The sequence below is a fragment of the Carcharhinus amblyrhynchos genome, chromosome 33 (genome assembly GCF_965287045.1).
Source record: "Carcharhinus amblyrhynchos chromosome 33, sCarAmb.v2.hapA, whole genome shotgun sequence".
Taxonomy (NCBI): domain Eukaryota; kingdom Metazoa; phylum Chordata; class Chondrichthyes; order Carcharhiniformes; family Carcharhinidae; genus Carcharhinus; species Carcharhinus amblyrhynchos.
This window is the reverse complement of record NC_137356.1, coordinates 2,437,362-2,695,441: the sequence shown is the minus strand read 5'-3', so window position 1 is coordinate 2,695,441 and position 258,080 is coordinate 2,437,362. Positions and strand designations below refer to the sequence as shown.

Genomic DNA, 258,080 nt, shown 5'->3' with positions numbered 1-258,080 from the left:
CCGTATGGGACAATACTACAGAGGACAATACTGTACGGGATAATCCTGTACAGGAAAATACTATATGGGACGATACTGTACAACAGTACTGTACAGGACAATACTACAGGACAGTAATTATCGAATGATACTGATTGGGACAATACAGTAAAGACAATACAGGACAGTTTTGTAAGGCCCATGTAAACCAGGCACAGATAATTGAGGGCAGGGTAGTTGAGAAATATTGGAAGATGTTCAGGGAGATATTGAATACTTCTCAATTTAAGTATATTCCTGAGAGGAAGAAGATTTGTAAAAGGAGGTGAAACGTTCCATGGCGAGACAATGAAGTCAAAGAGAACATAAAGGCAAAAACTAGGGTGCACCAAACTGCAAAAGCTGGTGGCAAGCTGAGTTCAGCAAAAGGCTACGAGAAGTAAAATCAAAAGAGCTAAGATGAACTACGAAAAGAAATGAGCAGAAAACATAAACACAGCGACCAAAAGCTTCTACAAGTATATAAAGAGGCAGAGAATAGCTAAACTAAATGTTGGTCGTTTCGAGGATAATACTGGTGGGGTATTAATGGGGAACACAGAGATGGCAGAGGCATTAAACCAATATTTTCCCTTTGGCTTCATGGCAGGGAATAATGAAGATTTTCTAAAAACTGTGGATAATGCAGAGCAACTTGGTGCAATAACCATCATTAGAGAGAAGCTGTTGAATAAAGTGATGGCATTAAAGGCAGATAAATACCCGGGATCTGATGATCTGCACTCTAAGATGCGGCAGCGTTGATTGTGATGTTTCAAAATTCCTGGGATTCTGGAAACATGTTAATGTGATGCCTTTATTCAAAAAAGGGAGAGAGGCAAAATGTAGGAAATTATAGCTCGATCTCTGTGATGGGGAAGTTGCTGGAATCAATCATTAAGGAGGAGATGAATGAGCATTTGGAAAGACAAAGCTCCATCCACCATTGTCATGGCTTTATGAAGAGCAAGTCATGCTTGACAAACTCGCTTGAATTCTTTGAGGACATAACCAGCAAGGTGGATGGTGGGGAACCTGTGGACGTGGTGTATCTCGACTTCATTCGATAAGGTGCTGCTTAAAAGACTGATCCAGAAGGTGAGATCGCAGGGGACGGGGGGATATAGGAAAATAGGAACTAGGAGTGAGAGTGGGTAATTCAGCTCTTTGAGCCCGCTATTCTATATGATCATGGCTGAGTTCCATCACATCCTAACTCCATTGCTCTGCCTTTTCCCCTTGGCCTTCATTCCGCTTTTGATCAAATATTTATCTATGTATTTCTTGAATCCATTGATTGATTTTGCATCCACTGCACTCTATGGCAGTGAGTTCCATAGATTCCCAACCCTCTGTGAGAAATAGCTTCTCCTTGTCTTTCCCTTCTTACTCTTCAACTATGTCCTCTTGTCTGAGACTGTTTTAGAAGGGGAATATTTGGTTAACATTTACTTGAACAGGAGTTAGTGTCAGTGAGAAAGGGTGAATATTTTTCAATCCGTTGAGTATTTCTATACCTCAATCAAATCATTCAAAGCATTCCTTAATTCTTCTGTACTCCAGCGAATACAAGCACGAGCTACTCAATCACTCCTCGTACAACAGTCCCTTCAAACCTGGAATCAACCTAGTGAACCTTTTCTAAACCACCTCCAATGCCACCACATCCTTCCTGACCAAAACTGAACATAATACTCTTAAGTACGGTCTCCCCAATGCCTTATACAATTGTAACAACACTTTCGCTACTTTTACAGTCCAGACCCTTTACAATAAATGCTAAGATTCTAAAATATTCTGCAGCTGCATACCCGTTTTCTGAGACTCATTCATGAGGATGCCCAGATCCCTCTGCACAGATGCTTTTTGAATCTGTTTCCCATTTAAACAGTAATTTGCTCTTTTATTTTTCTACTCAAAATGGATAACCTCGATTTTATCCCCATTAAACTCCATCTGCCAGAATCTGGCCCGTTTCCCTAGCCTGTAATATCCATTTGTAAATGTTTTATCTTCTCATCACAACCTGCTTTCCCAGCTACTTTCATGTCATCAGCAAATTTTGTTATGTTGCACTCTGTCCCTGCTTGTAGATCATTGATATAGATTGGAAATAGCTGTGATCCGAGAACTGAACCCTGCGGGACTCCAGATCGCCAACTGGAGAAGGACCCATTCATCCCAACACTCTGCTTTCTATCAGTCAGTCAATCCTCAATCCAAACCACTCCTCTACCCCAAACCCCTTGGCATCTAACCTTCTGGATCAGTCTTTTGTGTGGTACCTTAGCAAATGCCTTCTGGAAGTCCAGATAGATCACATTCACAGGATCCCCGTTATCTACCCTGCTGGTTCCATCTTCAAAGCACTCTAGCAGGTTTGTCAAACAAGACTTGTCCTTCACAAAACCGTGTTGGCACTGGTGGATTGAGCTTTGCTTTTCCAGATGTTCAGTCACTTCCTGATTGATTGAGTCCAGCAACTTTCCACCACAGAGGACATATTCCAGTCCACAAGTGCCTTTTCAGAATGCAGAGAATTTCAGAATATCATAACAAATGCATCTACTATCTCTGCAGTGACCTCCTTTAACACCCCAGGGTGTAGGCCATCAGGTCCTGGGGACTTATCTACTTTAAAACCCTTCAGTTTGCTGAGTACTTTTGCCCTGGTTGTAGTAATTTCACCAAGTTCCACTGTATTAATTGCAGTTTTTGGGACAGAATTATTATCTCCTACTGTGAGGACAGAGACAGTATTGGTTTAGTGCCTCTGCCTTCTCCGAGTTTCCCATTATTACCCCACCATTTCCATTCTCTGAAGGGCCAATATCTACTTTCACTATTCTCTTCCTCTTTATTTACTTGTAGAATCTTTTGGTGTCGGCGTTTCTGTTTTCAGCTAGCTTCCTTTCATCGTCCATTTTAGCATTTTTGATATTGGATTTAATGATGTTTTGTCGATGTTTGAAGTCTCCCAATCCTCCACACTGCCACTAACTTTTGCAATATCATATGTCCTCGTTTTTGCCCTTATATTATCCTTGATTTCCTTATTAAGCCATGGGTGATTTTTCACCCTTTTTCAATTCCTCTTCCTCTAAAGAACGGACCTTAGTTGAGATGTCGAGAGTAAAATAAAAGTTTATTTATTAGTCACAAGTAAGGCTTACATTAACATTAAGTAGTAGATTAGATTGAGGATTGGCTGACTGACATGGGATAAATGGGTCCTTCTCTGGCTGGCGAAATATAACTGGTGGGGTACCGCAGGGGTCAGTCCTCGGACTTCAACTGTTTACAATCTATATAAGTGATTTGCAAACAGAGACAGAATGTAACATGGCAAAATTTATGGATGATACTAAAATAGGTGGGAAAGCTGGCAGTGAGGAGGATATAAACATCCTACAGACGGATATAGGCAGGCTAGGAGGACGGACCAAAATTTGGCAGATGGAGTTTTATGTGGAAAAATGTGAGGTTGTCCATTTTGGTAGAAGAAATAGAAAGGCAAATTATTACCTAAATGGAAAGCAGATTCAAAATACGTCTGGGCAGAGGGATCTGGCTGTCTATGTTCATGAATCGCAGGTATGCAGGTGCAGCATGGAATAAAAAAGGCAAATGGGATGGTGGCGTTAATTACAAAGGGATTGGAGTACGAAGTAGAGAAGTGTTGTTACAATTGTATAGGGTGTTGGTGAGACCACAGCTGGAGTATTGTGTCCAGTTTTGGTCTCCTTATTTGGGGAAGGATGTGGTGGCATTGGTGGCAGTTCAGAGGAGGCTCCCCAGATTGTTATTCCATGGATGAAGGGGTTGATGTACGAGGAGAGATTAAACAGTTTGGGGCTTGTACTCGCTGTAACTTAGAAAATGAGAGAGGACCTGATCGAAGGATATAAAATTTCAAAAGGAATTAATAAAGTAAATGTAGACCAAATATTTCCTCTTATGGAGCGACCTAGAACGAGAGGTCACAGGTATAGGTTGAGAGACGGTAGGTTTAAAGCTGAGATGAGGAGGAGCTACTTCTCACAGAGGGTGGTGAATTTGTGGAACTCGCTGTCCCGTTGCGCAGTGGAGTCTGAATCATTGAATGGGTTCAAGAGGGAGATCAAGATATTTTGAATTTAAAAAAGGGAAAGAGGGATATGGGGAACAGGTGGGGAGGTGGATTTGAGACCACGGAGAGATCAGCCATGATCTGCTTGAATGGCAGAGCAGGCTCAAAGGGCTGAATTTACCAAGTTCTGTTCCTAATTCCTATGACAAGACAATATTGTACAGGACAATATTGTAAATATGATATTCTAGGGGACAATACAATGTGGGCAAGAGTGTACAGCACAAAACTGTACAAGACAATGCTGTACAAGACAATATTAAAGTACAATACTATGAGGACAGTACTGTACTGGACGGTATTTTACAAGACTATACAGAGTTTCTATAAGGACAATACTGTTAGGAATGTTCAAACAAATGGAAGCCTTTCATGACCTAGAAATGTCTCAAAGTATCTTGCAGCCAGTGAAGTATATTTGGAATGTAGTCACTGTTGCAATGTAGGAAGCCTGACTATCAGTTTCCCAACAGGAAGCTCCCAGTGTGATAATCCTTGTGCTGTTGTTTGATGAATATTGACCAGCACGTAGGGATAATACCCCTGTTCTTCAAATTGCCTAATGGAAACTTTCATTTCACCTGCGAGAGCGGGTGGGACCTCAATTTGTGTTTTAACTGAAAGATGGCACCTCCAACACTGCGGCACTCCTTCAGTAAACAAGTCAGTCCAGATTACATCCTCTCATCCCTAGGCTGGGAGCTGAAGCCACAGCTTTCTGACTGTGAGGGCAAGTGCTCCCCATGGCTGAGCCCTGACCGACAGATTGTGAATTGTAGATGATGGTGTTCCCAAAACCTTACCCCTCTTGTCCTGGCCACCTCGAGGGGTAATGGACAAGCTGGAGTCTCTGAATCAATCTTCATAATCCAATAAAAGTCCAGCTGGAATTGGTCCATTATGGAGTCATAGCAACAATGTTTCTGGTCTAGTAATCCCGAGGCCCAGGAAGTTTAAAAAAGGAGGTGGACAAAAGGCAGATAACTGTAGGCCAATTAGCTTAACTTCTTTAGTGGGGAAAATGTTTGAATCTATCATCAAGGAAGAGATAGCTAGATAGCTGGATAGAAATTGTCCCATTGAGAAGACACAGTATGGGTTCATAAAAGACAGGTCATGTTTAATAATTTACTGGAATTCTCCGAGGACAATACAAGCATGGTGGACAACAGGGAACCTTCCAGAAGGCATTTGACAAGGTGCTGCACAAAAGGCTGCTGCATAAGATAAAGGTGTACAGTGTTATAGGTAATGTATTAGCATGGATGGAGGATTGGTTAACTATCAGAAAGCAAAGAGTGGGGATAAATGGGTGTTTTTCTGGTTGGCGATCAGAGACTATGGCTTGCCTCAAGGATCAGCTTTGGGACCGCAATTGTTTACGTTTTACATCGATGATTTGGAGTTGGGGACCGAGTATAGTGTGCCAAAATTCGCAGATGACAATAAGATGAGTAGTAGAGTGAAATGTGCAGAGGATGCTGAATGTCTGCAAAGAGATATGGATAGTCTAAGTGAGTGGGCAAGGGTCTGGCTGATGGAGTACAATGTTGGTAAATGTGAGGTCATCCATTTTGGTAGGAATAACAGCAAAATGGACTATTATTTAAATGGTAAAAAATTTGCAGCATGCTGCTGTGCAGAGGTACCTGGGTGTCCATGTTCAGGAATCACAAGGAGTTGGTTTGTAGGTGCAGCAGGTAATTAAGAAAGCAAATGGAATTTTGTCCTTCATCGCTAGAGGGATGGAATTTAAAAACAGTGAGGTTATATTGCAGCTGTATAAGGTGCTGGTGAGGCCAGACCTGGAGTACTGTGTACAGTTTTGGTCTCCTTACTTGAGAAAGGATATACTGGCACTGGAGGGGGTGCAGAGGAGATTCACTAGGTTGATTCCGAGTTGAGAGGGTTGGCTTATGAGGAGAGACTGAGTAAACTGGGGCTATACTCATTGGAATTCAGAAGAATGAGAGTAGATCTTATGGAAACCAATAAGATTATGAAGGGAATAGATAAGATAGAAGCAGGGAGGTTGTTTCCACTGGTGGGTGAAACTAGAACCAGGGGCATAACCTCAAAATAAGGGGAAGCAGATTTAGGACTGAATTGAGAAGGAACTTCTTTACAGAAAGGATTGTGAATCTATGGAATTCCCTGCCCAGTGAAGCAGTTGAGGCTATGTCATAGAGTCATAGAAGTTTAAAACATGGAAACAGGCCCTTCGGCCTAACGTGTCCATGCCACCCTTTTATTTTTAAAACTCCTAAACTAATCCCAATTGCATTTGGCCCATATCTTTCTATACTCATGGTACCCATGTAACCATGTAAATGCTTTTTAAAAGGTAAAATTCTACCCGCCTCTACTGCTACCTCTGGCAGCTCGTTCCAGACACTCACCACTCTCTGTGTGAAAAAATTGCCCCTCTGGACACTTTTGTATCTCTCCCCTCTCACCTTAAACCTATGCCCTCTAGTTTTAGACTCCCCTACCTTTGGGAAAAGATATTGACTATCTCGCTTGTCTATACCCCTCATTACTTTATAGATTTCTATAAGATCACCCCTCAGCCTCCTACGCTCCAGAGAAAAATGTCCCAGTCTATTCAGCCTCTCCTCATAACTCAATCCATCAAGTCCCGGTGGCATCCTAGTCAATCTTCTCTACACTCTTTCTAGTTTAATAATATCTTTCTATAATAGGGTGACCAGAATTGCACACAGTATTCCAAGTGTGGCCTTACCAATGTCTTGTACAACTTCAACAAGATGTCCCAACTCCTGTATTCATTGTTCTGACTGACGCCAAATGCCTTCTTCAGCACTCTGTCTACCTGTGACTCTACTTTCAATAAGCTATGAGCGTGTACCCCTAGATCTCTTTGTTCTGTAACTCCCTCCAACACCCTACCATTAACTGAGTAAGTCCTGCCCTGGTTCAGTCTACCAAAATGCATTACCTTGCATTTGTCTAAATTAAACTCCATCTGCCATTTATCAGCCCACTGGCCCAATTGATCAAGATCCCACTGCAATTGGAGATAACTTTCTTCACTGTCTACAATGCCACCAATTTTGGTGTCATCTGCAAACTTACTAACCATGTTCCCTATATTCTCATCCCAATCATTAACATAAATGAGAAATAACAGTGGGCCCAGCACTGATCCCTGAGGCACACCGCTGGTCACAGGCCTCCAGTTTGAAAAACAACTCTCTACAACCATCCTCTGGCTTCTGTCAAGAAGCCAATTTTGTATCCATTTAAATACCTCACCTTGGATCCTGTGAGATTTAACCTTATGCAACAACCTGCCATGTGGTGCCTTGTCAAAGGCCTTGCTAAAGTCCATGTAGACAACAATGATTGCACTGCCCTCATCTACCTTCTTGGGTACCCCTTCAAAAAAACTCAATTAAATTTGTGAGACATGATTTTCCACTCACAAAACCATGCTGACTGTCCCTAATCAGTTCTTGCATCTCTAAATGCCTGTAGATCCTGTCTCTCAAAATACCTTCCAACAATTTACCCACCACAGATGTGAGGCTCACTGGCCTGTAGTTCCCAGGCTTTTCCCTGCAGCCCTTTTTAAACAAAGGCACAACATTTACTACCCTCCAATCTTTAGGCATCTCACCCTTGACTATCGATGATTCAAATATCTCAGCTAGGGGACCCGCAATTTCCTCCCTAGCCTCCCACAACGTCCTGGGATATACCTCATCAGATCCGGCAGATTTATCTACCTTGATGCGCTTTAAGACTTCCAGCACCTCCTTCTCTGTAATATGTACACTCCTCAAGACATCAATATTTAATTCCCCAAGTTCCCTAACATCCATGCTTTTCTCAACAGTAAATACTGATGAGAAATATTCATTTAGGATTTCACCCATCTCTTGTGGATCCATACATAGATTATCTTGTTGATCCTTAAGAGGCGCTATTCTCTCCCTTGTTACTCTTTTGCTCTTTATGTATTTATAGAAGCTCTTTGGCTTCTCCTTTGCCTTATCTGCCAAAACAATCTTGTGTCCCCTTTTTGCCCACCTGATTTCTCTCTTAACGCTACTCCTACATCCTCTATACTCTTCAAGAGATTCACTTGATCCCAGCTGTCTATGTACGTCATGTGCCTCTTTCTTCTTCTTGACCAGGACTTCAATACCCCGAGTCATCCAGGGTTCCCGACTTCTGCCAGCCTTGCCCTTTACTCTGAGAGGAATGTGTTTACTCTGAACCCCGGTTAATCCACTTTTGAAAGCGTGTCACTTACCAGATGTGCCTTTTCCTTCCCACAGACTCCCCCAATTAACTTTTGGAAGTTCCTGCCTGATACCATCAAAATTAACCTTGCCCTAATTCAGAATATTAACTTTTGGGACAGACCTATCATTCTCCATCGCTATCTTAAAACTAATAGAATTATGGTCACTGGTCCCAAAGTGATCCCTTGTTGAATGTTTTTAAGGCAAAGATAGATAAATTTTTGAACAGTAAAGGAATTAAGGGTCATGGTGAGTGAGCGGGTAAGTGGAGATGAGCCCACGAAAAGATCAGCTCTGATCTTATTGAATGGCGGAGCAGGCTCGAGGGGCCAGATGGCCTACTCCTGCTCTTAGTTCTGAGGTTCTTATGTTAACGGTCTGGACACACGGGTTCAAATCCCACCACGGCAGGTGATGGAATTTAAATTCAGTTAATAAAATCTGGAATTGAAAATGATTGTCAGCAATGGTGACCAAAAAGCGGTCATCAATTGTTGTAAAACCCATCTGGTTCACTCACATCCTTTAGAGAAGGAAATGTGTCGTCCTTACCCAACTGCCTACAGAGACATTCCTGCTCAACTCCGTCCTAAATCTGGTTCGTCTTATTTTGAGGCCGTGCCCCCGAGTGTTCTGGTTTCACCCACCAGTGGAAACAACCTCCCTGCGTCGATCTTATTTGTTCCCTTCATAATTTTATGTTCCTATTAGAGCCCTTCATTCTTCTAAATCCAGAGCCACAGGATGGGATAGGCAGTACATGCCAGCCAGCCACGCCCACATCAGGGAAATGAATTTTTAAAATGTGGTTGACTCTTGACTGCTCTCCCAAATGGTCCTGCAGGCCACTCAGTGCAGCTGGGAATGGGAATCAATACTGGACATCTCAGCAACACATCCACATGAAATTAAAACAACCAAGGTGTGTCCACAATCAACACTCGAGTTGTGTGACCGTGTAACGCTGATACTGCTGGCAAAAGTCAACAAACTGCTGGCAAAAGTCAACACCAGAATGCTTTTCCACTGATTAAATTCATAGAAATAGTGTTCAGCAATTAAACAGCAGCTTTTTGCAGTCATTTAACTTCATGCAGCATTGAAATCAAACTGCACACGATAAATATCAATCAGTGTTTGGGTTTCTGCCCAGAAATTAAAACAAATATAATGTGACAGTTGAAAGTGAGAATAAAAAAATTAATTTCCTGATCGCTTTGGCACCGATTTGCTGCTCTGCCTCCTGACTGGGTGTTTCTCAGAATTGCCAGATGTAAAACTGAAAATCAACCTCCATGCTTTCCATGCCATTGGTGAAAGGAGGTGGAGTGGGCGGGTTGAGACAGCGAAGCTAATCCTGGCTGTGCAAAGCTGCTAAATCATTCTGCACAGATGAAGGTCTTTTTATTTTTCTCCCTGACATCTGTTAACCCTGGAGAGTTTCACTCAGCAGGTGTCTGTGAGACAAACCCAGTGGGGAATGAGGTGAAAATCCTGAGACAATCAGCAGCTAGCGCTCGGATCCAACCAGTCAAAGCCCCTTTGGGAAGATGCTGCACCATTTCCCCCCCTCATTAATGTTTCCAATGTGTTCTTTCTCCATTGCTGCATTGTCATAAGCAGTAAACAAGCTGGGTGCTCCCTTCCCCGCTCCACTGGCTGAGGGTCAAGTCAAACAGGAGATAAGCGGATCTCTGATACTCAGAAGCCATGGTCTAACATATAGAATCATCGAATCCCAATAGTACAGAAGAGGCCATTCAGCCCATCGAGCCTGCAATGACAACAATCCCACCCAGGTCCTATCCCTGTAATCCCACATACTTACCCTATTAATCTCCCTGACACCAAGGGGCAATTTAGCAGAGCCAGTCCCCCAAACCTGCACGCCTTTTGGACTGTGCGAGAAAACTGGAGCACCTGTAGGAAACCCACACAGATACGGGGAGAACGTGCAGACTCCACACAGACAGTCACCCAGGACCAGATTTGAACCCGGCTCCCTGACACTATGAGGCAGCAGTGCTAACCGCTGTGCCACCATGAAAGACTGAAGGGGCTGAATGGTCTCTTCCTGATCTTATTGAAACATTCATTAATTTCTGCCTCTGCTGCGGAAGGCGTTAGCTCCTATGAGGGCTGCAGCTGGACAGAGGAATGTACTGCCTGATTGATGAGTGATGGGAAGAGTGAAGGCAGCCTTGTCCTTCACTGGTCTCCCGCTGAATAAGCTGAAAACCTGTTCTGGCAACACGACACTGAGAAAAGAGAAACTGGCAACGAGCAACATCATGTCAGGAGGAAAGTGGAGTACAGAAGACAGAGGCTGAGGAGATTGTGTCACTCTCTCCATGTGTTACAGCCTGCCCTCCATTCTAATCTCTCTTTCCTCGGTCAATTAATTTACATATTTTGGCTCACGATCTGGTTTTATTTCAACATTCTTCACTAATACCTGACAGGTGAGCTGCATATCATGTTCAGACACACAGCTCTCCCTGAGTAACACACACACACACACATAGACACACACTGCACAGGAACACACACACACACAGCTCCCCCTGTGTAACACACTCACACATACAGCTCTCCCTGTGTAACATACTCACACATACAGCTCCCCCTGTGTAACACACTCACACATACAGCTCGCCCTGTGTAACACACTCACACATACAGCTCCCCCTGTGTAACACACTCACACACACAGCTCCCCCCTGTGTAACACACTCACACATACAGCTCACCCTGTGTAACACACTCACACATACAGCTCCCCCTGTGTAACACACTCACATATACAGCTCTCCCTGTGTAACATACTCACACACACAGCTCTCTGTGTAACACGCACACATACACACAGCTTTCCCTGTGTAATGCACACTCACGCATCTCTCCCTGTGTAACACACACACAGCTCTCCCTGTATAACACACACAGAAAACTCTCCCTGTGTAACACACGCACAGCTCACTGTGTAACACACTCACGCAGAGCTCTCCTCATGTAACACACTGTTCAATGCACACAGCTCCTTCTTGGGTATCTGATCTGTGTTAGATATTGTTCATCCAGCACTGATAATCTAGAACATGATAGTGGTAAAATTAAGTGTTACAAATTATTTAGGGATCCTGTCTTTTGAGAAGGGGATTTCAGGATGGTACCTCACTGGGACAGAGTGAGCACCAACTGTGTTCATGTCTCCCGCCCTTGTGTTTGTAATGATGAAGAATGTTCTTGCATTCAATGATCAGTGTCGCTGTGTTGCATCACATGGTGCTTGTCAGATAAAAGCAAAATGCTGCGGATGCTGGAATCTGAAACTAAAACAGAAAATGCTGGAAAATTTCAGCAGGTCTGGAGAGAGAACAAAGCTGACCATAAGATATAGGAGCAGAAATAGGCCATTCAGCCCATCGAGTCTGCTCTGCTATTCAATCATGACTGATAAGTTTCTTAAACCCATTCTCCTGCCTTTTTCCTGTCACCTTTGAACCCTTTACCAATTGAGAACCTATCAACCTCTGTCTTAAATACACTCAGTGACCTGGCCTCTTCCATGGCAATGGGTTCCACAGATTCACCACCCGCTGGCTGAAGAAATTCCTCCACATCTCGGTTCTAAAGGGCCGTTCCTTTGGCCTGAAGCTGTGCCTCGGATCTTCATCTCTCCGACTAATGGAAACATCTTCTCCACGTCCACTCGACCAAGGCCTTTCAGTGTTAACGTTTCGAGTCTGGATGACTCAATGGTCAGACCTGCTGAGATGTTCCAGCATTTTCTGTTGTGTTTTGTGTCAGTGTGTATAGGAGAGTCTGCTGATAATAATCACTGACAAAGCCCAACATTAACAGTGGCGAGTTTTACTCAGGACTTGCCCATTCACAGAGTTAGGGGCAATTGGGAAAGTGGGACTGACAAGAAAATTGAGGAGGAATCCAAATTGCTGTTGTTCTTTCTCCAACTCATTCAGACAACCTCCTCCTCCAGAACAGACAACCATCTATCTTTTCACCGGTCACTGCCTTCTCAGCTTTGTTTTAGTGATGTGGAAGTTTTTAATGTTTACTGAGTTACACAGCTCATGTGTGACATTGGAGATGGCGAACAAAATGACATGTTATCCAATCTCTATGCTGACTAAAGTTTACTTATTTGTCACAAGTAACCTTATATTAACACTGCAATGAAGTTACTGTGGAAATCCCCTAGTCTCCACACTCCAACACCTATTCGGGTACACTGAGGGAGAATTTAGCATGGCCAATGCACCTTAACCAGCGCATCTCTCAGACTGTGGGAGGAAACTGGACTACCTGTTTGAAATCCACGCAGACACAGGGAGAACATGCAAACTTCACACAGACAGTGACCCAAGCTGGGAATCAAACCTGGGTACCTGGCACTGTGAGGCAGCAGTACTTTCCACTGTGCCACCGTGTTGCCTCTCTGAATCAACAGCCGGTTGCTACTTTCACAGGGCTCTTTGTACAGGTGGCTCAGTCCAATCGACTGTTAATCAGCCCAAAATCGCTGGGTCAAATTCCATCACCTCAAGGACCTTGCCCGGTTATCCTCATTCAACTCATTGTCAAGGAATCTGTAAGAATTTACAAAGGGTTGTGAACAAAGCCCAGACCATCACACAAACCAGCCTCCCATCCATTGACTCTGTCTACACTTCTCGCTGCCTTGCAAAAGCAGCCAGCATAATCAAGGACCCCACACACCCCGGACATTCTCTCTTCCACCCTCGTCCGTCTGGAAAAAGATACGGAAGCGTGAGGTCACGTACCAACTGACTCAAGAACAGCTTCTTCCCTGCTGCTGTCAGACTTTTGAATGGAGCTACCTTGCATTAAGTTGAACTTTCTCTACACCCTAGCTATTCCTGCTCTTTCCCCATCGCTCTGTAAATGTTATCCCTTCAAGTAATTATCCAATTCCCTTTTGAGCGGAGATCATTAGTTATATAGTATCCATTGGGCGTTACTGAGACATACCAGCCCTTATGTCTTTCCTGTTGATTGAGAAGTAACTGTATATCCACCTGAAATGTGTTTGTGCTTTCTGCTGTTTTTGTTTCACAGTCAGCACTGGCCTTTGCCACTGACACAGCCCCTTCCATGATCTCTCTGTGGCTCCAACACAATGTCCCTTGGTGGACATTGTTTGACACGGATGTTATTATTTCATGTGATGAGTTTGTTTTGCTTTACATTTTGGTTTATTCTGAAGGAGATCATATTTATTGGTATTTGTTTGATGAACTTAGGGCAACCAAGTGCCTCTTTATTGCTCAACCTGCAAAGACATTGGCTCGAAGAGAATGATTCTGCGTCTTTATTAAGGCTTTGTTTGTATCAATGTACATGGGATGCAGAAAGTCTATTGGGTGTACAGTTTCCATTGGGCGTACAGTGTGCATTGGATGTACATATTCCATGGGGCGTACAATACATTGGGTGTACAGAGTCCATTGGGTGTACAGTGTACACTGAGTGTACAGAGTCCATGGGGTGTACAGAGTTCATGAGGTGTACTATGTCCATTGGGTGTACATAGTCCATAGGGTATACAATATATTGGGTGTACAGTATCCATTGGGTGTACTCTGGGATTCTCTCTGGGCGTAGTGTCCATTGGATGTACAGGGTCCATTAAGAAATCAAAAACACAAAGGGATGTGGGAGTCATTATTCAAGATTCTCTTAAGGTTAACGTGCAGGTTCAGTCGGCATTTAGGAAGGCAAATGCAATGTGAGCATTCATGTCAAGAGGGCTAGAATACAAGAGCAGGGATGTACTTCTGAGGCTGTATAATGCTCTGGTCAGGCCCAATTTCGAGTATTGTGAGCAGTTTTGGGTCCCATGTCTAAGGAAGGATGTGCTGGCCTTGGAAAGGGTCCAGAGGAGGTTTAGAAGAATGATCCCTGGAATGAAGAGCTTGTATGAGAAACACTTGAGAACTCTGGGTCTGTGCTTGTTAGAGTTTAGAAGGATGAGGGGGGATCTTATTGAAACTTACAGGATACTGCGAGGCCTGGATAGAGTGGATGTGGAGAGGAGTTTCCATGACTAGTAGGATAAACTAGAACCAGAGGGCACAACCTCAGGCTGAAGGAATGATCCTTTAAAAGAGGTGAGGAGGAATTTCTTCAGCCAGTGAGTGGTGAATCTGTGATAGTTAGATTCTTAATTAATCAGGGGTATGTGAAAAAGGCAGGAGAATGATGATGAGAAAGATATCAGCCATCATTGAATGGTGGAACAGACTCAGTGGGCCGAGTGGTCTAAGTCTGCTCCTGTATCTTATGGTCTTATGGGTGCAGTGTCCATTGGGTGTCATGTCCACTGGGTGTACAGGGCCCACTGGGTGTCCAGGCCCCACTGGGTGCTCCAGGCCCCACTGGGTGCTCAGGGTCCCACTGGGTGCTCAGGGTCCCACTGGGTGCTCAGGGTCCCACTGGGTGTCCAGGCCCCACTGGGTGCTCAGGGCCCACTGGGTGTCCAGGCCCCACTGGGTGCTCCAGGCCCCACTGGGTGCTCAGGGCCCACTGGGTGTCCAGGGCCCACTGGGTGTCCAGGCCCCACTGGGTGCTCAGGGTCCCACTGGGTGCTCCAGGCCCCACTGGGTGTCCAGGCCCCACTGGGTGTCCAGGGCCCACTGGGTGCTCAGGGTCCCACTGGGTGCTCAGGGCCCCACTGGGTGCTCAGGGCCCACTGGGTGCTCCAGGCCCCACTGGGTGCTCAGGGCCCACTGGGTGCTCAGGGCCCACTGGGTGCTGATACAGTTGGGTCTACTTTCTGAGGTTGTAAATTTTTGAACTTTGACTCAAACGATTCAGCGGTTTTATGGCGTCATTCGGGAATGGGAGGGATTTTCAGAAGCGGAAATGACGATACCGGAAGTGTGGGCGGGACGGGGTGACGCTGCCGGAAGTGGGGGTCAGGGAGAGTTCTGGAAGCTCGGGCCGGGAAGATGGTGGATTACAGCGTGTGGGACCACATCGAGGTGTCGGATGATGAGGACGACACTCATCCCAACATCGACACGGCCAGCCTGTTCCGCTGGAGGCACCAGGTAGCCGGGGAGGCGAACTGGGACAGCGAGAGAGGAATACAACCCTTCACCTCACCACCACCCCTCAACCCACTCTCCCCCCCCCAACCCACTCTCCCCCCCCTCAACCCACTCTCCCCCCCCCTCAACCCACTCTCCCCCCCCTCAACCCACTCTCCCCCCCCTCAACCCACTCTCCCCCCCCTCAACCCACTCTCCCCCCCCTCAACCCACTCTCCCCCCCCTCAACCCACTCTCCCCCCCCTCAACCCACTCTCCCCCCCCTCAACCCACTCTCCCCCCCCTCAACCCACTCTCCCCCCCCTCAACCCACTCTCCCCCCCCTCAACCCACTCTCCCCCCCCCTCAACCCACTCTCCCCCCCCTCAACCCACTCTCCCCCCCCCTCAGCCCACTCTTCCCCCCCCCTCAACCCACTCTCCCCCCCCCCTCAACCCACTCTCCCCCCCCTCAACCCACTCTCCCCCCCCCTCAACCCACTCTCCCCCCCCTCAACCCACTCTCCCCCCCCTCAACCCACTCTCCCCCCCCTCAACCCACTCTCCCCCCCCCCAACCCACTCTCCCCCCCTCAACCCACTCCCCCCCCCCCAACCCACTCTCCCCCCCCTCAACCCACTCTCCCCCCCTCAACCCACTCTCCCCCCCCTCAACCCACTCTCCCCCCCCTCAACCCACTCTCCCCCCCCCCAACCCACTCTCCCCCCCCCCAACCCGACCCACTCTCCCCCCCCCCAACCCGACCCACTCTCCCCCCCCCCAACCCGACCCACTCCCCCCCCCCCCCCCCCCAACCCAACCCAGTCACGCCATGGAGTTGCCCTGTGTGTTCTTTTTACTTGCACATCTGTCTCCTTGCCAGTCTGTCAGCGTGCTGTTGTCACCAGACTTGGGAGTGGTTACCTCTTTATTTTTTATCCCCCATTCCATTTCCCACTTTCTCATTACAATATTGAATGTAAACACGTCAGACTGTAGTTCCAGCCTCCCAGCCAGAGCAGCATGCTCTTACCTCAGTTAGCCATCTTCCTGCTCACTTGAATAGGATTCATTTCTTGTCTTCTACCCACTCCTCACGTTGCTATCAGCTTTCTGAAACTTTCTATAACCGAGAACATGAAAGGAGAACAGTATTGGGTTCAATGCAGAGTGAATAAAATCTACATTAGCTGATCCACAAACGTGCCCTTCAAATCCATTTCACCTCTGAACTGTGCATGGACTTGATATTGTATCCAGTGCAATGGCAGATTGACAAGTAAGTGTGTGTTTGCATCTGCCCCCTGTCCAACTCTTGAGATCAAATCATAATCTCTCTGTACTCTGTCACCTTGTGTGGAAATAACATCGTTCAAGTATTTATCCAATTCCCTTTCAAAGGCGACTAGTGAATCTTGGTCCACCATTCGATCAGGCAGAGTGTTATTAAACCTGACTGTTTGCTGCATAAGAGTCTCTCCTCATGTCACACCTGGTCTGTTATCCATCATTTTAAATCTGCCCTCTGGTTCTTGTTCCCTCAGTCATTGGAAATAGCTTTTCAATTATTATTTCACAAACCCCATCAAATCTATTCCACCTTCTTTGCTCTGAGGAGCTTTTCAAATATTGTCTACCTCTAATGAAGTGTTCAATTTCTGGCGCACACTTGAATGAGTGAAGCCTGAAGTATGTAGTTGGTATTGTTTGTAGCTCAGCATGGAAGTTTCCTTCTCTCTAATTTTTACATCCGTTAAGAAGCTTTATGGTCATTTTTCCATTTCCCACAATAATGTGATTTTCGCTTTGTAAGTGCAATATTGTAACTCGTGCACCGTGGTACTCAGTGCTCTTGGGTAGTGTTCTGTCTCATCTTTTCATTCTTGTCCTTTTCTCAGTTAAGTACTGATGTGCAGAAATCCCTCACTGTGTTTCAGAGTTTTAAGTTTATTTATTAGTAATAAGTGAGACTTTCATTAACACTGCAATGAAGTTACTATGAAATTCCCTTAGTCACCACACTCTGGCACCTGCTCGGGTACACTGAGGGAGAATTTAGCACAGCCAACGCACCTAACCTGCACATCTATGAGACAGAGAGAAAACCAGAGCACCCAGAGGAAACCCATGCAAACATGGGGAGAACGTGCAGGCTCTACATGGATAGTGACCCAAGCCAGGAATCAAACCCAGGTCCCTGGTGTTGTGAGGCAGCGGTGCCAACCACTGTGCCATCCCAAGTGTTTCCCAGAGTTTCCAAGTGAAGCCTTAGATAATTCCAGTTTATTTCTCTGATACTTGGTGTACATTCTCTCTTGTTGGGGATGATTGGTTTTAACTAAATTCAGTGAAAGCTAATGGAGTTAAATTTTTAAGCATGCTTTGAGGAGTTTAACCCATCAAAACCCTGCAGTTTCCCAGCCTGGAGGAACAGTGATCTTCCAGTTGTCTTCAACCTGAATAATAACTCTTGTTACCTGAACACCCTCCAAGTTTAATCAGATTAATAAAATTACAAGCCCCAGAGAAAAGCTAGGCCATCCTCATCTCACTAATGATTCATAATGTAATGCTATCATGAAATATCAGCAGTGTCCTGAATATGAAGTGGAGTTAGTTAGTTTACCAGAAATATTGAAGGCTCTAGTTCTGGTCTGAAAAGCGATACCTCAGGCAGTGTATCATTCTGTCAGTACTGCACTGTAGTGGGGTTGGGATATGGATTGAATCCATAAATAATTTGCTGGAGTTCTTCAAAGATGTAACAAGCAAGGTGGATAATGGATATCCTGTAAATGTAGTATATGTAGCCTTCCAGAAGGCATTTACCTGACACAAATCTCCAAGATTATGAAGGGCATGGACAGTGTGGATAGTCAGAAGCTTTTTCCCAGGGTGGAAGAGTCAATTATTAGGGGGCATAGGTTTAAGATGCGAGGGGCAAGGTTTAAAGGAGATGTATCGGGCAAGTTTTTTACAGAGTGATGGGTGCCTGGAATTTGCTGTCAGGGGAGGTAGTGGAAGCAGATATGGTAGTGACTTTTGAGGGGCACCTTGACAAATACATGAATAGGATGGGAATAGAGGGATATGGTCCCCAGGAAGGGTAGAGTTTTAGTTCAGTCAGGCAACATGGTCAGTGTAGGCTTGGTGGGTCAAAGGGCCTGTTCCTGTGCTGCAATTTTTTTCTTACTTGATAAGGTGCCACACAAAAGGTTAATAAACTAGGTTATTTTACATGGGATCTGGGGTAATTTCTTCATTTGGATGGAGGATTGGCTAACCAACAGAAAGCAGTGAATCAGGATAAGTGGTTATTTTCCTGTTTGGAAAGGTGTAACTCGTGGGGTGCCGCAGAGTTCGGCCTCCGGCTCCAACTACTTACAATCTACATTCCTAATTTGGATACAGCGATAGAAGGTACTCCAGCCAAATTTGCAGATGAAAATAAGTGGGATGGTAAATTGCAATGAGGGAATAAGAAATTTACAAATGGACCTGGATAGGTTCAGTGACTGGGCAACATTTGGCAGATGGAGTTTAATGTGGATCAGTGTGAGATTATCCATTTTGGTGGGCAAAATACAAAAGTAACTTATTATCTAAATGGGGAGAAACTTTGAAGTGCTTCATTGCACAGGGGGTTGGGTGTTCTAATGCATAAATTGTGGGAAACTAGTATGTAGGCACAGGAGGTAATAAGGAAGGCAAATGGAATTTTGACATTTATTGTGAAAGGACTATAAAAGCAGTGAAGTATTGCTGCAACTGTACTAAGCAGTCATGAAACCGCACTTCAAATATTGCGTACAGTTTTGGCCCTCTTCAGGAAAGATGTAATTGCATTGGCGATGGCTCAGAGGAGGTTCACTGGGTTGATTCCGGAATTGAAGGATTTTTCCCAAGAGGGATTGTGCAGTTGAGAAAAACGAGAGTGGATACAATTGAGGTGCACAAGATGATGATGGGGGATTGACAAATTCGAAAGTGAGACGATGTTTCCTGTTGTGGGGAAATCGAGAATAAGAGGTCATAGTTTTAGGATAAGGGGCAGCAGATTTAAAACAGAGGCGGGGAAACTGCTTCTCCTGAAGGGTGGTGAGTCTGTGGAATTCTCTTCCCAGAGTGCAGTGGATGCTGGGATATTGAGTAAATTGAAGGAAGAGGTGGACAGATTTTTAATTAGTAATGAAGGGTTATGGTGATTGGGCAGGAGAGTGGAATTGAGGCTGAGGTGGAATCAGCCATGATCGCATATTAAATGTTGGAGCAAACTCGAGGGACTGAATGGCCTCCTCTTGCCCCTAGTTCTTATTTTCTTCTGTTCGTTGCCTTCTGATTGAGGTGGAAGTATTGTATCTGCTGTATTATATCACTCCTGCTTACTCGGAAGCCAGCTATTTCTGCAACTTGAGAAACTGCTGAAGATTTGGACAGGGATTCTAAAAACAATCCACCTTTTAATTGACCCCAGAATGTGCCTAAATGCAATTAGCCTGCTGTTGAGGCCACATCAGTGTAACAGTCATTCCCGTGCTGCTATATCTTGAATACACTATGTGAATTGCAATGCTACTGTTATCCTCATAAAGCGCAACATCCTTGACACATGATGTATATTGTAACAAAACCACAGAATATCCCTGCAGATCAGATGGTGTTGGTTTGTAAAAGTTCCTCTTGCTGTCTGTTCCAGGCTCGCATTGAGCGGATGGAAGAAGCACAGAAAGAACGGGAAGAGTACGAGAAAGCGTGTGGGGATTGTAAGCGTAAACTCAGCGAGTGCCAAAGGAAGCTCAAGGATTTGATGTTGTTGGAAACAGACGATGCAAAGAAAGAGATTGAAAAGTTACAGTCAGAGCTGAAACAACTGAAAAAGGAAGAGAAAGAAATGGATAAGAAAGGAGCATCGCTGAGGAAGAAGGAAAAGGCAATGCCATGGAATGTCGATACACTGAGTAAGGAGGGATTCAGTAAGGTAAGGAATGTGTTAGCCATGTTAGTCAAGTTTATTGGAGTCATGAGTCGGCTTTACTCCACATTAACACCACAGTGTCGCCACACTTCGGCACCTGCCTGGGTACACTGAGGGAGAATTTAGCATCCTTCTACCCTCTCCCATTATCATTCTCGCTACCCTCTCCCATCATCACTCCCCCTACCCTCACCTGTCAAACTTCCTGTCTTTTGGACTGTAGGAGGAAACCGGAGCATCCGGAGGAAACCCATGCATACATGGGGAGAACGTGTAGGCTCCGCACAGACAGTGACCCAAACTGGGAATCGAACCTGAGTCCCTGGCGCAATGAGGTGGCTCTGTGCCACCAAGCTGCCCTGTTAGCTCATGAAGCAAGCACTGATTTGCCAGTATGTCAGTGCTGCTTCTGAATTGGTTACTGGGAAAAACAGACATTAACATTTATTTTTCTGTCTTGTCCTGTACAGCCACCACGCCTCTGCCCAGTATTGTCATTCAGTCCAGCAACTCTCCTCATCCTCTTTCAATCCTTCTCTGCTTTATTCATCCAGGATCACTATGTCAAAGCGTCCAAATCCATTCTGAGTTTTTAAAATTCTTTACAGCATATATTCTGGAGCCACGTACATTTTACAAGTTAATGAGTCAGATAACAAGCAATCAGATTGGGATGGTGAGACTAAATCATGATTCTTTATTGGGCTTTCTGTGTGTTTGTGGATGTTTAGGTTCAGACAGGGTCAGACTCGACAGTAATGCCTTTCACTGCCACCCTGAATCTGGCGTGTTCTCCAGCCCTGCTTCTCCTGTGTTCCTCACTCAGTCCTTCTTGAACATTCCCCTCTTTTTTCACCCAAGCATTGGCATTGAGTCTTCAGCCTCTGGGCCCCATGGTCTGGAGTTTCCTTCTCAGAACCGACTGATTTTACCACCATTCCTTCTTAAAATGTTCCTTCAAACCTACATCTTGGCCAAAACATTTAACCGCCTATCCTCATTTCGTCTAAGTATGGATTTGTCAGATCACACGTCTGAGCACCTTTTGCGGTTTCCTCTTCTAAAGGCACTATATAAATGTAAGTTGTGTATTTATAGAGCTGCTTGATGATTATCCATTCCATTTTCTGGTTTGTACACTGGTTACACGTTGTGACATTGAAGCCTGTCTGTTATAGCTCCTTATTTATTATCAAATTGAAATTCTCTGACTTAATCTCAACATGACTGGACTGTGGTGAGGTAAAACTCAACTGGATTTTAGACAAAGTTGGCATTTAGAGAAAAGATTGTAACGTTGAAAGGAAACTCTTCTGATGATTTACAAACAGATCCTCAGCCAAGGTGTTGTGACTGAACAAGTTATCCAGAGCCCAAGTGTGATGCTCTGGGGACCCGCGTTCAAATCCCACCACAACCAAGTATGAAATTTGAGTATTAGAAGAGCCAGGTTCGAATGATGAACATGAAAACGTTGCCAATTGTTGGAATGGGCAGCGTGGCGGCACAGTGGTTAGCACTGCCGTCTCACAGCGCCCAGGACTAAGGTTTGATTCCCGGCAGCACAATGGTTAGCACTGCTGCTTCACGGCGCCTGGGACCTGGATTCAGTTTCCGACTTGAGTCGCTGTCTGTGCCGAGTCTGTAAATTCTCCACGTGCCTGCGTACTCCGGTTTCCTCCTCCAGTTTGAAAGGCATGCTGATTAGGTGCATTGACCTGAACAGGCGCCGGACTGTGGTGACTCAAGAATTACGCAGTAACTGCGTTGCAGAGTTAATATATGCCTTACTTGTGACTAATAAAGAAACTTTAACTTTAAAAAGTCATCTAGTTCACTGATTTACGACACCTCAGATACTAAACAGTCCATGTTCAAATGCAGCAAGACCTGGACAGTATCCAGGCATAGGCTGGCAATTGGCAAATAACATTGTGGGGCAGCACAATGGTTATCACAGCTGCCTCACTGCTCTGGGGACCCAGGTTCAATTCCAGTCCTGGGTTTCTGTGTGGCGTTTACACGTTCTCCCTGTGTCTGCCTGGGTTTCCTCCAGGTGTTCCGGTTTCCTTCTACACTCCAAAGATGTTAGGTGGATTGGCCATGCTAAGATGTCCCTTAGTGTCCCATGATGTGTTGATTAGATTAGCAGGTAAGTATGGCGGGTTAGAGGGATAGGGCAGGGGGAGGGATCTGGGTAAGGTGCTCCTTCAGAGAGTCAATGCAGATCTGATGGGCTGAATGCTGCCTCCTGTGTTAGTGATTTTATTCACGCCACCCAAATGCCAGGCAATGACTGTCTCCAGCAACAGAGCATCTAACCATCACCCCTTGACATTCATGGCATCGTGGCAGTGGTTGGAACTGATGCCCCTCAGTGCCAGTGACCTGGGTTCAATTCCGACCTCAGCTGTGTGGAATCTGCAGATTCTCCCCATATCTGCGTGGGTTTCCTCCGGGTGCTCCGGTTTCCTCCCACAGCCCAGAGGTGTGCGGGTTAGGTAGATTGGCCGTGCTAAATTGCTCCCAGTGTCCATGGAGGCGGGGGTGCGGTGGGCAATAAATATGTGGGGTTACTGGAATAGGGCATGGATGGGGTTGTGGTCAGTGCAGACTCAATGAGCTGAATAGCCTTCCTCTGCACTGTCGTGATTCTCGATTTCCATCTCTGAATCCATCACTATCAACATCCTGGGAGTTACAATTGACCAGAAACTGAAATGAACGAGCCATAATATGTGCTGTGGCTACTGGAGCAGGTCACAGGCTGAGAATTCTGCGGCAAGTAACTCTTCTGATTCCTACAAGCCTGTCCACCATCTTCGAGGAACAAGTCAGGAGTGTAATGAAATACTCCCCACTTGCCGGGATGGGTGCAGCTCCAACAAAACTCAACACCATTCAGCCCACTTGAATGGCATCACGTCTACAGACATTCACTTGCTCCCTGATTGTGCACAGTAGCAGCCATGTGTGCTATCTATAAAATGGAACACCAAGTTCCATCAACTCACCAAGTTCCATCAACTTCACCTTCCAAACCCATGACCTCTACCATCCAGAAATACAAGGGCAGCCAACATGGGCACACCGTCACCTGTAAGTTCCCCTCCAAGCCGCCCACCATCCTGATTTGAAAGTCGATCAGCCATTCCTTCACCATCGTCGGGTCAAAATCCTGAAATTTCCCCTCTAACAGCACAGTGGGTGTACCTACACCCCATTGACTGCAGCGGGTTCAAGGCAGTGGCTCACCCACCACCACCTCAAGGGGCAATTAGTGATGGGCAATACACGCTAGTCTAGCCAGCAACCCCCACATTCCGTCAGTGAACTTCAGGCAATGATTGGATATTGCGTAAACACTTCTGTTCTTTTATTTTAGAGTGTCATTAATATAACTCCGGAATCAAGCAAGGTGGAAACGGAGGAAGACAAAGAAAAAAAACACAAGACCTTTGTGGAAAAATACGAGAAGCAGATCAAACACTTTGGTAAGCAGGATTTCTTTGTGAGCTGGGTTTTCTTACAGCCCGTTGGGGATCCAGTATGGGATCAGCTGCTGCTTGTACCAGGGCTAGAATTAAATTTGTACATCTGAGATTCCATGGAAGTCCATTCCAGCTTGGCTGATTGCTGTTCTCTCATGGGGTCTTGATTTGCAAGCGCACAGCGAACACAGATTTTAAATCTGGTTTGTTTGTGTATGAATGGTATTTCATTGTATTTGACCTGGGGCTTGGCATCAGTTACTGAATTCAGTACAGCCAGCTCAGACACCTATTAATGATCCATGTAAGTATCATTCTGTGTTATTCATGTTGTTTCCATTCTGAAACTCAGCTTGTGCCTTTCCCTCTGCCTTCTTTTCATTCCTGGTCATACTACCTTGCAGTCCAAATCCCTTTCTGTTCTTTGCTCATGTATATCAATGAGCCATTTCTGGAGGCAACCTCGGTGAGTGAGTGAGCCTCCTCATCTCAGTGGGCTGCGAGATTGAAACCAAGACCCCATCAATCAGATTCAGTCTGTTCAGTACAGGCCAAATATTTCATAAATGATAGAAAATGCTGAACCATTTATACGGTAATAGAATTGCTGTCAACTTCAGTAAAAATAAAAAAAAATTATGCATTGGGCACAGAGGGAGCGCACAGCTCTGTCAATGCTGTGAGCAATCAGCACACACCTTCACTAGCCCTTGCTTTACTATGAATCACTTCAGCTGTACAAGCAGGATAAAAGCTGTGTGGGCCAAAATCAGTGGAAAGTGGCAATCCTTAGATGGGCAACAGTTAACAAACCATCTTGTGGGCTGCCCTCAGCCCCCTGACGGGCTGCATGTGGCCCCGTGCAGCACCACTCTCTCTCAGCTGTGTGCTCTGTCAGGTAGCCAGCAAGAGCGTCATGTCCTGGTGCTCACACTGAATTCTGGTTCTGCATTGAGTCTCCTCTGCATGTTTGTGGATGTTGTAATGAAGACAGGACTAGGCGTGACAGCGATTCCTTTCACAGCCGCCTTGTGCACACGGCTCACTGCGCCCGCTTGTGTGAGTTGTGAAAGACTGGCTCGGGGGCTGTGTGGAACTGAGGATTGGCCAGGGTCAGGGGAATGTAAATGAACTTATTGCCTATCTGTTCACAGGCATGCTCCGTCGCTGGGATGACAGCCAGAAATACCTGTCCGATAATCCTCACCTTGTGTGTGAGGAGACGGCCAATTACCTGGTCATCTGGTGCATCGATTTAGAAGTTGAAGAGGTACACTGGTTGTTCTGACTTTATACATTTGTGAAATGATACACACTGAGAATGCAAGTCCCAATTGTCCACCTGGTGCAGTGGTTATGTCGCTGGACCAGGAGACCTATTAATGATTCAGAGACACAAGTTCAAATCCCACGATAGCGACTGGGAATTTAAATCCAGTTAATAAATGATCAATCAAGGAAATCCAGATTTCAGCTCACTAATCTCAGTGTAACTAACCCTCCTATTGCAATTGTAAATGTAGAAGCATAGAATGGTTCCAGTACAAAGCTCTGTGTGTGTGTGTATATTAGTCACACTCCTTTCCCCGATTGTTTTCTCTTAATCAGTTCCCTTTTGAAAGTTGTGTGAATATGGCTCTGCAACATGCTCAGACTGTGGATTCCAAATTCTCCAATAGAAAACAAATACTGCTATTTTGCGAAATCAGTATCCTCCGATTCTTGCTCCTTCCAGTAATGGCAGCAATTTCTCCCCATCTACTGCTGTCTGATTATAAAGAGCTCATCAAATATCTCCTCTCTCCTTCTGTAAGAGAACAGCTCCAGCTTTGTCTATCTATCTTCTTAGCTGAAATTTCCCTTCCCCAAAATCAGTGCTGTGAATCTTTCCTGCATCCTCTCTCTCTGCAATGCCATCATGTTTTTCTACAATGTTGTGTCCAGAATTGGGGACACTTGTTGAGTGTTTTACAGAGATTCAGCATAACCTTCTGGTTTTTAAACTTTCTAAAGCTAAAGGAGCCAGTAAAATCTTGCTTTTTTCACAACTTGCCCCGCCATCTTATTTAAAAATGTTTTTTATTCTTTCATGGGACATGGGTGTCACTGGCTCACCCAGATTTGTTGCCATCCCTAATTGCCTTTGACCTGAGTGGCTTGCTTGGCCATTTTAGAGGGCAGTTAAGAGTCAGTCACATTGTTATGGGTCTGGAGTCACGTGTAGGCCAGACCGGGTAAGGATGGCAGAATTCCTTCCCTAAAGGGATGTTAGTGAATCAGAGGTTTTTACAATTAATACTTTCTTGGTTGCCATTGCTGAGAGGGACCTTTAAATTCCAGATTTAATCACTGGATTCAAATTCCACCAGCTGTCACAATGGGATTTGAACCCAGGCCACTGGGTTACTGGTCCAATGAGATAGCCACTGTCTCCCTCCACCTAATAATGATTTACCTGCAGGGTCTGTTCCTGCATCCTCTCCAGAATTGGACCCTTTGTTTGATATCACCTCTCCTCATTCTTCCTCCCAAAATGTATCAATTCACACATCTCAGCATTAACTTTGATTAGTCACATGTTTGCTCATTCCATTAGCTTGTTTGTTATCCTGAAGTTCGTCACATCCTCCCAGTTCACAATGCTTACAATCTACTTATGCCTTTGTCATTAATACACCAAGAAAAGCATGTACCCTGAAGCTGACCCCAGGGATGTCCCATTTTAGACTACCTTCCAATCTCCTAAACAACTGATCTCCATTGCTATCTCGTTCCTGTCATTCTGCCAATACTGTATCAATGCTGCCACTGTCCCTTTCATGCCATGGTGTTTAGTTTTGCTGTCAAGTTTGTTGGGTGGCACACTCCACTTGCCTGGTTGAGTGCAGCTCCACCATCACCCAAGAAGCTTGACACCATCCAGGACAACGCCACCTCCTTGACTGACAACTCATTCAACATCCACTGCCTCCACCTCTGACGCACAGTGGCAGCACTGTCTACCAAATGCAAGATGCAGTGCAACAATTCATCCAGCCTTCTTCAGCTCTTTCCATGCCCCTGGCCTGTCCCACTGAGAACACTACCCTCCCTCAGTATCCTTGATGCATCCCATTAGGTCCTGGTGACTTAGCAATTTTAAATACAGACAGCCTTTCTGATGTCTCCTCCTCATCAATCTTTCATTCATCCAGTGTTTCCTCTGCTGTCTTTGTCAAGGTGCAGAGTGTGCATTTAGCCCCACGTGCGCACACACACACATTACATGCCCCCCCCCCCGCCATGTGGGGTGTGCAGGATGTATTCCCCGGAACGGTGCAGCAGATTCGTTACATTGCAGAAGTTAACAGATGTAATTTTATATTGTATTATAATCTGGTCAGATCCCATTTGGAGTATTGTGAGCAGTTTTGGGTCCTGCATTTAAGGAAAGATGTGCTGGCCTTGGAAAGGTCCAGAGGAGGTTCACAAGAATGATTCCTGTAATGAAGTGCTTGTTGTATGTGGAATGGTTGAGAACTCTGGGTCTGTACTCGGAGTTTAGAAGGATGAGGAGGATCTTATTGAAACTTACAGGATACTGCGAGGCCTGGATAGAGTGGATGTGGAGAGGATGTTTCCACTAGTAGGAAAAACTAGAAGCAGAGGGCACAATTTCAGGCTAAAGGGACGATCCTTTAAAATAGAGATGAGAAGGAATTTTTTCAGCCAGAGAGTGGTGAATCTGTGGAACTCTTTGCCACAAAAGGCTGTGGAGGCCGGGTCATTGAGTGTCTTTAAGACAGAGATAAATAGATTCTTGATTAATCAAGGGATCATGGGTTATGGGGAAAAGGCAGGAGAGTGGAGATGAGAAAAATATCAACCAAGATTGAATGGTGGAGCAGACTGGCCTAATTCTGCTCCTATGTGTTATGGTCTCCTTTGTTGTTAATGTGAGCTACAGGTGAATACTCAGTTTTGCTGGTGATCCCCTGATCCTCAGTTTGCAGTTGTATTGTTGTGAACCAGCCCCAGAGGGCAGGCTGTCGGCTGTATAAATCTGTGCAACGTGCCTTTTTTTGCCCAGTGTTTGTGAAGTTTGTTTATTTCAGCTTCTGGCAGTGTTGTTCCACGCTGCACATGGAGATACAATGGGAAGTCTGTAACCTTCCAAGTAATGCGTCACTGCAGGCAACTGCTGGAGCCTTTAAAAGGTTAGGGTGACACCCAAGGCATGGTTTCTCATTTAGACTGTGTGGAATGAAATGGGATTTCAACACAGCTAGAAAGACGTTTATGATGGGGAATTCCTGCATCACACCAATTCCATTCAGCAGGATAGATTCTGATTACCTTTGGCCTGCTTCATGTTAAACTTGTATTTATGGGTTCCATTTGCAGAAACATGCACTGATGGAGCAGGTCGCTCACCAGACGATCGTGATGCAGTTTATCCTGGAACTTGCCAAGAGCCTTAAGGTGGATCCCAGAGCTTGTTTCCGACAGTTCTTCACCAAAATCAAGGTCTGGAAATGATTAATAGTCTATCTCATTTCAAACAGTTGGCAGTTTGCTTCACCCTGTTTTATTTTAAGGTGGCCTGTCTGAAATATGGCTTCATATTTGACCTTGTGCTCTGGCTGCTATTAACTGTGGAGCGATGATTATCACTGGCGATAAATTTCCACACTCCAGCCTAACCCAGCACTTCATAAATGTCAACAGAGAGACAGGCGAAGAACTAACTTCGGGTTTTTTTCCTTTATTACTGATAACTGTATTTCTACTATGTTGGAAATCAGTTGAGCTCCTTGTGCTTTAATTTCCTCTTTATTTTTAGCACTTTTGTCTTTACATTTCTTGCTGTGTCGTTCTGACAAGTGTCAGGGATTTTCAGTGAAAGGATGGCCACTGGATCTGGGGTCTGTGGGGACGAGTGGAAGATTGGGAGTGACGTGGTTGCTCTACAAAGAGCTGGCATATGCTTGATGGGCCAAATGGCACTCTCCTGTTGCCATAATAACTGTTCGGAGTTCGCTAAAGGAATGGTCACTTGAAAAGTGACTGGAATAAATAGGTTTCTCGTGTGGAACTGGACTTGGAGAACAGGAAGAGTTCCCAAATCTGAATGATCTCAGTGAGTTTCACTGGGGGCAGCAATGGGGTACAACATTTGCTATCACTGAGGGGAAAGCTCTGGAATCATGTTCATTAGGATTGGGTCAGGAGGGAGCCATTCAGTCCCTCACCTTCCTGTTCTGCATTTTAAATCCAATCAGAATCACCACAGTGCCAAGAGGCTATTCAGCCCATTGAATCTGCACCGGCTCTGACAGATAATCTGAGCCAAACACTCTCCTCTGCCCTATCACTGTAACCCCACACATTTACCATGGCTAATCCTTTTAACCTACACATCTTGGGACATTGAGGCAATTTACCACGGCCATCCACCTAACCAGCACGCCTTTCAGACTGTGGGAGGAAACCAGAGCACCTGGGAGGACACTTATACAGACACGGGGAGCACATGCAGACTCCACACAGACAGTGACCCGAGGCTGGAATTGAACCCAGGTCTCTGACGCTGTGAGGCAACCGTGCCATCCCTGGCTGATCTGTGATATCTCTTTATAATCTTAGAGCTCCATTGGGTAAACTGATCCAATATCAACAACCTTCTTGTGAAAGAGCCTGATTTCAGGAATGTCACAGAGATTATCGTAGAATCCCTACAGTAGAGAAGGAGGCCATTTGCCCATAGAGTCTGTATCAACCACAGTCCCATCCAGGCCCTATTCCCGTAACCACACACATTTAACCTACAAATCCATTTGACGTGAGTGAGTAATTCTTGATTCACTGAATGGCCTACTTTGAATTTAATCTAAAGATTTACCCAATTATTCTTCATTCCCTTAACTGGGGAAATAGTTCGGCATCAACCTGACTGAATACTTTGGTTTTAAAAACATTGATGCATTTAGAGTGTTGAAGAGTGATTGCAACAACAGTTTTAGTAACTACCTTCCCCCCGCCCCCCCAGAGCCAGTGAATGAAACATGGTGCCCAGCGCCCATCACTGTTTGACCAAGGGATTTACCACTTACTGCTCATCATGCACTGGTCTCACTCAGCCACTTTCTTTCCTGCTTTGTGGGTGCATTGGCTTTGAGATTGGTATCAGTTGTGATGCCCAGATACAGAGTGAGGAATAGCTGCTTTGGTGAGAGCCTGTGACACCTGGTCCAGTGGGTGGGGGCCAGTGTGGGGAGAGCTGGGGTCGGGAACGCAGAGGCCAGTGTGGGCAGGGTGCGAGGGCAGTGGCCTGAGTATTAAAGTGGTGTATTGAATGATATTGGTGATGTTGATTTTGTTTTAAACTGCTCTCCTTTTCCCAGACGGCAGATAAACAATACATTGAAGCTTTTAATGATGAGCTCGGATCATTTAAGGAGAGGGTCAAAGGTCGTGCTCAAGCAAGGATAGAAAAGGCAATGAAGGAATATGAGGAGGAGGAGCGTCAGAAAAGGCTGGGACCTGGTGGGCTGGATCCGGTGGAGGTGTACGAGAGCCTGCCCACGGTGAGTTCATCGCTTTGTAATGCTGCTGTGATTCGCTGGAGTAACTGAGGAGTTATGTCAGCCACCCGTTAGGTATTTTGTTCCTGTGTTCCTGTTTCCTTCCTTCTCTTGCTCTGCAGAGAGGGTGCTGCACATTCTCTGTGTCCCTTGCTGTTGCCAGCCACCTGTCCACAGCCTGTGAATTCTACCTCTGGCCAACTCAATTCAAGCAGTTTCCTCACTCATCTTCTGTCACAACCCAATATTTGTTTGTTCAATAAACCCAGACACTGGTGTCAAAGCAATGCAGATTTATACCTTGCTCATCTTTCATGGCTTTAAGTTTTAAGTTTTTTTAAGTTTATTTTTTAGTGTCACAAGTAGGCTTACATGAACACTGCAATGAAGTTACTGTGAAAATGCCCGAGTTGCCACACTCCAGCGCCTGTTCGCGTACATTGAGAGAGAATTTAGCACGGCCTATGCATCCTGACCAGCATGTCTTTCAGACTGTGGGAGGAAACCCACATAGACACGGGGAGAACGTGCAAACTCCACACAGACAGTGATCCAAGCTGGGAATCAAGACCAGGTCCCTGGCGCTGTGAGGCAGCAGCGCTAACCACTGAGCCACCGTGCCACCCAGCCTTCCTCTGTGTGGGAGGATACACATTTTTCAGGAGGGGATCCTGATAACCGGGTGAGGTACAATGTGCGCAAAGCTCCTTCAGCATCGTGCTTCCAAATGACAGAAACTAGCGTTGTGTAATTTTATTTACTCCCAAAAATGTCCTGAGCAAGGCTGTGGATTGGGAAAATGGAGGGAATTCCAGAACTGAGTACACATCTTAGAGTGCATCTTGTTAAAGCAGCAACATGCTTGGAAATTGAAAATATAAAGAGAAAATGCTGGAAATATTCAACAGGCCTGGTGTGAAGAGAGGTGTGTCTCTCTCTGTCTCATTCATGACCTTTGACTGGGAGAGCTGATCTTTTCTCAGCAGATTTCCCTTCTTCCCAATTGGGATTTTTAAAATGGCACCTGTCTCTGTTACCCTCAATCATTGCAGATTGTGAACTTTGCAATTTGCAATGATTGATTTTTCTGAGTTCCTCCCAACCCCCTGTATAATTCAGTCAGTTTATAAGAGGGTTTCCCCTTTTGCTTTGCTGCTTCTAATTTGCTAATATTGTCTTTTCAGGAGATGAAGAATTGCTTTGATTCAAAAGATATTCAGATGTTGCAGGATGTCATCAGCAAATTGGACCCAACAGTGAGTATCTGCTTTGACACATCCAGAAGCTCTTGGGCTAACCTGGATTTGTTAGCTCCGTGCTTATTGGTTGTTGCTTCCTGTTTCCACACCACCTGATCTTGAATGTTAGAGACATGATATAATTTTGGTCCCACTTTTCATAGAATCCCTGCAGTGCAGAAGGAGGCCATTCGACTTATCAGGTCTGTACCGACTGCCCAAAAGAGTGATCCAATCCTCTAGTCAGCCTTTTAGGGCTGATATCCTATAGGGAAGGAAATCTGCCATCCTTACCCAGTCTGGCCTATATGTGACTCCAGAGCCACAGCAACGTGGTTGATTCTCAACTGCCCTCCAAGGGTAACCAGGGATGCATAATAAATGCTGGCCTACATGCTGCACTACATCTAGCGGTTCCCCTTTATCCACCCTGTTCGTTACATCCTTAACTATTGAGGAATCTGTCAAATGTGATTTTCTTTTCCGAAAACCATGTTGATTCTGCCTGATTGTAATGTGATTCTCGAAATGTCCGACTAATGCCTCATTAATAATGGATTTGAGTATTTTCCTAGTGACTAACCTTGTGTTAACTGGTCTCGTACTTTGTCTCCCTCCTTTCTTGAACTGCATTTGCGGTTTTCCAATCAGCTGAGATCCTTCCACACTCTCGGCAGCCACTCCTTTGCCTAGACCCGAGGATGCAGGCCGTCGTGTCCAGAGGTCTTGTCAACCTTTCATCCCATTAATTTTCCTCGTGATGATGGTTGTTCCTTCCTCTTGCTTGCCATTTTGTTGTTCTTCGGATTCCTTTATGTATTTCGTACTGAGTTCAAATCAAAATACAGTTTAATTTGAGTTGTTAGTGATCTGTGCCCCTGACCCTAGCTGTGGAAGCTGGGCTGGTCTGGATATTGGATCACAATCAAGACTTTTCTTTGGTGGCCTGGTGCCCCGTGATGCTCTGAGACTCACTTCCCAAAAAGGCTGTGGATGCTGGAATTGCAAACAAAGAAAATAAATGCTGGAAAGTCTCAGGAGGTTTGTCAGCATCTGTGAAGGAGGAATAGAACCAATGTTTCAAGTCCAGATGTCCCTTTGTTAGAGCTCTGACAGAAGGTCAGCCTGACTCGAAGTGTTGGCTCTATTCTCTTCCCACTGACCTGCTGAGATTTCCCAGCCTTTTCTATTTCTTTCCCAAAAAAAAAAGCCGGGGATATCTGAGGGCTTCCTGAACCTCTGCTGCTGCTTTTCATTGCCTCCTCTAAAGGAGCGAGTTTGTATTCTATTAACCCCGAATGCACTGTGCCATTCCCAGGAAGCCAAATACCACATGCAGCGCTGTATTGACTCTGGGCTCTGGATTCCGAATGCAAAGGCTGCAGAGGAGGAAGGGGAGAAGAGTACAGAGGATGAGGATCCTGTGTATGAAGAAGTTAAAAAGGAAGGTGGTGAAGAAAAATAAATTTTTTTTGTTTCTATATCTCCTAGTTTAAAATGCTGTGTTGAGTTACAAATTACACCCTGTTCACTGACTCATAGGGGTTCACGTAAGTTCAATATATCTATTGAATGGAAGGTTAAAGTCCTATACAAATAACTGCTTTTTGTATGAAAATACATGTTTTGAGAGCATGCAGGCTGCTTTTCTCGAATGCAGTAACTCTGGATCGGCTGGCATCTGTGCAGGTGAAAAGCTTCTCAGTTGTCAGAGCAAGTGATTGCTTTCCCCTTTGCTTCATTGGGTTGATGCACGCCACTCTGTGTGCAGAACCACAGAGCTGGCAAGGTGCCAGCTACCTTCAGCCCCTAGTATGTGCGGGGTTACCCCATTTGTGACTCTGCAGAGATACCCTCCTGAGTTGCCCCCCAGTACTCTCTGCTGAGGCCTATGCAGAGATGTGGGTTTCCTGGAGGAGGGACTCGAGAGAGATAGCGAGAGCGAGCGAGTATAAGCTACCATTGCCTGTGCAACCAGGCCCCACACCAGTCAGCATCTTTAGGAGAGGGAGAGAGATTCTCACAATGGATGGGTGGATTGTTGAAAATTCTTCAAGGAAGCAGGCTGGGGAGGGTGCCTGCACATCTCACTTTGTGAATTAAATTGGAACAGGAATATAACGGAGGTGGGGGGGGGGGGGCGGGCGGAGTTGTTTGTGTGGAGAATGAAGGTAGAATCCTTGACTGAAATTATTGCATAACACAAAACCTGACTGGCAATGGCTTCACATTTGAGTGTCCTTGCTGAGAGAGTCCACAGCCAAGTGTTTTGCTCCCTCAGCCTGAACACACTTCTCTGGGATGATGAGAAGGAAGCTGAATAATGGGTGAAATAGTTTCAGGATTTGCAGCAGTTGGTTTTCTGTTCAAGGTCATTATTTTGTCAACTTGACATAGGAATTTGGTTAAGGGATTTACAGCAGTTGCGATACGTGCTTTTATTTTCAGTTCTGAACTCTGATGCCACAATAGTATTCTCCATACTGGGTTTAACTGGTTATGTTCTGTTCACATTTTAATGAGTCTGGTGTGCCGCACAGAGAGTGGTTCAGATTGTTCTGCTGGGGCCAGTGTTGCTGATGCTGCCTGTAACTGTGACCTGTTTGATCTGGGATGGTTGCTGCTTTACGAGCGAGGTAGTGGTTGTAACCTTTGTTTCTTGTTATTGACTACCATGTATGCAAATAAAGATACGATGCAGTAACTCATTGTCTGGGTGTTGTGTGGGGGATTTTAGATAACTTTGTGCATATTAAGTTCTCTAAGATACTGGTTTCAGTCCTCGGTATCACCTTCCTGTTGCGTTAACGAGGCTGAAACGTCAAAACCCAGTCGGGATCAGGCATCTAATTTCCTGCTGGTAAGTGTTTGTGATTTGTCTGTCCAGACACAGTGTGTGTTATGTTCTGTGAACACATTGCCATGTTGCTTTACAGCTCCAACATTAATCTGTTCGTATTCGTGTATAAAAGTTTTGCAGTATGTGAGAAGGACCCTTGCGCACCTGAAATGACCCAGGTTCAGTTCTGGTTTTGAGCTACATTGCATGGATTTGGGCTGTGTACAGAACCTTCGGCTGGAGCAGTGGTGACCGTTTAAATCATTACACCTGTTTCAGATCCTGGTTAGACTGATACAAGCGTAGAGCTAAACAGCCCATCTCTCTCCCCATAATCCTGTGTCAATATCAAACTAATCCCACCTCAGCCATATTCTTTGCGCCATTTCTCCTCGCGCTGTTTTTCTTGGTGATCATTCACTTCCTCAAGGCACTTTGCGTCTACAAAGAATTCAGAAATGTCTTCAATTGTACGATCTTCAGTGCAACTGCCTCTACTCCTCCTCCCAAACCCTGGACCTCCTATTTCTCTCCTGCTACCCTGCACCTTACTGCCTTTCTTGTCTTTCATCCCCTCATAGCTCTAAACACAGCAATTCCACAAGAACGCTACTCACTCAGCATCCCCCTGTCATATATCCCTTCACTAGAAAGCTGCTATCAACCCTCAAGAAAAGGACCAGCTACAACAATAGGCCCATTTCTAATCTTTTTCTCCCAAGATCTTCAAATGTATCAACATCTATTGACTGCCCAGCATGGCAACAGATCATTCGGCCCACCTACTTAGCTCTAGCTTCAATGCTATAAACTGGCAGTGATGAGAAATGTAGCCCGACCCTAATCTTGAATTAAAAGAAACCTATTTTGGATCAGCTCAGATCTTGTCCCATGTTTAAATTCCCTCTCCCTCCACTTGTACACTGTGGATCCTTGGGCACCAGCCTTGCCTGGGTGGGAGCAAATTATGGATTCAAGTTGCACTCTACAACTTTAGTGCGTAATCCAGTCAGCATTGGCTCTCTCTCAAAAACTGCCTTTCGGAACCCACTCAGTTTGTGCCTGTCACCAAAAATGCCCGTTTCTAAAAATTCATTTTTAAAAACCCCTCAGTTGACCGAAATTTGGTACTTCTGAAAAAAAAGAGACAGCACACTGCTTTAAAATGTGAACTGAAGACGGAAGAAGGAAACAAGAATCCTTCGGAAAGGAAGTGTGAAGAGAAATCTCAAACCTACAAACCCCACCACTCTAACATAGGAGAAGAATAAAAATGCAAAGTTCCTAAATTTTAATCAACGGCTAACCAGCCAGATGCACCCAACCGAGATAAATCCCACCGTTGAGGATTGGATAGCCCCTTTTCTGTTAGTTTAAACTATCTTGAAATGTGTCAAAATTAAATAAGAGATGAAAATGTGATAATTTGTTTTGCAACAGTGATTGTAAAACATGTTCATAGAATTCCTTTTTCGGAATGTACGGACAGGAGTTTTTGAGAATTGGTTTTGCCAAGCCAGACACACAAGCCATCAAAGTCATTTGGGAAAAAAACTGCTGAAGAAAGCAGAGAGGATTCTCTGTGCGGAACAAAAAAAGTCTCTACAGTACAAAAATCCAAAGCAATAGATAATGATTATCCATCAGAAAAAAACCTCAGGAGAAACCCACTAATTTCTGGGAGACGGAATTAAAAGAAAGAGAATTGATTCCAGCAAAACGTTATGTGGATTACAATTCAACTCCAGGATTTTAAAGGTAACTTCAGACAGTCGCAACAATTCACACCCCCAAGTATAAGCAAAGGACTTAATTGTATATTCTTTTAACTTTAATTTGGACTCTAACTTTTCTACTGAGATGTGTGAAGGAGCAGCACTCTGAAAGCTTGTGATTCCAAATAAATGTGTTAGATTTTAACCTGGTGTTTTGAGACTTCTTTCTGTGGTCAACTGAGGAGGCTGACTGAACAGTTTGTTGTTCTTCACCTGCTTGTAACATCCCTTTGGCCTGAGTCAGAAATGACATCCTGGGTCTTTAAGCTTGCTCCCTATTCATCGTCAAGCACCCCCTTTGCAGCCTCTCCAATGCTTTTTGGAGCTTAACCTGGCATGATTCCACCCCTGCTGTTTGAGATTAAGGTACAGCAGGATATTAATCAGAGGGTAAGGTATTCCTGTGGATAATTACAAGGTGAAACTGGCAGGAAGCAGTCTTTCCCATTTGATTATATGGCAAACAGTAAAGATGTACCAGAATTCTAACTTGTTTACATTAAAGTTGCCATTTGTTGTTTGAACCACCAGATGGAGCAGTGTGACAGGCCGCAACCCACTCAGATCCCAATGTGTGGCTTGGTATGGTCAAATTAAAGATAAAAGTACATAAAACCATAAGACACGAGCAGAATTAGGCCACTCGGCCCATCAAATCTGCTCCACTATTCAATCATGGCTGATATCTTTCTCATTTCCATTCTCTTGCCTTTTCCCTGTAACCCCTGATCTCCTTATTAATCAAGAACCTATCTGTCTTAAAGACACTTGATGACCTGGCCTCCACAGCCTTCTGCAGCAAAAAGTTCCACAGATTCACTACACTTTGGCTGAAGAAGTTCCTCCTCATCTATATTTTAAAGGATCATCCCTTTAGCCTGAGGTTGTGCCTTCTGCTTCCAGTTTTCCCTATTAGTGGAAACATCCTCTCCACATCCACTCTATCCAGGCCTCGCAGTATCCTGTAAGTTTCAATAAGATCCTTCCTCATCCTTCTAAACTCCAATGAGTACAGACCCAGCAAGTACCTTTCTTGTGTATTCCTGACAATGGCTCTTTCTGGAGGAGAGCTCTTCCTGTCCTGTCCTGATCTGCCGCAGAATAATCTTGGCATGATTCGATGTAGTTTTCCAATTCGAATCCCAGAGAGTATGGAAGCAATCTTAAAACGACTGTCTTTAAGTCCTGATCGCATGGTTTATTCTTTGATACAATTTTACAACGAGCTGTAGATTCGGGGCAGATTGGATAACTTGGTAATCGAGTTTGTTCAAATATGCTTGTCCAGACATTAATTACGAAGCACTCCTGTTACTTGGTTTATATTCTGTCTTGTGCACAGTGCAGGGTCACACAGTGCACAGTGGTTAGCACTGCTGCCTCACAGTGCCAGGGTTTGATTCCTAGCTTGGGTCACTGTGTGGAGTCTGTACATTCTCCCCGTGTCTGTGTGGGTTTCCTCCGGGTAGTTTGGTTTCCTCCCACATTCTGAAAGACGTGCTGGTTAGGTGCATTGGCCGTGCTAAATTGCGCCTTAGTGTCAGGGGGACTAGCTAGGGTAACTGCACAGGGCTATGGGGAAAGGGCCTGGGTGGGATTGTGCAGACTCAATGGGCTGAATGGACTCCTGCACTGTGGCCAAGTGTGATTCTATGACTTTCAGAATCATAGTCTCTCATTGCAGAGATGGTTCCAATGTGTAAGCAAGATATTCCAGATCCTGCAAGGTGACGTGCTTCATTTTGTAGTCACAATGCTAATTTTAATGGTTCTGGTCATGAACCTGAATATCAAGTTCCAGTTTCCATTAATTGAAGCATTAAGTTGGGTGAGTCCATTTGAATGATATCTGACCCCTCTCCCTCTCGATGCATTACCTCCCCACACAATATAGTGTGGTCAGAAATCCCATCTCAAGGTCACTGCTGTTTGCTGTAACTTGCACTGACGGAGACTGGTCCCAGTGGAGCCTCACTGCAGCCGAACTTGGGTCATTTCTATTTCTGGGTCGATCTTTTCTTTCTATTGTCTAACCAATGCTTTCTCCAGCTAACAGCTCCAGTCCACTGTGCTGCAGCCCTTCACTTTGTTTTAAGTGTTGTAGGATCTGGAAGTGACGTGACAATAGCTGGAATGACAAGGGTTTCAGCCTGATGTTCTCCAGCAGTTGGGGATGTGATGGCCAAGTGGTATTATCGCGAGACTATTAATCCAGAAAGTCAACTCATGTTCTGGGGACTTGGGTTCAAATCCTGCCAAGGCAGATGGTGGAATTTGAACTCAGTAAAAAATATCTGGAATTAAGTATCTACTGATAACCATAAAACCAATTTTTTTCTCCCTGATTTTAGTTGAGGGACTGCCCACAGGGATCACTTATGGCGATGGAATTCACTGATATCAGCTGAGTGTTAGCCCCTTCCATTGGGACTATCACAACTAAAACCAGTTCTGACATCCCATATTGTTGTCTCAGCAAACACCATTGGATTTCCTCTTCAGAGGAAAGGTTATTCAGACTGGATTTGTTTCCACCGGAGCTTAGAAGAGTGAGTGTTGACTTTATTGTGTGTTTAGGATGCTGGAGTGGAAAGGATGTTTCTTCTTGTGGTGAGTCCAGAACTTGGGGGCACTGTTTTAAAATTAGGAGCGATTTGGAGAATTTTAGTTTCTTTGTGGATTGTGTGACTTTGGAACCCTCTGCCATACCTTTCTGACAAGCTCCAATTAATATTTTCCTTTATACTCCATCATAGAAAAGTTGCAGCACAGAAATAGACCATTCAGCCCATCTTGTCCATGTCAGCCCAAAGAAACCCAGGTGCCATTTCTAATCCCACCCTCCTGCACCTGGCCCGGAGCCCGGTAGCTTTCAACACTTAAGGTGCGAGTCCAGGTCCTTTTTAAAAGAGTTTCAGCTCTCTGCCCCCACCATCAACTTTGGCTACAAATTCCAGATACTCACCACCTTCTGTGGAGAAAAAGTTCTTCCTCGTGTCCCCTCTTCACCTTCCGCCACTTATCTTGAATCTATGTCACCTGGTTCTACAATTCTCCATCAAGGAATACAATTTTCTCCTGTCCACTCTATCCCTTCCCCTCATAATTTTGTACACCTCTATCAACCCACTCCTCAGCCACCTTTGTTTCACGGAAAATAACCCCAATCTATCCAATCTCACCTGGTAGCTACATTTTTCTAGCCTTGGCAACATTCTTGTAAACTCAACTATTTTGTTCCTGTTTTGGGGGCTGTACACAATGCCCACAATTGACTTCTTGCCTTTGCCATTTCCCATCTCGACCCAGATTTTTTTTACAGAATTTACTTCCTCCTTTATTGTGTTAGTACCAGTGTTATGTAACAGAGCCACATCATCTGTTTTCCTTGCTTGTGGACATGTTGTACTCAGATTTCAAGAAGGCATTTCATGAAGTACCATGTCCAATGGTGTAGGGGGTAACGTATTGACATTGACTCAGACTGACTTTACATTTCCAAATTTGTTAGTTGAATTTAAATTTCACCAGCTGCCGCAGCCAAAGCACGTTTCTCAGCCTAGCTCTTTTTTAATGTGGAGGTGCTGGCGTTGAACTGGGTTAAGCACAGTAAGAAGTCTCACAACACCAGGTTAAAGTCCAACAGGTTCATTTGGTAGCACAAGCTACAAGCTTTCCGGACGCTGCCCCTCCATCAGGTGAGTGGGAGTTCTGTTCACAAACACAGTATATAAAGACACAAACTCAATTTACAAAATAATGGTTGGAATGTGAGTCTTTACAGGTAATCAAGTTTTAAAAGGACAGACAGTGTGAGTGGAGAGAGAGGGTTAAGCACAGGTGATGTGTATTGTCTCCAGCCAGGACAGTTAGTCAGATTTTGCAAGCCCAGTGGGGATTACAGATAGTGTGACATGAACCCAAGATGGTGGTTGAGGCCCGTTGCTAGGGACTACGTAGCGAGGGATGACACCCGACATTAGGCATGGCTGACCAGGACATACTCCCATTTGCCATGGGAATATTGGAAGAATTTAAAGTTGACAATCAATAGTCTGGCTACAATATGAAAGTATGATGGTTATCAAATGCTGGAGGGGAACTTATACCCAGAGCTTCTGGTTTTGAGATGAAAACACAACCTGTAGATTTTTAATACAGTAGTAAGAAGTCCTCACCACCAGGTTAAAGTCCAACAGCTTTATTTGGATTCATGAGCTTTCGGAGCGCTGCCCCTTTATCAGGTGAGTCTGCCTCTGGGCTGCAGCGCTCCAAAAACTCGTGATTCCAAATCAACCTGTTCGACTTTAACGTGGTGTTGTGTGACTTCTTGCTGTGCCCACCCCAGTCCAACACTGGCATCTCCACCTCATAATACAACATCGCAAGAGATCAAATAGGAAATTCAGAAGTAATGAAGAGAATACGGAACTTGGTGGCCCAGGAGAGAGATGTATTTAAGGGGAAGCTTGTGAAACACGAGGAAGTGAATAGTTGGGAGATTTTGATGAGGAAGGCTGGTCTGCTTAAGGTGGAATGGGTTATTGTTTGGTTCCTCTGGCTTGTCCCAAACCCCCTCCCCCCAACGTGGCCGCTGAATATTATTTAGTTTTGCTCTCACTGAGCACTCAACTCTTTTAATAACACATTTGTAATCCTACCTTTGCCACTGTTGACAATTTTTCAGTCCCTAAGGCACCATGACCATGTCTCATGTCAATCTCTCCTTAGCTCCAACCTATCACTGACCTTACATTCTGCCCTGCTCCTCCCTTTCCACATATATAATTCATCACATTTCTATATCAAGGCAAATTACTGCGGATGCTGGAATTTGAAACAAAGAGAAAATGGTGGAAAATCTCAGCAAGTTTGGCAGTATCTGAAAGTCATGATGTGGATGTGCCGGTGTTGGACTGGGGTAAACACAGTAAAAAGCCTGACAACACCAGGTTTAAGTCCAACCGAACTTTAAGTCCAGTCGGTTGTTGTCAGACTTTTTACAGTATCTGAAAGGAGAGAAAAGAGCTGATGTTTTGAGTCCAGACAACCCTTTGTCAAAGCCCACAAATTGATTTGATGAAGGGTCATCTGGACCCGAAATGCCAGCTCTTTTCTCTCCGTACTGATGTCGTCAGACCTGCTGAGATTTTCCAGCATTTTCTCTTTTGGTTTCATCACATTACTATCTGTTTTCAGTTCTGCAGAAGAGTCATATGGACTCGAAACATTAACTGTTTCTCTCTCCACAGATGCTGCAAGACACTAAATTTATCTGGTATTTTCTGTTTTTATTTTAGAATTCCAGCAGGTGCAGTATTTTGCTTTTAATTGGGATGGGTTGACTGTCTTATTTATGCCTTGTGTATTGTACGTAAAGGCTGAGGAGATATGATTGAGGTACTTAAAATCATGAAAGCTTTAGAGAGAGTAAACTGATGGGATCAAAACCCAAGGTCACATATTTAAGGTAATTGGCAAAAGAACCACAATTACAGTTTTAAAGCACAGTAAGGGGCCCTTTAGCCCATGTCTGTGCTAACCTTCATATACCTGTTGTAACCCAATTTTCCAGTACTTGATCCAGCCTTGCCTGCTGTGGTGTCTCAAGTACTCACCTAAATGCTTCTTAATTGTTGAGATTTCCCACCTTTACGCCCCTTGAGATTTCCACCTGTGGATGGCACCGTGGTTAGCACTGCTGCCTCAACACCAGGGACCCGGCTTTGATTCCCAGCTTCGGTCATAGCTGTGTGGAGTCTGCACGGTCTCCCCGTGTCTATGTCGGTTTCCTCCCACAGTCCAAAAGATGTGCTGAGTCGGTGCATTGGTCATATAAATTCTCCCTCTGTGTACCCAAACAGGTACTGGAGTGTGGCGACCAGGAGATTTTCACAGTAACTTAATTGCGGTGTTAATGTAAACATACTGGTGACATTAATAAATAAACTTTGCTCCTTTAAAAAAAAGCTCTGCATGAAATCCAGACAGCACCGTTTATTCCAATAGAATTGGATAAAGAGGGGGAGAGAAGATGAGTGGGCCAGCACAGGCTGCAATGGACTGACTGGCCTCCGGGTAGGACTACAATTCCCAGAGAGCACTGGGCCCGTGGGGCGTGCGCAGAGCCGGCGGTGTATCGTCAGTTCCGGCGACAGGGGCCAGTGGAGGAGGCGGCTCGAGACAGAGACAGAGAGCGGAGAGTCCGCAGCGGAATGGAGCAGCCCGGACACTGACCGCACCACAGGTGGGTGTTTGGGCGGGGGGGGGGGGAGGAGGAGGAGGGGGGGTGGGGGGAGGAGGAGGAGGGGGGGTGGGGGGAGGAGGAGGAGGGGGGGGTGGGGGGAGGAGGAGGGGGGGTGGGGGGAGGAGGAGGAGGGGGGGTGGGGGGAGGAGGAGGGGGGGTGGGGGGAGGAGGAGGGGGGGTGGGGGGAGGAGGAGGAGGAGGGGTGGGGGGAGGAGGAGGGGTGGGGGCTGTGGGGGGTAAGGGTGGGGGATGGGGGGTAAGGGTGGGGGGGAAGGGAGGGGGTGGGGGCTGTTGGAGAAGGGAGGGGGGGAGAAGGATGGGGGAGGGGGGGAGAAGGATGGGGGAGGGGGGGGAGAAGGATGGGGGAGGGGGGGAGAAGGATGGGGGAGGGGGGGAGAAGGATGGGAGGGGGGGGAAGGATGGGGGAGGGGGGGGGAAGGATGGGGGAGGGGGGGAGAAGGGAGGGGGGGAGAAGGGAGGGAGAAGGATGGGGGAGGGGGGGGAGAAGGGAGGGGGGAGGGGGGGAGAAGGGGGGGAGAAGGATGGGGGAGGGGGGGGAGAAGGGAGGGGGGGAGAAGGATGGGGGAGGGGGGAGAAGGGAGGGGGGGAGAAGGATGGGGGAGGGGGGGAGAAGGATGGGGGAGGGGGGAGAAGGGAGGGGGGGGAGAAGGATGGGGGAGGGGGGGAGAAGGATGGGGGGGGGAGAAGGGGAGGGGGGGGAGAAGGATGGGGGAGGGGGGGAGAAGGGGGGGGGAGAAGGAGGGGGGAGGGGGGGAGAAGGGAGGGGGGGAGAAGGAGGGGGGGGAGAAGGATGGGGGAGGGGGGGCGAGAAGGGAGGGGGGTGGGGGGGAAGGGGGGCGAGAAGGGAGGGGGGTGGGGGGGAAGGGGGGGCGAGAAGGGAGGGGGGTGGGGGGGAAGGGGGGGCGAGAAGGGAGGGGGGTGGGGGGGAAGGGGGGGCGAGAAGGGAGGGGGGTGGGGGGGAAGGGGGGGCGAGAAGGGAGGGGGGTGGGGGGGAAGGGGGGGCGAGAAGGGAGGGGGGAAGGGGGGGCGAGAAGGGAGGGGGGTGGGGGGGAAGGGGGGGGTGGGGGGAAGGGGGTGGGGGGAGAAGGGAGGGGAGAAGGGAGGGGGGTGGGGGAAGGGTGGGGGGAGAAGGGAGGGGGTGGGGGGAAGGGAGGGGGGTGGGGGAGAAGGGAGGGGGGTGGGGGAAGGGGGGGCGAGAAGGGAGGGGGTGGGGGGAAGGGGGGGCGAGAAGGGAGGGGGTGGGGGGAGAAGGGAGGGGGATGGGGGGAGAAGGGAGGGGGGTGGGGGAAGGGGGGCGAGAAGGGAGGGGGTGGGGGGAGAAGGGAGGGGGGTGGGGGAAGGGGGGGCGAGAAGGGAGGGGGGTGGGGGAAGGGGGGGCGAGAAGGGAGGGGGTGGGGGGAAGGGGGGGCGAGAAGGGAGGGGGTGGGGGGAGAAGGGAGGGGGTGGGGGAAGGGGGGCGAGAAGGGAAGGGGTGGGGGGAGAAGGGAGGGGGGTGGGGGAAGGGGGGGCGAGAAGGGAGGGGGTGGGGGGAAGGGGGGGCGAGAAGGGAGGGGGTGGGGGGAGAAGGAAGGGGGGCGAGAAGGGAAGGGGTGGGGGGAGAAGGGAGGGGGGTGGGGGGAGAAGGGAGGGGGTGGGGGAAGGGGGGCGAGAAGGGAGGGGGGTGGGGGGAGAAGGGAGGGGGGTGGGGGAAGGGGGGCGAGAAGGGAGGGGGTGGGGGAAGGGGGGCGAGAAGGGAGGGGGGTGGGGAAGGTAGGGGGTGGGGGCTGTTGGGGGGGGGGAAGGGAGGTGGGAGGGGTGCTGTTGGGGGGGCAAGGGAGGTGGGGAGGGGTGCTGTCGGGGGGGCAAGTGGGGAGTTAGGGTGCTGGGGGGGGGGGGCGGAGGCTGGGGGGGGTCGGGAGGGGGGTGGGAGGGAGGAGGTCGGGAGGGGGGTGGGAGGGAGGAGGTCGAGGGGGGGCGGGCTGTCGGGGGGAGAGGGGGAGGGAAGCGGGCTGTGGGGGGACGGGAGGGAAGGAGGCGACCTGTGGGGACGGGAGGGAGGGGGTCTGTTGGCGTGGGGGGGTGGGAGGGAGGGAGGCGGGCTGTTGGCGGGGGGGTGGGAGGGAGGGAGGCGGGCTGTTGGCGGGGGGGGGGGGTGGGAGGGAGGGAGGTGGGCTGTTTGCGGGGGAGGGGGTAGGGAGGCGGGCTGTGGGGACTGTAGGGAGGAGGGGCGTGGTGGGAAGGAGGGGGGCAGGGTGGTGGGGAGGAGGGGATGGAGAGTGGGGGGAGGGCCTGGGTGGGGGTTGGGGGTGTGGGTGTTGGGGGGGAGGTGTGGGGGTTGGGGAAGGGGGCTGTAGAAGGGAGTGGAGGGGGCTGTGTGGAAGGTGGGGGCTGTAGTGGGGAGGGGTGGGGGCTGTGGGGAGGAGAGGGGACGGGGCTGTGGTGTCTGTAGAGTGGGGACTGAGGTGAAGTGGATAGGGGGCTGTGAGTGGAGGAAGTTGGGAGGGGGAGGTTTGGGGGTGAGGGAGGGGATTTAGGGAAAGGCTCGGGTGGGGAAGGCGTTGGTGTTTGAGGGTTAAATTGGGATAAAATTAACCCTTGTTAATTGTTGCTTTACTTTGTAACTGTAGATTTGAGAAATGGATTTTATGATGTGTATTCATGGGTATGGGCAGATTGAACATGCAAATGAGCAGATGTTGTTAGTTAATCCTAGTTCTGTACTGGCTAATGTGATATCTTGAAATATGCATGTATAAAGAGCTATTGTGTAAACTGTAACAGTAAAATTGAGATGTTAACCTGTTTGGTGCCAGTTTTTGTATTTCTGTCCTGTGAGAGTGTGAAGAAAACAAGACATAAAATTTTTTTCAGATAATATCTCTCGAAGCAGTTTAATTTGATATTATTATTGTTTCCTGCGGGTGCTCCGGTTTCCTCCCACAGTCCAAAGATGTGCGGGTTAAGTTGATTGGCCGTGCTCAATTGATCCTAGTGTCAGTGGGATTAACAGGATAAACATGTGGGGTTACGGGATTTGGTCCTGGGTGGGATTGTGGTCGGCATAGACTTAAGGGGCTTCTCCTGTACTATAGGGATTCTATGTTTCCACATGTATTGGGATACTTTCTTTGTGCTATACAGACAAAGCATTAGAGCACATAGGGGAGAAGGAAAGGAGAGGGCACACAGTCTAGTGATACAGTTACAGCAAGGGTGCAGTTAAAGGTTAAGGTGACTCTGACCAATATCGACTTTATTCAACTGCAAAGTCATCAAGATAATCCCTTTTGAAAAGTGATAATTGTTGTTCTCAGAATGCACTGAAGTTGTTGGTGCTTCAGTGACAGTTTTGTACTGTGTAGTCATGTTTAAAAAAAAGCAAAATTTTAATTAGGAAATCTATGTGAGTGTAGTTTATATTTTCTTTACCATTGCTGCTTGGAGTCTCTGTATCTTTTTTCAATGAAATATGTGTACTTTAGTGATTGAAATGGTTAATTCCTATTTCTTTCTTAGCGCTCAGTTATTGGGCTGCCAAGAGATGGGTGTTCCAATCGGACACAGTTTACATATTACTCAGTTCTGAACTTCAACCCAAGCTCAGGATGATTTGCTTATGTCACCATTGTAACCCACAGCTGACATCAAATGCAGATCATCCAGTGTTTTCATTTAGGGTCAGTTTGTGTCTGATCCTTCATGGTTAACCTTTAGTTTTCTGACTCACGGAGGAGATTGTGTTGTCAAGTGTGTTACTTTTTTAAAAACATGTTCAGTTTCTTTCTAAAATTTGTCAAGGTTAAGTTGTGCTAAAAATACATGTGGCCAGGTCACAGATGTTCGTGTAGATTTGAGGCACCATTTGCAAAACTGGTGTAAGCGACCATTTTGGTATCAGGTATAAAAGCTGAGCTTTTTGTTTTGTAACAGCATTCGATAACTTGACTTAGTGGGTGCCGAGTCAGACATTGTCAACTGATACATCAACCAATTCAATTGATGCATCTTGACCACTTGACTTTCCTGTCATAGTTTGACTTTTCACTGGGAAATCTGGCCTCTCGTCCCCCTCCTGCTCCTGCTCCTGCTCCTGCTCCTGAATCCCATCTCTGGTCTCCTTTGCCCTCCTGACTGAAACTTGCACTCTTACCATATCTCCGGAGTTTTCAGAATTCCCAAAACTCTGCAGATTACCTTCGACCCATGGCAGTCGCTAAATTAACGGATTGAAGGATGGAACAGTGGTTAGCACTGCAGCCTCACAGCACCAGGGACCCGGGTTCAATTCCCAGCTTGGGTCATTGTCTGTGTGGGGTCTGCATGTTCTTTCCCATTTTACTTATTTGGAACTGAGCCCGTGATCCAGATTTAACATGTTAAACCTCCCAGTAAAAGTTATGGAAATACTCAGCAGGTCTGGCAGCATGCGAGGAGAGAGAAACACGGATAGAGTGCCCTGCTGGACTCAACGTTTCCATCTTCACAGAGACTGCCAGACTTGCTGAGTGATTCCAAGCATCTTGTTTTTATTTCTGGTTTCCAGCATCCGTTGTGCTTATCTTATCTCAAGACTTTTTTTCTCTTGATCTGACCATGTTTACTCAGTAACTGGGGTATTTAGCAGATGGAGAATTTCAGCTCACGTTCTAGAAAACATTCTTCCTTTACCCAAAACTCCCAAAGCCAGATTGATTTGTCATTTACTTCATTGTTGGTTTTACGCAAATTGGCTCGTGTGTTTTCCCCATGAAACTGTGGATGAACTAAGTGTGTGTGCAACCAGGCATCGAGATACAGTTTCTGCTGCTTTAGGGCTTTCATTTATCTTGATTTCAACTTTGCTTGATTCCTGAATGATATTAGTGGCGTGGAGGAGAATTTTGGGTGGCAGTTATTTACTGCCCTGCTTGTCCTTCCAGGTGGTGGTGAACGTGGGTTTGGAATGTGCTGTTTAAGGAGTCTTGGTGCGTTCCTGCAGTGAATCTTGTAGATGGTACACACGGATGCTGCTGCGGTGGAGGGAGTGAATGTTTAAGGTGGTGGATGGGGTGCCAATCAAGCAGGGCTGCTTTGTCCTGGACAGTGTCAAGCTTCTTGAGTGATGTTGGAGCTGCACTCATCCAGGCAAGTGCGGAGTATTCCATCACACTCCTGACTTGTGCCTTGTAGGTGGTGGACAGGCTTTGAGGGGATCAGGAGATGCAGGATTCCTAGCCTCTGACCTGCTTTTGTAGCTACAGTTCAGTTTCTGGTCAATGGTAATCTCCAGGATAATTTTAAGAGGCAGGTAGAGGGATTCAGTAATGGTTATAACATCAAGAATTGGTGGATTGTTATCTGTAGGGAGATGTATGTGTGGGGTGATAGACCCTCACAATCACCCCATTCTCTGTAGAACCTTTGGACGAGATGGGGTGGTTATGCTGAAATTGAATCTGTGCCCATATCCAGTCTGTTTGTGATGCAGTGAACCATTTTGCTGCTGTCTAACCTGTTCTACATTCGACTATCTAATTACTTTCTTATCTTCGATGACACAGACGATCTCACTGAAGCCAGAGGGAGATTTAGAAATGTTTCTGAAAGGTTTTTAATTGAAGCTATTGATTTGGATAAAGAGAGTCTGGAATCCATTTGGCAGGAACCTGATGGAGCACTTGCTGATTTGTTTAAAACTTTCTCTAATCCAGTGGTCGACTCTGGTTGACTGATTTGATGGTCCAGGCTGTTAGAATGTAACCATGAGAAATAGGAGAAGGCCATTCAGCCCATCGATCCTGCTGTGCTATTCAGTGTGATCATGGCTGATCTTGGGCTGCAACACCATTTTCCTGCCTGCGCCCATATCCTTTAATTCCTTGAGAACCAAAACTCCATCAATCCCAGCCTTTAATGTGTTCAGTGATGGAGCAACCAGCTCTGTGGTGGAGAATTCCAAAGATTCATAACCCTTTGAAATAATTTCTCGCTGTCGCAGTCCTAAGTGCTCTGCTCCTTCTCTATCTAGATTTTCCAGGCCAGGGAAACAGCCACCTTCTATCGGCTCTGCCAAACTCCTTCATAATATTCTGCATGTCTCTGTGAGATCATCTCTCATTCTTGTAAACTCCAGAGGATATTAGTGCATCGGGGGAAATCTTGTCACTTCGGGCACCATTCGAGTGAACCTTCTCTGTATTGCCTCCAATGTATACCCTTCCTTAAATATGAAGACCAACATTTAGAGAATCACAGAATTCCTACAATGCAGAAAGAGGCCATTCGGCCCATCAAGCCTGTACCAACAGCAATCCCACCCAGGCCCCATCCCTGTAACCCCATGTATATACCCTGCTAATTTCTCTGATACTAAGGGGTAATTTAGCAAGGCCAACGCACCTAACCTGCACATCTTCGGACTGTGGGAGGAAACCCATGCAGACATGGGGAGAACATGCAGACTTGGCAGTCACCTGAGGCCAGAATTGAATATGGGTCCCTGGCGCTGTGCGGCAGCAGTGCTAACCACTGTGCCACTGTACGTCCACATTGCATTCAGTATTTCAGCAATGGTCTACCAAGGGTCCTGTTCAGTTATATTCCAATCATATTCCAATAAAGACCAACCATGGCATTTGCTCCTTCATTGTTGGCTGTACCTGCATGCGAGCATTCTGAGTTCCCTGAATGAGAACAGCCATGTCTCCCTTAACATCAACAATAACAAGTTCATGCTTTTTTTAAGAAAACACTGCTTTTTAAATTCTGTATGCCCTCCTGTAGCCACAAACCTCTCCTTCTCGTCATGTTCTGCTGTCTCTGGGTTAATTCTCAAGTAGTTCAACTTGTAAATTCATGTTCAGCAGCAGTGACTTGCTGTCCGTCGTAGTCATCACCCTGGATACCTCTATTGTTCACCATCAGCTATCTCTCTGTTACCTTGTTATTAACTTTTTTAATCCTGTACTGTGTTCAGGCTGTTTGGATACAAATTGGGCAGACTGACAGCGTCCTGGTAAATCAGCTAATCTATTGAACCACAGTTATCTGCATCTTGCAGGTTACCCTGGAACACCACACCCCTGTGTCAGTCTGAACGTATCAGCCTCCTGGGTGGCTTTGCTGAACTGGCTAACCTTTAACCTGGAAACATAATGTTAAAACTTGACTGCCTGATTGGTACACTTCCTTCCAAAAGTGCTATCCTTCCTCACCCTCCACAGGTCCTGCTTAGATTGCTGTTGTGTACAATTGACCATGCAGTTCATAGAATCACACAGCACAGAAGAGGCCCTTTGGCACATTGAGTCTGCACCGACACATTAGAAACACTTGAACTCCCACCTAATCCCTTTTCCCAGCACTTAGCCCATAGCCCTGAATGTTAAGTGCTCATCCAGGTAACTTTTTAAAGGATGTGAGGCAAACTGCCTCCACCTCCCTCCCAGACAGCACATTCCAGACCCTCACCACCCTCTGGGTAAAAATGTTTTTCCTCACATCCTTCCTAAACCTCCTGCCCTTCATCTTGAACCTATGTCCTCTCATAATTGACCTTTCAACTCAGGGGAACAGCTGCTTCTTATCCACTCTGTCCGTGTCTCTCATAATCTTATACACTTTGATCAGGTCGCCCCTCGATCTTCTCTGCTCCAGTGAAAACAATCCAAGCCTATCCAGCCTCTCTTCATAACTTCAGTGTTCCATCCCAGGTGAATCCTGGTGAATCTCCTCTGCACCCCCTCTAGTGCAGTCACATCCTTGAATAATGTGGTGTCCAGAACTGCGCGCAGTACTCTAGCTGTGGCCTCACCAAAGTTCTATACAACTCCAACATGATTTCCCTGCTTATGTAATCTGTGCCTCGATTGATAAAGGCAAGTTTCTCATAAGCCTTTTTCACCGCCCTGCTAACATGCCGTTCCGCTTTCAGAAATTTGTGGAGAAACACACCAAGATCCCTTTGTTTCACAGAACTTCCCAGTGTCCTGCCATTCATTGAGTACTTCATTTTTACCATTCTGTGTACCATTTACATAGACGATCTGGAGGGGGGGGGCTGAGTGTAAGGTAACGAAATTTGCTGATGACACGAAGATGAGTGGAAAAGCAAATTGCGTGGGAGACGCGGAAAGTCTGCAGAGGGACCTGGATAGGCTGGGTGAGGACCTGGCAGATGGAATATAATGTTAGCAAATGTGAGGTTATCCACTTTGATAGAAATAATAGCAGGAGGGATTATTATTTAAAGAGCGAAAAGCTGCAGCATGCTACGGTGCAGAGGGACCTGGGGGTCCTTGTGCACGAATCGCAAAAACCCAGTCTGCAGGTACAGCAGGTGATCAAGAAGGCAAATGGAATGTTGGCCTTTATAGCGAGGGGGATAGAATATAAAAGCAGGGAGGTCTTCAAGTGTACAGGGCACTGGTGAGGCCACAACTGGAGTACTTTGTGCAGTTTTGGTTGCCGCATTTGCTAAAGGATATATTGGCCTTGGAGGGAGTGCAGAGAACGTTCACTAGGCTGATACCGGAGATGAGGGGGTTAGCTTATGAGGAGAGATTGAGTAGACTGGGCCTGTACTCGTTGGAGTTTAGAAGGCTGAGGGGGGATCTTATAGAGACGTGAAAGATAATGAAGGGGCTCGATAGGGTAGAGGTAGAGAAATTCTTCCTGCTTAGAAAGGATAGCAGGACTAGAGGGCACAGCCTCAAAATAAGGAGGGGCAGTTTAGATCGGAGTTGAGGAGGAACTTCTTCACTCGAAGGGTGGTGAGTCTCTGGAATTCTCTGCCCGTTGAAGTGGTGGAGGCTACCTCGCTAAATATATTTAAGTCACAGGCAGATAGGTTTCTGGTAGACAGGGGAATTAAGGGTTATGGGGAGAAAGCGGGAAAGTGGAACTGATCCACTTCAGATCAGCCATGATCTTGTTGAATGGCGGGGCAGGCTCGAAGGGCTAGATCGCCTACTCCTGCTCCTATTTCTTACGTTCTTATTTTCAAATCACTCCTTCCAAAGTGTATTGCCTGATACTTTTCAGGGTTAAATTCCATCTGCCACTTATCTGATCATTTCGTCTATATCTTCTTGTAGCCCAAGACACTCCGCCTCACTGTTAACCACCCGGCCAATCTGTCATCTGCAAATTTACTAATCCTACCTCCCACATATTAGATTATTCATATAAATGATGAATAATAGGGGGGCCAGCACAGATTCCTGTGGTATGCCTGGACACTGGCTTCCAGTCATTAAAGCAGCCTTCTGTCATCACCCTCTGTCTCCTACAACTGAGCCAATTTTGAATCCACTTTATCAAATTATCCTGTATCCCATGTGAATTTGCCCTCACAAGTTTCCCATGTGGAACCTTGTTAAAGGCTTTGACTTGTTCAAAACATTGACTGCACGACCCTCGTCTACACACCTGATGACCCTCTCAAAAAATTCAGTCAAGTTTGTTCGGCATGACCTCCCTCTGACGAAGCCATGCTGACTATCCCTGATCAAGCTTTGCCCCTCCAAGTGGAGGTAGATGCTCTCCTTCAGAAGTTTCTTCAATACTTTCCCTACCACTGATGTGAGACTCACTGGTCTGTAGTTCTCTGGTTTACCACTCCAACCCTTCTTAAACAGCGGAACCACATTAGCTGCTCTCTAGTCGTCTGGCACCTCCCCCATGATGTGGAGATGCCAACTCTCCTCTCCACTCCACTTGCCCTCTCTCCACTCACATTGACTATACCTTTAAGACTTGATTACCTGTAAAGACTCACATTCCAACATTATTTTGTAAATTGAGTTTGTGGCTTTATATGCCCTGTTTGTGAACAGAAGTCCTACTGACCTGATGAAGGAGCAGCACTCTGAAAGCTTGTGGCTTGTGCTATCAAATACATGTGTTGGACTTTAACTTGGTGCGTGAGACTTCTTACTGTGCCTCCCCCGTGGCCAGAGAGGAATTGAAAATTTGGGTCAGAGCCCTCTGTAATCCCCTTCCTTGCCTCCCACAGCAGCCTAGTTAACAATTCATCTGGACCTGGAGGTTTATCTACTTATGAAGCTGCCAACACCTCCAATACCTTGTCCTTCCCTATGTCAGTTTGCTCAAGAACCTCACAGTCTCTCTTCGTCCTCATTCTCTTGGGTGAAGACAAATGTGAATCATTCATTCAAACTCTGCTAATGTCCTCTGGCTCCACCTACAGATTGCTTCCTTGGTCCGTACTCTTTCCCTGTTTATCCTCTTCCCATTGATATTTTTATAGAATATCTTGGGATTTTCCCAACTTCTACCAGCCAGAGAATTCTCATATCCCCTCTTTGCATTCCTAATTGCTTTCTTAAGCTCCAACCTGCACTTTCTATACCTCACTAACGCCTCCGCTGATTTACTCCCCTTGAACTTTTTAAAGGCCTTTCTTTTCCTTCTCATTGTATCCTGAATGTCTCTGGTCATCCATGGTTCTCTGGGCTTATTATTCCTACCCATCACCTGAAAGGGAAATTGCTGGGCTTGCACCCTCCCTATTTCCTTTTTGAATGCCCCACACTGCTCTTCTGTAGATTTTCCCATTAGTAACCATTCCCAGTCTATCTTGATGTGGAGATGCTGGCGTTGGACTGGGGTAAACGCAGTAAGAAGTCTGACAGCACCAGGTTTAAGTCCAACCAATTTATTTGATAGTAAACGCACAAGCTTGTGAGTTTACTGTAAAATAAATTGGTTGGACTTGAACCTGGTGTTGTCAGACTTCTTACAGTCTATCTTGGTCAGATCCTGTCTTATTTTACTAAAATCCACTCTCCTCCCCCTGCAATCCACAACTTTTTTTTTGCAGCTTGTCTATTTCCTTGTCCATAATGAGCTGGAATTGTGCCATGTTGTGATCGCTATCACTAAAATAACCTGCCAGCACCACCACAACTACCTGCCTGGCTTCATTCCCCAGAATCAGGTCCAACTCAGCTCACTCCTTTGTTGAACCTTCTACATATTGATTTAAAAAGTTTCAAGAAATCTACTGTAACCAAGCCATTAACACTATGTTTATCCCAGTTAATGTTGGAAAAGTTGAAATCACCTAATATAATCCTATTGTTAATGTTTTACACATCTCCACAAACTGAGCATATATTTGCTTCTCAATGTCCCTCCGACTCTCAGGAAATTGAGCTTCCTGCTCTGATTCCAGCACCTCAAAACTTTGGCATCCCCTCTATCAACCCTTCCATTTGTAGAGTTTTAGAGGTTTACAGCATGGAAACAGGCCCTGTGGCCCAACTTGTCCACGCCACCCTTTCTTAACCACTAAGTTAGTCGCAATTGCCTGCATTTGGCCCGTATTCCTCTATACCCACCTTACCTATGTAGCTGTCTAAATGCTTTTAAAAAGACAAAATTGTACCAACCTCTACTACAGCTGCTGGCAGCTTACTCCAGAGACACACTATTCTCTGTGTGAAAAAGTAGCCCCTCTGGACCCTTTTGTATCTCTCCCCGCTCACCTTAAACCTATGCCTTCTAGTTTTAGACTCCCCTACCTTTGGGAAAAGTTGTTGACTATCCAGCTGATCTAAGTTCCTCATTATTTTATGCTCTATTAGATCATCCTTAAGCTTCCTACACTCCAGAGAAAACAGTCCCAGTCTATCCAGCCACTCATTATAACTCAATCCATCAAGTCCCGGTAGCATCCTAGTAAATCTTTTCTGCACTCTTTCTAGTTTAATATCCTTCCTATAATAGGGTGAGCATTTGCTGTCTTTTAATCCCAGTTCTCTATTGTTTAATGATGGTTGATTCTTTGGTTCACTTTAATTGTCATGGTGTCTGGCACATTAGACTTGACTCTTTAACCTCTCACTGAAAATCCCCCATATCAGTAATAGAGCCAGTTGAAAAATCCAGTTGCCGCTGATTTTATCTGGCTCTAGCTGTTACTGTGAAGTATTTGATAGGAAGTGCCTTGGCCAGGGTTTCAGTGATATTCTGGAGGCTGTCATTCCAGAACTGATTTTCTTTTATCTGTGTGTGTTACAAAAGGACTGAGCTAATGGCCAGAGCTCAGCTCAGTAAGTGCAAATTTTTATATTACTCATTCTTGAGACATGGGCGTCGCTGGCTGGCCAGCATTTATTGCCCAAGGCAATTGAGAGTCAGCCACATTGCTGTGGTTCTGGAGTCACATGTAGGCCAAACCATGTAAGGACAGCAGATTTCCTTCCCGAAAGGGCTTCAGTGAACCAAATTGGTTTTTCCGACAATGGTTTCAGGGTCATCAGTAGATTCTTAATTCCAGATTTTTTTTATTGCATTGAAATTCTACCATCTGCCGTGGCAGGATTCGAACCCGGGTCCCCAGAACATTTGCTGAGTTTCTGGATTAATAGTCTAGTGATAATACCACTAGGCCATCAGCTCCCCATGAGGACGGGAGCTTGGCAGACTTAAATTAGAATTATGTCAAACAGACAGATGGAGAAGCTGGAATGGTGTGTCAATGAAAGACTCAACAGTTACGGAGTGTAGCATCACCAAGCAATAGCCAACAAAGAAAATGCTGATCCCTCAATGCCAGGTCAGACAGCCCCTGTCTACATCAACGGGGATGGAGTAGGAAGGGCCGAGAGCTTCAAGCTTTTAGGTGTCCAGATCACCAACAAACTGTCCCTCCATGCCGACACTATAGTTAAGAAAGTTCATCAACGTGCCTACTTTTGTTTGATAAGGTGCCTCACAAGAGGTTATTACAGCAGGTCAGGGGGCATGGAGTTGGGGGTAGGGTGTTAGCGTGGATAGAGGATTGGCTGTCAAATAGGAGGCAGAGAGTGGGGGTCAATGGGTGCTATTTGGATTGGCGGTTGGTGACTAGTGGAGTGCCCCAGGGGTCAGTGCTGGGGCCTCAGCTATTTACCATTTATATAGATGATCTGGAGGAGGGAACCGAGTGTATGGTGTCAAAATTTGCTGATGACTCCAAGATTGGTGGAACGGCAAATTGCGCGGAGGGTGTGGAGAGTCTGCAGAAGGATCTAGATAGGCTGGGCGAATGGGCCAGGAACTGGCAAATGGAGTTTAATGTTGGCAAATGTGAGGTTGTCCACTTTGGTCGGAGTAATGGTAGGAAGGACTGTTACTTACATGGCGAAAAACTGCAGCGGGCGACGGTGCAGAGGGACCTCGAGGTCCTTGTGCATGAGTCGCAAAAACCCAGCCTGCAGGTGCAGCAGGTGGTCAGGAAGGCGAATGGGATGCTGGCCTTCATAGCAAGGGGGATTGAATATAAAAGTAGGGAGGTCTTGCTGCAACTGTACAGGGCACTGGTGAGGCCGCAGCTGGAGTACTGTGTACAGTTTTGGTCGCTGCACTTACGCAAGGATATTTTGGCCTTGGAGGGAGTGCAGAGGAGGTTTACTAGGCTGATACCGGAGTTGAGGGGGTTGAACTATGAGGAGAGGCTGAATAAACTAGGCTTGTACTCGTTAGAGTTTAGAAGAATGAGGGGAGATCTCATTGAGACGTATAAGATGATGAATGGGATGGATAGGATAGAGGTGGAGAGCCTCTTCCCACTCAGAAAGGACAGTAGGACTAGTGGGCACAGCCTCAAGATAAAGGGGGGGCGGTTGAGAACAGAGTTGAGGAGGAACTTCTTCACTCAAAGGGTGGTGAATCTCTGGAATTCTCTGCCCGTTGAAGTGGTGGAGGCTGCCTCGCTCAATATATTTAAGATGCGGGTTGATAGGTTTTTGATAAGAGAGGGGATTAAGGGTTATGGGGAGAGGGTGGGAATGTGGAACTGAGACACGACAGATCAGCCATGATCTTATTGAATGGCGGGGCAGGCTCAAGGGGCTAGATGGCCTACTCCTCCTATTTCTTGTGTTCTTATTATGTTCTTATGTTCTCAGAAGACTAAGGAAATTTGGCATGTCAGCTATAATGCTCACCTTTTACAAATGCACCATGGAAAGCATTCTTTCTGGGTTGTATCACAGCTTAGTATGGCTCCTGCTCTGCCCAAGACCACAAGGAAATACAGAAGGTTGTGAATGTAGCCCAATCCATCACGCAAACCAGCATCCCATCCATTGTCTACACTTCTCGCTACCTTGGCAAAGCAGCCAGCGTAATTAAGGACCCCATGCACCCCGGACATTCTCTCTTCTGCCTTCTTCCAATGGGAAAAAGATACAAAAGTCTTGAGGTCATGTACCAACTGACTCAAGAACAGTTTCTTCCTGCTGCTGTCAGACTTTTGAATGGACCTACCTCACTTTAAGTTGATCTTCCTCCACACCCTAGCTATGACTGAAACACATTCTGCACTCTCTCTCATTTCCTTCTCTACGAATGGTATGCTTTGCCTGTATAGTGTGCAAGAAACAATACTTTTCATTTTATGTTAATACATGTTACAATAAATCAAATCTTTAAGCTTGTCCTGTAATTTGAACCCATGTTAGTGCTGCTTTACTCACAGCATGAGAGGAATATCAAAGCAATGGAGGAAGATCACAAGGCTGGTCAAAGGATCGGAGGTGCAGCTTTGTAACAGGCAAATTCAGGAATGATGTCTGGAAATAGCGATTCAGTGACCTGCTTCTGTGGAGAGAGCTTTGGTGGTTCCAGTAGCTGTTTAGTTGGGATTACGAGGTGGATCCAGTAGTTGTCATTTGGGATTATAGGGTGGTTACAGTCCCTGTTTCGTTGGGAATAGACTATTGTACCAAGGCTTTAGAGAGAAGGAATTGAGAGCAATAAAACAGAGGAGGTTAATTTGCAGCAACTTTGAAGCTGCAGATTGTGGTTGAAAGTTGAGTGATTCCACCATTTTGAGGTCCAGGGAGAGGGTTTGAGAGAATCTATTTTGGTTTCAGTGAAGTGAATGCAGAGGAAGGAGCTGTCAGGCCTGTTTCACAGGCACAAAGACCCTCAAGTGGGTAAAATAGGAGGAAGTTGAAGACAGGCATTAAGAAAGCTGCCCTAATGCTTTGCAAGAGTTTGATTTGTCGAGAGCTGTATGGAGATCCTCAACCGCTACTTTTGCCATCTTTCTGCTCAGCACAGAACGTGCATTTGTGGTAAAATCACTAACCATTAATGAGCTCAGCTCACCACAAAGCTGATGATGATCCTGTGCAGAGCATTTTAGTCATGATGTGGGTATGCCGACGTTGGACTGGCGTAAACACAGTAAAAAGTCTTGACAACACCAGGTTTTAGTCCAACCTATTTATTTGATAATATACTCACAAGCTTTCGAGGTTAGCCCCTTCGTCACCTGACGAAGGGGCTAACCCCGAAAGCTTGTGAGTATATTATCAAATAAATAGGTTGGACTAAAACCTGGTGTTGTCAAGACTTTTTACAGAGCATTTTACGTCAGGCAGAAATAACTCATGTCACTGTTCGAAACAGTGAGCCCCTGACTCAGAACCAGAGCAGGTTTCCTCAGTTGCAGTGGTTTAGAGGTACAGTCAGGTGCAGGCTGAAGCAGCCACTTCTGTTTCCTTGCCTCTTGCTGAATGAACTGATTCTGTTGTGGACGGTGGTGGGAATGCTGCTTCACCAGAGTAAATCTGGGAGAGGGAGGTGAATTATCACTCCTCTGTGAGGCTGTTGGGTGGGAACAGTTGAGGTTAGTTATGATGAATATAAGAAATAGGAGCAGGAGTAGGCCATCTAGCCCCTCGAGCCTGCTCCGCCATTCAATAAGATCATGGCTGATCTGAAATGACTCAGTTCCACTTTCCCGCTCTCTCCCCATAATCCTTAATTCCCTTGCCTATCAAAAACCTATCTACCCGTGTCTTAAATATATTTAGCGAGGCAGTCTCCACCACTTCAACGGGCAGAGAGTTCCAGAGATTCACCACCCTTTGAGTGAAGAAGTTCCTCCTCAACTCCGTTCTAAACTGCACCCCCCTTATCTTGAGGCAGTGTCCTCTAGTCCTACTGTCCTTTCTGAGCGGGAAGAACCTCTCCACCTCTATCCTATCCATCTCATTCATCATCTTATATGTCTCAATGAGATCTCCCCTCATCCTTCTAAACTCTAACAGGTACAAGCCCAGTCTATTCAACCTCTCCTCATAGTTCAACCCCCTCAACTCCGGTATCAGCCTAGTGAACCTCCTCTGCACTCCCTCCAAGGCCAAAATATCCTTGCGCAGGTGCGGCGACCAAAACTGCACACAGTACTCCAGCTGCGGTCTCACCAGTGCCCTGAACAGTTGCAGCAAGACCTCCCTACTTTTATATTCAATCCCCCTCGCTATGAAGGCCAGCATCCCATTTGTCTTCCTGACCACCTGCTGCACCTGTAGGCTGGGTTTTTGCGACTCATGCACAAGGACCCCCAGGTCCCTCTGCACCGTAGCATGCTGCAGCTTTTCACCCTTTAAGTAATAGTCCTTCCTACCATTATTCCTACCAAAGTGGATAACCTCACACTTGCCAACATTGTATTCCATTTGCCAGGTCCTCGCCCACTCGCTCAGCCTATCTCGATCCCTCTGCAGACTTTCCACACCCTCCGCACAATTTGCCGTTCCACTTATTTTTGTGTCATCAGCAAATTTCGACACCTTACACTCGGTTCCCTCCTCCAGATCGTCTATATAAATGGTAAATAGCTAAGGCCCCAGCACCGATCCCTGGGGCACTCCACTAGTCACCAACCGCCAATCTGAATAGCACCCATTGACACCCACTCTCTGCCTCCTGTTTGACAGCCAATCCCCTATCCACGCTAACACCCTACCCCCAACTCCATGCCCCCAACCTTCTGTAACAACCTTTTGTGCGGCACCTTATCAAAACGCCTTCTGAAAATCGAGGAACACCACATCCACTGGTTCCCCTCTATCAACCACACTAGACACATCCTCATAGAATTCCAATAAATTCATCAGACACGACTTCCCCTTAATGAAACTGTGCTGCGTCTGCTCTATCAAACAATTCTTCTCAAGATGCCTCGCTATTTTCTCCTTGATTACGGATTCAAGCATTTTTCCTACAACAGAAGTTAAACTAACCGGCCTATAATTCCCTGCCTTTTGCCTGCTACCCTTTTTAAACAGCGGCGTAACATTAGCCGTTTTCCAATCTTCCGGCACTTCCCCGGAATCCAGCGAGGTCTGGAAAATAATCACCAAGGCATCCACTATCACCTCCGCTATTTCCTTCAGAACCCTTGGATGCATTCCATCCGGTCCTGGGGACTTGTCCACCATCAGTCCCTCTAGTTTGTCAAGCACCGCCTCTCTAGTAACAATAATCTCATTCAGGCCCTCCACTCCTACCATCTTTCCATCGTTAACACCTGGCAAACTATTCGCGTCCTCCTCCCTGAAGACCGAAGCAAAAAAGGTTATTCAAGGCCTCAGCCACTTCCTCATCCCGTACCACTAAATCCCCCCTCTCATCCTCTAAGGGTCCAACGTTCACCCTAGCCAGCCTTCTCCTTTTTATATATTTATAAAAACTCTTACTGTCCTTTTTTATATTTAGCGCTAGCCCAGCTTCATAGTTTATCCTTCCTTTCTTTATCAACTACTTCTTCATTCTTTGTTAATATTTAAACTTCTCCCAATCCTCTTCTCGCCCACTATTCTTAGTCACTCTAAACGCATCAGCTTTTAATTTAATACTCTCCTTTATCTCCTTCGTTATCCACGGCTGATTATCTCCTCTCCTACGATCCTTTTTAACCATCGGAACTATTTATGAAGTTGACACTCGATTGGGTAAGGTCCTGATGAGCTATCTGTGAAACAACGTTCAATAAAGAGTCAGCAGCTCATGACAAACAGAAAGTGGGATTTCTTAAATAAAGATTGTTGATACTGTGTTTTATAATTCAGGTCAGAAATTCCAAGGTGTTTTATAAAGCCTGCCTAGACCACAAGTTTTACAATTTGAATTTGGCTCGGGCAAGCATTGGCACTTGATACTTCAGGTATGATTCAAATGACCAACTAGGGAGCTTTTATCAAACGAAATTTATTTAAGAATATAGTTAACATAGCGAAGGAAAATGAGCAATAATTTTTACCAATTACAAACAACCATGATATTGTATAGTCCTTAACAGCTATGAATACTGTTCCAACACCAGCACCCCGACAAGTACTCTGTTCTGGGTTTAGCACATAAAGTAAGTATGCTGACATGATACTGGATCTTGTAGCTTTGCAACACCTGCTGTGAATGAGTCCTTCCCAGTACATTTCGACATAGAGCCACTGCTGGCTTTTAGTTTTTAGCCAGCAAGCCACTCACTGCAAAAATTTCACTCCAGAGGGGCAAGAAAGACTGCTTCCAGCTAGCCTGCAGAATTTCTAATACAAGGGAGAGACACACAAACAGTGTTTTCAGTCTGGATTCTAAATAGCTTCCAACTGAACTGAAAGTGACTCTTGGATTTTCCCTGGGAAGGAACCACCTGACCTTGATCTGTCACTCAGTTGTAAACTAAACAATTCAAAAGGGTCCTAAACCTTCAGGACAGTGCATTAGCCCGGATTAAAAATAAACACAAAAGACCCATTATATTATTTTAGCAGCAATGAAAGGACATTTACCCAGGCAGCTCGGTTCCACAATGGGGGAAAAATATACAGGGTGGCTTATAACTGCAGAGAACATGTTTAAAATCACTTTCTAATGAACTTCTAATATAAAGAATAAAATATTTATTAGAATAAGCATTAGACAGAAAGATTGAAAAGGTTGTGATACAAACGTAAAAAGGCCTCAAATTTCCACTATTCCTTTATCCCTGCAATATCTTTGCACAAACACAAACCAGTTAAGACTAGCCACTCACTTAACAAAAAGACGTCTCAATTGGGACTGGCACAGTTACGAACAGTTTTCTTCTGGTGAATTCCTGAGCATTTATTTAATGTTTCTCACACAACTTATATCACTCCCTGAGATACCCACAAACCACACTATAAACTCAAAGTTTCTTCAACAGCAGAGTAAACAAATAAGTTCCCGAAACCTAATCTTCAAACAGCACCTCCACAAAACAGACTGTTTCCTGAGTCCCATAACTGATGAATCAGTAGTTAGCACTGCTGCCTCACAGCACCAGGGACCTGGGTTCAATTCCCGGCTTGGGCCATTGTCTGTGCAGAGTTTGCACAGTGTCTGCGTGGGATTCCTCCCATGGTTCAAAGGTGTGTGGGTTAGATGGATTGGCCATGCTAAATTAGTGTCAGGGGAACTAGTTGGGGTAAATGGTAAATGCAAGGGGTTATGGGGATGGGGTCTGGGTATGATTGGTGTAGATTTGATCGGCCGAATGGCCTCCTTCTGCACTATAAGATTCTATAATCTAAGGAAAGGAGAGTGCAGAATGTTGTGTTACAGTCACAGCTAGGTGCAGAGAAAGATCAACTTAATGTGAGGTAGATCCATTCAAAAGTCTGCCGGCAGCAGGGAAGAAGCTGTTCTTGAGTTGGTTGTTATGTCACATGAGACTTTTGTATCTTTTTCCCGATGGAAGAGGTGAAAGAGAGAATGTCCGGGGTGTGTGGGGTCCTTGATTATGCTGGCTGTTTTTCCAAGGCAGCAGGATGGGAGACTGGTTTGTGTGATGGACTGGGCTTCATTCAAGACCTTTTGTAGTCCCTTGCGGTCTTGGGTAGAGCAGGAGCCATACCAATCTGTGATACAACCAGAAAGAATGCTTTCTATGGTGCATCAGCAAAAATTGGAGAGAGCCAGAGTGGACATGCCAAATTTCCTTAGTCGTTTGAAAAAGTAGAGGCGTTGGTGGGCTTTCTTAATGATCGTGTCAGCAAGGGAGTACCAGGACAGCCAAAAACTTAAAGCTTTCGACCATTTCTGCCTCGTCCTCATTAATGTAAACGGCATGTTCTCCGCTACGCATCCTGAAGTTGATGATTATTCCTTCGATAAACTTGCATTGGAAGCAATTCAGAGAAGGTTCTCTTGGCTGATTCCTCGGGTGAAGGAATTGCTTTATGAGGGAAGATTGAGCAGGTTGGACCTCGTCTCATTGGAGTTTGGAAGAATGAGTAATGTTATTTTAACATTGAAGATCCTGAGGGGATTAGATACTGAGAGAATGTTTCCCCTTGTGGGAGAATCTAAAATTAGGGAACATATTTAATGAAAAAAAGGGGGTCTCTAATTTAAGCTTGAGATGAGGAGGAATTTCTTCCAAAGTTTATTGATCTTTAGAATTCTATTCCCCAGAGTGCAGTGGAGTTGTATTGAATATATTCAAGATTTAGACGACTTTTGGTTGACAAGGGCATAATGGTGAGCAGGAGGAGAGTGAAGGAAAGGCCACAATTAGATCAGCCATTATCTTAGTGGATAGCTGACAGGGTTCAATGGGCCAAATGGCCTTCTCCTGCTATATCTTACTTGATTTGATTTATTATTGCCACTTGTATTGAGATAGAGTGAAAAGTATTGCTTCTTTTGCGCTATACTAACAGAAAGCAAAGAGTGGGGGTAAATAGGTGTTTTTCTGGTTGGCGATCAGTAGTGTGCCTCAGGGATCAGTGTTGGGACCGCAATTATTTACGATTTACATTGATGACTTGGAGTTGGGGACCAAGTGTAGTGTGTCGAAATTCGCAGATGACACTGAGATGACTGGCAGAGCAAAATGTGCGAGGATGCTACAAGTCTGGAAAGGGATATAGATAGTCGAAGTGAGTGGGCGAGGGTCTGGCAGATGGAGTATAATGTTGGTAAATGTGAGGTCATCCATTTTGGTAGTAGTCCAGTTAACTGGACTATTATTTAAATGGTAAAAAATTTCAGCATGCTGCTGTGCAGAGGGACCTGGGTGTCCTTGTGCAAGAATCACAAGGAGTTGGTTTGCAAGTGCAGCAGGTAATTAAGAAGGCAAATGGAATGTTGTTTTTTTTTGCTAGAGGGATGAAATTTAAAAACAGTGAGATTATGTTGCAGCTGTGGAAGGTACTGGTGAGGCCAGACCTGGAGTACTGTGTACAGTTTTGGTCTCCTTACTTGAGAAAATATATACTAGTATGGAGGGGGTGCAGAAGAGATTCTCTAGGTTGATTCTGGAGTTGAGAGGTTAGCTTATGAGGAGAGACTGAATAGACTGGGGCTATACGTTCTCATGTTGAACACTTAGCCTGTCGATTTCATCAGTCCAACTGTTTGTGTGTGTGTTTGCATGGTGATTCCAGTAAGTATTTTGAGTTTGGTGGTGGTTACTGGCCTGGAATTAGTGCTGGGAGCTATGTGAGGTGATTTATGAAAATGATCACATCAGACTGGAGGGGGGCTGATTGTGGACAAGTCCCCAGGACCGGATGGAATGCATCCGAGGGTTCTGAAAGAAATGGTGGATGCCTTGGTGGTTATTTTCCAAACGTTGCTGGATTCCGGGGAAGTGCTGGAAGATTGGAAAACGGCTAATGTTACGCCATTGTTTAAGAAGGGTGGCAGGCAAAAGGCAGGGAATTATAGGCCGGTTAGTTTAACGTCTGTTGTAGGTAAAATGTTAGAATCCGTCATCAAGGAGGAAATAGCGAGGCATCTTGAGGGGAATTGCTTGATAGAGCAGACGCAGCACGGTTTCGTTAAGGGGAAGTCATGTCTGACAAATTTACTGGAGTTCTATGAGGATGTGTCTAGGGCGGTGGATAGAGGAGAGCCGGTGGTCTTTCTGGATTTTCAGAAGGCGTTTGACAAGGTACCTCACAAAAGGTTATTGCAGAAGGTCAGGGGGCATGGAGTTGGGGGTAGGGTGTTAGCGTGGATAGAGGATTGGTTGTCAAATAGGAGGCAGAGAGTGGGGGTCAATGGGTGCTATTCGGATTGGCGGTTGGTGACTAGTGGAGTGCCCCAGGGATCGGTGCTGGGGCCTCAGCTATTTACCATTTATATAGATGATCTGGAGGAGGGAACCGAGTGTATGGTGTCGAAATTTGCTGATGACACCAAGATTGGTGGAACGGCAAATTGTGCAGAGGGTGTGGAGAGTCTGCAGAAGGATCTAGATAGGCTGAGCGAATGGGCCAGGAACTGGCAAATGGAATTTAATGTTGGCAAGTGCGAGGTGGTCCACTTTGGTAGGAATAATGGTAGGAAGGATTATTACTTACGTGGCGAAAAACTGCAGCAGGCGACGGTGCAGAGGGACCTCGGGGTCCTTGTGCATGAGTCGCAAAAACCCAGCCTGCAGGTGCAGCAGGTGGTCAGGAAGGCGAATGGGATGCTGGTCTTCATAGCGAGGGGGATTGAATATAAAAGTAGGGAGGTCTTGCTGCGGCTATATAGGGCACTGGTGAGGCCGCAGCTGGAGTACTGTGTGCAGTTTTGGTCGCCGCACTTACGCAAGGATATTTTGGCCTTGGAGGGAGTGTAGAGGAGGTTTACTAGGCTGATGCTGGAGTTGAAGGGGTTGAGCTATGAGGAGAGGCTGGATAAACTAGGCTTGTACTCGTTAGAGTTTAGAAGAATGAGGGGAGATCTCATTGAGACATATAAGATGATGAATGGGATGGATAGGATAGAGGTGGAGAGACTCTTCCCACTCAGAAAGGACAGTAGGACTAGAGGGCACAGCCTCAAGATAAAGGGGGGGCGCTTTAGAACGGAGTTGAGGAAGAACTTCTTCACTCAAAGGGTGGTGAATCTCTGGAATTCTCTGCCCGTTGAAGTGGTGGAGGCTACCTCGCTAAATATTTTTAAGACGTGGGTTGATGGGTTTTTGATAAGAGAGGGGATTAAGGGTTATGGAGAGAGGGCGGGAATGTGGAACTGAGCCACGACAGATCAGCCATGATCTTATTGAATGGTGGGGCAGGCTCAAGGGGCTAGATGGCCTACTCCTGCTCCTATTTCTTATGTTCTTAGAACATATATTCAAGGCATTGTATGAACTTCAGGGAGATGTTTTTGTCTAAGGTATTGTTAGTAAGCTATTTAATCAATATATTAAAAGTCTTGCACAGGATGTGCACTTCCTGTCCACAAAACCAGCCTTCCTTTGTCACAGTAATTCTGCTTTTATTCTTCCAGTTTTGCTGCACCAGCTGTGGCAATGTCTCTGGAGTCTCTCACCACTCAGCTGTCTGCGGCGGCATGGTTTTCAGAAAGATGTCTCCCAAATCCATAGTGTACATAATAATTTACTTGTATTCATCAACTCTATGGCAATGTTTGTCTAAACATATCGTTTCCTACCTTTTCAGACCATCTCATTGAATCTTAGTGCACAGACTTGAGACCATGTTCCATATCACACCTCTGCCAACCAGCTGTCTGAAAGAGCAACTCAAATAGTCCCCTTGTCCTGCTTTTTCCACCAAGCTGTGTGAATATTTCCTTTTTCAAAGTTTGTCCAATTGCCTTTGAAAGTTACCATTGAATCTGCTTCCACCGCTCTATCAGGGAGCCCATTCCCCATCCTACTGCGTAAGGGAGGGGAAAAAAACCATCTCCTCTGAACCTCTCCAACTTTTAACATGGATTATTTTGAATCTGCCAGTTGCTCGTGATCTGGCTGGTCTGTGAGATTGTTGTAGTTTTAAACAGCATCATTCTTGTTTTGGAATATTAGCAAATTCAGCTGGAATGTCTGGACAAACATAACGGACCGCTTTGCAAGCCAAACCAGCAATAGGAGACACTCTTAAAAGACAGCATCAGCCCAGTGCAAGTGTTGAGTATCGCAGTGCTCTGCAGCAGTGTGGCTGCCAAAACAGTATTCAAGCAAACTGGCAGATCAAAGCAGAGTGTTCTTTGTTATTGTTGTGTGTTCTGTTGGTGGGAGAGGCTTGAGTGTGAACTGGCATTCAGTTTGCCCTTAGCTCGTACATTGTGTCTGACTAAGACTTGTTGACAGGCCTTTGTTAGTCCTGGGGTGGGTTTGTAGGTGGAATGTGTTTACACCTTTCAGCAGCTCTGCACTGAAATTTTGACTTGCAAATGCTCGATTGCCACACAAAGCATCCACGGTTAGGACGGAGAAAAGAGGAAATGTGAGAAATCCCATCTGAAAAAGGGATAATACTTCAGATGTTGACCCTTGTCAGAGATAAATAGTGTTCCTGGAAATGTATCGCTGGGTGTTGAATTTCTCTAAACTCCTATTCCATCTGTTTATTAAAGTTGTGGCTTGGCATTGACTGAGGCAGCCGGCAGTGTGTTATGAAAAAGGATTTTGTTATTGCAGCTCAGTCAGAGCAAATTGCAACTGTCCCTGAATCTTGCTGAACTGGTTGGTTCAGCTCCTGTCAGTTGCATGTGCTGAATTGGATTCAGGTCTGTCAATGCAGCAGTCACGGAAGGAGGATTTGTGGGCAGGGGAAGAGAGTCTTGTTTCAGCAGAGATGATCCCAGTGTTTGAGAGATTCTGACTCACTGCCTCTCTCTCAGTGCTGAGGGGCGTTTTGTTCTTTTTTGATGGAAGATTCTGAAAGATGATGAAATACTTCTGAAGCACCTTCCCAAGGGCTGGTTAATAATGTAAGCACTCGTATCCCCATTGTGACCAGGCCAAGTATCAGAAGCGATGAGGTATTGTCTGCATTGAGGCAGTTCAGGTAAAGAATGTGTTCTTTTGAGTAAATGAAGCTTTTCTGGGATGGTGGGTGGGTTGGGCGGTGGGGGTGGGGTGGAGTTGATAGGAGGGGGCGGTGGAGATGGGATGGAATGATTGGCCGGGTGTCTGAGCTGCCGTCTGACACTGAAATGCGAAGATTAGAAAGACAGGGAGCCAGTGCAGCTCATCCTCAGACCTAACCTCTGGCTTTATTTCTGGGATGTGGATGGCACTGCATTCATTGCCCATCCCTGGTTACCCTGAGATAAAATGCAGGAAACACTCGGCAGCTTCTGAGGAGCGGAACTGGTTTAGCGTTTCAGATCGATCGCTCTTTTGCCTTTGCCCTGAGACAGAGCCAGATTTTGCACTGAGCTCCTTGAGGATTTGTGGGTCCCATCACGGGAAGCCCAAGGATTTGACCCAGTAAAGTTGAAGAATGATCAACAATATTTGTCCAAGTCATGGCTATGGTGTCTCATGATAGTGCTGTTCTTTATTAGTGCTGGAGGCTGGAAGGTGCTGTGATGTGATGTGTTGGCTTGGATTGCTAATGTTGTGTAGCAGAGAGTGACAGCTGCTTTTTCCCAGGGTGCAAGAGTCAATTACTAGAGGACATAGGTTTAAAATGGGAGGGGGAGGGTTTAAAGGAGATGTATAAGACAAGTTTTTGACACAGAGAGTGGTAGGTGCCTGGAACTCATTGCCAGGGGAGATAGTGGAAGCAGATACAATAGTGACTTTTAAGGAGCATCTGGACAAATACATGAATAGGATGGGAATAGAGGGATATGGTCCCTGGAAGGGTAGGGGGTTTTAGTTGAGCCGGGCAGCATGGTTGATGCATGCTTGGAGGGCTGAAGGACCTGTCCCTGTGCTGTAATTTTCTTTGTCCTTTGATTTGCAGCAGAGGTACGCACGGACGGTTTTGGATTTTGTTCAGGAATTGTTTTGTTTTAATGGGTCGTGTGCAGATCGGAGAGAGCGGGTTTTTGTTGATTATGTCCAGTGCTGTTGTGTAGATTCTGTGTGGGAATTACAGCTGCACATCAGGCTACCTGGAGAACTGCTTTGTGTGTGAATATGAGTGAACCTGGATTGGCAAGGATGGATACTGTGTCACTAAAGGTCACAACTGGATCGTTCACCGTTGATATCCTCCATGCTGTACATGCAAACATTCCTGTAACTTGGCTTTTTGCCAACAGAGGGACCACCTGTTTTTAATTAAAAGTTTGTAATTCTAATCCAATCCCACCAGTTGGGACCCCCCTCAGTCTGTGAGTGAGTTAAGTATGAGAGTGAACCTGTGCCAGCTATCATTGCTCAGAGTCTTGCTGGAGAATTCACATAGACTCTGCTTCCAGACAACTCCAAATTTATCAGCCAACCTGCGATTCTTTCCACAAAATTCTTTACTGCTCTTGTAATGAACAATATAAAAATTTCTCCCTCTCTCCTTGAGTTATGGTGTTATATGTGTTATTTCTCAACCCATTGAGTCCATTTACTGCATTAGGGAATCTTAGGACCTTTGACCATAGCCTATGAGGCCCACTTCAGCCACAGTAGTGTGAGCGCTGGGGAAAGGAATGTGCATGACTGAAAGTTCCACACTCACATTAGACTCCCTTTCACTAATGTTTTGGATATTCCTTTGTGTATCTAACCGTGAAGATGGGTACAAAATGTCTGTTTAATATCTGCAAACTTCTCCTGTCCTAGCCTCCTCTCTATTTAGAGTTGTAGGTGTTTTTACATTGTGTTTTTGTATTTCTGGCTGGTTCAATCTCATTGTGCTGTGACTGTCGGTGAACTGAGCACAGTCAGGCAGTTCATGTCCCAGCTGTGAGGAAATATGACCATAAGACATCGGAGCAGAATTAGACCACTCGCCCATCGAGTCTGGTCCACCATTCAATCATGGCTGATATTTTTCTCATCCCCATTTTCTGCCTTTTTCCCATAACCCCTAATCCCTTTATTAATCAAGAACCTATCTATCTCTGTCTTAAAAACACTCAATGACGTGGCCTCCACAGATTCACCGCCCTCTGGCTGAAGAAATTCCTCCTCATCTCTGTTTTAAAGGATCGTTCCTTTAGCCCGAGGTTATTCCCTCTGGTTCTAGTTTTTCCTGCAAGTGAAAACATCCTCTCCACGTCCACTCTATCCAGTCCTTGCAGTATCCTGTAAGTTTCAATAAGATCCCCCCATCATCCTTCTCAACTCCAACGGGTACAGACCCAGAGTCCTCAACTGTTCCTCGTACAACAAGCTCTTCATTCCAGGGATCATTCTTGTGAACCTCCTCTGAACCCATTCCAAGGCCAGCACATTCTTCCTTAAATACAGGGCCCAAAACTGCAAATGTGTTAGGATTTTCCATTTCCAGTATTGCTTTCCTGCTTACCAGTGTTAATACCTGACCGTTGTTGCCTGTCTTCATGCAGCTTTATATGCTCTGTCTGAGGCCAGAACTCTTCATTCACCTGACGAAGGGACTAACCCCGAAAGCTAGTGAGTTTACTATCAAATAAATCGGTTGGACTTAAACCTGGTGTTGTCAGACTTTTTACTGTGTTTGCCCCAGTCAAACGCCGGCATATCCACTTCATGCAGCTGGCCTGAGATTGGGATTTTCATTGCATTGGGATAGTGTGGTTGCTGGGTTTTTTGAGGCTCCTGTGCACTGTGCCATTCTGCTCTCATTCTGATTTGTGACCAATTCTTCACCACCACCCTCCATATGTGACTGAGGAAGTGGGCAAGCACAACCCATGAGCAAGCTTTTGCATTCACCCTGACACGCTGGAGCAAACCTCCTCAACTTGCATTTGATTTCTTTCCTGACTGACACTGAGAGAGATGAACAGGTCACCTGTACAGCTGTTTGCTTAGTTGTGCCATTGCATATTAATAATTTGTCCAGATTCTGCCTATTTTAGTAAGTAAAATGTAAGCTTTTGAGGTTAAAGTGCAGGAAGAGCCTGATCACTTGACCTTTTAACTGTTTCCATTGAGTTTTGTGACAGAACAGTACTTTTCTGGTGCAGTTTAAATTGGGGTGAAGGTGTGTGGAGTGATGCAAGAGAGAACTCTAAACCTTTGACTTGGCTCAAAGTTGGCCAACACTCTCAGCCACTTGGGCAAGTTTACCAGGGGGCAATCCATACTGTTGAAGTGAGCTCCAGCAGGTATTCAGATCCCAGGAGTGATGTGGGGGAAGTGGAAAAGAAATGGGACAACATTTGACAATGAAGAAAAAGAAATTAGAATACTTTGGAATTATGAGAGTTGAGTGGCTGCCCTTGGCTTGCAAGCTGCTTCTCTGGTTAAACTCTGCGAGCTCTCTGGGTTAGCATGGTGGGATATAGCTCTGTGTTCCTTTGGATGACAGACATTCCAGTTAAACTCTGCTGAAGGGATCAGTGGCTCCCTGTAGAAGTGATGATTATATCAGAACTGTTTTACTCCATCTCATCCTGCTGCACGATTCTCAAACCATAGCTACCACCAACATAGGAATTTGGAGCAGAAGTAGGCCAATCAGCTCTTTGTATCTGCTCCGCCATTCAGTCAGATCCTGGCTGATCTCTTTATGGCCTCAAATCTACTTCCCCACCTGTTCCCCATTGCCCTTTTTTTAAAATCAGGAATATATCTTTCTCCTTGAAACCATTCAATGATCCAGACTCCTCCACACTATGGGGCAGCGAGTTCCACAAATTCACCACCCTCTGCAAGAAGTAGCACCTTCTCATCTCAGTTTTAAGTCTGTCATCATTCAACCTATTCCTGTGATCTCTTGTTCTAGAATGTCCCATAAGGGCAAACATTTGGTCTACATTTACTTTATCAATCCCTTTTAGTATTTTATATACCTTGTTCAGATCCCTCTCATCTTTGAGCTCCAGTGAGTACCAGCCCAAACCGTTTAATCTCTCCTCATTCGTCAGCCCTTCAATTCCCAGAGTCAATATGGTGAATGCCCTCTGAACTGCCTCAGTAACTGGACACAGGACTCCAGATGTGGCCTCACCAACGGCCTATACAATTGCAACAACACTTCTCTACTTTTAGACTCCAGTCCTTTTTCAATAAATGTCAACATCCCGTTTGCCTTTTTTATGACATGCTGTACCTGCATACTGACCCAGTCTGAATAGTTCTCTACTTATTGGCGTCACAGTCTGACCCTGAACAAAGCTAGCAGGAGTGATGAGATAGTAATGGAGATTAGGAGCCTTGGTTGATTTCCCTTTCTAGGCCTCTCCATGCCTTCCTCAGGGGTACAGAATGCCCCACAGAGGCTGAGATCTTTCTGAGCTATGTGGGTTTAGTGCCATTTGGCTGTGAATCTGTGTGAGAGAAGACAGTTCCTAAAGTCTTGGAGTGCAGTGTCAGAATTACACCATTGCACTGCATTGATCTGCATCTTGGGATGATGTTATAATGACACAATTGCCATTGATGTGGTGCTGAGAGTTCCAAACAGTGTCTGGTGATTGTGTAAATATATTTTACTCCAATTACAGATCTATTCACTGTAGGTGTAATTATATAATAGTCTTATGGGCCTTAATAACAACTCGACCTACAGAAAAATTTAAAGTATTTGGAAAATGCGAGGTAATGTTCTTAGCATCTATCAACCCCATCTCATCCAAAACTTAATCATAGAGGTTTATAGAAACAGGCCCTTCGGCCCAATTTGTCCATGCTGCCCAGTTTTTACCATTAAGCTCATCCCAGTTGCCCGCATTTGGCCCGTATCCCTCAATACCCACCTTATCAAGTAACAGTCTAAATGCTTCTTAAAAGATAAAATTGTACCCGCCTCTATTACTAGGCGGGTACAGCTTGTTCCAGACACTCACCACCCTCTGTGTAAAAAAATTGCCCCTTCAGACACTTTTGTATCTCTCCCCTCTCACCTTAAAGCTATGTCCTCTAATTTTAGACTCCCCTACCTTTGGGAAAATATTTTGACTATCTAGCTGATCTGTGCCCCTCGTTATTTTATAGACCTCTATAAGATCATCCCTAAGCCTCCTATACTTCAGGCAAAAAAGTCCCAATCTAACCAGCCTCCCCTTATAACTCAAACCACCAAGTCCCGGAAGCATCTGAGTAAGTCTTTTCAGTACTCTTTCTAGTTTAATAAATCCTTTCTATAAAAGGGTGACCAGAGTGGCACACAGTGTTCCAAGTGTGGCCTTACCAACGTCTTGTACAGCTTCAACAAGACGTCCCAACTCCCATATTCCATGTTCTGGCCAATGAAACCAAGCATGCCAAATGCCTTCTTCACCACCCTGTCCACCTGTGACTCCACTTTCAAGGAGCTATGAACCTTTACCCCTTTGTTCTATAACTCTCCCCAATGCCCTACCATTAACTGAGTGTGTCCTGCCCTGGTTCAATCGACCAAAATGCATCACCTCACATGTATCTAAATGAAACTCCATCTGCCATTTGTCAGCCCACTGGCCCAAGTGATCAAGGTTCCATTGCAATCCGAGATAACCTTCTTCACTGTCCACTATCTCGGTATCATCTGCAAACTTACTAACCATGCTCCTAAATTCCCATCCAAATCTTTAATGTTAATGACTTATAGCAGTGGACCCAGCACTGATCCCTGAGGCTGGTCACTGGCCTCCTCCAGTTTGAAGAACAACCCTCTACAACCACCCTGGCTTCTGTCATCAAGTCAATTTTTAATCTAAACCTGTGCTGGGGAGATGTCATTGTGTTGCTGGTATGACTTTGGTAATGGCACATGTGAAGCTTGATTTGTGTTTGCAGCTTATGCAGTAGCTGAGTGGTGTTAATGTTATTTTGCAAGCTGGCTCCTTGATCTGCAGATAAATACAAGAGTGTTATCAGACTCATTGCAACTGGGCCTTTGATGCAGTCAAACTGGACAAAGATCCCCTTTATATTCTGGCCATGGATCGGAGATTTTAAGATGTTTGAATTGTCAAGGTGCGGCACCACAGGCAACGAAGGGGCAAACCCTGAAAGCTAGTGGGTTTACTATCAAGTAAACTTGTTGGACTTTAACCTGGTGTTGTGAGGCTTCTTACTGTGCCCACCCCAGTCCAACGCGGCATCTCTACATCATCACAGGAAACCTCAGCCTCCCAGATCTGACTGCTTTAACCTTAAGCAGCAACATTTTGACAGGGTAAAGTTGACATGATCTGTCTTCGCTTCATTGGCTGATAAGGCATTAGCTGCCAGGTGAGAGGCAGGGCGATAGGTTTGCATTCTTAAATTTCTATTCACTGCAGTAAATTTAACTAGTTTTTATCAAGTGTAACTTGCAACTTAGCTGTGCATTTCCCTGTAATGGAGAGGAAATTTGGAATTGTAGTCCTCTATTGCCAAGTTTCCATTCCATGCGTGATACCTCAGACAGTCTGTCGGAGCCAGGGAGGAAATGAGGGAACGCTGCCTCAGTGTTAAATCAGAGAACAATACGGATAGACCAGGTCCGATAATGCCTGTCAAGGAAAGGAAGCTGATGGTGTTGCTCAATGTAGTGTCAGGGGATCTTTTCCAATTCATATCAGACTGATGCAGCGGAAGACTTTGCCTTCTGGTTAGAAGTGCCCAATGTGAAATACATACTGAATACATATTCAAAGTGTTGGAAAAACCCTACCCTGGTCCAGTATGGTGGGTTGGACAGTGTAGGAATGAGCAATGTTGCTAAGAAAAATCCTGGATTTACTGTGTCACCGTTAACCTGGATGGATTTGACAAGAATGGAAAATGTTCCAGTGTTCAGTGCCCACACTCCTCACCCCATTAATCTGTTAGAATAACTGCTTGTTTTCTAAGTTAATGGGAGAAAACAAAGGCTCAGATTCTGTGCTTAGGCCGACAGGGAGGTGTCAAGGTGGCTGTGGTTTGTAGTGTCACTCGGACTGAACAGCCACTTGAGGATGTTTGTGGTTTCTGCATTCAAAGTGTTCAGAGGTAGAGAGGAATCTGCAGCCTACCCAGAGCTAATTTCAACCTTTCAGTTTCCTCTCTGTGAGTTCATTAAATTTTTGTCAGATAGACATGTCTCTCAACAGCCCCAATAAAACTGAAATCAGATTGTCCTTTAGTTTATGGTGAAATATTTTGCCCCATTCTTTTCCAAAGGGACAAAAAGACAGTGTTTAAACTGCAGTGAGTTGTTTGCCTCCCTTGTCTCATCAAATCATAGAATCCCACAGTGCAGAAGGAGTCTGTACCCCCACAATCCCACCCAGGCCCTATCCCCATAACCCCCTATTAGTTCCCCTGACACTAAGGGGCAATTTAGCATGGCCGATCCACATATCTTTGGACTGTGGGAGGAAACCGGAACACCCGGAGGAAATCCACGCAGACTCAAGAGAATGTGCAAACTCCACACAGACAGTGACCCAAGCCAGGAATCGAACCTGGATCCCTTGTGCTGTGAGGCAGCATTGCTAACCACTGTGCCAATGTACCACCCTGTGGGATATCCATTACTGTTTGAAAAGGCGGGTTAGATGATTGCAAAAGAATGTAAAGATCTTGCTTCTTTCCATCCCCTCTCCCTCCGCCGCTGTCTCACTGTGCTGTGGGTATGTGCTCTTAATTCCGTCGCCTTCCTCCAGGCTGAGGCTTCAGTCCAGAGGTCTCCTGTTGGGTAGATGCGAGAGCAGAGTCCAAGGACTTCAATGAAGGAGCAGCACTCCGAAAGCTCATGCTGCCAGATAAACCTGTTAGACTTTAACCTAGTGGTGTGAGACTTCTTATTATGCCCACCCCAGTCCAACACTGGCATCTCCACACCAGAGAAAGAGGGAGTGAGATCTGAAGAACAGGGCTCCACACACCTTGGCAGTGTCACATGGACTACAGAAGTAATCTTGAGCAGTATACTTGTACCATGATAAAGGCAGAGCTTTGCACATAAAAGCTTTGCACCACTTACAACATTGCTGTAATTCTCTGGCTCATTACTAAAATATTCCAACAGTGAAACAGAAAAATGTGAGATCTAGAGGGTGGTGACCTGTCAGAGTAAATGTCTGAAAGTTGGATATTGTGGACAATTTCTTGAACAACTACTTATCTGCAGCTCGTGTACTCTGTGAGAATGAGTAGAATGTTCCATAAGAGCTCCTGTACTGCTGAGGGTAAATAGGCTGTTTCTGGTCTGATTTTTTCCCTTCATCAACTGATATGAATAAGAAACTTTCATTTCACATGATGCTTTTCCCCACTTCAGTTTACGAAAGAGTTGCACTGCCAGTGACTTGTGTATAAGTGTGGGAAATGCATAGGCAGATCCCATAAACAGCAATGTAATAATGAGTGGACAATCTGTTTTAGTGACATTGCTTAAGGGACACTTATTAACATTCCACCATGGAGAACCCCACTGAGCCCCAGACAGCTCCCAAATTTGGATTTGGTTTACTGCTCTCGGCTACAACATGCACGGGGTGGACAGTGGCACAGTGGTTAGCACTGCTGCCTCTCAGTGCCAGGGACCTGGGTTCAATTCCCGGCTTGGGTCACTGTGCGGAGTCTGCAAGTTCTCCCTGTGTCTGCATGGGTTTCCTTTGGATGCTCCAGTTTCCTTTCACAGTCTAAAGACTGTGCAGTTTTGGTGGACTGGCCATTCCAAAATGCTCCTTCATGTCAGGGGGAAAGGGGAAATACCTTGGGCTTATGTGGATAGGGCATGAGTGGGATTGATGTTGATGAAGGCTCAGTAGGCCGAATGGCCTCCTTCTGCATCATAGATATTCCATTCTATTCTGTGACTGTTGGTTTGAATGTCCCTGTGTTAATAAAGAGGAAATTGATTCCTGAGCTTTAGCTAGATGAAAATATCGGCCTGATTCTTGGATGAAAATGAGGAACGGCCTCTGCTCCATTGTTGGTAGATTTGTCCGAATCCTGTCTCAAAGGCAGATGTGAGAAATGGGAACTTGGACAAGATGCTGTATGAGATTGTATTCTGTGCCCAATGTCATAGAATCCTACAGTGCACAAGGAGGCCATTCAGCCCATCAAATCTGCACCGAGCACCATCCTATCCAGGCCCTATTCCCATAACGCCTTGCAATTTACCCCAGCTAGTCACCCTGACACTCAGGGACAATTCTGTCATGGCTAATCCACCGAATCTGCACATCTTTGGACTGTGGGAGGAAACCAGAGCACCTGGAGGAAACTGACATGGGGAGAATGTGCAGACTCCACACAGACAGTGACCCAACCTGGGAATCGAACCTGGGTCCCTGGCGCTGTGAGATAACAGTGCTAACCCACTGTGCCGGCCAGCAGCAGTCCAATCCCTGGCACTTCTGGAGATGAAGTTGAAATGTTCCACATGTCTTAATCAGATCCAGAGGGTGGTGACCTGTCAGAGTAAATGTCTGAGAAAGTTGGATATTATGGACAATTTCTTAAACAATTACTTATCTGTGGCTCGTGTACTCTGTGAGAATGAGCAAAAGGTTCCATCTGAGCTCCTGTATTGCTGAGGGTAAAAAATTTCCTTAAACAGCCAAGCAAGATGAATTTGTGATTTGGCTCACAGTGGAAATAGCCTGCTGCATTGGTCTGTAGATGGATAACAAACACACTTAATTATTTTTTGCTGGGATTGGGATTAACCAGTTTTTAAAAAAAAGTGGTTAAAATACTTTATTAAGTCTCAACTTCTTTTGAGAGCATAATCATAATCTATAGACCGAGTCTGATTGGTTGTGAAGCACCTCAGACATCCTGAACTTGAGAAACATATTACATAAATCCAAACGCTTTCCAGCAGTGAAGGGGAGAAGTGGGCAGCAGGAAGAATGGGAGGTGTGGATTCTGAGAGTAGGAGCTGTTTCACTGTGTCAGTCACTCAAACATGGAGGAACTTGAGAAGGAAAGCAGTCAGGCATGTTTCAAACAGGCACTCTCTGCCTTGGACAATTTTATACAGCAGGTTATTAAATTAATTACTGCTTTCAGATTTAAAATCAGTGGACAAGCAAGAAGTGTGCTGAAAATGTTCCTGCTTTTCAGGTGTTCTTAGCTGCAACATAACAGCCACTTTAGATTGAACCTCCTTGCCTGCATCAGAGTGCAAGATATTTATTGTTTAATAAGTGTAGTGGTAGGTAGGCATTACAGTCCTTCACTGCTACTTTTCCAATATGCAATGGAGGAAACGGAGAGTGATGCTTACTCATTAATTGAGAAAAATCCTTGAATTGGGTATAATGGAAGTTGTTCTGAGCCAGTGATAGTTAAAACAGTCTGTCACATAGCCTCAGATGCAAAATGATTCCAAGTAACAATTTTAAAATGACTTGATCTGGATTATTAGGACACTATCAGAGGCATGGTGTTTTGTATTTACTGTCTGTTCTTTCTCTGACTCTTGTAAAGGACCAGTCAAAGAGTTCTGTGCACCCATAGTTACTGTTTTTGCTGGTTCTATAGCCCATTTATAAAACTAATCACCTAAGAGTAAATTGGGTGAATTTAGAAAAGAGTACCCTTAAAGTAAATAAGGAAAGTTTATTTATCAGTGTCACAAGTAGGCTTACATTAACACTGCAACGAAGTTACTGTGAAAATCCCCCTAGTCCCACACTCCACCTGTTCAGGTACACTAAGGAAGAATTTAGCATAGCCAGTGCATGTAACCAGCATGTCTTTCAGACTGTGGGAAGAAACTGGAGCACCTGGAGGAAACCCATGCAGACACAGGGAGAATGTGCAGACTCCACGCAGACTATGACCCAACCCGGGTCCCTGGTGCTGTGAGACAGCAGTGTTAACCACTGTGCCATTGTGCCGTTACACACAGTGTTGAGGTGGACTGTCATGCAAGTGCATCTTAGACTCAGGCTCTCGATAGAAAATTTGCTTTGGTAGACAAATGTCAAGCATCCTGGTGCATGACAATCCATCGTGACTGTCCCAATATGATGTGGTATTCTGGCTGGAGAGAGCATCTCCGTGTCTGGTGTTTTGTCTTGCCTTCCAATCTTCAAGAGCTTCCAAAGGCAGTTCAAATGAAAGTGGTAGAGTTTCTTGGCATCACTCTGGTATACAGTCTGAGTCTCAGACTATTGCTGTGTAGACTTTGAGCTTGGGAGGCAGACTTATCCTTTTGTGCTCTGACTTGCGCTCGCATGACAGTTAAAGCAGGTGCAACAGCGAAACTGATGTTTGAAGGCTTCGCTAAGGAGTTTTTCTATCAGCCCCGAATCCTGGAAGACGGTTGCCCAGGATCACTGCGTCTAGTCTGACGTCCTTCGCAAGGTATCAAAGGCAAAGAATAAATGTAAGGAGAGGAAATCCTAAGCTTGCAACTTGTCCAAAACTCAGTTTTCAGTGGTAACTTGTCCTGTTTGTAGTACTTCCTGGGCTTATTTTGACCATAGCAGCCACCTTGCATACCTGTTGGAACCCTAGCAAACACTCCAGATGTCCAGATGTTGAAAATGGTCATGTTCACCTCAGAGGATAAGGTGGGGCAGTGCTAAATGTGACCTGCCCTTTTAAAAACAATAAGTCTTGCTAATGTGAACAATGTGAAATCAATACAAGATGAATTGTTGCTGATGATGAGGAATTTTACAGTTTGGCAGGTGCTCTAAAACTCCCAGCTTCAGGTCAGAAGACCCAACATATGAGAGGCTTGCTTGCACGGGTTAGATCTCAAACAATGACAAGACAGAATACAGGAATGAGATAGAGAATCTGGTGAACTGGTGCGTCAACAATAATCTCTCCCTCAATGTCAATAAAACGAAGGAGATTGTCACCGACTTCAGGAAGCGGAGAGGAGAACATGCCCCTGTCTCCATCAATGGGGATAAAGGAGAAAGGGTTGAGAATTTCAAGTTTTTAGGTGTCCAGGTCACTAACAACCTGTCCTGGTCCCCCCATGCCAACACTATAGTTAAACAAACCCACTAACGCCTCTACTTTCTCAGAAGACTAAGGAAATTTGGTGTGTCAGCTACAACTCTCACCAACTTTTACAGATGCACCATAGAAAGCACGCTTTCTGACTTGGTATGGCTCCTGCTCTGCCCAAGACCGCAATAAACTACAAAAGTTTGTGAGTGTAGCCCAGTCCATCACGCAAACCAGTCTCCCATCCGTTGACTCTGTCTACACTTCCTGCTGCCTTGGCAAAGCAACCAGCATAATTAAGGACACCACACACCCCGGACATTCTCTCTTCCACCTTCTTCCTTCAGGAAAAAGATTCAAAAGTCTGAGAGCACGTACCAACCGACTCAAGAATAGTTGCTTCCCTGCTGCCATCAGATTTTTGAATGGACCTACCTTGCATTAAGTTGATTTTTCTCTACATCCGAACTATGACTGCAACACTACATTCTGAACTCTCTCGATTCCTTCTCTATGAATGGTATGCTTTGTTTAGCATGCAAGAAACAATACTTTTCTACTGTATGCTAATACATGTGACAATAATAATATCAACAGTGGCACGGTGGTTAGCACTGCTGTCTCATGGTGTTACGGATTCAATTCCGGCTTTAGGTGGCTGTGGGGAGTTTGCACGTTCTCCCTGTGTCTGCATGAGTTTCCTCTCTCACTCCAAAGATGTGTAGATTAGATGACTTGACCATGGTAAATTGTTCCATAATATCCCAAGATGTGCAGATTAGGAAATTAGCAGGATAAGTATGTGGGGTTATGGGGATATGGCTTGATGGGATGCCCCATGGGAGAGTCGGTGCAGACTCGATGGGCTGAATGGCCTCCTCCTGCATTGTAGGGATTCTAATCATAGATATCTTTGATGCTCTGATAGCTGTTCCCAAAAGTGCGATATCAATGATGAAGAGCCACATCAATGAGGTGAGGCTGTGTGTATTGTTTTGGGGAAGTTGTGCCACCTTTCCCATTCTCCACCAATCCGCAAAAGTTATTACGTGCAGTGGAACCAAGTCAAGTGGCTGGAGTTGAGGAACATTACTCGCCTGGCCACTCACAAGAGGAGTGGAAATTTGAGATGGAGGGCAATGGCACGGCAATCCCTGACTCTGAGACTTTCCCTCATAGATGCCACAAGGTCAAAATGCTAACTGCTCCCTACTCTGAAGAGTAGATTAATCTCGGATTAGCAGCAATGCCCCTGGAGCCGGGAAGATAAGCATCGGTCCTGATGGTGATCTGTTGGAAAGTGTACACACAAGGACACCTGGGATGTCTGCAAAGGATTTTTTTTTTGTTTGTTTTATGGGACTTGAGCATCACTGGCTGCACAACATTTACTGCCCATCCTTATTTGCCCGAGGGCAGTTGAGAATTAACCACATTGCTCTGGAGTTACATGTAAACCAGACTGGGTAAGGAAGGCAGATTTTCTTCCTTAAAGGACATCAGTATAGCAGATAGGGTTTTCTGACAACGGTTTCATGGTCATCAGTAGATTCTTAATTCCAAATATTTTTTATTGAATTCAAGTTCTTCACAGTGGGATTCGAACCCGGGGCCCCAGAACATTAGCTGAGTTTCTCGATTACTAGACTAACAATAATATTTTGAAGTCATCAGCTCCCCTGTGATGTAGGTGCACCCACAACACTGTTAGGGTGGCAGTTCCAGGATTTTGATTCAGCAAAAGTGAGGGAACAGCAATATTTCTAAATCAGGATGTTGAGTGAATTGGAGGGGAACTTATAAATGGTGGTGTTTCTGTGTGTTTACTGCCCTTCTCCTAGATGGCAGCAGTTGTGGGTTTGGAAGGTGCTGCCTGAGGAACCTCGGTGAGTTCCTCATAGACTGTTAACAGTCAAAGGATGGCCACATGATGAGGTACCAGACAAACCTGACAGCTGCCTCCCAAAAGGTTTAAAAGCTGCAAGTTACTGATTTGCGCTTCTTGCAGAATTGGTTTGAAAACATTTAAAAACTACTCAGATCAGTTGAAACGTGCGTTATTATGACCTCAGTGTAAATTTTCAGATGAGACTATGTTATATTGCAGCCCACTTCATTGGCATTTGCAGCATTAGGCAGGCTTCCACGCTGATTGTGGTGAGATAAGTGCAGTAGACTTCAGAGGCCTGGACCATAAAAGGCCATGTTCGTCACATTTAATGGTTCACCCACAGAGGTTGCTTACGAACTGCCCTGAGCCATCTCTGCCTGCTCTACACATGCTGATGACATTGCTGATCTTTCCGACTCAGTGGTGTGGCGTGCCTCCCCACCACTTCTCTTTTTTGACTTCTGACTTTGATCTTTTCATAATAAACAAAAGACTTCGAGCAGAGAAGTCTGCAGTTATATCGAGCTGGGCCGCAGATTTGCCTGACTGCAAGGTGCCCAGCTATGATGTTTAGCCTGGGAAATCGGACACTGAGTGGCCAGTGTTGAAGACTCTGTTAGCAGGTTCAGTCCCCACAGTTGCTGCACCTTTACAGTGAAGAGTTCTTCTGGAAGATTCTGGAGGTATTTGACGTTCTTCTGCTTAAAGGGCCGGGTATAGTTAAGGGGATCAGTCCAAAGATGTGTGGGTTAGGTTGATTGGCCATGCTAAAATTGTCCCCTAGTGTCCTGGGATGCATAGGTTAGAGGGATTAGTGGGTAAAATATGTAGGGATATGGGGCCAAGGCCTGGGTGGGATTGCGGTCGGTGCAGACTCGATGGGCCGAAGGGCCTCTTTCTGCACTGTAGGGTTCTGTGATAGCCATCGATAATGACTGGGTTACAGAACTTCCCAGAAAATAAATAGCAAGTTGTATTCATGTTGCATTTTTAATGTAATAAATTGCCCCAAGGACCTGCTGCTGAAGGAGTCATCATCATAGAGGCTTCCAGCATGGAAACAGGCCCTTCGGCCCAATTTGTCTCCTTTCTAAGGAGGTTAGAAAGGGGGTGACCAAAGACTTGGTTTTAATGTTGATCTTGAAGAAAGCAGGGAGGCTTAGGGAGAGAACCTTCAGAGATTAGAACTAAAATGACTGTAGACACGGCGCTCAGAGTGGCAGGGAGTTTAATTCATAGCCACAGAGAGAGGAGCCACATATTTGGAGGAGGTTACAGAGAGTGGTGAAGCTATCTGATTCAAAGACAAAGGTGAGAGTTTGAGGCATTGAGGAACCGAAACCACTGGACGTTGCTGGGGGAATGGGTAAGGAGCACTTTGTCCAAGCTCAGATACAAGCCGCACAGTTTGGACTCTGCTGGATTAATGCTAAGTGCAGAATAGCGAGATTGACACAAAGAACATTTTGAATAATTGATCCAATGGCATGAAATGTACACATGAGGGTGTTTGAGTCAGCTGAGCAGAGACAGTCTGAGTTGCAGAGGTGAAAGGTGTTCTTGTGACAGTTGCAAGCTGCTTGTTTCAGCACGGGATGGTGGCCAGAGATGGAATTGGAGTTGGTGAGGATTTTTGTAGTAGGACTGGTAGAAAATGACGTGGCTCTTCCTAATGTTTAGCTGGAGCATGGAATCATCCAACACTGGATATTGGGCAGGTCCTTGGACAGCAGCAAGGGAATAGTGGGATGGAGATGGGTGACAGGCAGGGAGAGTTGGGGAAGCTGTGAATACAGGAAGTGAATCCATTGGTGGAGGCGCCATGGCTAAGATGAAACAGTCGAAGCAAGTGAGGCCAGCCCACCCTGTCCCACCCAGCTGCTGAGTGGAGAAGGGGCTTTGGAAAGAGGTGGTGGTACCCTGTGCTGTCAGGGCTCAGAAACAAGGCAGTCCTCTGTCTCATTTAGTTTCTATGTGGTTAGCTGATTTCAGTTACAGTATTACAATTGGCTGGAAGGAGAACTGAAATTAGCAAAGGTTTGTGCTTCTGATCGCTATCCAGTGTTGCATACCAGAAAGCAGATGAGCAGTATAGTGAGGCTGTGAGAGAGCGCCTAGAGGCTGTGTGTGAGTGCAGCGGGGCTGTGTGCACGGGCGCAGCGGAAGTGTTCAGTGTATTGTCACCCACTGTCTGACAATTGGCTGTGATAATTGAGAGCAGCAATTGTCCTTGAGTTGAACTCTCCAAGCGTTGGTCCCTTCAGCAAAAGATGAGAAGTCACTGAGAAGGCCACATTGTTCTCAGCTCCATGACTGTGTTCTTAAGGATTCATTCTTCGCTGCTTGACAATTTCCCCAACGAGACTAAACACCCAAGAGACCAACAAAATTGCCATTGATTCCGTGGACTGAAAAATCCTTGTAATTGTCCCTGGCTCTGAATTGTAATTGTAAATATGATTGTTGTGTATCTATCACGTTTTCATTGATGTCTCACCAATCACCTGACCGCTGAACTGGGGCGCTTTAAGAGAATGCGTGTGTGTCATCATCAGAGATTACACCATTGCCCATTTGTATGGGTAACTGGGCAGTATAACATTGCAGCCTAGGGTGTTGATATCTCCTCAATTAAGCTGTTAGTTTTTGTTTTTCCTCCACGGCCTCCTACAATCACCCTGTGAACACCACAACGACAGCTTCACAACTGCAACATCACAGTCCTTTCCAGGTCAGGCATAGCACTGATACCTCAGGAATTCTCTCCCTCCAGTATTTTCACAACATGCTCAGACCCAGTCATTAAAGAGCTGCACAAGATACGGTCATAACTTCAGTTTCACATGGCCTTTCCTGTAACCCATGAACCAACTCCAATCTGTAATAAACTGAGAGGAGGCGAGGGAATTGTAAAAACAGTGGCTCGGCATGGGGCCTTGAAGCAGAACAATTCCAGTTGAGTGCCTGCTGATTTTAGTGACATGAGCAAATACCTCCAACAGGAACTGGAGTGCTTCAAAGATTGGGACAATCATTCTACTCAGTGGTGTAACTATCTGCTTGGGCTCTGGCAGAGATTTTTAAAAATGTCCTCTTTGCAATTACGTAGACAGAAGAGGTCGGTAAATGATTCATTCCTTCTAGATTGGCTGATCAGTTCACTCACCCCATTATTGATATTGATTAGTTCCCATCAGAATTTACTTTTTTTCTCAGTTTGATTTTATTGGCACAATGAGACTTTTTGTTCCTCTGAAGGTGACTTCTCTTGCTTCCATTCTAAACCACCTCCATGCTTTTCCTCAGCGTATCCACACTCTGTTGAAATGAAGACAAACTATTCTTTCTGAAAACTGCAGATCATTCTAACTTCTTCAGTCTTCCCTTCGATCAATAGTCTTTTGTCTTTTCAAACTTTAGATTAGTATTGCAAGTTGCTTAGTTTGTCACAAACATCCGTAGAAGAGGTTTCACAACAATATAGTGCACATTGTTAGGAGAAAATGCTGAAGAATTAGAGATTTATTTAAGTTAAGGGAGCGTTTAACAAAGGTTTTGGAAATAGTGAAAGGACATTGTCACCAGTTGGTGGAGTGGTACCAGGGGCATAGACCGAGGATTATCAATAGAGGAGCAAAGATAGGGTAGGGAACATTAGAAAACCCTTTGTATCTGTGGAGGGTTGTTAGAATGGGGAATTTTGTCGTACAGATAACTCGAGCCAGAGAGCATAACACTGGGAAGGGAAGTACAGAAGGATGGAGAGAGGAAGGCAGAATGAACAAAGAACAATACAGCACAGGAACAGGCCCTTTGGCCCTCCAAGCCTGCACCAATCATGTGTTCCTAACTAGATCATCTGTTTGTATTCCTCTATTCCCAGTCTTTTCATGCGGCTATCGAGATAAGTCCTAACAAGTCTGCCTCAACTACCTTGTTTGATAGTGCATTCCAGGCCCCCACCATCCTCTGTGTAAAATACATAGAACATAGAACATTACAGCACAGAACAGGCCCTTCGGCCCACGATGTTGCGCCGACCAGTTACAAAACAATGACCCACTAACCTAAACCAATCCCTTCTCTTCCATAAACCTATCCACGGATCTCTTAAACGCCCCCAAACTAGGCGCATTTACAACTGCAGCAGGCAGGGCATTCCAATCCCTCACCACCCTCTGGGTAAAGAACCTACCCCTGACATCCGTCCTATAACTACCACCCCTTAATTTAAAGCCATGCCCCCTCGTGCTAGATTTCTCCATCAGAGGAAAAAGGCTATTACTATCCACCCTATCTAAACCACTAATCATCTTATATGTTTCAATAAGATCCCCTCTTAGCCGCCTTCTTTCCAGCGAAAACAACCCCAAATCCCTCAGTCTCTCCTCATAGGACCTCCCCTCCATACCAGGCAACATCCTGGTAAACCTCCTCTGCACCCTCTCCAAAGCCTCCACATCCTTCCTGTAATGTGGGGACCAGAACTGCACACAGTACTCCAAGTGCGGCCGCACCAGAGTTGTGTACAGTTGCAACATGACGCTGCGACTCCTAAATTCAATCCCCCTACCAATAAACGCCAAACGCTGCCCCCCCCCCCCACCCGCCGCATATCCGTATTGAACCTTGCCCCCCTTACCTTGAATTTGTGACCCCTCGTGTTTGTCATTTCCAACCTGGGAAAAAGCTTCCAACTGTTCACCCTATCTATACGTGTCATAATTTTATAAACTTCTATTAGATCGCCCCTTAACCTCTGTCTTTCCAGGGAGAACAACCCTAGTTTACTCAATCTCACCTCATAGCTAATACCCTCCATACCAGGCAACATCCTGGTAAACCTTTTCTGCACTCTCTCCAAAGCCTCCACATTCTTCCAGCAGTGTGGCGATCAGAACTGGACGCAGTATTCCAAACGTGGCCGAACCAACATTCTATATAACTGCAACATCGTATGCCAACATGTATACTCTATGCCCCGTCCAATAAAGGCAAGCATGCCGTACGCCGACTTCACCACCTTTTCCACCTGTGTTGCCACCTTTAAGGATCTGTGGACTTGCACACCCAGAATGAGAATAGAATAGTGCTAAGTAACACTCCCACTTATAAGACAGCAACTCAGCTATAAATTCTTGATTTGAATTCTCATCTTTTTAACCTTCATATTGAAGTATGCGCCTTTATACATTGTCCAGATTCCTCAATTAAATAACATTTGGATTGATGGGACAGGAGCTACACCCAACAGGGCACAACTGAGAGAGATTGGACAAAAATATTTGGGATAGAAAATCCCAGGCGAATGGTGGTGTTATTGGACTGAACATTCCAGAGACCCAGGCTCATTGGGGACAAGGGTTCAAATCTTCCAAGACACTGGTAGAATTTGAATTCAGTAAATAAATCTGGAATTAAAAGCTGATCTCAGTAATGTGACCTTGAAATTACAATTGGTTGTCATATAGATGGAGGAGGAGAAAGTGGGTTCCCGGACATGCGTCCTTTGTTTGAACAGAGGGGAGTACGGTAGGATGAGAGAGGAATTGGCGAATGTTGATTGGGGGAGCGCGTTGGAAGGTAGGTCTGCTGAGGAGCAGTGGAGGATCTTTAAGGAGATCTTCCTTGGTGCTCAGCAAAAATTTATTCCGATGGTTAAAAAGGATCGTAGGAGGAGGGATAATCAGCCGTGGATAACGAAGGAGGTAAAGGAAAGTGTTAAATTAAAAGCGGATGCGTTTAGAGTAGCTAAGAGTAGTGGGCGAGAAGAGGATTGGGAGAGGTTTAAATGTCAAAAAAGAATGACAAAGAAGTTGATAAAGAAGGGTAGGATAAACTATGAAGCTGGGCTAGCGCTTAATATAAAAAAGAATAGCAAGACTTTTTATAAATATATAAAAAGGAAGAGGCTGGCTAGGGTGAACATTGGACCCTTAGAGGATGAGAGGGGGGACTTAGTGGTAGGGGATGGGGAAATAGCTGAGGCCTTGAATAACTTTTTTGTTTCGGTCTTCACGGAGGAGGACGTGAATAATTTGCCGGGTGTTAGCGATGGAAAGATGGTAGGAGTGGAGGGTCTGAATGACATTATTGTTACTAGAGAGGCGGTGCTCGACAGACTGGAGGGACTGATTGTGGACAAGTCCCCAGGACCGGATGGAATGCATCCGAGGGTTCTGAAAGAAATGGCAGAGGTGATAGTGGATGCCTTGGTGATTATTTTCCAAACGTCGCTGGATTCCGGGGAAGTGCCGGAAGATTGGAAAACGGCTAATGTTACGCCGTTGTTTAAGAAGGGTGGCAGGCAAAAGGCAGGAAATTATAGGCCGGTTAGTTTAACGTCTGTTGTCGGTAAAATGTTAGAATCCGTGATCAAGGAGAAAATAGCAAGGCATCTTGAGGAGAATTGTTTGATAGAGCAGATGCTCTATAGAGCAGGTTTCGTTAAGGTGAAGTCGTGTCTGACGAATTTATTGGAGTTCTATGAGGATGTGTCTAGGGCAGTGGATAGAGGAGAGCCGGTGGATGTGGTGTTTCTTGATTTTCAGAAGGCGTTTGACAAGGTGCCTCACAAGAGGTTATTACAGAAGGTCAGGGGACATGGAGTTGGGGGTAGGGTGTTAGCGTGGATAGAGGATTGGCTGTCAAATAGGAGGCAGAGAGTGGGGGTCAATGGGTGCTATTCGGATTGGCGGTTGGTGACTAGTGGAGTGCCCCAGGGGTCGGTGCTGGGGCCTCAGCTATATACCATTTATATAGATGATCTGGAGGAGGGAACCAAGTGTATGGTGTCGAAATTTGCTGATGACACCAAGATTGGTGGAATGGCAAATTGCACGGAGGGTGTGGAGAGTCTGCAGAAGGATCTAGATAGGCTGGGCGAATGGGCCAGAAACTGGCAAATGGAATTTAATGTTGGCAAATGTGAGGTGGTCCACTTTGGTCGGAATAATGGTAGGAAGGACTGTTACTTACATGGCGAAAAACTGCAGCAGGCGGCGGTGCAGAGGGACCTCGGGGTCCTTGTGCATGAGTCGCAAAAACCCAGCCTGCAGGTGCAGCAGGTGGTCAGGAAGGCGAATGGGATGCTGACCTTCATAGCGAGGGGGATTGAATATAAAAGTAGGGAGGTCTTGCTGCAGCTGTATAGGGCACTGGTGAGGCCGCAGCTGGAGTACTGTGTGCAGTTTTGGTCGCCGCACTTACACAAGGATATTTTGGCCTTGGAGGGAGTGCAGAGGAGGTTTACTAGGCTGATACTGGAGTTGAGGGGGTTGAGCTATGAGGAGAGGCTGGATAAACTAGGCTTGTACTCGTTAGAGTTTAGAAGAATGAGGGGAGATCTCATTGAGACATATAAGATGATGAATGCGATGGATAGGATAGAGGTGGAGAGGCTCTTCCCGCTCAGAAAGGACAGTAGGACTAGAGGGCACAGCCTCAAGATAAAGGGGGGGCGGTTTAGAACAGAGTTGAGGAGGAACTTCTTCACTCAAAGGCTGGTGAATCTCTGGAATTCTCTGCCCGTTGAGGTGGTGGAGGCTGCCTCACTAAATATTTTTAAGACGTGGGTTGATAGGTTTTTGATAGGCAAGGGGATTAAGGGTTATGGGGAGAGGGCGGGAATGTGGAATTGAGACACGACAGATCAGCCATGATCTTATTGAATGGCGGGGCAGGCTTGAAGGGCTAGATGGCCTACTCCTGCTACTATTTCTTATGTTCTTATTATCCATCCTTAAAGGAAGGAAATCCAGCAGCCCTATCTGGTCTGTTACTCCACAACAATGTGGTTGGGTATCAACTGCCTTCTGAAATGGCCCAGCAAAACCCCACAATTCAAGGGCAATTAAGGATAGGCAACAAATACTGGTCTTGCCAGTGAAGTCCACATCCCTTTCTTATTTAAAAAAAAGTAATTTGAAGTATCATTTACACACAGCAAACTCCCATCCACAACCACGTGATAACTAGATAATCTCTGTTAGTTACATAAGCTGTAGGTTGGCCTCAGGACATTGCTTTCGAAGTAGTGCCATGGCCTCTTTGGCATCCAGCTGGGAGGGCAGATGGGGGCCATGGTTTAATGTCCCATCTGTATAACAGCTACTCCCTCAGTACTGCACTGTGGCTGCTGGCTGAGGTGGATGGAGATCCAACATGAAACTTGAACTCATAACCAGTGACTCATTCTTCACTGGAAATGAGCACTGGTTCTTTTGGATGTCTTTTACAAGCAAAATAGTCACATAGGTTGTGCATCTTCCTGAGGATGTGGCATCCTGGTGTAATGCACATTGGCCCAACTGAAACTGCATTAGAGTTTGGCAAAGCCAATGCCCCTCCAACGTGGAAACTTACTGTTGATCGAATGAAATGTCAGGATGTCCGAAACCAACTGCTAATATTAACGTATAAATTGCAGAGTAACCATTTGTAATACAACCATCAAGTACTGAAAAGGAAGCGCTGGGAAATCTCGGGTCTGGTGGTATCTGTGGAGAGAGAAACATGGTTATTTCAATATGACTGTTCAGTATAAATTTTCCATCTGACTTATTCCAAGCAAGATAGCAGTCCCCAGCCGATCACCCATCGATTAGAATCTACAGTGCAGAAAGAGGCCATTTGGCCCACACTGACAACAATCCCACCCAGGTCCCATCCCCGCAGCCCCATATATTTAACCTCCTCGTCCTCCGAACATTAAGACGCAATTTAACCTGGCCAATCAAGCTATCTTTGGAGTGTGGGAGGCAACTGGAGCACCTGAAGGAAACCCACGGAAACATGGGGAGAACATGTGACTCCACACAGTGACCCAAGGCCGGAATTGACGCTGTGAGGCAGCAGTGTTAACCATTGTGCCACCGTGCTGCCCAAGCAGCAGATATTCATCCAATGACTGCTGCGTGATATTCTGAGACCACGAAGCTGAGTTTGACTTGTACGCCCGCCTGGCTGATTGAGGATTTCCAAAGACAAAAGTAACTTTCATGGGATGCTGAACATCATTTTACCATTTAAATGCTGCCACAATTTCACCTTTGACTTAATGATCAACACTTGTGATTTTAAGGAGGACCAGGAAAGTAATTTTTAAAAATGTGAGCTGATAAATGTGAAGAGCTTTAGGGTGGTTTCAAATAATCCTTCAGGGAATGAACATTGAAGTCCAAGTCACCAGTTCAAACTGACAGCTTAATTTATGATATCGTATTTCAATATAGATCAGGAACATGCAGATAGTAGAAGTGATCCAAGCTTTTTGCCTCAAAATATTATATTGGAGGGCAAACCTGATTTTTTTTTTAAAAAACTAACAGAAGTCCACATAATGCTTGCATCAATCACTTTGCAGATTAAATGTATTTCCAGGTTGCTGTCATTTAACATGTTATACCCAGAGCAAATTGGAGAATAGGAAATGGTAAAAATATCCAGAACTGAATGGGAGCTATGTTGATTTTTAAAAATTGTCGTAACAGCATACACAGCTACATTTTACGTTTATACTTTTAAGGGAGGCGATGGCCTAGTGGTATTATCATCAGATTATTAATCCAGAAACTCAGCTAATGTTCTGGGGACCTGGGGTCGGATCCCGCCATGGTGGAATTTGAATTCAGTAAAAAAAGTCCGGAATTAAGAATCTACTTATGATCATGAAACCATTGTCAATTGTCAGAGAAACCCATCTGGTTCACTAATGTCCCTTTAAGAAAGGAAATCTGCCATCCTTACCCGGCCTGGCCTACATGTGACTCCAGAGCCACAGCAATGTGGTTGACTCTAAAATCCCCTTGGACAATTAGGGATGGACAATAAATGCTGGCCAGCTAGCAACCCCATGTCCCACAAATAAATAAAAAAAAGTTTCTGATCTTATTATCCAAGGTACTGACTTGCTGTAGCAACATGCACAAAGTATGTTCTTCTAACAGGGAAACTGCTCCTACAAGGCGTGTATCTGTCCAATCCACTCTAAAGGATCGGAGAAATAGAGGTAACCTTTTGACTTCAGTAATCTGAGTGAATCTCATTTCAACAAAGCATCCATCTCTGAGCATCATTGCAAGCCACATTTTCTTACAAGGCAAAACACAATGATTGTGATCTGAACAACAACATCAAATGTTTTTTATCTTGGACTTTTAACATAGACAAACATTTCAAGGCCCTTCACAGAGAAGGAAATGGATTAAGATTACAAAAGCAAAGAAAAGCATTAGATTAGAATGAATGAGGTGAATTTAGGGTGGGAGGCAGACGTTTATTGACTGAATACCAGGTTTCCTAAGATATAGGAGCAGAATTTGGCCATTCAGCCCATCAAGTCTGTTCTGACATTCAATTATGGCTGATAAATTTCTCAACCCCGTTCTCCCACCTCTTCCATGTGACCTTTGTCAGGTCTAAATGTCTGAAGGCATGGCATTTAATCGTGCGCTGAAAGGAGCAGGCTAGAGGTAAAAGGGCAGAGGGTGATGGCATACACAGAAATTAAAGAGCGGAAACAAGATTGTTCACCCACGCTTGGTGTATGCTTCTACCCACTTTCAGCTTGCCCTATCAGTGTCCTTCCCATCCTTCCTCCCTGGTGTACTGCTCCAGCTTTCTCTTAAATGCGGTTTTGTTATTTGTAAATTCCACAAGCATTGGTGCATGAATTGTCAGACATTTACCTGGGCATCGTACCTCTTCCGCATGAGTTAAATGCAGCCAGGTGTTAACGTTGAGTTGGTGAGTGAGCAGGACTGGGTGTGGGATCCGATATGAGCAGCAATGTTCTGAAGCTTCAGAGAAGTTAAACCCAGCCTGATTACTAGTAATATGATGATGTAAACTGAGGTTTGCAGTTTCAAGTTGGCAGTTGAGTTGTACTGTCTGTATTATGGGGCAAAGCATAGTCCCTGCATAGTTCATCTTGCTGACCGTGAGAAACGCTGCAGGAACTTTGCTTTCCAAGTTCTTTCATTCCATAAGGCCGTAAGACATAGGAGCAGAATGAGGCCACTGAGCCCACCGAGTCTGCTCCGCCATTCAGTCATAGAACATAGAACAGTACAGGCCCTTCAGCCCTCGATGTTGTGCCAAGCTTTGTCCAAAACCAAGGTCAAGCTATCTCAGTCGCTATCATTCTGGTGTGCTCCATGTGCCTATCCAGTAACTGCTTGAAAGTTCCTAAAGTGTCCGATTCCATTATCATAGCAGGCAGCCCGTTCCACGTCCCAACCACTCTGGCCGATATTTTTCTCATTCCCATTCGGCTGCCTTTTCTCCATAACCCTGACTCCTTCATTAACCAAAAGTACATCCATACTGATAAAGAGAGTCAGTTAGTCCTTGCTGCTTTCTCTGAGTTTGATCATCTGGTCTCCTCTTGAGGGCAGACATTGGGAATTTACAGGCAGTTGCTAATCTACAGGCATTAATCTCTGATAGACTTCAGCATGGGTTGATTCTACGTCCTGTTCTTTCAGGGTGTGAGATTCAGGAAGGCAAGACTCAGCTGGGCAGCTGAACATTATGAACTTTTCTCCACAACCTTGGCAGCCTGTGAGCTAATTAACACCTCGAATGATAAGCTAGTGCAGTGTCTGTATTGGTGATTCCTGTATTGTATGCATTTTCACTTCCAATCAAACCACCGACTGCAGCTAAAACTTCAGTTACCCTCTCCATCACGACACGGTAGCACAGTGGTTAGCACTGCTACTTCGCAGCTCCAGGGACCCGGGTTCGATTGCTGGCTCAGGTCACTGTCTGTGTGGAATTTGCACATTCTCCTCATGTCTGCGTGGGTTTCCTCCGGGTGCTCCGGTTTCCTCCCACAGTCCAAAAGATGTGCGGTTAGATTGATTGGCCATGCTAAAATTGCCCTTTAGTATCCTGAGATGCGTGGGTTAGAGGGATTAGTGGGTAAAAATCTGGTGATATAGGGCCTGGGTGGGATTGTGTTCGGTGCAGACGCGATGGGCCAGATGGCCTCTTTCTGCACTGTCTAGCTTCTGTGAGTCTATGATTCACCCTGACTCTCAGGAGTATCTCTCCATCACCCTGACACTCTGGAACGACTCTCCAACTCACTCTCCATTGCTTAGTAAATCTTCTCCAAACTACTTCCATACGTTACCATCCTTTCTGAAATAAGGGAACCAATCCTGCGTACAATAATCCCAGTGTAGCCTCAATAATATCCTGTATAATTGAAGCAAAAGTTCCCTGCTTTTGTATACCAATCCCCTCACAATAACTGATAGTGTTCAATTAACTTTTTAAAATTATTGTGGTGCCTCAATTTATTTTTTATGATTCATGCACTTGGACACCCAGATCCCTCTATGTTTCAGAGCTCTGCATTTTTTGCCATTTAGATAATTTGCTTTTTATTTTTCTTGCCAAAATGAACAATTTCAACTTTCCCACACTATACTCCATTTGCAAGCTGCCCATTCATTTAACCTTTTTATATCCTTCCATGTGTCCTCTTCCACACGTCTTACTATCCTACCTAACTTTACGTTGTTAGCAAATTTCGCAGCTGTGTCCTTGTACCTTTCATCTAAGTTATTCATATAAATTGTAGAAAGTTGAGCTGCTAGCACTGATGGCACACCACTAGCTACGTCTTGCCAACCAGAAAACTTGACTTTATGCTTGTTCTTTCCTGTTAACTGGTCAATCTCTATCCATGCCAGTTGCTTACTACTTGAGCTTTCATTTTAGGCAATAACTTTCCTTTGCTGTGGCATCTGATCATATTCATATAATCATCGAATCTCTACAGTACAGAAGCTGGCCTTTGGCCCACCAAGTCTGTACTGACCACAATCCCACTTAGGCCCTAATCTCATAACCCCACACATTTACCCTGCTAACCCCCTGACACACGGGTCAATTTAACGTGGTGAATCTATGTAACCGGCATATCTTTGGACTGTGGGAGGAAACCCATGTAGACACAGCGAGAACATGCAAACTCCACACAGACTGTGATCCGAGGCCGGAATTGAACCTGGTTCCCTGGCACCGTGAGGCAGCAGTGCTTGCCACTGTGCTGCCCAAAATTCCTTCTGGAAATCTGAATATGGCACATCCAAAACCTTCATTTTATCCATAACAAATGTGACTCCATCAAAAAACTCCAATAAATTGGTCAAACATGAAATCTCTATGTTGACAACCTTGAACTTTTTTCCAAGTGCCCTGCTACAAAATCTTTAATAATCGCTTCTAAGCATTTACCTGTGACAGATGTTAAGCTAACTGGCCAATAGTTTCCTGCTTTCTGTCTCCCTCTCTTTTTTTGCTAGTTCCAATCAAGTGGATCCTTCCCCATATCTCGAGAGTTTGGAAAATTGAAACAAGTACAACAACAATCTCACTGGCTAAGACCCCAGAAGTGGCATTACTGTCGGCGCTGTCTTTTGGCTGAAATGTTAACGCACGGTTTGCTTCAGACAGACGTAATTTGAAGAGCAGGGAGGGGCATATCATTTCTCAACCACCATCTCATTGCCCTGAGCTATGCTACCCACTGAGCCTTCATGGCAGCTTCTAACTCTGGCAAAATCTGTCCTTGTCTTTTGTAAATCAGATCTGTGTGTCTCTCTCTCTGTTGCAGACTGGATGTTGAATCAAAAATATGGAGCTGTGCCCCTGTACCATGACACACGGTGACTCTGATCTGGAAAAGCACCATTCTTCAGCAGGCCCAGGTTTGAGGGTGCACCTGTACTGGTCAAATGAAGGCTCGCAAGACCTTGTTTATACAGAAGGGGAGATGGTTGCGGAGGACATCTGCATTACAGCAGCGCAGAAATGCTGTAAGGAAGCTTTAAATTATTTCATCCATCCTTCCAATAAGTGTCTTTTTACATATTTAACTAAGCATCTTGATCAAGTTGGAGGCATTTGTTTCTGTGGTGTGGGAGTAAATGCACCCCCAGAGTGATATTGAGCATATGTACTGGCCCTATACTGGGTAGTTATAGTTGGGGCAGGGATAGAGTTGCTACCCCTTGGTGCAGGATGGCCCAGAGCAGAGACAGGGATCTCCAAGTGTATGAAGGATGATTACTGCTGGAATTTAATTGTTTGTTACCTCATTATGTTCCACCATGGAGCCCTGGCCAACTCCTCGGTGCTTGTCTAGCTGGGATGGTCAGACTTGTTGGAATGCTGGCTTGCAAGAGTTTATCTGGAGCAGGACAATGAGCATCACAGCTCATGGTGACTGCTTGATACCCAGTCCCATTCAGAAGTTGGTCAGTTATCCCCAATATCCTGGAATTCTCCAGGCTGAGGTTGCCACACATAATAATGTCCAAACTTCATGGACGGGAATGCTATCTTGAAGCTCCCAATAACACTCATTACCCAGGGGAAGAATTGACTGTGTAACCAAGTTTGATTCATGTGTGTGTTCTTTTTTAAAGCCATTTCCCCACTCTGCCACAACCTGTATGCACTTTGTGACTTAAAAGAGAAACTTTGGTTTCCTCCAAATCATGTCTTCAAGATTGACAAGGACCTGTGTCTGACTCTTCACTACCGCATGAGGTAGGTATAAAGTTTTCAGTGCTCCCAATGCTGTCTATCCAATTCTAAGCTTTGCTCACCAGTCCACTATTAGCACAGCCAATTCCTCTCAGTCAGGACAAATAAAATCAGAACTTGCTGAGAGTTTGGAACCCAACGCAGAGACCCTACACATTTCAAAAGTTTCAGCATTTTCTCTCCCCACTGAAAGCAGAAGAGGCAACATCCCCATGATTGAGGGACGAGAGAGATATAAGCAACAACTCACTCAGTCATTTGGCTTGGGAATCTTGAGCAAGAAGCAATTATTTCTCACTTTCTCTGACCAATCTCCTGCATAATCCCAGAGCTTTTCACTTCAATTCTCAATGCGACCTAATCACTGATTCTGGTAATCTGACCAGTGCGCTCACCTGATGAAGGAGCAGCACTCCAAAAACTTGTGCTATCAAATAAACCTGTTGGACTAGGTGTTGTGAGACTACTTACTGTGTTAGATCCCCCAGATAACTATCACACTGTAAATCAACTGGCTTCACTGGACTCTGGCTTCCACACATGCTTCACATTCCACTCTCAAAAAGACACGTCTTAGAATCCTCTTCCATGCAGTTTTTTCCCTTAACTATTTTCAGCAAGGATCCACTTCCAGGATTTCAGCTCTCTTTTTGGTATTTCTCTGCCTTGAATTGTCATGTGCATTTAAACTCCTTTATTATCTCTCAGGTACTCAGCCATGCCAATAAAACATGACTGCTTCACAGACTGTTCTAATGTCAACAGCCTTAGGGTTGTTTCAGATACCTGGCTTCTTATGAGCGAACTTCCACAGGCCTTTGCTTTTCAGCTCTCTCTTTAACTTGAATTTACATTACCAAAAGGTTCTAGTTCCTTTTGTTCCTTTGACTTCACTCTTGCTGGGACCTCTCTTTTCATTCCCTGCTTTCTCGAACTGTATGTTCTTTAGTTTCTGGTACTTATTTTCTTTGCTTTATTCCATTTATATTGCTCCTTTTCTTCTGCAGAGCTGTGACTGGTGTTTTCTGTCTAGCTGTTAAGCTCCTACTACCTTGGGTCCAATTAAAACTACATTCAAAAAGGTCTTTTGGCCTCTGGTTGCTAAGAAACAGCCAAGTCCTTCTCTAAGTTCTGTTTGCTTTTAACGTTGTAAACTATCTTGGTGCAAGATACACAGTTTGAGGTTAAACCATAACCCCAATGAGTGCAAAACCTTCATTTAACATGAATTTAACTGAAGTTTTAAGCCTTTCTTACACAGAAACACTAAATTAAACTCAAATCTTATTTCTAATATCCAACAATACAAACATAACTTAAAACTATCTCTGCTTCCTGACATCAGGGAGCTGTAGCAGTTAGTTAGGCGGTTAGATACTGTGCATGAAATTCTAACAGGACTAGACAGGGTAATGCAGGGAGGATGTTCCTGGTAGTGGGGGAGTCCAGAACCAGGGGTCACAGTCTGAGGATTCAGAGTCGACCATTTGGGCTGGAGATGAGGAGACGTTTCTTCACCCAAAGAGTGGTGAGCCTGTGGAATTTATTACCATAGGAAGTAATTGATGCCAAAACATTGAATGTATTCAAGAGGCAGCTGGATATAGCACCTGGGGCAAATGGGATCAAAGGTTATGGGGGGAAAAAAGGATTAGACTATTGTGTTGGGTGATCAGCCATGATCATGATGAATGGTGGAGCAGGTTGGAAGGGCCAAATGGCCTCCCCCTGCTCCTATCTTCGATGTTTCTGTGAACACACTAGCTTACAGTCAGCAAATCTTGTGATTGTGTAATTGTTGTGTCTGCTGTCTGCAGGTTTTATTTCAAGAATTGGCATGGCATGAATGAAAAAGAGCCTCGGGTATACCGATGGACAATGAAAAAGAATGACCAGGAGAAACTTGACCAAGGCAGCCCTCTGTTTGACCACATGTCACTCAACTACATCTTTGCACAGGTGGGCCTTGTACAGCTTTCTGCAGTGCACAATTCACGGGGCTAGGGATGGAGTGCACAAGATGGGAAGAGAGAATCATGCTGATAAAACTCCCTGTGCCTTCGGTTTGCCCTATGCCAGCTGTTATCACTGGCGGTTATCAAGCTCCTTGACCTTTACCAGTGGTGTTGATGGTAACTCCCCACCTACTCCTTGCTCGTAGCTGCAGTGTGTGTGTGTGTGTGTGTGTGTGTGCGCGCGCATGCGCACAGAACATTGGTCAGAAGTTTACCGTAGAGATCCCATCCTGGCAGCTTTTCTTGATTCTCTTATATTTGGTGGTTTTTCTTCACGTAAAACCCTTTCCAGTCCTGAATTAAACTCGAGTTTATGATGGGACATGGATGACACTGGCTGGGCCAGCATTTATTGCCCATCCCTAGTTGCCCTTGAACTGAGTGGCTTGCTTGGCCAGTTCAGAGGGCAGTTGAGAGTCAGCCACATTGCTGTGGCTCTGGAGTCACATGTAGGCCAGACCAGGGAAGAACGGCAGATTTCCTTCCCTGGAGGACATCAGTGAACCAGATGGATTTTTCCAACAATCGGAAAATCATAGTTACCAGTAGATTCTTAATTCCAGATTTATTTTTATTGAATTCATCTTCCATCATCTGCCATGATGGGATTCGAACCCAGCTCCCCAGAACATTAGCTGGATATCTGAATTAATAGTCTAGCAATATACCACTAGGCCATCACCTCCCTCAGTGAATTTATTCATGAACGAGGTGAGATATGTTGGGCAGGTGCAATCAGAGATTTGCTGCTATGGCTGTTTTGAAGTTGGCTGAATTATTTATGCCACATATTGTGCACATGCTGCCTCTTGCTGGAGATGTGATTCCACAAGGTACCCCCATTGATGGTGCTCCACCCTTTAAGTTGTGGAAGCTCTTGATCCATTTCATCCCCCTTGCTTCCCCCTTTCCCTCATCACTTCCCAGGCCAGTGTCTATCTGACTTTTAAATTTCTCAATTGATTCTCCATCTTCTGGGGTTATTGCAACCCACAGATGTTTTCAACGGTTATGTTCATCACTATGTTTGAGTCATGGTTAGACGCAGACCAAACCAGCCCCATCAAGCGGAATCGATCAAGTTGTCAATCATCATTGTTTGTGGGATCTTGCTGTGTTAAACCAAGCTGCTGCAGCCAGTATGCTTCACAATAACTCTTCACCTTTCAGAGTTGTGACTAATGTTGGCTGTCCTCCTCTGAAACCTCTGTCGATGGAGGAGGCTGAGTGGTGATGTCTGTGTGTGTTTTCAGGGTAAGCACGATTTTGTGAATGGCTTTGCTCCACTCCGAGAGCCACAGCATGAGCAGGATGTTCACAACTTCCAAAATGAGAGTCTGGGGATGGCGGTTCTTCACCTTTCATACATCGCAGCCCAGAGTAATCGCTCGCTCAGCGAGGTGGCCAAGGAAATAAGGTGTGTGGAAAGGCTGTCTGGCTTGGTTCCATTGCTGTGACAAAATGCTTCCGGATAAAGAAAAGCTTGTGTCCGTTTGCTCAGATAATGGAGAATCAGTCAAGGTGTTTAAACCTGACAGGGATACTCATCCATATTCCATGCGTTAGTGCTGGGTTTTGTGGTTTTAGGGAGGTGTGGGTGGAAGCAGGCAGGGAGCAGCATTAGGAGGCTGCCTTCATTGGGAACTGTAGGTGAGCAGTGTAAGGTAACCGTACGGGACCAGCAGCAGGGGAGAAGGGGAGGGGGCAGTGAGGCAGGGACAGGGAGGGAGTGAGGTAGGGGAGAGGCAGGTAAAGCAAGGTGAAAGGCAAGGGGAGGGAGGGGGAATAAAAATGGAAAGTTAGGAACAATGTGGCAGCTCTGACAGAAAGACAGATTGATTCTCGGCTGTGGTGGGAAATGAAGCCCAGCGTCAGTGCGATCCTGTTACTGACTGGTTGCTGGGTGCTGACACTAACCAGCCTCCGCTCTCTCCCTCAGCTTTAAGGGATGCATTCCGAAGACATTCCGTGCAAAAATAGAGAGGTGTAACACCCTGACCAAGATCCGGCTTAAACGTGGCTTCCGGAAGTTTGTGAGGAGCTTCCAGTTGCCTGTGGTTGGCTCTGGGAAGATAATCCAACACGACATCATGTTTAAATACCTGTCCACCTTGGAGAACCTTTGCAGTAACTTTGGAGGAGAGATCTTCCACGTCCTGTATTTGGAAGTGCTTCCCGAGAGTAACAGGACCCCTTACATTAACAATCGATATTACGCCAAGACTACAGAGGATATTACCTTCCCAGCACTGGCAACCCAGGAACATGAAGTGCTGGTGACAGGAACAGAGGGAATTAAATGGAGAAGACCCAAAGAGGTAAGCAGCGCAAGTGCAGGTGCTGGAGGGCACACTGTCACACACACAGATGTACATTAACACGGAGTTGCACAGAACCAATAGAGTCCAAATTACTCTGTCTGAAGAGAGCAGTGGGAACAGTTTGGTCTTGGTTTTGCCCATATGATCATTTCCATTGGAGATTGCTGGGTTCTGGGTTAAAGGTGGGCAATCTAGCTGTAGTTTTATTTATTATTTATTTCTCCTTTTTCTCTTTTCGAATGAGACAGTGACTTTGAAACCTTAGTGTCTGTATAGCCACCTATAAATACTGACACACTCCCCAGGGACCCGCTGTAAATACTGACACACTCCCCAGGGACCCGCTGTAAATACTGACACTCTCCCTGGGGACTCCCCGTAAATACTGACGGACTCCCCGTAAATACTGACACACTCCCCGGGAACCCCCTGTAAGTACTGACACACTCACCAGAGACCCCCTGTAAATACTGACACAGTCCCCGGGGACCCCCTGTAAATACTGACACATTCTCTGGGGACTCCCCGTAAATACTGACATACTCCCCATGGGGATCCCCTGTAAATAGTGACACACTCCCCATGGAGATCCCCTGTAACTACTGACACACTTCCTGGGAGCCGCTGTAAATACTGATTCATTCCCCAGGGGGCCCCCTGTAAATACGGATATACTCCCCAGGGAACCCATTGTAAATTCTGGCACACTCCCTGGGGATCCCCCTGTAAATACTGACACACTCCCCGGGGATCCCCCTGTAAATATTGAAACAGTCCCTGGGGACCTGCATAAATATTGACACACTCCCCAGGGACCCCCTGTAAATACTGACACACTCCCCAGGGATCCCCCCATAAATACTGACACACTCCCCAGGGATTCCCCCTCTAAATATTGACACACTCCCCAGGGGCCCCCTGTAAATACTGACACACTCCCCCCGGGTACACCTTGTAAATACTGACACACTCCCCAGGTCCCCCTCTAAATACTGACACACTCCCCAGGGGCCCCCTGTAAATACTGACACACTCCCCAGGGGCCCCCGTAACTACTGACACACTCCCCCCGGGTACACCTTGTAAATACTGACACACTCCCCAGGGGCCCCCCATAAATACTGACACACTCCCTGGGGACCCCCCCGTAAATACTGACGCACTCCCCGGGGACCTCCCCCCGTAAATACTGACGCACTCCCCGGGGACCTCCCCCCGTAAATACTGATGCACTCCCCGGGACCCCCCCCCCCCTGTAAATACTGACACACTCCCCGGGGACCCCCCTGTAAATACTGACACACTCCCCGGGGACCCCCCCGTAAATACTGACACACTCCCCGGGAACCCCCTGTAAATACTGGCTCACTCCCCAGGATCCTGGATGTATACCCGCTTGGGGATGGAACATGAAGGGGTTTTTTTACAGTTACTGATGCAGTCCCTGAGGATTTCCTGTTGAAGTGGATATTCTCTTGCCATCTCTGTGTCCTCATTGTGTCATTGCAAGAGCCGTGAAATGAATCAACCGTTCTTATGTGTCAGTAAGTAATAAAACACAGAATTCTTGTGGTGTGTCGATCTCCAGGCAAATCGAAATATAAACATACTATGCTGTAAAATCGCTGCAGGTCTGACAGCATCGGTGGAGAGAAAATCAGAGTTAACGTTTCAAGTTTGATATGACTCTTCAGAGTTATATGCACTGGAGATGTCAACTCTGTCTCTCTCCGCAAATGTTGTCAGACCTGCAGAGTTTTTCCAGCACTTTCTGTTTTTATTACACATTTGCAGTATTCGGTTTTTATTGTGGAGAAATAGATCAGCTGACCCGTGCGCCCTCTCCTCCTCTACCTCACATGGCTTCCCGATTGACACCGAGACCCTGGTGTCCCGTTGGTGAAATAACTGTGTCATACTATTTTGTATGCTCGCCCCAAACCGGGAAATCCCCACCCCCCGAGGTCAGCTGGCCTTTGCGTGCTCCAACCCGCCCGCTCCGATTCCTGTGGCGGGCGGGTCAGGACAATTCCACCCACTGAGTCTGCAGATGGTAGAGGCTGGGGAATGATTACAGTTGAACCCGCTCCTGTTCTTAAACCAGTGTCCACGCACGTGCATTTCATGGCATTCCGAAATCGTGGTGTGTTTTATCCACTTTGCCAACACCAGGATGTTTGAGATCGTTGCAGTCTCGTGCTGCTCTGTTCAGTAACTTGGGTGCAGATTTGGAAAGAAATGTGGCATTTCTAGTGATGTAGCTCAGTGCCTCACTGGCTGATGGACATCTTCAGCCTGCCGCTGACCATTTTATTCATGTTTCTGAAATGCTGTTTGAACATGGGCTGACATTTCAGTGCTAGTTACTACAACCTCTGAAAGCTGCAGGTACTTGCTCTTCAGACACCAGCGGATTATTGACTCCTGTGTTGTTACCTGCAATAATCTGGATTCTAACGTTCTCATTGCTAGCCAGAACTGGCATTTTGGCTGCTGGCCGGGTCTGGTGTTTTTAAGGCACTGCCTAACCATGTGCTGTGTAAAACTGTCTTAAAGGATAGGACCAGGTAATTGGAACTGCTGATAAATTTCAGACTACAGCTCATTAACTCTTGCTGAAGTATTATTTTTATTTTGCAGCAAGCCAGACGAGGTTGTATGGGTGGTATGTACCTGGTGGATAGCAGCGATTGTTATTAATATGGCAAATTCAAACAAAGCTGCTGCAGTTCTGGCATTGTGCGCTAATCCATGTGTCTCTCATTTTAAGCAACCTATACCCAACAAAAAGACTGGCTGGAAGGGCAAGGCTGCAGACCATGGCAGTAACAAACCCACTGAAGCTCTGGAGTTCACAGAAAAGCAGTGGACCCATTTCTGTGACTTCAAGGATATCACACACATCGGCATCTCTGACTGTAGGGTCAGTGTCCACCGACAGGATAACAAATGTATGGTGAGTCACCTCTTTATTTTTGCCAGTTTGATTCCTTGCCTTTCCTCCTCCGATTGTTGATGCCACTGCTCCCTGGGCTGAGTACTGTACTGGTGTGAGTACCTGTCCTCACACCACAGACACACTTACAGCAGGTATCACTGGATTCCAGTCAGAATCTGGAATCTCTCGATCCATGGGCTTCCCAATTCGAACATCAGCGACAGGAGCTACTTGGCTAAGCTTATTGATAATTTATAAGTCCCTTGTCAGGCCCCACTTGGAGTACTGTGCGCAGTTCTGGTCGCCTCACTATAGGAAGGACGTAGAAGCTGTTGAAAGGGTACGGAGGAGATTTAGAAGGATGTTGCCTGGATTGGGAGGCATGCCTTATGAAGATAGGTTGAGGGAGCTGGGACTCTTCTCCCTGGAGAGACGAAGGTTGAGAGGCGACCTGATAGAGGTTTATAAAATGTTGAGAGGAGCAGATAGGGTGGATTCTCAGAGGCTATTTCCCTGGGTTGAAACGGTCGCTACGAGAGGACACAGATTTAAGGTGCAGGGAAGCAAATACAAAGGTGATGTTAGGGGTAAGTTTTTCACTCAGAGGGTGGTGAGTGAATGGAATCGGCTGCCGTCAGTGGTGGTGGAGGCAAACTCGCTGGGGTCTTTTAAAAGACTTCTGGATGAGTATATGGGATTGGGGATTATAGATAGGTCTATGGATTGGTAGGTATTGATGTGATCGGTGCAACTTGTGGGCCGAAGGGCCTGTTTGTGCTGTAGTGTTCTATGTTCTACAATATTGAGCTTCCAGGAGTGCTGGCCCTGTTGGATCTGCGGCATTCCCTGAACTCTAGTGTAGCAACCTTTCAAAGTTCACTTCACCCGTTTTCAATTTCATCCAATCAAATTCTTGGAGCTATTTATACTTGGAGCCCGTGGTGTCCCTAAAGTGGGAGCAGGACAGCTGTGGGGTGGTGAAGGAGTGGTTGAGGGCGGTTGTATTTTACTGGCCTGGGATGGGGGGTAGGCGCCTATGGGGTCGGGTGGTGCACGCGTGGGGCAGGGTCTTGGGTAGTCTGGCTCACAACCCGTGACATGAGAGAGCTGACATAACGTCTTTTAACATTTAAGAAAAACTTGGACGCGTTGATGGATGAGAGGGGTGTGGAGGGATATGGTCCAAGTGCAGGTCAGTGGGACTAGGCAAAAAATGGTTCGGCTCAGACGAGAAGGGCCAAAAGGCCTGTTTCCGTGCTGTAATTTTCTATGGTTTCTATGGTCACTGACTCCACAGAGATTTGACCATTCTGCCCTTTGGGTCATCTCCGTTTACCCCACTTCAGGGTGGCAGAAATACAGACTTCACAAGAAAGGGTACAACATTTCATCTTGACTGAGGGATATAAATACAGAGCCATGCCCTGTGCTGAAAGTCACCCTGCCAACATTACAGAGACTGTGAGGTGGACACACTGTCAAACTTTGTGGCTGGTTTTGAGATCCTGGGAAAGGCTGTGAGAGGTGGACCTACAGCTATGAGACAGGAATTAAACTCAGCGAGTTCACAGTGACAGGAAAAGTATAGTGTGTTATTGTTAAGCATGGAAATCAGTAACAGCGATGTTAAGGGAGTGGCTGCGACAGAGGAGATTGGTTAGAGCTTTATGATGGGCGACACAGTGGTTAGCACTGCTATTTCACAGCACTAGGGGCCCGGGTTCAATTCTGGCCTTGGGTCAATGTCAGTGCAGAGTCTGCACGTTCTCCCCGTGCCCGTGTGGGTTTCCTCCGGGTACTCCAGTTTCCCCTCTCAGTCTAAAGATGTCCAGTTTAGGTTAATTGGCCATGCTAAATTGCCTCTTAGTGTCAAGGAAAATGCATGAGATTACAGGAATAGGACCTGGGCGGGATTGTTGTTGGTGCAGACACAATGGGCCGAATGGCCTCTTTCTGCACTATAGGGATTCTGTGATTCTATAATTAAAATTCAGCTGCATCCTAGCATGAACTCACACTGTGCCTTAATCTCGCTGTCTGAATAGTGAGAAAGGGCACTCATCCCAATCTGCAGTTACCCAATCTCAGTCTCCATTGGAGCCTCCAGGGGGAGGGTGGGGGGCTTTTTCTGGACAAGTAACAACGTGTCAAGCTGTCACTGCGTCTAGACCGGGAGAAGAATGGGTCGAAGGTGAGGAGTGAGGGTCCTTGTGGATTGATACCCAGGAGGGAAATAAGAGAAAGGAAGGAATTTTGTTTTGTTGCAAAGGCTGGTACTGAATGTGGAGTGGAAATTGCTGCTTGGGAGAAATCCAGCAGTTAAATGTGTTGGTCTGGGGTGAGAACTCTGACCGCATGTTAAGGTCAGCTGTGGAGCTAAGCCCAGTGGTTGGTTTATAATCTGCCCCTTGCATTGTTATATGAGCTGGAGCAGTTGTCACTGGAATTGGATCTGGTGTAGGTCAGTAACTGGAGAACCTGATTACATAATATTGGGCGTTCCATTCCAGTAAATTACACCAGGACTGTGGGAGGGAGAGAGAGACGAACCAGCTTGTTGTTTGTGTTATTTACCGTGTTGGAATCCAGTCCTTCCCTACAGCTGCAATTGTAACTCCCATTTTGTGATTTTTGGGACAACTTCTCATGGCTCCTTACCCCTCTCCTATCCTACTCTCAAGGTCACTGAATTCATTTCGCCTTGTTCTTTCACAACCTGATACTGACCATTTTCCCATTTCAGCATTGAGCTGTGTTTAAAGGGCTAAAGAAATCGGGAGAAAGGTTCCAAGTGGAATGCATGCAGCAAATCAGAGTGGAGCTCAGAAGGTTGTAGTCATAACCTGCAGTTACACATTCTTGGCAGGGACTGCTAAGGTTTCACAGCAGTGAAATTAACTGGCAAGGAGATATCTTCCCCGTTCCTGCTTCACATTCTGATGCGGTGACTCTCGGCAGGAAGTAATCATGGAAATCAAGCTGAGACATGGCAGCTTGCTTGGGCAAGGAGAGCGACTAGTGCTCTGGAAATCTGCATCCTGGCTTTAAAGGGAGAGGAAAAAGTTTTGGGGGGGAAATTTGGATTCCTCTATTCCCAGCTGTATGAGCTTTCCCAATTTTCCCTATAATTGCTGCTTGTGCTTCCAGAATAAGCTCTGGAATTCCCTCCCTAAACCTCTCCTTTCCTCCTTTAAGTCACTCATTAAAGCATGGAGTCATGAGGGGAAAATGACCAAATTAGTAACAGCGGTGCTCAGAGAATGGATGTGACAGAGGAGATTGGTTAAAGCTTTATAGTTAGAATTCAGCTGCACCCTGTGCCTTAATCACTTGGCTTTTGTTGGCACATCCTAATCTGACTCGGTGTGAGATTTGTTTGATAATGCTCTTGTGGAATTCCTTGGAATGTTTTACTCTGTTTAAGGTGCTGTACAAATGCAAGCTATTGTTGTAGCTCACTTCTTTAGACACTGCCCTGCTGAGTGGACTCAGTGTATACGTTCACGGCAGATACCTCGGGGCAAGTTCTACCATTCCACCAATCATCTCCCCACTGTGAGAATTAGACATGTCAGTCTGAATGGATTGCTGTTCTGCCAATCCCAAACTGGACAACTGGAATATGTCATCATCCACGTGTGACAGTCTTAAAATTTATATATTTATTAGCCACAAGTAAGGCTGCAGTGAAGTTACTGAGAAATTCCCCTCGTCACCACACTCCGGCACCTGTTTGGGTCAATGCACCCTCACCAGCACGTCTTTCAGAATGTGGGAGGAAACTGGAAGAAACCCATGCAGACACAGGGAGAATGTGCAGACTCCACACAGACAGTGACCCAAGCTGGGAATTGAGCCCAGGTCCCTGGCGATGTGAGGTAACAGTGCTAACCACTGTGCCACCGTGCTGCCCCTCAAAAGAGTCGAAAACAAACTTTCAAACTGAACAGGAAAGCTGTTCTCGACATCACTGTTGTTAATACCCAATGTCCTGTCAGGAACCCCTCACAAATCCTGGCATTTTGTAGAGACTCTTTGGTCACAAATTCCAAACACTTCTCCAGAGGTGAGCTCCCCGGAGGAAAACCATGCGATCGTTGGGGCAAATGTTTCAAGTTAGCAAGCTGAAATAAGTCACTCAACAGAAATAGCGACATGACATAAGGCATGGAGCTGATAGGCTGGCATCAACAAGACACAAGGTGATGTTTGTGGGTTACAGATTGAAAAGTGCATTGATTACGCCACCCACCTTCTCTGCAGCCTTCAGACACAGTGTATTAAAGCTAATCCCTTTGCTCTTGTTATCTGCAGGACCTGGTACTGCCCTCACATAAACAAGCACTGTCCTTTGCAGCACTGATAGATGGATACTCGCGCCTGACCACTGACTCACACCACTACCTGTGTCATGAAGTAGCTTCTCCACGGGTTGTGCTGAGCATCACCAGCGGCATCCATGGGCCAATGCAGTAAGTGCATTAAAATCCTGATCTGTCTGTGGAAAATGTTTGCATATAATCATTGTGGGATGTTAGTACTGGACAACAGAAACCTTTTCATTTGAGCCACTGAGTATCAACATCCCTTTTCATTGCCCCATTAAACACTCTCTGGACAGGTACAGCACGGGGTTAGATACAGAGTAAAGCTCCCTCTACACTGTCTCCATCAAACACTCCCAGGACAGGTACAGCACAGGGTTAGATACAGAGTAAAGCTCCCTCTACACTGTCCCCATCAAACACTCCCAGGACAGGTACAGCACGGGGTTAGATACAGAGTAAAGCTCCCTCTACACTGTCCCCCATCAAACACTCCCAGGACAGGTACAGCACGGGGTTAGATACAGACTAAGACTCTGTCTACGCTGTCCCAAAAATATATCTTCCTGCTAACCACAGAAGAGCAGCTCTCCTGCACAATTGTCATTTTTTGCATTTCTAATGATTTCAACTTTGCAGAATCTTTTAAAAGTATTGTTCACGATGTGGAGAATTCCCTCAGCTGTTGTACTCAGGGTAGTGACTGAGATTGAGACGCAGTCAGTCGGACTCGCCAGTGGAGGGTTGCGGGGGGTGGGGGGGGGAGGTTGGTGCAGTTCTCTACCCATTGGAAAAATTCCCATTGGATTTATCTGGCCATTCATCAGCTGTTCTGGTTCAGACCCAAAGACACAGATTCATTACCCTGGCAGGGTGTAAAGCTGGGTGCATTGAAATGTGAGTTTAGTTCCAAAGCTAGAGTGGGTCTACACTCACTAGAACTGGATTCAGACTTTGTAAACTGGTCTCACTTGGGATTCTCAGCATCCAAGGGCTTGTGATTGGCATGTGTCCCTCTGGAACTGACTGAAAGCTGAGGCGAGAAGGTGCCAGTCACCCAATTCAATTGACAGCTCTGTTCACTGAACTGCACAACACTCCCCTCACTCTTCCTGTTGTGATTCCTGTTCCCAATTTCCCCGAACTTTTCTTCCCAATAACCCATTGCAATATTGCACAATGAGAAACCCAAGGCAAAGCAGAATCCGTAGAGAATGGAATTTACTTTGAACTGAAAACCCGTTCGGCTCTCCACCTCCATCACAAAAAGAAACTCAAAATGAATTGGAAATGCTCAGAAAGGGAAGGAATCTTTTGTACAGTGATTCAGAGAAATACCGCACTCTTGTTTGAACCCTTCACCCTGGAGGTGATTTACTCCCACGTTATCCTCCCCATCTCTCTTTTTTATTTGTCCGTGGGATGTGGACGTCGCTGGCTAGGCCAGAATTTATTGCCCATCCCCAATTGCCCTCGTGAAGGTGGTGGTGAGCTGCCGCCTTGAATTGCTGCAGTCCCTGTCGTGGAGGTACACTGTTAGAGAGGAGTTGCAGGATTTTGATCCGGTGACAATGAAGGAACAGCCAATATATTTCCAAGTCAGGATGGTGCATGGTTTGGAGGGGAACCTCCAGGTGGTGGTGTTCCCATGTGTCTCCTGTCCTGGAACGATGTAAGGGTAAAGAGGGGAGCTAGTATGAAACAGGATGATGTGGTACGGCTTGTTGAAGTATATGAAATGCTTTGGGACAATTACACAGGTGCTGGTTGGCCTCACTGGTTACTCTGCATGTGGCAATCAGCATTGGCTTGCTGTCAGCACAGAGAGATAGGAACCTCCCATCCAGATCTCTGGACAGTGAACCTACGCCGAATTCCACCTCTCCCTGTCACTCTGATTTCTCACTCAACCAAAGATCTCTGACACGGCAGCAAACCTCTCCACTGAGGAGGAAGCCCATTTCATTGACATTGACAACTCGTCTGTCGTTTTATCCCTTGTATCTCTGAGATATAAAATAAAACATTCAACCTTGTCTTCCTCTCTTCCTACAGACCGCACTACGTCACTAATAAACTCCGGCGAGAGGAGAACAAGGATGGGCTGTATGTGCTGCGATGGAGTGCGTTAGACTTCAATAAGATTATCATGACTGTCGTTAGCAAGGAAACGTCTGAGGTTTGTGAGGCCCTCACTCAGTAATTGAAGCATAGTGTGCCATCTGGGAGTGAGCGATGTGACAACATGGAAATGTTGACAGTGTTTCATCCTCTCACTCTCTCTCAGCTGTGATTGCTGCTGTGCACATAGTGTCTGCCTGGATTATCTTTTTTTCCCACAGAATTTCATAGAATCCCAGCAGTACGGAAGGAGGCCATTTGGCCCATCGACCACAATCCCACCCAGGCCGTATCCCCATATTTATCATCCTAATTCCACCTGATACTAAGGGGCAACTTAGCATGGCCAATCAACTGAACCTGCAGATCTTTAGACTGTAGGCGGAAGCCAGAGCACCTGGAGGAAACCCACGCAGACACAGGGAGAACGTGCAGACTCCACACAGACAGTGACCCCAGACTAGAATCGAACCCGGGCTCCTGGTGCTGTGACACTGTGCCGTCCATGTCATAGGGAGGTTCAGCAATGCTCGAAACCTCCTCCTCCTGTCCCAGCTGGGAAAATGCTCAGTAGGTCAGACAGAGTGAGTGTGAGGAGGATGGAAAGCACTGGCTGGTCTGTGAGGTACATTAGACCCAGCACCACGCTTGGTACACACATGACTGAGATCACGCATAAACACTGAAATAAAGACCATCTTCACTGTCAGAAATTCGGCCAGCTGTAACCAAACTAATTGAGTGATATCAGTGGGTAATTTGGTTTGTTGTCTTTGGGATCCACTCAGCAGCTGGTGTTTACAGATAATAGTTTTTCTGGGCTGGAGAATCGCGCTGTCCCACATGTCGAAATTGACAGGATTCGAAGCACCCTCCTTCTGAGCACCATCATCGGTGTGCGCTGCTTCACGTGTCAGTAATTCCAAGCATAGGCTAATTCATCAAATTCACTTCATCCCAGTGCTTATAAAGGACTCTGTTCAAGAACGAAATGTCCACTTGATTGTTTAATCCGATAATAATGTGGCAGCAGAGCTGAGGACTGCTTACTCGACAATAATGCTGGGCGCAAGGCCAGATATTACTAATGGCCTTGCTTTTAAACTTTAATGACAAATGGGGTCTCTTCCAAATGCTGCTTCTCTGTTCCTACTGTAAAAAAGCTCTCAGTATTAATGGAGACGGGATTGAAAGACAAGCTGTTAAAAGCCCAAAGGTTTCACTCCCTTAGCACCAGCTCGCTAATCAATGTCTCATAACAAAAGGATTCTTTATCAGCAAGCCTCGTGAACATTTTGTCGTTGGTCCCCAGGGTTTTGTTCATATCTTTGTCTGTTACTTTGGGCCTAATTAGCTGCGCTTCTGGGCTTCTCACTTCAATTTGAAAAGCCCTTCCCTTGCTGCGCATTGTCTACTCTGTCAAACAAGAACAGGTATTGCACTGTGACCATATCTCAGCCAAAACCTTTCATGGGATAGTATCTTGGCACAATGCCGACACTTCATCACTGTACACTGTTCCTTATTAAAATTCTTCCTTTAGTTTGCCTGCTCTGGGTGGTGCTGCTGGGGGCCAAGCCCCAGGGGGAGTGGTACTGCTGGGGGCCGGGCCCCGGGCGGTGCTGCTGGGGGCTGAGCCCAGGGAGGGGGGCGGTGCTGCTGGGGGCTGGGCCCCGGGAGGGGGGCGGTGCTGCTGGGGGCCGGGCCCCGGGAGTGGGGGGGGGTGCTGCTGGGGGGCCGGGCCCCGGGGGGGGGGGGGGGGGGTGCTGCTGGGGGCCGGGCCCCGGGGGGGGGGGCGGTGCTGCTGGGGGCTGGGCCCTGGGGGGAGTGGTGCTGCTGGGGGCCGGGCCCTGGGAGGGGGGCGGTGCTGCTGGGGGCCGGGCCCTGGGAGGGGGGCGGTGCTGCTGGGGGCCGGGCCCCGGGAGGGGGGCGGTGCTGCTGGGGACCGGGCCCCGGGGACGTGGTGCTACTGGGGGCCGGGCCTGGAAGGGTCAGTAAAATGCCCATCTAAGCTAAACCCCATTTACCAGTATTTGGCCCATGCTCCTATAAACCTTTCCTATCCATGTATCTGCCCAAATGCCTTTTAAATGTTGTCAGTGTCCCTGCCTCAACCACTTCATTCCACATACGTATCACCCTCTGTGTAAAACAATTGCCCCTCAGGTTCCCATTAATTCTTTCCCCTCTTAACCTAAAGCTCTAATTCTCGATCTTCCAAACCTGGGAGAAAGACCGTGTGCATTCACTCGATCCATGCCTCTCCTGATCGTATACACATATATCAGATTTTTGACTTTCCCGCACTATCTCTTGAATCCTGTGTGATCTAAATATCACTTGTGAGTTTTAATTGTTCAGAGTGGCTTGCTTGACAGAAGCATGTCAGAGAGGGGAATTTCAGTTCCCTCTCTCAAAGGGGAAGGATGTGTTTGCGACTGTACTTGTGTTTTCTTGTCCAGCGCTGACTCTTGCTGTGTTTCACTTTCAGTATGGCCCCGGGGGTTTTCAGGACACGAAGCAGTTTCAGATTGAGAGGAAGGCACCGAATGCTTACGTGCTGCAGGGTTGGCAGCGTTCCTTCCCCAGCGTCAAGGAGCTGCTCGAGAATCTGAAGGGCTGCATGCTCAAATCTGGAAATGAGAGCTACATTGTTAAGAAGTGTTGTCCACCTCTTCCACACGGTAACCAGCATCACAGGCACAGATACTTCAGAAATGTCTTTGATTTATAGTTTATTCCTCAGTCCCATAACCGTGTACCGGACCTGGGTGGGCACTGCCTGTGCTGCTGAGCATTGGGGGCTGCAGTGACTCTTATCCTTTTCCTTTTTGACTAGTCTCAAAGTGGTGTTAGTATTGATATCAAAGCAGTGGCTGTGTCTATGTAGTTTCTTTCACATTCCAGTGTGTTTGTGACACAGTCTAACTGAGGAGAGAGAGCCCCATTCTCATGCCACTCTGTTCCTTTCACCTTCAGATTGCTTTGGGCAGTGCTTAGCTTTTCTCCCTCTGGCACACTCACCCTTCCCCTCACTGGACACCAGCGGGCACTGAGTTCCCAAACTCACATTATAACTGTCGTCACGGTCTCGGTTCACACTCGTGTGCTCTCCCTGTGTGTCTGCTGTCCGCCAATTGAACTTTCGTTTTGAGGGTAGCACGGTCGTTAGCACAGCGACAGAGACCTGGGTTCGGTTCCCGGGTTGGATCACAGTGCAGAGTCTGCACATCCTCCCTGTGTCTCTCTCACACACACACACACACACACACACACACACACACAGTCCAAAAGCTGTGAATGTTAGTGCTAATTTGCCCCTTGCCAGGGAGACTAGCTAGGGTAAATCAGTGTGGTTACAGGGCTAGGGCTGAGATGGGATTATTGGCTATGCAGATTTGATGGACTGTGTGGCCACCTCTTTCTCCGTAGGGATTCTATGCTTAACTCTGAATGTCCTGTGAATCTTTTGATGAAAATAATGAAAATCTTTAAATTGTTCAAAGACTCAGTTTCTTCATTTCTCTCACAACCTGAACCATCAACTCCCTTCATCGATCATGCAGGGTTCTTCATCCACTGGCCATCTCCACCTCACTGTCTCCTTGCACCTGCTCGCTCCAGCTATCCCAACAGCTTCTCTCCTTCCTTTAGCCTGCCTTCAGTCTCACACTTTAACTCTGTTTCTGTCTGGTTCTGAGGGTTGTCACCTTGCTGTCTCAAGCACCCGGCCAGGTTGCCATGGCCTGGGGCCTGTTGGCTGCCCAGCTGAACGTTGATGGTGTGTGGGTGAGGGAGACCCGATCGAGAGGGAGGGCAGCCGGGTTGAATTGACTGAAGCTCCTTGACAAACTGTGATCTACTTTGACTTTCAGAATTCTCCAATTTGCTGGTGACGAGGAGTGTGAAAGACAATGAAGTGCGGCCACTGACAGCTCAGCTAAACCTGAGCCAGCTCAGCTTCCACCAGATACGGAAAGAGGAGATCATTCAGGTGCGTTTGTGCTTCAATCTGAGAGAGGGGTTTGTAATTATACATGATGCTGTCCAATCTACACTTTCCTCAAAGAACAAAATCAGCCTGGGAAACAGGCCCTTCGGCCCAATGAGCCCACACCGCCATCTCAACACCACCTCTCTACCCATGACCCCTATCTAATGTTTTATGGCCATCCAGATTGAGGGACTCCTTCAGGTCTATTCTCCGAGGGGCAGATTGACAGGATGTCTGATGTTTTGCCCTCATCATTTATAAAGTCTGTCTATGGCACAGTGGTTAGCGCTGCTGCCTCACAGCACCAGGGACCTGGATTTGATTCACTGTCTTTGTGGATTCTGCACGTTCTCCCCGTGACTGTGTAGGTTTCCTCCGGGTGCTCCGGTTTCTTCCCACAGTCTAAAGATGTGTCAGTTGATTTGGCTGTGCTAATTGACCCTGATGTCAGGGGGATTAGCAGGGTAAATGCATGGGGTTATGGGGATAGGGGCTGGTTGGGATTGTGGTCGGTGCAGACTCAGTGGGCCAAATGGCCTCCTTGTGCACTGTAGGGATACTATGATTCCACAGTGGCTCCTCACTGGTCAAAAACCTCAAAAGGGAATATAATTTTAAACATGCCGTGATAACAGTGGATGAGGAAGATCATTTAACCCAACCTTTTCTAGCCACCTACAATGTCCCTACAACCTCTCTGCTGGAACATCCACTCCTTCCCATTTCTTTTCAACCTTTCCAAAATGTTCTTTACTTCCATCAAGCAAACATAATTCCTGCCATCAACCCCATAACACAGCAGGTTAAATTTGAGTCTGCCTTTTATCTACCATGTACACTGACTCCTATTTCCCTTTCGTGCTCCCTTCTGAAATTGCAAAGCCTGTTGTTCCAGTGTCTCCACATTGCATAAACACCTCTCGCTCAATCCAGCCCACTGGCAAGCTTTCGTTTTCTAAAGTGTTTCTGAAAGAAAAATGTGGAACTCTGGGCCAGAGTCCCTGCATCAATGCTTCATGGTGTTTGTGTGAAATTTGTTTCAGTGTTTTGGTAAAAATAGTGATGAAGGTTTTGAGGGAGTACACTGGGTTTGTACACTGGATTTGTACACTGGATTTTGAGGGGAGTACACTGGGTTTGTACACTGGGTTTTGAGGGGAGTACACTGGATTTTGAGGGGAATACACTGGGTTTGTACACTGGATTTTGAGGGGAGTACACTGGGTTTGTACGCTGGATTTTGAGGGGAGTACACTGGGTTTGTACGCTGGATTTTGAGGGGAGTACACTGGGTTTGTACACTGGATTTTGAGGAGAGCATACTGGATTTTGTACACTGGATTTTGAGGAGAGTATACTGGGTTTGTACACTGGATTTTGAGGGGAGTACACTGCGTTTGTACACTGGATTTTGAGGAGAGTATACTGGATTTTGTACACTGGTTTCTTCAGATGATTGCAGGGTCAGGAAGGTGTTTACTCGGTGTTGTCATGTCGGTGGTTTGGCTCCTGGTTCAGTGATAATGTTCTGGTTGATGTTTAGCATGCAATCTTTCGTAGAAAGAATGCTGTTGTGTTTTGTGGTCAAAGGTATTTTCCTTTAGTGTTTTTGAGAAGAAACATTCGAATCATGCTGTGGGGTCACTCTTTTTCCTTTATCATGTCTCGGATTTTCTCCTGTCTTTCCCAGCTGAAATCATTGAGTCTTTCCTGCAGTCCAGCTTGTCAGTCTCAAATAACCCTTCCCAAGTTCACATTCTGCATGTGCAGCTGGGGTGCTGAGAGTCACCAAGCTGTTTGACTGCAGGTGGCATTGCAGCTGAGCCTAGTTGGCACTTACCAATCAGGATTAATGAGTGCCGTGCTCCTGGTGTGTTTCCACTCCCTAATCCATCAGATTTTGGGTCTGTAGTAACCCCGGTGTCACTTCAACTGAGCCTCACACACACAAACATAGAAATCAGGTGCAGGAGGAGGCCATTTGGCCCTTCGAGCCTGCACCACCATTCAATATGATCATGGCTGATCATGCACTTTCAGCATCCCACTCCCACTTTCTCCCCACACCCCTTGATCCCTTTAGCCTGAACATATCTCATGAACCGGCCCCAGCTGCTTTCTGTGGTAGAGAATTCCACAGGTTCACGACTCAGAGTGAAGAAGTCCTTCCTCATCTCAGTCCTGAATGACTTACCCTGTATTCTCATACTGTGAGCCCTAGTTCTGGACTTTCCCAACATCGGGAGCATTCTTCCCGCGTTTAGCTTGTCCAGTCCCATCAGGATTTCTATGAGATCCCCTCTCATTCTTCTAAATTCCAGCGAGTATAAGCCCAGTCGATCCAGTTTTTCTTCATACGTAAGTCCTGCTATTCCAGGTGTCAGTCTGGTGAACCTTTGCTGGACTCCCTCAGTAGCAGCAATGTCCTACCTCAGACTGGGAGGTCACATGGCCTTGAGATTGTACGCCAGTCTGTAATTTTAGTACATGGGTCGCACAGTGAGGAGCTGGCTTTCTCACTGCAATTGGGGTCAGCAACGATGGAAATGGCAGTTTCTCAAGCAGAGGAATGGGGGGGAGGAGTGGGAGCTGCCAGGATCCATCAAAAGGTACCTTGGGCTCATTGAAACAAGCTGCAGTCAGGTGTGTCAGTGTGATCAGTGGTCTGGTTATTGGATGTGAATATTGTCATCGATTGAATCTGACTTTGTAACGAGCAGTGATGGAGGACCATGTATTTCTTTAGATTATTTCCTTTCCTCTTTGAGCCCTCCACAACTCCCAACCTGGGATCTGCTTGCAAAGCCCTCAGCCCTTGTCCACGCTGCCCTTCCTGTCTGTGCAGAGTCTGCATGTTCTCCTCGTGTCTGCATGGGTTTTCTCCGGGTGGTCCGATTCCCTCCCACAGTCCTTAAGATGCGCCAGTTAGGGTGCATTGACCGTGCTAAATTCTCCCTCAGTGTACCCGAGCAGGCGCCGGAGTGTGGCGACTAGGGGAATTTCATAGTAACTTCGTTGTAGTGTTAATGTAAGCCTACTTGTGACACTAATAAATGCGCTTAAAAAGACTTCTATTGGACCCAGTTATTTTGATGCCCAGAGCACAGTCCCATTTGCAAACATCACAATCAAACAGTGAGTTTCAGCGCTCAAGATCTGATTCCACGACAGTAAATCAAGTCAGAGGATAGAATTCTGCTGATCCTGTAGGAATCCCTCGTGTTTGGAGAACAAAGTAGAAATGTGCGGAGGTGGCTGTCTCAACCCACGGTTTACATCAGCTGTGCTGTCGCTGGACAGTGAGCGTTCCGGACAGCAGCCACCATCATCACTAACGTTGATTTCTGTCTGCAGGAGCACCACCTGGGCCGGGGAACCAGGATGAATATCTACGCTGGCCGCTTCTGTGAAGGTGACACTGAGGAGGAAGAAGAAATGGACTCTTCCAGTTTAGCATGCCACAGTGAAGCGAGGGACATCCGTGTGGTGTTGAAAGTGCTGGATCCCAGCCACAGGGATATTGCACTGGTGAGGACAGAAAGCAATCTGTGACAGTCAGGACAGCATCAGTAATTGGTCAAACTCCATACGGGGCCTGCGTGCGATTGAAAGAAATGCTTTCATTTCTATCGTCCCTTTTCACAACCTCCGGATGTCCTGACTCACTTTTCAGTCAATGCAGTAATACTGAAATGGCATCACTGCTGTAAACAGGAAATGTGTCAACCAATTTACACGTAGCAAGCTCCGACAAGCAGCAGTGTGACAATGCTGTTCCCTTTTAAATGATGCCGTGGAACCTTTTACACACATCAGCTCGGCCTTCGCTTAATCCCTCAACGGGCACCTCTGACAGTGCCGCACTCCTTCAGCACTGACCCTCTGACAGTGCCGCACTCCCTCAGCGCTGACCCTCTGACAGTGCCGCACTCCTTCAGTACTGACCCTCTGACAGTGCGGCACTCCCTCATCACTGATCCTCTGACAGTGCGGCACTCCCTCAGTACTGACCCTCTGACAGTGCGGCACTCCCTCAGCACTGACCCTCTGACAGTGCGGCACTCCCTCAGCACTGACCGTCCCACAGTGCGGCACTCCCTCAGCACTGACCCTCTGACAGTGCGGCACTCCCTCAGCACTGACCCTCCGACAGTGCGGCACTCCCTCAGCACTGACCCTCCGACAGTGCGGCACTCCCTCAGCACTGACCCTCCGACAGTGCGGCACTCCCTCAGCACTGACCCTCCCACAGTGCGGCACTCCCTCAGCACTGACCCTCCCACAGTGCGGCACTCCCTCAGCACTGACCCTCCCACAGTGCGGCGCTCCCTCAGTGCTGACCCTCTGACAGTGCGGCGCTCCCTCAGTACTGCGGTGCAATGTCAGTTTAGATGATGTGTGTCTGTCCCTGGGGGTGTTGAACCCATGACCTTTTGCCGCCGAGGTGAAAATGTTCCCCGCCGAATGAGGATTGTGGTTACCCAACAAGATGCAGCATTGAAGGTGTCACTTCAGTGGGAGGGAGAGGTTTAACAATGCGGATTGACAGAGAGAGACTGGGGCAGTTGGCAACACCAGCGACAACTCTGCTTAGGAGCTGTGCAAGGATTGAAGAGTTTGAATGTTGTACTGACAACTTCTCGGTCATGCAGCTGAAAGACAGCCAAAATATAGGCATCTAACATCCTTTACCCTGAGGATGTGAAGGGGCGATTATCACCTGTTTACTGCCCAGAGTCTCATTGTTCCAACAGGGTAAATGAGTCAGACCAGAGATTGAAATGAATAAGTGTTAAAATAAGAAGAATGGGAAAGGACCATTGTCATCTTAAAAAGCAAATGTCAGCATCGAGCAAACATTCCCTCAATGAGTTAATTTGAAGAGCCAACTCTTTCAGTAATAATTTGCTCAATGGGATGGGTGAGGCAGAAAGCTGCTGTTTAAAATGCTGCAGCTTGTCTGAGTGCCCTCAGTTTAACTTGCAGGGTGTCACTCACTCTCCTCGCAGTTTGGGTATGTGTTGATTGATCTGCTGATTGTTCCTGTCTGTTTGTTTTGCAGGCCTTCTTTGAGCTGGCCAGTCTGATGAGTCAAATCTCTCATGCTCACCTGGCTTTCGTTCATGGAGTCTGTGTGCGAGGCTCAGAAAGTAATTCAGAACTCTTTCATTCTTTAAAATGTTGATGCTTAATCTTGTGATTGTTTGTACGGTGGTGCCAAAACCCCCGATAGTTTCTCTATGACTGTTCATCCTCAGCAATGGGTCACTGGAACATTTCTGCTCCCATTCCACACCCTCTTCTCAGCAATTCCCAAATGTTCAGCTCGGGATCTGTGCTGTGGAGACGGGGACAGCAATGGAATACCAGCTAGGCAGCCCCTTCCTGCAGCAAGTCACTGAGGAGGCAGGAGAGATCAAATAAATGTGTTTACTTCCACTGGCCATCCTGATGCCAATTCCCAGGGAGAGGCTGCAGCCCCGACACCCCAGTCAATGTGCCCCCGATCCCTCAGCAAGGGAAGCATTCACTGGCCCGAACAGGAGGCGGCCATTCAGCTGTTAACTGGAAATACCAGGAACAAATCCCATTCCCGGGGCTCTCTGATTGTTAACCAGGAACTAATCCTATTCCTGGGGCTCTCTGATTGTTAACCAGGAACAAATCCCATTCCCAGGGCTCTCTGATTGTTAACCAGGAACTAATCCCATTCCCGGGGCTCTCTGATTGTTAACCAGGAACAAATCCCATTCCCGGGGCTCTCTGATTGTTAACCAGGAACAAATCCCATTCCCGGGGCTCTCTGATTGTTAACCAGGAACTAATCCCATTCCCGGGGCTCTCTGATTGTTAACCAGGAACTAATCCCATTCCCGGGGCTCTCTGATTGTTAACCAGGAACAAATCTCACTCCCAGGGCTCTCTGATTGTTAACCAGGAACTAATCTCACTCCCGGGGCTCTCCCTGTATCTTTGAATATTTATCTAGTATCCATTACAATTTATCCTGTGTGCTGAATTGAGACAGAGTAGAGGCTCCCTCTGTATTCAAGTCATACAAACACGTTAGCCCCTGTTTTTAACCAGACTGTAGAAATGGACATGGGAAACAACTTGGTATTCTTGGAGGGGAAAAGAAGCCAGGGAGAAGATGCAGATATTTGATGTGTTAAAGTTTTAAAGTTCATTTATTAGTGTCACAAGTAGGCTTACATTAACACCGCAATGAAGTTACAGCGAAATTCCCCGAGTCGCCACACTTGGACGCCTGTTCGGGTACAGGCATCGAGAGATAATTTAGCACGGCCAATGCACCCTAACCAGCACGTCTTTCAGACTGTGGGTGAAAACCGGAGCACCCGGAGGAAACCCACGCAGACAAGGAGAGAATGTGCAAATTCCACACAGGCAATGACCCAAGCTGGGAATCGAACCTGGCTCCCTGGCACTGTGAGGCAGCAGTGCTAACCACTGTGCCACGGTGCAGAGATGTTGAAAGGTACAGGGATGTTGTCCAAAATGGCCACCTACTGTTATTAGTCATGTTTTTGTCTGTGCTGCACCTAAAACAAACATCCTACCCAACAACACAGGTTTGCAGCGACGCCAGCCCTCTGCCCCTCTGGTTCACTGAGAGGATACTGACAGAGTACATTCTGCTCTGACACTATCATGCTACAGTGTGACTCACAGTCCTCTGCTTTGCATGTTATTTTTGGACCCTGTTGACTGTTTTCTTCTCCCTGGTCATTCAGTAAGCTCACTGCTCAACTAGTGTTCATCAAAGCTTTCAACTTCTGCCGTTAAGACCTGACATATCCTGCAATCCTCACACTTCCGATTGTCACATTTCAAAGAGCAAAGTCAGTCTGTCTTGTTCTTCTGACTCATTGCCAGAATTTTGTAACTAGTCACCCACAGCCTGGTTTTCATGTTGAACTGCCTTTACCCACAAGAGCTGTGCCTTTACGGGATAGGAAAGATTAAACACAGTTCCCTCATAACAGCCAGTCCCAACTAACATGGGATATGAAGAAAACAGGACTTGGAATGACTTGGGTCACTGACTGTGGAGTTTGCACATTCTCCCTGTGTCTGTGTGGGTTTCCTCCAGGTGCTCCAGTTTCCTCCCACATTTTAAAGATGTGCGGGTTAGGTGAGTTGGCCATTCCCCTTAGTGTCAGGGGATTAGAAGGGAAAATGCATGGGGATAGGGCCTGGGTGGGATCAGTGCGGACTCGATGGCCGAATGACCACCTTCTTCACTGTGTGGATTCTGTAATTCTGTGAAAGACTCAGGTGGTACTCTCCAAGCGTAATTCAAAAAGCTGTGATTGTGGTGGCCCTTCCTCAAGGACACTGGGTTACAAAGGGGAACAAGTGATGCCTCAGTCATCCAGAGCCTTGGTCAGATCCAGTCTCAAATATTATCCAAAGATGTGCAGGTTAGATGGATTGGCCATGATAAATGTGTGGGCTTCTGGGGCTGGGTGGGAGAGAGGACCTGGGTAAGATACTCTGTCAAACAGTCAGTGCAGAGACATGACCTGTTCCACACTGTAGGGATTCTGTGATTGCGCTCAGATCTGGGCTGCTCATGAAGGATATATTTGAATTGGAAGAGGGTGAAGTTCAGATCCCCCAACACTTTAGAAGGTTCAGTAAGGGCAGTTGGATAAACTCCCTCACCAAAGACAGAGGGGTGATCTGATCATTGTGTTTGAGGTGTTGAGCTAAATACAGAGAAACTATTTCCCACACTGAGGCTCGGGATGCTGAAGGTCTGGAGTTTCTGAGACTGAGATCAATAGGTTTTGGGTGGGGAAAGGGTTTGAGGATATGAAACATCATCAGACTGAGGCAAAGGTCACTCAGCATCTAATGGAACCACAGAACAGGTTCAAAACCTTAAACCCTAGCTTATAATGTTCCTCAGTTTTAAGGTTCATTTATTACTGTCACCAACAGGCTTAGAATAACATTGCAGTGAAGTTATTGTGAAAATCCTTCAGTCACCACACTCTGGCGCCTGTTCAGGTCAATGCACCTAACTAGTATGTCTTTCAGACTGTGGGAGGAAACTGGAGCACCCTGAGGATTTCCACCACACGCACTTCCCTCAGTGAAAATCAGTGGCAGCTTCTCCACGCATTACTGATCACACTGCCTGTTTTTCTGATGAGAGCTACAATTAGAATACACATCATTTCATATGTCTGGGAAGCTGTACACTCTGCTTACTGTTCCTGTAGTGCCAACATGATAAGGTGTTTCCTCCTGTTAATGCAGCAAAACACACCACAGTTCTGGTCACACCAAAATAGAAAGGGTATTATTAAACTAGAAAGAGCGCAGAAAAGATTTACTAGGATGCTACTGCAGCTTGATGGTTTAAGTTATATGGAGAGGCTGGATAGACGGGGACTTTTTTCTCTAGAGCATAGGAAGTGACCTTATAGAGGTTTACAAAATAACGAAGGGCACAGATCAGTCAGATCGTCAACATCTTTGGCCATCTCTAAAACTAGAGGGCATAGGTTTAAGGTGAGAGGGGAGAGATACAGAAGCATCCAGAGGGGCTAGTTTTTCATGTACAGGGTGGTGAGTGTCTGGAACATGCTGCCAGAGGTAGTAATAGAGGGGGGTATAATTTTGTCTTTTAAGAAGTGTTTAGACAATTACATGAGTAAGATGGGTATAGAGGGATGGGTCAAATGCAGGCAATTGGGATTACCTTAGTGGTAAAAACTGGGTGGCGTGGACAAGTTGGGCCAAAGGGCCTGTTTCCATGCTGTGAACCTCTATGATTCTATAAAAACAACTGGTACAGGAATGGACCAAATGGGTTTAGAAAAGAAAACCCCACCAATTTGGTTCAAATTAATAAAATGCTGACACACAGAAGTCACTGTACTGAGTAATTCATTGTGTGATTCACTGTGAAGATGCATCAAAACCTAGCAATTAAAAACAGTATTCCAATCAAACCTTACTGCCAGAGGGTTTTTGGGAAGAATATAATCAAAAAATTTAAGAGCATGTTGACACTTTTTCAATTTTCTGGCCTTTGTCTCTCTGTCTCTCCCTCTCTATGTCTCTCTCTCTCCATCAGTGTCTCTCTCCCTCTGTGTGTGTGTGTGTCTCTCTCTCTCTCTGTCTCTCCCTCTGTGTGTGTGTCTCTCTGTCTCTCCCTCTGTGTGTGTGTCTCTCTCTCTCTCCTGTGTGTGTGTGTCTCTCTCTCTCTGTGTGTGTGTGTGTGTGTCTCTCTCTCCTGTGTGTGTGTGTGTCTCTCTCCCTCCTGTGTGTGTGTGTCTCTCTCTCCTGTGTGTGTGTGTGTCTCTCTCCCTTCTGTGTGTGTGTGTCTGTCTCTCCTGTGTGTGTGTGTCTCTCTCTCCTGTGTGTGTGTGTCTCTCTCTCCTGTGTGTGTGTGTCTCTCTCTCCCTCTGTGTGTCTCTCTCTCTCCCTCTGTGCGTGTCTCTCTCTCCCTCTGTGTGTGTCTCTCTCTCCCTCTGTGTGTCTCTCTCTCCCTTTCTGTCTCTCTCTCCCTCTATCTCTCTCTCTGTCTCTCTCTCTCCCTCTCTCTGTCTCTCTCTCTCTCCCTCAGCCTGTCTCTCTCTCCCTCACTCTGTCTCTCTCTCCCTCTCTCTGTCTCTCTCTCTCTCTCTCTGTCTCTCTCTCTCCCCCTCACTCTGTCTCTCTCTCCCCCTCACTCTGTCTCTCTCTCCCCCTCACTCTGTGTCTCTCTCTCCCCCTCACTCTGTGTCTCTCTCTCCCCCTCACTCTGTCTCTCTCTCCCCCTCACTCTGTCTCTCTCTCCCCCTCACTCTGTCTCTCTCTCCCCCTCTCTCTGTCTCTCTCTCCCCCTCTCTCTGTCTCTCTCTCTCCCTCTCTCTGTCTCTCTCTCCCCCTCTCTCTGTCTCTCTCTCCCCCTCTCTCTGTCGCTCCCTTGTCCTCTGTCTGTCTGTCTCTCTCTCTCTCCCCCTCTGTGCCTCCCCTCCCCTCCCACCCCTGTCTCTGTTCCACCCCCTATCACAGGATAATAATCTCTCTCCTCCTATTGCAGATATAATTGTGGAGGAGTATGTGGAGTTTGGTCCGCTGGATGTCTTGTTGCGGAAGGAGCGAGGGAAGCTGAGTCCCGAGTGGAGTCTGACTGTCATTCAGCAGCTTGCTAGTGCACTCAGCTATCTGGTACGCATCAGTACATCTTGGCCCATTTCCCTGTGCACTCATTCACGGCACACACCTGCTTTTATCTGTGTGTAAACACAATTGAAAAAGTAACTGCTGTATTTGTACTGCGTGTTTATCTACATCAATGCAATTGCTGCACTTCAGGGCAATGTTGAAATGTTACTGCTGACTGTGTCCCATCAGTGCTGGAAATGTCTCAGGTGCTCCCCCCACTGTCTCGGTTTGGAAATGCACCAGCTGCTACTGAGCAAATGCTTCAGAATAGGCCAGTCGTGACACTCTGTGCTGTGTTGACACCTCTGTTTGTGGGTATTCAGGGTGCTATAATTGGTCCCTGTATCCTCCGATCAGGAGTTATTGTAGAAAGGGAAAAGTGATTTCTCACTCTCTCGTGGAGAATGCAGTTATTGGGATCGAGGGGAGAGGCAGACATGATTTCATCTTCTCCATGGGGAACAGGCACTCTCTGGGTTCATACGTGAAGAATAAGTGATTCGACTAAAGGACGCTGGTATAGATTGGTTCAGACCCCGGCCAGAGTGAGTGCCTTCAGGATAGAGATGGCAGGCTTTTATTTCAATGCTTTAGGTAATGCAGTTACAGATTCCAGAGGGGGTATTGGTCTGTGACTTTACGGGTGGCACAGTGGTTAGCACTGCTGCCTCACGGCGCCAGGGACCTGGGTTCGATTCCCGCCTTGGGTCACTGTCTGTCTGGAGTTTGCACATTCTTCCTGTTTTGTGTGGGTTTCCTCCAGTTTCCTCCCACACTCCAAAGATGTGCAGGTTAGGTGGATTGACCATGCTAAATTGCTCCTTAATATCAGGGGAATGAAGAGGGTAAATGCATAGGGCTATGGAGAGAGAGCCTGGGTGGGATTGTGGTCGGAGCAGACTCAATGGACCAAATGGCCTCCTTCTGCACTGTTGGGATTCTATAAGCAGGGGTTAGGGTGACATTGAGTTTGGCCAGTGTTGTTTCTCACAGTTTGACCAGTATGTACATTCTCTTGTGTTTCATTTTCAGGAGGACAAGAACATGGTGCACGGGAACATTTGCTGCAAGAATGTGCTGGTAGCGAGGAAAGGGCTAGAGGAGGGAAGCACCCCTTTCATCAAAGTCAGCGACCCCGGGATCAGTTTCACCGTCCTCACTCGAGAAGGTCAGTGCGGGCTGGGCTGGGGGCATTGGGGAATTTCAGTTGTCAGGAACAGTACCTCATACCAAAAGCCACATCTCCCATTTCCACCCAGGTGAAGTCCTGTTAAACACAGGAAATGATTCCTTTCTTGCCTTCAGTCAGATCCCCAGTTTGTCTTCTGTAACCTCAGTGCTCCCCTGGTGCCAAATCACCCCTGATTCATCCTTTGTGTCATAGAGAGGTGACACAGTTTGGCACATTCAGCTCAAAGTGAGCCAGGAGAATACTGGTATTGCCTCATAAAGATATTACAGCAGCTGGGGATGCGCTATAAATTTCATCTAGATATTTATATGTAAACATGTCACACTGCAGTAACAGTCACATGCCAGTGGTGGTGCTGTGGTGCCACCCAGCTACTTGATCTGTATTCACGAAGCTGGAACTGGCTGTGGTTCTCTCCCTCTCAAAGGCGTGCGTTTTTCGATTTAACTAGATTAACTATACAGATAATTCTAGAATAATTTATGACTTTGAAATGTAGACCGACTGAAACCTATATGTTCTAGTTGAATAACTTTGGCTCGCCTGATTTTCACTCCTGGTGGGTGATTATTTTAAAAGTTGAGTTTGGGATTTTCAGCTGTTTGATGATGGGCTTTGTGGAAAGGCGTTAATGAATTGGAGTCTAATTCACAGCAGATATTACTGAGCTGAAAAACCACGTGAACATTCGTACTTTCTGTGTGAAACCGGGGGGCAGGTCCACGTTTATAAAGAAGTTTGTTATTGGACAGTATGTTTAGTTTATACAACAACATGGGTATTTTTTCTTGTTTGTATTTGGTATAAGTTATTGCTAATTTTCCTTATGTGTGTTAACTGTATCCGACTGTGCTTGAAATGGCTCTGGCAGCAAGTAACTGACCCAACCAGGAAGGAGAGAGGGCCATGCTGAGATTCTCAATCTGTGCTGAGTTAGCTCGCTGGAGTGGGGATGGATCATACAGGACCTCTCTTTCTGATCCCCTCTGCAAGTTATGACCTCACTGTGCCTTTAAAAAATGTATTTTTTAAATCATGTTCTCTGCAGTTAATGAAACCGCTTTGTTTGTGTTCATTGTTGCCGAGCTGTCTGCTTTGATATCCTTCTATTGCTGTTTAAATGGGGTTTTGTTTATTTTTAATCTGGGCTTAATGCGATGTTCTGGAGTTTTACGAGATTATGAGCCTTAGAGAGAAGAATAATTGACAAATCAGGTGACAAGAGTCCCTTTACTTTCAGTTTTAGGCTGCTGTTTTAGTTAGAAGGTACCTGAAAGCAGTATGTGTGTCTCCCTTCCTGTTATTCGACATTCTGTTGTGTTGGAAGCAGTTTTTCTTGCCTTCCTGGAGTGAAAGCTTTGCTGTAAGTGATTTGCTGGTTAAAAGCTAAAGGCTAGCAGTGGCCTTATCTCTACCTTGAGGTCTGCTGGAAGTTACAAGATTGGGAAGCCAGAGTTTCAATTCTATCCAAGAGACTAATTCATAGCACATATTACTGAGCTGAAAAACTATATCAGCATTTGTATTTTCTGTGCGAAACCTGGGGCAGGTATATATTCATAAGGAGGTTTGTTGTGTTGGAACTGTATATTTAGTTGTTAAAGTTATAAAATATCATGGGTTTTTTTCCTTTTGTAATTGGTGTAAGTTATTTCTAATTTCCTTTGTGTTAACTGTATTCTTAAATAAACTTTGTTTGATAAATGCTCCCTAGTGGGTCACTTGAATCATACCCAAAGTGAAACATTTCATGCTCACCCACACCAAATTCAAATTGCAAAACGTATGATCCAGGCAGACTTCACAAAATAACTTGGAGTTTCTGACCTGGATGCTAACGTAGTTGATATCTCTTATGTGGCTGAGTGTTGGTGTGTAAGGCAGGAGCTCAGAGAGAAACTGGAACTGACAGAAGACCCAGCAAGCTGTGTTTAAGCGTCAGTCACCCCCCAGACTCCAGTCACTGCATCAATATCCCGATTCATGTTCGGAATGTTTGGCTAAAGATTGAAGATAAACTGTTCCTTGGTAAAGCCCTGATCCTTGATTTTCCTTGCTTTCCCAGAGCGAGTGGAGCGAATTCCCTGGATCGCTCCAGAGTGTGTCCAGAATGTTAGCAAGTTAAGCCTGGGTGCCGACAAGTGGAGCTTTGGGACGACCGTGCTGGAAATTTGCTGCAATGGGGAGGTTCCACTGAGGGAACGAACACTGTCGGAGGTAAAACCACAACCTGAGCTGGCAAAGAATTCACCCCCCCCCCCCCAGCTCATCATCTGAGGAGAGAGTGGGCTGACTGGGTGCTGCAGCAGTGTACTGGGACATGGTGACAGGAGGAAGGCAGGGTTAAGGCTGCACTCTCTTCCCATGCTTGTAGTGGGTAAAGAAAAAACAGTGAGATGTTTCTTTTGAGTGAGAATGAGGATCTTTGCCGTGACTGAGTTTCTCTGGGTGGCTGCACTGGTGCGACTGCTGAACCCAGGAGCAGTTGTTTGTCTGTCCCAATGATGGAGAAATGGCTTTGTGAGTGCAGGGGTTAACGTGTATAAATCGGGCGGAATACATTCCACCTTTCAGGATAACTTGGAGCCCTGAACGGTGGGGAGGGAGGAATTAGAATGGAAAGTGTTTGAACAACTACACTCGTATGGGAAGTTGCCATGGAAAGAGGAGGTGTTGGTGGTGATGGAGGAATGGATGAGGGTATCAGGTGGGAAAGCTCCCTTCAGACTGTTGAAAGGGCAGCACGGTGGCACAGTGGATAGCACTGCCGTCTCACCCGGGTTCAATTGTGGCTTCAGCTGACTGTGTGGAGTCTGCACATTCTCCCCGTGTCTGCATGGGTTTCCTCCGGGTGCTCCGGTTTCCTCCCACACTCCAAAGATGTGTGGGTTAGGTTGATTGGCTGTGCTAAATTACCCCGAGTGTCGGGGGATTGGTAGGGTAAATGTATGGGGTTACAGGAGTAGGGCCTGGGTGGGATTGTGGTTGGTGCAGAGTCGATGGGCCAAATGGCCACCTCCTGCATTGTAGGGATTCTCTGATTCTGAAGGGAGAGCTGGTGAGGATGGCAGTAATGGGTGTCTGATTGGAGTTTGATGGAAATGGCCATGGCTGCAATCTTGAATGCACAGTTGGAGAACGAGGACAGCAGACAGCACCGTGGTTCCAGGAGAGGGAAAGGGTGAGAGCAGAAGTGTGGGAAATGAATCAGACAGAGTCCTGCCAACCGCGATGGAGATGAATCCTTAACTGAGGAGAAAGGAAGCTTTATTGGAAACACTGATATGAAAGACAGCATTGTCAGAACAGGCGACACGAAGAAATAGAGAGAAAGGAAGCAGGATGTGAGGAAGTGTCTGCACAGTAGCAATGGAATCCCATGGGCTGAGGGAATATTGATATCCTCTGAAACAAAGATTAGTTGAAGGAAGGAAGCAGAGCCCAGCGATAGACGATGTGAAGACAGGGTGAGGAGTGAAATTCAAAGCAAGTTGATAGAATTTTCCAGTTAGTTTCCAGCTGAAATCAACATTAATATCACCAACAGAAATTTCCGGAAATTCTCAGCAAGTCTGACAGTCTCTGTGGAGAGAGAGTAGAGCCAGTGTTTCGAGTCTGGGTGACCTCTTGTCACAACACCTTCTTTGGATTTTTTTTCTCACAGAAAGAGCGGTTTTACGAGATGAAGGGGAAACTTCCAGAACCTTCCTGCAAGGAACTCGCCGACCTGAACAGCCAATGCCACAGCTATGAGGCAAACCAACGGCCATCCTTCCGGACAATTCTGCGGGAACTCACCATGCTGCAACAGCAAAGTAAGGCATCACCACTCCTCCCTTCGTATGGCTGATTCAGCTGGAGGGGGGGGAAAGAGGGGAGGGGGAGAGGGGGTGGAGGCTTGGGCAGGGGAGGGGGGGGCTCGAGTGGGGGGAGGGGGGTGGAGGCTCGGGGGGGCTCTCAGGCAGGGGAAGGGAGGGGAGGCTCAGGTGGGGGGAGAGGGAGGGGAGACTCGGTCGGGGGATTGAGGGGAGGCTCGGGCAGGGGGAGGGGAGGGTCGGAGGAGGTCTCGGTGGGGGAAAGTGGAGACTCGGGGGGGGGGGGGGTGTGGAGGCTCGGGCGGGGGGTGGAGGGAGGGGAGGCTCAGGTTGGGGGGGAGGGGTGGTGGAGGCTCGGGGTGAGGAAAGGGGGGAGTGGAGGCTCAGGATGTGGGGGGGGGAGAGGCTCGGAGGGGGGAAGGGGAGAGACTCGAGCAGGGGGAGGGCGGAAGGGAGGCTCGGGGATGGCAGAGGCTATGGTGGGAGTGGTACCCTGCCTCTAACAGGCCTTCAGTCAATCAGCGCTCCCTGTCAGCCAGCGCTTACCTGAGCTGCCCCTGATTCTGAGAGCTTTCCGACATCTGCCAATTTCTTCAGCTCAACACAGGAAAATCTACAGCTGGATTAGAGAAATCCAGCACTGTAGACTGGTGCAAACTGTGATGAGCTGCTGTAGGGTTTCTGGGTGGGTAAATGGGTGAATTGAGGGTCTTGTTAATGGAAGATCCTTGCAGATTAATAACTGCAAAAAGTCACTTTGTTCAGACGGTGTAACTGTGATGCAGCCTTTTCTGTGGGGATCCGTGTGGTGCTCCGTACACTCAGAGTGGGACTAAGATCAAACTCCCGATCAAATTATGGGAATGAATCGGAAGGGATTTGCTCAGAATGGGAAACTCTCAAACTCTGGTCAAACTGCACTTGGTTTTATCTCGTCTGTACACGGAGAGGACAGTGAAACAGTGCTGCACTGATGTTTGACCCTGTTGGTAATTACATTCTGCCCCATACTGCTGATTGTTTCCCTGTTCTAATGCTTAATGGCTTTCTGACACCTAGATCCAGATATATCTTGTGAAAATGCAGTGCCAACTGTCTCAGACCCCACCATCTTCCAGAAACGCTACTTGAAGAAAGTCCGAGATCTTGGAGAGGTGAGATTTCTTGCCGTTGTATCGTTATCTTTGCACTGAAAATGTCGGTGTGTAGCTGGTGTGCGAGGAGTCCAGCCTGGTGTGTTTTTCTGTACAAGTTGACGGTGATAATTACACTGTTCTGACAGTGAGGTGTACTGACTTCCTGAATGCTAAATTCATTCACCACTTGGTCCAGTTACAGAACAGAGTGAGGTTCAGTCCCTCCATCTCTCAGCACAATCTTCTGTCTGGAACAGAAAACGGCACAAAGCCAGTGCTTGTCTTTTCTTCTCATGTGAATTTTGAAGTCTTTGTTGAAGGACTGTTTTTTACTGACCAGTCAGCGTGACGATGATTGTGGGGAAAATTCATTATCCATTATCAAGGATTTTGTAGCAGAGCGTTTGGAAAACAGTGGCAGAATCGGATAGAGTCAGCATGGATTTACTTTGGGGAAATCTCCTGGAGTTGTCTGAGGATGTGGCTCAGAGAGCTAATGAGGGGGAGCCAGTGGATGTGGTTTATTTGGACTTACAGAAGGCTTTAGCGTGTGAAATTGAAGCACCTGGGATTGGGGGTAGTGCTTTGAGATGGATTGAAAACTGGTTGGCAAACAGGAAGCAAAAAGTAGGAATAAACGGGTCTTTTTCCAAATGGCAGCCAGTGACTGAAGGGGAAGGGAATGGATTGCTGTCAGATTCGAGTGTTCCGAGGTCAGGTGGAGTGAATTCTGATGTGAAGTTGTGTTCCCTGGACTGTTCCCATAACAGTGTGCACCATCTTTATAACATCACATCTGCTGCATCTTCAACACATGTTCCATTTCTTACAGCAGCCAGCCTGCAGCTGCCTTGAGGGATATAGAATCATAGAATCCCTACTGTGCAGAAGGAGGCCACTTGGCCCATTGAACCTGCAGTGACCAGAATCCAGCCCAGGCCCTATATATCCCTGTAACTCCAAGTATTTACACCAAAAGTCCCCCTGATACTAAGGGGCAATTTCGCACGGCCAAAGCACCTAACCGACTGTGGGGGGGAAACTGGAGCACCCAGAGGAAACTCACACAGACACAGGTAGAATGTGCAGACTCTGCACAGACAGTGACCCAAGCCAGGAGTTGAACCCAGGTCCCTGGTGCTGTGAGGCAGCAGTGCTAACCACTGTACCGCCCCTAAACATATTGAATCTGGAGACTGTTTGGGACCTGAACCTACTGCAATTGGAGTGTGATTGAGGTGAAATGATTTCACAAAGGATCTATAGAATTAGTTAAAAGAGGTTTTACCTTGTGTCTGTCCTGATACGAATGCAGATGTGAACACTCAATGTCACTGTGTTACGAAGAGTTCTTGTATCAGAGCACAATAATGGAGCCTGTACTTAGTCGAACATTGTGTAAGCTGCATGGACCACTGGATCTTTTCAAACTGGACATGGGTAACCAGCGACACTGGCTGGATCTGGGTAACCAGCGACACTGGCTGGATCTGGGTAACCAGCGACACTGGCTGGGTCTGGGTAACCAGCGACGCTAGCTGGGTCTGGGTAACCAGCGACACTGGCTGGGTCTGGGTAACCAGCGACGCTGGCTGGGTCTGGGTAACCAGCGACGCTGGCTGGGTCTGGGTAACCAGCGACACTGGCTGGGTCTGGATAACCAGCGACACTGGCTGGGTCTGGGTAACCAGCGACGCTAGCTGGGTCTGGGTAACCAGCGACACTGGCTGGGTCTGGGTAACCAGCGACACTGGCTGGGTCTGGGTAACCAGCGACGCTGGCTGGGTCTGGGTAACCAGCGACACTGGCTGGGTCTGGGTAACCAGCGACGCTAGCTGGGTCTGGGTAACCAGCGACACTGGCTGGGTCTGGGTAACCAGCGACGCTGGCTGGGTATCAGTGAGTGTGTTTGAGCTGCCGTGGGGCTCAGAGCCGCTGGGCCGTTACAGATTTCCAGTCCTGCTCCCTGCGCAGTAAGAGCTCCGTTCTGTCTGATTGTGGGGATGTTGTACATGAGATTAACTCTGGCTGTGATGTGCACCCTGGACAAGGGTCTGGGCTGCAGGAGGAAGCAGGCGTTGCTGAGACAGGCCACGTGATACTGTGTGTGGGGAGCAATGGGGAAGGGATTGGACAGAGACAGCGAGATGTGAAGTTGTACAACCTTGCTTTGTTTCAGGGCCATTTTGGCAAAGTGGGCCTGTACATCTATGACCCGTTTAACGATGGCACGGGGGAGGTTGTGGCTGTGAAATCCTTGAAGTCTGAGTGCAGCGAAGAACTCCACACAAGCTGGACCCGGGAGATTGAGATTCTGAAAACCCTGTACCATGACAACATTGTCAAGTACAAAGGCAGCAGCAGTGAGCAAGGTAATCTCGCAAGGCAGCCGTGATTTGATTTATTATTGTCACGTGTATTAACATATTAACAAAAAGCATTGTTTTTTGTGCGTTATATAGACAAAGTATGCCGTTCATAGAGAAGGAAATGAGAGAGTGCAGAATGTAGTGTTACAATCATAGCTAGGGTGTAGCGAAAGATCAACTTAATGCGAGGTAAGTCCATTCAAAAGTCTGACAGCAGCAAGGAAGAAGCTGTTCTTGAGTCGGTTGGTACGTGACCTCAGATTTTTGTATCTTTTTCCTGATGGAAGAAGGTGGAAGAGAGAATGTCCGGGGTGCGTGAGTTCCTTGATTATGCTGGCTGCTTTTCCTGAGGCAGTGGGAAGTGTAGATACAGTCAATGGATGGGAGGCTGGTTTGCGTGATGGATTGGGCTACATTCACAACCTTTTTGTAGTTCCTTGTGGTCTTGGGCAGAGCAGGAGCCCATACCAAGCTGTGATACAACCAGAAAGAATGCTTTCTATGGTGCATCTGTAAAAGTTGGTGAGTGTCGTAGCGAACAGGCCAAATTTCCTTAGTTTCCTGAGAAAGCAGTCCGAGTCGCTATTGACACTCAGTATTAAACTCAACACTGGTTTAGGAGTAATTCCACGGCCCATGTTGTAGAGGAAAACCTGTGTAGAACAGGGCTGTGTTTCTGGTGCTGTAACCCACACTGGCTGTAACCCCAAAACAGTAACTCAATCTGCTCCCTAAGGAACAAAACAAACATACTTTTATCATTAACATCCTCAACATCCAAATGTGCCTCACAGTCATTTAAATTACCATTGTTTGCTAAGATTTTAAGGATTATTTATTAGTGTCACAGGTAGGCTTACATTAACGTCGTAATGAAGTTACTGTGAAAATCCCCTCGTCACCACACTCTGGCACCTGTTTGGGTTACACCGCGGGAGAATTTAGTCCAGCCAATGCACCCTAACCAACATGTCTTTTGGACTGAGAGAGGAAACTGGAGCAGCCAGAGGAAATCCATAAAGACACGGGAAGAACATGCAGACACTGCACAGACAGTGACCAAGCGGAACTGAACCAAGTTCCCTGGTGGTGAGAGGCAGCAGTGTATCCCGCACACTGGTGATACTGTTTGAAGAAGGAATGCTGTCCAAATCCTGAGAGGAAGTGTTAAAAAGAGAAGAATTAAAAAGAGAAGACAGGGCTGAGATAAATGTAAATCACAAAGTGACTGAAGTAAACAGCAGCTAAAATAGAGAAGGCATTGGAAAGTTCTCCAGATAACGACGACTAATAGCAGCAACTGCAGACAGTGAGGGGATGCTTGTTGTACATGGATAGTTACCTTCCAAAATACTTACAATGGGTTAGCACTGCTGCTTAACAGTGCCAAGGACCTGGGTTCAATTCCGGCCTCAGGTCAATGTCTGTGCAGAGTCTGCATGTTCTCCCCATTGTCTGTGTGGGTTTCCACTGGGTGCTCCGGTTTGCTCCCACACTCCAAAGATATGCCGGCTCGGTGGATTGGTCATGCTAAATTGACCCTAGTGTCAGAGGGATTAGCAGGATAATACGTGGGGTTTACAGGAATAGGACCTGGGTGCGATTGAGGTCAGTGCAGACTCAATGGGCTGAATGGCCTCCATCTGCACTGTAGGGATTCTATGGATTCTATTCTGTGGCAGAGGGTGAAAACCCAAAAAACTGTCATTGACTAAATAGCTGAAGAAAAGACTGTAAAAGGAATGAGAAGGATATGGGTTGATCTGTGTTCCTGCCTCTCCTGGTTTCCCCGATGTACAGTGAAGCTGAAGGCTCATTCCAGCTGTTGAATGATGATGGAGGGGAGCCGTAAACCGGGATTTCAAAACACACACACCTTAAAAATTGCAGAACTCCACCGGAGACTGTCAGATTAAAACAAAAGAGCTGCACATTGGCCGGGAGGAGGCTGTGAGCTCTGTACACAGAGTGAAGCAATCTGTGTGACCTTCCTGAATCGAGTACACTCTAACCTTGCCACATCCAAGCTGCTATCTTGATGTAAGCTGTTGTTATGAACTCAGGACCTTTAGGCTGAGTGTTTGCTTTGCTGTGTTTTCAGGAGGCCAGATTGTACAGCTGATTATGGAGTACCTGCCGCTGGGCAGCCTGAGGGATTACCTTCCAAAGCACACTGTCGGACTTGGGCAGCTCCTGCTCTTTGCAAGACAGATTTGTCAGGTAAAAATACACAGTGGATCTTTGAGTAAATACCCCAAATCTCTCCATACTGAGCGATGCTGGTGTGTCGCTATACTGCCCTGTCCTGCTGGTACTATCACTGCGGTGGACTCCAGGGAAATTCTTGTCCGAGAGGATTGAGCAAAAAAACTCCACAATAATGGATGAAAACCGACGCCTCCAGTGTTCACCCCAACACGTCGGTGCCATTAGCTAACGTTGCAGCGATGCAGGAACTGTAACAGAGGGTGATACCAAGAACAGAGATCCCTCGATCCAGCCTCACTTTCTGACGTGAGTGAACAGGTCTTTGACCCTTGCTGTCTGTGTTTTTGATTCAGGGCATGTCCTACCTACAGTCCCAGCGTTACGTGCACCGCGACCTGGCTGCAAGAAATGTCCTGGTGGAAAATGAGAATGTGGTGAAGATTGGAGACTTTGGGCTTGCAAAGGCCATCCCAGAACACCAGGACTACTACCGAGTGAAAGATGATGGAGACAGCCCTGTGTTCTGGTGAGTCCCTCCGCAGCAACATGGAGCAGTGGGTGGGGGTGGGGTGGGATGGAGTAAACACTGAGTCGGAGTGGGGGAATCGCGGGGCGGTTTGGGGGGGATGGGGGAATCGCGGGGCGGTTTGGGGGGGATGGGGGAATCGCGGGGCGGTTTGGGGGGGATGGGGGAATCGCGGGGAGGTTTGGGGGGGATGGGGGAATCGCGGGGAGGTTTGGGGGGATGGGGGAATCGCGGGGAGGTTTGGGGGGGATGGGGGAATCGCGGGGCGGTTTGGGGGGGATGGGGGAATCGCGGGGCGGTTTGGGGGGGATGGGGGAATCGCGGGGCGGTTTGGGGGGGATGGGGGAATCGCGGGGCGGTTTGGGGGGGATGGGGGAATCGCGGGGAGGTTTGGGGGGATGGGGGAATCGCGGGGAGGTTTGGGGGGATGGGGGAATCGCGGGGGGGTTTGGGGGGGATGGGGGAATCGCGGGGGGGTTTGGGGGGGTGGGGGAATCGCGGGGGGGTTTGGGGGGGGTGGGGGAATCGCGGGGGGGTTTGGGGGGGGTGGGGGAATCGCGAGGGGGTTTGGGGGGGGTGGGGGAATCGCGAGGGGGTTTGGGGGGGATGGGGGAATCGCGAGGGGGTTTGGGGGGGTGGGGGAATCGCGGGGAGGTTTGGGGGGGGTGGGGGAATCGCGGGGAGGTTTGGGGGGGGTGGGGGAATCGCGGGGCGGTTTGGGGGGGTGGGGGAATCGCGGGGAGGTTTGGGGGGGGTGGGGGAATCGCGAGGGGGTTTGGGGGGGGTGGGGGAATCGCGGGGAGGTTTGGGGGGGGTGGGGGAATCGCGAGGGGGTTTGGGGGGGGTGGGGGAATCGCGGGGAGGTTTGGGGGGGGTGGGGGAATCGCGGGGAGGTTTGGGGGGGTGGGGGAATCGCGGGGAGGTTTGGGGGGGATGGGGGAATCGCGGGGAGGTTTGGGGGGGATGGGGGAATCGTGGGGCGGTTTGGGGGGGATGGGGGAATCGCGGGGAGGTTTGGGGGGATGGGGGAATCGCGGGGAGGTTTGGGGGGGATGGGGGAATCGCGGGGAGGTTTGGGGGGGATGGGGGAATCGCGGGGCGGTTTGGGGGGGATGGGGGAATCGCGGGGCGGTTTGGGGGGGATGGGGGAATCGCGGGGAGGTTTGGGGGGGATGGGGGAATCGCGGGGCGGTTTGGGGGGGATGGGGGAATCGCGGGGGGGTTTGGGGGTTTTGGGGGGGATGGGGGAATCGCGGGGAGGTTTGGGGGGGATGGGGGAATCGCGGGGGGGTTTGGGGGGATGGGGGAATCGCGGGGGGGTTTGGGGGTTTTGGGGGGGATGGGGGAGTCGCGGGGAGGTTTGGGGGGGATGGGGGAATCACGGGAAAGGTTGTGGGGCTGGGAGAATGGCGAGTGACCGTTCTCTGAGCAAATACCAAGCTGTCTGCTCTTCATGGTGAGATTTGACAGCGCAGTGGGAGAAGGAGCTGGACTCGTTCCTGAGACGTGTGTTCACCAGAGCAGACATGAGCTACAGGGAGCTGTGTTTCTTCACCACCCCACCCCACCCCACCCCACCCCACCCCACCCCTGGCAGTTGTGACTGTTTGTGTGACTGAGTGTAGCTGTGACTTCGAAAGCTGGATGATTGCTCTTGTGTCTTGTTTCAGGTACGCTGTTGACTGCCTCAAGGAAGGAAAGTTCAATTTTGCCTCTGATGTTTGGTCATTTGGGGTTACACTATACGAGCTTCTCACGTTCTGTGAAGCCCGTCAGAGCCCACCTGCGGTAAGTCATCTTGCCCTGCCCCTCCTCACGTTCAAACACACGCTCATTCCCCCGTGCTCGTTCCCCCTCTGCGCTCGCTGGCCCGCTGCCCTCTGCGCTCGCTGGCCGGCTGCCCTCTGCGCCCGCTGCCCTCTGTGCCCTCTGCACCCGCTGCCCTCTGCGCCCGCTGCCCTCTGCGCCCGCTGGCCCTCTGCGCCCTCTGCGCCCGCTGCCCTCTGCGCCCGCTGCCCTCTGCGCCCGCTGCCCTCTGCGCCCGCTGCCCTCTGCGCCCGCTGCCCTCTGCGCTCGCTGGCCCGCTGCCCTCTGTGCTCGCTGGCCCGCTGCCCTCTGCGCTCACTGGCCCGCTGCCCTCTGCGCTCGCTGGCCCGCTGCCCTCTGCGCCCGCTGGCCCGCTGCCCTCTGCGCCCGCTGGCCCGCTGCCCTCTGCGCTCGCTGGCCCGCTGCCCTCGGCGCTCGCTGGCCCGCTGCCCTCGGCGCTCGCTGGCCCGCTGCCCTCGGCGCTCGCTGGCCCGCTGCGCTCGCTCGCCCGCTGGCCCTCTGCGCTCACTTACCCTGCTCCCACCCTCGCTCCCCCCCTCGCCCTCGCTCACCCTCTGTATGAGTGCCATGATCTGGTGCTGTTTATCCTGTGCGATGTGGGCTGTCTGAATGATGGACAATAATGTGACTTTGATCCAGTCAGTGAGATGGCTTCAGAACCTGTGTGAGATGCACTGTGTCACCAATGGGTGTGTGTTGGTCCCACTGCATCGCCAATGTGCTGCCTGTGGTAACTGTGAAGGGTACAGCACCAGCCAGAACACTTTCTATAGCAAGCTGACCCTGCCGTTGTGGCAGGGAGCGGGACCCGGGTGTCACTGTGCACAGCACACCTCATAGCTCCTCTCTCCGTCTGTGTGCTCTGCCACCCCGTTTCAGTTTATGTAGCCGGCGTGTTTGGGCTGAGGATTCCGTTTGAAAGGGTTCCTTTAACTTTGTTGGAACGAGGTTAGGTCTGTGACTTATTCAGATGTTTTCAACCATTCTCCTTAGAAATTTATTGAGATGATTGGAGTGACACATGGACAGATGACCGTGGTACGACTGATTGATCTGCTGGAGAGGGGCCAGCGTTTGCCTTGTCCAAAGTCCTGTCCCTTAGAGGTAAGTACAGAAAATTATTTCCTTATTCCTGTTAGTCGGTTCTCCCCATGCCTCAAATTCTGTCACCTTATGCTCACTATTTCCCTTACAGCAAGGTTATTAATTAGTCTTTTTTCATCACATAGTAAATCTAAAACAGTGCGATTCCCCAGTGGATTCTTCAACATCCTGCTCCAGAAACCCACCACATACACCAGGAATTCTCCGTCCACAGCACTAACACACACTCGATTTCCCCGGTCTGTGTATAGATTGCAGATTGCCATTATTACTGCGTTACCCGTGTTAGACGCAGCTGAAATTTACTGATTTATGCCACATTACCACTGCAGTTTGATGATCTGCAAATGACTCCAATCAATGCTTGTTGTCCCTTGCTGTTTCCCAACTCCAGCCAAACTGACTCTATTATCTTGAACCTTTGAGCTAATACACAGATCTTGTCCCTTATTGACAGCGCTACCCCACCTCCTTTTCCTTTCTGCTTGTCCTTCCTAAATGATGAATATTCAGTTCCTGGACTTGGCCACCTTGCCTCTGACATGGTGATTATTCCAGACCCATCTACCTCCATCTGGGTCTTGAAGTCACCTCTCTTGTGCTAAATGTCCGTTGTTCTGTATTCTCACCCTATTTGATGTTTCACTTTTCTTTCCACTTTCTAACTTTGCTTACTGCTTTTAGAGTCAGAGTCATAGAGGTTTACAGCATGGAAACAGCCCCTTTGGCCCAATGTGTCCATGCCGCCCTTTTTTTTAAACCCCTACTACTCTTGGTAGCAGTTTTGTCTCTTTCCAATCTGAGCAAGTTCCCATCTCTCTGCCAGTCTAATTTAAACCCTCGCTAGCAATGCTAGTAAACCTCCCTGAGGGAATCTTTGTTCCAGTCTTGCTCGGGTACGATCTGTGCACTTCCTGCCCCAGAACCAATCCCAATGCCTCAGAAATCTGATGCGCTCCCTCCCATGCCGATTGGACGTATAGCTGGAGAACTGATCGATTCTATTCCGAGCATGGGAAGCAATCCTGAGTTTACTTCAGATTGTTTTTTTTTTAGCTCTCTGGAAACTGCTTTCAGGACCCTGGTTCTCACTGGGCAGCTCGTTTTAATTTCTGCAGTTTCATTGCCCCCTCTCCTTCCGCACAAACAACGTGTCCACCCGAAGAATCTGTAGAAAGAAGCTTTTAGTTCCCCAAGCATGGGTGAAGTCACCATTGCAACCAAACCTGTTCCACATCAACTGTACAGGAAACGAGCCAAAACCTGATGAATATTTGCTGGAGTCTGTTTCTATTGGATTCACTATCCCCAGTGTCCGATGCACATATATCTGTTGTGGATGTGGGAATGGGGAGGTCAGATACTTTCGATTGCTTCACGTGGGCAATGCTTGTGTTCTCCCTGACAGCTCAGTGGATGTTTCCTGAGTAGGTCTCAGTCAGAGAGATCCCAGTCAGAGCGACACGCACAGTCCCACAGCCAGCCTGACTGTAGCAATGAGTCTGTTAATGCCAGGATTTCCAATCCTGGGTGATGTTCACCCTCTCGTACTGCAGAGGGTGACTGATGGATCACAGAATGACCAGGGTGGCTTTGCTGCTGCTGACTGAGTGCCAGGGTTATCAGATGGTATCCAGGGTGGCTGTGCAGTGCGGTTGTATCTCCATGATAGGAAGGGGATCAGAAGATGACCGGCTGTAAAGGGGTCCCACCCAAAGCATCAGTTTGTGTCGGGAAAGGAAGATGCTTGCTGTTTCTCCATTGTTTATTGAGGAGTGAAGCTGACTTTCCTTTCCTCTCACCCTTTCCCCAGGTTTACCAACTGATGAACAAATGTTGGGAGTCGAATCCAGCTCAGCGACCCACATTCGACGAACTGATTCCATTCTTCCAGAAGCTTTTTGAAAGATACAAGATGATTGAAACTTCAAACATTCTGCAAAAGTTATAAACACCCATCCCTCTCAATGTCCTCTCCCTCTCTTCCCCCCCTTCCCTCCCTCTCTGTCTCCCCCCCTTCCCTCCCTCTCTGTCTCCCCCCCTTCCCTCCCTCTCTGTCTCCCCCCCTTCCCTCCCTCTCTGTCTCCCCCCCTTCCCTCCCTCTCTGTCTCTCCCCCTTCCCTCCCTCTCTGTCTCTCCCCCTTCCCTCCCTCTCTGTCTCTCCCCCTTCCCTCCCTCTCTGTCTCTCCCCCTTCCCTCCCTCTCTGTCTTCCCCCCTTCCCTCCCTCTCTGTCTCCCCCCCCTTCCCTCCCTCTCTGTCTCCCCCCCCTTCCCTCCCTCTCTGTCTCCCCCCCCTTCCCTCCCTCTCTGTCTCCCCCCCTTCCCTCCCTCTCTGCCTCCCCCCTTCCCTCCCTCTCTGCCTCCCCCCTTCCCTCCCTCTCTCTTTTCTCTGTTGGGAGTTGGATTCTGTTCTGAAATAGGGGAAATCAGACATTTCCCCTTTGCTTTGCATTTAATATCAACCAGAATATATACCCTGTGCAGAATGGCAATGGCTTTTCTTTTGCTGTGAAGGATGCCTATTGGCACCTTTGAGACTGTGACCCTCTGGATGAAGTTTAATCCAATATAAATGTGCTCTTTGGTGTAATCTCGCCGCAGTGATGGCTGTGATTACAGCAATATTATTTTCAGAATAAGTTTGAAAATCCAGCCATGCCCTAGTCCAGTGACAGTCTGACTGCTTTACTCGATATTGTTTTAGCATTGCAGATGTTGGGTCTTGTTACTCAGTGCCAATAGATCTGTGCATTTTGCACATTTCTGATTTACCGAATAGCTTTTAATTTTGTTCATTCCCGGGATGTGGGTTCAGCGGCAAGTCACTGAATTTGTCCCTCTGCAGCTTAAACATCTTAGCTCAACACTTCAGTCTGTGATGAGATACTCGGAGCTGCCCTGTCCACTGAAACCAGGGAGCTGGACGTGGATGTTCTTCCTAAAGTGGGTGGTGGATGGCTGGAACCTTGTGCCAAACCAAGCTGCCTGCGTTATCATAGGTACTGAACCATCAGCGTTCCTTATGATGACTGGTGATGGTAGGAGGCAGGGGGGCAATGATGGACCAGTCCCTTCCTCTATCTTTGTGATTGCCATGTGTACCATGAACAGAGGTGTTCCTACACACACTGTCTCTTCTATTGGTATTTACACATTTTATATCCAGTGACAGTGACATTTGGAGGATACAGATCTTGGTGCCAGTCCTGAAGTTAAGATTAAGGATGAGAATTGTGGCGTTAGCCTGATGCAACTATTGTTTCAAACAGGATCCACTCACGAGAGAAACAGTTTGGAAGGAATTACTGAGCTTGGAGGATGCCAGTGAACTGCATTAATATTATTTTAAAACATTTACAGTAATTTTCAGTGGGTGTGGATGTATTTCTGCTCAAGTTTCAATGTCACTGCTCCATCCGATTCACTCACTCCGAGAAGAGCAGATTTCCCATTGAATGACTTTTTCTTTTCAATCTGGCTGCCTCCTCACCATCAGGACCTGTTTGTTTGTTGGTTCCTCGGGGTATTGGGACTGCTCAAACTTTGGATGTGATGGCAGCTGTGCAGCGAGTGACCGATTTCAGTGAACCTCGGGGGGGGTGGGGGGGTGAGCTACATTGTGTTCAAGCAGCCTGAGCCACGAGGGGCGATTCCACAAAGCCCCTGCACAGTGAGTTTGATTGGATGATTTGGAGAATGACCAATGCGGAGAGGGTGCAAGTACATGACTGCAGCATGGACCTCAGGGCCATCTGTTTTCCAAGGACCCAGCTCCAGACTTTGAGCTGCTGATGTTTCACCTTGTTCATCATGTCTTCTCAGAAATGCAAAATGAAAAGCAAATGCTGTATGATTGCACTTTGGATTAGATTTGACAGAGCAGAGACTGAGACGCCATCATTAACCTTCCATTTTTAAGGAGCAAACCATGCAGGATGATGGTGAGTTTGCTGAAATGTGTGGGAGTGAGAAACTCTGACCTGTTTCTCTCTGGCCCAAACACACTGACAGACATCATTCAGACTGTGAGAGGGGTTCAGATTTGCATCACCTTATCGCTGAACAGTAACTCGATTCAGGCAAGAAGACCTGAACCGAAGAGGACAGCAATGTAAATAGATGGTTTGAACTGGACTAAAGATATATATAAAATACCCAAAAAAAACTGTTTCTGGGACTTTTGAAAAACTCTCTTCACGGTTATACATGTTGTGATTTGTCTGTGATGGGGATAAAGTTTGCCATGTTATTATTTGCAGAATAATACCGGATCAGCTTACTGGTGAAGTCGTATCATTCTTATAAGTTCACAGTGATGGGGAGAGCTTCCTCTGACTTGGATTCCTGGTGTGTGTGTCTCTGTCACTCTTATTGATCTTTACGTATTTGCACTTTCTAAACAGGATCGGGCAAGATTAAATCTTTGTCTGAACCACTTTTCTGTCTTCGAGAAAGCATTGATCTTCTGGTCAGTGACAATGATTGAATTGTCCTGGAATGTGATTGAAAATATTATTTGTCTGTGTCTGTCAATCTGTGTATTCAGTGTTGTCTTAAGTCCTATATCTGTTACACCCTTCCTGGAATTGCATCTAACTTTCCCTGCACCACCTATTTATGCAGTCAAATTAATTCCATTTGATGGATTGCATTAAAGGAGTTTTGCCAGTTATGCTTTTGAATGAGAAAATTCATAACTTAACAGTGCAAGAACTTGCTGTCTTGAGCCTGATTGTTTACTCTCTCATCATGTGTGTATGTGTGTGTGTGTATGTGTGTGTATATGTGTGTCTGTCCCTCCCTCCCAGGAGATAACCTAGTTAAGACTTTGCAGGTTTCACACTTGTCCTCCTTCCTTTGTCTGCCCATGGACGCTGTGCTTCATTCCTGCAACACAATTTGTCAGTTCACATATGAGAAGTGTTTTTTTAGTGACGTATGCATCTCCTCACCACACTGTGAGCTTCCTGTCCACCCTGTGTGAAACTAATATCACCAGAATCCCCTGATCTTGAACCTATGCTTTGTACTTTTTGAAAGAGATTATATTTCATTTTTTTTAATGTTTAAAAGGTATATTTTAATTGCACAAGTGGGGAAGGGATTCCATATATATTGCCAAACATTGAATCTATTGAGTGTTAAAGTGGAGTGAGTTTTTATTCTTGTACTGTCAGATACGGTAGCATTGTTTAGATTAATTATGTTCCCAATAATTAAGGGAAATTGGGATCTGAAATTAAAAATCCATTTTATCTGGACTACATGTAAGTATTTATTTGCTATGCTTTTGAAATAAGTTCATGGTTTTTCCTGCAATTTTATATTTTATTTTGTTATTTGAGTGCAGTATTCCCACACCAGTAAATTGCTTCATTCTGTTGTCTATTTTACAGCAGTTTGTGTTCAGGCTAACAAGGAGGCTCTGCTAAACCAGCTTCTTGGAAATGGGTTGGGCTAAGCAGATCAAGTGTCAGTGGGAGAACATTCAGGGGATCATTGTATCATCAGATTTTGGAATATTTTGTAAAAGAACAATGACCTAGTAAGGATAAATAAGAATAATTAACTCGGGGTGGGGGAAGAAAACTTCAGTGGGGATAAGAACGGTTCTGGGTCGAATAATTTGGAGTCCAAGGTTGGCAGGAAAACAGTATCTGAACAATGGACTTCCTTCAGAGAAGAGCGAGTTGAAGCACAAGTCAAGGCATATTCCCTCCAACAAATTCAGAGCTCCCTGGAAGGCAAATTAAGATGAGCATAAAGAAAGCGTGTTTCCAGTGGGTAGGCAATAGAATTGAAAATCAGGCTGAATATTGAATGTTCAGAGGGGAGGTGAAAAAAAAACAAAAGCGAAATAAAGAGAGAGTCTGAGAAGAAACTGGCAGCTAACAAAAAAGGAAAATTCCAAAGACTTCCACAGGTATGGTAATAGTAAAAAAAAATGTGGTGGAGGAGGAGAGTTGATGAGAGGCCAAAAGAAAAATTTACAGGCAGGGTGCTTGGCTGACGTATTAAATGATCACTTTGCAAATTCTCCACCAAGCAATAAGATGCCCTCCAGGCCACAATGAAAAAGGTCATTAATATAAGGAGGTAATATTGGATAGGCTAGCTGTTACATGACAGTGGACAAAGCACCAGGACCAGATGAGATGCATCCAGGGATGCTGAGGGAACATGCAAACAAGGAGCAGGAGTTGGCCATTCAGCCCCTTGAGCCTGCTGCACTATCTAATAAGATCATAGCTGATCTGATAGTAACCACAAATCTATATTCTGCCCTGTCCCAATAACCTGTCACCTCCTCCTTACCAAGGATCTATCCACCTGTACCTTAAAATAATCAAAGCCTCTGCTTCTACCACCTTTCCAGGAAGAGAGTTCCAGAGACTTGTCCCTCTGAGAGAAATTATTTTACCTTGTCTCCATTTTTAAATGGGTGACGCCTTTTAAATGGTGGCCCCAAGTTCTAGATTCTCCCACAAGAGGAAACATCCTCTCCCCATCCATCCTTCAAGACCCCTCAATATCTTAAGTTTCAGTCGAGTTGTCTCCTAATCATTCAAATTCCAGGGGATACAAGCCTAGTCTGTTCATACCTCATATCTGGAATGGGTAGGTTGTCTGCTTGTCTGGTAAACCTTCTTCGAACTGCTTCCCAAGTATTTACAGCCTAAACTAAAGTGACCAATACTGTACATGGTATTTTGCATGTGTTCTCACTAGTATCCTGTACAACTGAAGTATAACCTCCCTCCTGTGTTAAATTCCCTTTGCAGTAAATGACAAGATTCGATTGGTTTTCCTAATTATTTGTTGCACCTGCTTTCTCACCTTTTGTGATTCATGCACTAGGATGCCCAGATCCCTCTGCACCATGGAGCAAATCTCACATCATACCTGTTTATTCTTCCTACCAAAATGGACAATTTCACCTTTTCCCACATTTTACTGCGATTGCCAGACCTTTGTTCGCTTAATCTATCCATATCTTTTTGTAGCCCTTTTACGCCATCTTCACAGCTTACTTTCTTACCTATCTGTCATCAACAAATTTGTTAACTTTGCCTTCATCCAAATCATTTACGTAAATTGTAAGCTGTTGAAATCCCAGCACTGATCGCTGTGGCACACCACACCTTACATCCTGCTGACTAGAAAAAGAGCCACTTATGCCAACTGTTTCCTGTTCGCAAGCCAATCTTCTATGCCAATATGTTACCTCCTATAACATGAGCTTTTTTTTTGCAATAACCTTTAATGCGGCACTTTGTCAAATGCCTTCTGGGAAGTACAGCACATCCACAGGTTCCCCTTTATTGTTACTGCCTTAAAGAACTCCAACAAGTTGGTTCAACATTATTTCCCTTTTACAAAACCATGTTGACTCCGCCTGATGACCATCAGTTTATCTACATGTCCTGCTACAAGTTATTTGTTAATACTTTCTAACATTTTCCCTACAAGAGATATTAAGCTAACTGGCTTAGACTTGCCCACTTTCTGTCTCCCTCCTTGTTGAATAATGGAGCTACATTTCCTACCTTCCAATCTAATGGGACCTTCCCCAAATCTGGAGAGTTTTGGAAGCTTAAAACCAATGCATTAACTATCTCACTGGATACATCATTTAAGACTGTAGGATGAAGTCTATCATGCCCAGGGGATTTATCAGTCTACAGCTCCAATAATTTGTTCAGTGCCATTTCTCTCGTGACTAACTTTCCCAAGTTCCTCCCTCCCATCCATTTCCTGGTTTATATCTGCTTCTGGGATGTTGCTTGTATCGTCTCCAGTGAAGACTGATACAAAATACCTGTTCAATTCATCTCCATTATCAATTTTCCAGACTTACTTTCCAGGGGACCAGTGCTCATTTTGTTAAGTCTTTTCTTTAAATATTTATAAAACCCTTGCTATCTGTTGTTATATTTCTGGATAGGAATGTGAGAACATAGGTTGAATAGCCTCCTCCTATTCCTATCAAGCCTGGTCTGCTAGTCAGGATCATCAGGGCTGATTTGACACCCCAATGGCTTTTACGCACACAGTATCCCCATAAGGATAGGTTGAAGGAGCTAGGTCTCCTCCCTGGAGAAGGTTGAGAGGCAACCTGATAGACGTTTATAAGATGTTGAGAGGTATAAATAGGGTGGATTCTCGGAGGCTATTTCCCAGGGCTGAAATGGTCGCTACGAGAGGACACAGGTTTAAGGTGCTGGGGAGCAGGTACAGAGGAGATGTCAGGGGTAAGTTTTTCACTCAGATGGTGGTGAGTGAGTGGAATTGGCTGCCGTCGGTGGTGGTAGAAGCGAACTCATTGGGGTCTTTTAAGAGACTTCTGGATGAGTACTTGGGATTTAATGGGATTGAGGGTTATAGATAGGCTGGTAGGTAGGGATATGATCGGTGCAACTTGTGGGCCGAAGGGCCTGTTTGTGCTGTAGTGTTCTATGTTCTATAAACTCTTTCTGTTTTAAATCAGAAATCTATCAATTTCTGCTTTAAATGTTCTCAGCTCAACTTCCAAGCCCTCTGGGGTAGAGAATTCCAAAGATTCACAAAGAAATTTCTCACCTCAGTCCCAACTGGCACCCCCCCTTACTCTAACTTTGAGCTCTCTGGTCCTACACTCTCCAACCAAGGGAAACAGCTTACCTGCATCTACCCTGCCTATTCCTTTCAATACTTAGTATGGTTCATTGCGATCACCTCTCATTCTACAGAACTCTGAAGAATCCAGGCTCAATTTGCTCAGCCTCTCTTTCAGGAACAAGTCTGGTGAACCTTAGTTGCACTCTCTCTATGGCAACAATAGCCCGAGGCAAGGAGACCAAAGCTGCTCCAGGTGCAGTCTAACTGAGCTTCTATACAATTGAAGCAAGACCTCAGTATTCCTGTAGTCTGGCTAGATTTCTCTTGGACTTTAATTTTTTTCTCAATATTTTAGTAATCCTTTGCTGTTCTCTGTATTCTGTCCAATCCTCTGACCTGTCTTTGCACAGTTACATGCTTTTTCTTTGAGCGTGTTACTATTTTTATGACAATGGGAATTGTGGAGCCACTGGTTTTTCAATCTTTCTTGGACTCAAGGGTGGTGAGCTCTGGCAAATTGCAAACACTACACCTGTGTTCAAAAAAGGGGTATAAAGATAAGCCCAGCAAATACAGGCCAGTCAGTTTGACTTCTGTGGTGGGGAAACTTCTAGAAACTATAATTCATGACCGAATAAACAGCCACTTGGGCAAATGCAAGTTATTTAAGGAGAATCAGCATGGATTTCTTAAGAGAAAATTGTGTTTAACTTGCTGAAGTTTCTTGAGTTAACAGAGGATTGATGAGGGAAGTAAGTTGATGTGGTGTATTTAGACTTCTAAAAGCATTCAATACAATGCCGCACAACAGACTTGTAAGAAAAGTTGTGACTTATGGAATAAAAGGGACAGTAGCAACATGAATACAGAATTGACTGTGACAGAATACGGCAATGATTAATGGATGTTTTTCATGCTGGAAGAAAGTTTGTTGTGTCATTTCACCAGGAGTTGGTATTAGGACCCTTTTCCTGATGTGTATTAATGATTTAGACCTTGGTGCACTGGGGCAGTTTCAAAAGTTGCAGATGATACACAAAACTTCGAGACATTATAAACTTCAAAACGACATAGAAAAGTTGGTGAATTGGGCGGACGAGTGACAGGTGAAGTTCAGTGTGGAGAAATGTGAAGTGATTCATTTTGGTAGGAAGAGTACCAGAAGGCAATATAAAATAAAGGGTACTAATGTAAACTGGGTGTACATTTCTACAGGTCATTAAAGGTGGCAGGACAGATGGAGAGTGTGATTAATAAAGTGGCCTTTATGAATCAAGGTATTGAGTACAAAAGCATGGAATTTATGTTGAACTTGTATAAGACACTGATTAGACCTCATTGGATTATTGCTTACTGTTCCGGGCTGCATTTGAGGAAGAATCTGATGAGAGATTGCAGAAGAGGTTCACAAGAATGGTTCCAGGGTTGTGGAAAATAGATTGGAGAAGTTGGGGAACTATTTTCTGTCTTTAAAAAAAGGTTAAGTGGAGATTTGATAAAGATATTCAAAATTCTAAGGGGCCTGGACGAGTAGAGTGGGAGAAACTGTTCCCGTTGACAGGGATCAAGAATGAAAGGGCACAGATTTCAAGTAATTGGTAAATGTGTTGTTCATTCAATTCGTCGTGCCTGTGTGTGTCTCTGTGGACATTGTTACAGACAAATGTACAGCATGTTCCAATGCTGTTACTGGAGTTTTTGCCATGAGACAAGGGGTGGCACCTGGTGCCAGTGTGTTGATAGATTCCTCTGCAGTTCAAGGGTCAGTCAGTTTGTGTCGGTCATTTTCCAGTTGGTTTTGATACAGTGTGCTCAATAGGGGACAAGGGGGGAGGGGGTTCCAAAAAGACAATCCAGGTGGAGGACAAAGACAGAAACAAGTCTCAGTATTAAAAAAAAATTAGAAAAAAGCTTCCCAGCGGCAAGTGTGCTGTGAGCTGGCTGTGTAACTGAAGCTCAATAGAAACCCCAGGGGCTGTGTTGGGGGGTTCCGTGTTGAGGAAAAGGTTAGGCTTTGAGGAAAGCCTGGAAGCCACTCAGTTAGTGTGTGCAAATCAGAAAGTGAATTTCATTATGAAATCCTGCAAAAGAGCTTAATAAGGAACTGAGTTTAAGGAACTCGTGTATTTGTTCTCAAGTTAAAGCAATCATGAGTTTAGATTTCAGATTTTCTTGGGTGTTTCCAGGAGAGATCCCAGCTGAAGAAAACATGTATTGAATGCTCGGGTCTTTCCAGAAGAAAACTCTTTGAAGTGGAGTTAACCCAAGCAAGAAACCTTGGAATTGTAACTGTGGTAAATCTTCACTGGGTTTTGTGTCTGTAAGGATTGCTGGGAGAAAATAAATAGTGCAAGTTTGAATAATTTTCTCATGTTAAGAGTTCCAACTTTTTTGTCCAGTTTATTATAGTTTATCTTTCTTAATACGTTTTATTATTTTGTTAATATTCAACAGGTCCCTGTGAAAATGTGCAGTAACAGCCATGCACATTGTTTTTAAAAAAATCACTATTTATCAAATCCAGGTTCTAATCCAGTATTAACATCACTGGGATTATAACAAAAGCAAAAAGAGAAATAATTGTTTTCTTTTTTAATCATTCGTGGGACATGGGCATCGCTGCCTGGCCAGCATTTATTGCCCATCCCTAGTGCCTGAGAACAGTTCAGAGTCACCAACATTGCTGTGGGCTCTGGAATCACATGCAGGCCAGACCAGGTAAGGATGACAGATTTCCTTCCTTAAAAGACATGAGTAAAACAGTGAGGGGTCAGGGCCTAACCCGAGAGTACAGTGGAAACAAGTTCAATTGAGGCTTTTAAGAGGGAATTGCAAGATTATTTGAAAAGAAACAAACTTGCAGGGAGATGGCGCGGGAATAGCACTTAGTAAATGCTCATTTGGACAGTCAATGTCCCCCTGAACTGTAATAGTTCTGAGATTCTATCTGCTTTTTTTTGTTTGTCTCCTGACCTTGGCCCGATGGAGGACAGTGACGAGTGTAACAAAAACTTTTTTAATGCCACCCAGGGCTGAGGTCATGAATGTGGACCTGAGTGAAGCAGTAGATCGAGTTTAATCTCCAGTCTGCATGAGGTTAACTAACCTCAGGCAAGTTGAGCATAATTGGTCTCAACACATATCGAGTAAGGAGGTTAATCACTCTGGATCTTCTCTCTGTCACTCGTGAATGAGTCCTGGTGGAAAATGTATTTCATGAGAAACATTCTGGGGTTGGAGGCTTTGCAGGTACGGGCAGCCTTTTATTACCCATCCCGAGTTGCCCTTGTGAAGGTCGTGGAGTGGGCCTTCTCTTTGAACACTTTCAGCTCTCACAATGAAGATGGCCCCTCGTGCTCACAGCAAAGTCTGTACCAGGGAAGTGGAGAAGATAGTGGAGGCAGGGTCTTTAAATGTATTCAAGGCTGAATTTGATCACTTTTTTGTTAGGCCAAGGAGTCTCGGGTTATGAGGTGCAGACAGGAAAGTGGAATTAAAAACACAATCAGATCAGCCATGATCTTATTGAATGGTGAAGGGCCCTTATTTGAGATCCGACCCACTATGGTGGTGTCATCAGCAAACTTGAAAATTGAATTGGAGGCGAATTAGGCCGCACAGTCCTCGGTGTATAAATAGTGGGAGGCTGCAGACATAGCCTTGTGGGCCATCGGTGCTGAGGGTGATCGTGGAGGTGCTGATGCCTATCCTTACTGATTGTAAAACATAGAAAATTACAGCGCAGTGCCGACCAATGGAATCAATCTAATGACCCTCTAACCTAAATTATTCCAATGTTATCCATATGCCTATCCAATGACCATTTGAATGCCCTTAAAGTTGGCGACTCCACTACTGCTGCAGGCAGGGCATTCCACACCCTTACTACCCTCTGAGTAAAGAACCTACCTCTGACATCTGTCCTATATTTATCACCCCTCAATTTAAAGCTATGTCCCCTCGTGTTAGCCATCACCATCCGAGGAAAAAGGCTCTTGTTGTGGTCTGTGGGTTAGGACGTTCAGGACCCAGTTGCAGAGCGACAGTCTTCTACTCACTTACTAATGAAGTCAGTTACTGTAGTGGTGTACTTGTTCAGGCTGGTCACAGAGTTTTTAAATACTGACCAGTCCACTGACTCCAAGCAGTCCCACAGATCATCATCCCATAAGAACATAAGAAATAGGAGCAGGAGTAGGCCATCTAGCCCTTCGAGCCTGCCCCGCCATTCAATAAGATCATGGCTGATCTGAAGTGGCTCAGTTCCACATTCCTGCCCTCTCCCCATAACCCTTAATCCCCTTGCCTATCAAAAACCTATCAACCCGCGTCTTAAATATATTTAGCGAGGCAGCCCCCACCACTTCAATGGGCAGAGAATTCCAGAGATTCACCACCCTTTGAGTGAAGGAGTTCCTCCTCAACTCCGTTCTAAACTGCCCCCCCCCTTATCTTGAGGCTGTGCCCTCTAGTCCTACTGTCCTTTCTGAGCGGGAAGAGCCTCTCCACCTCTATTCTATCCATCCCATTCATCATCTTATACGTCTCAATGAGATCTCCCCTCATCTAAACTCTAACGAGTACAAGCCTAGGTTATTCAGCCTCTCCTCATAGCTCAACCCCCTCAACTCCAGCATCAGCCTAGTAAACCTCCTCTGCACTCCCTCCTAGGCCAAAATATCCTTGCGTAAGTGCGGCGACCAAAACTGCACACAGTACTCCAGCTGCGGCCTCACCAGTGCCCTATATAGCCGCAGCAAGACCTCCCTACTTTTATATTCAAATATCCCATTCCTCAGATCAACTTTGCATAACTTTCTTTAATGGATTTTTGCTTGTAAGCCAGGAGCTTAATGATGAACATTTTCATCTCATTTTATTATGTATTTAGATAAACACACTTCACAACTCTAAACTACATAGTATTGACACAATTCTAACTTTTCTGTAATACCTCAACCATGCTATGCAGAAAGAGTAGTTTGTTGTGTATGCTATCCACATGTGAAGCTGTGAAGAAAGGTTCAGTATTTTGTAGCACTTTTTATGTCTTCACATTTTCCCAAAGTGCTTTACTACCAAGTAATGTAACCATATACCATAACCATTCCAGTATTTTAACCAAATAATGTAACCAAGTACTGTAAACAGAGTCCATATTGTTCAGTTTTGGGGCTGATCTGGATTTCCTGTCCTTCACTCTGAGAAGACTGCTGCAGGAAAGGATGTCCCGAGGCTTGGTACATTGGGGAGACTATGCTGACATTACAACAATGAAAGAACGAACACCGCTCAACAATCACCAGGCAGGAGTGTTCTCTTCCTGTTAGGGAACACTTCAACAGTCACGGGCATTTGGCCTCTGATCTTTGGACGGCCTCAACCAGGATCTTGGGTTTGTGTCACACTATCTGTAACCCCCACGACTTGCAACATCCCACTAACTGTCCTGTATGGAGACAACACACATCTCTTTAACCTGTGCTTAACGCTCTCTACACTCACGTTGTCTGTACCTTTAAGACTTGGTTATCTGTAAAAACTTGCATTCCAACCATTATTTTGTAAATTGAGTTTGTGTCTTTATATGCCCTGTTTGTGAACAGAAATCCAGGTTTAAGTCCAACCGATTTATTTGATAGTAAACTCACTAGCTTTTGAGGTTTCCCTCTTATTTCACCTCAAAAGCCAGTGAGTTTACTATCAAATAAACCTGCTGGACCTTAACCTGATGTTGTGAGACTTCTTACTGTGTTTACCCCAGTCCAACACTGACATCTCCCTGCCCCAGTGAATGAATGAAAGGTGCTCAGGGCAACTCCAGCAGCAGCTCTCGCGAGACTGGCCCAGATCGGAAGTGATGCTTGGCTGGCTGCACCAATCGGGCCCTGTCTTGCTGCGGGGTAGGCACGGCGCCCGATCACGTGGCGCTTTAAGTGGCGCGGCCAATCAGCGCGGGCGATCCTGTTGCTAATTCAAGATGGCGACCACCGTCTCCGTCCCTCCGCCGGCGAGTGAGCTGAGAGCGAACGGCGAGAGTGAGGAGAGTCAGCGGGAGGAGGAGGAAGAGGAGGGAGGCGGTGGGGAGTTCCTGCAGGATGAGGAGTGGCTGTTGGCCGAGGGGCTGGAGGCGGGCGGCGGGAACACTGGCGGGCTGGAGGCCGAGGAGGAGGAAGCGCCGCGCCGGCGGACTCCCGAGGAGACGCTGGTCAAGCTGGAGGCCGCCGAGAAGGAGCAGCGGCTGGAGCGGAGCCGCCGCGAGTTCCGGAACCGGCGCAAAATCATCATCAGGAACCTGCCGTCAGACATCATCACTCAGGTAGAGAGGGGCGGTCGGGGTGGAGGTGGGGAATGAGCCGGGGACGGGGAGTCCGGCCTGTGAGGGGGAAGCGGCCCGAGGCCCTACTGCCGGCGGCCGGCACTCCGCACTGCGCATGCGCGCTCCGCCCTGCCTCAGTTGACAATCAAAGTCAGGAGTGTGGCTGTTGCCCAGATTGGCAATGTGTGCCCCCCGCCCCGGAGGGGCATTTCAGTGTGTGACTCATATGTGGGGGCATTTCAGTGTGTGCACCCCTCCATCTGGGGGTGCGTTTCAGTGTTAACCCCCCCCCCCTTCAATCTGGTGGTGCATTTTAGTGTGCACCCCCACCCCTCTCCATCTGGGGGTGCATTTCAGTGTGCACCCCCCCCCTCCATCTGGGCGTGCATTTCAGTGTGCACCCCCCCCCCTCCATCTGGGCGTGCATTTCAGTGTGAACCCCCCCCCCTCCATCTGGGGGTGCATTTCAGTGTGCACCCCCCCCCCTCTCCATCTGGGGGTGCATTTCAGTGTGCACCCCCCCCCCTCTCCATCTGGGGGTGCATTTCAGTGTGCACCCCCCCCTCTCCATCTGGGGGTGCATTTCAGTGTGCACCCCCCCCCCCTCCATCTGGGGGTGCATTTCAGTGTGCACCCCCCCCCTCCATCTGGGGGTGCATTTCAGTGTGCACCCCCCCCCCCCCATCTGGGGGTGCATTTCAGTGTGCACCCCCCCCCCCCCATCTGGGGGTGCATTTCAGCGTGCACCCCCCCCCCATCTGGGGGTGCATTTCAGTGTGCACCCCCCCCCCCATCTGGGGGTGCATTTCAGTGTGCACCCCCCCCCCCATCTGGGGGTGCATTTCAGTGTGCACCCCCCCCCCCCCATCTGGGGGTGCATTTCAGTGTGCACCCCCCCCCATCTGGGGGTGCATTTCAGTGTGCACCCCCCCCCCTCTCCATCTGGGGGTGCATTTCAGTGTGCACCCCCCCCCCCCCCCCCCTGCCATCTGGGGGTGCATTTCAGAGTGTGCCCCTGCCCTGCTGCCCATCTGGGGGCATTTTAATGTCTGCTTTTTGCATGACAAATTTAAAACTCTCTTCCTCAAAGAGCAATTGATGGCCGATCAATTGTTGACTTCGTATTGATGGATTGTTTTCTTGATTCCCTGTGTCTCGTGAGTAGTCATGACGTGGAGATGCTGGCGTTGGACTGGGGTAAACACAGTAAGAAGTCTCACAACACCAGGTTAAAGTCCAACAGGTTTATTTGGTAACAAACGCCACTAACCTTTGGGGCTTTTCCCCTTCATCAGGTGAGTGGGGAGTTCTGATCACCAACAGAGCGTATAAAGGCACACAGTCAGTTTACAGCAGACTAATTAGATTAGCTGTAAAGACTTGCATTCTAATCAGTATTCTGTAAACTGACTGTGTGCCTTTATACACTCTGTGATCAGAACTCCCCACTCACCTGACGAAGGGGAAAAGCCCCGAAAACTAGTGGCGTTTACTCCCAAATAAACCTGTTGGATTTAACCTGGTGTTGTGAGACTTCTTACTGTCTCACTGGTAGATCAGACTGAATGACTTTCTGTTCCTATGGTCTGAGTTTAAGTTTAAAGTTTATTTATTAGTATCACAAGTACGTTTACATTAACACTAATAAAATTACTGTGAAAATCCCCATTCCAGTGCTTGATCGGGTCGTCTGTGGGAGAATTTAGCATGGTCAGTGCATCTAGTCTTTCGGACTGTGGGAGGAAACTCCATATTCCCCGTTTTTCTTAAAAAAAAGAAAATTGTAACAATTAAAATCCGGAATTTCAGAGGTTATGGGGTAGACTTTCTTCACCCAGAGAATAGACAGCCAGTGGAATTCACAATCAAAGTAGTTGAGGCCAGTGGAATTCACAATCAAAGTAGTTGCATGTTTTCAAGAAGCAGTTGTAGTTCTTGAGGTGGAGGGGATCAAAGGATATGGGGAGAGGGGGGATGATTCACCATGATCATAATGAATGGCAGAGCAGGCTTGAGGGGCTGAATAGCCTCTTCCTGCCCTTATTTTCTATGTTTCTAAGATCTTGATTAACCTCTGATGACAAAGATTCTAGAAACAGTAATCTAGAACAAAATTAACATAAGAAATAGGAGCAGGAGTAGGCCATCTAGCCCTTCGAGCCTGCCCCGCCATTCAATAAGATCATGGCTGATCTGTCGTGGCTCAGTTCCACTTTCCCGCTTTCTCCCCATAACCCTTGCCTATCAAAAACCTATCAACCCGCGTCTTAAATATATTTAGCGAGGCAGCCTCCACCACTTCAACAGGCAGAGAATTCCAGAAATTCACCACCCTTTGAGTGAAGAAGTTCCTCCTCAACTCCGTTCTAAACTGCCCCCCCTTATCTTGAGGCTGTGCCCTCTAGTCCTACTGTCCTTTCTGAGTGGGAAGAGCCTCTCCACCTCTATCCTATCCATCCCATTCATCATCTTGTATGTCTCAATGAGATCTCCCCTCATTCTTCTAAACTCTAACGAGTACAAGCCTAGTTTATTCAGCCTTTTCTCATAGTTCAACCCCCTCAACTCCAGTATCAGCCTAGTAAACCTCCTCTGCACTTCCCTCCAAGGCCAAAATATCCTTGTGTAAGTGCGGTGACCAAAACTGCACACAGTACTCCAGCTGCAGCCTCACCAGTGCCCTAAACAGTTGCAGCAAGACCTCCCTACTTTTATATTCAGTCCCCCTCGCTATGAAGGCCAGCATCCCATTTGCCTTCCTGACCACCTGCAAGCTGGGTTTTTGCGACTCATGCACAAGGACCCTGAGGTCCCTCTGCACCGCTGCATGCTGCAGTTTTTCGCCATGTAAGTAACAGTCCTTCCTACCATTATTCCTACCAAAGTGGACAACTTCACACTTGCCAACATTAAATTTCATTTGCCATTTCCTGGCCCATTCGCCCAGCCTATCTAGATCCTTCTGCAGACTCTCCACACCCTCCGCACGATTTGCTGTTCCACCAATCTTGGTGTCATCAGCAAATTTCGACACTGTACACTCGGTTCCCTCCTCCAGATCATCTATATAAATGGTAAATAGCTGAGGCCCCGGCACCGATCCCTGGGGCACTCCACTAGTCACCAACCGCCAATCCGAATAGCACCAATTGACCCCCACTCTCTGCCTCCTATTTGACAGCCAATCTCCTATCCACGCTAACACCCTACCCCCAACTCCATGCCCCCTAACCTTCTGTAATAACCTCTTGTGCGGCACCTTATCAAACGATAAGTTTGAAAAGGTGCCGCACAAGATAAGCTACCTGGACTTATGTTTGAATTAGGGAAAGCCAAGCACAGATTTACTAAGGGCAAATCACATTTAACTAATTTGACTTAAATGCTTTCAAGATGAAAATCACAATTGAAGCTTTGATTGTACATTTTTTTTGATGCCAGTGAATATTTACCATTAAATTTGGAGTTTCCACTCTTGACATTCCTCTGCACAATGATGTATTTTATTATGTCGGGAAGTTCTGTGTTTTTTCAGTGTGTACAAATACTTTGGAGAAGCAAATAAATGGCAATGCTGTTTATGTTGCTTTAAAGTCTATTTTAGGATCTTGTCGAGAAGCACAAATACACTTTAGCTGAGCTTGCAATTCTAGCCCATTTATTATCTTCCCAACAGATACTAATCTTCCTTCGCAGTTGTTATTTGATTTGTTTTTGTGCTTTGAAAGTCAGTGTCTCTAGACCCGAGTTTTATTGTCCAGTGAGGCCAGGTGAGATTTTTCAACTAGGTATCTTAATATTAACCACATTGGGATTACCCCACTTCCCCATCCCATTCACATGAGATTAGGTTCCAGTCTCAGCTACTACAGTACTAGAAATCTTTACTATCGCTGACTGAGAATGTATAGAATTCCTGAGTGCAGTGAACTGTGCGCCAGCATTAAAACTTCTTTCCATTTACAGCTTTTCATGAGTTTGGTGTCAGCAGATCAGAATACATTTAAACTAAGATCCCAGAAGGTTACAGGCAGTATTACTTTGGCGAACTGTTTGTACTCTTACCAACAACTCTGGTGTTTCTAATGCTATGATTCAGGTCTTCCACTGAAACCGTAGAATCTCTACAGTGCAGGAGGCCATTCAGCCCATCGAGCCTGCAATGACTCCGAAATAGCATTTCACTGAACAGCAGCACCAGCCCCCCGCCCCATAATCCCGCACATTTACAATGGCTGATCCACCTAACCTGCATGTCTTTGGAGAGTGGGAGGAAACTGGAGCACTCGGAGGAAACCCACACAGACACGGGGAGATTGTGCAAACTCCTCACAGTGGCCCAAGTCAGGAATCAAACCCAGGTCTGTGATGCTGTGAGGCAGCAGTGCTAACCACTGTGCCACCATGTGTAAATGTCACATCAGTTATCAGACAGTCTGGACATCACTGGATATTGTCAAGTGGATGATGACAGTTGGAAGAAGTGACTGGCTGACTCAGTAAGCTTGGAGTAAAGACAAACATGAATTGGAAGCTTCGACACAGTTGACTGGATATAGTGTAGAGTCTGGCAAGATGGGGGATGTCATCTTTGTAAAAGCAAAGTTCAAATTTGATATTAATTCAGTGTGTATTCATGAGGCATGAGAAAACTTGTAGAAATATTCCTGATTTCACAGAGCTCATGAGCTCAGATTGATGATTTTCTAATTGAAATTAATAAACTTGTTTCATGTGAACACACTGATTTTTTTATTAATTCTTACTGCAGTGGAATCTGTTTTCCCCATTAAAACACCAACATTTCCTTTAAACTTCTGTATGCACGGTGGTTTGTACAGCTGCCTCACAGTGCCATGGACCCGGGTTCAATTCCCAGATTGGGTCACTGTTTGTGTGGAGTTTGTACGTTTTCCCTGTGCCTGCGAGGGTTTCCTCCGAGTGCTCACCTGTCCTCCCACAGTCTAAAAGATGTGCTGGTTAGGTGCATTGACCCGAATAGGCGTCAAGGTGTGATGACTAGGGGAAGTTTACGGTAACTTAGTTGCAATGTTAATGTAAGGCTTACTTGTGACTAATAAATAAACTTTTTACGTTTGTTCGCTGTTCCTCATTGTAATGGATGATTGTGTTAATGTTAAGTACTTGACTGAGAATCAGCATCGATGATAGATTTGACAGTTATAAAAACATACAAAATAGGAGCAGAAGTAAGCCATTCACCCCCTTGAACCTGCCCCACCATTCAGTAAGATCATGACTGGTCTGTTTGTGTTTCTAATTCCCATCTACCCAATAACCTTTGACTCTCTAACCTAACAAGAATCTGTCTACCTCTGCCTTAAAGATATTCAGTGATCTTGCTTCCACCTCCACCTGAGGCAGAATTCCAAAGTCACACAGTTCTCGGAGAAAAAAGTCTCCTCGTTTCTGTCCTAAAAGAGTGGCCCCTGATTTTAAAATCGTACGTCCTTGTTCTGGACTGACTTCTAAGAAGAAACATCTTTCTCATGTCCACCTGTTGATATTGAACAGGATCTTCCTTCAATCAAGTCACCCCTCACTTTGAAACTTCAGTGGAAACGAGCCCAGTCTGTCCAGGCTTTCCTCATCAACAGCCCACTTGTTGCAATGTCGTAAACCTATGTTGGAACTTTAGACTTTTGGAATTGAAAGCACGTTGATTTTAGTAGCTCTGCTTTGAAAGATCCTTGGGGCAAGTTTAAAAGAAGGTGATAATTCTACCTGGATGCTCTGTCGGAAGAGGGTCTGGTTTTGCAGCAGTTTATTGTGGGTTATATCAGGACGTTCTTACCATTTCCTGGTCTGATTCAAAGAAAACAGCCATCACCATGAAGCAGGAAACACCTGAGTGTTGAGACATGAGATTTAGCAGTTTTTCCCTGAACCCTTTCTCCTTTAACAATCATTGCTTGTTTCCTTAGTTACAGTTGTGAATTTTTTCCTCTACATCCCCCTCATTGTTTTCTCCCCTTTAAGATATCGTGTTGTGTTTCACTGCAATACACTGCATATGATGTTGAAAAATGTGTCGGTTGTACATCTTAAATAAGCATCTTGTTCTGGCTAAAGATTAACCAATATGTATCTCATTTGCCCTGCCCTGTTTATCAAGTACAGATGATATCAGCGTGAGCTTCCTTTCTCGCGCCAGCACCCATCCCCAGGAAGACGGAAAGGAGGAGGGTGAACAAACTTTCTGGAGTAGTTTTCAGTTAAACAAAGAAAGAAAGCTCCTAAGATGGGACTGTCTTAAGTTATTAAAGCAGCAGAGGAATTAGCTCTGCTGCCTCATTGCGCCAGGGACTCAGGTTCCTGATTTTATTTATTATTGTCACATATACAGTGAAAAGTATTGTTTCTTGTGCTCTATACAAAACATACTGTTCATAGAGAAGGAAAGGAGACTGCAGAATGTGGTGTTACAATCATAGCTAAGGTGTAGAGAAAGAATCAACTTAATGCGAGGTAGGTCCATTCACGAGTCTGATGGCAGCAGGAAAGAAGCTATTCTTGAGTCAGTTGGTACGTGTCCTCAGACTTTTATATCTTTTGTATCTTTTTCCCAATGGAAGAAGGTGGCATGGGTTTCTTCCGGGTACTTTGGTTTCATAGAATCCCTCCAGTGCAGAACCCACACTCAGCTCATGCTGGTATCATCCACACTTGATAAACAGGGTAGGGCAAACAAGATGAATGTTGGTTAATGTTTCGCCAGAAAAAGATGCTTAAGATGTACAACTGACACATTTCGACATGACGTGCAACTGACATGAAGGCAGTGTATTGCAGTGAAACACAACACGATAGCTTAAAGGAGAGAAAATAATGAGGGAGATGTAAAGGAAAAATTCACAAAATTTGGCCTACCAAGCCTGCACAGACGACAATCCCACCCAGACCTCATCCCTGTGGTCCCGTGTATTTACCTTACTAATCTCCCTGACACGAAGGGACAATATAGCACGCACGTCTTTGGACTTTGGGAGGAAACTGGAGCATCCGGAGGAAACTCATGCAGAACGTGCAGACTCCTCAGTCACCCAAGGCTGAAATTGAACCGGATCTCAGGTGCTGAGGCAGCAGTGCTAACACTGTGCTACCATGCTGCCCCTCGGCATAATATGTTTTTCGATTGAATAAAAGCTCCAGTCCAAAGATATGTAGGTTAAGTTGACTGGCCATTCCAAATTTCCCCTCAGTGCCAGGGGGATTAGCAGGGTCAATATTAGGTGTTATGGGGGATAGGACCTGGGTGGGATTGTTGTTGGCGCAGACTCAATAGGCTGAATGGCTGCCTCCTGTACTGTAGGGGTTCTATAATTCCAGCTGACCCCAAGCAAAGCAGGGAGTGAGATAATGGTTCTGTGGAAGGGAGCAGAAAGCTTCTAGTTTTCAATCACTGTCAAGTAACTGTGCATTGGAGGTTGGCTAAGTAAGGCCAGATCCTGTTTGATGTAATATTTCCCTTCACTCAAGCATTTGCTGTGTGCAAGAGAGCTGCCACTGCCTGTAAAAGCTGAGTTAGCACCAAGAGAGGGAAGTACATTATGGGGGTGGGAAATAAATATCTGGTTACTAATGACTGAAAGCATTTTGCCTTACATGCACCATAAGCTGGAAATTGTATTTTATTTGAATATTTCTACTGAACCAGATAGACTGAGTAAACTGGATTTAGATTGATGCAGTCATTCGTTTGCATGTTCTTCACTTGTCCGCATGGGTTTCCTCCAGGTGCTCTGGTTTCCTCCCACATTCCAGAGGTGTGCAAGTTAGGTTGATTAGCCGTGGTGAATTTCCCCTTTGTGTCCCAAGACATATAGGTCAGAGGAATTATTGGGGTAAATATGTGATGTTACAGGGATAGGCCGTAGCTAAGATTGCCTGCCAGTGAATCAGTACAGACAGAATGGGTCAAGTGGCCTGTTTCTGACCTGTCAGGGATTCTGTGATTCTTGAAACAGTGGCATCTTGCCACAAAATTGAAAAAATAATTGAAGAAAATTCTCAGGATTTGGTCCCACTGAGAAGGTTTTGTGGATTGAAGTGAAGAAGCACAATGTAGGACAAAATATGCAAGAGATATTGGCTGCTTGCAATAAAGGAACAGCAATAATCACGGGTGACTTTAACCTGCTTATTAACTGGAAAAGTCAGATGAGCATTGATAGTTCAGATGAGGGATTCATCAAATGCTTTTGCGACTCTTTCTTAGAAAAGCCTGTTCTGGAACCAATCAGAGTGCAGGTTCTTTTAGAATTAGTGTTCTAGAAGATTAATTAATGACCCCAGAGTGAAGAAACCCCTCGGTATCAGCAACCACAATATGATTCAGGTTGAAAGGGAGAAAAGTGGGTCTAAGGCTAGTTTTTAAACTTTAATAAGGGTCACAATGTGAGTGTGAAAGCTGAACTAGGTGAAGTGTACTAGACTCGAGGTTAGGGGAGAGACCAGTAGAGAAGCAGTGGCAAACATTTAAAGGAGTATTTCAGAATAAGTGTGTTTGTACTACAAAGAATAACTCTAAAAGGAGGAGCCACCACCTACAGTTAAGCAGGGAAGTTCAGGAAAATATCCAACTTGAGGAAAACACATAACTGTGCAAAGACAAGTGGTAGATCAGATTGGTCAACATATAAAGAACAGCAGAAATGGATAAAAAAGGAGAAATAAATTAGAGCACAAGAGGAAGAGAGCTCGGAATGTAAAAACTGATCGCAAAGGTATTTAAACAGAAAAAGAATCAAGTGAGTGGTTCTTCCTAAAGTCAGGGGTTGATGGTGGATAACAAGGAAAGGATGAAATGGACAGATGTCCTGCTTCTGTCATCACCGTAGAGGATAGCAGTAAATCAGGAGGGAGAGAGGAACTTGGTGAACTTACTAACACTAGGGAAGAGGTATTGAGCTGTGGGTTCTCAAGTCTCTGGGTCCTGATGGACTTCACTCTTGAATCTTAAGAGGGATTTTGGAAAGGTTCTATCAGACTGCAAAGTAGCAAATATGACCTTCCATTCAAGAAGAGAGGGAGGCAGAAAACAGGAAACTATAGGCCAGTTAGCTTGATGTCTGTTATGGGGAAGAACTGATCATTAAGGGGGTCCTAGCTGGTCACTTAGACAAGGTCATTGTGATTGGGAAGAATCTACACGGTTTTCTGACAGGGAAATCACATGGGAAAGTGTGAAGTTGTCCACTTGGGCAGGAAACATGAATAAGCAGAATAATTGAAATGAAGAAGAGCTGCAGAATGCTGAGGGGGTGAGTTGTTTTCCTGCATAATGTTAAGTGTGTCGCTGCAGCAAATAGTCAAGAAGGCTCATAAAATGCTATCCTTTATTATGAAAGGATATGAACATAAAAGATGTGATCCTTTAGTTACGCAGGATGTGGAGATGCCAGCGTTGGATTGGGATGGGAATAATAAGCAGTCTCATTACACTGGGTTCGAGTTCCAACAGGTTTACTTGGAATCATCAGCTTTAGAAACGGGGCTTCTTCATCAGGTGATGGAGCAACCTGATGAAGGAGCGTGGTTCCAAATAAGCTTATTGGGCTTTAATCTGGTGCTGTGAGACCTCTTACTTAGTTTCATTGGACATTGGTGTGACCACATCTCAAATACTGTGTGCAGTTCTGGCCTCCTTATTTAAAGAAAGATGTAAATAAATTGGAGGTAGGTCAGAGGGTTTTTATTAGATTGATAGCTGGAATGTGTGGGTTGCCTTAGCAAAGGTTGAGAAGACTGGACTTGTTTCCAGTGAAGTTTAGAAGAGTGAGGGATGATTTGACTGCAGTAGATAAGATTCTGAATGGCATTTACAAGGTGGATGTTGAAAGCATGTTTCTTCTTGTGGGTGAGTCCAGAACTAGGAGTCACTGTTTTTATAGTTTGGGATCATTCTTGTGGGATAGAGGTGAGGATTTTTTTTGAGTTGTGTGACTTTGGAATTTTCTGCCTCAGAAGGAAGTGGAAGTGGAGTCACTGATTTTAAAATGAAAGCAGATATATTTTTGTTCGGCAATGGAATCAAAGGTTACTAAGGGTAGGTCGGAATGAGGGACTCCAAACACAAACTAATAAATCAAGATCTTGTGGAATGACAGTGCAGGTTCAGGGTCGGATGGCCTGCTCCTCATTTGTGTGTCCCTGTGAGCTTATAAATAACTTGGGGTTCATTCTCTGTTTGTTTTAAATGAAGTAGAACAACTTGTATTTACATGTTTCAGTGACATGTCTGCTCAAACTTGTTGTCCAGGTGAGAGACAGTCAAATTGCTGCAGCGATGTCATTGCTCTTTGTGGTTGACAGAGCAGCTGTGTATTATTGTGTTCTTTCTCAGTGGGCGATTGCTGGAAGTGATCAGATGCTGTCCTACGATGAGGGAAATCTGAGTGTGTGCCAGAAGGAGACACCTCAGCGCCAATTTCATTTGATTAACAAACTTCTAAATTCTTATCAGTTTCCTTGTCTGTTTTCCTCCTTTGCGTAAACCCTGGAATTCAGATTGAAAATCGTTTGTACAGGAGCTGAATAATCACCAGAATCAAATCGGGCTAGCCATTCTTTATAGGTATAGTAATTGGCTATTTGACCACAAAGGCATCATCAACAAACCTGATCCCCTCCTGCTATGATATACGCTTCCATGAATCTAGGATATTCTTAGTCTATGTAGCTCTCTTACTCACTGGTTCAGTTCATTGAACTATTAAAATATAGATGTAGAAACGTTTGATCAGGGCAGGGACTCTGTTTTATTTATGGGTACAATGCAGAAGTAGGCACGAGCTATTGGATTGCTTTTGTTGGTTGCAGTCTGTTCTTTCAGGGGTGTGGAAAGACTGGCATTTATTACCCATTCTTAATTGCCCCTGAGAAGTTGATGAGCTGTGTAGGGGCTTGCTCAACGTTTGAGGCTAGTTAGAGTTAACCACAACCCTGTTGGTCTGGAGTCACGTCTCAGCCAGACTGGGTAAGGACGGCAGATTTGCTTCCCGCGACGATATGAGTGTTTGGATGGATTGAGACATCGAGCCGATAGATTAATTGTTCACCATTATCCCTGATTAATGTTCATTGAATTCAATTCTTGTCACCAAAATGGTGAGCTTGTTCTGGTGATCATATGCCTCCTGTACAAATGTCTCTCAATCTGAATGCCTGGACTTGTGGAAGGAACAAAACAGACAAGAAAATAGGTAAAAATTTAGGAGTTTGTTAATCTAGCCTCTGGTTTACTAATCCAGTAACAAAACCACTGTTATCATGGCTGAGCTTTATATCACCAATTTTAACACTCAAGACTAGGTTAACCCAGTCAGGTTTTGAAAGTAGGTGAGTACTGCAAGATTGTCTTCCTACTGATAGGTGAATCATTAATAATGATTTCAACTGATCACAAAATGAGCAAAGGAAGAACTAATAATGTTATCTCAAGGTTACAGGAGCACACGATGCTTTGCCATAATCAGCTATTGAGCTCCAAGCTATTGTATCATTTTAAGTGGGAATTCAACTGAAAGATGATGGAATGCTTCAGTCAGAGTTAGCACAGAGCCAAGATGCCAAATAGCTGCTGAACTATGTTGTAGATTCTTTGTCTGAAGGAGCTCTTCACATTTTTGTAAGTGGATTGATGTGAGTTGTTTCTGTACATTTGCCAATTTTTGGTCCAAAGAATAGATGGAATTCTGATTAAATCTGGACAGATTGTATACCAGCAATTATTCAACCTAGAAAGTTCAATCTTAACTTTTAATCCCACTAAAATCCCTCATCAAAATCAATTTGCCTTGTCTTGCAGGAAGTTTATGAACTGCTGAGCGAGTATGATCTAAAATACTGCTTTGTGGACAAGTACAAAGGAACAGGTGAGTGTCCCTTGCTCTCAGTAATGTCCCACGCTGCTTACTTTTCAAGAAGACTCAGCTAAAACTGTTTGACTTGTGTATAAAATAATGAATACATGCTTTGATCTCCAGCATTATAATGAGATGCAGTTTCCAATGTGAAATATCTCTGGCTGATTATTTCAGGGTGTTGATTCAAATGTGATGGGAAAAGGCTGAACACTGGTGTAGTAAACCTCTCATTCTTCAATAAAAGGGGTCTAGTTTTGTGCCCCTAGTTTTCTCGGACAATTATTTTGAAATATTCTCATTCTTGGTTTCTCCTGATATTTTGTTTATATTTCCCCGTCAATAATTTCCGCCTGTTTGGTTCTATTTTCATTGTGTGGAGTTTTCTTTTTCCACATTTTGTCAATTTTCAGAGGTTTCAGCTAAACCCTCCTCTTCCAGAGTGTTGTGGTTAAACCTCTGCAATCTACCCCCATTATTCATTCCTCTTTGCAATTTTGCACCCTTTCCAAGCTAAGTAGTAAGCTACAACTACGTACCCCCTCTAAGTAGGGGGAAATTTACCTTGCATTTGCAAGGTGCTGCAGTCTGTGGCTAAGGAGGAAATGGCCAAAGGGTTATTGAACCAGTTTGGCAGAGAGTTAAAGGGATAGTGAACCAGCTTGGGAACACACTGGATTAGGGAGCTAATGTGTTCTCTCCAAAATGGTAGGCTTCAAGTATGTGCTTTTGATTTGTATTATTATTGTCACATGTATTAGCATATGGTGAAAAGTATTGTTTCTTGCACGCTATAGACAGCATACTGTACATAGAGAAGGAAAGCAGAGAGTGGAGAATGTAATGTTACAGTCATAGCTAGGGTGTAGAGAAATATTAACTCAATGCGAGGTATGTCTACAGAGACCTCTATCCCTTGGGATAGTGAAACCATACTCTCTAAGACCTGGTAGGAAATCTGGATCACCCTGAACAAGAAAGAGAACGGAAGTTGAGCCATGTGCAGGAAGTGTCTCCCTTAACCCATTCACGTATAAATCAAAGGTGTGAAGCTAACCAGTGCATCTTAATGTTTGACATCCCAAACCCTTCTTTAGAACCAGGCAACCGCAGCTTGGCTAGTTTTAAATAAGGTGGCTTCTTGTTCCAAATAAAAGAACTGACTGATCCACCAGCTTCTTTAAGGACTGTGCCAAACAACTGGATAAGTAGCATTTGCGGTGACTGTGTCATTCAGTTATACCTGTTACACATCTCTAATGAGAATAACTGAAGTGAAATGAGAAGCTTGGTAACCAAGTGGGGAATGTTTGCTGAACCGTTCAAAGCACAATGGCCTGAGGTGATGCTAACTTTGCTCATTACAGATAAATGTGCAACCCTTTCCCTTGCTCTGTGACCTTCTATAGCTCTGAGGTTTCTGCATTCCTCAATTCTGGCCCATTCTGCACTCTCCTTTTCCTTGGACAGGTTTTTGATAGAATGGGGAGTGGAGGGCTATGGGAGAGGGGGTGCAAGGCAGGCTTGATGGGCCAAATGGCCTATTCCTCCTCCTCATGATCTTTCTTCACTCTGCCGTAGCCCTAACTCTGGAATTTCCTCCCTAAACCTCTCCTCCTTTAAGGTACTCCTTTAAAACCTGCCTCTTTAACAACATTGTGGGTTTTTTGGCTCAATTTTTGCATTCCTGGGAAGTGCATTGGGGATGACTTACTTTACGAAATGCAAGTTGCTGTTTTGTTGCTGCAATCAGTGCTGGGATCGAGCTCTGCACCACTGGAGAGCTAGTACAGTCATCGATCCCTGCCTACTAATTCTCACAGCCACAGTGCTGGACAGGTGTAGGTTTGACCTTTGTTTTTCAATGTCCACCCATTTCCACAACCCCTGCCCTCACTGTCCACCAACCTGTATTCCAGCATTACTGAGGGAGGAGCAGACTCGGGAATCAGTTGCATTAACTTTTTTTGTTTATTTCCAGCTTTTGTCACTTTATTGAACAGGGATCAAGCGAACGATGCCATCGAGAAATTTCACCAGTCGACGCTCCGGGATCGAGAGATTTCAGTCCAGTTGCAGCCGACTGATGCTCTGCTCTGCATTGCCAATCTGCCTCTTGCCTTTACTCAGCAACAGTTTGAAGAGCTGGTGCGACCTTTTGGGAACCTGGAACGATGTTTCCTTGTGTACAGTGAGCTTTCGGGACACTCAAAGGGGTATGGTTTTGTGGAATACATGAAAAAGGACTCGGCTGCCCGTGCCAAATCAGAACTGCTCGGGAAACAACTGGGGACGCGAACCCTGTATGTTCACTGGACTGACGTCAATCAACTGACTCTTGATCTTATCCATTCCAAGTGCCTGTGTGTAGACAAACTTCCACATGATTACAAAGACCTGCAGGCTTTCCGCCAAGCCTTCAGCAACATCTACGAGCCAACATATTGTCAGGTATGAACAATATAAAAGCCAAAATGGTCTAGAGACTTATTTAAAATCTGAGTCACTGGGTCCCTTATCGTCAGCGCTGGGTGAAGAGGTAAGGGTCTTACAGAGGTTTACTGTTATGTTCCCTTTACATTGTGAGAGGTCAGTTGTAGCCACCTCGTGCTACCTGAGAATGTGACCTGAACAACTTGTTGAGCACTGAGAGGAAATGCTGCTGGTTACTAGGAGTGAAAAGTATTGTTTCTTGCACATGATGCAGACAAAGCATACCGTTCATAGACTTTATTGGGGTGAAGGAAAGGAGAGGGTGCAGAACATCAAGTATTGGCCATAGGCTGAAGAGAAAGATCAGCTTGCCCTTTACGTTCTGCTGGTGACTAATGATCATTGCTTGTTTGTTAATTGCAAGTTTCAGTTTCTCTTGAACGAGAACACAGCTACAGTAAGAAATGTGGCATCTTCACTGCTGTGAGTTGGTGATAGGCTTACACTTTAGTGTTGTTCCAGTCTTAGTCTGGACCAGAAGCTTTTGCCATGTGTACATCTGCCCTTGTCGATCATCTCACACTCACACTCCACCTGGGACATTGAGCTGCTGCTTTGTCCACTTTGTAATTCCTTTTGGCGTTAGTGTCGATCCAGGTATGCTGCTAATGACTTTACTCACTGCTATTAACTGTCTGCATATGTTAACATTTTTGAACACGTATTGGAAGATGTGGCATTCGGATTCTCCAGCCTTGCCATGGTGTTTCTATTGTGGCTTTCTTTTCCAACGTACAACACAGCTTAGCTTACAGGTTGTGCCTTGGGAAGATGAAGGGACTGGGTGTGGAAGCTGACTCCGTAATAAGCTGAGAATTGTAAATCACTGAAGATTTATTTTATCTCGGGGGGCTCCTCTGTAGATGCAGCAAAGGAAATAGGATAAATAATAGTGAACAATTGTAAAGGGAACCTTTCAACTCATCCAATATCAGCCAGTATCTTTATCCATGCCACTGGCCCCACAACCATCAGGATACAGCGATGAAACATGCAAAGATATTGTGTAGGCTTCTGCTGACTTCTTCCTGCATGTTACATCAAATATCAATTTGTCTGTGCTTGTGGAATAATACTTTATTTATATGCTGGAAATCTGACACAAAAGTAGAAAATTCTGGAAAAACGGAGCAGATTAGGTGGATTAGTTTGTATCCCAACATGTGCAGGTTAGGGAGATTAGCAAGGTAAATACATTGGGTTCTGGGGATAGGGCTTGGGTAGGATGCTCTGTCAGAGTTGGTGCTGACTCAATGGGCCGAAGGGCCTCTTTCTACGCTGTAGGGTTTCTGACTCTAAGTCTGGCAGAAATTGTGGAGGGAGCACGTACAAATGCACCAAAGACAGTTGAAGTAAGCCAGAAACAGTGTAAACATTTTGAGTCTGGGTGACTTCTCCAGAGGTGATTTTGTTTATTGTTGACCAGTGGCTTGTCTGCTGAGGGTTTTGCAGCACTTATTTCAAGTTTTAACTCTTGTGAAATGTTGAGTTGCTGGACAGTTTGATTATTAGGACTGCTGTAATAAACACAAAATACTGCAGATGCTGGAATCTGAAACAAAGACAGGAAATGTTGAAAAATCTCAGCAGGTTTAACAGCATCTGTGGAGAGAGAATAGAGCTAATGTTTCAAGTTTAGAAGGGTCATCCAGACTCGATATTGGCTCTATTCTCTCTCCACAGATGCTGAGATTTTCCAGCATTTTTCTGTTGATCCTTGCAGTTTTGTGTGGCGGGATAAAATAAATTTGAAAAAATAATTTGTACTGCATTACCAAACATCCCACTTCCCGCCAGAAGAATTGGATTAATTATAGCTGTATGTTGGTGCTTTTTGTTCTCTATTGTTTACAGACTGCCCAGTGAATGCTTCATTTTAACCTCTTTCCTCAACTGGGAATGTGTGACATGATGGGGTGTATGGGACTCAGTTCACATTCTTCTCAATGATCTGAAACATCTGAGATCTCCACAGTCAGGCTGGAATTCATGCGGCATCTTTGTCATGGAGGAAACCCCTTCCGTTTCGGCAGTGGATTGTCCCAGCTTTCCAGACTGAGAGCTGCTGTTTGGGAGAGGTTTAAGGAGAAACTCCAGTGGGGTTGAATCTCTCCACAGGATGTCCATTCTCAGGCTTGTTGTTAATGAATTCATTGAGAGCTGCTGTTCAGCACCATAACATTTTACAGTCTTGGAGATGAAGTGGCAAGTTGCCTGGTTCCTGAGTTGGCACTTGTGCAGTATTTAAAATTGGATGTTTGTTTCTCGCGGTCAGGAATAATATTCATTGTAAAACATTATAAACTTACCACACCCCTTTCCTCGTGGTCCCAGGGTCAGACTCAATATACAGCTCTACACAATGTGGTAGACAGGACTGTAAAATGAAGCACACAAGACCTACTGCTTTCGAGAAAGAATATTTTTCACAGCCCCCTTGGTTGCCTGTTACTTATTTGCTTTTCTTTTTCTCTTCACCCGTTCCCCATCCATTGTTTCCTGCATCATCCGTATTCCCCCTCCGGTGCAGCTGGCTCAAGGACCTGATGGGCAGTTTCGAGGCTTTGCCATTGTGGAATATGAAGCTGCGGAACAAGCTGAGCAAGTGCAGAGGGAGACGGACGGGCTCTGGGTCAGTGGGAACCACATTCGGGTCTCATTCTGTGCACCGGGACCCCCAGGGCGGAGCATGCTTCCAGCCCTGATAGCAGCTCAAGCAATGGTGAGTCTATATTTGAATCTGCGACAGTATATAGAATTCCAGCACTGGATGGCCCCTTGTATTAAACCTGGGAAGACTCTGAAATATCAAACTGGCTTTCAGCCACGGTAGACTGGAATGCAAAGTACAATATCTTGGGACAGGAAGACACAAACTGAGCACAATGTTCCCATGTTTGAGTAGCTTGTTGATCACTGCACTAGTGTAGTCATTCGGATGACAGCTGAGAGCAGCACGTGCCTGTGGAATTGGACTTTATGTTGGCATCTGTCCTGCAGTCACCATGACTCCTGTACGATCTCCATTCCATGAGCTATTGTAAAACTCACATCTGTTTTGTTTCTTGTCCTAGGCAATGAACCGTGGGAAGGGTCTTCTCCCTGAACCCAATCCTATGCAGATTCTGAACAGCCTCAATAACCCAGCAACGTTGCAGCTTCTCCTAAACCCGTTTATTCATGGAGGCACGGGCACACAGCAGGGTGAGTCACTGTCTGCAATGGATATATCTTTATTCAGAGCCGCTCTGTGTTCTTCAGGTACTCAGTATGGCAGGATGCATTGGTCCAGGTTATAACTGGAGCTGAACAGCCTGTAGCTGATCCCAACTATAACTGATCACCTCGGCAAAAGCACAACTGGGAATCATGAGCACAGTAGGACACGCATACGTAAGCAAAGTTTTAGTATGTATCAGATTTATAATTACAGTGATGAACCTCATTTCTCTTGCCATGCCAATATATTATCCAGTCGAGTGGAGGATCCAGCTGACTTCACCTTTTTAGATTTGGTAATCAAAGAATGTTCATCCCAATTCTTTGGCTTTCTCTGTTTTAATGCTTTCCATGTGTGTATTTCATGGACAGTGGAGTCGTTCATCCTTGATCTTCCAGCACATTAGTCATGGCTGATTTAGTGCACAGTTATAGTGTCTAGCTGTGGTCCTGGTCTTTTTCTTTTGACCAATGCTTTTTTTCATTCTTCATGGGATGTGGACATCACTGGCTGGCCAGCATTTATTGTCCATCCCAAATTGGGGCAGCACAGTAGCAGGCAGCATAGTATCACAGTGGTTAGCACTGCTGCTTCACAGCTCCAGGGACCTGGGTCCGATTCCTGGCTTGGATTAGTGTCTGTGTGAAGTTTGCACATTCTCCTTGTGTCCTCTGGGTGCTCTGATTTTCTCCCACAATCCAGAGATGTGCGGGTTAGGTTGATTGGCCATGCTAAAATTGCGCCTTCGTGTCCTGAGATGCATAGGTTAGAGGCATTAGTGGGTAAAATATGTAGGGATATGAGGGTTGGGTTTGGGTGGGATTGTGGTCAGTGCAGACGCAATGGGCCGAATGGCCTCGTTCTGTACTATAGGGTTTCTATGATTTCTAGTTCCCCGAGAGAGCAATTGAGAGTCAACCACATTGCTATGGCTCTGGAGTCACATGTAGGCCAGACCAGGTTAAGACGGCAGATTTCCTTCCCTGAAGGACATTAGTGAACCAGGTGGGTTTTTCCAACAATCAACAATGGTTTCATGGCTATTGTTAGACTTTTCTTTCCAGATTTACTTTTAAATTAAATTCAGATTTTGCCATCTGTAGGTCTCTGGAGCATTGCCATGGTCTCTGGATCACTAGCCCAGTGACAATACCACTACACCACTGCTTCAGGAACTGGTGGAAAGTAGGCCCTGAAATGGTTTATTTAATGTAGGCAGTAGCAGTCTGCATCACTGCCTCTCCCTAATTACCACTGAGGAGATACTAGTGAGTCTCCTTGAACTGAAGTCCGTGGTGAGATACTGCCCAGTGCTGAGAAGGAGGAGGGAGTTTCTAACCATGGAATGACTATATTTCCAAGTCAGGATGCTGTGTGACTCGGGAGGGAGTTTGGTGTTGCTGCTAGTTTCATATCCATGATTTCTGCTTTTTGTGGGAAGTGCTTTGTTCTTTGCTTCATGTCACAACATCATGTCTTTCTATTCCTTTGACATCTAGGGAATCTGTCTTGTGTCTTCAAACCTTCTTGATAAATGAGTGTACATAGGTGTAAGAGGAATTTTCTGAGGCATTCCCCTGGGGTGCCTTCACTCAAACAATACATAGACTGCAAAAGACAGTATATAGTTAAAGAATGAAAAGGAATTTATTTGCTAATGCATTCGTCAGGAGAGAGACGCAGTCAATGAGGGTTGACTGTTCTTTCTGAGCTAATAGTGCAAGAGAAAATTATTATATTATTCTGAACATTTCAATATCCCACCCAGTCTTGTCAGTCAGACTGGAAGGTCCAATTACAATATTACACATTATTATCTTAGCCACTAACGTTTCACCTATCAATATAGGAATAGATTATTATTGCCCATGTAGGTTCCTTCCCCTTTTCCTAGGAAACCTAACCCACATCAATACCAGTGTCCAAAGCCATAGTTAACATTGTGATTTTTAACTGGTGAAAGGAGTCACTCTTTCACTGGAACTGGGGCCTCCTTAATCAGCTCCAGCCTTACTATCCATGAACGAATTTACTCCCTTAAGTAGTTGGCCTATGATTCAACTTGTTTTCACACATCCAGAAACAGATAAGCGAAGCAGCTTTTCTATGCTCCATTGTGTTAAAAGAATTTCTCCCATTGTGTTTCCCATCATGCTACATTCAGAACAAAGTTGGCCAAGGTGCACAATACATATGTATTGAAAATACAGTTTTAGCTTATAATACTTGGGATAATTTGTGGTTGTACAGTGTATAATATCTTTGTAATTTATAATACCTTTGCATATTTTGTTCCAGGCATACACACACACAAGTACACATATATGGCACTTGATAATTACCTTAACCTAGTTTAATTACAATAAAACTAAAATGAAGGGCCTCATACTAACAATTCTGTACTACTGCTACTACCCCCCGCCCCCCACCTAAATTATTAGATTTTAATCATATCTGATTCAGTCACCTACTTTCCAAAAGCAGAAACTGATAGCCAAGTTCTGCAGGCCTGAACGGCCTCAACCAGGATCTTGGGTTCATGTCACACTACTTGTAACCCATGCCATGCTTCCTGAGTTTGCAAAATCCTGCAAACAGCACTGGCTTAAGACAATTCAGGCCCCTTTAACCTGTGATTATCCCTCTCTCCATTGCACACTGTACCTATAATAACTTGATTACCTGAAAAGACTCGCATTCCAACCGTTCTTCGCATTCCAGTCTGTAATTATCTTACAACTGTGTCATTGCCTATGTTTCCACTCACCTGATGAAGGAGCAGCACTCCAAAAGCTCGTGATTCCAAATAAACCTGTTGGACTTTAACCTGGTGTTGTGAGGCTTCTTACTGTGTCCGCATCATTCCAATGCTGACATCTCCACCTCATTCCAAACATATGACAATGTTTCGATAAGCATGAATAAATGTAAACTTTAATTTTGGAATTCCTGCACAAAAGAAGCTGACCAAAGTACTTTTCTTTAGGGATTCTGGGAGCTGCTCCTCCAGTGCCTTTACTGGGGAATCCCGGGCTAGGCGCTGCTCTCTTGCAAATGGTTTTCCAGGGCCAAAACCCGACACAAACCCAGGTAAGTCTCCAACTATCAAAGCAAGTGATTGTAAAGAGACTGGAAGGGAGGCTTTGTGCTGAAGCTTCAGAGTTCATTAGTGACCAAAGGATGTAAATTTGTCTTTGAAGGTTTACTGTTTTCAGAGATAACATCAAACCCTGTCCTTTCTCTTCTTTGCTCCTCCCAGTCTGAGCTAATGTATCAAATCAGTGCAGGAGAACTTTGCCACAGTGATGAGTCCTTCCAGCTCCTGTTTTTCAGTAGGTCTATCACTTGCATCTTAGTTTCCTTGATGGAATGAGAAGTATTGGTCCAGTAAAACTAACATTTCTATCTGACGATGAAATTGAACATTACCGAATGTATTTTGGAGCCCTGCTTGAGCCATTGTTGAAAACATCAGTATTGAAGCATGTCATCGATCACCCTATGTTTCTCTGTTATTGGCTAGTTACATGTCCTGGTGCCTGTTGGAGTGTGTGTGTGTGTGTGTGTGTGTGTGTAGAATGGCAGATTGAAGATGTTAGTGTAGAATTTTATTTCTTTATAAAAGTGAGTGATGATGATAACTGCAGTGTATTAGTAATTGTAATGTGTCCATATCACAACACTTGCTGGAGATGTTTTTACTTCAGGTGATGCAAATATGTCATCAAAATCAAAAGCCAGTTGTTGGAGTGGAACTGGAAAAGGCTTATTTTTCTTTTTCCCTTGCACTTTCTCCCTTTACCCATTCACCATCCGGAGACATTTCTGTCCCTGCCCTCCTGTTTGCAGTCAGGTCAGATGCAGTGATGAGCACTCACCACCAAGTCCATTGACCTTGAAACAGCTCACCCAATGCAACAGTGTGACTGGTTTGTTGCTTGACCTTGTAGTGAATTCAGTGAGGTGGGTGGCACAGTGGTTAGCACTGCTGCCTCATGGCACCAGGACCCAGATTCGATTCCCAGCTTGGATCGCTGTCTGTGCGGAGTCTGCATGTTCTTCCCATTTCTGCATGGGTTTCCTCCCACGGCCCAAAGTTGTGTGGGTTAGGTTGATGGGCCATGCTTAGCATCAGGGGGATTAGCTCGGATAAATGCATGGGGATGGGGCCTGGGTGGAATTGTGGTTGGTGCAGACTTGATGGACCGAATGGCCTCCTTCTGCACTGCAGGATTCAGAGATTCTGCAAGTTCTTCTACAGTCAAGTCACAGCCACCTTGAGACTGACTTTCTTGTGCATTGTGTTTACAAGACTTTTTTAAGTGGATGATTGATTTGTGTTAGTGAAGGTAACTGTGCTGCAAATTGCTCCATAGATTTCAAGTTCAACTTATTCTCTTTTCTCTGAAGACACTAGCCTATTTGTTTTACAAATGCTGTTGCTCTGTGAAGCATTGGAATGATCGCAGACGTTACTGGGAGAATTGTGAGACACTGTCTAGATTACTGAATGAATTAGGGGTCACTCTATTCATCCCACTGTTGCTGTGAAGAGGATTTAATTTTGTCAAGACTCTCGTCCAGAATGCACAGACTTCATTCCATTCCCACTCCTTTAGTTGGTGTCAGGAAAATTGTTTGCAGTGCTGCTCAGGAAGCTGAACCCTAAAACCCTGAGGAAATGTCAGCATCCGCACTGTTCCAAACAGTCTGCAGCTGAATGTTGTAGGCTAACAGAAACACTCCTGGGACTGCTGTGTGTGTTGAACCCAGTCACTGTGAAATGCTGCCTTTACACTGGGAAAAAGAAACCACATTTTCATGTTTCTGAATTCCTGTCATCACAGAAAACAGGTCCAGGCTCCTTCCATATTTTTGCTTTAGGCCCAGAATTATTTGCTCTATAGTCAGCTCTCATTAAAGCTAGCAGTGCTATATGTGTCCTGAGAGTTGATTTGACCATTCTACAAGTATAGGTATAATTAATTGAAGTCGACAGTTTTTAAATTTGCTGTTTCTACCCCTGCCCTGCTCCACCACCTATTTGTATTTTTCTCTCTCCTCTCCTGAGTTACTCCCTGTCTCAGGTGTTAGTTACACTGGCAACTGCCCAAGTGGCTGTTCATTGTGCAAGAGCCTAGGTGATGAATAGTAGCAGGATACTTAACAGCTGGAGCTGTCACAGCAACATGTACAAAATGCAACATTTTGGATGACGCAGTGGTTAGCACTGCTGCCTCACAGCATCAGGGACCCAGATTGAATTCCTGCTTGGGTCACTGTCTGTGTGGAGTTTGCACATTCTGCCTGTATCTGTATGGGTTTCTTCCAGGTGCTCTGGTTTCCTCCCAGTCTAAAGATGTGCAGGTTATGTATATTGGCCATGCTAAATTGCCCATTAGTGTTGGGGGACTAGCCAGGATAAATGTATAAATGGGGATAGGGCCTGGGTGGGATTGTGGTCAGTGCAGACTTGATGGACCAAATGGCCTCCTTCTGCACTGTAGGATTCTATGATTTCTATTCCTCCTGCACCAATAAGAGATGGAACTTGGACTCTTCCTGACTTTACAATATCATAAGCAGGTGCTGAATAAAACAGCAGATGTTGCTTAGTCTAGAACTGGTGCAATGGATTTACTTTTTATACTGTGCACCAGCCAGAAAGTGGACATCAGTTGCATGTTTGCCTTGAAGGCAGCATGACGGGAGTCCAGTGAAATGCTGGAGTGAAAAGGGAGTATGAAACTCTAGACCAGGATATTACTCAAGGGCACACTGACAGTTTCAGCTGGGGAATTCTGGCTGGAAGTCTTTAAATTCAATCACATACAAAGGAATGAATCTGACTCTTGCATTTAGGATTCCAAAGTGGACTAGTTCACAGAAACCTGTTAAGTAAGGTGGCTTTTTTCCTGGCTTTGTGGAATTTAATAGCTTTTACTATTCTTACACTTTACTTTTTAATCTATTAATGTAATGACTGACCTTTCATTCTCTGCTGCACCACCCCCTCCCTTTCCCCCTCTATATCTGTTGTGTCCTAGAATGCTTTGCTTGGGAATCCAGTTTTTCTGCAGAATCTGGTTTGGACCCAGCTGATGCACAATAAAGAGAACCAGGCATTCCTCAATGTAAGTCCACAACAAGTAGCTTGTGTGCTAGGGTTTGCCTTCATAGTATTTACAACACACACTGATCACATTCATTTTCGTCTTGCTGTACAGTTTAGTTGGATTAAGTGGTGGCAGAGCAATTGGCTTGCTTGTTGCAATAATTGGAAGTGAGTTCTAGATTCCAAGCATCAGTGTTACTGAGAATGGGCTTATCGAGGCTGTTGGTTTACAATGATTGTTAATCACTGTACTCCATTAGGCTGTTCAAAGCCTTCAGTGTTTCTTTAATAGAGAAAAGAAATTAAAATCAAACCGTTCTGATCTTGAGTCAGTGCAGTTGTGTGGTTTACACTTTGTCTTTCGTACCAAAAAACACAGACGCGATTGCTGGAATGTCTTTCGCCGTGTTGAGCAGGTTTCCTTTGGAACATAACAAGAGCCTGTCATGTGAAATAATTTGGTTTCTGTCACATTCCTCCCCAAATCCTGAATCCTCTTCTGTTTCCTTCATCTGTTGCTTTCTGCACTTGGATAGATTGAGAATCCATTTCACATTGCAGGGACGGTTTATTACACCCAACAACGATGTACATGACTCTGATCAGAATGGTTTATTGTCCAAACCCTACTGTTAACCAGCTGAAGCAGAAAATCCTCTGGCCCGAGATGTATTAATGCTGGCATTGTGATCAGTATTTTCTATCAACTCTAGTCAGGGTCCCTCCTGTTTCATAACTCTATTGCCCCACTTCCAGTGTTCAGAATCCAAATGGTGTCATTTTGTGCCACTTAATCCCCATTAATTTCTGCTTTGCTTATCCATATATTTCATACCTTGCATCCTTGGCCTTTGCTTCCCCATCCCTTCCATGGCCTTTGCTCCGTAAGGAACTGGTTTTGCAGATGGCAGTTCAGCAGTTGAAATGAAAAAGATGAGGTGTGGTGTCATGAACTGCAAGTCAGTAAGTGCTTATCCATTGCTACTGTTTGGTTTCAGATTATCAGGACATGGCCATCCATGCACTAGCCCTCGACTTGCAGGGCTAACTCCTTCTCACAGTGAGAAAGATGCAGGCTGTTTGGATTCAGTGGTATAAATATGGAAAATCTATCTGCTGGAATCCAGATTTAAAGGTTGATAGTACAGAAGCAGCTGAGTCTGATAGCATTCCAATTATTATTGAGTTTTAGCTGGACTGCTATTTAATTAGTCCCTTTCCAAACTCCTTACACAGAGTCTTAATGAATATTGACTGACAATTAAAATATGAAGGCAGCTTAGCTAAATCCAAATACATCTGCATTTTACAGCAGGGAATGCCGAATGATCAGGAATGCTGATTATTTCCAGTCCCTCGTGGTTGTCGGTGCTTTAGTGGCATTAATCCCCCACAGCCCCGATCCAAACACAAACCTCTTCCCATTCAGTGCTGTGACTGATTGAAAAGACTAATTGTGGGCCCAGGCTCATATCACTGCCTACAGTCAGGGATAAAAACAATGATGAGTTAACTCAGGACTGAATAAATGGTGAGGGCAGAGACCCGAAACAGTTTTATAAAGATTCCTGGAAATACAGCTGTAAGCCTTGAGTGCTGTAAGACACAGGGCTATGGACTGAGTGCAGGAAGCTGGGATTAGAAAGAGTACCTGGGTATCTTTGGGCTGGCATGGGCAGGATGGGCTTACTGGCCTCCTCCTGTGCTGTAATTTTCAACTGGAATGCAAGCTTGGGTTTTTAAAGAAAAAATGAGTATAGCGTGAAGCAGAGCAGAATGAAGGATTCTCACTCTAATGGTCATCTGAAAAGATTGTTCAGGAGACGCCGCCACTAGTTTATTGTTGGTGTGGAGATGCTGGGAGGAAAAGCAAATATTTTGGTGCTTAACAAAAGTCAAAGCTTGAGTAACATCACGGCCTTATTGTTGTGGGCAGGAGGGGAAAGGTGCAAGGCTTTCAGTCAGAGGGCTGATGTGTTCGAAAAACCAAATGGGGACTTGTTGGATTCTGTTTTACACTCCATTCCAGGGATTGGCACAGCTGTGTATTCAAGCAGATCGGAGCGGATCCTTCAGTTCCTTGGTAACCGGTTTAAGCTGAGCGATTGATGTCCAGGTTACGAAATGGCATTGTCTGTATGTGTGTGTATGTGTTTTCAGAAGCCTGGGATTCTTGGTGAATCTCCTCTTGCAGCTATGCAGCCAAACCCCATTGGAGTCGGAGCCCCTCGACAACGGGGAAAGGGACTTCTTGGGGAATCACCCACAGGTATGTAAAATTTATATACAGAAACTGGTGAAGCTATCCCCACTTTGCACACGTATCCCCCCCAGTACATTGCCTCGCCACACATTGTACTCTAATTCATAACCTCGGGGAACGCTGTAACTGGTGTTTCAATAGAGCACTGCTCCTCACCCCACCTTGGATGTCAAAATCCAAACAATTACTTTCTCATTTGCTGCTGCATGTGAGACACTGATCTAAAGTTGAGGACCTTTGTTTCAATTGGCAACCTCCAAATAAACAATTTGCCAAGTGTCTGACTGAGGGAAAGTCTGTCCGAGCTGTAGCTTTGCGAATTGGGATCTTTCACTGGGACTGTGTGTGTGAACTACTTTGCAGTAACATTCTCTTACCATCTCCTGCTGGAGAGTAGGGTGAGGGAGGAGTCAGTGCTGTATCCCAGCTGTGTATGGAGACTTAAGGACCTCTCCCGGTGTTGTAGGAATGAGGGAGGCGAATGCTCAGGCCACACACACTCATGAATATCAGTAAGTGCTAGATATCGAGAGCTGCTTAATCTGCTGAAGGTTTTGGATGACAATCCTGGGGAAAGTAGATCAGTGATGATTGAACCCAAGAGTTGAATTGTGACTCTTGTCATAACTTGTCACTGTGGGGATCGTTTTCTATCTTATGTTATTTTTCTCTCCTTAGCAAACATTTTTAGCCATGAATTGTTTTGGATCCATAATGTCAGCCCTCTGTCTGTCATCACCAATGTCCTGTTGGTTTATCTTGACACGTTCCTCTTCAGTTTCTAGTTGGTCAAGGACTAACACCTTCCAACATCCACATGCTGTGAGCAATGAAACACCTTCATCCTGTCCATTACAGACAGTTTTCATTTTATGCTTTAAAACCCACAAGGACTTTGCCTCCTGGGTTGGGTGTAGCTGTCTGATAAAGGAGGTCAGTACAGATTGAGTTTTAAGTGATGCTGGGCTGAATTGGCAGAGGAGGATGTCATTAATTAATATTTTAATTACCAATACATCTCACTGGTATCTGCCTTCCCCGTTCCAATCTGTATTGGCTGACAATACGGAGTTGGTGGATTGAGGATGGTTTGAGTCAGTCATTACCTTGCCTCAGTATATCGATTGAGCTGGATTTGAATTGGATTGTCTCTATCATTTGTTCCCATTTCAGGGCTGAACTCTGAGCGAGCACAGAGACAGATGAAGCTGCCGATGATGCCAATGGGGACAGTGCAGTCCCAGCAGTATCTTGGTCAAATACCAAGAGAGAATCCATTGCATTCTCGGCAAGTCACCTCTCCTCCGCTTACTCCAGCTCCTCTGCAAGGAATCCCCACATCCATTCTGGGCTCGGTGCTCAGTGACTTGAAGAAACAGAGGAAGCAGAACATGTCACGCTTGGAGGCTGACTCAGTCACATTGGGGGTGAGAGGCCAGACTTTTAAACGTTTCCGAGGGGTTAAAGTGGACTTTTTTTCTGTTTATTTCCATCTACCTTCTCCTGTTATGTGCTGGGTTGGAATCAATGGTAATCCCTCGTAACAAATTGTTTCATCAGGTTTTGTGTGCTTTCTTTTTAACCAATTGAAAAGTTGTGACTTGGATTGAGTCAAGTGCAAGTGTGTAGTTTTAGATAACTGGGAAGTGAGTGTTTGAAATGTGTCTGTAATATAAATGTCATACAGAGAGCAATGAGGGGACACTCTTATTTTAAGTATGTTTCTGTTGCAGCCATCACTGTTGGGCGAACCACCAAAAGACTTTAGAATGCCTCAGAATCCATATCTCAACCTGCGGAGTGTGTTCCCTGGTAGCCAGCCTGGTAAGGAGCAGACACTTAGCTTGGTAATGGGTGTAGGCAACACAGTGATACTTCCAATGTATTGCAATGAATGTCAAACTGTGGAATGAAAACGTTTTGGTTCAAGCTATGAGTAAGTGAATCCACCATCTCTCCACCCTTACACCCCAGTTTCACCATTATGTGGCAGACTGGACCTGTCCCTCGCTGCATGTTGCCCCCACTCTGCGTATGCCACTCCCCTGCTCTCAGCCACTCGTACAGGCCACCCTCACCATCTCTCACCCTTGCATATGTCACTCCTGCCCTCTCCTCTGTGTACATCACACCACCACCAAATATCACCCCCGCAACCCCCTCCCTGAACCTGTCGCCCACCTTGTGCCATCCATCCTCCCATCCTGCGTGCGCACACAAACTCATCGCATATGGGGCAACAGGTGGCACAATGATTAGCGCTGCTGCCTCACAGCCAGGGATTTGAGTCCCAGCTTGGGTCACTGTCTGTGTGGAGTCTGCATGTTCTCCCTGTGTCTGCGTGGATTTCCTCCCACAGTCCGAAAGATGTGCTGGTTAGGTGGATTGGCCGTCTAAATTGTCCCTTAGTATCGGGAGACCAGCTGGGCTAAATACATGGAGTTATGGGATAGGACCGCGTGAGATTGTAGTCGGTGCAGACTCGATGGGCTGAATGGCCTCCTTCTGCACTGTAGGATTCTATGACTCTCTGATTTTATGCCCTTATGAACCTTAAACATCCATATCAGACACAGCTCAGAGGCACACTGTTACCAGGCTTTGTGTACCATTGGACCTGAAAATGCTCTTTGTGTCTCACAGGTGATGGCAGTAACTCAATGTCTTATGGCCATAGTACCGGTCTCCTGGGAAACTACCCCAGCTCCATGTCCAGAGCTCCGCAGGGATCCAGCATCAGTGACTATCCCGAGTCTGGAAGCAGCCAGTTGGGTTATGGAAATTTTGACAGCTATGATGACGGCTATGATGATGGCTATGATGATTACAATCACTCTTACCGTGACTATGAAGAGGTACGTTGGGGATATATTGTCTGTTGGTAATTAGTCGCTATCAGTGAGATCCTTTTTCTGAATAATCTACTGCAAACATTACTCTTATTAATTCCCTCCTGTTATAAAGCTGTGAAATTGGTTTCAGTATTACTGAGTAAACACTTGATGCAATGTTTTGCCAACACTCATTTCTCACCTCCGTCATCTATCAGTTTGGGGAAACTGGTCCATGGAGCCGTTATTTGCACTGGGAGGCTATTCACATAGCTTTACAGTGGCAAAGTTATATGAAAATACAACACAAATTTGGTAATATGTTGACAAAATATATATGCAGTGACTTCTGATGCACGGGGTACATGGTGAAGTTCTGAGGGAATGCGGCAGTGTTGAAGGTGCAGTCTTTCAGGTTAAGCCATTAGCTAAAGATCCCATGGCAGTATTTGAGTTGGGGAAATTCCCTGACTGAGATTTATTGCTCGCTCACTCCCTTGATGAGGTAGGCAGTTTATTTTCCTCTTTACCATTTGTGAGCTTTTACTGTGCATATTTTCTGCTGCTTAATTGCAGTGCTGGAACACCTCAGAGTGGACCCATACTCTGGGCCTTTTCCTCAATACAGTCCACTCTTGTTCTCGTGTACGTTTTAAGTGAAGGTTGGTCCATGGCTTTAAATGTGTATCACGTGGATTATCAGTATTTACAGTGGAGATGCTGAAAGAAGCAGAACTGCCCACGTCCCAACAAAAAAAAAATTCCACCATCTCGGGAAGGATAAAAGAAAACGGACTTTATTCTTTTTAGTTAACATCCAAATTTTATTTTACTAGGAGAGAGAAATGGAACGTTACGCACTCTCACGTAATCCTGGGCTGAGAGCATACGGTCGTGACAGAAACGAGGTAAATCTTATCAAAGCTACTGAAGATTAGAACTCTGGTGGAGGCAGCTAGATGCTTGGGGACTGTAGGATCTTGGGACAGATTAGCTGGACTGGGATTCTCTCTCCAGACTGAATTAAGAACATAACATAAGAACATAAGAAATAGGAGCAGGAGTAGGCCATCTAGCCCCTCGAGCCTGCCCCACCATTCAACAAGATCATGGCTGATCTGTTGTGGCTCAGTTCCACATTCCCGCCCTCTCCCCATAACTCTTAATCCCCTCTCTTATCAAAAACCCATCAACCCGCATCTTAAAAATATTTAGTGAGGTAGCCTCCACCACTTCAACGGGCAGAGAATTCCAGAGATTCACCACCCTTTGAGTGAAGAAGTTCCTCCTCAACTCCGTTCTAAACCGCCCCCCCTTTATCTTGAGGCTGTGCCCCCTAGTCCTACTGTCTTTTTTGAGCGGGAAGAGTCTCTCCACCTCTATCCTATCCATCCCATTCATCATCTTATACGTCTCAATGAGATCTCCCCTCATTCTTCTAAACTCTAACGAGTACAAGCCTAATTTATTCAGCCTCTCCTCATAGCTCAACCCCCTCAACTCCGGCATCAGCCTAGTAAACCTCCTCTGCACTCCCTCCAAGGCCAAAATATCCTTGCGTAAGTACAGCGCCCAAAACTGCACACAGTACTCCAGCTGTGGCCTCACCAATGCCCTGTACAGCCGCAGCAAGACCTCCCTACTTTTATATTCAATCTTCACCTGGACTGTCTGCGTACAGTAGGCTGGGAGGGGACAATATTGATGGGGGAGTTCATGCTGATTGTCGGTGTCCTGTCTGGTAGGGAAGCGGTTTAGCCATGATACTGTGAAAGTTGGATGGCTGTGACATGTCTTGTTGAGACTGACTTGTCTGACTCACTAAGATAGCAGCAGGAATCTGTGGGAGGGGACAGCGAAATGGGCCTTGACAAAGAGCAGTAGGATCTCTGGCAAAATGAATGGTCTGAGTGAGGTTTCTTTCTGAATAGGAAAGAGAGCTGGAGAGATACACGATGAACCGTGACCCTGGCCTAGGAGGAATGGGGGGCTACGGACGTGACCGCAATGAGGTAAGTTTTACAAAGGAAGTTGATGATTAGAGTACCGTGCTGACTGATTCCTATCTCTCTCTGCTGGAGTCTCTGCCTTATTGGATTCAGCCGCAAGATGCTGCAGCTCCCTTCGCTAGTCGTGTCTGACAGAGCAGTACAGCTCAGCAAATGATTTCAGTCATTGCTGTCTGGAGCTCAGCCCTTCCCAGCTCAGTCTGCAGCCTGGGCTGAGTCTGTTCATTTCTGTTTGCCTGGAGTTTTGAAGCTCGAATCAGCCTCTGAGCCAGGTAGCGTTATCAGACACACACTGACCTCGCTGACAGCTGCTGCAGAGTAACTGGCAACGATGCACCGTGTAGTCGAATAGCCTTTCTTTCTATAATGACCAGTTGAACAAGCAATGAGCTGTTAGTGAAACCTGTAGTGTGTCTGTAAGGAGCGAATGGAGGGAGAGTCCAAGTTGATGGAGGTTTTGTTTTTGTCAGGACAGGGAGCTGGAACGATATCCACTACTGCCCGACCCTGGACTTGGAGGATATGGATCTGCCCGAAATGAGGTAAAAATTAGAATAAAGAACCTTTCCAGTTATCCACCAGACACGGGATTGCCACTTGATAAAATCTCAAGCTTCTCTGTACTGAACATTGAGTTGTCCAGTTCAGTAACAGAGATCAGAGAAACAAGTACAACACGTAGCGACATAAAGACCTTTTCGAGGTTGATCCTTGGTCTCTGAGTTTGCTCAGTTAACAGGGACCAATATTTTAGAATTCTCCAAAGCTTCTTTACTCATAACCTTGGATTGGGTTTAGGCTAATCAACCCATTTTCAGAACATAGGAGCACAATTCGGCAAATTCAGCCCTTTGAGCCTACTCCACCATTCAATCAGATCATGGCTGATCTCTCCCTGGTCTCAAATCCAGCCCCCTACCTGTTCCCCATATCTCTCTTTCCTTTTTATTAGAAATATATCTATCTCCTTGAAACCACTCAACGATTCAGACTCTGCTGTAATGAGTTCCACAGATTCACCACCCTCTGTGAGAAGTAGCTCCTTCTCATCTCAGTTTTAAATCTACTGCCTCGCAACCTATCCCTGTGACCTTTTGTTCCAGATTGCCCCATAAGGGGAAACATTTGGTCTACATTAACTTTTATCAATCCATTTTAGAATTTTATATATTTTGATCAGATTTCCCCTCCCCCTCATCCTTCTAACCTCCAGCGAGTATATTTTAATTCTGATCCCCATCCACAGTATATTTGTGTCATTATGTGCTGAGCTTGTTTTGCTGGAGTCCAGTGTACGAGCTAGGTTTATATATGAATGGCCATTCAGGTGAGGTATCGATCGGTGACGTAAGATTCACCCTGGAACAAAGATTGGGAGAATGGGAGCAATGCATAGTGAAGTGAACCCAGCTGGGTTAACTGGCTGTTTCTCCTGGGCTGGCCTCAAATTCCCTTTCCATTTCACTCATCTGGAAGTGGTTGAAAATTGTTGAACTTTAATTAAAGTGTAGGATTGCTAACATTCTCTCTGTCCCTTGTTTAAGCAGTCAGCACAGTGTGGATACAGTGACTTGGAACCTACTGCATCTTCCATGTACTCCAGCTCTCCCACATCCTATTTCACTAGCGGTGTAAGAGCTGGACTGCGACAGGGTTACTCCCCCAAGGTATGGCATTGATTTCAGCACACTGCTTTGTGAAGCTCATTAGTTCCTAACCACTTGAGGCTGTACACCATTCTCTAACTGTACAAGCAGCATGTTTTCACTAAGATGCTCGTATCGTTTTAATGCCCCGTCTTCCAATTGTCATATCTGTGACTCCGCCAGTATGTGATTAGCCGATTCCAGCTACTGTTGGACAGTTTGTCTCGAGGGTGGACCAGGGGAATGCTGTTCCTGATTGTCCAAGGACACAACATCTGGAATGAGACTGTGTGTGAAAGTTACATAAGAACATAAGAAATAGGAGCAGGAGTAGGCCATCTAGCCCTTCGAGCCTGCCCCGCCATTCAATAAGATCATGGCTGATCTGTTGTGGCTCAGTTCCACTTTCCCGCCCTCTCCCCATAACCCTTAATCCCCTCTCTTATCAAGAACCCATCAACCCGCTTCTTAAAAATATTTAGCGAGGCAGCCTCCACCACTTCAACGGGCAGAGAATTCCAGAGATTCACCACCCTTTGAGTGAAGAAGTTCCTCCTCAACTCCGTTCTAAACCGCCTCCCCTTTATCTTGAGGCTGTCCCCCCTAGTCCTACTGTCTTTTTTGAGCGGGAAGAGTCTCTCCACCTCTATCCTATCCATCCCATTCATCATCTTATACGTCTCAATGAGATCTCCCCTCATTCTTCTAAACTCTAACGAGTACAAGCCTAGTTTATTCAGCCTCTCCTCATAGCTCAATCCCCTCAACTCCGGTATCAGCCTAGTAAACCTCCTCTGCACTCCCTCCAGGGCCAAAATATCCTTGCGCAGGTGCGGCGCCCAAAACTGCACACAGTACTCCAGCTGCGGCCTCACCAATGCCCTATACAGCTGCAGCAAGACCTCCCTACTTTTATATTCAATCCCCCTCGCTATGAAGGCCAGCATCCCATTCGCCTTCCTGACCACCTGCTGCACCTGCAAGCTGGGTTTTTGCGACTCATGCACAAGGACCCCGAGGTCCCTCTGCACCGTCGCCTGCTGCAGTTTTTCGCCACGTAAGTAATAATCCTTCCTACCATTCTTCCTACCAAAGTGGACCACCTCACACTTGCCAACATTAAATTCCATTTGCCATTTCCTGGCCCATTCGCCCAGCCTATCTAGATCCTTCTGCAGACTCTCCACACCCTCCGCACAATTTGCCTTTCCCCCAATCTTGGTGTCATCAGCAAATTTCGACACCCTGCACTCGGTTCCCTCCTCCAGATCATCTATATAAATGGTAAATAGCTGAGGCCCCAGCACCGACCCCTGGGGCACCCCACTAGTCACCAACCGCCAATCCGAATAGCACCCATTGACCCCCACTCTCTGCCTCCTATTTGACAACCAATCCTCTATCCACGCTAACACCCTACCCCCAACTCCATGTCCCCTGACCTTCTGCAATAACCTCTTGTGAGGTACCTTGTCAAACGCCTTCTGAAAATCCAGAAAGACCACATCCACCGGCTCTCCTCTATCCACTGCCCTAGACACATCCTCATAGAACTCCAGTAAATTTGTCAGACACGACTTCCCTTTAATGAAACCGTGTTGCGTCCGCCCTATCAAGCAATTCCCTTCAAGATGCCTCGCAATTTCCTCCTTAATGACGGATTCTAACATTTTACCTACCACAGACGTTAAACTAACCGGCCTATAATTCCCCGCCTTTTGCCTGGCACCCTTCTTAAACAACGGCGTAACATTAGCCGTTCTCCAATCTTCCGGCACTTCCCCGGAATCCAGCGACGTCTGGAAAATAACCACCAAGGCATCCACTATAACCTCCGCCATTTCTTTCAGAACCCTCGGATGCATTCCATCCGGTCCTGGGGACTTGTCCACAATCAGCCCCTCCAGTCTGTCGAGCACCACCTCTCTAGTAACAGTAATGTCATTAAGACCCTCCATTCCTACCACCTTTCCATCTCTAACACCCGGCAAATTATTCACGTCCTCCTCCGTGAAGACAGAAACAAAAAAGTTATTCAAGACCTTAGCCATATCCCCATCCCCTACCACTAGCTCCCCTTTCTCATCCTCTAAAGGACCAACGTTCACCCTAGCCAGCCTCTTCCTTTTTATATATTTATAAAAACTCTTGCTATCCTTTTTTATATTAAGTGCTAGCCCAGCCTCATAGCTTCTCCTACCCTCCTTTATCAACTTCTTTGTCAATCTTTGTTGACATTTAAACCTTTCCCAATCCTCTTCTCGCCCACTGCTCTTAGCTACTCTAAATTCCTCCGCTTTTAATTTAACACTTTCCTTCACCTCCTTCGTTATCCACGGCTTATTACCTCTCTTCCTACTGTCCTTTTTAACCATCGGAATAAATTTCTGCTGAGCACCAAGAAAGATCTCCTTAAAGATCCTCCACTGCTCCTCAGCAGACCTACCTTCCAACGCACTCCCCCAGTCCACATTTGCCAATTCTTCTCTCATCCTACCATACTCCCCTCTATTCAAACAAAGGACGCGTGTCCGGGAACCCACTTTCTCCTCCTCCATCTGCACCAGAAACTCCACCATACAATGATCACTCTCTCCAAGAGGATCCTTCACCGCAAGGTCCCTAATTCTACCCGCCTCATTACATAGCACCAGATCCAAGATAGCTCGCTCCCTCGTCGGCTCCAACACACACTGTTCAAGGAAATTATCCCGGCAGCATTCCAAGAACTCCTCCTCGAGCCCACCTCGTCCAACATGGGTCGACCAATCAATATGCAGATTGAAATCTCCCATAACTACTGCCGTCCCATTCCTGCACGCCGCACTTATTTGCGTGTTAACAGCCCGCCCCACCTCCAGATCATTATTCGGGGGCCTATAGATGACACCCACCAGCATCTTCCTCCCTTTGCTGTTCCTAATCTCCACCCACAACGATTCCACGTTCTGCTCTTTGGCTCCGATATCATCCCTTGCTACCACCTTGATACTATCCTTAATCAGCAGAGCTACGCCACCCCCTCTTTCCTCCTGCCTATCCTTCCTAAACACTTGATAGCCCTGTACATTCATCTCCCAGTCCCTGTCACCTTGCAGCCACGTCTCTGTAATGGCCACCAGATCGTATCCATTTGTGTCGATCTGCGCCACCAGCTCATCCACTTTATTCCGAATGCTTCGTGCATTCAGATAAAGCGCTTTCATCCCAGCCTTCACCTGGACCCTATTTGCCGTAACGCCACCAATTGGGACATCCTCGGCCTCTTCCCTTACCTGTACCCTATCCTTAACTTTAGACCTCGTAGCGTCACCTACCCTCGCACCCTCCCCCCCCCTAATTAGTTTAAAGCCCTGTCTACAGTCCTCTTTACTCGATTCGCCAACACTCTGGTCCCAGCACGATTCAGACCAACCCCATCCCGCCCGAACAAGTCCCACCTACCCCAATACTGGTGCCAATGCCCCATAAATTCAAACCCATTCCTCCCACACCAATCCCTGAGCCACCCATTCACTTCCTTTATCCTGTCAACCCTACGCCCGTCTGCACTCAGTTCAGGCAGTAGCCCAGAGACGACCACCTTGTCGGTTCTACTTTTTAATTCCATTCCCAGCTTCTCATACTCCCTCCCCAGATCCTCAGTCCGCACTTTGCCTACGTCGCCGGCACCCACATGTACTACAACGACCGGGTTCTCACCCTCCCACTCCAGGTTCCTCTGCAGCCCAGCTGCGACATCCTGTACCCGAGCACCAGGCAGACAACACACCCTTCTGTGCACTTTGTCATTGTGACAAAGGACAGTGTCAATACTCTTCACCCCACTATCTCCAATCACTACTACGTTCCTTTTCCCCTTCTCTTTGCCTATGTCCTGCTGCATCACTGTACCGTGTGCAGTTTGCTCACCAACCTCACCTGCCTCTTCCTCTTCCAGACTGGAAGCAAGAACCTCAAACCTGTTATGCAGATTAAGAGGCTGAGGCCTCCGCTCCTCACCCCCCTTCCTCCTCCTCCCAGCAGCCCCCTTTTGTCCCTGACCCTTAGATTTAGCCAGTCTAGGGGCACCCTCTCTCCCCCTGATGAGCCTCAGTGTCTGTAGCTCAGAGGCCAGCTCATCCACCTTGAGCTGGAGCTCCTCCAGCAACCTGCACTTACTGCAGACATGGTCACTGGGAAGGACCCTGGGGTCCGCCAGTTCCCACATCATACAGAAACCACACATCACATGCCCCTCCATTATTCACTGTAATTTTTTATGGGGAAAAAATTTTTTTCCTTGTTTCTTGCTGTAGTAGTTTTGAAAAAATTTTTTTTTTCCTTGTTTTTTTTTTCAAACAAACTCACCTGGCCTTTTTCCTTCCAGCCCTTTTTGATATTAAGCCCTATTAACTCACTCTGCTTCCCACTCACTCTGCTGCCCGCTCAGACGCTGCCCGCTGTCTACACCAGGCCTCCTTTTAAACCTGGCGCTGATTTAAAGCAGGCTGGTCCACAAATGCCTTTTCACCACACCCTCAGAATTCTTAAAGCAGTAAATACAATAAATAAATGCTTTAAACAGTTCTACAAAGAGTAAAGTGCTTTAAACTTATTTTAAACAGGTTTTTAACAGGTAAAATCTTAGCTCTCTCTCTCTCAGCTCCAGCAAACAATGGAAGGCTTCACCGTGTGGCCCCTTGATAATTAAAGCAGGCTGGTCCACAAATGCCTTTTCACCACACCCTCAGAATTCTTAAAGCAGTAAATACAATAAATAAATGCTTTAAACAGTTCTACAAAGAGTAAAGTGCTTTAAACTTATTTTAAACAGGTTTTTAACAGGTAAAATCTTAGCTCTCTCTCTCTCAGCTCCAGCAAACAAAAAAGTTGACAGAGGATAGGCTGGAACACATCACAGTTAAAATAAAACTCGGCTGCTGCGCGATGAATAGTGCTTGTGCTGCCGGTTTATATAAAACTGCACGTCAATGAGGGGGGAGAGTGAGGTGGACGCCTGTCCCTTTGGAAGGCTGAGTGGTGAATTGCTGATACAATCCTCCTCCTTGTGTCCCTGGCACTGCATGTTGGTTCCAAAATGAATTTTAACACCAGACCAAGATCCTCAGACATGTCTGAGTGCTTTATGGAGAATGAATCAGTTTGTAGAGTGTTGCCTCACTGTGACCTGCATGGCAGGCAGTTTGTGAAATCTCACTGGTAGCGAGATGAATGACCGGGTTGGTCCACATTTGCTGTTTATTATTAAGGAATGAAGGGGGAATTCTCTGAGGACCTCCTTCTGGAGCAGCTACCTGAGTCGAATTCAGAACTTGCGAGAGAGAACATGCAGTAGAAGACGTTCTTTATTTGACTGATGACACCAAGATTGGGGGAACGGCAAATTGTGCGGAGGGTGTGGAGAGTCTGCAGAAGGATCTAGATAGGCTGGGCGAATGGGCCAGGAAATGGCAAATGGAATTTAATGTTGGCAAGTGTGAGGTGGTCCACTTTGGTAGGAAGAATGGTAGGAAGGATTATTACTTACGTGGCGAAAAACTGCAGCAGGCGACGGTGCAGAGGGACCTCGGGGTCCTTGTGCATGAATCGCAAAAACCCAGCTTGCAGGTGCAGCAGGTGGTCAGGAAGGCGAATGGGATGCTGGCCTTCATAGCGAGGGGGATTGAATATAAAAGTAGGGAGGTCTTGCTGCAGCTGTATAGGGCATTGGTGAGGCCGCAGCTGGAGTACTGTGTGCAGTTTTGGGCGCCGCACCTGCACAAAGATATTTTGGCCTTGGAGGGAGTGCAGAGGAGGTTTACTAGGCTCATACCGGAGTTGAGGGGGTTGAGCTGTGAGGAGAGGCTGAATAAACTAGGCTTGTACTCGTTAGAGCTTAGAAGAATGAGGGGAGATCTCATTGAGACATATAAGATGATGAATGGGATGGATAGGATAGAGGTGGAGAGACTCTTCCCACTCAAAAAAGACAGTAGGACTAGGGGGCGCAGCCTCAAGATAAAGGGGGGGCGGTTTAGAACAGAGTTGAGGAGGAACTTCTTCACTCAAAGGGTGGTGAATCTCTGGAATTCTCTGCCCGTTGAAGTGGTGGAGGCTGCCTCGCTAAATATTTTTAAGACGCGGGTTGATGGGTTTTTGATAGGAGAGGGGATTAAGGGTTATGGGGAGAGGGCGGGAATGTGGAACTGAGCCACGACAGATCAGCCATGATCTTATTGAATGGCGGGGCAGGCTCGAGGGGCTGGATGGCCTACTCCTGCTCCTATTTCTTATGTTCTTATGACTGTTACGCATTGGGAGAAAGATGCTAGGCGGATTCCAGCTTCTCTAAAATTACATGGTGTGAGCACATCTGATAGACTAGATTCATATTCCCCGCCCAACCTGTACACACAAACTGCATGGTCCAATTACATTCATACACATTATCAACTTCGGCCAACAACATTATACCTCCTGGTATAATTGGGAATTCATTGGCTAATTGAACCCAAAACTCTTCCCTCCATTGCTTAGCAACCTGCTGATGCACGTCTGACAGGTACAAGGTTCGCTCCCACCACCTGCACAGTGTGGGAGCTCAGGGAATTATCCTGTCTAACTGACTATACCTTATCAGGCCAAATGAAGAGCAAAATGTTCCTATCCATTTTAATTAGCGGTTGAATCCTTCTATTTAATCTATTATCTAATACTTCACAGCTGTAAGGACTTCCAAAGACGCTCACTAATTAAATTCAATACTTCATCCTTCCATTTTAATATAGCCGGTCTGTGTCTGCTTTTTCACACTATGCTGCTGGGCAGTTGCTTTTTACCAAAGCTCACAAACAGCTTTAAGACTACACTTAAAAGTTTATTTATTATTGTCACAAGTAGGGTTACATTAACACTGCAATGAAGTTACTGTGAAAATTCCCTAGTTGCCACACTCTGCCACCTGTTCGGGTACACTGAGGGAGAATTTAGCATGGCCAATGCATCCTAACCAGCACGTCTTTCAGGCTGTGGGAGGAAACCGGAGCACCCGGAGGGAACCCACACACATATGGGGAGAACATGCAGATTCCGCACAGACAGTGACCCGAGTCGGGATTTGAATCCGGGTCCCTGGCACTGAGAGGCAGCAGTGCTAACCCACTGTGCTGCCGTGCCACCTCTTTTAAATTAATACTGGTTTGAAAAAGCAAAGTGGTGAATGATTTAGTGTTTGCAATCCTGTGTTAAATACAGAATCAGTGTGTGAAGCGAGTGTGATGCTGATTAAGTTGGAGCTGACACTTTGTGTTGTGTTGCAGTTAAATCCATTGCTGGGTTCAGGGGCAGGACTCCTGGGTGCTCGACCTGCCAACTCCCCACCAGGCCCCATGCTGAAGGTAACCATCTGATCTCTGTCTTGTCTGTCTGCGTTGTGCCTGTGCCTCCGGCGTTGCAACCCTGCCCCTCCCCCTCTCCGCCTGCAGCGTTATGTGCCCCTGGCCCGCAGCGTTACGTGTGTGTGCGTGTGTGTGTGTGTGTCCGCAGTGTTACCTGCCTCCTTCCCGGCCCGCGGTCTCCCGCTGTCCCAGTTGAACGAGGATTGTTTGGTACAGGAGTGTACGATGGGCAGTGAGCTGGGTTTCTCAGGATGCTGAGTGAATGGGTAAAAACACACGATACACTCAAGCAATTGTCTTAAAGCCTCAATTGTGTTTTCCTTAACATTCAGACATTTTGAGATAGGATTTAAATTCTACCACTGAAATATCTCAGTGCAGACAGTTTTGTGAAGAATAATCACATGTTGGTTTGATCTCCACCATCTCCTCATCAGATGACAGAGTAGAACCAGCTGGTTATTTTAGGTGAGGAAGTTAGCAGGGCTGCATTGTATCCTGGGAATAACTCTCCGTGACTCATCTGCGTTTGGTCTGGGACATGGGAACTTCATGGAAAGGCAGAGCCATTTTTATTTCTTTAAAGTTTTAGTGTCACGAGTAGGTTTACATTAATACTGCAATGAAGTTACTGTGAAAATTCCCTAGTTGCCACACTCTGGCGCCTGTTCAGGTACACTGAGGGAGAATTCAGCATGGCCAATGCACTTAACCAGCACGTCTTTTGGACTGTGGGAGGAAACTGGAGCACCCGGAGGAAACCCACACAGACACGGGGAGAAACCCAGGTCCCTGGCACCGTGAGGTAGCGATGTTCTGTGGAGATGGGAAAGAAATGAGAATGCGATGGTTCTCCGTGGTAACTGCACCACTTGATGTTACTCTTAAAGGACGTGCCAGGTTCGCTGCTCTTGGCTGAGACAGCAGAGACATACACAACTCCAGGAAGTATACGTGCTAAAACAGCGAAACCCCAATAGCCTCCGGCTCACAGAGAGAGCAGAATCCCACCAGTTTAGGTGGGAGAGAGGAGTACAAATGGGGTGGGGAGCAGGGGGGTTGGTTTGATTGAAATTGGACTTCAGTTGACCTTAATTCTCTCTGTTCTAGACGCCACTCGTTGGTCACAAGAGGGGTGCTTCTCACCTGATCCCATCACCTGAGCCCAGCCCAGAGGGAGGCTACATTGGGCAGCATTCGCAAGGCCTGGGTGGCCACTATGCTGACTCTTACATGAAGCGGAAGAGGATATTTTAGCTGGGGACCTGGTGTTGCCATCTAGAATGATGTGGTTATTTTTCACTTAAGGGTGTAAATCTTGTACAGACGTTTTTAATCTCTGTGTCAAAACACTTCAGTCTTTGATTTTGGAGGAGGGGGAAACTTATATCTGTGAAGTTGGGGTATGCAGAAGGCTGGAACCTGTAGCACTGACACATGTGACAGTGTGGCACCCACAGAAATACTGAGAAGTAGCCCTGAGGCTGCAGACTAGGGGACGTGAGTGTACAGCGTGACGGGAATCTATCCACCCCTCATTGTTATTGGCTGTACTCTAGGACCAGCCGGTTGGAGCTCACAGCTGATCGATGGAAGTACATTTGCCCCTCAAGGGCAAGCTTTACTTTGCGTTTGATCCACTGGCGGGTTTAAAAATGTGTCAAGTTGCCTAGAAACATTCTCCCAGTAACAATCCCCGTTTAGAAAAAGGGCTCGGTGAACCTTTCTCAGGACCAGCCTGGAAAGAGTTGCGTGTTTGACTTGCTACAGCAAAATACGCACTTAACAGATCAGCTTTTTAAGCAGGTATTTTTGTTTTAAACCCAGACCCTATAAGGTGATGGTTTCACTGAGTCTGTGCAGTTTCCCTCACACGTTTCGCAAGACACTGGAAGAAATTTGAGTTATTTTCCTTTGAAATGCACAGTGTCCTCCCTTTTTAAGATTCCTCGTGCAACCAGCTGGTTTGGTTTTCAGTCCCTCTGCATACCCCTAGAATCTATAGCTTTATTTTTTAATGTATTTCCTGAATTTTTAATTTCATTCTGTGAACCTACTTTTTGCCTTTGATCTAGAAATGCCTCTCTTTTTAGATCTGCAATTTTTAGTGAATTATTTGCAGGAAAAGCGTTACACACTTGTCTCTTTGTTTTTCCTTTTTTTAAAAGAAGTTGGTGGGGATATCTAATTTTGTTCTTCCTGTTTTTTTGGCACGTGTGTACACCTTACTGTTTGTTTTTACTTACAACAAATTGTTCTGCAAAAACATTAGAAGTTGAATTCCTAATGTCTGGTAACTTGAGAGAATTTTATGCCACTAGGTTTGGACAGAGAGCCTAGCCCTGTAAGCTTGGGAGCCTAACCCTAAAATAAATCACATGTAAGTATCAGCAATGGTGACAGACATTCTGACACTGGCTTCTAGTTAGCTACTGTATGCTGGGTAAGCTACAGGAAGTGACTGTGCAGCATGTTAACCACCTGCACTGTTTGTTTGTACTGGCTGCTTAACAGACTTGTTTTGCATCAGGAGCTGGCAGTGTAGTGTCATCTCGGGGTTCACTGCTCCTCTGTGCCTGTGTCCAAAAGCTGAGTTAAAATGGGTTCTCTTGGAGCATTTGCCCAGTTTGCCTATTCCCTCGGCTAGGGTGTGAAACCAACCCCCTTTAAAATGCCCCCAAGATTCGGAGGAACTGCAAGAAGTCGATGGCTTGCAATGTCTCTGGGCATGTTTCATATTACACTCTCCCCAGCCACCAGAGGTTTCTGGGGGTGAGAGAGGGTGGAGTGTAATATTGCTGAGCTAAACCAGCTGGCTAATGCAAAACCCGGTTAACCTCGCAACCACAACATATCACAGAAAACAAAGCTCCCAATGTGAGGACAGAGAGGTCCCACACACTGATCTTCTACTGCGTCCAGATACTCTGTGTTCTGACTCGAGTCGGATCCTGTTACAGGCTGAACTCGATGGTGAGTATGACTGGCAAGTGGTTTGACCAAGTGGGAGCAACCGCCACATGAGTCCATTCCAAGCTACTGTCTCCCTTCCAGGACGTGTGGGATCCCAGATAGAACTTGTGCTTTCATTGAAATTAAACAGAGGTTTTCAGTTTGTGAGTGGTTGACATTCAGTTAGGAGAAGACTCCAACGTAAACTGGAGCTTACCTTCCTGTATCGTCCACCTTCCAGGCTGAGAAACTCAACAGTGATGAGGAATGAGCCTTAACCTCTCCCCCTCGACAATGGCCAATTGTCGCCACAATCCACTAGCTCAAAACAGGAGATTGGCCCTCCCTGTCTGTGTTTAACCTGCTCAGTTCATCTGTAAAGGAAGCGAAGTAACTAGCATAGGGGTGTGAACCAAGATTAACAATGCTGGCTCACTCAGTCTAAATTGACAGATTCCTGCTTTGGATTGCTATCCAGTGACACCTGCTGGGGAGTGTGTGTAAGGACTGGCCTCCGCTGCACTGTCCCATTTATCCAAGAACATTGGTTTACAATGTCTGTGGGCACATTTCATATTTCTCTCTTTCCCTGCCCCCTGCCTCCCCATCGACTGGAAGGCAAGTGAAGTTTGTGGGATGAGAGTGCTGTGCTCAGAGGGTGCAGTATAATGTTGCTGAGCTAAACAAATGAGTTCATGCAAAATCTGGTTAACCCACAGCCAAAACGCATTGCAGAAAATAAAGGAAATAACCTTGGCTCAGGGACAACAAATGATTGTGGAGCCTGTGGTAGGGGTGGAATCTGGAGACTATTTCTGATTTGAAATGGATGTTTCCACACACACTGTCCTCTGCTTGTGATTTGCAAGTAGGAAGTGGGAACAGTGTCAGAAATAGGTGTGACCTTTCTTGGGATGTCTGCCGCATAGAGTTCCTGACTTTAGCTACATCACTGTGGGATCAGGCCTGGGTTATTCAATCCTTTCACTGTGTGCAGTGGGGAGGGTGGACTTGCAGATTTCTTCCTGTCTCTTCCCTTTTGGGGACGAGGCACCCAGAGACCCACTGTGTTGTCACTGCTTCAGTTACATTAGAGCTGTCCGTGTTCCTTGAGAGATGGCATAAAGAATCTGAAAAGTTAAGAGTGTCTTAATCATTGGACATATGTTCAACTGCTTAATTGAGTAGGAACTTAGTGCAATTTCATGTTTGGAGAGTCCTGTATACATCTCTAATAAAATTGGAAATTGCTCTTAATTCTGTTTTATTTTGTTTTCCTTTAAACATTTTTAAAATAACCTGCTGAAATCATTGCTGATATTCTTCTCTTGACTGCACTGTTAATGTGTTTGAATTTCTCAATATTAGTGATTACTGATCTCACTTAATCTGATACATGGATTCCTGGTTTTGACTCGGATCAAAGTACTGCTTTGACCTCTGGGCGGTACAGTTAAGAACTGGGCTATCAATGTGGAAGCGTTCCACACAGACCTGTCCTGGATTCGAGGTCGGTTAATCTCACTGAATGCAACATGTTTACTCTGGGAATTCTGGAGCTGAAGTGGGGGGAGATTGGGTGTGATTCCTACTCCTGGTCTTTACAGGGTTTTTATTTATTCTTTCCCGGGATGAGTGTGTCGCTGGCTAAGCTAGCTTTTATTGCCCATCCCTAATTGCCCTTGTGAAGGTGGTGGTGAGCTGCCTAGTTGAACCACTGCAGTCCATTAGTGTAGGTACACCCACAGCGCTGTTAGGGAGGGTTTTCTAGCTCAGCAACAGTGAAGGAAAGTGCTTTCGTAGGAACTTTGGTAAGTTGCTGTAGTGCATCTTGCCGATGGTATACACGGCTGTCACTGTGTGGAGGGAGTGAATGTGTAAGTGGATGGATGGGGTGCCAATCATATGGCTGCTTTATCCTGGATAGTGCTGAGCTGCTTGTGCCACATAGGAGCCTGTTAAGTGCCCATAGTGTTAAGGGTAAGGTCCTGGCATAGATAGAGGATTGGCTGACTGGCAGAAGGCAGAGTGGGGATAAAGGGGTCTTTCTCGGGATGGCAGCCAGTGACTCATGGTGTGCCTCAGGAGTTAGTGCCGGGACCACAACTTTTCACAATGCACACTAATGATTTGGAGGAAGGAACTGAAGGCACTGTCGCTAAGTTTGCAGATGGTACAAAGATATGTAGAGGGACAGGTAGTATTGAGGAAGCAGAAGGACTTGGACAGGTTAGGAGAGTGGGCAAAGAAGTGGCAGGTGGAATTCAATGTGGAAAAATGAGGTTATGCACTTTGGAAGGAGGAATGGGAGACACAAACTCTTTTCAAAATGGGGACGTGTTCAGGAAATCAAAAATACAAAGAGACTTGAGAGTCATTGTTCAAGATTCTCTTAATGTTAACATGCAGGTTCAGCTGGCAGTTTAGGAAAGCAAATGCAATGTTAGCATTCATGTCAAGAGGGCTAGAATACAGGGGCAGGGATGTACTTCTGAGGCTGTGTAATAAGGCTCTGGTCAGACCCCATTTGGAGTATTGTGAGCAGCTTTGGGCTCCATTTCTAAGGAAGGATGTGCTGGCCTTGGAAAGGGTGTGGAGGAGGTTCACAAGAATGAAGAGCTTGTTGTATGAGGAATAGTTGAGTTCTCTGGGTCTGTACTTGGTGTTTAGAAGGATGGGGTGGGGGGGTGATATTATTGAAACTTACAGGATACTGCAAGAACTGGATAGAGTGGACGTGGAGAGGATGTTTCCACTAGTAGGAAAAACTAGAACCAGAGGGAACAACCTCAGGCTAAAGGGATGATCCTTTAAAACAGATGAGGAGAAATTTCTTCAGCCAGAGTGTGGTGAATCTGTGGAACTCTTTGCCTCAGAAGGCTGTGGAGGCCAGGTCACGGAGTGTCTTTAAGATGGAGATTGATAGGGTTCTTGATTAATAATGGGATCAGGGGTTATTGGGGGAAAAGGCAGGAGAATGAAGATGGGAAAAATATCAGCCATGATTGAATGGTGGAGCAGACTCAATGGTCCAAATGGTCTCATTCTGCTCCTATGTCTTATGGTCTTGTGTTGTTGGAGATGCACCCATTCAGACAAGCAGGGAGTATTGCATCACACTCCTGACTTGGGCCTTGTAGATGGTGGACAGGCCTTGGAGAGTCAGAAGGTGAGTTAGCCTCCACAGACTCCCAAGCCTTTGACCTTCTCTTGCAGTCATGTGAGTCAAGCTCAGCAATGACACCTTGCAGTTAAGTTGGCTGCTAAAATTAAAACATTGTTAAAGTAGCAACACATTCACAGATAACAGAAATAACATCATAAGTAAATAAAGATAGGAATCTTCCTACCTTGGGACAGACTATACTGCAGGTCTATGTAGAAAAAACTCGCACAAGTCTAAGCTTTTGGATGTGAAATTTATTTGATCATGAACAAAAGTTGGTTCACAGTTTGTATTGGGTCCCTGTGCAGATATTCTCTCACTGTTGGGATCCCTGTGCAGATAAAGTTTTGAAAATTTATTTTGTCGCATTACACTGCAATAAAGCTACTGTATGATGCCCTAGTCGCCACACTCTGGTTCCTGTTCGGGTACACTGAGGGAGAATTTAGTATGGCCAATGCACCTAACCAGCATATCTGTCACTGGGAGGAAACCCTCACAGCTACAGGGAGAATGTGCAGACAGTGTCCCAAGCTGGGAGTCAAACCTGGGTGCCTGACGCTGAGAGGCAGCAGTTCTAACCATTATGCCACCCAACAATGAGATATTGTCTTATCATTGAGATGCCTGTGTGAATATTCTGTCTCAGCTGGGGTCCCTGTGAAAAAGTCTCTGTGATACAGCAAATATTATTTATTGAACAAATTTACACATGTAAAGAGATAAAATGAAATAATTGCAGCTTTTCAAATTCAATGTGAAGATAAGGCAGTAATGGTGTGAAAATGCAGTCGGGCTGCGATGGTGGAACAGAACTGAAGGGCTGAATGGCCTCCTGTTTGGTTGTGGAGGTTAATTTGAATAGAGAAAAATGAGAGTTGGGAAATCGGAGACAAATCTGGATTTCCTCTGGTGTCAGATTTTAAATTTATTTCTGACTTGGGTTAATTCCAGGAATTGGGAATGTTAAATGTTTCCCAGATAAACTTTCCAATATTGAGCCATGGGAGAGTTCGCCATTTTCCTCTTGGCCACAGTCTCTTCCCCTTTAAGAAGCTTGGGGATCGTCCCCTTTAAGGGGCGGAGCTGACGTCAGGCGGGGATCATGTGACCCGCGGGGCTGTCATGGCGGCGGCCAGTGCTCGGCGAGGCTTCCGCGGGGTCCTGAGGTTCACAGCCGCTCACTGGGCTCCGGGGACCGGGGTCCGCCCGGGGCAACGCCGGGGAGAGCGGCCCCTGGGCCCGGGCCGGACTCTGCACAGCGGCCCGAGTAAGTGAGAGAGGAGAAACCCTCCACACCCCCCAGAACATCGTAACCTCCCCCCATCCCCTTAGGGAGGGGAGGGGGGGATAGTGCGGCCCCCCCACCCCAAGGGGGAAAATTCTCCCATCCAGAGGGCAGTGCCCCCCACCCCCCCTTTACCCCCTCATCTCCCCCCGCCCCAGGGGTTTGGGATGGAATTGGGGAGGGGGGTGGGGATAAGTGACCCTGAGGGGAAAGAAGAAGTGACCATTTGGGACAGGCGAGGGAGGGGGCAGTGATGGAGATGGGAGTGGGGAACAAACAGTGAATAGTGATCAATGATGAGAGGGTGGGTCAGTGGCTGAGGGAGGCTCTGACCCTGCGGGGGTGGGAATGGGTAAGTTACCTCGAGAGATACTGGTCACTCCCCGGGACTGAGCCATGACCTGACTCCCGATGCCACCGAAATGATGAGTGTTTCCTTAAACCGGGCAGCTCCCACTGAACCCTGAGCTCTGACTCTGAATGCTGACTCTGGTCTCAAACGTGGCCCCGCGTGAAATCCAGCAAAGAGACAACTTAAAATATTTATTTTTGTTTCAGGCAGTTAGAAATTACAAATGACCAAGATCAGGCAAGTGTTTAATGCACTTGTTAACTGCATCCCTGTAAATGTCTGAGCTGAACCATCACCTGTTGTACAAGTCACTTGTGGATTGATTCACCTTGGATATGACTTCAAGCTATCCTCCGTTAGAATACTGACCACTTTTGTTTGTTTCCAGATCCCCATCAGTGTGAAAACACAAGTCAGGAAACTGAGGATTCGACAGATGTGTAAGTTTTGATAGTTAACATTTGGAGGTGTGCTTCTCCCATTTTATTGTACTTTCAGTTCAATTCGTGCCCTGCCTCAGTTTTCCATCTGCTGAACATGCTGAGTCATGCTGAGATACAATCCCTCTCTTGTCGTCTGACCTTTTGGTGGGGAAATTGGTGAGTAATGGTGAGTAATGAGAAATTTGGCTCTGTTAACAGCACCAATGACTTTTATCAAAGCTTCTGTGAGTCCACAGGGTAGGATCCTGCCTATGGAAGTGATTGTTGAGATAAAGTATTTGAAGGAAGCTTAAATCATTACAGCAAATGTTTCCATCAAGACTGCTGGATAAGTCACAGAATCCCTACAGTGCAGAAGGAGGCCATTCAGCCCATCGAGTCTGCACTGACTACAATCCCACCTAGGCCCTATTCCCATAACCCCGTGAATTTACCCTGTTATTCCCCTGACACTAGGGTCAATTTAGCATTGCCAATTCAGCTACGCATCTTTGGAGTGTGGGAGGAAACCGGAGCACCCGGAGGAAACTAGCGCAAACACATGGACAGCCACTCGAGGCTGGAATTGAACTCGAGTCCCTGATGCTGGCAGGAAGCCGTGCAAACTACTGTTATAGGCAAGGCAAGGGACCACATCAATACCCAGTTAGAAAATCAATGCTTTCAGCAGTAAATCTGACATAAAATAAATTATGGATTTTTACAGCTTTAATAAATGAGCCAAAATCTCATCATTATAACTTTATTCATCAAATAATTGTGTTACAATCTTTTCTCTTGTTTCAGTGTAAATGTAACCTTTATAGATCGGTCAGGGCATCGGATTCCTGTGAAAGGGAAAGTGGGTGACAATGTACTGTACTTGGCTCATGAAAATGGCATTGATCTCGAGGGTGAGTACCCATGGAACACTAGTTTTAAATTCTTCACCGTACAGGAAGAGAACAGGCTGGTTTACTGCCGTTATTTCAAGGATAAATATTTGATATGACTCTGGGTAAAACTCCTGCTGCTCTGTGTTACTGGGGAAGGAAGACTCTGTCTCAGTTTAAAGTTCCTCATCGGAATTGCAGTATTTTGCAAATCACATTCCACAATTCTGCGAAAACGGCCTGTCAGCGAATACTGCTGAATATTTTTATTAGAAGGTGTAAATAATGGGGACGTATATTGTGTAAGGGTGCTCTGTGTCCTGGTACCCCACGTGGTAAATACACTGCTGAACAACACAACACAAAAGGACTCCAGCTTTCATCTCTGCTTTCCAACCTTATCTGTCTGGCAGTAGTTGGACTGAAGAACATTGACAACGGTTGAAGTTGCTGCTTCAAATCAATATCCAGTGTGTGTTCCTCCCTGTGTGTTTGATTTGATTTATTATTGTCACATGTATTAATATAGTGAAAAGTATTGTTTCTTGCGCACTATACAGACAAAGCATACTGTTCACAGAGAAGGAAAGGAGAAAGTGCAGAATATAGTGTTAAATCATTTTTAAGGCAAGGATAGATTTTTGAACAGTAAAGGTTATGGTGAGCGGGCGGGTAAGTGGAGCTGAGTCCGTGAAAAGATCAGCCATGATCTTATTGAATGGCGGGGCAGGCTCGAGGGGCCGGATGGCCTACTCCTGCTCCTAGTTCTTATGATCTTATGTAATCATAGCTAGTGTGCAGAGAAAGATCAACTTAATGCGAGGTAAGTCCATTCAAAAGTCTGAAGGCAGCAGAGAAGAAGCTGTTCTTGAGTCGGTTGGTATGTGACCACAGACTTTTGTATCTTTTTCCTGATGGAAGAAAGTGGAAAAGAGAATGTCCGGGGTGCGTGAGGTCCTTAATTATACCGGCTGCTTTGCCAAGGCAGCAGGAAGTGTAGACAGAGTCAGTGGATGGGAGGCTGGTTTGCGTGACAGATTGGGCTACACTCACGACCTTTTGTAGTTCCTTGCAGTCTTGGGCAGAGCAGGAGCCCATACCAAGCTGTGATACAACCAGAAAGAATGCTTTCTATGGTGCATCTGTAAAAATTGGTGGGAGTCGTAGTTGACATGACAAATTTCCTTAATCTTCTGAGAAAGCAGAGGCGCTGGTGGGCTTTTTTAACTATCGTGTCAGGATGGGGGAACCAGGACAGGTTATTGGTGATCTGGGCACCTACAAACTTGAAGCTGTCAACCTTTTCTACTTCATCAGACAGGGGCAGTTCTCCTTTACGCTTCCTGAAGTCGATGACAATCTCCATCGTTTTGTTGACATTGAGGGAGAGATTATTGCATTGCACCAGTTCACCAGATTCTCTATCTCATTCCTGCACTCTGTCTCGTCATTTTTTGAGAACCGACTCACTACGGTGGTGTCGTCAGCAAACTTAAAAATCAGATTGGAGGGGAATTTGGTCACAGTCATAGGTGTATAGTAGGGGGCTGAGAATACAGCCTTGTGGGGCACTGATAATGAAGATGATCATGGAGAAGGTGTTGTCGCCTATCCTTACTGATTGTGGTCTGTGAGTTAGGAAGTTCAGAATCCATTAGCAGAGGGAGGTGCCGAGACCCAGGGCACAGAGTTTGGAGATGGGTTTTGTGGGAATAATGGTGTTGAAGGCTGAACTGTAGTCGATAAATAGGAGACTGACATAGGTGTTTTTGTTATCTAGGTGTTCCAGGGTTGAGTGTAGGGCTGGGGAAGATGGTGTCTGCTGTGGACCTGTTGCAGTGATTGGCTAATTGTAGGCAATCTGGGAGGGCCGAATTGAGTTGTGTCATGACTAATCTTTTGAAACTCCTCGATGATGGTCATTAAGGCATGCAGCTTGGCTTTGCTTAGGTACCGGGATGATGGCCATCTTCTTGAAGCAGATAGGGGCCTCAGACTGTTGTAAAGAGAGGTTGAAGATGTCTGTAAATACCCCCGCCAGCTGACCCACACAGGATCTGAGTGCTTGTCTGGGTACTCCATCCCCGCCAGTCGCTTTCCCTGGGTTGACCTTGGAGAAAGCTGCTCTGACATCTGCAATGGTGAGCCCAGATACAGGTTCAATCAGGGCTACCAGGGTGGAGGGCATGCTCTCATTGACCTCTTGCTCAAAACGGGTGTAGAATGGATTAAGCTCATCAGGGAGGAGAGATGTGTTGGAGCCGGTGGTTTTACATGCCTTCATCTTATAATCTGTTCTGTCTTGCAGACTTTGCCATAGTTGGCAGGGGTCAGTGTGGCTAGCCTGGGACTCTAGCTTGGTCTGGTACTGTCTCTTGGCATCTTTGATGGATGCCCTTAGATCATGTCTGGCTTTCTTGTATAGATCACTGTCGCCTGACCTGATCGCCTCAGACCCGGACTTCATCAAGCAGTGGATATCCCTGTCCATCCATGGTTTCCAATTGGGAAACACGTGGATTTGCTTCTTTGGCACACAGTCTTCTACACAATCGTGTGTTTATCCCTCCGTGTGTGCGTGCGTGTTTCTGTGTGTGTATGCGCTGCGTGTTTCTGTGTGTGTGTATGCGCTGCGTGTTTCTGTGTGTGTGTATGCGCTGCGTGTTTCTGTGTGTGTGTATGCGCTGCGTGTTTCTGTGTGTGTGTATGCGCTGCGTGTTTCTGTGTGTGTGTATGCGCTGCGTGTTTCTGTGTGTGTGTATGCGCTGCGTGTTTCTGTGTGTGTGTGTGCGCTGCGTGTTTCTGCGTGTGTGTGTGCGCTGCGTGTTTCTGCGTGTGTGTATGCGCTGCGAGTTTGTGCGTGTGTGTATGCGCTGCGTGTTTGTGCGTGTGTGTATGCGCTGCGTGTTTGTGTGTGTGTGTATGCGCTGCGTGTTTGTGTGTGTGTGTATGCGCTGCGTGTTTGTGTGTGTGTGTATGCGCTGCGTGTTTGTGTGTGTGTGTATGCGCTGCGTGTTTGTGTGTGTGTGTATGCGCTGCGTGTTTGTGTGTGTGTGTATGCGCTGCGTGTTTGTGTGTGTGTGTATGCGCTGCGTGTTTGTGTGTGTGTATGCGCTGCGTGTTTGTGTGTGTGTGTATGCGCTGCGTGTTTGTGTGTGTGTGTATGCGCTGCGTGTTTGTGTGTGTGTGTATGCGCTGCGTGTTTGTGTGTGTGTGTATGCGCTGCGTGTTTGTGTGTGTGTGTGTGCGCTGCGTGTTTGTGTGTGTGTGTGCGCTGCGTGTTTGTGTGTGTGTGTGCGCTGCGTGTTTGTGTGTGTGTGTGCGCTGCGTGTTTGTGTGTATGCGCTGCGTGTTTGTGTGTGTGTATGCGCTGCGTGTTTGTGTGTGTGTATGCGCTGCGTGTTTGTGTGTATGCGCTGCGTGTTTGTGTGTGTATGCGCTGCGTGTTTGTGTGTGTATGCGCTGCGTGTTTGTGTGTGTGTGTGCGCTGCGTGTTTGTGTGTGTGTATGCGCTGCGTGTTTGTGTGTATGCGCTGCGTGTTTGTGTGTGTGTGTGCGCTGCGTGTTTGTGTGTGTGTGCGCTGCGTGTTTGTGTGTGTGTATGCGCTGCGTGTTTGTGTGTGTGTGTATGCGCTGCGTGTTTGTGTGTGTGTGTATGCGCTGCGTGTTTGTGTGTGTGTGTATGCGCTGCGTGTTTGTGTGTGTGTGTGTATGCGCTGCGTGTTTGTGTGTGTGTGTATGCGCTGCGTGTTTGTGTGTGTGTGTATGCGCTGCGTGTTTGTGTGTGTGTGTATGCGCTGCGTGTTTGTGTGTGTGTGCGCTGCGTGTTTGTGTGTGTGTGTATGCGCTGCGTGTTTGTGTGTGTGTGTATGCGCTGCGTGTTTGTGTGTGTGTGTATGCGCTGCGTGTTTCCATGTGTATAGATTTTTGTCAGGGATAGAATCTGATCCAGTTGTGAACCTCCAGGGTTGATTTCCAGAACTCTGAGCTCAGATATAAAGTAAGGAATCTCCAGCACTCCAGGGCTGCCCTGAATTAATGCCCCGCTTTGGATTCCAGCAGGAGTTGATGTTTGAGAGTAAATCTGAGCTGACCTGCCGCCTGTGTGTGTAAAATAATCATTTCTTTTACTCATCCAGGTGCATGTGAAGCTTCACTGGCCTGTTCAACCTGCCATGTCTACGTGAATGAAGAACATTTCGATAAACTCCCAGAAGCAGTAGAAAGGTACAGAATGCTGCTGTATCTGTCTGCATCGTACAGCACAGGGATTTAAATTCAGGTCCTCTCCCTTCCTAACTCACACTGAGCTGACAATAGTTTGTATTTGCTAACCTGCAGTCTCTAACATTTGCAGTGTGAAGCAGATGCTGAATGTGAGGAAGCAGCTTGTGAACTGTAACTGGGATTTGACATTTACAGTGCAAATCGTAAAGGATCCCAATTGTATCATCCGAATCTTTTCCAAAGATGAAGTATCACTATATCATTAAATAATATATCTCAGGTTGCACTGCAGGTTAGAATTTATTATAAAATAAGATTACACAGATTACAGCAGCAGGCGAACAATGATATAATGCTTACGGCAAAACTCTGTGCCACTTACAGAAACTACAGTTAACAGAAGTGGGACGCTGCTGTTCCTACATATTTATGCTTTGATTGAGTTTTGGGGGAGTACATGCTGTTTCCCAGATACAAGTGGTTGTTGGAGATGGACCATAAACTGCACCTGAGTGAAACAGGAAGGGGCTAAAAGAGGACATGAGAAGACTTTGGCTGATAGGATTAAGGAGAATCCTAAGGCATTCTATAGATATGTTAAGAACAGAAGATTGGTTAGGGCAAGATTAGGGCCAGTTACAGATAGCAGAGGGAAGTTGTGTGTGGAACCGGAAGAGATTGGTGAGGCATTGAACCAATATTTCTCTTCGGTGTTCACGCAGGGGGACGTGAATGTAGCTGTGGAGAACACTGGGTTGCAGGGGTGTAAACTAGACAGTATTGCAGTTGATAAGGAGGATGTGCTGGATATTCTTGAGGGTTTGAAAATAGATAAGTCCCCTGGTCCGGACGGGATTTACCCTAGGATTCTCTGGGAGGCAAGGGAGGCGATTGCAGAGCCTCTGGCTCTGATCTTCAGGTCGTCGTTGGTCTCAGGTATAGTACCGGAAGATTGGAGGATAGCGAATGTTGTCCTATTGTTTAAGAAGGAGAACAGAGACTTCCCTGGGAATTATAGACCGGTGAGTCTTACTTCTGTTGTGGGCAAGGTTTTAGAAAAAATTATTAGGGATAGGATTTATAGTTATTTGGAGAGTAATGAATTGATTGGAGATAGTCAGCATGGTTTTGTAGCGGGTAGGTCGTGCCTTACTAACCTTATTGAATTTTTTGAGGAAGTGACCAAAGAGGTGGATGGGGGTAAGGCAGTTGATGTGGTATATATGGACTTTAGTAAGGTGTTTGATAAGGTTCACCATGGAAGGCTTCTGCAGAAAATGCAGATGTATGGGATTGGGGGTGATCTAGGAAATTGGATCAGGAATTGGCTAGCGGATAGGAGACAGAGGGTGGTGGTTGATGGTAAATATTCGTCATGGAGTTCGGTTACGAGTGGTGTGCCTCAAGGATCTGTTTTGGGGCCACTGCTGTTTGTAATTTTTATAAATGATCTGGATGAGGGTATAGCTGGGTGGATTAGTAAATTTGCTGATGACACCAAAGTCGGAGGTGTGGTAGATTGTGAGGAAGGGTGTCATAGTTTGCAGGAAGACTTAGACAGGTTGCAGAGCTGGGCCGAGAGGTGGAGGATGGAGTTTACTGCGGAGAAGTGTGAGGTAATTCACTTTGGTGGGAATAACAGATGTGTCGAGTATAGGGCTAACGGGAGGACTCTGAATAGTGTGGATGAACAGAGGGATCTAGGTGTATGTGTACATAGATCCCTGAAAGTAGGGAATCAAGTAGATAAGGTTGTTAAGAAGGCGTACGGTGTCTTGGCGTTTATTGGTAGGGGGATTGAATTTAGGAGTCGCAGCGTCATGTTGCAACTGTACACAACTCTGGTGCGGCCGCACTTGGAGTATTGTGTGCAGTTCTGGTCCCCCACATTATAGGAAGGATGTGGAGGCATTGGAGACGGTGCAGAGGAGGTTTACCAGGATGTTGCCTGGTATGGAGGGGAGGTCCTGTGAGGAGAGACTGAGGGATTTGGGGTTGTTTTTGCTAGAAAGAAGGCGGCTAAGAGGGGATCTTATTGAAACATATAAGATGATTAGAGGTTTAGATAGGGTGGATAGTGATAGCCTTTTTCCTCGGATGGAGAAAGCTAGCACGAGGGGGCATGGCTTTAAATTAAGGGGTGGTAGTTATAGGACGGATGTCAGGGGTAGGTTCTTTACCCAGAGGGTGGTGAGGGATTGGAATGCCCTGCCTGCTGCAGTTGTAAATGCGCCTAGTTTGGGGGCATTTAAGAGATCCGTGGATAGGTTTATGGACGATAAGGGATTGGTTTAGGTTAGTGGGTCATTGTTTTTTAACTGGTCGGCGCAACATCGTGGGCCGAAGGGCCTGTTCTGCGCTGTAATGTTCTATGTTTCAGCTCAAGTACAGTGAGTGACCTGGATGCGAGTATTATCCAATATACCTGCATTGACCTAGGCACTGGAAATGACAAAGACAGGCCCAGCCCATTGACCCTGCAAAGTCCTTATTAAGCTTGTGCCAAGAAGTCTAATTGCATTTGTTCAAACGTGGGCAAGGATTACTATTTACCATCCACCCCCCTCGCCGAGCTGTCCAGTGGCTTGGTATCACTGTGACAATGTCAAAGAACAATACGGCACAGGAACAGGCCCTTCGGCCCACCTAGCCTATGCTGATCACGTTGTCCTATCTAGACTAACCGTCTGTATCCCTCTATTCCCTGCTTATTCATGTACCTATCAAGGTACGTCTTAAATGTCACTAATGTATCTGCCTCAACCACCTCACTTGGCGGTGCATTCCAGGCCCCCACCACCCTTTGTGTAAAAAAAACCCCTCGCTTTACCTTGAACTTGTGCTCCCTTTATAATTGTCATTTCTGCCCAGGGAAAAAGCTTCCAACTATTCACCCTATCTATACCTTTCACAATCCCGGTTTATTCAATCTCTCTTCATAGCGAATACCCTCCATACCAGGCAGCACCCTGGTAAATCTTTTCTCTACTCCCTCCAAAGCCTCCACATCTTTCCGGTAGTGAGGCGACCAGAGTTAGACACAGCATTCCAAATGTGGCCGAACCAACAATTATTACAACTGGAACGTAATTTGTCAACTTTTATACTCAGTGCCCTGTCTGATGAAGGCAAGCATGCCATATGCCTTCTTCACCACCTTTTCCACCTGTGTTGCCACTTTTAAGGATCTGTGGACCTGTACTCCCAGATCTGATGGTTCTGCCATTTAGTTTAGAGCTCCCACCTGAATTGGATCAACCAAAATGCATCACCTCACATTTGCCCGGATTAAATTCCATCTGCCATTTCTCTGCCCAATTTTCTAATCTATCTATATCCTGTTGTATTGTCTGACAATCATCATAAGAACATAAGAAATAGGAGCAGGAGTAGGCCATCCAGCCCTTCGAGCCTGCCCCGCCATTCAATAAGATCATGGCTGATCTGTCGCTGCTCAGTTCCACATTCCCGCCCTCTCCCCATAACCCTTAATCCCCTCTCCTATCAAAAACCCATCAACCCGCGTCTTAAAAATATGTAGCGAGGCAGCCTCCACCACTTCAACGGGCAGAGAATTCCAGAGATTCACCACCCTTTGAGTGAAGAAGTTCCTCCTCAACTCCGTTCTAAACCGCCTCCCTTTTATCTTGAGGCTGTGCCCCCTAGTCCTATTGTCTTTTTTGAGCGGGAAGAGTCTTTCCACCTCTATCCTATCCATCCCATTCATCATCTTATACGTCTCAATGAGATCTCCTCTCATTCTTCTAAACTCTAACGAGTACAAGCCCAGTTTATTCAGCCTCTCCTCATAGCTCAACCCCCTCAACTCCGGTATCAGCCTAGTAAACCTCCTCTGCACTCCCTCCAAGGCCAAAATATCTTTGCGCAGGTGCGGCGCCCAAAACTGCACACAGTACTCCAGCTGCGGCCTCACCAATGCCCTATACAGCTGCAGCAAGACCTCCCTACTTTTATATTCAATCCCCTTCGCTATGAAGGCCAGCATCCCATTCGCCTTCCTGACCACCTGCTGCACCTGCAAGCTGGGTTTTTGCGACTCATGCACAAGGACCCCGAGGTCCCTCTGCACCGTCGCCTGCTGCAGTTTTTCGCCACGTAAGTAATAGTCCTTCCTACCATTTTTCCTACCAAAGTGGACCACCTCACACTTGCCAACATTAAATTCCATTTGCCATTTCCTGGCCCATTTGCCCAGCCTATCTAGATCCTTCTGCAGACTCTCCACACCCTCCGCACAATTTGCCGTTCCCCCAATCTTGGTGTCATCAGCAAATTTCGACACTCTACACTCGGTTCCCTCCTCCAGATCATCTATATAAATGGTAAAAAGCTGAGGTCCCAGCACCGACCCCTGGGGCACTCCACTAGTCACCATCCGCCAATCCGAATAGCACCCATTGACCCCCACTCTCTGCCTCCTATTTGACAACCAGTCCTCTATCCACGCTAACACCCTACCCCCAACTCCATGTCCCTCGACCTTCTGCAATAACCTCTTGTGAGGCACTTTGTCAAACGCTTTCTGAAAATCTAGAAAGACCACATCCACCGGCTCTCCTCTATCCACCGCCCTAGACACATCCTCATAGAACTCCAGTAAATTTGTCAGACACGACTTCCCTTTAATGAAACCGTGCTGCGTCTGCTCTATCAAGCAATTCCCTTCAAGATGCCTCGCAATTTCCTCCTTAATGACAGATTCTAACATTTTACCTACCACAGATGTTAAACTAACTGGCCTATAATTCCCCGCCTTTTGCCTGGCACCCTTCTTAAACAACGGCGTAACATTAGCCGTTTTCCAATCATCTGGCACTTCCCCGGAATCCAGCGACGTTTGGAAAATAACCACCAAGGCATCCACTATAACCTCCGCCATTTCTTTCAGAACCCTCGGATGCATTCCATCCGGTCCTGGGGACTTGTCCACAATCAGCCCCCTCCAGTCTGTCGTTATCATCGTTATCTACAACTCCAGCAGTCTTTGTATCATCCCCAAACTTGCTAATCAGGCCAGCTATGTTTTCTTCCAAGTTATTTATATATATTACAAACAGCAGAGGTTCCAGCACTGATTCCTGTGGAACACCAATAGTTACAGACCTCCATTCAGAACCCTTCCACCGCTGCCTTGTCTTCTATGGCCAAACTGCTTCTGAATTTATCTAGCTTGTTCACTCTTGATCATGTGTGATTTAATCTTTTGCACCAGCCTGCCATGAGGGACTTTGTCAAATGCTTTACTGAAGTCCTTGTAGATAACATCCGCAACCCTTCCCTTGTCAATCATTTCTGTCACCTCCTCAAAAAACTCCAATCAAATTAGTGAGACATGACCTCCCCCCATATAAAACCATGCTGTCTGTCACTGACAAGACCATTCAGTTCCAAATGTGTACAAATCTTATCCCTAAGAATCTTCTCCAAAAGTTTCACTATCACTGACAGCAAGCTCATTGGCCTAGAATTACCCGGATTATCCTTGCTACCCTTCTTAAATAACAGGACAACGTTGGCTCCAATCCTCAGGGACCTCACCTGTGGCCAATGAGGAAACAAAGATTTCTGTTAGCGGCCCAGCAATTTCCTCTCATGTCTCCCTCAGTAATCTGGGATAGATGCCATCTGGCCCTGAGGATTTATCTAGCTTAATGCTTTTTAATACACCTAACATTCCTCTCTTGTAATGATGACATGCTCTAGAGAGTTTACATACTCCTTCAAGACACCATCAATCAACATATCCCTCTCCTGTGTGAATACCGACACAAAGTACTCATTAAGGATCTCACCCACTTCCTTTGGTTCTACACTTAATTTCCCTCTTTTGTCCTTTCTTTAGCTACCCTCTTGTTCCGAATGTATGCATAAAATGCCTTGGGATTCTCCTTAATCCTGTCTGCGAAAGACATTTCATGACCCCTTTTTCCCCTCCCACCTCCCTGTTTGAGTTCTTTTCTACTTTCCCTGTATTCTGCAAGTGCTTCATCTGTTTTTAGTTCCCTAGACCTCACGCACGCATCCTTTTACTTTTTGACTAGACTCAGAATTTCCCTGGTCATCCATGGTTCCCAAATCCTGCCTTTCCTGTCCTTCCTTTTCATAGGCTCGGGCCTCTCCTGCACTCTGATCAACTGCTCCTTAAAAGATTCCCACATGCCAGATGTGGATTTACCCTCAAACAGCCTCTCCCAAACAACAGCCTCCAGATCCTGCCTGATCTGATTGTAACCTTCCCGCAGTTTAACATCTTAACACAAGGACAATACTCATCCTTGACCTCAGTATCCGAAAGCTTACAGAATTGTGATCACTGTTCACCACATGTTCCCCCACTGCAACTCTGAGCCCATTTCCTCGGACCAGTCCAGTATGGCCCCCCTCTTTTTGTCTATTCACATATTGTTCCAAAAACCCTTCCTGGACACGTTTAACCAACTCCTCACCGTCCGGATCCTAGCCCTGAGGGATTTCTAGTCATTCTGAGGAAAATTAATGTCTGCCGTTACAACAACCGGATTATTCCTGTATCTGTACAGAATCTGCTGACCTATCTGTTCTTCAACTTCCCATGTTGTTATTTCCAGGGAGGAGGACATGTTGGACATGGCACCTGTTCTGCAGCTTAATTCGCGGCTGGGTTGTCAGATCATCCTCACCAAAGAGTTAGAAGGCATGGAGCTGACATTGCCAAAAATCACCAGGAACTTCTATGTGGACGGGCATGTGCCAAAGCCGCACTGATGGACTTCCGCTGGGACGACATCAGGCCCCTTCCTCATTCCAGACTAACCTGATGGACCAGCAGGTACTGGATCGCGCTTCACCCCCAGGCCAGGCACAGCGGCACAGTCACAGCAACTTGTCAACTTGGAGTTGGAGAGAAGATGGACAACTGGAGTAAAAATCACGTTCAATATTCCCCCATCAACCCTCCCCCTCCGTGCCCTGGCCCCTCCCCCTCCGTGCCCTGGCCCCTCCCCCTCCGTGCCCTGGCCCCTCCCCCTCCGTGCCCTGGCCCCTCCCCCTCCGTGCCCTGGCCCCTCCCCCTCCGTGCCCTGGCCCCTCCCCCTCCGTGCCCTGGCCCCTCCCCCTCCGTGCCCTGGCCCCTCCCCCTCCGTGCCCTGGCCCCTCCCCCTCCGTGCCCCTGGCCCCTCCCCCTCCATGCCCCTGGCCCCTCCCCCTCCATGCCCCTGGCCCCTCCCCCTCCGTGCCCCTGGCCCCTCCCCCTCCGTGCCCCTGGCCCCTCCCCCTCCGTGCCCCTGGCCCCTCCCCCTCCGTGCCCCTGGCCCCTCCCCCTCCGTGCCCCTGGCCCCTCCCCCTCCGTGCCCCTGGCCCCTCCCCCTCCGTGCCCCTGGCCCCTCCCCCTCTGTGCCCCTGGCCCCTCCCCCTCTGTGCCCCTGGCCCCTCCCCCTCTGTGCCCCTGGCCCCTCCCCCTCTGTGCCCCTGGCCCCTCCCCCTCTGTGCCCCTGGCCCCTCCCCCTCTGTGCCCCTGGCCCCTCCCCCTCTGTGCCCCTGGCCCCTCCCCCTCTGTGCCCCTGGCCCCTCCCCCTCTGTGCCCCTGGCCCCTCCCCCTCCGTGCCCCTGGCCCCTCCCCCTCCGTGCCCCTGGCCCCTCCCCCTCCGTGCCCCTGGCCCCTCCCCCTCCGTGCCCCTGGCCCCTCCCCCTCCGTGCCCCTGGCCCCTCCCCCTCCGTGCCCGGCTGGGTGATCTATTAGTCCGCAGGGTTTCTGTGTCCATTCCTAGAGCTCTTTCCACTCACCGTTCTGACCGCTGCCATTCACAACAGTAAAATGCCCTCTGTAAGCTCAGATGAAGATCCTGTGATTCAGGATTGTACCGTTAACATTTCAATCCTTGTGTATTCACTGCACTGCTCCAACCCAACACAACTGGAATCCCAAATTGCATCCTTTACAGCGAAAGGCCCGATGGTTTCTGGGTAAAAATACATAAAAATAGAACCTAGAGGTTTAGTAATATCTTCAGAAACTCCACAGTGAATGGAGCATTAAAACAGCAGAGGCATTTTGAGGGCAATGTATTTGATGAGGTTCTGCTGTGAGAGAGTGCAGATTCTGCAGGGTGACCTGGTAATGAAGGTTTACCAGTGAACCTTAACATTGGTCCTGCTGGGCCCATAAAGCAGAGGTCAACAGATCGAAACCATTCTCTGCTCGTTTCTCTTGGGGCAGCATAGTGGTTAGCACTGCTGCCTCACAGTGGCTGGGGTTACTGTCTGTGCGGAGTCTGTACATCCTCCCTGTGTCTGCGTGGGTTTCCTCCGGTTGCTCCGGTTTCTTCCCACAGTCCAAGATGTATGGGTTAGATGGATTGGCTGTGCTAAATTGTCCCTTAGTGTCAGGGGGACCAGCTGGGGTAAATGTATGGGGATGGGGCCTGGGTGGGATTGTGGTCGGTGTGGATTTGAGTGGCCGAATGGCCTCCTGCACCACGGGATTCTATGAAGTGTGTGTGGGATAATTACGATGCAGAGTAGATTCCTGGGATTGATACAGTGTTCTCTGGGATTTAGATACCAGACAGTTCATGACAAAGTTTCTGACTGACCCATCGACGCGCCAAAGCGAGATTCTGCCTCTCTCACAGACCCGTGAACTTGGCCAGTTCCTCACCCTGGCTGAGAGCAGCTTGTAATCCTCATCCTCCAGTTCTATCAGTCACCCTGTGGGTGTGTGGGTTAGCAGTGACAAACAGCAATGTCCTGCCAGCTCACTAACTCACACATTCTCACACTGACACACACTCAGTTCACAAACTGCTCCGATATAACATTGTTCCGGGCCAAATATATCTCTCTGCAAATGCTGCAATTCTGTTCCTGTCAGTCAGGGTGAAGCAAGAATGATTTTTTAATGTGTTTTACGGTTAGTAAATGTGACCGCGTTTGAAACATTTTGAATTTATTTAAACTTTATTACGTTCAAATATTGATGTGCACAAACTACAATAAAACCAGAGAGATATTTTGACACGGCTCTTCCTAAGTAGCTGCTTTCCTGAAATCCGTGTTGATTCCCAGTGGGGAACAAACTCCTCGCTCTGTCGCTGGGAAGTTTGACCTATCGGCCATTCCGGTGATGTCTGGGTGCTGCTTCAGAAGAAATGTTCTCGAATGAAAATCAGAATTGGGATTAAACAATTGAGAGAGGTGTTACAAATGTGAGGTTTAAAATATTGTTGTTGTCTTAAAATGGTGGAAGGAGGTTGTGTGACCTATTCTGAAATCTGCCTGACAACAAGCCTGGGTCAAAAGCAAAATAGAGATCAGTGGGTAGTAAGTGAAAATCACATCTTAACAGCTGATTAGTATCCAATTTTTCTAAGTATTATCTGAAACTTCATAATATCACATACTGGATACAAGGCCCGTGTGATTCATATTACCATGCAGATAGGCTTTGAGAGGGAACTAATCCACAGGAAAACAACATTGTGCAGGTTTTTCTAAAAATATCATTGAACCTGACAGACAGAGTCAGTCTGCAAGAATCGAAGGGAGACCTCGATAGAGGCACTTTGGTGGGGGTGTGAGCTTGCACTCAAGTTGAGGAGGGTATGTTTGTGAGAATTTAAATAAAGTTGGATGGTTTGGCCACAGGTGGATTCAGTAATGTTTCCCTCAGCACGGAATGCAGTTCAGGTCAAGGTTATCAGGTACAAAAACTGGAAAAGGATTTGGTTAGGTTCCTGGACAAAGTCTAACAGTGGAGGGATATCTTTAGCTCTTTAAATATCAGCTGGGGGATCTTTTCTGCCATACCAATCGAGGGAAAGGACTGCAGGATGCTATTAACAGCCAAGGAACAAGAGATGAGGTAGGAGGAGCACCTTCAGCAGATTCTCCGGTTCCACGTTCAAGTTCAATGGCAGCTCGACACCCGAACATCAACCAGGTAGAAATGACCTGAGCAGTGAGGCTGGACAACAAGGAGGCCTCTGGGGCGGTCGAGGTAGTAGCAGAGCTGGCAAAACGTGGCGAGAACACCATCGGAAGAGTGCTCCTAAAGCACCAGCAATAAAGTGACCTGCAGATGGTAACACCTCGCTGGCTGAAGAATTGTGCACACTCTGAACCATGAGCACCAGGCTTCAGAGGCGAGAAACCACGGTGCGTGTCAGCTGTGAGAAGACCCAAGAAGTGACTGCTGGTTGGCACCAATCCCATCTCCATTGGGCAACAGAATATCGAAGCTGTCGACCACTTTCCTGGTCAAGGGAACACTTTCTCCAAGGAGAGTGATTTCGAGATCAATATCTACTCGGGAATCATTAAAGCAGCATCACTATTCCAACCGCTCCATATGATCTGGGCCTCCAAAACCATCAACATGACCAGGAAGCTGCGATTTCACCTGCCTGTATGGAAGAGAGCAGCAAAGATGTCATTAGAATCCTATAGTATTGAAGGAGACCATTCAACCCATCAGTCTACACCAACCACAATCCCACCTAGCCCCTATCCCCATAACCCCAGGCTTTTACCCTAGCTCGTCCCCTGACATTCATGGACAATTTAGTATAGCCAATCCACCTAATCAGCACGTCTTTTGGACTGTGGGAGGAAACTGGGGCACCTGGAGGAAACCCACGCAGACACAGGGAGAACATGCAGACTCCACAGACAGTGACCCAAGCCGGGGATTGAACCCGGGTCCCTGGCGCTGTGAGGCAACGGTGCTAACCAGTGTGCTGTTGGAGTCTTTCAGCTGTGTTGCCTATGTGAGATCCTGGGCATCACATGGAGAAATGTGCTACAGGGGACTGGTCACAGCCAGTGAAAGGATATTTCTTTCTTTCAGGGACACTCAGCATTTGTTGTCCATCCGTGACCCTTTGGCTAAGATCAAGCCTGAGATCAGGTGCTTTGGCTAAGGACCTCGGTCCTTCTATCTCTCTTGTGGGGACCATGACCTGAATTCAACCTGAATTTGAATTGGTTTTTGGAGCAAGGAGCTGGGTGAGCTGATAGTATCATAGTTTTACAGCACAGAGAAAGGCCCTTTAGCCCATCCTGTCTGTGCTGGTCATCAAGCACTGATCTATTCTAATCCCGTTTTTCAGCACTTGGGCTGCAGCCTTGTCTGCTACAATGTTTTAATTGTGAGGTCTCCACCACTCTCTCAGGCAGTAAATTCCAGATTCCCACCCGCTCTGGGTGAAGAAGTTTCTCCTTCCATCTCCTGTAAATCTCCTGTCCCTTCCCTCAATCTTTGCCTCTGGTCATTGCTCCCTTGGCAGAGGGGAAAAAGTTCCTTCTTATCTGCTCTATTTGGGCCCTATGTGATTTTATACACCTTAGTGTGGTTCCCCCCTCTGTGCTCCAAGAGAAACAGCCCCAATCTGGTGGGGAGATGATGGCCTAGTGGTATTATCACTAGCTGAGTTTCTGGATTAATAATCTCATGTTCTGGGGACCTAGGTTCAAATCCCCCCACGGCCACTGGCGGAATTTGAATTCAATAAAATAATATCTGGAATTAAGAATCTACTGATGACCCTGAAACTATTGCTGATTAATTGGTGCAGGGTTGGAGGGGCCGAAGGGCCTGTTCCTGGGCTGTAATTTTCTTTGTTTGTCGGAAAACCCATCAGAGCGGCACAGTGGTTAGTACGGCCGCCTCGCAGGGCCGAGGAGCCGGGTTCGATTCCCAGCTGGAGTCACCGTCTGTGCGGAGCCTGCACATTCTCCCCGTGTCTGCCTGGGTTTCCCCCGGGTGCTCCAGTTTCCTCCCGCAGTCTAAAAGACGTGTGGGTTAGGGTGCATTGGCCGTGCTAAATCCACCCTTAATGTACCCGAACAGGCGCTGGACTGTGACGACTGGGGGATTTTCACAGTAACTTAACTGTGGTGTTAATGTAAACCGACTCGTGACACTAATAAATAAACCTCCCAAAGGGAGAGGGCCGTGTGTCCGGGAAACCGGGAGGGGGCGGTGTACCGGGAGGCCGGGCCGGGAGGGGGCGGTGTGTCCGGAGGCCGGGCCGGGAGGGGGCGGTGTGACCGGGGGGCCGGGAGAGGGCGGTGTGTCCGGAGGCCGGGCCGGGAGGGGGCGGTGTGACCGGGGGGCCGGGAGAGGGCGGTGTGTCCGGAGGCCGGGCCGGGAGGGGGCGGTGTGTCCGGAGGCCGGGCCGGGAGGGGGAGATTGTTCTCGGGCGGATGTGGAGGTTTCGTGGGGAAAATGGCCTCAGTTTTGGGGGAAAAGGCGACGCTGAATTCGCTGCCGGAGAGCGTGCTGGTGGAAATCCTGTCGTACCTCACAACCCGAGAGCTGCTCCGGATCAGCAGGTACCGAGAGAGAGACCCCCACGCCCGGGGGGGTAAAAGACTCCCGCCATCGTGGGGAGAGAGTGACCCCCCCCCCCCCTCCCCGCTCCCTGAGGCTCCATCTTCCTGAGCAGGAGTGGGGAAAGTGTAACCCGGGGAGAGTCAGGGGAGGGGGGGGGCTGCACCCCGGGGAGAGTCAGGGGAGGGGGGGGGCTGCACCCCGGGGAGAGTCAGGGGAGGGGGGGGGCTGCACCCCGGGGAGAGTCAGGGGAGGGGGGGGGCTGCACCCCGGGGAGAGTGAGGGGAGGGGAGGGGGGGGCTGCACCCCGGGGAGAGTGAGGGAGGGGAGGGGGGGGCTGCACCCCGGGGAGAGTGAGGGGAGGGAGGGGGGGGGCTGCACCCCGGGAGAGTGAGGGGAGGGGAGGGGGGGCTGCACCCCGGGGAGAGTGAGGGGAGGGGAGGGGGGGGCTGCACCCCGGGGAGAGTGAGGGGAGGGGAGGGGGGGGCTGCACCCCGGGGAGAGTGAGGGGAGGGGAGGGGGGGCTGCACCACCGGGGAGAGTGAGGGGAGGGGAGGGGGGGGGCTGCACCCCGGGGAGAGTGAGGGGGCGGGCTGCACCCCCGGGGAGAGTGAGGGGGGGGGCTGCACCCCGGGGAGAGTGAGGGGGCTGCCCCCCGGGGGGGGGGGGGGCTGCCCCCCGGGAGAGTCGGGGGAGGGGGGTGCTGCACCCCGGGGAGAGTCAGGGGGAGGGGGGGGGGGGGCTGCACCCCGGGGAGAGTCGGGGGGGGGGGGCTGCACCCCGGGGAGAGTGGGGGGGGGGGGCTGCACCCCGGGGAGAGTCAGGGGAGGGGGGGGGCTGCACCCCGGGGAGAACAGCATCTTACTGGAGAGGGAGTGTGATGAGCTATATTTTGAATTCATTTTCTGTAAATTATGGGAGTTAATTACTGACAAATTTTGGAAATGTGTTTGCATCCGTGGTAACTAGTTGTCCATGTGAAGTGAAGGGAGATTTCCAGTTTCTCTCTCAACTCTTTTCCCTTCACCTTTTCGCAGCCTCCAGTGGTTAGCACTGCTACCTCACAGCACCAGGGACCCAGATTCGATTCCTGACTTGGGTCACTGTCTGTGTGGAGTTTGCACATTCTCCTCATGTCTGCGTGGGTTTTCTCCAGGTACTCTGGCTTCCTCCCACAGTCCAAAGATGTGCGGGTTAGGTGGATTGGCCGTGCTAAATTATCCCTTACTGTCCTAAGGATGGATTAGCAGCGGAAGTGTGTGTGTTATGGTAATAGGACCTGGATAAGATGTTCTTTTTAGCAAGTCACTGCAGATTTGATGGGCCAAATGGCCTCCTGCACTGTAGAGATTGCATATCCCTTCCCCACCCCCACCCCTTCCAAGACAAAAGAAAAATCTGCCAGTTGCTTGCATCTTTAGAGTATTGTTCATGTCAAAGTGTTTGTGAATAGTTGACAGTAAATTATTTGTGATGGTCAGTGAGATGTGTAAATGTGGTGGTCTCTCCAGCTGTGAACTGGTTAGCGTGAGAAAAGGCTGCTCCTTGGGTTTAGGTAAAATTCTCTGCTGTTCATATGGAGCTGCGCCCTGTGCATCCTTGATAATGTGGCACCCCATTAGCAATGTACTGACAGCAGGGAGGAGGAGTAGCTTTGGGCAATCCCCTCTGGAGCAGACAGTTCAGATCTGGGTACAGTCAGAATTTGGAAGATTTTCGTATGGATTAGCCAGAATGAGACTGGGGCTGAAAGGATTAATTTATACGCACAGACTCTCAGTATTCCCTTAACGAAAGAAGCAATGATTGACAAAAATGATATGATTTGATTTATTGTTGTCTCATGTATTAGCATACAATGAAAAATATTGTTTCTTGTGGCTATACAGACAAAGCATACCGCTCATAGAGAAGGAAAGGAGAAAGTGCAGAAGGTAGCATTACAGTCATAGCTAGGGTGTAGAGAAAGATCAACTTAGTGCAAGATAGGTCCATTCAAAAGTCTGATGGCGCAGGGAAGAAGCTGTTCTTGAGTCGGTTGGTACGTGGCCTCAGATTTTTGTAACTTTTTCCCTACAGAAGACGGTGGAAGAGAGAATGTCCAGGGTGTGTGGGGTCCTTGATTATGCTGGCTGCTTTTCCAAGGCAGTGGGAAGTGTAGACAGAGTCATTGGCTGGGAGGCTGGTTTGTATGATGGATTTGGCTACAGTCCTTTGTAGTTCCTTGAGGTCTTGGCCAGAACAAGAGTCATACCAAGTTGTGATACAACCAGAAAGAATGTTCGGAGAAGAAGGTGAGTGAGTGAGAAGCTAGTTTCTCTGGTGAAGGGAAATGGAGAATAGAAATTAGAGTCAGACAGATTAGAAAGAGAATCAGGAAATATTTCATTCTGGACTGTGTTGAGGCTGGGAATTGAATAGAAATGTCACAAGTGAGATTAAAAGGAGTAAGTCTATCGAGTGAGGTGGAGCTGAGATACCCATAACCTGACCAAATGGTGGAGGAACCTGAAAGTGGCTGAATGGACTCTTACTGTTCCCATGGAGCTGAAACTCAGGGTGGGGGTGGTTGGTGGTGGTGGTGAGGAAGGCCTGTCTTCTGGGAGGGAAGTTTGTACTCTGGGTGGGGGTGGTTTGTACTGTGTGGCGGGAGGTGGTGAGGGGCTTATACTCTGAAGGTTCTGACCCTGAGCCGAGTGTCATTAACTGAGACAAGCTGAGGTTTGAGCTGCTTGATACAGCAGTAAGGGTGAGGAGGAAATCAGTGGAGTAACTGAGCAAATTTGACAGAGTCTGTGGAGTTAATGGTTCAAGTCCAATCTGGTTCCTCTTCAGAGCCAAAGTTCCACCTGAGAATCATGCACAAGGCCTTAACTCTGTTCCTCTCTCCGTGGACGCTGCCAGACCTGTTGAGTTTCTCCAGCATTTCCTGTTTTTATTTCAGATTTCCAGTAAAGGAAACTGCTTCTGACACATTTACATTTCCTGCTTTCACAGAGTTTGCAAGCGGTGGAGAAGACTAGCTTATGACAAAGATCTTTGGAAAGATGTTAATTTAACTCCATACAAGGTACAGAACACTGGCAAGTTGAGTATATCTCTGTTAACAGATTCAAGATTGTCGTGGCTTTTTGTTCCAGGTGTCTGGGGTGAAACTGATGTTTCTAAAGATTCCAGTTAAGGATATTGATTCATTATGTACAACCATCATCAATAATTAAAAGATCCTTAGACAGCACCTTCCAAACCCACGACCACTTCCATCTAGAAGGACAAGGGCAGCAGATACATGGGAACACCACCTAAGAGAGTCCTATATCTCTTCAGACCCACTGACCCATGTTCAACTGTTGTTCACGTGGAACCCTTCTCCACTTCGGCCTTCAAAGTTCTCATTTGAATATTTGCTGCTACCGCCAAGATCTGCAACTGCGGTGGCTCCACCTTGCAGGAGGGAAACCTGCAAGTTCCCCTCCAAGCCACTTACCATCCTGACTTAGAAATATATCACTGTTCCTTTGCAGTCGCTGAGCCAAAATCCTGGATTTCCCTCCCTAATGGCATTGTGGGTCAACCCACAGCACATGGACTGCAGCGATTCAAGAAGGCAGCTCATCACCACCACCTTCTCATGGACAGCTAGGGATGGACAATAAATGCTGGCTGGCCAGCCAGCGACGCCCGTGTCCCGCGAATAAATAAGAAAAAAGATCATGCTTTTCTGCTCCCTATTCTGTGAGGATGTTTAACCTCAGTTTGCCCTGACAGCTCTGATTTTAATAATTTAAACCCTTGATCCTGGACCTGGGAAATAGCTTAACTATTTTTCCTGCAAGCGATCCACACAGACTAAACCACCCATAAACTTTGTTGTATTCCTCAGCTCAGAATCCTTGACCTTCTCTCAAGGTGAGTGGGTATCTGATTAGAATGTGTCCCCTGTAAGTCGCTAACGTTTTGCTGCTGCTCTTTCAGGTGAACTCCCGGATACTCTGGCACCTGGTCAGGCATTACCTGGGTGGCACGCTGAGGACCTTGAGGGTTAAAGGTGTCCTTCATTCCGTCAGGAAGCATGAGTCCCTAACTGAGGCCTTGCTGTTGGAGATCGGGAAGCGCTGTCCGAACCTGAGTGAACTCCGGCTTATTGAGATGAACCTGCGAGGCATTAATTACGAGTGCCTGCCTCCCTCGTTGCTCAGTCTGGAGCTGGCGCACTGTGAGATTCCCTTGCATTGGTTCAGAGTGGCCGCAGTGCCCAACAGGACTAGGATCCCACCTCGGATCAGGAATCTGGAGGTGGACAATGTGCCCAACTTCTCAGACCAGCATCTCCAGAACCTTGTGTCTCGCACGGTCTTGAAGGTATTGATTCTGTCAGGTACGTACAGGGTAACCGACTCTGGGATTGAGAAATCCGCTGAGAGTCTCTCAGAGGTTGTCCACCTCAAGCTGCATGGCTGCCACATCTCCGACGACTCACTGCGGCACATTGCCCGGCACCTGACACAGCTCCGCACTTTAGACCTCACAAACTTCTATTCCATGACTGACACGGGCCTGACCTGTCTTGGAGGCCTGCGCTCCCTCCAGTCACTCTGCTTCGAGAATTGTTTCCAGATTACCATTGACAAGCTTCTGGCTGTCTGCACTGGCCTTCCGTCTCTGACTAAACTCAACCTGAACGGGAATCTATACTCTGAGGGAGACCTGCACCGAATCCGACAAAGTTTACCCAACTGCACCGTCACCAATCATTTCTCTGACAAGGAGCCTGTGCTTACGTTTTAACAGCAGATTGCTGCTGTACGTGAGCACAGAACAGGTTTGAATTGTGGCTGGGGCGGTGCAAGAGTTACTGTCTGTATAACTGGGGCTGTTCTTTGCCCTTTGCTTGTATTGATTCCATGTACTTGGTCAGGGCCCTGAGGACATTGTGGTTTGATCCCAGGAGTATCCCCTCACTTTTCAGCCACCGGGTAAAGGAACATCCCAAAATCAACCTGTACACTCCCAACCTCAGCGGGAGAGGGTAATTGCACAGAACATGATGGGCTGAAGAGGATGAGTTTGCAGTGTATTCAGGCAAGGTTCGTACACAGACTGCTAAGTGGCTCGCTGACAGATCGGATCGCTGATATATTTGCACCTTGCTCGTTTTCAGATGGAAGTTGGGCTTTCAGCACTGTATCTGAAAAAAACCCTTCCCTAAAATATCCAGCTACAACTTAACGCACATTGTCAGATTGGCAAACAGCCCAATGAACACATCTTAAACCACAAGAGTGAGTGAGTGAGTTCACAAATGTGGCTAAGCAATGGTTTACATGACTAGGTCCTGCCAGCCTATGTACAACATTTAAACTCTGCAGTTATCATTATATCATTAAGCTAAGTAATTTTATTTGGCAGCTTTGTTTTATTGCTATTCAAAATAAACTTTATCATTTGTAATGATTCATTTCTCTATTTAATGTAAAAATATTGATGTCCTTTATGAACAACCCCCATTGGCCATTTGTGACCATGTGACTTTGAATTTTGATGCTTTGAATGAACCTGATTGGCCAGTAGCTATCTCATGACTATTCATTCTGCTGTTCCTATCTCGGAGCACAGCAGCTGGCCTGTTCCGGAGTTTGTGGCTGTGTCACCGTGCCTGTTCCATTCTTGTCTGTCCCGTCATAGACAGGGAGTTACCTGCAATGGCTTCCCTTCCAGCCCCTGTGCTACCTTCCCGCCCCCCCCCCCCCAACAATCCCCAGGCTTCTCTGCTTCCTACTTCTCCCCTACACCCTTGGCAATGTCAGCTGCATGCTGCACCTCACCATCACTCACCCTCTCGATCTGATTTGTCCAGTAACAGATAAAGCAGAAATTTCCTCCAATGAAATATTCAGCGGATTGAATTTAGTTCCTGCCACTGACTGTGTCCTCGACTGTCAACAACCTGAGGGCTCCCCGACTCCCACAGTCTTCACATTCTGCGGGGTGGGGGGGTGGGGAGGGGGTGGTGAGCTTATAAAATCCACCACCTACTTCCATCTCCAAAACAAGGCCTGACTCCCACCCCCTCCCTCAGTTCCACCTGCTGCTCAAACCCTCCTCCATACTTACCTTGTTCCTGCGTTCTTGTAGAGTCCATTCATTCCTTTGAATAGACACAGACAGCACAGGGATAACTTTGAAATGAATTTCTTTTATTTGAACAGAACTTAAAGAAAATTAAATCATTGCAGAAACGCAAAGGAAGAGGAAAGTTGGAGAGTCTGGCTTTGCTACCAACCCTGTACTGAGTGGAGCCTGAACAGCAGCCTGATAGAATCCCTACAGCTCAGAGGGAGGCCATTAGGCCCATTGAGTCTGTAGCATCATAGAGGTTTACAGCATGGAAACAGGTCATTCAGCCCAACTTGTCTCCACCACCCTTTTTTTCAAACCCCTATGCTAGTCCCAATTACCCGCATTTGGCCCATATTCCTCTGTACCCATTTTACCCATGTAACTGTCTAAATACTTTTTAAAAGACAGAATTGTACCCACCTCTACTACTACCTCTGGCAGCTTGTTCCAGACATCACCCTTTGTGTGAAAAAATTGCCCCTTTGGACACTTTTGTATCGCTCCCCCTCACCTTAAACCTATGACCTTTAGTTTTAGACTCCCCTACCTTTGAGAAAATGCATGGACAATCTATGCTCCTCATTATTTTATAGACCTCTATAAGATCACCCCTCAGCCTCCTACGCTCTGGAGACAAAAGTCCCAGTCTATCCAGCCTCTCCTTGTAACTCAATCCATCAAGTCCCGGTAGCATCCTAGTAAATCTTTCCGGCATTCTTTCTAGTTTAATAATATCCTTTCTATAATAGGGTGACCAGAACTGTACATAATATTCCAAGTGTGGCCTTGCCAATGTCTTGTACAACTTCAACAAGACTCTCAACTCCTGTACTCAATGTTCTGACCAATGAAACCAAACATGCCAAATGCCTTCTTCACCACTCTGTCCACCTGTGACTCCACTCTCAAAGAACTATGAACCTGTACCCCTAGATCTCTCCCCAAAACTCTAACATAAACCAAGAAAGACCTGCCCTGGTTCGAGCTAGCAAAATGCATCACCTCGCATGTATTGTACTGACCACAGTCCCACCCAGATCCTATTCCCGTATACCCTCGTATTTAGCCTGCTAATCCCCTGACACTAGGGTAAATTTATCACGGCAAATCCACCTAACTTGTATATCATTTGAGTGTGGGAGGAAACTGGAGCACCCGGAGGAAACTCACGTAGACATGGGGAGAATGTGCAGTATCCATGCACAGAGTCACCCGAGGCTGGAATTGAACCCGGATCCCTGACACTGAGAGGCAGCAGTGCTAACCATCTGAAAACAAAACTGGACAAACACACTGAAACCAAAACACTTCTCAAGCCTATCTAGTTATTGTGAATGTTTTCCACAGTCTGTCTCTGAATCTGACAGACACAGGTTTTACAGCAATGCTATCAAAGTTTAGTTTGTTTGCTGTGTACTTCTCAGCAATGCGGTGAATTTCCAGCTATGGGATCCCTCTGTTCTCCTGGCAAAGCCTCCCACTTTGTGCCCTCAAAACCTGATGCAAAACAAAAACCCACCTGTGTTCTTGCACTGAGTTCTCTTTACATCTCCCCACCGTGTCGATCTACATTCACGCCCTTGCAGGTTAGCTGGATTGGCCATGCTAAATTGCTGCTTAGTGACCCAAATGTGTAGGTTAGTGGGACTAGTGACGTGAATATGTGAGTTTATGGGGATAGGGTCTGGATGGGGGGGTTCTGTTGGAGAGAGTCAGTGCAGATTCGATGGGCCAAATAGCCTGTTTCTGCACCTTGCAGATTATATTCTATAGTCCCCTTTTGATCTTCCTGTGTTGTTTGATGCAATTGTTCACTGCTGTGGGACATCCCACGACCATTCCTATTGCGAGTTTGGTGATTGAATCCTCAGAGGCTCGAACTTGTTCAGCACCAACATTGAGAAGCTGGAAGCCTCATGTTCCCACCTCCCCAGCACATTAGCTGCAGCTTTCTTCTCCTTCCCTCGCCCCTCAAATCAAACTGTGCACAACCTTAGCCCCTACTCAGTCCCAGAGAAACAAGGACAATGGAAAGCTGAAAAACGGAGACATTTAGCAATGAACTGAATAAATCCAAAAGAGAGCAGAAACAAAAAGGTACAAAGAATGAAGACAGAGGCGTTGGAGGCAGTTTCCGGGAATTTGAAGTTTCCAGGCGTGTTCCCAAAGACCAGTCTCCTTGTTGCTATTCATTCATTTTCACTGGGATTTAATTCCCAAGCACTCCGTATCGCGAAGATTTAATTCCGAAGACATCTCCAAGCTCGTTCAGTGACGTTTGAACATCTCTGACGTAGTTGAATCTTGTGCTGGCTGTTTGATTTGTGCAATATTTCCTAGTTGATGTCGTTTTTAGTTGGTTTATATCGTTGTAAACTGTTCTGATTAAAGCACCAGAGGAGAAATAAAAATCTTCCAATACCAGCCCTGGTCTAGCTCTAATGTTTTTGTTCTTGGGAATTTTGAGAGCCCGAGGACAGGGATTCACTGAATCCTGTACGGATTCTGGGAATTGCACCCTGAGATTTATCCAGTTAATGGTAACTGGGTTCTGTTTCCATTTCCGGGAGGCTTGGTTTCACAATCAGATTCCATAATTCTGTCTTTTTATTAATTTTCAAAAGGCTTAAACCTCCTCAAGGGCTTGTTCATTATGTTCTTCGAGTGATTCTGAATAATGTGCAGTTAGAAACTCTGTGTGGTTAAAAGGAACAGACTTGCAGAGATATAAATCCCACATTTCACTGTGTATCTACTGTGCTTTTAGTACCTTGTTGTTGAAGTTGTTTTGCTGCTGTACCCATACCGACAGCTCAGTGTCGCTCTGCGGGCACCATGTCCTGAGTTTGGGAAGTTTGAACACTGGGAACGTTGCTCTTTTTTGAATAGCGCCAGGCAATCTTTTGTATTCTGCTCAGAGGGCACATAGAGCAATGCAATGCGGAAAGAGGCCCTTTGGCCCATCAGGTCCATGCTGACCATGCTGCCCTCCCACTGGTCCCAATTGCCCACGTTTGGCCCATATCCGTCTAATCCTTCCCCATCCATGTACTTATCCAAATGCTGTTTAAATGTTGCTATTGAACCTGTCTCAACCACTTTCTCTGACAGCTCATTCCATACACGATCCACCCTCTGCGTGAAGAAATTGCCCCTCAGGTCCCTTTTAAATCTTTCCCTCTCACCTTAAACATATGCTGTCTTGTTTTCAATTCACCTTCCCTGGGGAAAAGATTGCGTGTTGGTCTTATAGAGTGACCACCTTATCTAAGAAACAGCAGCTGTGACAGTGCTACACTGGAGTGTCCGTGGGGATTGTGTGCTCAGACCCCAGGTTGTAGTTTCAGTGTAGAAGCTGCTGACTGAGGGGGTGAGGATCCGTCAGCTGAAACCAAACTCAGTGCAAAAGCTCAAGCCACCTGTTGATGTAAATTTCCTCCAACCGTTCTGCTGAAGCAGACACTTGGCTGCTTTGATCTGTGACAGAGCAGCTGCTGGCCACACACCCAGAGTCACACTCAGAGAAGGTTTGCTTCTTCCACTCTGGATTGCTTCACTCTCATTTCCCACACAATCCCCCTCAGCCCAAATTAATAAAATATTATTTTCAAAGCTGTTTGTAAGGCAAGAACAGAATAGTGTGCTGGCTGCTTATTCTGAGGCCTGGGCTCATTCCTCATCAGCTTCGAGCTATCATCTGCAAAAATGCTTCTCGTCTCGCCCATGAGTCTGGGTCTCTTATCTCACCTGTGAGTCTCAGCCTTTCATCTTGTCTGAGAATCTAGGCCTCTTGTCTCATCTGTGAGTCTCTGTCTCTCTCTTCTGTGGTCTCCGTCTCTCCTTGTCTTGTCTGAGAGTCTCGGTCTTTCTTTGGGTGGTGTGGTGGCACAGTGGTTAGCGCTGCTGCCTCACAGCTCCAGGGACCCAGGTTCAAATCTGAGCTTGGTGACTGCCTGTGTGCAATTTGCACATTTTCCCCATGTCTGCATGGGATTCTCTGGGTGCTCTGGTTTCCTCCCACAGTCCAAAGATGTGCAGGTTAGGTTGATTGGCTGTGCTAAATTACCCCTTAGTATCAGGGGAATTAGTAGGGTAAATATGTGGAGTTTTGGGAATGGGGCCTGGCTGGGATTGTGGTCAGCGCAGACTCGATGGGCCAAATGGCCTCCTGTACTGTAGGGATTCTATGATATTGTCTCCATCCTGTTTTGCCATCCCAGCTTGCAGCATCCTGACACTCATTACCTTCCCCATGTGGTGTGACCACGATTGGGGCATTCCTCATAGCTCATTCATAATCTAGAATTAGAGATCTAGCCAGGCAAAGCAGATAGTATTAACTTGCTGCTAAAAGATGGTGTTAGTTTTTAATGAGGTGGTGGTTAAGTGGATATTGAAATCTCGATTGTGATATTAGTGCAATGCTGAGCATGGAGGCTGGGTTTTGTTGGTCTGGTTCTAATACTGCCTTTGGCCTTGCTCCCTTCCTGAATAATGGGGAACGCCCAGCTCAGATTAATTGGCTATTGTCCTGTGAAGCGCCTTCAAACATTTCACTACATTGAAGGTGCTATCAAAATGTGAGTTGTTGTTGTAATCATAGCATCCTCCTAGTGCCGAAGAGGCCATTGAGTCTCTACTGACTCTCTGACAGAGTATTTCACCCAGGCCCTCTCCCCTGCCCTATTCCCATAACGCTACACATTTAGCATGGCCCATTCACCCAACCTATACATATTTGGACACTAAGGGGCAATTTAATATGGCCAATCCACCTACCCTGCACACTCAACAATACCCATCTCAATAGAGTGATAGAGATATACAGCACGGAAACAGGCCCTTTGGCCCAACCTGTTCATGCTGACCAGGTTACCTAAACTGAACTAGTCCCATTTGCCTGTTTGGCCTCATATCCCTCTAAATCTTCCCACCCGTGTATCTGTCCAAATGTTTTTTTAGATGTTGTAATTATATCCGCCTCTACCACTTCCTCTGGCAGCTCATTCCATATACACACCACCCTCTGTGTGAAAAAGTTGCCCCTCAGATCAGTTTTAAACCTTTCCCCTCTCACTTTAAATATACATACCTCAGTATGGAAATGACCCATCACTCTCATGGTGTTATCTAATCCATCAACTCAACAGACTCAATGGATAATAAAACCTTTCTTTCTGTACGTGAGTTGCGTCTAACTTTTTCCATAGTTTGGCGTTCTTAAGTTTTGCACTAAAAGCATGAAATATGTCTGGATATTGTGTGCATGTGAGGGGCTGCGAAACACAAAACTGCCCACTAAAACCTCTCAACACATTGAACTGTTATTTGTAATTACCCATTATTGTGGCCAGGCAGGCTGGGTCTGACACCTCTCCTAAGCTGGGCTGTGCAGATTTGAGCCCTGTCCTTTGTTGGATCAGCTGTTGTAAACAGAAGTTGAATTGTAAAGTTGTGTTTGAATGCAGGCCAGATGCAGAAGATAATGTTGACTTCTCCTGAGGTGGCCTAACTTGAGGTAAAAATGTATTTATTTGTGTCACAAGTAAGGCTTACTTACACTGTCATGAAGTTATTGTGAAAATCCCCTAGTTGCCACACTCCGGCGCCTGTTCGGGTACACTGAGGGAGGAGTTAGCGTGGCCAATGCACCCTAACCAGCACGTCTTTTGGACAGTCGGAGGAAACCAGAGCACCTGGAGGAAACGCACGCAGACATAGGGAGAACGTGCAGATTCCACACAGGCAGTGACCCAAGTCAGGAATCGAACCCGGGTCCCTGGCGCAGTGAGGTAGGGACCCGGGTTTGATTCCTGGGTTAATGCAGGGTGTTAATGCAGAGATGTATGGTGTATAACATTAGTTTGAATCTCAAACCAGCTGTATGTACAGAAGGAAATGTTTAGACAGTCGAAAATGTTCTTCAGAATGGGAACTAATAGTTAAGGGGGATTCCCCTTTGTTCATTGTCACTAGTTTCTATGTACTTTGTTGTTGTCACTGATGGCACTTTGCCACAGAGGGTCTATATTATCTTCTAGCTGGTCGTGAGAATGGTGTTGATCTGATTATAATGGGAGGATTCACTCTTTCTGGCATTACCTAGCCCACACTGAGCTGTGACTTCTGGCATTGAGAGATCTGGTGTAGTCCATGTGGTCTCTTGGATTTACCTTAGAATATATGAACTAGAAGCAGGAGTAGGCCATTCGGCCCCTTGGCTCTGCTCCGCCAGTCATTATCATCATAGCTGAACTGACTATGGTTTCATCTCCACATTCCATCTCCCCCAAAAATCTTTAACTCCCTTGTTAGTCAAGAATCTATCTACCTGGGCCATAAAGATATTCACTGACCCGCCTCTTTGGGGAACAGAGTTCCAAAGATTCACAACCTCTTGAGAGAAAAAAGTTCTCATCTCCATCTTGAATGGGAAATCCCTTATTTTAAACCGTGTCCCTGTCTCTCCCAAAAGGGGAAGCATCCTCTCAGCATCCATCCTGGCAAGCTCCCTCAGATCCAATATGTTTCAATAAGATCTGTCAGAAGGCTGTGGAGGCCAGGTCATTGATTGTCTGCAAGACAGATTGATAGGTTCTTGATTAATAAAGGGATCAGAGGTTATGGGGAAAATGCAGGAGAATGGGGATGAGAAAAGTGTCAGCCATGATCCAATAGCAGAGCAGACTTGAAGGGCCGAGTGGCCTAATTCTGCTGCTATGTCTTATGGTCTCCTGTCGATCTCTCAAACTCCAACAGGGACAGCTCAGCCTGACCAACGTTTCCTCTGAGGATAAACCCTCCCATTCCAGCTTATCAGTGAGTGAACCTTCCCTGAGCTGTTCCTTATATCCTCTCTCAAATACAGAGAGCAAAACTGCACACAATGTTCCAGATGTGGTCTCACCAATGCAGCTGCAGTAAAATATCCCAACGTTTATATTCCATTCCCCTGCAATAAACACTCAATTTCCCTTCCTAATCACTCGCTGTACTAATTCTTTATGATTCATGTACTAGGACGGCCAGATCCCTCTGTACTATACCATTCTACAGTCCGTTACAATAATATTTTGTTTATTCTTCCTTTCAAAATGGACAACGTCCCACATTTACCACAAAAAAGGCAGAACTTTGCTCTTGCAAAGAACCGGCATGGTGGGGATGGGCCGAATGGCCACTAGCTCTGTAAATATTCAATAATTTTATGGATCTCTTTCCATGTGACTCCTCCTGGGCTGCAGGAGGCGCTGTGGCACCGCGGGATCCCCCTCCCGGACTGCAGGGGGCGCTGTGGCGGCGCTCATTTCTCCTCCCGGACTGCAGGAGGCGGTGTGGCGCCGCGGGGTTTCCCCCTCCTGGGCTGCAGGGGCCGCTGTGGCGCCATTCACCCCCTCCTTCCGGTCTCAGGAGGCGCAGCGGCGGCGCAGACTCCTCCTCCGGGCCTACAGGGGGCGCTGTGGCGACGCTGGTTTCCTCTTCCCTGACTGCAGGCGCGCCGTGGCGCCGCGAGATCCCCCCTCCCGGGCTGCAGGGAGAGTTATGGCGGCGCTCACTCCCTCCTCCGGGGCTGCAGGGGACGCTGTGACGGTGCTCACTTCCTCCTCCCGGCCTGTAGGGGGCGCTCTATCGGCGCCGGGCCGGGAGTTTGGCCGTGTCGCCGCTCTCTCTCCCTGTGTCGGGGATAATGGGCGTGAGGGGCCGCTCACTCAGTCTGAGGCTGGAGGGAGCAGCGGGGAAAGGATGGGTTAAAATCAGCCGGTAAAGAGCAACGGCCCGGAGAGGAGCGGTGAGAAAAGCTGTGTGTAACAGGGGTGCAGACAGCTCCGTGTGTCTCTCTGTTTCTGTGTCTGTCTGTGTGCAGGGGGGGACAGGCGGCCCCCCCCCCGGTCTGTAAAGCCCTGTCTCTGTTTAACTCTGTGTGTGTGTGGGGATGTGTGTGTGGATGGATGTGTGTGTGTGTGTGTGTGTGTGGATGGATGTGTGTGTGTGTGTGTGTGTGTGGATGTGTCAATCGCAGCTCCGGCCCGGAGTGGGGACAAATTTGGTGTCAGCCTCAAACCTTCCCTGACCCTAACCCCCACCTTTGACCCCTAGCCCCGACCCCAATTGTATACTAATACATGTGACAATAAATCAAATCAACCTTTACCCCCTAACCCAGACCCTAACTAACACCGACTACCCCTAATCCCAATCCTAACTGACCCTGGAGCAGCACAGTGGTTAACATTGCTGCTTCACAGCACCTGGGACCCGGGTTCAATTCCAGCTTTGGGTGACTGCCACTGCGAAGTCTACATGTTCTCCCTCTGTCTACTGAGGATTCCTTCCACAATTCGAAGACACGTAGGTTTGGTGAATTGGCCATGATAGATTGCCCCTTCAGTGTCCCAAGATGTGTAGGTCGGGGGATTAACCACGGTAAATGCGTGGGGTTACAGGAATGGGATGAGCCTGGGTAAGATTCTTTTACAGAGAGTCAGTGCAGACACAATGGCCTGAATGGACTTCAATCCTATGGTTTTAATCCTGACCCTAATCCTAGCTTCCTATTGTGAGCAGAATGTGGGACCACTGGAGAGGGTTGATAAACCCATCAGCTGCCACTTCAGTCAGCTGAAGTTCCTGTTGGTTCAGAATATTCACCTTCCACATCCTGAATCTGGGGGATGGGGGTATAAACTGCTTCTGATCACAAATCTCTCTCCTCGCATTGGTCTTGATATCCCAGACCACGACCTACAAGCAACTCTCATGTGCCCCCAGGGTCTGCCCTCAGACTTGTGGCTGCTTTACAAATCACTTCCTCATGTCGATCATTGGATTTATTTTCACCGGTGTTCCTTCAGCTGATCAGCATGTGAAGATATTGATTCTGAAACAACTGCTGTGAGCGTGGTTACTGATACATTAGCAGGGAACAATATCCTGGTTCTTGGAGTGAACTTTTGAGTCTGAATAGAGCTTTTTTTTGTCTCAACAAGTAAGTGCACAAGTCTGCAGGAAAGTCAAGTCACCCAAAGACAGTAGGAGTGAGTGGTGTGGGTGAGGGGAAGGGACGTTTCAGGAATGATTAAAGGATGATCGCAGCTTTTAAATCACTGGTTAATTGAAGAAGGAAGGAATTGTGAGAGAAATAAGGAGTCCCACAATTCGAAGATCCTGGGATAAATTTGGAAGAAGAGGTGGTGTAATGTGTCTTGCTTTCCACACAGTTAGGATTTCAGAAGGAGAGAGGTGTACAGTCACATTTGGATTTTTGGAAACCTTTAATGGAACAGCTCAGAGGCAGGATATATACACTTCAGGACAATAGTGTAGAGAATGGTTTTTTTTGCAAATAATTAAAGTTGGACCAGTAGGTGGCTACTCTCATTAAGAAAAATATTGTTGTTCCAATATTTCACTCCTCTGCAATTCAGAGGAAAATAACATTAAGACATCTTAGCATCGCTTTACTAATGTTCTGTGAAGGGTGCAAAATGAGGTGTGTCCTATTTTAGACAGGGTGTGCCCTTCCTATGATAATGATGAAGTTTTTGTGATATCATGATAAGTTTCATTGAGCTGTATTTGACAAGCTTACTATTTGCCAAATTATTTTTGAAGAACATATGTTGGTCTTAATATAACGGAATAGATTCAATGCTGAGAAGGATTTCAGTGCTTTCAACGTGCTGTAACTCTGAATTATTGAGCACAGTTAGGTCTGTAACCACGACAGCTGTTTGTAGAGCAGATCAGGTATTTATTTCTCTTTTTGCTGCTTTGTCTTAGTTAATGTGAGTGTCGCTTTAGCAAAAGTAAAATAGCTTGGTATTGTCCTTTCTGGTTTGAGCATTAGTGAAATTGTTAAAGTACTAACTTGTTATCGTGGAGGTTATTGAAGTGCCACTGATTGCAGTGGAACACTTAACTTCTCGTTGTTGACACCAACAACTTGTGTTTATGCTTTTAACACAGTAAAACATGCTAAGGTATTTTACAGGAGTGTTATCACCCAAAATTAAACACTGAGCTAGAGAAGATATTGGGACATGTAGCCAAAAACATGATCAAAGGAGGATACTAACTACTGGCCAAAAGGAAGAGAGAGATTCAGTGACGGATTGCAGCAGCACACGCACTGTCCCAGTACTGACTGTACCAGCAGTCTGTGGCAGTGCGCACTGTATCAGCACTGACTGTACCTGTAGCAGAGCACACTGTCCCAGCACTGACAATCTATAGCAGCGTGCACTGTCCCAGGGCTGACTGTACCCGTGGCAGCGCGGTCTGACTGTACCCGTGGCAGCGCGGTCTGTCTTAATTTGTAGTTGTGGGTTTATTGACCTGTATTGTATCTACAGGTTCTGAAGATTGAGTTATTTGGCATTTACGAGACAAAAAGGAGCAAGTATACAGAGCAGGAATGTCAGTTTCAGAAAACAGTTTATCATTTGGAGTGGTAAGTTTTCATCAGAACAATCTATTAAAATTATCACTTTAACAACTGCAACCCAGCCAACCTCTTGAATACAACCAATAAAGCTGGCACAAAAGAAAATTTATTGCCCAAGTCGGTTTACGTTAACATTGCAATGAAGTCACTATGAAATTCTCGTCATCACACTCTGGTGCCTGTTCGGGTACACTGAGGGATGTAGGGAATGGCATCACAGCAAAGTCACTGTCAGACTGGATTCAGTATTTCCTGTTGTGTTGTGGCACTGGGAGGTTAGTATTTGGATCTGGGCTGTGCAGTAATAAGAATTGCTTCCTGTGCTTTCTCTCTGCTTTTGGACCCCAGTATTTGCCTGGAAATTTTTCCACAGTTGGGCAGACTGATCCCATTGTTCTACTTAACACACAGAGTGCAGCTCCCAGAGCTCATGGTCCAGGAACTGTGGAAAAGAGGAAGAGAGAGGGATGAGGATCCCTTCAAATATCAGTCAGGCCACTGCTACAGTACTGTGTACGTTCCTGCTCACCAAACTACAAGAAGGATGTGATCACGTTACAGAGAGTACAGAGGGGGTTTACCAGGATGTTTTTTCAGTTTAAAGTTTAATTATTAGTGTCACAAGTAAGGCTCACATTAACAAGGCAATGAATTTACTGTGAAAATCCCCTAGTTGCCACACTCCAGCGCCTGTTCGGTACACTGAGGGAGAATTTAGCACAGCCAGTGCACTTAACCAGCGCGTCTTTGGCGTGTAGGAGGAAACCAGAAGAAACCCACGCAGACACACGGAGAACGTGCAGACTCCACACAGACAGTGCCTGAAGCTGGGAATTGAAGCCGGGTCCCTGGTGTTGAGGTAGCAGTGCTAATACTGTGTCACTGTGTGATCTGACACCAGCCTGGCATTTTCTAATTCACAACATATCATTAGTTCTTCTGCCTCAGCCTTATTGTGGATCTAGTGGCAGCATCATTATTCATAGAATGCCTACAGTGCAGAAGGAGGCCATTCGGTCCATCAAGTCTGCACCGACCACAATCACACCCAAGCCCTATTCCCATAACCCACAAATTTACCCTCCTAATCCCCTCGAAACTCGGAGGTAATTTAGCATGGCCGATCCACCTAACTTGCACATCTTTGGGCACTAAGGGGCAATTTAGCACAGCCATCTAACCTATACACTTTTGGAGGTGTCGGGAAAAGCATACAAAAGTTTAAGGTTACGCACCAACTGACCCAGGAACAGCCTCCTCCCTGCTGCCATCAGACCCCCGATGGACCCACCTTACCTCAATACTATACAAACAGACTTTGTACCAAGCAAAATAAATGTGTCTGAAAAGCACTCGCATCAAATTGGCTGCCTCCTCATTCCTCCTGTGTTCAGTCCAGCCTGCTTGGTTTGTAGCTCTTTGCCACATGGATGTGCTGAGTGGGTTTGAATTGCTTCATCTGTGTTTTCTCTCTCTTCCAGGTGATCTTTGCTCTAACCTAGATGGCCAAGAGGCAAATGATTGACTGCACTGTCCACCAATGCTGTGTCTTATCACAATTAACTACATGATCAATGAATTCCGTCTCGCCTTCCTCCGTTCAGTACATCCAAAGCCAGGAAGACTTGCGTCCGTCAGACTCAAAGAGGCAATTGCTTCCCGGACCCAGCGATCATGAGAATGGCTGGAACAGTCACTGCAATTCAGCAGAGAAGCTACAACAGAATGAACCAGACGAGGTGGACAAGATTAAAGCTAAACTGATGACAGCGTGGAATAATGTCAAATATGGTGAGGCTTTCTGTTTACAACGATGGGAATGTCTCCACAACTCCTAGATGTTGTTTTCTTTCCTCTTTGGCCCTATCCTGAAAGCACTGTGTCACCTTGGCTACGTCGGCTGTGTTCTCCATGACCTTGTCTGAATATCTGCTCAGGGACCGTGTGCCCTTGGTTGAATTCCTCATGTACTCCCTTGTAGCGATTCCTGGATCTGAAGCCGAGAGTTCCCGGATTGACTGACTGTGCACAGATCAGGAATTTTAACCACTGCTTCCCTTACTCTCAAACCTGCCCCTTTCACTCTGATTTAAATTTTAATATTTATCTTTAATATTTAGCTGATCGGGGAAATGACTAGACGTATTCCTGATCCCCACAGCATATTGTACAATCGTGAGTTTTAATACAAAAATAGCAGCAATATACTGTGGATGCTGGGAATATTAACGATATTAATTCAGGGGTTGGGGATGTTGATGTTGCTGGCCTGGCCAGCTTTTATTGCCTTTGAGAAATCCTGAAATTAAAACAGAAAATGCTGGAACAAGAGTTGGCAGCATTAGTGGAAAGACAGAGTTAATGATTCAAGCCCACATTTCTATATTCGTGTTAATCCAGCTAACTCTCACTTCTGACTGTAATCTCTTCTCCAGCCAGTGCTGTTGTCAGCACTTCTTCTGGAGAGTATTTTCTCAGTGGTCAGCTGTACTAATCTGGTTTCTTTTTTGTGTCTTCATAGGTTGGGTGGTGAAAGGGAGAACAAACTTCAGCAAAACGTCCCCCATTTTTCTCCTGGGACGGTGCTACTGCTTTGAATCAGAAGGTATTGTGTTCACCTCAGGGACTGGGACACATGGTGCCTTTTTAAGTCACCAACTGTCAGAACTGCCAATCATATCATCTCCTTCCTTTTCCCAGCAGCTGATTCACCATCAAACTCAGACTCGAGTTATGAGTCAGGCAACAACCAGAATTCCCCTCCTGCTTCAGTGGAATTGTTCCGGCGGGACTTTGCTTCGCGGATCTGGCTGACGTACAGACGTGAATTTCCCCAGTTGGAGGGTTCTGTGTGGACCACGGACTGTGGCTGGGGTTGCATGTTACGCAGCGGGCAGATGTTACTGGCTCAAGGACTCCTTGTCCATCTTCTCTCTCGAAGTGAGTCTGGCCCCTTTTTCTTTCTCCTCTTGCTGAAAGTGTTGACTGTTGCTGAGGTGCACAGATGTGAGGGATGGTTGTCCAATTGGCCAGTACTGTTTACCTCAATGAGGCTGCACGCCATCCTTTCTAATGTCATCTGCATACCGGCACTTCCTGCAGCATCAGTGATCCTGCCTGATTCTCACTGCCTCTCCCCCCGTGCCCAACATACGTCTTAGCTTGGTATGCCACAGAAAACTCTTAGCCTTATCTGCAGCTGAAACAATGCACTGAGCGCAACATTATCCACTGAGAGAAAAGCGTGTGCAATATAATAGTTTGTCAGCATATTGCAATACCCAGCTAAGGAATGATGCAGATTTTGGAATAACTCTGAAACTGGAATCCAATGAAGCTTAACATGCAAGTGTGATGAGCTGGTATGAAATAAACCTCACCATCTCCAATTTTTCCTTCCCTAAATCAAACATGTTTTAGAATTGAATATCTAAGTTTAAAGTGTATTTATTAGTGTCACAAGTAAGCTTACATTAACACTGCAATGAAGTTACTGTGAAAATCCCCCAGTCGTCACACTCCAGCACCTGTTCGGGTACACAAAGAGAATTTAGCATGGACAGTACACCCTCACCAGCACGTTTTTCGGACTGTGGGAGGAAACCAGACTACCCGGAGGAAACCCATGCCGACATGGGGAGAATGTGGCCAATCCATTTAACCTACACATCTTGGGACTCTAAGGGACAATTTACCATGGCCATTCCACCTAACCTGCACATTATGGGGAGAATGTATGTCCACACAGACAATGACCCAAACCACAATTCGAATCTGTGTCCCTGGTGCTGTGAGGCAGCAGTGTTAACCATTCTGCCACCATGCTGCCCTGTTTCTCTATTGCAACGAGAGCTCCATTTTACAGAATAGCAGATTGAAGGCTCAGTCTCTGGGCAATGTTGAGGTTACAGTCTGTGAGCAAAGGAGGGGGAAACTCAGGCTGCTGCTTCTATCACTAACTAGCTGTTGCTGCTGAGAAATGTGATTATATTGAGTGAGGACAAGGTCAGCCTGGGGTCTGGTATATTTCTGCACTATTGAATGCCCTACATTTCACCCACTAAAGCCTTTTTAGTAAAAATTGATGACTTACTGTGCTGGGGGCAGCCTAGTACCAGGAGCATCCTGTTTGCTGGGATGAATTTCTGATATTTGGTGTCTGGTTTGTAAACGGTCTCTCTTTTCCTTTCAGACTGGACCTGGCCTGACGTGCTGCTGTCTGTTGAAGCACAAGCTGAATCCAGATCGCCATCCAAATCTAGCACTTTAAACTGGCCAATTTTCTCTGAGGTCCTTGGCTCGCAGTTGGACAGGAGTAGAAGCCTCAGGGATACGCAGAGAAGCACTACGATGCAAACACACGCACGGGCATGGAGACAGGCCAACATTGACCAGTACATCATGGACAAAGAGGAACTGGAGCACCGGAAAATCATCTCCTGGTTTGGAGATCACCCCAAGGCCCCTTTTGGTGTGCATCAGCTAGTAGAATATGGAAAGAGGTCTGGGAAGAAGGCTGGGGACTGGTATGGCCCATCCATTGTAGCTCACATAATCAAGTGAGTAAAACCTACCTGCAACCCCAGCAAAGAAAGAACTTGCATTAATAGAACACTGAGCGTCCAACTGTCATCCATGATTGTGAAGTGATTTGGAGGTAGAGTCACCATTATACAGGGAAATATAGCAGCTGCTTGTAAGATCCCACAAATAGCAAATGAGATGAATAAGCAGTTGTTGAGGCTGCGACAAGAGTGCAGCCATTAACCGTACAGTTACTCAGCTGATCAGCTTGAAATCTGACAGGTGGATAATTATTGGACTATTATTTAAATGGTAATAAATTGCAGCATGCTGCTGTGCAGAGGGACCTGGGTGTCCTTGTGCAGGAATCACAAGGAGTTGGTTTGCAGGTGCAGCAGGTTATTAGGGCGGCAAATGGAATTTTGTCCTTCATTGCCAGAGGAATGGAGTTTAAAAACAGTGAGGTTATATTGCAGCTGTATAAGGTGCTGGTGAGGCCACACCTGGAGTCCTGTGTACAGTTTTGGTCTCCTTACTTGAGAAAGGATATACTGGCACAGGAGGGGGTGCAGAGGAGATTCACTAGGTTGATTCCGGAGTTGAAAGGGTTAGCTTATGAGGAGAGACTGAGTAGACTGGGGCTATACTCATTGGAATTCAGAAGAATGAGGGGAGATCTTATAGAAATATATTATGAAGGGAATAGATAAGATAGAAGCAGGAAAGTTGTTTCCACTGACGGGTGAAACTAGAACTAGGGGGCATGGCCTCAAAATAAGGAGAATCAGATTTAGGACTGAGTTGAGGAGGAACTTCTTCACACAGAGGGTTGTGAATCTGTGGAATTCCTTGCCCAGTGAAACAGTTGAGGCTCCCTCACTGAATGTTTTTAAGGCGAGGATAGATAGATTTTTGAACAGTAAAGGAATTATGAGTTATGGTGAGCGGGTGGGTAAGTGGAGCTGAGTCCGCGAAAAGATCAGCCATGATCTTATTGAATGGCGGGGCAGGCTCGAGGGGCCAGATGGCCTACTCCTGCTCCTCATTCTTATAATAAACTTTGACCCAGGATTGTTGAAGTAAGCTTTGCATACAAAATGATATGACTGTTTTACTTCTTGCCAAAGGATTAGCTCCTCTGGTAGTTTGTGGGTAAGTTCATTGTGCGATATGCTGTAATATAAACCCAAGCTCTTTTCCCTCCATCACTCCTGTGATTATTGCCAGCAGTGACCCGTGCCCAGGCACTGGGACAGGGCAGGATCAGGCTGGAACTTCCAACGTTGAATCACTAACCTGTGCACCAACACAGGAATGTCACTTGGTTCAGGTGCTGAGAGGCTGCTAGAGGCTGCAGGAGGGGTGTGACGAAGGAGCTGTGTTCACTTACAGTTATGTTTAGCTTTATTTGACTCTGATTACCCTGGTTCTCCATTTCTTTCAGGAGAGCAGTAGAAAAGGCTGAAGAGTCTGAATCTCTTAATGTTGCTGTCTATGTAGCACAGGACTGCACAGGTGAGTGTGTTACTTGGCCCTTACAGGAGTACACATTCAGTGATGCATCACTTAGTGAGGGGAAGGTGCCCATTCTTGTTTTTCCTCATGAGTTGTGCCGGTGTGTTTAGGCCCTGTGTGACGGTGTGAAACACATCCCCTTGATTTTTTTATTTTGGCGAAGTTTGGAAGGAAAGCGGGCGTGTTTCTGACACTCTGCCATTTTTAAATAAGATTTCACTCTATGGTTCCACTCAGCTCTGCTCGAGCCACTTCCAGCTGCATTCTCCATTCAGCTGCTCACGATATTAGTCCAGTTGAAACGGTGTGTTGTCAGGCTTGTTGGAGCCTGTCTTTCTGCATCAGGATTTGTGCTGAAGGTCTTTGTGTGTATTTACACAGTACATAGGAAATTCTGAGCCACACACTGTTGAGTTTGTTTTGAGGTGGAGATGGCGGTGTTGGACTGGGGTGGGCACAGTAAGAAGTCTCGCCACACCAGGTTAAAGTCCAACTGGTTTATTTGGAAACACGCTCTAAAAGCTCATGATTCCAAATAAAGCTGTAGGACTTTAACCTGGTGTTAGTGAGTTTGTTTTGGGTGTTGGTATAGATCAGTGCTGCAGCAGGAGCTTTGCCAGTGGGAGGGAGGCTGACAGGCAGGTGGCCCAAGGTGATTTGCTCCTTCAGTCTCCTCTCTGGCTGGGTGATGAGGAGCTGTATGTTTTTGGCAGTGTGCAAGGACGCTGAAGAAATAGGCAGAACTCTCTGCTATCACATTCCAGCCTCAGCAGACTCTAATTAAATTTATTTCCTGCAGAACCAGTCATCTGACTTTCAGTTCCTTGTGCTTTGGGAGAGCTTCTGTAAAGTAACATCCTCCCCTCCCCTTCCATTGCTGCATTCCTGATTGATTAATTTTTAAAATATTCATTTGTTCATAGGACGTGGGTGTTGTTAACTAGGCCAGCATTTATTGGCCCTCCCTAATTGCAGTTGAAAAGGTGGTGGGGAGCCACCTTCTTGAAATACTGCATTCCCTGAGGTATAGGTGAACCCACAGTGTTGTTAGGGAGAGAATTCCTGGATTTTGATCCAGTGACATTGAAGGAATGGTGATATATTTCCAAGTCAGGGTGGTGCATGGCTTGGAGGAGAATCTCCAGGTAGTGGTGTTCCCATGTGGAAGCTGCCCTTATCCTAGGTGGTAGAGGTGATGGTTTTAGAAGGTGCTGCCTAAGGGAGCTTGGTGAGGCAGTGCACCTTGTAGATGGTACACACTTGGTAATGGAGGGAGTAAATGTGCACTTTAGTGGATGGAGTGCCAGTCAAATGGGTTGCTTTGTCCTGGATGGTGTTGAGCTTCCTGGGTGGTGTTGGGGCTACAACACTGGCATCTACCCGGCAATGTGGAAAATTGCCCAGGTATTAAGTACCACATTTGCCCTTGAAGAATAGGTGGTTATGTACTGCTTTTGCACGATCATGGAGTTTAATTTAGACAAGTGCGAGGTGGTTCATTTTGGTAGATTGACTAGGGCAGGACTTACTCAGTTATTGGTAGGGCACTGGGGAGAGTTACAGAACAAAGATTGAGGGGCACATGTTCATAGCTCCTTGAAAGTGGAGTCACAGGTAGACAGAGTGGAGAAGAAGGCATACAGCATGCTCGGTTTCATCAGTCAGAACATTGAGCACAGGAGTTGGGACGTCTTGTTGAAGTTGTGCAAGACATTGGTAAGGCCACACTTGAAGTACAGTGTGCAGTTCTGGTCACCCTATTGTAGAAAGAGTGCAGAAAAGATTTACTAGAATGCTACCGGGACTTGATGGTTTGAGTTATAAGAAGAGGCTGGATAGACTGGACTTTTCTCTCTGGAGTGTAGGAGGTGAGGGATGACCTTATAGAGGTCTACAAAATAATGTGGGGCACAGACAAGGTAGATAGTTAATATCTTTTCCCAAATGCAGGGGAGTCTAAAACTAGAGGGCATAGGTTTAAGGTGAGTGGGGAGAAATACAAAAGTGTCCAGAGGGGCAATTTTTTCCACAGAGGGTGGTGATTGTCTGGGACAAGCTGCCAGAGGTAGTGGTAGAGGCGGGTACAATTCTTATCTTTTAAAAAGCATTTAGGTAGTTACATGGGTACAATGGGTATAGAGGGATAGGGGCCAAATGCTGGCAATTGGGATTAGTTTAGGGGTTTTTAAAAAAACAGCGGCATGGACAAGTAGGGCCGAAGGGTCTGTTTTTATGCTGTAAACTTCTATGGACTCTGATTCCAATTGATAGGAAAACAAGATCCGCTAACTCTCACTCAGCACACTCCCGTAAACTGCAATTAAATACCCAGACAGCCTGTATTGGTAATGTTGACTGAAGGTTAAGTATTGGCAAGGAAAGGGGAAGAATTCTCTCCTGTCCGGATGGTGTTACAATAATGGTGTGGAATCCACTGAGATGGCAGAAGAGCCCCCGGTTTAACACGTAAAAGAAGACACCCCTGACAATGCAGCACTCCCTCAGTACTGCACTGAAATGTCAGTCTAGATTTTGACCTGAAGTGGGGCTTGAACCGTGACTTCCTAACTTGGAGACAAGAACATTACCAGAGTCCAGACTGACATCTGACGCCTCAACGGGAGTTCAGACTGTCAGTGGGGCAAAGTGACCAAGTTGCTTTCTCAGAGGGTTAGATAGCCTCTTTCCAGCGCAGTAATGTGGAATGTTACTGAAGCAGAAACTGGCTGATGACGGATGGAATGCAAATCTTCAAGGAGTGTTTGAAATCTTTGATTTTTAACCTGCATTTTGGAAGTTATGAGTCTGAATCTTGCAAAAACTCTGCCAGGTGATCAAATCTTGATATTGGGGTGAGGAGTAATCAGAGTTCCGCTGTGTGTGTTTTGTATTTTACATTGTTTTAAGCAGAATGCTACTTCTAGCAACTTTTGGCAACTTTTTTTTTCCTCTCCTGAGTCAGTTTACAAAGGAGACGTGCTGACTCTCTGCGAGTCACCGTTAAAGGGTGGAAATGTTCCTGGTTTTGACTGGAAGTCTGTTATTATCCTGGTGCCTGTTCGATTGGGAGGAGAAAATCTCAATCCTGTCTACATGCAGTGTGTGAAGGTAGGTAATAAAGCTACCATGATTTGAGTTAGAAATCTTTTAGTATACCTCGTGCTTACATCTCCTTCACGAACTAACACTTTGCTACTAAAATGCGAGGTGTTTTAATTACTATAAAACACTGTACTGTATATTTCATGGAGTTTGCAGTCATTGTCCATCCCAAACAGCAGCATCAGTCCCTAGCACTCTGCTCAGCGGACACTCTGGGTGGGACTTTCCAGCCGTGCTTGCCCCCAAGATCGAAAATCCCACCCGAGGTCAGCAGGCATGGTCCATGTCCCGCCCGCTACGATTCCCGTGGCAGGCAGGATGGGAAGATTCCATCCTGTGTCTTTCTGCTGTTGATGTTCTTACAGTTTCTGGTATGCACCTGCCCCCACTCCGACAATTCTACCTTTTATGTGGCCCTGCTAAACAAATGGCTTGGCAACGTACACAGGAACATGGCAATTAGGAGCGGGAGTGGGCAGTTCAGCCCTTCAAGCCCACTCCGTCATTTAGCATGATTATGGCTGAACTTATCTTGGCCTCAACTTCACTTTCCTGCCTGCTCCCCATTGCCCTTTATTCTACTTTTCCTCAGAATGTACCCAGAGTTTAATTCTTGTTTGTTTGTAGGAGATTCTGAAGCTTGAATGTTGCATTGGAATCATTGGTGGGAAACCCAAACACTCGCTTTACTTCATTGGCTTTCAAGGTAGGTGTTGAAGTAGAGTTCGGGGAGGGGGTGCAAAGGAAAGTGATGAGGAAGAGGGAGTCATCACTGTGCATTGTTAATGAGAACGAGCCAGCAGTGTCAGGCAGCCACGGGGAAAGTGAATAAGATTTGATTGCTCTGACCAATGAGTGCAAAGTGAAAATCACTGTAGCTGGAAAACAGCAGGCTGCGGCGAATTCAGAGTAGATAATCCATAGAAAATAGAAGCTAGAGTAGGCTGTTCAGCCCTTTCAAGTCTACTCGGTCTAGTGCTGGGAGCTTGTATTGGTAAAGGAACTGGAGACTTAGAAGAGAATACAGCAGAAAACTCACCTGGAATGATATTAAATCCAAAAGATTTTAGTTATGAGGACTTAGGATTTTATTTTTTACTTCTCCTGGTTCAGAAAGTATCAGATTTTTTTTAAATGAAGGGAATCCATGTTGTCACATTAGGTTATTTGGATCCTATGGATCTGCCATTTAAATGTGAAGACAGAGAATGACCGGCACGGTGGCCCAGTGGTTAGTACTGCTGCCTCACAGCACCAGGGACCTAGGTTCGATTCCCAGCTTGGGTCACTGTCTGTGCAGACTCTGCATGTTCTACCCCGTGTCTGCATGGGTTTCCTCTGGGCGCTCTGCTTTCCTCCCACAGTCCGAAAGATGTGCTGTTAAGGTGCATCGGCCTTGCTAAATTCTCTCTGTGTACCCAAATAGGCACTGGAGTGTGGCAACTAGGGGATTTTCACCGTTTCCACTGGGTGTTAATGTAAGCCTACTTGTGATGCTAATAAATAAACTTTAAACTGATACTGGATTCTGAGAAGTATATTTTTTTAGTCATTGTCACACAGAAACAGGTTTATGTGTTGTGGTGAGTATGGGGTTACCACAGCTCTTTGAAGAGGAACTGAAAACTGAGTGGAGTGCTATCTGGCGAGAGTCGGTGCAAAGTTGATGGGCCAGGTGACCTCTCTCTTCACTGCAGAGATTCTAATCTGTAGAGCTCTGTTCCATTCTGCACTTGGCCACCTTTGTTTGGGCAAAAGATGTGCAAATTCCTTGTCTGGATTCTTGAGGTGGTTAATATTTCAATCACTAATGGGTTCAACAGAGATTTCAAAGTCCTTTTGTCCTTGCAGACAGATCCTCTCCATTGGCTAAGTGCCTAACTTCAGAAATGTAGAGCGCCTTTGGGAATTGATTGGGAATCGTTGGGAATTGATCTGTCATCACAGGGGCATTAGTGCATCCTCAGAATTAACGAGGCTGCTGCTGGTCTGAAGGCCAGAAATTCCTTTTGTGTGAGTCATGGCCAGTCGTGGCTTCAGTCAGTTTAAAGCTTTGTCCAATTTTTAAAAAATAAATAATTTTATTGTTTAGCCAGAGTTATATTATATGAAAAAATGAAAGGGAGGTTTTAGTCCCAGCGTAAGAAAGAAATCATATTTGTTTCTTTGTCAGTGTTATCCTAATCCACATATACATCCATGAGGAGTCACAGGATGATGATCAGGAGCATTCTGTTAATGTTTAATCTCCTTCTGCTCTCCATGCTTACGAACGTTGAACACTGTTTCACTGTCTGTAAACCATGTCAGCTGAGATTACTTTTATATTGGGCGGAAGTATGGGTTATAATGAAACAGAGTATAAAGTAATTGGTGGTGTTGTTTTGCAGATGATTTCTTGCTGTATTTGGACCCTCACTACTGCCAGTCTGTCGTGGATGTCACTAAACGTGACTTTCCTTTGGAGGTGAGCAATGCTGCACAGTTGGTGTGGTGCGGGGCTGGGCCGGGCCTTAATGATTGTACTACTAGGGATGGATGTATATTTTGAAGGATAGAAAGACTAAATTGAATGTCCAGTTTAGAACTGTCTAGTTTGGTATTCGAAAGATGATCTTCTCGTTGGTAAAATCAGATGTGTCCATATTATTTCAATGCAGCTGCCAACTCTGTTTCAAAATTACCATCTTAGAAAGAGGAACTTGGTGTACAGTTATTAACACGTACACTATAATTACCACCAGAAGAAATGGAAACCTTTCTTGTAAGAGATCAAACGGGTGCTTGCTCTGGAAATTGTAGCACTGGGGCAGCACGGTAGAACAGTGGTTAGCACAGCTGCCTTACTGCACCAGGATCCCGGGTCCAATTCCCACCTTGAGTCACTGTCTGTGTGGAGTTTACACATTCTCCCCGTGTCTGCATGGGTTTCCTCCGGGTGTTCAGGTTTCCTCCCACAGTCTGAAAGACGTGCTGGTTAGGGTGCATTGACCGTGCTAAATCCTCCCTCAGTGTAACCCGAACAGGTGCCAGAGTGTGACGCCTAGGGGAATTTTCACAGTAACTTCATCGCAATGTTAATGTAAGCTGACTTGTGCCATTAATTTTAAAAAAAAACAACTTTTGGGCTCAGCTGAAGCAGTGCCCAAAGCAGTTATTTCAGGGGGTGGGGAGGGGAGAGGGAAATGGTGTGGATGGTCATCTATACCGGACTCAATTGAGAGTTACTGCTTCTTAGGGAGAAGGCTGAGGGAGTGGTTGGGAGGATGGAAATCTGCTGTTCAGAGCTATTTTTTGTTTCATTCATGTGATGTGGATATTACTGGCAAAGGTCACATTTCATTATAGGGGAATTTCACAGTAACTTCATTTCAGTGTTAATGTAAGCCTTACTTGTGACTAACACACAAACTTTAAAAAAAATTCTAATTGACCCTCAGAAGGTGGCAGTGTGTTGCTGGTTTGAACCACTGCAGTCTATGTGGTGAGGGTCTACCCACAGCAACAGCAAAGGAATAGCCATATATTTCCCAGTCAGTGCGTGACTTGGATGGGGAATTGAAGGTGATAGTATTTCTTTATTTCCTGTGTCATTCTGGGTGGTAGGAAGGTGAATTAGGAGGTGAGTCAAGAGGAAACTTTGCATCAAATTTTCTGTTTCCCCTTCCTCTGTTCACTGACCGCTCATTCCCTGTACTGATATAAATATTTTATTTCCCCACTTGATAAAGTCAGAATTCCCTCTTAAATTCCTTGGGGGGGTTGGCAGAACAGATACAAGAGGCTGCATACTCATGGTTTGGAGTAGAAAGTGCTGAACAACACACAGACTAATTGTGGAACATTTTGTAAATCAGTCTAGCTTGAATTTCTGTTTTAAATAAATGATTTTTTAAATTTTATTGGTCCTGAATACATTGTTTTCTTGCAGGGATGCAGTGGAGTGCTGTCCAGCCCCACACAAAACTGCCCACTTGCCTGGATGGGTGCAGCTTCAACAACACTCGAAGCTCAACACCATCCAGGACAAAGCCCACATGATTGGCACCACATCCACAAACATTTAATCCCTCCACTACTGACACTCAGTAGTCCTATCGACAAGATGCACTGCAGCAATTCACCAAAGATCCTTAGACATCACTTTCCAAACCCACGACCACTTCCATCTTGAAGGACAAGGGCCAGCAGATACATTGGGACCACCTCCACCTGCAAGTTTCCCTCCAAACCACTCACCATCCTGACTTGGAAATATATCGCCTTTCCTTTGCAGTCACTGGGTCAGAATCTTAGAATTAGGGGCTCCTAATGGCATTGTAGATCAACCCATAGAACGTGGACTGCTGCAATTCAAGAAAGCAGCTCACCACCACCTTCTCAAGGGCAGCTAGGGATGGATGATAAATGCTGGCCAGCCAGCGACACCCATGTCTCTCACAAATGAATGAAAAAAAACATTCATGTGATCAAATGTTAACAGGCTGTGTGGGCATCACAGCTGAGCCAGTCCTGATCTCGCCTGATACCCACATTCTCTATGACGAGGAGTGGAAAGCTAAACTAATAATTTATATCTTTCACCCCCTTCGGTCAAGCTGAAGGAAAATTGAACTGATGCTCTTGTGAACCTCATCTACTAGATATGTATTGGTGTTGGGGCGGGGGGGTGGTGCGGGTGCAGTCAGAGGAAGATGGAAATATTTCACTTAAATAAAACAACAGGGACTCTCCATTAATGGCCAATTTATTTATTCCACAGTCTTTTCATTGCATCTCTCCGAGAAAGCTCTCCTTCAGTAAGATGGATCCCAGCTGTACCATTGGGTTTTATGCAAAGACAAAGGAGGATTTTGAAGAATTGTGTCAAAGTGTCACAATGGTGAGTGCCACGTCATTCTGAGCAGTAAGTCTGTTCCATAAAGATTGTCACTAGTTGGAGTTTGGTGTCAGGAAATGAAACGTTCCAATTTGAAGAAGTAATAAATGATGTAGTAAGGTATTGAACTGAAAATAAATTTTAGCAAGCTTGTTTCTGTGTTGCTGCCTATCGTGTGCCGGAGAGTCCCGTGATGTTGGAGTCAGTGTCTCAGATCAGTCAGACAAAGCAGAGAACAACACAGGGACTAGAAGCAGGAGTGGCCACAAGGCCCTTCAAGCCTGTCCCACCATTCATTACCATCATGGCAGATCTATGGTGGCCTCAGCTCCCTTTCTGTGCCATTTCCCCTTCACCTTGTATTCCTCAATCTATCAAATATTCATCCACCTGCACTTCAAAGAAGTTTATTTATCAGTCTCACAGGTAGGCTTACATTAACACTGCAGTGGAGTCACTGTGAAAATCCCTTAGTTGCCACACTCGGTGCCTGTTCGGGTACACTGAAGGAGAATTTAGCATGGCCAATGCAGCCTAACCAGAGCCTCTGTCAGACTGGGGCAGGAAACCGGAGCACTCGGAGGAAACCCACACAAACACGGGGAGAACATGCAGACTCCACACAGACAGTCACCTGAGGCTGGAATTGAACCTGGGTCCCTGACGCTGTGAGGCAGCCATGCTTCCCACTGTGCCACCCAAATACTTTGATCCAGAGAAGGACTGATTTTACATAACTCCACTCTGGTGTTACGGGAGAATGTGATGGGCCTCTGGAGTTAGTCTGCAGTGTTTGATAAAGTTTCACACAGAAGGCTACTCCCTACGCTCAGTAGGGCAAAACCTGGAGAATTGCCGGTACAGTAGGAAGTGAGTATTATTTGAGGGAATATGTTGGACTGTGGTGGAGTGGAGTATTGAGTGGGGAACCTTGGTCTTGGCCATCAGTGACACAGCATTCAGAAATGCAATATACATTTACAGATCATACTAAACTTGGAAAAACAATGACATCAAAATCGCTGAATGGGCTGAACAAAATGTGTTAAAGGTGAAATTTAATACAGCAAAGTGTGAGTGGATTACATTCAGCAATACCCGCACGTAACTGCAGGCATCTGGGGAAATAGTCAAAAGAGATCGAGGAAGCTGAGTAGATGCAACACCTAACCTACCAACCAAGACATAACAGCAATTAGCCGAGGCATGAGAATATTAGGCTACACTATCAAAATCATCTAACATACCTCATAGAAAGTGATGAACAAATGGTACAGAGAGCAGAGGCAATAGGAGCAGGAGTAGGCCATTCGGCCCCTCAAGTCTGCTCAGTCATTCCACTTGCAAGCCGTTTTCCCACACTGTCCCTAAATCCTTGATGCCTTTCATATCTCGAAATCTGTACAAGCTTCCACAGCACCCTCCGGTAGAGATTTACTGTTATTTAAGGCTGGGAGATACAGCTTTTGGTCTCTGAGGGAATCAGGGGATTTGGGAAGCGGGCAGGAAGGTGTTGATGAAACCCATGATCATACTGAAAGGTGCAGCAGGCTTGACAGGTCACACAGTTTTCTCCTGCCGTGGGATTCTTTACATCAGCTCAAAGGGCAGTATAACATTCATCCAAAAGATAGCACCTCTGACGGCGCGGCGCCCCCTCAGCGCCGACCCTCTGACGGCGCGGCGCCCCCTCAGCGCCGACCCTCTGACGGCGCGGCGCTCCCGCGGTACATAGAGTTTCGCCCTGTACTTTTCGCTTTAGTCTCTGGCATGGGGCTTGAAGTCACAATTTACTGACTGAAAGATTTAAATACTGGCCATTGCGCCAGGGCTCTGGTTAGGTGCCATGGTGAGCACTGAGTCCAGTTCTAGTCCCTGAGGAAGATGGGAGGTATTCAGACTCTGAAGGAATTGCAAAGAAAAGATCCTCGTGTCAGGGACCTGCCATGTGAGAGAAAAGGTGAACCAAAAGCATGAAAACCAAGTATCTAAAAGCTCTTTGTAGAGGGATGCAAGATAATATGGGAAAAGTTTAGTCTTAAATACTACAAACTAATCCTGAGAGTGCAGGAACTCCAGTTCAAACTAGTTATAAAGGGATATGGGCCAAACACTGGCAATTGGGACTAGCTTAGAGGTTAAAAACTGGGCGGCATGGACAAGTTGGGCCGAAGGGCCTGTTTCCATGCTGTAAACCTCTAAGACTGTAGTGAAATGTAATGATGGGTCTGAAATCAAGAGGTGGTTCTTCATACAGAAAGTGATTAATTGTTGAGTAGACTCTATGGCTGGAATGCTCGAAATGAAAACCCAGGAGGTATTTACAAAACAATTTGATGTAGCAGTTGAGAGACTACGTTTTTCAGAATAAATTACGATGGGCAGAATGGCCATTCTCGCCTATAAATATCTCGGAATTGTATTGAGCCGGTCTAAGGATTCAGCCTGGTGTCTGCTCTCTTAGAAGTTATTTCCATTACTCACTGCATCTCTAATCTTAATGAACAGAAAGTTCATTAAACAAAACATCGTTCATATCTTCTGACACAGAATCTCCTTTTCAATAACTTGAAGCAGCTTCTCTTGAACTGTTGACCCTGACCAGTTACTTTTCCGAGAGTTTGAATTGTGTAATGAGAGCGGATTATGATCTGATGAATGTTATTCTTTTTGTTTAGGTATTGGGCTCCTCGTCTCTGAAAGAGAAGTATCCTATCTTCACCTTTGCGGGGGGCTGTGCTCAGGATTATGGTCTGGATGAACTCTGCACTCTCAAACCGGATAAAACTGTGCTGATCTCCAAATCTGGACGATCAGGGAAATCAAAGCAGACCAGCAGTGATGAATTTGTCTTTCTCTGATGAGCAGATGGACTCGATTAGATTTCTGTGCCTGCTATATTTGAGCAGGGAATAAACGAGGACCTCTCCGAGTGTTCCTATATTTATATTCTGTTATCTCCCCACAAAGGTGGCATCATCAAGATTCACGTCCTCCTGTGTAGGTGGCTTTTATTTTGACACTGGTGTTAGCCCTCTCCTTTCTGACCCAGGTGGCATGTTCTTTCCTTTGTAGCAGTGCTGTTATTGCACATGTTGATCATAGACCTGATTGGTGCTGCTTTTTGTCAGGGATCAGGGTGGGTGGGGGAGTGATGGCCATGGATAGGCCAAGCTGACCAACACTGGTTTGAATTCAGATATGTTATGGGTAACATCAAATGCCCAGGTGTTGCTGCGTTATGTAGGATAAGGTACTGACACACTAGATGTAGGTGGGAGTGCTCCCTCGTCACCCTCCCCCTGGCGCTCCCTCGTCACCCTCCCCTTCCCAGTCTTCAGTGTGTGAGCTTGCACAGTGAGTGGCAGGGAATTAGTTCCTTAGGGATGGTGGGATTTGGAGCTTCCCTCACTGATTCCTCCAGGAGTTCAAGCTGCAGTCAGTCTAAGCTGCTCCTCTTCCCCAGGGTAACTGAGACTGATTATCTCGTCTCACTGTTCCCCAGGCAGATTGACAAATTCAGCACAGAATCAAGGATATCTATCTTTTAATTCGCACGTTTCTTTTTCCAATATTTCACCCCTGGGAAGAACGGCAAACCTACCTGGGGGAAGGCGACTTTCTTTCTACACGACCTACAGAACTGCGTGACCTCCATTAACTCAAAACAGACTCATTGTGTGAATGTAAATTTATAGCCTGCCTGCCCACAGAGCAGATTGATGGGCCTCACACCTTCTGTTTCAAGGTAAACTGACAGTGTAGTAACCTGAATATTTCGGTGCCTCTGAAACAGCACTTTCAGGAGCACAATGTTTAATTCTGAAAATTGGGATTAATATGATATTTTTACAGACTCTTTAAATTCAAACACAAAGTGCTGACACCAGAAGTATGATGCTGAACAGGGGAAAGGTCAGTACAAATACTATTCTTTAAAAGTTAGTGTTACCTCAGTGCCAAACCCACGGTCGTATAGCTCTCTCACACTGTGATCTTTTTAACTCGGATCCTCATTAAATCTCTCTTTTTTGACACAATTCTTCATGGTGCAAAGAAGCACCTTTTATCCCAGGGTTCAAATTTATCTCAGTGACAAGATGGAATTGTTGCCGCTCTATGGGTAAGGAATGTGGGCAGTTTCAGACTACGCTCTGGAGAACACTAATTAACACTAATTGGCATTAAGATCCTTCTTTGACCACCAGATGTTGGTGTGGGAAATGGAAAGATCCAGTGTTGGGGAGACTCTTCTGACGCTTAGCTTCAGGCACAGCATTGGAATAGGTAAGAGCTTTGTACTGCACCTAACCATAATCCATTTGCACCTACCCTTAGTCCATGTGATGATCATTGGGTGAGCCCGAGGGATGTTGTGATCCTGGTGAGTCCAGCACTCTTACCTAATCCAAAGCTCCAGCACTTACTGATCAGTGCTGGTTACAAGACTGAATAATAATCCAAACGACACCCCAAAGTGTCATCTACTTGATCAAATAGAAAAGAGCTGGCTAATTGCATTACTATTTAGGTTATTTATTTGTATTGTCCAATTCCTGTTTTGTGAGATGTGGTTTTAGGTGTGTGTGTGTGTGTGTTCGGAATAACTGATGTTCCTGAGCCAGAGCTGTGTTTATATCCTTGTGTCTTACTAGCCCTCCCCAGCCCCCAGGAAGGGGATCTGTTGCATGTTAAAGTAGCACTTTTGATTTTTGCACTTGTAACAATCTGCCAGGATGCTGGTAGAGTTTCCTGCACCCGTGGACTTAACAAGGAGGTCACCGGTCAGAGATAATTGGAAACTGAATGAAATTAGTGCAAAAAGTACCAAACTGACCCCAAAGTTAAACCAGGAAACCTTATTTTTAAATTCTTTTTCATTTTGAGCAGGGAATCTCAGTGCAGCAGTTTTAGGCTTGTTCTAGTTGTTGGTTTTGTTTGCTGCCAACTACATTCTCGTAAACAGAAAGCGCCGTAATTAGCGAGGTACAGAACTTTACTGGGAATTTTAGAATAACGTTTGGAAACTTGTGAACGTTGCTGGACAGATTGCTAAATCACCTCGATTTTTTTTCCTTCAGACAGTGCCTACCTTGTGTTTGCAGCTGATACAGAATGACAAGTAGCTGTCATTTGTGACTAGCAACCTTTAAATTTGTTTTGTGTGAGATAGATTGGCTTAATTTCCTTTAGACTTGGTGATGAATCTACGTCCCTTGGTCCAATATGGCTGCTGTAGATTTTTGGCTGGGAGGTCGGATAGCTTTGTTTTAATTAGTGATGGTTTTATTTGGAAGTGTTTGTACACCATAGTGCCTAAACGTAATGGGAAACCTGTGAAAAGCCGGATATTGCCTTTAGGGATATTGCTTTGCCGAAATAAGTGAGTTCCTTGGGGAGAGACAGGAGCCACTGTAGCACGAACAGAAGCAACTTGCGAGGACAGAGGGGATGGGCTGGGGTGTTGACAGGGGGCAGGGAAAGCTCACACTCCTCTGGTGATGCAGGTACTGGAGATGTTCAAGTTTCACAATGAAAACTAAATGTGAAGACTGCAGCGTATTCTTGCTGTCACCTCTGAGGGTGGGTGTTCGCCCCAGCCACCCAATGCAATGCTGTTGAGATATCGATACTTACCATCATGGACTCAGTTCATAAACCAGTTAGTTGTCCCATTTGAATCTCACACTGACAGAAAAACACTGGACAAACATGATGGTCAGTCTAATCTCTGTGCTAACATGTCCTCCAGTCATTTATTTTAGAGGGGTGAGATATTTCTAGTTGTTTGCAGAGTAATTTGTTACTTTTAGAGAAATCATTTTATGTTGCATTTTTTTTTAAAGACTTGGGCAGTAATAGATAGAGAAAAACCTATTTAAGTTTCTGTGATCCACCTTTCTTTTCTGTAGCTAAAAGATTAGTGGTTGAACTGTAGCCACTCCTGGTGTGATTTACCAGTGGGCATGCTTTACTGTAGGGTATGTAATGCACTGTAATTTCAGAATCAAATTGCACAACGGGCAGGAAGGGTTGGGAGTACAGTCAGTTCCGAATGTTTTATAAAAATGGCCACACCCGATTTTCCTGAGCAATCTCAAGGAGAGAGTTGTTGACTATTTTGCTAATGATTGTAAATATACATTATTAATATGCTTTTCTGATTACCTCACAAACACTGATAACATCCAGTCCTAGGGGTTTTCTCTCATCGTGGGTATTGGGTTAGACTGTCAGGAGATATATAAACACTCCTCACTTACTGCCTTGCTGAGTTAGTTATGCTGTCTGAATATACAAGGGGTGTATGCACTGGGGATTCTGTCACCTGCCCTAATGCAGACCAGTTCTGCTCTTGAATTGCAATCCATCCAAAGTAGATTTTAAAAATTGGGATTGCTTCTTCTGTTTTGAACAGGCTGAGAAATTATCGTTTTATTCACCATTTTGTCTGTTCCCATCCATCGTAGCCCATGCCCCTCCCCCTCCCCCTGCCACCCATTTCACTCAAAGCCACCTCCTCTTGTGGTCCAGATGAGTGTGTTCTGGGTCCCAGGGCACCATTCAGACAGGGACAGGGAATTTTCCCAGTGCTTGTCTTGGCCAACATTCCTCGCTTTAGAATCACCAAAAGTTTTAACATCTCATTGCTGTTTGTGGGATTTTTAATGCAAGATGTCGCCATTTTTTTCCCTACAGTCACACTCATTACATTATAATAATTGTATGAGAAGCATATTGAGAGAAATGTTAAGCTGCTATACAAATCCAAGTTCTTTGTCCATATATTAGCTAAATTGCTTCTTTAAAATTTTCTCAGCAGACTACCAGAGCCTTTATTTCTCCACCAGTACCTAAAACGTACCATCAACAAGCACATTCACAGTCTGTGGGTCTGTGCTGGAACTCAGTCTGACTCCAGCTCCCCACTCTAATTCTACCTGGATGTATCTTGTACAACTTTCAGCTTGGATCATTGAAGGATTTGGTTCAGTATTCTGTACAACAGAGAAGCTCCAGAAAGGTTAGGGCTATCACTATGGGCTGAGAAGGTGGCTGCCTTTCTTCCTGATCTCTGTGTAAGTGGCAACATTTGCACTTGGGTGGCTGGAGGATTAAGCATTGGCTGTAGAGGTGGTGGTCACTGTAGCATTTTGTAATTGTAGTTTTGTTCCTCTTTACTCACTGCCCCAAACATGGACTGATTACGAGGATAAATATTGCTGCATCTCTTCTCATTCCTCAATCAATGTGTATCATATTGTTGAGTGAAGGCAGAAGAACCTCACCCTTGCCTTTATGTTTCTAGCAATGGGGAATCTGGAACTATAGGCAGTTCCTCCCCCCCCCCCCCCCCCCCCACCTCCCAACCATCAGCCTAAAATGGGGCAGAGCAGATATTGAAATAACTATCTTCCTCCCTCAGCTAGAAGCTTTACCTGCACACACACACATTTTCTCACACTTACCTCTTCTCTATTTCCCCCCTCCCCCCAGTGTGGCTGGCTGAGGTGTCTCATCCTGATTACAGACTTCCCGATCACATGTAAATCAAACCATGCAAGATTGATGAGAAATTCAGGTGTATGATTTCTCTCTGGAGCTTTTGCTATTTTTGAGTACATTTTAATTTCAATGCCCAACTTTGAAATGAAGAGTTCTATTAACTTGGAATGGGAGAATTGGGATCCATCTCCTCGATGGCCCGTGCGATTATCATTATTTAGTCTGCGAGAATGTTGAATTGTTTGTGTTTAAATGATGTTTATATTCTCTGTGTCACTGAAATCTGTTCAATGCTGTTGTGCGTGTACTACTGAAGACAGTTGTTGCAACACTGCTGTTTTAGTAGGGCCTGTGTATGTGACGGTGTCCAAATTACTCCCATACTAGCACGGTGTTGAATTGTGTTGCACAGTCACGAATGATCAGGAAAATCCGGAGCTCTATCCCTGGTCTGCTCTGAGTTTTCCCATCTCAATTGGGGATTTGGTGCCTCTGGGACAGAGAAAAGATCAGCCAGGGTTTCCGTCCCTGCTTGCTGCACTGTAACTCTGGCAGAGAGGACTGTATCTCAGACTGGATCTGCACCTTCAACAAGAGAAGGGAAGATGAATTTGGGGTAAATCTTGCTTTGAATGTATCCCTCTCTGCTGGTTGCTGCTGTAGGGTCAGACAGCAATGATCCCTGCAGGCCCAGGTTCCTGTCTGGATTCAGTCTGACGCAGAATTCCCATTTTTTCACTAACACAGAATCAACACAGGCCTTCCTAAAATAGACACTCTATCCTGCAACCAATTGCAGTACTGCTAAAGCAGGCACTTTCACTGTGGAATATGAGGGGTTCCCAGGTAACACTAGGAGCTTTTAACCCTTTGAGGATGTTTTTTGGTGGGGGAGGAAAGAGGAAGGAAGTGCACTGCTCCTTCCAGCATCCTTGCACATTGTATAGCTGAGGGAGAGTGGAGCCGCTCCATGCACTGCTGTCGGCATGAAGCGAAGAACGTGCAGAGAGTAGTCATTAGTCTTGGTCCCTACACATCGCAGTGTAGGGCTGGGACAGACTATTTTAAATACAACTTCCTCCTAAAGTGTTTCTTTCTCTAAATGTATGTGCAGTTTGGATAAAACATAGATAATCAGGAATGAAGGAACTTGTGCTCAATTTGATAGACAGTGAAAATGTCTGAAGCCACAGTATTTTCAAATCTGTTGTGCACTCCTCAAAGGATTGAAGCCTCAACTTCTTTCTAAATTATTTTTGTTCAGGAATAAACTCTTGTTAACTTGAAGCGATTTGGCAGTTTTAAATAAATGGAAGTTATTGACAATCCCTATATTTCAGCTTACGTTGTTTTATTTAACAGAGTTGGTATCTAAAGGGATCTAACCCACCATCTCCAGATACAAGATGTACCAAGAGTCTGAGGATAGATGCTGAAGGTACTTAATGGGTTAAAGAAAGTAAACCTAAAATAACATTTGATATATAACAGAGGAAAGAGCATATATAAATATTCAGTGTTACTCAAGGTAAATATCGAGCAAATGGCAGAGAATATTTCTGTACACAGTGACTGGAACAAGAATGGGTGGAGATATGGGGCTAGGGCCTGGGTGGAATTGTGGTCGGTTCAGACTCAGTGGGCCGAATGGCCTCTTTCTGCATTGTAGGGTTCTGTGGTTCTATGAATGGGTTATCAGGAAGGGTGGTTGAGGACTTTTGGGTCATTTAGCAAGCAGCCGGAGGTTGCAGAGAGAAGTTCAGATAGATGAGAGACTCTGCCTTTAGCCTGTGATAATCATTAGATTCCATTTCAAAGATTTATTTTCAAGCCATTGTTTTTCATTAACCTGCGTATTCATGGACTGCGTTGGAGCGAATCACTGGTTCAATTTGCTCCAGCGAATGTTCCAGCAAGGATGGTGTCTCACTGGATGGTGATCAGGAGTAATGACCCTGGCTGCTTTCTTTGCTCTGTTG

General features: G+C 46.4%; 6 protein-coding genes across 14 annotated transcripts; all 6 read left to right on the top strand.

The window, feature by feature from the left end:
* Positions 1-15,361: 15,361 nt before the first annotated feature.
* Positions 15,362-34,461, top strand: cdc37 (cell division cycle 37 homolog (S. cerevisiae)). The gene is made up of 8 exons (XM_080216563.1): positions 15,362-15,512; positions 20,187-20,468; positions 23,851-23,959; positions 25,111-25,226; positions 28,340-28,462; positions 30,340-30,522; positions 31,704-31,775; positions 33,076-34,461. The coding sequence occupies exons 1-8, from the start codon at positions 15,411-15,413 to the stop codon at positions 33,220-33,222; spliced, it is 1,134 nt and encodes a 377-aa protein (XP_080072689.1). The 5' UTR covers positions 15,362-15,410; the 3' UTR covers positions 33,223-34,461.
* Positions 34,462-42,527: 8,066 nt separating this feature from the next.
* Positions 42,528-139,669, top strand: LOC145361134 (non-receptor tyrosine-protein kinase TYK2-like). Of its 3 annotated transcripts, none has more exons than XM_080216760.1 (24): positions 42,528-42,618; positions 94,612-94,813; positions 95,426-95,549; positions 97,364-97,505; positions 98,815-98,978; positions 99,501-99,879; positions 102,653-102,838; positions 107,135-107,292; positions 109,201-109,324; positions 111,758-111,950; positions 113,142-113,260; positions 116,615-116,788; positions 118,323-118,410; positions 123,324-123,451; positions 124,481-124,616; positions 126,706-126,857; positions 128,305-128,455; positions 129,515-129,609; positions 131,771-131,963; positions 134,062-134,180; positions 134,522-134,694; positions 136,365-136,482; positions 137,515-137,625; positions 139,439-139,669. In XM_080216760.1, the coding sequence occupies exons 2-24, from the start codon at positions 94,633-94,635 to the stop codon at positions 139,574-139,576; spliced, it is 3,546 nt and encodes a 1,181-aa protein (XP_080072886.1). In that variant the 5' UTR covers positions 42,528-42,618; positions 94,612-94,632; the 3' UTR covers positions 139,577-139,669. The 3 variants fall into 3 exon arrangements, with proteins under 3 accessions (XP_080072886.1, XP_080072887.1, XP_080072885.1); XM_080216761.1 differs by lacking the exon at positions 42,528-42,618 and adding an exon at positions 66,919-67,104; XM_080216759.1 differs by lacking the exon at positions 42,528-42,618 and adding an exon at positions 66,919-67,181.
* Positions 139,670-152,198: 12,529 nt separating this feature from the next.
* Positions 152,199-196,592, top strand: raver1 (ribonucleoprotein, PTB-binding 1). 2 transcript variants are annotated; one of them, XM_080216340.1, is made up of 16 exons: positions 152,199-152,542; positions 164,373-164,439; positions 166,409-166,878; positions 169,451-169,642; positions 169,995-170,124; positions 173,127-173,230; positions 178,416-178,524; positions 179,692-179,945; positions 180,252-180,342; positions 181,162-181,373; positions 182,186-182,257; positions 183,281-183,361; positions 183,829-183,900; positions 184,906-185,025; positions 192,306-192,383; positions 193,494-196,592. In XM_080216340.1, the coding sequence occupies exons 1-16, from the start codon at positions 152,204-152,206 to the stop codon at positions 193,638-193,640; spliced, it is 2,538 nt and encodes an 845-aa protein (XP_080072466.1). In that variant the 5' UTR covers positions 152,199-152,203; the 3' UTR covers positions 193,641-196,592. The 2 variants fall into 2 exon arrangements, with proteins under 2 accessions (XP_080072466.1, XP_080072465.1); XM_080216339.1 differs by having other exon boundaries at positions 184,903-185,025.
* A 3,012-nt stretch (positions 196,593-199,604) lies between these two features.
* fdx2 (ferredoxin 2) lies at positions 199,605-212,659 on the top strand. The gene is made up of 5 exons (XM_080216591.1): positions 199,605-199,771; positions 200,530-200,581; positions 201,371-201,477; positions 205,596-205,683; positions 212,292-212,659. Exons 1-5 carry the CDS (start codon positions 199,627-199,629, stop codon positions 212,446-212,448), a joined length of 549 nt encoding a protein of 182 aa, XP_080072717.1. The 5' UTR covers positions 199,605-199,626; the 3' UTR covers positions 212,449-212,659.
* A 5,202-nt stretch (positions 212,660-217,861) lies between these two features.
* On the top strand, positions 217,862-223,644 carry LOC145360987 (F-box/LRR-repeat protein 12-like). Its single transcript, XM_080216503.1, has 3 exons — positions 217,862-218,013; positions 221,009-221,081; positions 221,987-223,644. The coding sequence occupies exons 1-3, from the start codon at positions 217,907-217,909 to the stop codon at positions 222,797-222,799; spliced, it is 993 nt and encodes a 330-aa protein (XP_080072629.1). The 5' UTR covers positions 217,862-217,906; the 3' UTR covers positions 222,800-223,644.
* An 8,145-nt stretch (positions 223,645-231,789) lies between these two features.
* LOC145360856 (cysteine protease ATG4D-like) lies at positions 231,790-255,943 on the top strand. Of its 6 annotated transcripts, XR_013889789.1 has the most exons (13): positions 231,790-231,920; positions 234,484-234,581; positions 236,057-236,366; positions 237,097-237,180; positions 237,276-237,515; positions 238,768-239,134; positions 240,544-240,614; positions 243,577-243,722; positions 244,344-244,422; positions 246,107-246,183; positions 248,479-248,598; positions 251,274-251,595; positions 255,416-255,943. XR_013889789.1 is itself a non-coding variant. In XM_080216331.1 (12 exons), the coding sequence occupies exons 3-12, from the start codon at positions 236,150-236,152 to the stop codon at positions 251,454-251,456; spliced, it is 1,584 nt and encodes a 527-aa protein (XP_080072457.1). In that variant the 5' UTR covers positions 231,790-231,920; positions 234,484-234,581; positions 236,057-236,149; the 3' UTR covers positions 251,457-255,943. The 6 variants fall into 6 exon arrangements, 5 of the variants coding, with proteins under 5 accessions (XP_080072457.1, XP_080072460.1, XP_080072461.1 ...); XM_080216331.1 differs by having other exon boundaries at positions 251,274-255,943; XM_080216335.1 differs by having other exon boundaries at positions 231,792-231,920; positions 237,279-237,515; positions 251,274-255,943.
* Positions 255,944-258,080: the final 2,137 nt, after the last annotated feature.

Bases quoted from the DNA above. Each gene is read 5' to 3' on its own strand.
- fdx2 (XM_080216591.1), top strand. From the start codon at position 199,627: ATGGCGGCGGCCAGTGCTCGGCGAGGCTTCCGCGGGGTCCTGAGGTTC. The intron at 200,582-201,370 runs GTAAGTTTTGAT...CTCTTGTTTCAG, and splicing joins ACTGAGGATTCGACAGATGT to TGTAAATGTAACCTTTATAG. The intron at 205,684-212,291 runs GTACAGAATGCT...TGTTATTTCCAG, and splicing joins CTCCCAGAAGCAGTAGAAAG to GGAGGAGGACATGTTGGACA.
- cdc37 (XM_080216563.1), top strand. From the start codon at position 15,411: ATGGTGGATTACAGCGTGTGGGACCACATCGAGGTGTCGGATGATGAG. The intron at 25,227-28,339 runs GTACACTGGTTG...TTCCATTTGCAG, and splicing joins TCGATTTAGAAGTTGAAGAG to AAACATGCACTGATGGAGCA. The intron at 30,523-31,703 runs GTGAGTTCATCG...TTGTCTTTTCAG, and splicing joins TGTACGAGAGCCTGCCCACG to GAGATGAAGAATTGCTTTGA.
- LOC145360856 (XM_080216334.1), top strand. From the start codon at position 236,150: ATGAATTCCGTCTCGCCTTCCTCCGTTCAGTACATCCAAAGCCAGGAA. The intron at 236,367-237,096 runs GTGAGGCTTTCT...GTGTCTTCATAG, and splicing joins GTGGAATAATGTCAAATATG to GTTGGGTGGTGAAAGGGAGA. The intron at 239,135-240,543 runs GTGAGTAAAACC...CATTTCTTTCAG, and splicing joins ATTGTAGCTCACATAATCAA to GAGAGCAGTAGAAAAGGCTG.
- LOC145360987 (XM_080216503.1), top strand. From the start codon at position 217,907: ATGGCCTCAGTTTTGGGGGAAAAGGCGACGCTGAATTCGCTGCCGGAG. The intron at 218,014-221,008 runs GTACCGAGAGAG...CTGCTTTCACAG, and splicing joins GAGCTGCTCCGGATCAGCAG to AGTTTGCAAGCGGTGGAGAA. The intron at 221,082-221,986 runs GTACAGAACACT...CTGCTCTTTCAG, and splicing joins TTAATTTAACTCCATACAAG to GTGAACTCCCGGATACTCTG.
- LOC145361134 (XM_080216760.1), top strand. From the start codon at position 94,633: ATGGAGCTGTGCCCCTGTACCATGACACACGGTGACTCTGATCTGGAA. The intron at 97,506-98,814 runs GTGGGCCTTGTA...GTGTGTTTTCAG, and splicing joins TCAACTACATCTTTGCACAG to GGTAAGCACGATTTTGTGAA. The intron at 137,626-139,438 runs GTAAGTACAGAA...CCCTTTCCCCAG, and splicing joins CAAAGTCCTGTCCCTTAGAG to GTTTACCAACTGATGAACAA.
- raver1 (XM_080216339.1), top strand. From the start codon at position 152,204: ATGGCGACCACCGTCTCCGTCCCTCCGCCGGCGAGTGAGCTGAGAGCG. The intron at 173,231-178,415 runs GTAAGTCTCCAA...ATGTGTTTTCAG, and splicing joins AAAACCCGACACAAACCCAG to AAGCCTGGGATTCTTGGTGA. The intron at 183,901-184,902 runs GTAAAAATTAGA...CCCTTGTTTAAG, and splicing joins ATGGATCTGCCCGAAATGAG to CAGTCAGCACAGTGTGGATA.